The sequence below is a fragment of the Aulostomus chinensis genome, chromosome 1 (assembly GCF_037954235.1).
Source record: "Aulostomus chinensis isolate RoL2024-O1b breed Wild chromosome 1, RoL_Achi_v1.0, whole genome shotgun sequence".
NCBI classification, from domain to species: Eukaryota; Metazoa; Chordata; class Actinopteri; order Syngnathiformes; family Aulostomidae; genus Aulostomus; species Aulostomus chinensis.
In genome coordinates, this window is record NC_141320.1 from 58818801 (window position 1) to 59102753 (window position 283953).

Genomic DNA, 283953 nt, shown 5'->3' on the forward strand with positions numbered 1-283953 from the left:
TTACATGCAGCCATGTCATTGGGTAAGAGACAGCATGGAAGATGGACAGAGGGTGGGAGCGGAAGGGTTAATTAACAACAACGCCATGGATAAAACAAATAGTAAACATCAAAAGCTGTTCATTAAGATTGTTAGTGAAGGCAGGAGAGGGAAAGTGGGACGTGCACCCAGGCGTTTACAGAGACACACCTGGACTGAGCAGCGAGCTGCGCCCCTTTTCTCTGCACGACATTGCTGTGGGTGTGTGTGCGTGTGCGTGTGTTGGTTACCTGCGTTGTGCTTGGCCAGGTATTTGTCTTTGTACTGTTTCTTCTTCTTGCCAAACCAGGTACAACTAGCCTGCTGTTCCTGCTTGGTCTTCTCCATCGCTATACACGCCACGCGCCTGCAAAACACACGCACACACTGATTGAAGTCATAAGCATACGTGTGTGTGTGTGTGTGTGTGTGTGGGGGGGGGGGGGGTTACTGCTGCTTACAGATGTTATGGACGGGACACAAGAGTTGAGGGGGTGTGTTCAACATCAACTGAGCGCAGGTAGGTGGGTGGGGCTAATTTTATCGACGCTAACGGGTAACACGTGAAGCTCTCCCTACTTAAACGTCAATAAAACTACAAGGCTAATGGTTGAGTTTACTAAAGTCCATGTTTGAGGCCCAAAGTAGACATGATGGCAAATCTAAAATAGAATTTTTTTTTATTTTATCATCCTTTCTTGGCCACTGCTGCAAATTGGGAGTAATTTCATTTTGATTACAGTGGAATAAAGTCTTTATTTTAAATGCTAGTGTGTGTGTGTGTGTGGCACTCACCACTCCTGCAGCTCGGGGGAGGGGATGAGCCCTGCGGTACCGTTCTTGGTGTTCTCCAACTTTCCCTGCCACCAGTTGTGGTCGTCTTTGGAGATGATCTGAATGATGTCACCAACCCTGAAGCGAATGCCTGCTTCCTTACATGGGATGAGGTCATCTTTGGCCGGGTCGTACTCGAACTGGGCACGTACATAAATCTGTGGGGACGGGTGGTGGTGGGGGTGGGGGTTGGGGGGGGGGGGGAGAGACGAAGAAGAACAAACCTGTTAGATGAAGTCACGGTGATGAAGATCAGTGCTGATGAGGAAGCTGCCTGGGTGAAAGAGGAGTGGCGGCCAAAACTACGTGGAGGAGCAGAGCAGGTTCAGATCAGCCAAAGCCAGAGTTCTTCTTCTCTTATTTGCTGGCGTCCAGTGGCGAAGCAGCTAGCGAGGGATCTAGGCACCACTACAATGAGGGGGGCGGAGGGATCTAGTTCTACTAGGGGACGTCTTACCTTGAGGGACAATTTGTCCTTGATGGCAGGTCTGGAGATCTATGGGGTTGAGAGCATCACACACACTTACACATATATATCATGCAGTAAAAATACACTGAGGGGCGTAAACTGTAGTGGGGTGATGAGGGTCATGTGATCAATGACTAACGTGTGCTGATGGTTGTACAGGGAGAAGTTTGTGATGCGGCACGTGCAGGTTTGAACTGACAGAGTCGTCAAGGGAGTCGAGGACAAATGAAGCGGGAGGACAAAGTCTCACCTGACGACCTTTAGGCTGGATGGTGGCTGGCAGGTCCTGGTGGACATAATGGAGGTTTAGTAATGGTACTTTTACCCGGCAACCAAAATGCTAACCCACTGACATCCCTGACACGTGTCACAGCCTGAGGAAGGCCAGTGAGGATGAGGAACCTACCAGGATGGAGCTGGTGACGCTAGCATGGCCGTTAGCAGGCGACTGTCGAGACAAATCTGGTGACTCTTTCTGCAAGGCGCGCAAACACACACACACACAATGAATCAATGAATCCTCTTGCTGAATAGACATGGAAGCAAGTGTGTGTGTGTGTGTGTGTGTGTGTGTTTCCATACCTCACAGGACATGGATTGGGACCGGTAACTGGGTACAATCTTGAAGGTGATGCTTCCCCTCATCTCCCTCTGTGGGGACAAAGAGAGGCCTCACAGACATCAAAGCATGCATGTACTATGAAGGTACTGTAGTACCACGAGTACTACGTTACCAGTGTGGGACTCACCAGCATCTTCTGGAGCTGCTCCACTGTCTGGTTTGCAACACTGATTCCATTAATCTCCCTGATTTCATCTCCAACATGCAGAGTTCCTGAAGCAGAGATATGATGAATTAATAAAAGCTACCTAGGAGACAGTGGAGACCCTCTGGGGGGTTACTGAGAGGCTGGGGGGGGGGGGGGGGGGGGCTTTGGTCTCCTTGTATCAATTAGCAGTGCAGCGAGCAAGCTAATCTCTGTTCAAATCATATTTAAAGAGGAACGACTAAATGATGACAGAGTGATTGTTTTTTTTTAATTGGTGAAAACAGACTTAATACCTTTAATGGAGAATCTCTATTATAAGTGGCGCAGCTATTAAAGCCATTACGGCACCGGTTTAGAATGACGCCACTCGGTCTGTCTCATACGTTCGGCGTGGTGATTATTTAATGCAGCGTGGTGAAGCGGCACGATGGGACAAAAAGCCGTGGCGGCATCAGACACGCTGACATCTGACTGAGGGTGCTGAGAATGAGCGGTGGCGAGGAAAAGAAACTAAGGGACTTGCGTCTGCTCAAGCCAGTGATAAAACGGACACGTCTAAGTTTGATGGTCATGTGACACTGAGCCTCACTGGGATGTTGGAATTCTGATGGTGTACGCGTGTGCACCTTGTCGATGAATCATTCCACCGTGCATGATTCGAGCCACGATACAGTGGTTGAGCTCGTTCATCTTCAGAGTGATTCCCTGGAGGAGACACAGCGGGTCAGAGGGTCAAAGGTCAACCTCTACATCCCCGTTGGGTTCATGAGTAGCATACACACCATGGGCTCGTCTGTGTTCTTCTGAAACTGCACCAGACGAACTCTGGTGACGTTCTCCAGGTCCATGTCTCCGTTGGTGCTGTCCGGGGAGTCTCCGTTCAGGTACGGCGAGGTGGGCGGGGGGGGTCACTCTCAGCGCCTCGTCACTGTAGACCTCGTGGGCCACCACATCGTGAGTCTGCAGCAGAGCCTGCGTGTGCACACAGGTTGTGTTTTCTCTCAGTAAAGCAAGCGCTGAGTCTCATCCAAACACTCCGAGTGTCACTTACACTAATCCTCCTGGGGCACTGATCGTGTCACTGGCACGTCGCGTGTTTTCACCATCACGTCTACTAACTGCTGTTGCCAAGTGCTCACATCTGCTGGTGTGACTAACAACACACTGGCTGATGATCCACCGCAGTCCTGGAGCCTGGAACCAGCTGGCACTACAAGCTCCCGACTGATCCTGACACCGTTTAACGCAGACGTCAACTATGGCTACGTGTGATACTAACGAGCGGAGGAATAATCCAAATGTTTGCTCGCATTTCTGCTCGTGTGCGCTGAAGCCCAGTCGGCTGGCAGCGGCAGGAGGGGCGAGCCAGCAGGTGAGGTCAGAGAGCAAGACGCTCTAATTGGATTTGAGGCAAACTGAGGCGTGACAGCCCCAGTAAAACCACACAGACTGAATCCGCTGCAGGAAAACACCTTTTCCACCTCTAACGGAGCGAAATAACTGTTAACACTACATTCACCTCGCCACTGACAGGCACTCAACGTCACCGCTGCTGCACATCAGCTAACAACATCCAGAAACAACACGACACCTGAGACAGGGAATCCCCGCGAGAGTCCTTCTGCCTCTGTTAGCAGCTCCCCTGTGTGACAGAGATGGCCTCCCTGAATGTTCGTCTGGTCTCAGGAGTGTTTGAGCCATCAGACCCACCACACACTGAGGCCTGTGCTCTCCTCAGCTCTTCCTCTGCATGTGTGTCGCTGCTGCCCGACGGCTTGCCAGGCACATCGCTAAGCAGCTTTGTGGCAGAGGGAGTTACGTGGATTGTCAAAAGAACCCTGCTTGTGACACTGGAGGTTGTAATCTCACACTCACTCACACACACACACACACACACACACACACACACGCTAACAATCATGCCCTAAATGCACAGACCAATAGAAGATCTGACCAGGCACAATTTGTGCTTTTGTTTTCCAGAACTACCATGAAGTGCGGCTGTGTGAGGATCCTCCTGAGCTCCTTGGCCTCCATGTTCTCTGGGTAGCAGGAAATAGTTTCAAGTACCTGGGAAGGAAAAGAATGAATGAAGCATGAATCTCTGGAGTTTTTGTGTTATTGAACATAACCAGCTGCATGAATTTGTGAGTGTCGGATGACCGCCTCACCTCTTTGGCTCTCTGCACTCCATCACTTGGAGGGTTTCTAATCTGAGGGGACGACCTGGTGTTGATTTTGTCATAAAGCTGCAAGAAATATCAAGCATTGTCAGCTCCAAACCTAATACAATACCCAGTGAAGGATGTGAAGGTGACACCTTGTGGATATTTTTGGTACCAGACTCACATCTAATAGAGTGTGGAGGTGCTGGTCCTGGAAGACGCTGTGGAGGAACTCCATGTCTTTCTCACTGCAGTCCGTCAAAGCATGAATCTCCTCTAGACTGTCCAAGACCTGTGACACTGCCCCTGCACGCACGCACACACAAATACACACACACGCTTAGTTTTAACACTTAGGCTGAACCACAGGCACACAAATACATCCACTAGTACACCGAGCAGTCCCTGCAAACATTCAACAACACACAGAATGCAAACACTGAACATGACACTGACGAACAGTTACACGTCAACAAACAGGCAAAAACAAAACTCCAACAACAACAACAACAACAGAAATTACACACAACAGAACATACACACATTCAGAACTATTTAACCCCAAGTACCTGCTGCATCGCCCACACATGCAGCAAAACCAGAGAAACAGCGGTAATGGCATCAATACAACATCAGAGGAAAGACACTTCAGAAAGTCAAGAGGAGAATATGCAGAGGGAAAGTATCAGCAGTTCACCTCCTCAGAAACGTGCCGGAGGAGACAAGCAAAGCTATAACTCATTCACGTTTTAAACATGTTATGATTCCTAAAAAAAAAATAAAAAATACAAAAATAGTTGAGCCTAATTTGACCAGATTAAAAAGCCCTGGAGTAAATATGAAGGTGCTGCAGGAACAAACAGCATAAAGGAGATCTGCTTTGTGGAGGATAATCTTGTCCTCTAGTTTAGCTCGTGAGGCTATCGAACGTTTGCTGGTCAGGAGGAATAAAGCAAAACCAAAAGGGAAACCCAGAGGGAGACACCGCAGAGGACTCACATCATCTACAACTATTTAATGCTAGTAAAAAGTCGGTGATGAGCTCATGATCACACACGGTGAGGGGGGATACGTACTTTCAGCGGCTAGCAGGCCTAGAGACAGCAGAGCAGAAGGGAGAGAGAGAGAGAGAGAGAGAGAGAGAGAAAAAGAGAGGCTGAGATTAGAGGAGGTTTCCTGCAAACTACAGATGAGGTTAGCACCTCAGAGAGGTAGAAGAGTGGCAGAGCGAAGGTGCAGCAGCAGCAGCAGAGAGGAAGAAACTCAGCACGAGCATCTATAAATGAGCTGCAAGCATGTACAATACGACACAAGTCAACGACCAGCAACACGTCTGGGACCCAGCAACTCTACGAGGAAGTACGGCGCCCCAGACTGCTCGTCTCAGCAGATCTAGGAGCGACACTCGACTGAACCTGAGCGCAATGTGGATCCAGCCGCGCTCATTAAAGTGACTCAGTCATGAGTGATTTAAACTACAGAGACGAGCGGCTTCTATATGCAGTTATGCGTTGGTGTGCGCAGCTGGCAGCTCTCTAATAGGAGGAAGTGAAAGTCCTCAGAGGAGACAGGGATGTGAGGCTGTTGGCCAATATGTGTTTTCACTGAAACACAGGAAGTGCTGCTCAGACAGCTGGCCATCACAATAAGACACCAGGATAAAACCAGAATAGAAACTGGGCTAGAAAGCCAACATCCTCTCTGCGGATGCATGTTCCATCATTGAAGTCAACGTAATTTACATATTAAGAGTCAACCTAGAGTTGATGGAACAGTTAAATCTGGATGACGCCGTTACAGTTTCTTTTTTGGGGGTCAAATAATTCAGCATCACGGAAGAGCTGAACAAATGCAGAGTCATGTGACATCCGAGCCCAACTAAACGACGTGTAGTGGAATTCACATGCAAGAACACACGCCTGGACAGTGTTGCTGCTCTCGCCACCCTACGCAGGAGTGAAACACGGCAGCTTCACTGAAGTCAGCAGAGAGAGTTGGCTGGATGTGTGTGGCCTGGATGCGGATGCGTGTGTGTGGACACGTGCGATGATATAAAAGTGATTTACATAAGCTCTCTTTAAGATATGCAGCCCGAAAGGGTAAAAAAACAAACAAAAAAAACAAACAACTGTCATGACCAAGTGAAAGGTGTGAGTGAAAGGTCTCCTGGATGCTGTGGATCAGGCGCTGATCCTGGGGACAGCTTTACCTGAGGAGGTGGGGTCATCTGAAAAGTCATGTAGCTCCTCAGGAGGGTCACCGTAGTAGGAATTGAACTTGTGGCTTGAAACAGCAGCCAGCACTGCACCCTGGGACACGTTGGAGAGATAAAACAGCTGTTGCACATGTCTAATATTGGACGTGGAGGGCTGTAATCAAAGAGTGTGTACAGAGTGTGAGGGATGTGACCTGCCCCCTCAGCACACACTGACCTTCAGCTTCCTCCGGGCGTTAAACTTCCTCAGCTGTTCCACAGTTTCTGGAAGGTGGATCTTGTAGGCATACCTGTCCCTCTCCTGCGTGCACATACACACAAGCACATGTGTAGAGGCAAGGGGACATAAACCTTACACACACAATATGAACATAACACACACACACACAAGAGCTAGGAGCTGTGAGGAAACGGATGTGAAAGCTGTGGTTCTGAGCCGAGTGATGAGCGTCATGAGTGTCATGTAATGGATCAGTGGTTTGAGGGTGATGATTTTATCACAACATGATACAGCCTCATCTTTCGTGGGAGCTCAGCTCCTGCTGAACTCCACCGATCCTGAAGACTCCTGTGTGTGTGTGTGTGTGTGTGTGTGTTTGAGCTTGCCTTCAGCCAGGGGTGGTTGAGGGCCTCGTAGACCGTGATCCTCTCAGCGGGGTCCAGCATCAGCATGCGTCGCACCAGGTCTTTGGCGCTCTCTGAGATGTGGGCCCACTGACGTGGGTTCATCTGGACCACAGCACAAATGGACGGATGTCATCACAAGGATGCAGTATGTTGTTGCCATCGTCACTAAGTCAGTGAAGGGAGACTTATGTGCGTGCCCATGTGATTTTCACTTGGTACCGTGATTATTAGGGTTCATAAATGTCCAAGTCATTTTCTATTGGGGATTTGGTTTTTACTCTCCAAAGTAAAAGCAGTGAATGTTCGTGCAGAGTGTCTTCCATCCCGCTGCATCAGCCACGGTGAAAACACACTTCTATCTCACTCCCAGTCAGTTGATGCTTCACCTCCGACTGACTTCTCCTCAAAGAGTGAGGAAGAGTTATTTCATGCTCACTCATAATGACGCGAGTGAGACAAACATGTCGGCTTCCCAGGAGGGATGGGAATCTTTCTTCTACAACAACCTTGACCTCAAAGAGCCACTGAAACATGTTCTCCGCGGCACATCGAGGAGCTGATTGTTGTGCTTCGGCGCGGTGCAGTGATGAAAATGTTCTGTGTGCGCGATCGGCCCTCACCTTGTATTTGCCCTTAATGATGGCCTCAAACAGACGCTCCTTTGTGCCGTAGAACGGCAGGCAGCCAGACAGGAGGATGAAGAGGATCACGCCGCAGCCCCACACATCCACAGGTTTACCATACGGCTCCCTCTTCACCACCTCTGGGGCCATGAAGTGGGGGGTGCCAACCCGCCCTGGAGAAGAGCGGGCATTAGCTTCTACAAGTGTCAGCTATTAGGGTTGGATTTCATTTTTAATCAGCGGATCCTTAACATTTTTCCTGAATTCCATCAGAAATCAGCGTGGTGAGACATCCTTCCAGATCCTTCGTGGTGGTTTTTGTTTTGTTTTGTTTTTGTTATAGGAGTTAAAAACATTGTTCAATTTGAACATTGCTTCCTAGTTATTGTCTCAATACTGAGCTGTGTGAGAGAGCACAGCTGTGTGCCTGCTTCCAGATTTGTATATTATAGACTGTCTACAGCTTTTCATTTTAGATTCCATGTGTGCGCGTGTGTATGTTTGTGTGTGTGTGTGTGTACCTCCAGCTACCAAGCCAGATTCTCCCAGCTGGATGGCCACGCCGAACCCTCCCAGCTTGACAGGAGCGGAGTTCTCCTTGGAGGCCAACAGCACACAGTGGGGCTGCAGGAGCACAGGAGACGGCCTGATCAAAGATCCACACAACGATGTGCACCCAGTGTGCAGAGCATTGCTCTGCCGCTTCTATGCAAAAGAGCAACATCTCAAATGCTGGTTTGGCGAGGTTCAGTTTCACAAGTGCAAGTTCAGCTGAAGCCACAAATCTATACTGAAGCTGATAGACAGGAAGCCTGCCTGATTATTCGGATATCACAGGACTGTTTATAATCACGTGCATGTTGAAGAACATAAACGCTACTAAGAGGAAGGACATTCAAAGGCAGAGAAATGAGTGACTGATAGAAATTGCGACAGGTTTTATTTATCGATCTATCCATCTATCTATCAATCAATCTATCCATCCGTTTTAACATATCTCTGCAAAGGTTGTTTCCATATAGTGTTACAACTACTATTACAACACTTATTTCAAATGTCTAAAAATGGGATCTGTTATATTCATAAGCATGGAATTTAGAGCACATTGGTAAAGCGTGGGGACACATTTCAATCTGGGATCACTTTGCCTCTGAGCTCAGCTAAGAAAAAAAAAAAAAAACTGAATTAAAAAAAAAACAACTCAGTTTCTAGTTGGAGACAACAATGAGATGCCGCTCAACTTTGCCTAGAGACACCAAACTTCAGGTTCAGTGTGCTGCTGAATTCTGTAATTCTATTCAGGGTATGGGTAGCAAGAGACGACCCACTTCCTGTCATTGCATTTTTATCACTTCTCATAATTGAGGAGAGGATGTCAACTCAAGTGGTGAGAAAGAGAGAGAGAAAGTGAGTGAGAGAGAGAGAGAGAGAGAGAGAGTGAGAAGAAGCAACACGGATGAGGCTGAGTCAGTCACTTCTGAGTGAGACATAGAGGCGGACGGACCAACAGCAGGACAGAGACCCAGGAAGAAGACAGGAGAAGGTGCAGGACTCCTCCAGACCAGAGTGAAATATACGTCATTGTTCGAGCTGATCTTGAATTTCGTCGTTTTCTCATTCTGGCAGGTCTTTTTTCTCCTTCCTGTATTCAAAGTTTGATGGAGGGACGAACACGCTGGACCGCTGTGCCTCTCTGCACATTCCCAGACATTTAAACAGCAGTGGAATCTCCCAGGGAGGGAATATTGATGGTGAGTGTTGCGCCTGAGTCCAAACATCTGTGTTTAGTAGTCAGCCTGAGTGAGCACATGAGTGTGTAGGGATGTGGCAGCCAGGACTTTTGAATCAATCAAGGCTCTTGTTCCTCAATCTCAAAAGTGTCCATCACATGAACATTTGTAGTCCCTGCTAGGCCTCATGTCTGGGTAGGTGCTGTATTCTTCTCCCAGCACTACGTGAATGACTATCACCAAAGAGCAGGACATACAGAAAATCTTCACAATACTGAGGTACTTTATGAGTAATGCGGTTCTAAAGGTCACAGATCTGTGACCTTTAGAACCGCACAAATGACTCCCTGGCAGTTTCTTGGTATTGTGATTATAATCCGTATGTTCTTCTCTTTGGTCAAGTACGGATGTTGAACTGATGACTGCTTGTCTTTCTCACAGTCTAGTGATCAACTGCCCTGAAGACACACCTCCCCCACCGACGACCCCCTCAATCACTCAGGCACTATGAGCAACTTCTCCACTGCCTCGTCTTTCCTGTTCACTCCCTCATTGTTTAATAGCTCTCTCGCTGTCTTCATTTCGACCCTCCCCGAGTCTGTCTCACCCCTCTCAGCCAACCCTTCCCCCTCCTCCGCCTCCCATGCAGCCCCCCCGTGCCTGCTGGATGACACAGCCCTCCGTGTGCCGCTGGCTGTGCTCTACTCAGTCTTCTTCCTCTTTGGCCTGGTGGGTAATCTCTTCGCCTTGTGGGTCTTCCTTTTCCTCCAAGCGAGCCACAACTCTGTGCGAGTGTTTCTCATCAACTGCGCTGTGGCTGACCTGGTGCTCCTAGCCTGTCTGCCCTTCAGGGTCTTCTACCACATCCAAGGGAACCGCTGGGTGCTGGGACCTGTAGTCTGCAAGCTGGTGGGGAACGTCTTCTACATGAACATGTACATTAGTATAACCTTACTGGGGCTCATCAGCCTGGACAGGTACTTAAGGATCAAGGGGAAGGGCAGAGCAAAGAGAGGCATGAGGATGACTCTGTGGGGGCACAGCTGGCCCTGGAGCTGGGTGGCGTGCTGGGCATTGTGGGGTTTCTCTCTGGTGGCGCTGGTGCCCATGATCGTTACTCCAGAGGACAACGAGAACACTGGAAAATGCTTCCAGTACAAGCAGCGGAAAAGTGCCAGCGCCAAAGCCTACTTCAACGCCGTGCTGGTGGGGCTGTTCTGGCTCGTCTTCCTCATGCTCATCATCTCCTATGGGAAGATTGCTTCCCAGTTGCTAAAGGTGTCCCGGGACAAGCCCGACCTGCCTAACGCACGTCGATACCAGCGAACCGCCAAGAAGTCCTTCTTTGTCCTCTTCCTGTTCACCGTTTGCTTCGGGCCATACCACGCCTTTCGCCCCATCTACATCCTCTCCCAGCTCAACGAATCACCAAACTGTGACACCCTGCACCTGATAGACCATACCAACGAAGTTATGTTGTTATTCAGTGCCTTCAACAGCTGTTTGGATCCCATCATGTACTTTCTTTTATCCGGCTCCGTGCGCAAGAATGCCCTCCGAGCTCTCGGACACCGACTCGCCAGCCGGATTTCCTTCCTAAATGAAGCAACTTCTAACAGCTCCACCACCGAGCACAGACGACCATCTGCGCCCATGGCTTTACCAAACCCTCCCTCGCTCACCCCCAGAACCAGCATCTGCGTTATCAACTCCACCCTCCGCCGCACCACACCCCTGCCTATTGGCCAGCAATGATCACAAGTTAGTATGCAACGAAAACACTGTATATGTAACGGTAGTAACTAGCTGACTACAGCTATATAAATCAAGCACATGCAGAAATACTCTGTTTTTACCACGATACTATTCTTACTGTATTATTATGTGAAAAGTAAATATTTACAAAAGCGGTGATGATTTCTTGAGTGTATGTGTCACACATTTGACCCTTTTTGTCGTGTATCTGAGAGCCAAACGTTGCATTCGCCTGTAGTTAGACACCACTTCATGTGACTGGGCTTCAAAATTTAGACAAAGCAAACACCAGCACCGAGTATTTCGCCCTGGACGGGCCCTCCAGTCCTGTAAACAAGGCTGTGTTGATCCTTTGGGGCCTGTGATGACAAATGCTTCCTGCTTCACTACTCCGCCATCTGGCCAAGTGGTGTCTCACCTCTATCAGATGGCTAATCCCAGGGGATTCGCTGGGAGATGCTAATCTGACAATAAGACCTCCGAACAATGCAGATCAATCTAAATTGCAGACTACAGGTGTTTCCAGGTAGTGTATTGTTCTGATGGTTTATTGTACGAGCTCAGTACAGTACAACTCACCTTTACATCACGATGAATCACATTGTTGTCATGGCAGTACCGCAGTGCCTCCAGAATCTGCCTCATGTAGTGACTACGGGGACAGGAAGAATAAATGGGGGGGGGGGGGGTCCATTTAATTGTTCGTTTCAACCTTTGTTCATATTTCAAATGTTGAGAGACGACATGACTCACCTGGCCACTGCTTCGCTGTACACAAACCCGGCGTCGGCTCTCTTCACGATTTCAAAACACAGGTCCGCTCCGTCCATACTGAGAGTGTGTGAGGAAGACGAGGAAGAGAGGTGGGATTCAGTCAGAACAGCTTCATAAAAAAGATTCAAAACAATGTGGGAATTGTTATGACCTGCTGTCGCCTGCATATACACACACACACACATTCTCTCTCTCACACACACACTCACTGTTATCATTCCAGCTGGTGTGATACTGCAGACACTCTCAAACACCTCCTTTGGATCTTATACCAAACGCTATTGCGCAAGCATTAAGAATCATTATCTTTCCAGTTCCGTTTCCTGCACTTCCTTATCAATCATCCATAGCGCTCTTATTTTAAACGTAATATGCATAATAGTGTTGAATTTCCATGTTGATATTTTAGCTGGCAGACAGAAATAACACGGACTCAAATAAGCCTTTCATGCCGTACTTATATGACTGCTTTATATCACTTATTTACTCCTGACAGGCCCCTGATGAGTCAGTAACCTCTAATGTGAGGGAGCTGCTCGTGTCGCTAATAGCACGTGAAATTATCGCTGGAGTCCTCAAAGTGGTACAACATAAACTGTGATGAGCAGACTTTCCTATGCGGGCCACTTAAACAGATAACCGTTTCTCTGATTTGTGCTGTCCTCTACACAGTCAAAGACGTGACAGCCCAACAAACACCATCTGTGGAAAAAGAACTTGCAGCTGTTAGATAAGACATCCCTGAATCGCTATCTTAAAAAAAAACAAAAAAAAAACGTGTGCGATTCAATCGTTTGGTTGCTCGTTTATGACGTCAGCAGAGACTTACAATTCAAAGACCATGTAGAGCATCCCATCGGAGCTGTAGGTCTCCAGCAGCTCCACGATGTGGGGGTGTTTCAGCATGTGGCAGATGCTGGCCTCTCGCTTCAGATCTGAAATTACACGCAAGGGTGAGACATTCAGAGTTCAGTTATAATTCAGGTGACACCCACAATGATTCTGTGTTTGCTGCTAACCAAATGTTAACATGCTATCGCCCAAAAATAGAAGGGCAACTTTTATTTTATTCATTTGCTGGGTTTCTAAACACACTTCAAAACACTAAAGTCATCATTCTGAATGCTCTTTTTACACCAAATGGCTCATCCCAGGACTTCAAGGGCTTAGGATTTCTCTTCAAGTGACACCAGCAAATATTAATTCAAACGACCACAGGCTTTGACTCAGATAAATGCACAGAAATAATAGGGAGAGAATGTGGAGGCTGGAAGTTCTTTAAAGCTCTTTTAATGTGATGTAAACATGAAAATGGAGGGGGGGGAAAAAAGCACGTGAACTTAGAAGAAGACATTTTTAACAGCCAAAAACACTTTTTTGCAGCATGCACCATGTAGCCTTGCCCTACCCCCACTACACCACCAGAGGGAGCCAAAGAGCGTTCCCTTCACATGAACGCCCTCACTTGGATGTGAGAAGAGGAGGTGAGTTTTCACATGCTGGGCAGACAAATGAGCAAACTAACAAGCTGTTGTTGCGAAGAACCAGCAGAAGCCATTTTTAATTGCACGTTTAAACCGGCACATCTGGCTCCCTCTGATCATCATCATCATTCCTTTCATTATCGCCACATCCAGATCACAAATACAATTACTTCTTGACTTTGCTACGGCCCTCATCTTTTGACTGCCTCGTTAGACGAAACGCTGAGGGAGGGGGACGGCTGCTGAGGAGTGGAGGGTCTCATCTCTTTGAAGGAATATGAGATTATTGGCCAGACTGGCGAGCTCCTCACTCCATACAAACCTCATTTACACACTCAACTACCCATCTGATCTGTGTGTGTGTGTCGTGACAGCGACCCAAGTCATTATGCAACCTAGCAGAAATGACGCTGTGTCCCCCCACTACAGAGTCCTCATTCTCCTTTGCTTTCATCATTTCTCTCCTCTCCTCATTTGGTATCTATTCTTGATTTTTTACAATGCAGCCCAGTGTCCGCGCAGCAACAAGGAAACCACTCAGACGGCGGCAGGGTGCCAGAGAGGCCTGGAACTGTCTGAATGAAAGCAACGCCACTCACTGGGCCTCCTCCAGCATCACTTCGCCTCAAACTTGACTGGGCTTGTGAGTCCATGCTAAAGACGTCCACTCTGTTTGCGGTGGCACCATAGACCGTCACACTAAACTCCTAGTTAACCTGAAAGCTCATTCATCAGTTCAAGAACTCCTCGTGAATCATTTGTTCTTAGATAATAACGCGGCCTGTCCTGCTGCTCCTCATATTCATGCTGGACCTGGTTCTTTCTGAGCACGCTGAGAAAACCACTCTGATTCCGGCTGCACATACACAACAGTCTGACTGGCCGCTGCCCCCACCCCCACGCACTTTTGACCTGTTCACGATTTGGTGAGGCGTCCAAAAGGAGCTACTATACTCTTATATGAGCTGATACTTCAAACCGAGCACTTTTCTTCAGGCTCAACCTCCCTGAAGAGATCCCACTATCTTCTAAATCCCTCTTTAAATATATTCTCCCCCCCCCCCCCCCCGAGTCATCCTTTACTGTGGTCTGACTGCATCTTTGGAGTTGCTTGTTTTCATGAAGATCACGTGACTTTTTTTTTTTTGACGAATGCTTTAATTAATTTACATTTGCTGCTATATTTCATTTCTAATGCGACTGTCACTGATATGAGCTTTACTGTTGATAGTTTAGCTTGTAAAGCAAGAAAACTTTGTTCTGAGTGTATTAGTTGTTATTATTACTACAAAATGACCTCTGGAATACGGCTGGGCGGCATTGTATTGTATATTTTTAAGGTGTTTTTACGTCTCAGTATATAAACGTTGGTGTGAAAGCAGGACTGTAAACATGACAGTTTTGAGCCACAACACCTCTTAACCGGATTTAAAATCTAAAATAATCCACCGTTAAAAATTCCCATGATGCCAACACCAATGGGGAGGATTCATCATCCAACTTCAGGGGAAGCAGGAGGAAAAGTACCTGCAAGTATTGGCACAATATTGAGAGTACGAACATCTATTTACGCGTGATAAATTGTACAATAGGATTTATAATAATTTATATAACAAATATATTTTCAGTATTATGGTGGTTTACATTGAAAGTAACATAATTGACAAAATACAAGCAGCATAATGACTTCGCACAGAGACCTATTTTACCCAGAATCTCCACTTCTACCATTTTTGTCCTCCTTTGAGCCATTTCCTTCTCTTGCTGTTATTGGCTGCCAGGCTAATCTCTGACTGTGGCATCACAGATGGCACACACTGAATGCCAACACACACACACCTATTATCTTTGTCTCCATCTTTTTCTTCGCTTATAATACATACGCACACACACACACAGAGTTCTCAGCATGAGAAAGCACAAAGCCACATGGTAAATGGAATATCTCACATACAGACACACATGAAAAACAGAAAACGCATCTCATGTCCAGCATATTTATCAGGGGGTAGCCAGCTGCTGGACGGATGCCCGTCACTTGTTTTAACGTCAAGGTGGGTGAGGTTTGTCTCAAAAGAATAAACTTCACACACACTTTTCCAAGTAATTCTGTTTGATGGCGTAATACTGAGCCACGGAGCACATACTCCCCCCTCTCTGATCCTGAGTCTGTAAACTCCAGCTGGTGCTCAAAGGGAACAACAGTCCAGACTCAAGCACAGCCACAGGTCACAGCAGGTCTAGGGTGGCGCTCACCTTCTGTGCTGAGGCCGGGGCTGGAGGTGAAGCTGGCCACATCCACGATCTTTACAGCGAACTGCTGGCCTGTGTCCCTGTTGATGCAGCGCCTCACCACGCTGAAGGGACCCCTGCAACACACACAAACACATGGTTAGTCACAGACACCTACAACAAGACACGAGCCTTCAGGTCTGTGTGTGTGTGTGTCAAACACGCTAATGTGCACATTTAAACACATGCAGCCGCCTGGTGCAGTAACAGTCAGACATGGTCTGTGAGGATATTCTGGAGACACAGTGGGTGGCTGGCTATGCATCGCAGCCTCCATGCTGGTGCCAATGGGAATTATAGACCAGCGGTGTGCAGCACAGCTGTAAAAGCTAAAATAAAAGCTTTATTATAGAGACTTGAGTTAGTCAGGCCAAGCCAACAGTACCATGTTGATTTATGGCAAAAGGAGGTGGCAGACACTGGAAGGTTAGGTTTCCTGATTTAACTAGATTGTGGATCCAACAGGAAGCAAAGAATTCTCCAGATCAGATATGGAAATTGAGGAGAAGTTAGAGCCCCTCTCGGTTAGTGAGGCAGATAATGAAAGATTTTTGTTGGGCTTGACAAAAAGAAAGTGTATTTTCTTCCACGAGATTATTCTCAGACACTGACACATTTCAGGATTGTAAACACATCGGTGATGAGTGTAATAAATCATAAGACAATCCATTTGACATGGAGGAACCACAGAGTTTAGTCACAGTGGATCAGCACTCACAAAAAACAAGGAAACACAGATTAAATATTTCTACAAGTTCCTCAAACCTAGACCTAGTTACTGCAGACATTCCACAGTTCCCACTGGTGAGCATTGGATTACCAGAACAATAACAACAGCACCATTACATCGCTAACAGCGGCGAGAACAGACACGAGAAGCTTAGACGTTCGCACATTCTCCGGCTCCTTTCCCACTGAGTGTTTTACACACGCGCGAACGCGCGCGCACGCACACGCGCGCACACACACACACGCACACACCCCTGCCGTGTTGCAGCTGTCTCTACATCTCAAAAGTCTACAATCTTCTGAGGTGGAACCAATCCTACTGGAAACACCCATTTGGTGTTATCATGCTGCGTCTATAAACCAACAGAATGCAGTTCAAGCATGCAAGCCTGTCCCACAAATGCTGCGTACAATTGCGATTCGTCTACCGCATCTCCTGGGACGATTCACGCAAAAACAAACCATGCTTGTGCACCCTGTTAGCCATGAGAACCGTAAAACACTACTACCGACGGGCTGACGACCCCTCTGACCTTTGCCCTCGCGGGGTGATGTGCAGGAGCAGCTGCCACAACGCAGGAACACGATGGAGTTTGTGATGCACGTCAGAGGTTTGGGGACTGCAACCACAGACTCATTTAATGCGTGTCAATAAAACTCATTACCGCTGTTAAGCAATGAGGTGGACCAGCCAGACTTTATGCATCAACCTCATTTGTAAGCTTGGCCGTCAATTCAAGAGAACACGGAGAATCAATTCATAAACGAGGCCGTTTGGACGATATATGTGAAAAGGAGAGGAGGGCTATTTAATTTAATTTAATTTAATGAATTCAAAGGCCGTTTGGAGTAAGCAGCTGGAATATAAACGGCAAGAGAGAAAAGCGCGAGTGTGCCGTAACGTGAGGAAACAGAGGCCGCATGCCATAATGACATCACTGCAGCTGTGCTGAGTGGGTTCACACAAAAACGCCCACACATGGCTCACATCCGACGGCAGCAGTCATCAAACATTAGGCCCAAGTGGCAATCTTTACAGACTGCTGCTTGGCTCCTTTCTACCCTCTCCTTCATGTAAATCAAAGACGCAAACATTCATCCTATAAGTGAGCCCAACTTCCTTTGAGGTGTTGGAGTCCCGCCCCTCCCCCGTCCCCCCCAAAAAATAAAAGATTTTTTTTTAAAAATGGGGACAGGACACATCTGTAGCTGCAGACTCAACAGTACCAGGACTGCTCTCCTGAGAGCAACCATCTTTGAGTTTTGCTTAGAGCAGCACTTTAGCTGTGGCCAGGAGCGAGCATAATTCACCGTGTTTAGTCTGCACCCCACAACGCCCCCAACCCCCCCCCCCCCCCAAAAAAAAAAATCTGAAGGGAAATTGATTGTTCAGCTGTGTGATACAGAAATACAATTTCAGTGAGTTTATCAGGTCAGCGAATTATTGGTGCCGCTGTTGCCCGAGTTAAATAAATCGGATCTTATCAGCCCGTTTGATCAGCAGACGGGGAGAAGTCCCTCCATCCTTACACTTTGACTAACATCTTCATGATAACACAGTAGGATCAACGGTGCTCATAACAATTAGCATATGTATGTGTATTTTTCCCTCTCTCCTTGAATGGGATTTCAGAAGTCAATTCAACTGTGTTAATGAATGAATCTCCACAGTGCAGCTCCACAATAATCCAGAGTGCTTCCTCATGCAAATAATGGAAACAAGCCTTTGAATATCATCGTGGAAATTAGCATTCAGCTGGCAAACTCAAATTTAGAGCAGCGGCAGCCTCAGGATGTAGTCTACAAGGCTTGAGAGGTGAGGGAACCGTCCATTCACAACTATTGATCTTGCGCGCGTGGGCAGCTACAAAACTCTACTGTACACGGCGAGGAGGCCATTTGGAACAAAAGCTGAGACGATAAAGGCTGCTTAGCTCATATTAGTATTTTTCAGCCTCAGATATCCTGTTTCTTTATAAAAATGGATTTTTTTTCCTCCTCCCCTCGTGACAAACAGATGTGAAAATGGCAGGGTGGGTAATGTGATCGGTTATTGTTCCCAGCAGGAATTCAACATCTTGCTTCAGGACACTTCAACTCAGTGGCACGTCGGGGGAATTGAATCCTGGATTTTCCAGCTGAATGCCCCCCCCCCCCTTCACATACATACATGATGAAACAATAGGAAGTTCAACTGCATACAAATCAAAAACTACACTAACCATGAAGCTGTGCTTTTATGCATGAGCTACAATGAAGAAGTGTAGAATTACATGAGTGTACTTGCAGCCGACTGAGCTGTGACCCACTGCCTTGCGCTCCACGGTGAGTGCTTGCAGCTCTCCTCGCTGTAATACGAGGGGTCGACGGCGGTAGGGGAATCTATTGTACAAGTCTGCTTTCTGATATTTATATTATATTAATTTTTTTTTTTTTTGCACCAAGAATCACATCTTTGCTGGATTTCAATCTTCAACACGTGGCAGTCAACGTGAGGCTCCATAAATGAGAGCTGAGAAACCTCCACCGGTTGAGCAAACGTGTCAAATATTTGCCGTTGTTAATCCCGATTCTTCAGGACAAACAGTATAGGGGACAGCGGGGATGCGAAATATACCCCTTTATACCCTCACCAGAATGTTTGCTTTAGTTTTACAACATTGCACAGTGAGACATCTTGACATTATTATTCTTTATTTTACACATTTTATGGACTAATTCCTCCCCTAGACATGCATGAGGTCATAAACAGATGAGACGATCACTGGTGGAAATGAATTTGATTTACAATCGAAACTGACAAAACTGACAATTCACTCGCGAAGATAAAAGCTGTAACAAGCTTAAAGGGTAATTAAGTACTGCTTCAATAAAGTTGCTGTCATTTTGTGTTTTTAAAATAACAGAAACTGAAGACAATTCCACCGGCGGTTCAGAAATACAACTCTTAATAACTACAGAACAACACAAAAAATAAAATACTTTTAAGTGCGGCCCGTTCCATTTCTCCAACCGACCCAGAATCAGCTAGAGGACTGATGACTTCATTGGTTTAGAAAGAATTGCACATTCCAATATTCTTGGGTCTAATGAGCACCCCAGGGCTGAAATAAAGAGCAAAGTGACTCCAATAGAGCTCCTCAACAAGCCAGCGGTCTCATTCTAGCAGAATCATTACCAACAGAAAGAGCTTTAATTGCTTCAGGTCTTTGCCAACACTTCACCCGGAGCTGAAATATCAAGCACAGGCCTGCGGTTAGTGATTTTAGCATGTATTTATTATGTAAACTGCAAACAATGAGCAGAAATGGAGCAGGGCCTGTTCAATAGTCCGTGTCATCTTCCACTGCAGATAATCCAATCAGAAATGACACCTGACCCGTTTGATCTTCCTCTGTTGAAATGAGGCTGGTAATTAACCACAGAGGATTCAAATTAACATTTGCATGCATGAGCAGTAAAATCAGACAAAGCCCATGTGTGTCTTTACTGCGAGGCTACGTTAACATAAGCGCTGGTGGTGTAACCGGGGTCCAGCTGGATGGGAGTATTTGGAATCTTGCGCATCGTGTGAGCTTACTTAGCTCTGAGCGCTGCTAGTGACACAATCGTAACACAAGTGGACAAGTAGGCTCTGCCGGTGCTTTGATGTCTAAAAGTCATGATCATCCAAAAATCACCACTAAGGGAAAAGACAAAACTAATTACTACAGACCTCTTAGGGATGAAGGGCTTTAATATGGAGGGTATGAACGGCTGTGAGAAGCATCTGGAGTCTGCTGGGTTGCCAATGAAACCGGCAGGTCCGCGAAAATATGAAACCATCAAGTGAACTGCAATATTTGGTTTGGCTGGGAAACAGAAGCGATGTTAGACTGTGTGTATCAGCTGAGAATTAAAAAAAAAAAAGAAAAAACACCAAGGATGGCTAATTAGCTCCGCCCCCTGCGAGATAATGCAGAGAAGAGTACACAAGCGTCATGGCGTGCTACTTGGGGACCAAATCGTGATTCAACAGGTACGTAAACCCAAGTTTTGGTTTCGCTGTTGAACAAAAATGAATAGATTTGATTGGATCTGCTGCATAAACCTGCAGGCATGGCTCATTAGCTCCGCCCTCAAAGAATTGTTGACATGCCAATACTACATGGTATTTTCTTGAGAATAACAGATTTTTAAAAGACTGGAACATTAGACTAAGTATATATATCTTATGCTGATAAGATATTTTGGGGGTTTAAGAAGAATTAACTGAAAATCTGGACTCTATAACTGTGATATCAACCCAAACTGAGGCTGCTGTGAGCCAGTCGACTCCTTGTACGAATCAAAATGAACCGAACTTAACAAAACCAAAACACGAGTCCAACAGCGTGATTCTTCAAACCTGAGCGGTCAGATTCTCACCCTGCCCTTGATCCTTTCAGTACAAAAGTATGGTGTTATTTATGTGAATAACTGTGTTTCCACGAACTCTTCAAACTGGGTTTTAATTATAGTCGCTACCTCATTCTCTACCTCAAGGTATTGATCATCGTACTTGAAGTTAAAAACAAAGCGGGAGATGGCAGCCTGCTGCAGTCACTGTCTGCTGACATTATTTATATCTTTAGCCTCAGGGCCATCCCATTCCCAACTCCACTTGTCTTCATTGATCTGCCTCAGCCTCACCTCCCACTCTGGGTTGAGGAAAAATGATCCCCTCCTTCTCCCTGCAACACATCCCAAGACGCCAGGACTCAACACACTTGATCCATCAACTGCAGTTTCACTAAGGAACTGGCAGGCTAAGAGGGATTTTCTGGTCTTTTCTGTAACATAAATGTTGCATCTTGGTTCTTTACTCCAGCTTACGCTACGCCCCAGACTACTCTCGTCTCATGTTTTACTCCTCTGCAGATCTGTTTGGACGGAGTGACCATAACACACACACACACACACACACACACACACACACACACACACACACACACACACACACACACACACCTGTTTCAACACTTTGCACAAGTGTTTGCAGAAAGCTGCAATCATTCACAGTAGGTGGTTTTAATTTTCTGTCGTGCAGTGACTGAAGCGCCTGGATTGACCATCAATTAGTAACCGCGGCAACATAAAGTCTTCAGATAAAGGCCTGAGCATGTCTCTTTCCTCTGACACAAACTTAACGGACCCTCAGACCTCCAGTACGCGGAGCCTCTAAGTGGGGAGGGGGCTAACTGGTGGTAGCCTTGGATTGATGGGTCTGTCAATCTTCCCGCCTCACTTCCAGGAGCAGACGTCTCTCACCATACAGATGTAAAATGCAGATTGTGGCAGCTTGACAGTTTACATCTCGTGTTTTACATAAAACCGCCTTCTTGACAAGCCAACTTTCTAGGGGTCAAACTGGGGGGGTGGGGGTGAGAAGGTTAAAAAAAATCCTATTTACTTGTTATTCTAGATGTGCAGTAACACATCCTACATTTTAGTCAGAGGCTGTCGGTTCAGAATATGAATGAACTTCTTCACTAACTACAACAAATACAAGTCAATTTCTCCGGCGCTGTATTTTTCAGGCCTAAATGTAGAAGTTTGTGTCTGGTACACGTGTAGCAATACTTTAGAGTTCCCATTCAGTATGGGAGGGGTTGAAGCGGTGGTCTCCTGCTCTATTAATGCTAATCCCCATGCTAAGTTGCATGGCATTGGCTAATTAGCAAGACTAAAACACCTGTGGGCCTGCAGCTGAATAGTTGCCCCCACTGTAGCTGAACATGTGTGTCATTATAATGAGAGGAAACAACTGAAAACAGTCAAACATGTTTAGTACAGGCGGTTAATGACATAACTTACTTTCCAATCACCTCGCACAGCTCGTAGACATCTTCGAAAAGCACGTCGTCGTCCGCCATGGTCCTCAGGTAAACGAGGATGCTCTCCCCAAGTTATCCCACCCACACGGGGTTTAGAGGAAACAATTATCTTCTTGCTAAATGGGGATAATGTTGGGTCAGGTTGTAGACTCTTGGAATGTTAAGCCCCCCCCCCTCCCCCTGTGTCCGTGGCAGGAAAACCAGTGGTCACTGTCCAAGTTAGCCCGCTAGCCACATTAGCTGGCGTCCAAGGCTGTCACACCACGGCCCCACCTTCTCCCGGTAAGCTGGCTAGCCAGCGAGCTAGCTAGAGAGTAACCACGGAGCAGACCGCAGGGCGTGGAGGTTTGTAGAAAAACACTCCTCTTTGCATGGCTCAGGTCTGCATCTTTCTGTGGGATACTGTCAAGCACCGGACTCCTTCGGCAGTACCCCCGGACACTTCCCGCTCTGACCAAGATGCTCTCTTCACCGCAAGCTAACGGGGGTCTCGAAAATGGTAGGCTAGCTGGGCTGATATGAGCTAGCTGACGATGGATTTACCGGTTGGCTCTCGCCGTTATTGCGCCGTGCACACCCTGTGTATCACAGATGGCTTATCCCACCGAAGACGTACTGTGGCCGGGCTACAATATGCTTCAGCTTCCTGAGCCCAAATGGAAGACGTTCACCTTCATGTCCACGACAGCGTTGTTGCATACACCATTTGTGCTTGTGAATATTGAAATTATATCCAATACATCGCAGCCTTCGTCCACCGTCGCTCCAGTTCAGATGCTGTTGGCTGGCTGGCTTTGACTGGCTGCTCCTCCGACTTCCAGAAATGACAGGCTCCTCCCTCTATCGTCCAAGAAATGGCAGAGCCAAAATGGCGCCGTTCGTTAGGGCCCGCGTTTGGATTTCAGTGTCGCTTGAGCCAAGATGGCAACCGGCGGGGGTCAGACGGCGGCGCAGTTTCCTAATCTCCTCCAACGATTTCATCTAGTCTGTCCCGCGCAGGCGTCGAGCATCAAAGCCCACCACCTTACGTCAGCCTATCTCCCCTTTTCTCTCCATCCTTTTAGAATGCATCCTATACCTCCTCAGTTTCTCCTTTATCTGTCGTAATTAAGTCGTTTCACGGACTCATGAATAAGCCCCTTTACTCACTTACTGGACGAGCTTTACTATCAGTGATTCCCAAATTCCCCCGGGTTTAGAGGGAGGATCCTTGGAAATATCCCACATCAGGGAATGTTTATTGGATTGGAATTTCTTACCGATCCCTGGGAAATCTCAGTTATTGTGTTTGTCTTATGTTATAGGAAGATTGAGAAAATCAACTCAGCAGGTAACAGCGATTCCTCTGGTGGTGATGGAGGCAGGTACAGGGATGCAATTAGAACTTCCTCAGGTGTGGGAAGACAGTGAGTTGGTGGTGCCCCCTAGAGGCGATGAGAGGAATTATATGTCATTTTGAACATATCGAGTCACTCAAGAAGAGCTGGGACCAAATTGATAAACGTAAATTTCCGGCAAAAAGTTGAGTCTGAACATTTGTTTTCATTAGATTATATGTTAGCAATAGCTAACAAAATCATTCGACTCATACACAAAAGTATTTGACATGCTTTATATGTTGAGCTGAGGGATTCAACTGCTCTGCACTCGTAATAAAATGAAATTAATAGAATGACATGAAGTGAACACACTTAAAAAAGATAGAAGGAAGAGGAAGTAAGGAAAAAAACAAGTTTATGCAGAAAGACAAACTTCTCTCAATCATTGAGGTGAACTCAGACAGGGGGTTGGGTGAGTGTGTGTGTGTGTGTGTGTGTGTACCACTAGGGTGCGCTGTTTAATTATGGCACCCACTGCAGTTTCCATGGTGCTGCATCCCTTCTGCTCATCTGGGAGCTCCCCCCATTGGTTTAAACCCATCAGCTGCTACCGCTATTCTGATTGGCTACTGATGTGGTCATCACAGTGTATGTATGGCAGTGTATGTGCTGCTGAAAAGCCCTACCATTCTACACTCAGGTGTTTGCAAAAATGTGCGCACACACACACACACACACACACACGCACACACACGCACACACACGCATTAAAATAGATGGCAAGCATGCACAATATGGATCCATGCAAATAGAGAGAGCGTGAGAGAGCCAGACTGAGAAAGAGAGGAGAGTAAATTGAAGAAGGGGAGATATCATAGATAGAAAATGAGGAAGCATCGTATATGGTGAGAAAAAAAAAGAAAAGAGCACAGTTTCCATGGTAACAAGGAGGGAGCGGTTTTGGTGGTTGCATGTGAAACAGGCAGCTAGCGAAACATGCAAACACCGCCTGTTGCCCTTGTCTCTTAGGAGGATGCTAACTTAGACTGATTCTCGAAAGCGCTAACCATTCACCAAAGTTTTAACCCTTACAATGTATTTTCCCACACACTGAAAATGTGGTTTCATAACACACATTCATAAGCCCTTGAAACCTTATGTATTTGCATGACGTGTACTTCATGTTAAAGTAACTTCACCACATTTGTGTGCTTTAATTTCCTCTGCTGGTATCTGAGATCAGCCCTCAATGTTCAATTTTAGTGTTTTGTTTTTCTAATGATAGGTACTGCCATGAGACATTTGACGTCTTTCTCAGCTTTAAAATGTAAAATGGTGATAAATATAGCAGAAACTGAAATTCCTATCAAATTTCAAAAATTCTTTCAACTGCAGGAGGAGAGAACTGGCAAAAAAATCGCCAGAAGACAAAATGGGGGACTATGGGAAATGAGTACTGCTGCAATTGTGGGGAGAAACAGAAAAGTTTAAGCTATTTTAGCAAAGTCTACTGATGTCTAAGAGATATCCAGTTGTCTAACAGAGGTTTGGCAGATCAAATGCCACCAAACTGCGAGCGTAACGTCTGCCTTTTGTTCTTTAAAAAATAATATATAATAATTTCCTTCCTTCATAAATTTTAATGACCTAATTTACGCAAGTTTTGTGAGGCACACGGTTTTTATTTTGAAAAACCACTTATAAAGTACAAATTTCCGGTTGGTATTGCTGTGATTGGTAGATTCTACCGCGCATGCTCCCCTGGAGGCGCAATGTTCAAATTCGTTTCCTGTATCATTCTGCTTCCGTCGAAACTGCTCGGACATGACGGAACAACATCAATACAGGTACCCCTCTACTTAGAATCGATGAAAATACTATTTTATGTAGTATTCCTACACTGGTGACAACTAAAACAACACATCTTATTGCTAGTGGTTAGCTTTCACGATACGTACCGTTATCTCCTGTATGAAGAGTTCGTCGCCAAATATCATTCACGAATCCCCTAAAATTTTGGATAAGCGTTTCTTTTCGTCAAAGTTCTAATTTTTTACAATAATGAGAAGATTTTTGTGTTATTTTATTTCCGATTTTCAATTCGGCAAACATGCTGTGGCCAAAGGAAGTGTATACGAGGAGTTACGTCACTATATTATTGTTTTCGGTGCCGTTTGTCTGCCTATGAGCAGGAAAATGCAGAAATTAGGCCATATTCACGAAACGTGTACTAGTTCTTCTAAATTAAAACGGGCGAGAATGTATCAAAACATACTCCAGATATGATTAAAGTTGGATGTTTGTTCTCTGCGCTATGTTGCATGGCGCTTCACATAAAGCAGTATTATGACTATTAATCTTTGTGTGGTAACGTTTTTCAGTGTGGTGCGCACCCCACTCAATAGTGTTGTGGTCCAGAGGAGGAAGAGTAAGAGTTACCGCCAGTCCTACCGCAGCTGCCTAGGTGCTGCTTCGCGCCTTGGTCTTACTCCAGCGTTGACAGGGCGGCGGCTCACCACCAGCAGAAGAGCGCCTCTATCCCACAATATCACAGTGAGTAACCAGCCCAACCTCAAGCTGTCGACGTACATGATGCCCTTCGTCATCATTTTAACCCTCCTCTTCATTTACCGCAGGAGAAGGTGAGCCCCGAGCAGCTGGCCCTTCTGATGAAGACCGAGTGGCAGCTGTCGTATGTCACTCCCCTCTACCAGTTCCGACACACCCAGCTGAAGAGCTACTCCAGGCAGCTGTCAGCGTTTATCGCCGCAGAGAAGCAGCAAGGTGTGGCCGTGGAGGTGGAGGGGACACAGGGCAGCTTCAGAGTGTCCTTCTCTGTAGTGCAGGGGATGGTGGAGACGGAGGACGATGCAGAGACCATCCTTATACAGGTAAAGTGCAGAAGACTGCATTGGGAGACTTGTGTTTTGAGGGTGAGCACAACTGTATTTGCCTCCTCCACAGATCCATTCAAAGCCTTTGTTCGCTAAGAACGGGGAGCCGCAGAGGTCAGTGTGGAGAGGCTTGTTGACCTGCATCAACGGAAACCCCGAGTACCTCCGTTCACTTCAGAAAGACTTCATCTGTCTGCCACTCTTTGGCAGCAGTGGGCCAGAGAGCCTCACTACTTTGGTCAAATCCTGGTTCCAGAAGACCTTCGACTGCTGCTTCGGCCCCTTGGAAATCAGCCACACAAGCCTGCAGTGGCTGGTGGCTCTGTGGACCAACTGCCACCTGGACTCCAACCTCCAGCAGCTCAAAATGGTCTGGACTCTTCCGGTAGCACCACCACTGCAGGTCATCTACACAGTTAATCCCCAGGATGCGTGGGACCTGTGGAACAGCGTGAGGAAGAGTCCACACGAGGAGAAAAGTGGAGAGGAGGAGGAGAAAGATGAGAGAAGCGTTGATATCGAGGAGGTGACGAGGTTCGTGAAGGGCCTGAAGAGTCACTTCTACAGACACTTCAGGTTGGACCTATCGGCAGGAAGCCTGCGAGAGGTGTCCACGGCACTCGGCACCGCCAAGCACAGCGGTAGAATCAAGGTTGCAGCCTTCCTGCTTCACCTTGAAGAAATTTCAACACACACTGAAGAATATAAGCATGAATATTTGTGTCCTGTTGTTTCAGATCTCCAACAGCAAATACATGATCACCACCTTGATGCTCCTGACTGAGTGCGCCCTCCTCAAAATGCCCATCTGACATCAGGAAACACCCATAGCGGCGTTGATTTTTAAATGCTCCGTAGGCGGTCTGCAAACAGGAAGCGGAGAGGCATTTTCACAGTATTATCTTTAAAATGAAAGCACACTTTTTATTTTCAGCCTCGGAACTCAAGCGGTCATAATTATGTCTATCTTTCAGTTCCTAGATGACCGTGTAATCGACTGTCCAAGCCTGCTTTGATTCCGCCCCCTACTTGTAAAGAGTACGATGTACATATTCATCGGTCATTTATCCCTTATAATAAACATCAAAAAAGTATTCCGTGTGAGGAAAAATACACACAAACATTGCTTTTACACCCTGGAGGATCTGGGTTTTCTTTCCTTGGAAGCAGTTGTGCACATAGAAGCATGTATATTATTCTGGCTAATAGTAGAGATCAGAATATCCCAACCCCAACTTTTAAGGCACTCTGAAGTCAATTTTTTTTTTTCAAAACATTTTTCTTTTTATAGTTTGAAACAAAAATCAGTCAACTTAACACAGAGAAACGCGACCAAATTCGTACGGCTTTAATGAGATAATCAAATTAAATAGAAACAGTGAGGGGGTGGGGGCGTACAAAAACACACGGAGGCGTAACATTATATTGCACCAACAGAATAAGGCAAGAGAAGAAGAGAAAAAAAAAAAAGCAACTTGTGAACTCAATTGTGTGACTAGCATGCTGTTGGAGGCTTTTAGATGAACAGTGACAACGGCAAGAGCGTTGAAGTCCACATCACTGCAATATTAGCTTGTAATTAATATTAATAAAAAGTCTTGAGTGGAAAAATCATTTTCCCCAGCAGCTGTGACAACCTGAATGTGTTTTGATCACATGCCAACTTCACAGTAAAAAATATTTTTCAGCGCTAGACTGGGGAGGGGGAAGTGCGTCTTCCCACTCATTTCTACCTATTTTGTTCGTATAATATATCTTGTGTGTATTTACAGCTCTAAATAAAGGTTGGCACTTTGTGTACACTAGTGCCAACACATCAGTGTCTAGCAGGCAAACACATGAACCAGACGAGAGGAGTCTGCCAGTTTACAGCAGTCTGGTTTCATAGATCCGAAAGAAGTCTTCACAGTTAAAATCTGAGAGGCCTCCCCTCCAACACCTCAGATTCAGTCCTCCCCGCATGAGATCGTTAGCTACAATAAATAAATAACACAACAGATCATGCTTTAATGTTCAACACTTCCCCCTCTTGGTCTGAAGAGATGAAAGCACACGAGCTGAGAGGTAAACAATGGCGAGGAATGGGTGACCTGTGTAGTGACGAGGGTTTACGGCAGCAGCTTTAGGAGGCCAAACCCAGGAAGAAGCCCCCGACGAACCCACTGGACAAAACGATGTTCCTCTTAATAAAGTCGGTGGCCTGGATAGGAGGAGAGAGGGAGTCAACAAGGTGCTGGAAGACCTCTTAAAAATGCTGATTTCTAAATGCGTGTATCATATTTTTTGAGCTCGCTAGAGGGTGCAGTGTGCACAATTGAACACGAGATGGCACTGTTGGTTTGTAGACAAAAGAAAGCGTCAAAACCAGGACGTTACATGAATCAAGGAGGAATTGTGATTTTATACGAGTTTGGAAATTTGCAACGTTGAAGAAGAAGGAAAAAAAGCAGAAGCGTTAAAGAAAGCAAGCGTAGCACAGCTACCTTTACCTCCTCAATGAACGTGTTGATTTCAGGCGCGGCTTTGTTTGCTTTCTTCTTCAGGTGTTTCTTTGCTTTGTTCACATCCTTCTCCACTTTCTTCCAGTCCACCTGTACGTAGCCACTGTGATTGGCAATCTGCAGAGGTACACAACAAAATCTATCACTTTGAACCACCCTGACAACCATGCACTGCGCTGCTTCCGAAATGATAAAAGGTAACCTTTGGTTGCACTCATCAGGGTACAGACATCCTGTCTCGTCTTAACTGATTAGTTTCATGCTATATTGCATCACCGTCTGGTGGTTCAAGATATGTTCGAGTGTGATATAATCTGTGGTCAAACCGTTCGTTTTACATCACTGCAGAAACAGCGACTTCATCATTTCATCAGCCTTTCAGTCCAGGTAATTGGCTGCTTGTGTTCTGACGTATTCCTCCATGAAAACATTACAAACAGACCGATTAATTACAGGCTACGGATGAACACACTCGTATCTTGCCTGTAAAAGAAGGAATCCTCCACCAACGGCGGTTGCAGCGATCTTCCCGACCCTCTGGAAGAGGTAACCAGCGCACCTGAGAGATTGACACAAGCGATGAGCATCAAACTGTGTAATGATGAATGACCTTACAGTATCGATAGGACCCATGGGCTTACCATCCTGTCACCCCTCCCATCATCAGCTGGGTTGCTACGGAATACTTCTCAGCTATTGGGCCTGAGTTGTTCCCAAAAACTCTGCTCCACCACTGATGTCTCCGGGCGTATTCTGTCAGATCCACCACCTCATAAACCTCATCTTCACTCTCTGGGTCCTCCTGACCTGCTAGAATTTTTTTTAAAAAAATTTTTTTTAAGGATGGAATTAACAAATAAAACAAGTCCATGAGTCACCACCTAACATTAATCCTTCATTCCTAACACCAGCTTTTCTATAAAGGTAACGTTAACATACCAATAGGTCCTAAATGTAACCTTCCAAACCGACAATTTAAAACGGCCTTTCAACCCTGCTGACCAGTGGTAAAGGACTCAATTTACCACAGGCCTTTTTTAACTGCTCGTTAGCATATCTGTGTATTAATTGGAAGCTAATATTAGCAGGCTAACGTCAAATGGCTACCAAGCAGATATCATCCATGTACTTCCTTTTTCTACTTTGCTAAACTTCAACGCCATGACGCATGGAAAAACACTTCTCGTTTCTCTTTAATTTTCTTACGTTTCAGTATTAAACACGATCATGACGTCGGGGCTCCAAACAAACAAACAAAATTACTAACCATCTCTCTGGTCCACCGTCGCCATTTTGGAGAGGCTAGTTATGTCACCAGGATGTTGACAATGCTAAGCCACGCCCATTTTGTGATGCTCTGCCACGTCAGTTAAAATGCCTCAAAATCACTTGATAAAGGCCCCAAACTTGATCATTAAAATGTTCCATCTTTTACACGGCGTACGAAATATATTATAGACTTATGACGGGAAACCCGGAAGAGGAACAATGGGCTGATTTGCGTGTGAAAGGCGACCAATTGTACATCCGTCATAACCAGCCTGCAGGAAAAATAATTGACCAGTATCCGTAATTACTGGATACAAACATGATGTATTTCTGTTTGAAATGGCAACTGCATTGAAAGGAAGCCAAGTTGCCGCATTTTGGGGAAGAGGGGTTGCAGGCGCGTCGGACAGTGGGGATTGTTTGGCTCCAGAATGCTCGTAGTGTGAACGGGGACGAGTTTTAGGGAGAAAATGTGAATATTTAAGATAAAGGGAGCTATAAGCAGGGAAGTCATATGGTGGGATGCATGCGCGTGCATTGGCTGAGGGAAGGAGCGAGGGCGTGGCCAGAGCGGCGCGTGGGTTCGCTTGGGTGACACAATTATAACAACTTTATCTTCGCGGCCGAAACGCGTTTTATTGTGAAATACTCACATCTTGGACATTGTACTCAGTTAATGGCGTTCAAGTAACGGTACAATCTCACTTTGGGATGAAAAATGTGACGTTTGAGGAGCAGCCCGGAGAGCGCTTGTGTACCCCCCGAAAGGATTTACTATATCGAATCGCATCTTTTCATGCTGGGAAAAAGTTTTTGATCGTTTTGTTTTCTTCAGTTTACCCCGTTTGATTCGGCGGAGCAAAGCGTTTGTCTCCGCTTCGCGATTTTCCATGCAATCGTGCAGTGTGTCTCTCGCCGTTGCTGCCTGCGCTGCTGCTCGGAGTCTCGGCTCGGCTTCTGCTGGTGGTGATGAGGAAAAGAAAATGGCGGCGGGAAAAGCGAGTGAAACAGAGGAGGACTTTCCGACACTGACAGCCCAGGAGAGGGACAGTTTGGTCGGGATTGACAGGTCGGAATACTAACCCGGTGCACTCACATTAACGCAGTTTCGATTTTAAATTGTTTTCTTCCCTCGATTATCAGAAACCTATCCGATCCGTTCTGCAAGTAATACTGAGCCGCCTATGTTGCCTTCTTGCTTGCAGCTCACTGTTTGGATTTCAGAAGCTTCATGAAGATGGCGCCAGAACGAAGGCCCTGTTGATGAAGGTAGCGAATCTAACTGGATGCATTTTACAACCAAGCCTCACTCCGATCGCTGGGACTTTCTCCAGCCCGCTAACTATCAAACACAGCAGCGATTTTGCTCTCAAACTAGCCGGCCAGTCTGAATGCAGGTGGTCCCTCTGGCTGTGGAGACCAAGGCCAGCTAGCCGCAGCCCCTCTTTAAGCCAGTCAGTTAGCATGCTAGCTAGCCGATGAACAGCGACCCTGCACCTGCGGCTACGCGGCGTCGCTAACCAGTATAGCCGTCTAGCACCGGCTCTTTATGTGTGTCTGGGTCCTTAACGTTAGCTTTAGTTAGTATATGTTTGGCAACCGCCCTTCCCTGTTAGCCGAATAGCCATTTCATTCAGCGTATCCCTGTGTGCCTGTTTTTTTTCCCTCTCCCTCTCTCTCTCTCACTACCACAACACAACGTCGTCACCGTTTTGTGTTGCACTGCTGAAAACATTAATGAGCAAAGTTTCATGTCGAGATTATTAATCTCGGCTCGCTAACGTAAGCACAAACACATTTCTTCGGGATGGGGGTTCAGAAACACCCCCCCCCCCCAGTCCTAACGTTAACGCTCGAGCCCGTCTTCCAGGGGTGCACCAAATGCAGCTCGCCGATTATTTGGCAAGGTTAGCTAGTACCAGTAGCGTTTGCACTGGCCAAGTGCGTTAGCGACAGTCTGCTGTTTGTGTCACGTTAGATTGCTTCACCCAGACGGCCTGTGTGTCTCACGTTCTGTTCGTTTTTGAAGTTGGGTTTCGGTGGGAACGAGTTGATACACGCTAGAAATAACGTTAACTTAATGGCTGGCTGACTGTCCAAGATGGCGGGACATGGCGGAGTGACACCGTTTGCTATTAAAACCAATTTGATATCAATATCGTGGTGAATGTATTTCGTTGTGGCTATCACGGACTCTGTGGAGAGATGTGTTTCACTCACGTGTGTATGCGGTTTCACGGTCCTTTTGTTTACAGTCTTAACATGTGCTCCCAGAACAGAAAGCTAACCTTGTTGAAACATGCGTAATCTACACGTACCCCACACACACACACACACACACAGTTGAGCTAACAATGAGCAAGAACGTCCTGGTGCGTTCAAAGTGTGGACGATGTGGGGAAAAGTGGTGCTTTTGGGAGCGTTGGGGGGGGGGGGGGGGGGCTTCCTCCTGTCTGCTCGCTAGGTGGTGTGGGATACCTATGAAAGGTAGCACAGGTGGACCATAATTGTCAGAAAATATGTGTTTCTGCGTGAGCTTTGAGTAGAGAATGCAGATCTTCATGGACAAGTATTGATATTGTGGTATATTGTGCACTGTGTGCTAATGTTGACACCCTAAAATGCCCTTTACACTATAAGAGGAAGCCCTGGAGTGGATCGAAATGTTGCAAGCACGCAAATAAAGCATTTGGGAGCTGTTGGTCCGGTGTGCAAATATCCTTTTTTCCCCTTATTTCTTTCCTTTCTGAGCTTTAAGGGAATGAAGCTTGGTACCGTGCATCACCGGTGGGCTTTCTAGTAATACGGTCCATGTGCAGCACCATTCATTCTACAAGGATTTCATCATCTTCACACTGATCCTGGTAGAATTTCACGCTGTATGTCGTAGCCGCTTTAACCATTTGTTGTGGTTTTGCTTCATCTATAGTATTTAGACAGCCTTAGAGGACATCCAGGCTGCTGCCAAATAATCCGATTGGTCAGCTTGATTTGCTTTTTTGCCTTCAATTGCCTGACGTAACGATTGTTGAGAATAGGGACGGCGTTGAAGAAGGAGCAGCTCAGGGTAGGTCTGGCTCCATATTTGATATCCATTGGCAGATTTTCCTGTCAGTGCTGCTTTTGTAGACCTGCTTTGCCGTCTGGCAAGGACCCGCATGTCAACCATTTAACTGACGGATGTGACATCAGGCCGAGGCAAATGGAAAGACCTGATTTTCATGTGTGATTAGTAGCAGTTAAGTCCATCGGGATTGTATCACTAGAGAGAGCGCGAGCCTAACTCGCTGCGGTTCTAAGCTTGGTCCAACCTCTGTGTGTGTGTGTGTGTGTGTGTGTGTGTGTGAGAGAGATCGTCCCAGTCGTGTAAATCAAGAGCGTCAGTTTAATACCAAGCCTACAATTTGAGTGTAACAGTTTGTCAAGATGATGTCATGGCTGTTCATCGGGGTAAATCTGGACGTGAAAATCAATCAATTGTAGACTTAAATCAATGAGAAAGAAGAATGAAAATTTTATATATATATATATATATATATATATATATATATATATATATATATATATATATATATATATATATATATATATATATATATATATAGTTGCAGCAGATGCCACATAAATCAGCATCATGTTGATTCCAAATCCATTAAATGATCTAGAGCTATTGCTCTAAATGTTAAAACACATAATTAGAATGACTTGTTCTGTTTAGTGTTTAATTCTCTTATTCTGCCTTTCCCAAGGGACTAAGTAAGTGTTTTGTTTTGTTTTGCAAGTACTAGTTTCCCTAGACTTGCATTTGCTCCACATCCCATGCTCAATGGCGAACAGCTCGTGAAAACAAAGCGGCAATTTAACCAGACTGTGACCCCCCCCCCCCCCCCCCCACGAGCAGTTAATCTCACAGATGCTGCGCTTGCATTTTCGTGGAATTATTACAACTGGCCAAGAGCGATAACCATTTAATTTATTATGTATTATTTCTGCTAATATTATTATTAAGTGACAGCCAAGTCTGACGCTGTGCAGTGGCTGTGAAGCTCGCACGCCCGCTCTATCTCCATGCAGATAACTCGGGGTTCAACATTTCTGACACAACTGGGTCACTGTATCACCAGTTACTAGGCGGTAATGAAGGGACAAGTGTGCTGATGATGGCCGTGTTGATGATTTTTTCCACAGCACCGTACCGGCAACTTCATCAAAAATAGTGGTCTTGAACCCTGCACCAAAATGCTAATTAGCATGCTAAACGCCTCATGGAATTATGTCTCGTGAATCTGAGTAATTTGAAAGGCAGGTGTAGTACTTATATGCATGACCAAATAACACATTTAGTGTACTTGCATGTCATTCTGTTTTACCAATACATGATGATGTATTACTCAGCGAAAACCGTTTTGCTTTTGGTTGTCATGCACATGTTTCCAACCTGTCTTTTCAACGCTAATGCTGTGTCGGTATGAGTTCTCTGGGTTAAAACAAGACTCCCCCTGCTTAACTAAACCGTCGGCCGGGCTTTGTTTTCGGCTCACTGGATGAAGTATTTTCCCTTTCTCACTGGGGTACGACCTTTCGGTCTCAGTGAGTTGCAAAAAAATGTTGCAAATCTGCTGACTTTGTTGAGGGAGACGAGCAAAACGTGGCTACGCTACATTATTAGCGTTTTAAATCGAAGGCTGTTGGAGGCAGTCGTGTTTTTTCTAACGTATAATAATTTTGATGGTGGCCAAATACGTGTAAATATTAGTGCATCCATGAGCAGATTGTGCGTTCTTCTTGTGTAGTATCGTAGTTCAAGACACAATTTTGCAGGCAAACTGAAGTTAATCATCTGCATATACCGAAATCAAGCTAGAGGCTAAATGCTACGGTACCAGTGTGTTGATTCGTAGTTATTCGAGTGTGTCACCTATTGATTTGTAACAAAAGTGCTCAACTACACAGTTGACACGGAGCCACCTAGCATGCTGTCGTACTTGTTAGCATTCATGCAGGAAGGTGAAGCTGCTCTTCTGGTTCAGGATTCAGCCTGACCCGCTCCCGCATGCCTGTGGAGCTGACGTACACGTATGTTGATGAGGATATGGAGGAGAATGGGGAATTGGCGTGAAAGTGTGTGAACGGAGGAGTTAGGTATTGAAAACGGTTTCCCCTAGGTTAGCAGGTGTGCTAATGAAGCGTTAGCTGTTTCTGAGCAGAATCGCTGCAGCCTTGAATCAAGAGGAACATGACTCCCAGCTACATTATAAAATCACTTTACACGATTCAGTGAAATTGCTGAGCCACTCTTGTCAATCCACACTTCCCTTTTGCCATTGTACTTTAATGATATTGAGCAGAATATCTTCTCTCACTGACAGTCTGACTGCGATGCACCTTGGCTCTTCATCAGTCGGCTTAAGTGGCAGCTAGCATTTAGACACCACGACTAGATATTGAGGGTGTAAAGATACTTGGATCTGTGTGATATATTGATTCTATGACCAAAAATCTACATACTATTGATCAATATTGTAATTCACTGTCTCAGCTCCATCTTTTATTTTGAAAGTTTGTCAGTCTGTCTTCTCACATGAATGATTTGTCATAATTTTTTCAGAGCTCAGGGCAAATATTGTATCTACAGATCAATACATTGTGATGAAAACACCCCGACTGTTTATTATTAGAATGGGAGCAGAGCAAGGGTTCTCTCAACCTCTGCTGCAGTCAAATACTTGTGTAGCACTATACTAGAGAGTGTTGCTGCAACACCAGCTTAGCTTAGCTTGAGCCCATCCTGACCCATTGAGGTACACATCGTTAGCGTTAGCTCGGGACGTCTGCGATTGATAAAAGCCACACACACACACACACACACACAAAACACACTGCAGCACCAATACTGACCTCCAATGGATAGCCATGACACGCAGAACCATGCTAGCATCTGCTTGCTAGCTGTTTTTTATGTAATGACTATCCTGTGCGTGTATGTGCCTGAGGCGCTGCACTGATCAAATGCCCAGAACAAAATTACCCACAGGGCTTAATGAAGTAGCTGTAATTTCTGGTGTGTGTGTGTGTGTGTGTGTGTGCACACACGTGTACTTCAGTACAGACTTCTGTAAACAGGCAATACTCCCCGCAGCTTTCTAGTAAATTGGTTGGTTCAGAACCACTGGATTAATCCTTCCTGCTTGGCATCTACGTCGAGCTCAGCAGCTCCAGCCACACGCGTATCTCTCCATCAAGGCTCGCTATCTGCAGCTGAAGTTTAAAACCATTTATTCAGCGTAACTCCTTATCAACAGCAAATTTCATTCCAGTAATTCGGTCTCGGGCTGATATTTATCTGCTGAAAACAAAAAGCAGATATTGAAAACACCGGCCAGAATCGGAGAACCCACGTCGAGCATGGTGTAACTGTCAAAAGTTCCGTCGTGTGATGTAATTCTTGGTGGACTCCTTTCTCTCTTTCCTACACAGATGTGCACATGTTTATATGCCCCCCCCCCCCCCCCCCCCCCCTCCAGCTAGGTGCATGTATCCCACACGTGGTGTCCTGAGCCTGTTTGTTTTTGCCTCCTCCTCTTCAGGCTGTTCGCTGCTACGATTCGCTCATCCTTAAGGCCGAGGGCAAAGTGGAGCCGGAGTTATTCTGCCAGTTAGGCCACTTCAACCTCCTCCTGGAGGATTATCCAAAAGGTGAGATACTCTCCTCCTCTCTTACCCTCAGGGGGGGTTGTAAAATCATCTGTTCCTTACTTTTTTCCTTCTTTTTTTTTTCTGAAAGGCTCAAATACATAGTTAGCAATGTTCAGTGCCTCTATGGTGCATTGCAGGTATCGGATGGCAGCTGTGGTCGCTCTGTTTGGCTGGAAACATCTCCAAGTATTAGGGCCGGACGATTATTTGGTTTCAAATCAGGATTTGAGACCACGCAAACAGCAAATGGCGGTTCAGCCGACTCGGATCAAATTAAACTGGTTTTAAGCCCAGAACAGAACAGAATGGCAAAACAGGACACCTACGCCAGGCAGGGCCGAGTCTGTCGGAAACAGAAGACGCTACGCCCCTGGATCCTTAAATTGCAGGGGGGGCATCAGGATGCTGCTACCTAGCCGCAGCGTGCAAGGAGAGGGCGGAGCGCGTTCAGCAGATCAGCTTCAGCGGCTCCTGAGGTCAATCTCCTCAGGAAGCGACCGGAGCCCAATGCGCGAGGAGATGCGTGCAGTAAACTTGAGTAAATACTTCAAGGAGCAGGTCGTAACTTAGACACGTTCAAATTGAAACCACCCGTGTCAGGGCTGGCTATGTGTTCGAGCCTTTTATCCAGTGTTTTCTTTTACGTTCATGGGGTGGGGGTGTACATTTGAGGGTCTGTGAACATGCAGCATGCTTCATTTCACTCACCGTGACTGCCAGCTGTTCAGTGATGCTGTGGTGGTGACTCCCTACCCTCTAATTACAGCATTATCGGCATACCAGAGGTACTACAGTTTACAGTCAGACTACTGGAAGGTAAGGCATGAAAATACACACACACACACACCTGCTTGCGCATTCTGTGAAACACACAGAAACACAGTGGAAATGTGAATGGGGTGTAAGGTCTGGTTTCAGTTAGTTTCTTTCTTGATTGCTGATTGTTGTTCTTCCTGGTGACGGACATACGTGTGGCTGATCACACGTGCGCCCCATTTACATGCACACGTCGAGTCCGGATGTATGTACAGACTTAAGCGCCACAGCTGAACATATGCTAGCATGTCAGAGATCAAAAGTGGCCACAAAACATCAAAAATGTAGTGATTTGCATTCTACTGAGCATGCCCAAACTGCAGGTGGCTAAAGCTAAAGCTAGAGCTCATGCTACCGTGTCTTTAGCATGGAATTTCGAAAGATAAAAGAACCCACTGAGAAACAATCACGACAACTTGGAGACACGACCAGCATCCGACTGAGCATGCCCCAATTTGAGAGCCCACAAGTGGCTAAAGCTAGCGGCACAGATCCGCATATGCTAACTTGTCTTCGGCGTGGCAATTGTGACGACAAAATAAGCCGCTGAGGAACAACCTCGGCGACATTTGAAGCTTCATGAGACATTATCAGCACCCTGCCAAAAACCTGTAAGTTGCTAAAGCTAGCGAGGGAGCAGAGCAAGCTAGCAGCATTCACGGCCGCGTCCACTAAAATTACACAGAAAAATTGACAAATTACTAAAATTGCAAGTGAACTTAAATTTGTGTTGGTTTGTAGCCTAATGATGAATTTTTATTACGGAAAATAATTTATGAAAATAAATTAATGTTATATTTTGGGGGGGAGAAAACCCCCCCCGGCATATAAAACTAGCATGAACTTTTAAGCATTCCTTTGAGAGAGCTAGCGACTGGTTTCTGAACAATAAAGTTCCTAAAAATTGTCATTGGGGTCAGGCGCCTAAAATGAATTTGTGCATCTCTCGTGTGTTGCTCCTGTTCGTCTGAATGTTGGTGGGTTTCATTTCACTGTGTTTTTATTTAAACCTGAGTTGATGATGTCATTCTCCCTCAATCCCACCCAGAATGCTGCCTTTCTGTATGGCCTGGGAATGGTCTACTTCCACTATAATGCCTTTCAGTGGTGAGTAGCAACACTTATATTATTATGTTTATGTGTGGATTAGATGTTTAATCAGAGGTAGATTTAAAAACAACAAAACAACGATGAACCAAATTGAGGTTGCTGAATGAAAAGAGTGTATGTACCAGAAATACTGCAATTTACATTTGAAACCATCGTATTTTGCGCGAGCAGCTGACAAATGTATATGTTTGGGTAGTATGGAGAAACTGCTCGTGAGCCGAGCTGTCTCCTGCTGTTTCCATGGTAACGCCACAACCAGGGAAGACTCAGTTGTGGATGAATTTCTTTCAAAAAAAGAAAAAAGAATTAGCAATGATGAATCTCTGGATAAATTATAAAAAACAAAACAAACAAAAAGGTAAGATGAACGAGGGATTTTTATTTTTAGGGGCAGAGGCTGCGTTCAGTTAGGAAAAATTGGCACGTGGACGTCCAGTCGTTTTAAAAATGCCAGAACATTGTTGAAATTCCTTCTCGCCTGCTGCGCATTTCAGCCAGCATCACCACAACACTCAACAGGAATGGGAAAGGACAGCTTGCGATGTCCGTCTTAACAGGGGAAAGCAAGTGTGATGGAAGGAACGTCTTTAGTATTCTGTTCAAGATAGCACACACGCGCACACACACACACACACACCCTGCGTGACTTGAATGAGCGCCGACAGTCTGACCAGGAGAATGTGCTGCAGCTCTCGCTCCACATCTGTTGTTTGGTTCAGACCAAGAATGATAAACACGGCCGCTTTTGACTCGTAGTCCGTTTCAGGCTCCAGACGAACCTGACAACGCGCGACGCCGCCCTCGCCGCCCTCGTTATTCTCTCCCCATCTCTCTCTCTCTCTCTCCCCCCCCCCTTCAGGGCGATCAAAGCATTCCAGAAGTGTTGTACATTGACCCAGGGTTCTCCCGGGCCAAGGAGATCCACCTGCGCTTGGGTCTCATGTTCAAGGTCAACACAGACTATGAGTCAAGTCTAAAGGTAGGTCCAACCCCCACCAAAAGCCTGAACACATATCTTCAAATCGACCTTTCCTAACGTCTCGCCATGTTCTCGGCAGCATTTTCAGCTGGCTTTGATTGACTCCAATCCCTGCACTTTGTCCAAAGCTGAAAGTAAGTTCATCCGTCTTCATCACTCTCTTGTGTTACAGTAAATATCTACCATCTCTTTCAGGGTCGGCTCCACTCAAGAAGCACATCAAAAATCACTTCCGGCTAAGTTACCTTCAAAATAAAAGCTGCAGTGCTTCGTGGTTACATTTTTGTTTTGTTTTTATTTGTTTTTTTCAGGAAAGCCGGCATTTAGAGCTTTATTCCCGGGGGGGGGGGGGGGGGGTCTTTTGGTGTTTTTTTTAGTAGCTAAGCTAACATTATCCCTGAGTAGCTGTATATTTACACTACTTACCTGCCGCTCTCCTGTTTTCCTGAACATCATCATGTACCATCCCCGCCGTACGCACGCACGCACACATGCGCGCGCACACGAACACGCACGCACACAATCACACTGAATACCCTGGTCTCTCCTCTGTACTTTCATCACTCTCCCGTCATCTTTGCTACCTAGCAGGATTACTAACCTTGTACCTCATTGTTTGTTGAGTATTGAATAATAGATTAACAGTAATTCATGTTTGTATTTAACATATATATATATAATATATTTTTAAATTTATTTTTTTTTTTTTTTTTGAGACGACTGACCTGCCTTGGACATGCTACTTAGCAAAAACCTCTCGTTCCTATCCCAGAGAAGACCTGAGTCTGGATGGATAATCTGCTGCGTCTCATCTTAATGTCTTCCCTGTCCTCTGGTCAGCGTGTGAGCTTCAGTGGGCTTTGGTTAATATAGCGCTGTCGTCTCCTCTCTCCCGCCCGCTACCTGTTACCTTGGAGACAGCAATATCCCTTTTCTTTTCTTTTCTTTTTTTCCTTTTTTTTTTTTTGCCCAGCCTCTCACTGTTTGCCTTTCCCTCAATGTGTCCCCCCTCGTTCCCGCTCTAACAAACACACACAAAAAAAGCAAGGGCAGCCCCCATCTTTCTTCCTCTCTCTCTCTCTCTCCCTCTCTCTCTCTCTCTCTCTCTCTCTCTCCCTCTCCTTCTCTCCTCTCCCTCTCCCTCCATCTGCTGAGAGTCACTCAGGCAGCTTAGATCAGACACTGCAGCGCTCCAGACACAGGAAGGTGCTGCCAGGAGCACAGCTACCTATCCGGTCTGTAATAGATACGCAACCTTTGGTTTCTGAGAGCTATTTATTGACAACGCACTTTTCAAAGACTGTGAGGACGACTAGCTCTGACGAGGGGGTGGGGGGGGGGTGGGACTCTTCTCTTAAATCTAGAATAACCTTTCTCTAACTTGTGTTTTTCTTTTCTTTTCACAGTTCAGTTCCACATTGCTCATTTATATGAGATTCAGGTAAGTGCTCGCTGTTCTATTCGAGCAGCTTCAGCCATGACCCCTCCCAAGGACACTAATTTACTTTTGTCTCTGTCATTTGTAATTGTGAGGAGAAAATTGTTGTTGGCTGTCTAATAATAGATCTACAGCTCAGAACCTGGCAGCGTTTTTTTTTTTTTTTTTGTTGGGTTTTTTTTTTGTTGGGTGTTTTTTAAGTCGCAGGCCGGAGGAAAGCTCGGGAAAGCCCCGTCTAAAAAAAATATATATATATATAAATAGAAATATATTTTGAACCAGGTGCTGACAAATTGAGGAAGGAGCAGGGTGTGTGAGTGGGAGGCATGCGGGAGGGGATAGGAGATTACTTTGAACCGATCGACGGGGTTGCCACGGAAACAAGAAAGTCTGTCTCCCCCTCTTTTGTATGCTGATGGTCTCTCTCGCTCTCTTTATGTCGGTTTCAGTGGAGAGGTACAGTAGCTCTGCCTTCCTCTCGCCAGTTCTGGGAGTAGCCGTGCTTCACGACTAATGTGCTGGTGCTGTGTCAGATCACTGCAGTGGGGGGGGGGGGGGGGGGGTAGCTCTCAGGTTTCTGTAGTCAGCGAGACCAAATCTGAGGATGCGAAGGAGTAGATAGGGATAGGGATGTCCTATCAAGCATCTTGAATTCAGTTTATTCTCACACTCCTCTTTTTTTCCTCCTCACATCCAGAAGAGATACCGAGCTGCTAAGGAGGCCTATGAAAGCCTCCTTCAGACGGAGGATCTTCCTGCACAGGTGAAGGCCACTACCCTGCAGCAGCTAGGTAAGAGTCCCAACCGCTCAGACGGGCCAGTCCCAACAAGATGGAGTCGTAGCGCTGTGATTGATTTTTAATCTGGCGTTCTCCAGGCTGGATGCATCACACAGTGGAACAGCTCGGGGACAGAGCCAGCAGGGACAGCTATGCCATCCAGTGTCTGCAGAAATCTCTGGAGGCTGACCCAAACTCTGGACAGTCCTGGTACTTCCTTGGCAGGTACGCCGCACGCTGCTGCACCGCCAGAGGATTTATCGCGGCGCTTTAGATCCACACTAAGCTAAAACTCGGCGTGTTTTTAGTGCACAAGAACTTCCCGCCAGAGTTTTATGAAACTCGGTGAAGGGGTGGAGCTTAGGACCAAGAACAACCCGTATGTGCGTCTGTTTTGCCGACTGCTTTCTGACAGCCTGTGTCTCCTGCAGGTGCTACTCTAGTATTGGGAAGGTCCAGGACGCCTTCATCTCCTATCGGCAATCCATAGACAAATCAGAGGCCAGTGCAGATACCTGGTGCTCTATAGGGTAAGGCTTCTTCTGGTCAGTCGTCGCCTCCTGATCCTCGTCATTTGTCCACAATAACCACCTTCTTCTCTCTCTCAGGGTGTTGTACCAGCAGCAGAACCAGCCCATGGACGCCCTGCAGGCCTATATTTGTGCCGTGCAGCTGGACCACAGCCACGCCGCCGCCTGGATGGATCTGGGTACGCTGTACGAGTCCTGCAACCAGCCGCACGACGCCATCAAGTGCTACATCAACGCCACGCGCAGCAAAGGGTGCACCAACAGCACGGCGCTAACCCACCGTATCAAATGCCTGCAGGTGGGTGGAGAGTTTAGACGGCAGGAGGTTTTTATGCAGGCAACTAAATGCGATAGATGATGTTTAGCAGTTAAAACATCGGGCACAGGGATATTATTTTGTCGTGCTAGTTAAGGAGTAGAAGAACCCGGCTGACGTGCTGCACTGCCGGCCGCTGTTGATTAAGAACACAGATCCGTCAAGAACGAATGTAACGAGTTTGGGACAATTGAAATAGCATGCTGCTCTGGACTTAACTCTCTTGTTTCACTCAGGAATTTTTGACACCAGAAGAAGTACAATTCCCTAAATCGTAAAAGAATCCTGGGGGGGGCTTCTGAGGGGCTTTTTTTTTTTTTTTTTTTTTTTTTTTTTTCCCCTCTGCTTTTATCTTCTGTGCTTTCTAGATCTTAAAAACTAACCGATGGGATAGCTAGACCTGCAACCATTTTGCTCTGCAGATGGATATACGGGTAATAACACACGCTGCAGCACCGACTCGATTTCGCGATAAACTCAAAGCCTTCCGTAGATGAAACATCCACCAGGGGGTGGTGGTGGTGGGGGCCTTAGACATCCCCCGTGTCATGTGTTATCATCTCTATTTTTTTGTCCGAGCTCCCCCCCCCCCCCCCTCCCCTTTTTAAAAGCGACGTCATTTCCCTTTTTTACACATGCATGAAGGAATGTTACATTTTGTCATGGCATTAAGACAAGCACAGCGGCTTGTTTTAATGGACTGTGTTTGACTGACTTGTGTTTGGGATTATTGTTGCCGAGTGTCATCCAAGTCGTGAATACCTCCTTGTACCATCGCCCAGACAGTTCTCAGGTTTGCATATGATCGTTCCAGCTTAGCTTCACTTGTGTTATAACCTGCCTATTTACCATTGCTGATCATTTTTAATTTTTTTTTGTTTTGAGGTCATCGTTTTTTTTTTTCCTTTTATTATCCCTCCTTTTTTTTTCACGTCGTTTTCCATTCCCCTAGGCTCAGTTGAGTAACCCCCAGCTCAGTAGCCTACAGAGTAAAAGTAAAATGCTCCCTCTTATTGAGGAGGCATGGAGTCTACCAATCCCAGCTGAGCTAACCTCCAGGCAGGGAGGCCTGAGCAGTGCACCACAGCAGGTGAGAGACCAGATAGAGCAACTTACACCCCCCCCCCCCTCCCTCTTCCCTCACCTCCCCTCCCTCCCTCCCTCCCTTGAGCGCACACTCAGACACTCCAACACATAATCCTAATGTACACACAGACATACCTGCGAGTCAACACGTGCGCATGCTCCTTCTGACGGGTAACACTTGAGCTTAACCCCACCTTTCCATGTGTGGGATGTCTAAAGAAGCCAGTAATACTGAATTAACACCCCCCCCCCAAAAAAAAAAATAGTACCTCAAGCTTGATTGATGGAAGTTAGCACATTTATTTCAAATTTCAAGGCTTCTTTAGGGTATCTGAGGAGGGGTTCAGCCAGGAGTTACTCAACCCTGCACTCCCTGTCTTTTCCACAGTCACTCGGCTTCACCCATCACCCTTTTTCAAGTCGAAAAGAAAAAAAAAAAAAATTCCAAAATCCGCTCCTATAAATGTTTTTATTCCGGATTACCAGTTCACTAACAAATCCAGTTGCTGAACCTGTTGGGTTTTTGTTTTTGTTTTTTTTTTTGTTCGTAATCTGCTCTTGACTGTTAGAGATTCCCTGGAGATTGAAGTGCACTAATTCCAAGTCAAGCGGCTGTGTGTGTAATTCTCACACTCCCTTTTTTTTTTTTTTTTTTTTTTTAAGGATCTTTTTTTTTTTTTTTTTTTTTGACCCTGTGATCGGTGAGGTCGTGATGCCTTAGTGTGTGTGAGTGTGAGCGTGAGCGTGTGTATGTATCGCAGCTTCTCATTGGCTCTGTCCACACACCCCCCCCCCTCCTCCCTCCCTCTCCTTCAGTAGTTGACCTTAAATGTCCTGCAGCTGCTCACAAAGCCCCAGCAACGCCCCCTAGTGTTTCATGACTCATTTTAATGCACACCACACAGTAGTAGTTAGTTCTAGTCTGTCTGTTTGTGTGTGATCGTGTTATTGATTTTGGAATATGTTGATCCGTCTGCTTTGACTTGGTGAGAGTCAATTCACTGTATTCCAAATAATTTAGGGTGGGTCATTTTCACCGGGTCAGATGTGACTTTGTATCTTCATTTGGATGCATCACAAAAAAAACAACAACAACAAAAAAAAAAAAAAACACAAAAAGATTTGTTGTAACTTCTGCAGCCTTTTTTTCCTGATCGTTTACTCGTTTAAACGATCATTTTTACTCGCGGTACCACATGTTTGATCTGAACACCGCGAGCAAGGACAAGCACACCAGTTAATACCAGTCACGATTGAAAGTTTTAATTAGATTCCACATCTGCATTCACATCTGGCTCCCCGAGAGGTACCGAACGTGTCGTAACCTTTTCAAAGGTTGAGAGTTACGCTACCGTGCCCTTGAACCGCTGCAGGCTTTTATTGTCTTGCAGTGCAGCGCAGGACGCACTGAGTTGCTTTGGAGAATTTAATTAAGGTTTCTGGCAGCGGTATTAGGTTTGCATGCTGCAGGTGTCGATAAGAATCAGTTGTGGTTGTTGTTGCCATGTGAAGCAACGCCTTTCAAATGCAGATTTTGCTCGACGTGTCCTGGTCGTGTGTTAACGAACCAACGTTGCTCTCTTTTCTGTCCTCCTTTATTCTCCATCCTCCGCTCTGCTTTGCTCTTTGCTTCTCGTCTCGATAAATACATAAATTGGTTTTTCACACCCAACCTCCCCCCGCCTTTTTCTTTCCCCTTTGCATCTCCATTCTATTCTGTCTCGCTCTCCTTTTGCTTCCCTTTGCTTGCGCTCACGCCATCCCCAACCCCCCCCCCCCCTTCCACATTTCTGCAGGCTTGTAAGCCCAACCACAGTGCAGAGGGTGGAGGTACCGCTCCGTCTCTGCCCCCTCACGTGGGCTCACTGGGCCAATCAGAGGACCAGTTCTGTCCAGCTAAGAGGAGGAGAGCTTCCAGCCCTGCCAAGGTGACGATACTTGAGTTTTTACAGTGTGTGAAAGATTCCCTGTCCCATGACCTCAATTCAATGTTTTTCATGTATTTTTCTATTCTCAGGCTGATTCGTGGGCCAGTAATCCAGTACAGCAACCAGTTCCCAACTGGTACCTCTCGCCACAAAAATTACAGGTAAGTCTTTTTTCCTCTTTTTAATTCAGTTATTTATGGTATCCGCCATCTTTGCTGAGGCCACGTTGAGTCACGCGAGCTCTGGGTTTTTGTTGAATTTCAGTTGCTGGAACAGTTGCAGAGTAACCGAGCCAGCTTGAAGCCTCCTCAGCTTCAGATGTTGGAGCAGCTGGAGGCTCAGCTCGCCATGATGCAGCAGCACCAGGTAAACCCTGACAATAATCCTCTGCTGTTAAATACGCTCAGATACGAACCTCGATGTGGGCTGTGTGTCAGCCTCTACCTCAGGTCACCGGCTTTTAATGTTTGCAGAAAAACATTGAGTGGAAACGCTCTTATATTCGAATGGAAAATAACTACTGAATGGTTCTCCATTTCCAGATGCGACAGAATGCTGCAGGAGGCCAAGTGCGCCCATCCCTCCCCAACGGCCCCACCAATTCCCTCCCCTCCCCTAACCCCAGCCTCCACCCTACCCGGCCCCATCTGGGACCTCATCGACCCCAGTGTCCGCCTCAACCTCTGGCCAACGGGCCTGTGGGCCCCGGGACACACGGACACTCAGATTCCCTCCCTGTGGGTGACAGTACCAGTAGTAACAGTAGTAGTAATAATCAGCCAGGGCCCATGACCACAGGGCCCAATGGAGACGTGCCTTACCTGCAACCTGCTGGCAGCAGCGATGCAGCACTGCTACCTCACACCTGCACAAGCACGCAAACAAAGGATGCCACGCCGCGCCAGGCCCTGCACCTAAACTCCTCTCAGGTAACCAGAAGCTGCACGTCTGTGTTTTTGGGCCTATAAATCCAATTTTCCTTTACTTTGTCAGTAATATTTGAACTTTTCCTCACTCAGGGGCTTCAGAAGGGGCCTGTTCCTCATGCTACAGACTCGAATAGTGAGGGCACCCTCTCTCATCCCCAGACCCCCAACTCCATCACCGCTCTGCACCCCAACAATCAGGTTGGACATTCCACTAACGCCCCGTCGCCGCAGCAGCAGCAGCAGCAACAACAACAACAACAACCACAACCACAACAACAACAACAGCAGCAGCAGCCTCACAACCACCTCCCATCCCCTCCTTCCCTCCCCCCATCCTCTACCTCAGGTGGAGCAGCACCTGGTGCATCCGCTACCAAAGATAGCAACACTGCAGCCGCCGTAGTCACGGCCGCCGCATCCCTCGGTAACGGGGGTTCAGAAGGCAAGACGCCGTCGCCTCTGCAATCGTCTGATGGCAAAGTGGCACAGGCTGATGACCTAGCCAATCACGTCCACTCAGGGGATGGCGGCAAGGTGGCAGAAGGCGGTGAGAAGTCGAGCCTTAGCGCAGACAATCCTAGACTATCTGCCCTGCTGGCAGGGGGGAAGGGCCCTGAGGTGGGTGAGGGGAAGACAGAAGGGGCCGCGTCCACAGCATCCGCCACGTCCGAGCCCCACAAGAAAATCAACAATATCCACCCAGCTGCCCTGCCCTCCACCCCCCACGCGCAGGGAAGCTCCGCCGCCTCCTCGCCTATCTCTGCCATATCTACCGCCACACCCTCGCCCAAATCCTCAGAACACACCCAAACAGGCGCCCACAGTCCCGCCACCACCACTTCTACTGCACCGGCAGTCAACGGTAACGGTAAAGGTGGCATCTCTGAGGACTCTCAAAGCCCGCTCAAGGCCGAGCCGCCTGCCATCACAACTCTCAAAGCTACGCCTCCGCACGCGCACAGCTCCTCGTCGTCATCATCGTCGTCATCGTCAATATCCATCTACCCCAGCTCGACGGACGTGCTGAAGGCCTGCAGGTGAGACTGAGCTGCCTACGCGTCACAGGATCGGCAGGCTTACGGAACGCTCCAGGAATGTCTGTTCTAACTGTTGGTGACATAAAACACAATGGTCAGGAAAGCGTCAGGAATCTCAAGGCTTTTGCTCTCTATGTAATGGTGCAGATGTGAGGTGGCTCCATAGAAGTGCGTTGTTTCTTTTGAAGATGTCGCCACCCAGTGGAATCTTTGAGTAACTACAGAATCTGAGGCAAACGATTATGTAACGTAAACAACACCAAAGGCTACTGGGCAGTCTTGTTGCCATGCAGTTTTTATTCAGTTTGCTTTTTTTTGTCCCCCCTCTCTCAATTTTCTAGATTTTATTGTTTAACTGCAGCCCCCCACCCAGCGTGTATTGTGGGAATGAAGTTACTGCCGAGCATAAGTAGCGGATGTATATTTGTAAGGTAATTAATAATTCTGCTAGTATCTCTGAAACAAATATCTGCATTGTGACTGTGCAGAAACCTGGGGAAGAACGGCCTCTCCAACAGCAGTATTCTCCTCGATAAGTGCCCCCCACCCAGGCTGCCCCCTCCACCCACACCAGCCCTGCCCAAAGACAAGCTCAACCCTCCGACTCCCAGCATCTATGTGAGTAGACGGCTTTGAGCTAGAACATTTATGGTGGGGGGGAAATCGACCGCTGTGACGGTCTCTAACTTTCTGTCGGTGTCTTTGGACCAGCTGGAGAACAAGAGGGACGCTTTCTTCCCCCCGCTGCACCAGTTCTGCACAAATCCCTCCAACCCTGTCACTGTCATCAGAGGACTGGCTGGAGCTCTCAAACTGGGTAAAGACTGCGATTATAATAAGATTGAAATCATTTGTAAAATCCAAGGGTGCTTCTTGCGTTATTGATGCCTCTGCCTCTTTCTGCCCCCCCCCCCCAGACCTGGGTCTGTTCTCCACCAAGACATTGGTAGAGGCCAACCCAGAGCACCTGGTGGAAGTTTGGACTCAGCTATCGCAGCCCGCTGACGAAAACTGGGACCCTACCGGCACTAAGAAAATGTGGCGCTGCGAAAGCGCACGTGCCCATACGACCATCGCCAAATACGCCCAGTATCAGGCTGCGTCCTTCCAGGAATCCCTGCGGGTCAGTTACTGAGCGGTACATAAGTTTCATTTGGAAACATCGAAGGGCAGTTGAAGTATATGCCTGTGCGTTTCCTGTTTGGTTTCAGGAGGAAAACGAGAAGAAGGCACTCAAGGAGCCCTCGGAAACAGAGCCAGCATCAGCAGAAAGGTGACTGGCACTGCATTTCTTACTGGAAGGAAGTGACCTGATTAAACATGCGTCTGATTGTAAATTTTGTGTGTTTTTTGTCAGTATTGCACGCAAAAGAAGAGGACCCCTAAAACACATCAAGTTCGGAACCAACATCGATGTGTCAGACGAAAGGAAGTGAGTGTGCTCACCGTCCCTTTGGTTCTGTCCTCAAAACATACGAGAGCGTCCGGTCATGTGACTTGTCTCACTCCACCAGGTGGAAGCAGCAACTCCAGGAGCTGAGTAAACTGCCGGCGTTCGCTCGAGTGGTATCGGCTGGCAACCTGCTCAGCCACGTAGGTCACACAATCCTGGGCATGAACACGGTGCAGCTGTACATGAAAGTCCCTGGGAGCAGGATACCAGGTTGGTGCACCTTCCCGGAATTCCTGGACAGGCGTGCTTCTGTTTGGTTATGACTGTTTTCTGAAGTGGTCGTTTGCGCCGCCGCAGGTCACCAGGAGCACAACAACTTCTGCGCCGTCAACATCAACATCGGACCAGGAGACTGTGAGTGGTTCGCCGTGCCGGAGCCCTACTGGGGAGTGATGAGCAACTTCTGTGAAAAGTAAGACGGCGTTTGAGTCCGACCTGCACCGTTACACCTCTGTCCTCAACTCATGTGTCAACCCCCTCCCCCCCCCCCTTCCAGGAACAACATCAACTTCCTGATGGGCTCCTGGTGGCCCAACCTTGAGGACCTATACGAGGCGGACGTACCCGTCTATCGGTTCATCCAGCGCCCAGGCGACCTGGTGTGGCTCAATACCGGCACCGTCCACTGGGTCCAAGCCATCGGCTGGTGCAACAACATCGCCTGGAACGTTGGACCTCTCACCGGTCAGCCCCACCGCAGAATCACCATTCTGGCAGTTCTTCACATAAATGAATTCAAAATCAGCCAAACTCCCCAGAATATGCTCGCATGTTTTCAGAATTCCCACACATTCTTCTCAGCGAGTTGGAAAATGTTGCATCGTTTGTCGATTCGGGAGCCGGCGTTGTGCAGGGGCGACGTCGGTTCCGCGGCATCAATTCTGTGCGCTAAACGACACGCCATCGCCTCCTGCGCACATTTACGTGAAAGCAGTGAGGACCGAACGGTTGTAAAAGATTGTCTTTTTTTGGGTTGAGGATGTTTTCCGTGATATTGCGTAACAAATTTCACCGGATTCCTTCAAATTTATTGCCTTTGTTTTTGTTTCTTTGGTAAGAAAATCCCGAACATTTCTACCCAACGGACCGCCGCACAACCATGGTCACCTTGATGCAGACTTGTTTCTCTGAAAAAGGAACATTCCCGATATCTCACGCCACGAAATACTTCTTCTGTACACCCACTAAAAGTCAATAAGCCTGTCAATCAGGATCAGCCTGTAATACAGTGACCTTATCAAAGATGTTTCTAGTGATTCCACAAGTTGATTGCTGACCTTTTTTAGCTGATTATCCCGGTAATTACGGCGGAATCCGTCAACGCGATGTGAATTCCAAATTCTCTAATCCGTGTAAACACATTTCCGCCTCTTACACGCCCAGCTGCCTCCCCAAGTCTTTGACCTTCTTCGGCACGTGTAAACAAATTGACTCTCTCTTCCTGCTTTTCTCAGCCCACCAGTACAAGCTGGCGGTGGAGCGCTACGAGTGGAACAAGCTCCAGAGTGTCAAGTCTATGGTTCCCATGGTGCACCTCTCGTGGAACATGGCCCGCAACATTAAAGTGTCCGATCACAAGCTGTTTGAGATGATCAAGTGAGTCGCGGAACGCTTTCAGCTCGCTAGAACCTCTGAACGGAGTCTTCAGCGTTCTTCTTCTGGTCCCTCAGGTACTGTCTGCTACGCACGTTGAAGCAGTGCCAGTGGGTGAAGGAAGCATTGGCGACAGCCGGCAAGGAAACGGTGCTGAGACCCAGAACCAGGGACGATCCGGCCCACTATTGCACCATCTGTGAGGTCAGTCCGCACACTGGGAACGCTTGAGTGTCGGGGCTGTGAATTTTAGCAGGGTGTCACGTAACTGCGTAGATGGCTCACAGGTCTTTTTAATGGAAGGCAATTGTTCCCGATGCTGACTGAAGCCTAGCACGATGAGAGTTTTACACTCGGCTTCTGATGAGTAGACCAAATTAAACGCCTGTTCTGACGTCTGAACATCGCTACGAAATCAAAGCTGAGAGCCGCAAAATACCCAGAAATGGTGACGACGGTTTTGCTTTCACCGGTCCAGGTGGAAGTCTTCAACCTGCTGTTCGTGCGTCGCGAGCTCTTGTCCAAAAAGCAGTACGTGGTCCACTGCCAGGACTGCGCCAGGAAAGGAAGCGCCACGCTGGACGACTTTGTGGTGCTGGAGCAGCACAGGATGGAGGACCTGATGCGGGTCTACGACCAGTTCACATTAGTAAGTGGAGCAGCTGAGGGAAGGCCGACTGTAGGTGTGAACAGTCTTTATTCATCAAGGCGTCTTAGACGAGAATGCGGCCGAGGGGGGGAACTGAGATGTAAAGGGACTCGTGATGAGTCGGCTTCTTTTTACACCATTTAAGTGAAAGAGAACTATGGAAGTTGTGCTTTTTGTTCGGCCTAACCCCCCCCCCCCTTTCTCTCTCTCTCTCTCTCGCTCTCTCTCTCTCTCTCTCTCCAGGCCCCTCCTCTTCACTCATCTTCATCTTGACATTAGGAGACATCTTCAGCTGTGGAACCGCGAAGCCCCGTTTAATTTGTATTAAGATAAAAAAACAAACAGAAAAAAAGGACGAAACACACACGTACATACACGGACCATTTCTGATATTCAGGAAAGCCAAGGCCGTCTCCATCACCCCCACCACCCAACCCCCCCCACCCCCACTCCCACCCCATATGGCTGGTCTCCATAGCGACAGCTGGAGGCTGAGGCGGCCAAGTGTGTCTGTCTATGCAACCTGTTTTGGAAGCGCCGGCTCAGAGGCCCTGGACCCTTCCAGAAGGGGGCGCCACCAAGCTCCCGAACAGGACTGTCCCCCCCCACCCCACCCCGTCCCCCACCCACTCTAGTGATCTGTTTTAACGGAGGACTTAATCAAAAACGGTTGGGAACACGGAGGGGGGTGGATTAATATAAAAATGTTTTGTAGATACTTGTTAACTGTCACAACTGGCAACACCACCCGTAAAAGACTACTGACTTGACAACCTTTCTCTCTCTCCCCCTCTCTCTCTTTCTCTCTTCTTCTCTGATGAAATGTTGGCTTTGATTTCTACCAACCCCCCCCCCCCCCCACACACACACACACACCAGCCCACCCATCCAAAACCCCACCCCACCCCCCTCCCTCCCTCCCCAGGCAACTTTTTTTCTTGTTTTTCCCTCTAAAGAGCACTAGCCTAACTGGTCTTTTTCTATGGTAGATAGACATTTTAAGACTCTTTGGACAACAAAATCTCTTTAAAAAAAAAAACAAACAAACAAAAAAAAAACAAACAAACAAAAAAAAATTTGTAATGTGAAAGAGTTTAGGTGATTTCCTTTTTTTTTTTTTTTTTTTTTTTTCTTCTTACAGCTTTTTTGTCTCGTTCTTTTCATGATGTTTTGTTTCTTAGGTAAAAAAAGAAAAAAAAAGAAAAAAGAAAAAAAAATTAGTAAAAAAAAAGAAAAAAATACTAGCCAAGTCACAAAGAAAAATGGGTTGCACATAGACTTACGAAATAAAAGTTTAATTTGTGATTTTTTTTTTTTTTTGTTTTCGTTATGTTTCTAATCTTGATGTAAATTTACACTATTTATAAATACATATTTATTGCTTGAAAATATTTGTTGATGGAATGCTGTTATTTTTTTCCAGAGTACCTGCCATTAAATTTGAAGGAGTTTTGTCATTTTAACACGACTCCTCTTACATTTTATATATATATATATATATATATCTATATATATATAAATAAAAATTGCTTAGCAAGCATTGTACAGAAACGGACATTTAAAATTGTTTTATTGTTTGAAGAATGTTTTATGATGAGTCAATAAACACAAAGTTGTCAAATTATTCTGGATTTTTCGAAACATTTTTACACGTTTTGTCGCTTCTTTTTTTTTTTTTTTTTTTTTTTTTTACAAGTTGAAAACGAAAACAAACCAAGAAGTTAGCCTTGTTAGCTTTCATGAGCGTAGCCTGAAACCCAGCAGACAATGTAGCTGTAGACTGACACACACAGAATCCTACACTGTATGCCAGGTCCAGAAAACGCCCCCCCCTCCCCCCCCCTCCTTGAAAAGACAAAAAAAAAAATCGTAAATGTTTGCAAGTCTTCGTCGTGCTCGTGCGTCATCGCTGGGGTGGGGTGGGGGGGGTCTGTGGCGGCCAGCAGAGACCCAGTAGCCAGATGTAGCTGCTGCCAGCCCCACAGGATCTACACTGACTACTGAGCAAACGCTGGGCATCCCGGAGCAACGGCGGCCAAGACAGGAGACGAAGAGGACGAAGACGAGGTCACGCTGAGGAAGGATCGGGGAATATGACAATCAGGCGGATCCCCGGGGATATCCGAGCTGGTCGCACGCCATCTCCTCGACGCCAGCAGTCAGATTAGCACCGATGGCACGCATGATATCATCAGTGCAGAATCGTTTTTTTCATTTTTACAGTTTAGGGGTTGTTGACAGTCAATAACAATCAGCACCAACAGAACAAATAAAATCCTGAAGTCTCTCCTCCTCTCCGAACACCAACATCTGATTGATTAAAAATTGAATTAAAACGTTTTTTCAAATAGCACATAATTACAATAACGGCTCATTTTAATAGACAAGATGTATAAAAAAAAAAAAACCCATCAGTTAATTTAAGGTGCCCATAACATCAAATTCAGTACGAATATTACAGTTATGCATGAAAATGAAGCTCAGATAAAACATGTTGGGTGTAAAAACTTGCTTCCTACGATGAAAACTACCCTCACACACTTCTACACCGCGAACACACACAAATCATCATCTGGAAACAGTCAACACAACTTGAGGGAGTAAAGAACAATCGTAGTTGAAACAATCTTCTCCTCCTCACTTTTTCCGTCCGTCAGCTCCGAATCGATGATGATGATGATGATGATGATGATGCGTCTTTCCTTTTCTAGGAAACTGACGGGAAGTCCTAAAAGAGAGAGAGAGAGAGAGAAAAGAAAGATCAGAGCGACTCCTGGTGCAACGTTTCAGCTGATAAAGATGTAGCAGTGTGTGTTTTTATACTGCGGAAGAAGAAAAAAAAAAGCGAGTGTGGGCTGAGAAAATTCTAGGAAACAAGAACGAGAATGTCAGTTAAGATGATGAAAACTTCCTGCCGGCGTGGCGAGGAAACAAAGACAGGAAACTCGAGTGTTGGGGGGCTGATTTTGCTATTATTTGAACACTCAAACCGCTAAAACCAGATGTTTTATTCTTGAATTGTCCTGATCCACCTTTGTGGAAGTGATCCAGTAGAAGTGAACTGGCCCACCCCCCCCCCCACACACACACACACACACACGTTCCCCCCTTCTTAAATTCCTCTTGGTTAACAATGTCTCCCTGTGTTGCAGACGAGAGAGAAAGAGCAGGAGAGAAGAGTGATCAACCCCCCCCCCCCCTCCTCCTCCTCCTCCTCTCTTTCCTTCCTGTTCCCTCCATCCTGGCCCATCCTGCTCCTGCGTTTCTGTCTCTGTGAGAACCAGACAGGTGGCCGAGACTTCTAATTTTAACCATGCTGATTGTCTGCCTGCTTCTGTGTGTGTGTGTGTGTGTGTGTGTGTGTGTGTGTGTGTGTGTGTGTGTGTTTCCCCCAGCTATGTATAGTCATGTAAATAGGTCAGTGTGTGACAGAAACACGCACGAGCCCCTTGACCTCTAAACATATCTGACTGCTTAACTCTTCCATTCATCCAACGCTTGTTGCAAATGATCCCCTCTGATTGGCTGGCGCTCTCGGCCAATGGAAGAGCTTCCTGCTTCCCATTCATAAAAGCCAGGGTCACTGAGGATGTTACGCAGAGACTACAAACACTTTTAATTTGATTTACGAGACCAAAAACAAATCATTTAAAGTGATTTTATTTGGCTTGTGGTTGTGAATTAAGTTTGACAACAAGACCTGTGAGGTTAATGAGTCATAACCCCCCACCCCCACCCCCCACCCCCACATAACTTATGGGAGATAATCCTTGGTACTTATAAAAAAGTAGATTATTTTTCCTCTTTTTTATGTGTATTATCATTCACAGCAGTTTTTTTGGGGGGGGGGATTACCTTATTGTTCAGAATATAAAAGTGTTATTTCTTGGAAATGCATCTTGAAAAAAAAGGGGTCTCCTATTCAGAACAATACGGTATTCATTTTTTCCCTTTTTCTTATAATTCTTGTCATTTATTTAGGTATTGTTTTGTATTAACGATTGTCTTTTTTTTTTTTTTTACCTCTTCATTTATCGGTTTAGTTGTTTGGTTTGGGGGGGGGGGGGGTTTTGGAAACATTTTTCATGGTCTGGGACTGTCTTTGCCGATTTCTCCTCAACAATAAAACAAATGTTGCCCCAGTTGGGGGAAAAACAAAAAACAAACAACAACAAAAAAAAAAACAACAAAAAAAAACCGCCTTGTGTGGCATGTTTGCCATGAGCTGTCCAAGATAACAAAAAAAAAAAAAAAAAGAGTTGCAACTCATCGTCATGGAAACGGAGAGTAATTAGCACAGAGTGCTGTTTGGAGAAAAGGAGAGAGGGTGCATGATTTGGTGTGTGTGTGCGTGTGCGCGCGTGTGTGTGTGCGTGTGTGTGTGCGCGCGTGTGTGTGTGTGTGTGTGTGTGCATGTGTGGGATGTTGGCCTGTTTTCAAGAGATGAGCAATGAGTGGAGGAAGAGGAGGAGATGAGCGGCCCCCGTGGATGTAGACAGGTTCCAGGTATCATTTTGTCCTAGCGAAGATGCTAACTTCCTGTAAGTCAATCTTTTCTGATTTTTTTTTTTTTTTCTCTTTTCCTGGCGGGGAGAGTGACAGATTTCCTGCTCATCCCTGTAAAGCCTCGCTGCATGTTTAAACAGCGGCTGTGACGGGAAGGCTGAGTTCAGCTGTTGATCTGGCTCAGGAGATGGATGCGTCTGTCCATCTGTTGGTCATGTGACCCGCAGAGTTTTGAAGAAAGCTGCAGACGGCGAAGGAGGGGTGGTGGTGGCGGCGGCGGCGTGCATCTTTAAAGTCATTTTAGGTCTTTAAAGGCACAGAAGAAACCATATCAGGATCCATGTTTGATTGACACACGGGACTCGATTCATAAATTTAAACGCAAATATCCAGCTCGGCGTCTCCCTCAAGGTCGCCGCTGCTGACCCCTGAAGGTCACGACACCTCCTGCGTCAAACACTTCACACACTCCCGCACACACACGCGATCACAACACCCACACTAATCGCTGCTCTTCTCCCAGCATCTAAAAGGCTCCTCAATCACTCGATTCTCCGGCGACAGCCAATGGCAGCTGAGAGCCCACGGGCGCGCATATGCTAAGAACAATTATGCAGATGTGCGCTAAAACCACTTTGGTGGTATAATCCGACAATCAGTTCATTACAGTAATTGTCGTTAGCGAGTGGGCGACTGCGGTTTTGACAGTGATGGCGAGGAACGCGCCGCTGGATTTATGCAAATCTGGCGGAGCAGCGGTTAATATCAGATTTGTGAAGCCGAGGTAAACATCAGAGGGTTTATACGCCACGAGAGTTTGATGTTTTAATCTGAAGGTCAGGAGAAGAGAGTGCTGGGAAGTTTTTATTCTGACTGAATTCGCGTTGGATTTCGACCTTTTGCTCACTGTTTCAACAAAAAAAAAAAGATTACATGTTTATGATGAAATGCGCTCTCCTACAACTCGTCAGCTCTGAGGTCACATGACCGCTCTGTCCACATCTGAGACATCAGCTGGGAGCTTATGAGTGTCATGTGAGAAGGCATCATGTCAGCAGCTCCAATAATGTGGTTAACTTGAAGAGGAAGGCCAGGAATGTATCCTAAACTCAAACCTAACACCCGCCACCACCACCACCACCAAAACACACACACAGACACACACACACACCCCTCCCCTTCAGTCATGGGTTCTCTTGCTGGGTAATTGCATACCAAATAACACAAGAATCCCCCCCCCCCCCCCCCAGACTGGGGCGAACCCCCCTTTGACGCTCCAGTTTCAAGCTGCCCTGAGTTCACTGGAAACAAACCGGAAGTACACTGATTTTTGCAAGAAAAATAAAAGCATCCGACTTCATACTTCAATTTTTACCATTAAGGGGAGAGAATGGTGTCTGAATAGATGGTAATTAAACTTTGAGAGCAATTCAAGTATTAATCTGTTGTTAAAAACAAGAATTCGCTGTGGTTTCAGAAATCCTTAAAAGAAATCATGAGACTTTTGTGAATTGACCTTGGCTATGAGAACTTTTAACCACATTCTCAATCTACTAAATTGTGCAGTTGATCTTAAAAAAAAAAAATGCTGCCACTTTGAAAAAGAATCCTCCCATTACACAATAAACTGATACAAAGACCAAAACTACAGAAATATTTCAAGCGAAAAATGAGATGTACCAACAGAATGACGAGAAGCTACATTTGCTCACTGGACTACAAGACATTTATTTATCCTCTCTTGAAGCGCAAAACCATAAAACTCTTATTTTGAAACGAATAACCGGAAAACTATTCGATATGATTCGATATTGACGCCGGTGTCAGCGGTTTGGAGAGCGGCTTTGAGAGAGGTTCTCAAACGGTTCTTATTGTGAAAAAAAGAGAGAAAACGCCGGGAGCATTCTCGAGACCCGGAGACATCCATGCCCGACCTTGAGTTAGAGTGTGTGTGTGTGTGTGTGTGTGTGTGTGTGCGCGCGCGCGCGTGTGTGCGCAATCCGTGCGTCTCTGCGGGGGTGGAGAGCTTGGAGACCACACACTTTGCGCATGCACCCCCTCACACACACACACACACACACACACACACATAGAGGAGACCAAGCAGCATATTTTTCTCCCTCGAAATAGCGAGACATTAAAAGTTTGCAGAAGGGGGGGATGGGGTAAAAAAAAAAAAAAAAGAAATAAAAGCACGCGTGATTGTTGGAGAATCCTGCACGTGTGAGTTCACTTTTAAAAGGCGTGAAAATCTCGGAGGGTGAAATGTGCCCCAGTGAGGCGCCGCATGGTCAAAGCGAGGCTACGCCGAGGTGATGACGGTAACTTTGGCCAAGTTTTTACCGACAGATGCGTTCAGAAAGAAAAAAACAACAACAACGAATTGTTTTCGCGTTTTTCAGTCTGATCACGCGCCGCGTTGCGCAATCGGCGTGGATCGGCTGCGGTCGGCGGATTGATGCGGGACGAACGAGACAAACTCTTCAAACTTCCCTTCGACTAACACAACAACGGCTGGGGAAAGTTGTTAAACCCTCCCGGGAAATCAAAAGCCGAATTAAAAGCAGCTCCACTTACCGAGTCTGCTGGCCGCATGTCCCCGTGAGAGAGTGTGTGTGTGTGTATGTGTGCGTGTGTGTGCGCAGGAGGCGCATTCCTATAGCAGCGGTCGGAAGCGCAGCGCGACACGTCCACGCACGCGTGTTGCTTCCATATCATAAGAGGGATTCTTCAGCTGCTCGCTTGCCTGGCTTTAGCGGTGCACAAACCGGGGTCCGCGGACCCGTGGGTGGCCCCGAAGAGAGCACAACAAGTGTGTGTTTGTGTGTGCGGTTTCAAGCGATAGAGAGGTGACGGTGCTTAGAGTCAAGAGGATCGACCAGGACTCGATGGCTTTGCTGTACCGGATACACTTTCACATAAAGTTGCAGGAAAACCACAGCAACAATAACAACAACAACAACAAAAAAAACTCTTAAAAAGCTGGTTTTCCTTCTTTCATCCGGGACTTCCTCCACAATACCTCTAGAATCCTGACAATTGCAGATGAGCTTCTGCATGCACTTTTTGCTGCATCGCCCCTGACTGCAGCTGACATATTCAACATGCTAATGTGACACAGGGGGGTTTGTCAGTTTGTTCTCTTTCATACCGTAGGATTCTTTTAAAATCAGGGCTGGGTTTTTTTTTTTTATTGATTTTTTTGTTTGTTTTTTTTTTGCAAATGCCTGCAGCACAAGCTTTGATTATGGAGCAATGCCAGCCAGTCAGTCAGTCAGTCAGTCAGTCAGTCTGACAAATCCTTGCTGAATGAATCCCGCCGCCGCAGCAGCAGCAGCAGCAGCAGCGAGGAGTGCACTGCTGTTTTTAATTGAACAGATAACAGCCTGAATGGCTGGTCTGCAGAGGGAGATTTCTACTCCTGCTGCACCGCCTGGCATCTCCGGCTCTGCAGTGGCTGAAGCATGGGCAGCACCAGGCGCGGGCAGGCATACAAATAGGCATCCAGGCGCTATAACGCTCGCACACGGAAACACAGAAACGTCAAGTTGCTTACCGGCAGGCTTCATCCAGACAGTTAAACCCCGGGGCGACCCGTCATCCTCATCTCCTCACACACTTTTCTTCTCTCTATCTAGGACTTTTCTCTCCATCTGCTGCATCCTACAGGACCCCCGTATCCATCCGCCTCTCTGCTCCCCTCACCACTCTCATCTTTTAAGTCTACCAACCTCTCCACTGATCAATGGACAGCCAAGCTCTGTTGCCTCCCCCCCTTCCACAGTTGTGTGTGTGCGCGCGCGTGAGTGTGTGTGTGTGTGTGTGTGTTTGACTGCGAGGAGAGGAGGATTCCAACCCACACACACACCGCTCTCCAGAGCTCTCAGCCTCCACAGTGCCTCATCAGTTGACCACTCCATACCCCTACGCATCAATCGTGTGCATGTGTGTTTGCACACCTACACACACACATGCACACACACGCCAATAAAACCCACATTTCACGGTCACCTGAAGTCAATTTTTTTTTGGGGGGGGGGGGCAAAAAAAACCCTCCTTTTGACTCATTCCGATTCCCCCCATGGCACAACCCAAGTCAACAGCTCATCCTGTTGAACAGAACAGAATTTCTTGTCATTTTTCAGCTTTGTTTTTTTTTTTTCTTCTTCTTCTTCCGATATTACGAATGTGAAAAATCTGACAAGGATGTCCTTGAAGGTAAAAATTCTTTTTGATTTAAGACAATCTCAGCAAGCTGCACTGCAACAGGGTTATAAATAGTGATCTAAATTCATCCTATGCTGAGTGAGGCAGGGGGGGAGCTATCAGATGTGTGTGTGTGTGTGTGTGTGTGCGTGTGCGTTCGCGTGTGTAGGGGGTGCAGTCGCATCACGAGGGGTTAAATCTAATAACAGTAAGGAAAACGGCTTCCCTCAGGCCTCAGAGTCCTGGATTGAATGCGAGCGAGAACGAACACGAAAAGTAACGCAAAACTATTTATTACCATCTTCAGAAGTTTTTCTTTTTTTTTTTTTTTCTTGCGTTAACATAAAAAGAACAGAAAAAGCGGCAAAATCACTGATGGGCGCTTCGTAGCATAGACGGAGTTCGCGTCTCTTGCTAAAGAAAGCTAACATGCTACTACGCAAGCACGATTGTTGGATTGGATTCGTCTTGACAGTAAGTTTTGTGGCAAAGTACCTTTAATGAGGCTCCTCTGTGTTATTTTTTTTTAAACAAGAAAATGAGCAGCGCTTTTTTGTCGTTGTTTTATTAAAGCGTAAAATGCCGTCGCAAAAAGCGCTAAGCTAACAAAAGCTACCAATATGCTAACAAGCTGCGACGTGGTTCTGCTGTTGGTGTAAACACGCTTTACTTTGAGCTTGCAGTTGGCATCCACTTGATTGTCACTCCGTCCATCATTTTTAAAGGTTGAACATTCATGAGTGACCAATTTTATGGGCGGCACAGCGGTGCAGTGGTCACCACTGTGGCCTCACATCAAGAAGTTTCCAGGTTCCAGTCCCGGCTCCAGCACAGGGTCTTTCTGTGTGGAGTCTGCATGTTCTCCCTGTTCCTGTGTGGGTTCTCTCTGGTACTCCAGCTTCCTCCCACAGTCCAAAGACATCAAGAGGGGACGAGGCTGATTGATACTCTAAATTGACTGTAGGTGTGACTGTGAGTGTGAATGGTTGTCTGTCTCTGTATGTTGGCCCTGTGATGGACTGGGGACCTGTCCAGGGTGAACCCCGCCTCTCGCCTGAAGGCTGCTGGGATAGGCTCCCCCCCCACCCTTAACAGACCAAACTCTTGAAAATGGAGGGATGGACTTGTTTTATATTATAGAACAAAACCAATATCCGGTGTTAGCTTAGGTTAACCATCGTTTGTAGTAACCAGTCACAGAATCTCTCACTGAACTGCAGTTTGCTACCTGTCCTGTCCTGCTGATAATAATCCAGCACACACAGAGAGGTAAAGCAGGCGGCGTTGAGTGACAGCGTGCATCTTATCGCCGCTGATGAGCAAAAAAAAAAAAAAGCAAAGACATTCTGAAAAGCCCGTCGTCGGCGGGTGGCTCACGCAGCGTGGGCGGGTTCTCGCGCTGAAAACAATGTTCAAACTGCTGGAGATCATGGATCAGAAAAGCTCTCACGTGGCTCGTGCTGGTGACGATGTCCGGCGCTAAAAACAACAGGAGCTTGTCAGAATAGATAGTTGAAATAAATTTTGCGTTCTATTGGAAGCATTAGTATTTATTCTTCATGCGGTTCTGGCAGGGGTAGTGAAAAGGTTCGTGTGAATGGATTTTTATGTATACAACACATTCAAGCGCACCAGTTTACAGTGCTGGTACGATGGAGGTCGAACCAGGAAGCTCGCGACTCAAAAAATCCCCAAAAAATAAAAAAAATAACGCGCCGATTCAGCTCTAAAGTCTCAGTGGTTGTTTTCCAATATTCCAACATCGATCAAAAACAGTCTGACGTGATGTACGGAGTCCCGCAGTCTTCTTCTCTGTCACGTTTCCACGTTGGTGATAGCTTAGCATAAAGCTAAGCTATACGGCTAGCTAGCTACAACAAACAAAACAAAAAACAAAAAAACTCGTCCTGGATGTTAAGGGGTTAAATCACTTGGAGCTTAATCAGTCAAACGGCGGGGAGAATTTTTTCTATCTCATTCCCACAAATTGATCGTGGTTTTGGAACAATTTGGTTTTGTGAACGTGAAATGATCAAATTGTGGGAACGAGTTGCGCTTCTTGGACTTCAATTTTTTTTTCAAATTGTGGGAACAGAAGTAATATCTTGTGACCACAAACTAATGATATTATTGTGTGCGTCACTTGTCTCTCTTGTGGCCACAAAATAATGCAGTGAGGGACTATTTCTCTCCGGATGACCACTCAAGGACTCCCAACATTTACGTATAGCACACAACTACGCTCTTAACAGTTGCTTGATGCTCACACGCACATTAGCTGTGTCAACCCACTTTGTTTTGTTTTTTTTGTTTTTTGGGGGTGTATATTCACACACGCACACACATGCACACGGATGGTTGCAGATATGAAGATAAACAGGTTTTCCTGAACATCACCTCAGCGGGAATAAGATCTGTGTCCCGTGTGCATGTAAAAGCAGTCGTTTAGTCACGCTGCAGGGGAGCCGCTTCTGTAAACCGCCTGTCTGAGCCCAAGTCATTTACATAGGTTATGGTGGGGATAGCGCTCAAAAAAATGTGCGGGGGTGGAAAATATACAATCCTCTGCCCGCATACAAAAACAGCCAGAGTGAGTGAGAGAGAGAGAGAGAGAGAGGTGGAAGAATGGGAGGGAGGCAGAGAGGGAGATGTAGGTGTCAGGCTCCTGAAGCACTCTAAAATGATGGGTAATTACATTTCAAATTACCGACGGGAACAAGAGCGAACTCCCTGACTTCGGTGCGCAGGGAAATGCATTAAGAGCGGTGAGACCGGCGAGCGATAGGTAATTTGTAGAATTCCGTGTGTTTAGGCAACTCTCATCTTCATAGCTGAAAATATCAGCGTTAAAGGGTCGCTTCACCCAACAACAAATCCGATTTATTCCGCGTCTCGTTTGGATTCTTCCCGGGCCGAGTCGGCGATGCGACCCACCTGAGCGCGAGGTGCGTCGCGCCGGGGCCGTGTCACGACTTGATGGCGGCGGGAACAATTTCAGGAAAAAAAGCAGCTTCTGAATTCCGTTCACAGGCACCGTGCGTGTCACTGCGCCCCGTGAAAACGTTCCCTTTCGGACATTTGAAGAGGAAAAAAAACAACAAATACAAACTCGACATTCCCGCAATGTTCTAGGAATCTAAGCGAGGATGTCATCTCGTATTGTTCCCAGTTCTTTAAGGGGTAAGGGAAGGGTGGAAGAACGTTCGAGGGTATGTTTAGGACATTTCCCTTTGGATTTTCTTCCCAGTATGTTCCCAAAAGGTTGAAGGGTTCTAAAAAGTTCTTTAAAGGTTCTAGAGGGACTGGTTGGCCGTTCAGGGAAGACTCTTATCGGTTGGTTTAGAGGAACGTACTTCGGTACGTTCTCTTCACCGTTTGTTGGACATTTGCAGAACCTCTAGGGAACCTGTAACATAAGAACATTGTTCATTGTTCACAGTCTTCTTCCCTTCACCAAAATTCTCACTGTGGTCATGAGATTTCCTCCTCCCACCACTAGAGGGCGTCTCACACTTCACCCTGCGTTAGCACCGCGTACACAAGCTAACTTCGGAACATTTGGCTCGGAAATGCGTCGGACGTTGAAGCAAATCAAATGTAAATTGGAATAATGATGTCAAGTAAGAGGAGAAACTCTGCCGTTCCAGAGTTTCTCTCCCCGTGTGAGGTGGGCTGTGTTTCCCCTCTATATTTCTTTTCATTTTTGCAGCGAGCTCCCTGGCTGACTGGTCAGATTGTTGCTATGGAATGTGCTGTGGCACAAAAGGAGCAGAGATCCAGAAACTCAGTGACCTCCTGGAGAGGCCTCCCCTCTCTTTTCTCCCCTCTCCTCTCACTCCATTTGTCCTCTCTCTCTCTCTCTCTCTCTATTCTTCCTACTACAAGTTTGTTTTTGCTTGACGCTCTCACTCGCTCGCTCTATCGCTTGTTGTACTTTGATGCTGGCCCAGGTACTCTCTCTCTCTCTCTCTCTCTCTCTCACACACACACACACACACACACACACAAGTCTGCAACAACACAGGCTCGTGCATGCACGCCAACCTTAAACACACACACTCACAAGCAGGAATGTGTGGGAATCTCTGCCCCGGCTACCTCTGTAACCTGCATCTGAAGCTGGTGAGGGGCCAAGAAGCCAACAGACCCAGGAGACCAAATGCAAATAGAGGAGAAGCTGCTCGGCTGCCTGGCTGAGATCAAAGATCCTCTCCACATAGCTCGACTCTACTAGACATGCATGAACAACGCGAGCTTCCATGTGGGTGTGTGAGCGTGCACGACGAACGCCTGGTGCGCGCGTGCGCGCGCGGGGAAATCGGCAGCAGGGTTGTGGGGGTGCGAGTGTGAGAGCAGCACTCGAACACGAGTTCATACTTTCAAGGAATTTATGCTTCGAGCAAATGAGTCACGTCGACAAAACAGGAAGCGATCGGTGACACCGGAGCGTTCAGGTAAATAAAAAGAGGACTCGGGCCGCCTCGTCTGCCTCCAAAGAAAAAGAATTAATAAATTTGTTGTCACGTTTTGACTTTCTGTCTCTTCACAACACCGGTTTTTTTTTTTTTTTTTTTTTTTTTCCTCCACAGATTTGTTTGTGTTTTTGTTTGCGAAGAAGTCACGATGAAGCAGCAATTTGGGTTTTTTTTTCTTACGAGGATGAATCACGAATAAATTAATCCATGAATGCGTTGGTGAGAGACAAGCAGTTTTATGCAAATTTGTACATTTTTATGTGTGTGTGTGTGTGTGTGTGTGTGTGTGTGTGTGTTGGTCATGCTTTGTTGAGTTTAGACTGAACAGATGGCGCTCTATGAAGATTTCCAGTGTAAAGTATTTCTCGAACAAAAAAAAAAACAAAAAAAGAGGAAAAGTCACCTTTCGTTTTTCAAAATAAAAGCGTCCAGTTTCTTATAAACTGACGTTCATAAATGTGTGATATCAAACGCTTTTAAGGATCAAATGCATGGGCATTTTCAAGAAGCAAAAAGCAGGATTGTTAAACCAAAATTAGAAGCAAACACACACCACAAACACACACACACACACACACACACACACACACAGAGGAATCTGCCATTCACCTCAGGCCATAACAACTGTGTGTAGAGATACAGGAGCCAAAATTATGCTTTTAATCAGCAGCTATTATAAAAAAAGAACAATCTAAGGGGAAAACTTTGAGTTAATTGAAAAGTGGAAAAACAATTTAGATGTGTAGAAGTGATATTCGGAGAGGTAAACTACTCTGGAAACGTGAGTAATTATTTACGAGGAAGGAGATTTTTTTCAAACGTTTGGTGAGAAACACCGTTTCACCTGAGCAGAATTACGACTGGAAGACCTTTTTTTTTTTTTTTTTTTTTTTATTGCAATCATTAAAAGCTCTCGCCTCTGGCTTCTGATTTGCAGTGTTGAGTTAATATCACCGCACACACACACACACACATTTTCTGAGCTGCTGCGATGACTGCTGGCGAGTGCGTTCCTGATTTATGTTCTACTTTTGCACCGTTTGCATGCAACCAACCACTTTGGGCTGCGTGTTGTCATTGTTTGGTAAAGTTGGACCCAAAATTATTACTCCAAGGAAGCTTGGAAGAGTCCATTTTTTGGGGGGGGGGGAGGGGGCTGAAAGCCTCCCAATATGTCATTTTTACAGGGAGTTTTCCGAGCTTCCCGTCCCCTTTAATGTGATATCTCCGTAATTCTTCTAATTTGGTGCGAGCATTCGCTTGGATTTGAGGGTGAACTGAAAGGATTTTGGGCGGTCAAAGGTCAAGGTCACCTGATGTCAGTCCCGTCTTGGTAACGCCACATCTCACGCTTTGAGTGAGTTCCCTGAAATTCGTCAGAAACGTCAACTGGGATCTGAGGATGAGCCGACGGAGGTCAAAGGTCAAGTTCCTGGTGAGAGGCGCACATCCGCAATGCGGTAGTTTTCCAAATAAAGATCTAGTTCACAAAAGTGGAGGAAACAGACCGGTTTCCTTCGAAGAAATTACAATATCGGATCTCATCCCGGAGAAAGACTCATCTCAGAGTTTATGTACATAAGCGTTTCTGGGTGTGCAGCTTGTGTACGAGAGAGGCGAAGAGGAACACATGGGGCGCGTGGGCGGATTCTGGCGAAAGAACAGCCACATTGCCTCGGTTGCAACAAAGACACACAAAAAAAAAAAGCGTAAAAAAGAAGCTACATTTCATATCTGCCAGTAAGATTTTCAACATGGATCTGAGGATGTCATGAATCCGTCATGAAGTCTCATGTTTTGGGGTTTTTTGTATGTGCGTGTGTGTGTGTGTGTGTGTGTGTGAAAAAGACAGAAGGGCTTTTGCCACTTGAAAGGTATCAGGTGACGACTGCGGCACTGCAGCTCGGCTCCCTTACCGGGGAATCGTGCGTATCGATTGTTGAAGAGAAGGAATCACGGAACTTTGAAGGCCGAATCAACTGTTAATCCTCATTTATTGAAGCCCCGCGCTCGCGGAGAAAGATATATTGTTGAACTTTCATATGCTGGTTTCCCTTGATAGAGTGGACAAACACAACTGTGAACAGTATGCATGCCTGCGCACGCACACACACACACACACACACACACACACACGCGCGCACGCACACACGCATCCTGGCTATTGAGTGCAAAGTGAATCATCGTTCCAGACAATATCTTTGTCAAACATGCTGGCCTTGACAGCTAGACGTTGGCAGATTCGCAGAGCCATGGCAACAGTCAAGTGTGAAAGCCGTTGATGAGAAGAGTGTGTTTGTGCTTTGCAGAAATTGGTTGGTTAATTCCTGTGCGGAGTCGGCGGCAACTGCTGAGAAATACAGCCAACACAATGAAGATGGAGAAATTAAATTCCAATAAAGAAGCAATCCATTGTTGGCATGCACGGAGAATTCACAATCTGGCAAATTGGTTCATTAACAATGATAATTATTTGCCTCGACTGGGCTAAAACCGCTATTATATATAATTTACAATAAAAGCTAACATGTTATTGAAAGACGCTTATATTTGTAACATTTCATTGCACTTTTAACGTGAAATGCAGCAGCTTCAAGGTGGTAACGGACTGACCCCGCCGTCTACCAGCTGACTTGACGAAGAAACCTAAAGGAGAATATGGCGCGCGCACACTCACACTCTCTCTCTCACACACACACACACGCACGCACGCACGTAGACAAGAACAGAGTCACTTAGGACGAGAGTCAACAAAGGCTGAGCGTGGGTGGAAGTGGTGAAGAGGAGGATGAAGGTTGAGGAGGAGGAGGAGGAGGAGGAGGAGGGGGAGGGGGAGGAGTGGAGGCGGCAGGTGATGAAAAGGAAAAAAGGCTGCTTGAGTGTTTTCAGATTAGGTTTGATGCCGGCGCGTTTAGGCTGTGGCACATTACCGAACAAGGAACCTGACGAAAGTTGGTGAAATGTTTGAAACGGATGGGATGGGGTAGCTCCGACTGGGGGAGAGTGCTTCAGCCGCACGTGTGTGAAGACACACGCCGTACATGCGGCGTCCTGTAAACCGCCAGTTTAGATTCCCTCCGTTGATCTACCGACGGAATCTTAAAACTAGTCCGGATTGATCTGCGACGGATGGATTATGCAGTGTAACCAGCGTGATGCGGTACTCTCGCCAAACTGAGTGGAAGTAAAAAAAAACAAAACAAAAAAACTGCCTCGGGATATCTCCCCACGCGCCGGCATCCGAAACTGAACCGCTTTAATACTTCACGCGTGAACTCGTAATCCCGTGCGCTCACAGCTGAGATCTATAGATTTTTATTCACGTGAATGTGACCGCTCCCTCGTGAAATCAACTGCAGAAATTCGTTCATGGGGGGAAAAAAAAAATCACACGTGGAGAAACCGAATCCCTTCGCGTGTTTACTCTTCCCATGTTGGGGCTCACAAGCGTGACGTTTTTGTTCAGGGCTTTAAGAAAAATCATTGCTTTTGTCCCTCAAAGGGGAAATAATCGTCGCTCTTTTGTTCAAACATCACCGGATTCTTTCAGAGGCGACTCACCTGTCTGTTGTGGGACTTCATTTCCCACAATCCCCGGCGTTTGGTCCTTTTAAAGTCCCTGTCTACTGTTCTTCCTCTTTTATCCCGACGACAAACCACGCCCCCCCCCCCCCGACCCTCATGAGACAATAGTCCAAATTACTTCGCCTCCACAATACTGAGTTGATTCGACTCGCAGAAACACGTTTCTACTTCTTAAGTTACTTCAAAAATACTTCCTCCTGAACCTCTATGGACCACTCATGTTCAGGATTACAGGCCGTTCCCAGGTTCCAAAACTAAATATGGCCGCCACGGCGCCGAGCACAGAGCGAGGCTGAGCGTCTGTCACTTTATTTCCCGCGCTTCGCTCATTCTTTTATTTTTCATTCCTGTTTTTGTTCCCCGGCGAAGCATTTTGGAAATGTGCTGCAGAAATGAAGAAAAAAAACAACAACAACAACAAAAAAACTGTGCAAAATCTTTTCAGGATGAAATTACGGAACGTGTCTCTCTCCCCCGGCCGCCCCTCGCCGCCGAGCAACACCTGTAAGAGTTTGAAAGAGGATGATTTGCTTTTGTTTTGAGAAATAAAGACGGAGAGGATGGAGAAAAGAGCATATGATGGGCAAACCTATGAGATCAGAGCTGCCATGAATAAACATGAACAGCTCAGCCCACGCTGATCTCTCCTCTTAACCTCTCTTCCATACACACCAACCTATCGATACTCATGCGCCATCTTTTCCCTCTTTGCCTTCTCTCTCTCTCTCTCTCAAACACACACACACACACACACACACACACACACACATAGGGGGGGGGATGACACTCCACATTCAAGGCCACCTTTTTCTACATGCACGGAAAGGTGTTATAGTTATATTTAAGCCAAAAGAAAAATATGAAAAAAATCAATATATAACAATAACCCCCCAACTAAAAAAAAAAAAAAATCCTGAAATGTTCTTCCTTCTTGTGAAGTGCCAAGGTCAACAGTTTGCCTTTCAAGCTCTAAAATGAACTCACAAGCGCGCGCACGCGCACGCGCGCGCGCACACACACACATATTCTCTTTTGGAAAGTAGGACCTTCTTCCATCAAGCGCTGCTGTTGCCAAGGCAACGGCTGAAGAGCAGTCATAGGTGGGTGGCGATGCCCGGCAGCGATGCATCTAGAGGGCTCTCATTGGACTCTCTCTATGGTTTCCCACAATCCTTTGCTGCGTTGCTGTCGAGAACACCCCACACACACACACACACGCACACGCACACACACCCCGAAAGCGGAGGTCAGGGAGGTAATTAGTGATTGACAAGTGACAGCACGAGACAGATGTGGCGAGGAGGACGACGGACAGAGAGATGGAAGACAGGAGGTGAGATGAGGTGAAAAACAAGAACTTGGTAAAAAAAAAAAAAGTGCTACATCACGCTACTGCCATGACACATCCTGCACTCCAAATATGGTCAGCGGCCCTGTATTTACCATGATGCTAATGCTTATCTTGCATCAGACATTATGGTTTGGCCAAATTTTGCCCTCAGATTTTGACCGAAGGAGTTCTTCACACCTACCTGGTTTAGTTTGTTGGAATTGAACTCTGGTCTTTTGATGCTCTCGGTTCAGTTCTTGGTGCCAAAAACGGCAGTCGGACTCAGATTGCTGGATCAAAACGACCTCCCGGAGGCCAGACCTCCTTGAGCCTGGACCTCCTTGAAGACCTACACGCACGGAAGTAAGTTTACGGCGAGACGCTTTTATCCGGTTCCTTCTCTCCTTCGCGCTCCTGCGGCAGGCGAAGCTCAGGTAACGCGAGGAAAAAAAAATTAAAGTACAAAGGTGCACAAACGCGGCTGTGCTGGCGCACAAAAGGTTAATAAACACCAAGGCAACATGAGGGCGAAAAGACAGGAAGTAAAGCACCAACATGAGGGTGGAACTATTAAATAAAACACAACTTGAAGCATTAACACGCTAAGCGTGTTTACGCCGGCTGTTAAAACCATGAATGCATCATGGAATCGATGATGAAGCGAATCAAAGACGAAAACACAAGAATCCTAGAAGCTCCTGGAATTATAACAAGGAGGCCAGTTTTCATCGTCTGGTTCCCTTTGTGTTTGGTCCAATTTCCCAGAAGTAATTTAGTTTGTGGCGTTTTTGTTTGTCTGTATAGATGTTTATCCTTTTTTCTTAAAAGAAAAAAGCAGCCGTGTGCTGCAGGCACAGGAATGTATGCTTTATCTTCTGGTGGATCCTGAATATTGTGTTTCTCAGGTGACGATGCCAGGAAATAAAGTTTATGCAATATCAAGTGAATTCCCAGGTGAGCCAGGTGATATTATAGAGTCGCTACAAATACTCATTTCTCCTGAATGTGTTTTCATTCTGCTGGGGTTTTCCCACGGGGGGGGGGGGGGGGTTGGTGGGAGGTGGGGGTCGTTCACCGGTGTCCAGTTTCAGGTGGTCTCACTTGTTCCCAGAACGTGAGCAGAGCTAGGAGCCGTACCGGGACATTCCAGGATCAGTTAAATTCCCGGCATTCCTCACATAGTCCCTTTGAGGGGGAAAGCAAATGGGGGGTGGGGTGGTGTGGGGTGGGGGGTGGGGGGGTAACAACTTTGCTGCTGTTTGTGTCTCAGATATCAGAGGATCCTGCTAGCGAGCACGTTTGTCACGCTAACTTCCCCGATGGCTTCATAGCCGTGGTATACGCCCATTATACAACGGCCATGAACCAATCAGATCGCTCGGTCTGAGCTACCTGTTCTACAACTAGATTCAAATATTTTTTTCTCACAAGTTCCTAGAACAATGGGAAAAAAAACCCAATGAAACTAATGAAAATATATTTTCTCATACTGTATTTGACGTTGCATTCATCTCATATTACAAAAATTACGAACAATACGTTTCCACTCTGCGCCTCAGCTTTCTAAACAAACCCGAGACACATTCTTGTCGTCACTCTTAACCTAATGGGGAGGGGCAGAGGAGACAAAATGATCAACAAATCAATACGAATTCAACAAACAACTACAGATATTTCTATATCCTGTCATATATGACCTAAAACATGTCCGAGAGCGCAGCGAGGTTAGAGCACAAGTTGGTTCCCAGGACATCCAGCCACGCAGCACCTCTCTGGAGGGTCCCCCACCTCCGAACCAGCATGCCCAGGAGTTTTAAAGATGGTCCCACATGGGGTCGGATGTTCAGTCAGGCGCCGCTTGCCAGCTGAGGCCACCTGCAGGAGGAGGAAACTGCCCTGTGGGTGACATGTGGGAAGGAGCTGCTAATGCTGAGCCACCTGTGTGCAGCGGGTCTTTGCTGTTTCCCACAGGTGGGTTGGGTTTAACACCAGGAGCACCAGTTAGACGCTGCATTCAAAGACACCAAACAGGGAGCCTGCAGGTCGCTATTAAAATAAATCGAATGTAGTTTTTAAATCAAATATTTTTCATACATTTCCACAGCTCCTATTTTAAAATAAAAAAAATGAAATTAAAAATCGAATGGTGCTTTCACTGTTGAGCGTTATCTTAGATCATCTAAACTGAGCTGCTCATATTCGGTAATTTATTGTTTCTGTCACTGAAAAAAGTATAGAAAATGTGTTATTGTTTGGCGGTAATAAACTCTTGAACTGTTATTAGTAAATTGCTGGTATCTCTGCTGTTACTTTCCAAAAAAAAAAAAAAGTTCTCGATTGTGTTGACGGGTAGAATTTGTAGAGGTCAAGCTGGGAAAAAAGACTGACACATTTATATGTACATTAAAAGGATGTATAGATCATTTACTCTCTGTCTGACTTGAAATTGGAGATTTTATTCAACATAAATGTCATCACGTACTGAAATGAATCTCTAAAACTCGCGATAAAAGCCATCAACTCACAAATGCAACTCACAGGCTCCTGCTACGCGATCTGAACTCCCCCTGCTGGCCATTTTAAAGAATGCAGGTTTAAGGGCACTTTGAAAGATGTTGATTGACAAGCGATGTCTGGAAAATTCAACGCAAACACCCAGGAATAGATGAAAACACGCGCGCGCGCGCGCACACACGCACGCACACACAGCAAATTAACAGAAACGAGTCCATTTGTTGCCAACTAAAATATTTTTTTCAGTCACGGATTTGTATGTGTGTCACAAAATGCTGATTTAATTCGATTCAAACTTCTGAATCCGCTTTATTTTAATGCAAAGAGTTCGACAACCACTCCACAAGAAGCCATTGTCCTTTTTTTTTTTGAATGTGGAATGATTCGGTTTAACTCTGACTTTAAGACTCTGGCTCCCTCTAGTGTCTGCAGAGCAAACTGACACGAATAAAATAAAATTCATTTATAAACATGGATACAATGTTCATGTTAAAAAAAAAAAATCCATTCATTTTTCAGTTCAGCCAAATTACATAAATCATATTTCTCTTGTGGTAAACAAAGCGCTACACAAAACAAACATGAATTATTAAAACAAGACAATAAACGCTAATAAAATAGAAAAATATATAAGAAAACTTACCACTCAACCAATGAGATCTTGCAGAAGTAATCTGGTGACCTCACTTTAACACAGTTGCGGAAGTACATGTTACTTTTGCTGTACTTTTACTTGTGTACTTGATATTGAGAGGCCAACAGGTGACAATAAGGAGTGTAACTGTATTCGCAAGAGTGCTGCTTTACATTCACAGTCCCTTTGTGGGCGGTAAAAAGTCGATGGAGACGGTAAAAGCAACAGAAACCGATAAAAAAATACATGTTTATGCGCATTTGTTCATTTAAATGAGCCCAAATTAGATTCATGCATCAAATAATCTCAGTAAAAAGCCAACTGTATTAAAAAAAAAAAGTGGATCTGCATTATGATTATTTTCAATGAAGCTTCAAAACACGCAAAGGGCTTTTTTTTTTGGGTGAATATTTTTACATGAATAAAGTGTATTATCCAAATATGTAACGCTGTTAAAAGCTGGAGACACAATTTAAAACCCCTTTGAACCGCAACTTCGTCGCTGTTCCACGAGCAGCCACTGGAGGGCAGTGTACATCTTTGCCAGCTTCGTCATCATCTTCATCCTCTCTCTCTATCCACGACTGAGTATCTCCTTTCTTTATCATACTAAGCTGCTGCTCTTCACCCGCACTGATAATCACTCAATATGTCACTCTGTGGATCAAACGCCCTGCGGATGCTCGCCGAATACGAGCCAACGCTGAAGCCACAACATCAGACACATGGCCCTTATTTTCTATCCAGCACGTCCGCCACTTCACAACAACGCAGATGAGGTCTTTTGCTCTGCTTGGTGGTGAAAAACACTCAGTCTGGATACTTCTCTAATTCACGCCATGCACAGGGCGTTCCAGGACATTTTCTGCAGAAGCGGCGTTGTTGTAAACAGATACTGATGGTACTGGGATGGTTAGTTCCCCTCCTCAGATGTCAGAGTGGCATCTTTACGAGCGCTGATGGTTTGAGTGCATCTGGCAGGTCAGAATCTGATGTTATCACTGTTAGTGCAGTAAAAGAGGGCCGTAGCTAATCCCCGTCCCGGTACAGAACATCTAATTTTACTGTGATTTGCTGTTACTAACGGGATGTTCCGCTCACGCATCCAAGCGCGGCCTGTTTACGTAGCTGTAAGTGTGTTTGTTTGTCTTATTCAGCACGGGCAGGCTACCTGAGAGCTTATTTACAGGATCAGCCTGGAGGGAAGAACGTACACATTGACACCTGGGAGCTGCCCAGTGAAACCACAGCTTCACACCGGTGGCCCAGCCAGCAGATCCACAGGAGCGGCCACGGTTTCAGTGCTGGTCCCAGTGCGGCCGAGCTGCAGCAGTCTCTCTCTCTGACTCTTCATCTGAGTCTGGGACCACCAGCGTCCTGCTTCTGCCTGGACCAGATGCAACTTATCCAAATGTGCGTGAATATCCGTGTCATTTAGTGCTCTTGAACCTTCCCTTGCTCTTCCCACATGCCTCTCCGTCCTGAGGGAGAGGTCACAGTACGACTCGAGGCAGCCTTGTCAGATCTGTGTATCAGATATATTCGTGCTTTGAGATGTTTTCTACTGCATATTTGGTTCTGGGTAGTTTTTTTCTCCCTCAAACAGACTTTACTGTCAGAGGGCGTCAGAAAAACACTGTGATGCAACTCATGTCTGATCCTCTTCCACATAAATAATTTGATTTGACGTGTGCTAAGAGTTTGGTGAAATGTTTTTCCTTTTATGGAACATGTAGTTGTTGTTTTTTTTTGGGGGGGGGGTGGGGGCTACACACATATTCGCCTTCTTCTGCACAGCCACAGAAGAGACAGACACCTTCCTCTTCTACTTACATGCAAAAGAGAGCTGAGACAGCTAGTTAGCTTAGCACAATGAATGGTGGTGGATGGGCAGGTTAGCATACCACCTAAAACCTTTCTTTAATGGGTCATGTGCTCTTTAAAGTTGAACTTTACGAGGACTTCCACTTCCAGATATAGCATCCGAGCATTTCGAGATAAAATCAAATAAAATAGGACGTTAAAAGTGGTGAAATTATGGATGTAATTGATCCTACAGCCATTTAAAACTTGTTTTGACTCTACGACAGCGACATGATGAGCTTGGTTTCACCTGTCAGACCTCAGAGACACGGGAGATAATGTGCGGTCACGTGCACATCTGTTTATATTCCTCCGTTTCATGTATGTGCTGCCAGGAGGTCATGTGAGCCCATCTCAGTGTTTTGGCCCAGAGGCTCAAACAGCTGTAGATTGTTAAGGTCAGCCTTGCATTATAGCAGATCCATGGGAGGAGAGAGGGGTGGAGGGGGGTGAGGGGTCGATAGGATGCCGGCAGACAGTGTGTGTGTGTGTGTGCGTGTGTGTGTGTGTGTGTGTCTCATAAATCCAACACTTGGCCTACATTCAGTAGAGAACCAGTAAAAACAATGGCTGCTCCCTAATCCTGCCACAGCGGTGCTAAGCACACATAATGCACCCTCGCAAAAATACACACACACACACACACACACACACACACACACACACACACACACACACACACACATTTAACACTTTTGTCTCTCTGGTGCTGTACTGTCAGGTCTGATATATCTTTTTCCAGGAAAAACCTTAATAAATTGCTTTAAAAGGTATTTCAGATGGGGTTCTTAATCTTTTGCAGATTAACGGCCTTGTCACTATTTTTCATGCACACACTCATGTTTAATATTTTAGAAAGCTTAACCAGAAGCTTTATAGTTACAAGGCGTAAGACAAAACAGAAATGAATCATGGTCTTAATTTTTAAACCACCACGGAATGTTACATGATATGTTAATAGCAATGTAGGAGATTTTTATTTGGTTTAGCTACGTTTTATCACTTAATTCCAATATTTTGTTTCATGTGAACGTATTCAAGCTGACCAGAAATCCATTAATTCCTACAAGAACTTCCACGACCTCTAATTTTTATGCAAAGCTCCCCTTTCCGTTTATTTTTGGTCCAATATTTGCCTCATTTAAGCAAAAGAGAAGAAAACTGAACTATTTTGGTGGGAGAGCATGCTCGCAAGCTAGCAGGTTAGCTTCTCAGACGTAGTAGCTTCACCCTTCATTACATCAGTTATATTTTCATTTAATCATAATTTGTTTTTTTTTAGATGCCAATACAGCATCATTATTTTGTTTTTTGATCCCACAAACAGTCAGCTATTTTGACAAGCTAGCTTAAAATGCTTGTTCTTCATTATGTCAGTCACCAAATACATGGTGAGTTTGTCCTGAGTCATTTATTAGATTATTTACCTAAAAACTGAACGATTTAACTTGGCATTAACTGAACCTCCCCTGAAGACGGACACCTCACATTTTGCAAACCACTGTGCGACGCTGTTGCTTGTTTTAGCGTCACTACACGGCTAGGTAGCGAAAAACAGACAGAATTAGCTAAAATTAGCTTCTTATGCTGAACGGGTATCTCGTTTATCTCTCAAGCGATTAAAACCAAAATGTTCAACAAGAAAAGAGACCCAGGGGAAGCGCTCTCCACGGCGGCTACCTTGACCCGTCACAGCAGGTAAACACAGGTGAAGCCACTTAAAATGGAAGCCAGCCGTGATGAGCGTTAGCAGTTACGCCTGTGTTAACCCTGGGAATACACATCAAAATGGCTGCCGCAAGAGGTTATTTCTTTCCGTTATGTTAGAGGAGCTGTAGCTAGCTGTTCTGGGCGCAAATGTTTCATCACTGACTTTATTTTTCGAAACAGTAAAGCTGTGGAGAGCAAACCAAAGGAAACGGAGAGCACTCTGCTGCAGCGCTCGCCATCTGCTACCCTCCTTGAGGTAAGACTTGCTTTCCTTTGGCTGCTTTCGTCACCATTTACCCACGAAAGCGAGGAAGCTTGTTTTTTGAATGGGAATCGGTCTGTTGTGTTGTTTGTTAATGGAAAATGGATGGAGTTTGCAAATGTTTGCGCCGCCTTAATATGCTGACCCCGGAGCCCTGGAATTAAGAGTTGGACTAGGAACTAAATAGCATTTGACAGAAAAAAAAAGAAAAAAAGAAATATGACGTTGAAACACCATCGCCTTGAACAAAATGATCGTTTCTGTATATTGTTGCAAACGTTGGTGATAATATCTGTATTTCTGGACATTTTTAACACTCAAGTGACCGCAGTCTGTTGCTCCAGCTATCTTGAACAGAGATCCCGGCCTCTGCTGCAGAGGCGACTGGTGGTGGTGGTGGTGGTGGTGGTGGTGGTGGGGGGAGGTTTAATGGAGGAGACACCAGCCAGTGTTTGCTTTGAGGTCAGAAACAGTCAGGATGTGATGTTCTGTTCTGTAAAGCTCCAAATTGGGTCAGATCAACTTGTCCGGTTCACGTTGTGTACAGTTTGAAGGAGATAAAAACTGCGGCTGAGCCGATGGTCCCTGCAGGGCTGTTGTCACACGCTCTGAGGGAGGAAGCTGGCTTTATTTTGTCGTCTTCTGTCTGGTTTGTTGTGTTTGCTAGTCGGTCACATTACGTTTAGATACCCCTCTCGCTCTGGAAAGTACACACTTCTATTTCTCGCCGTACACTGACGGGAACCTGTAAGCCTTCGGCCCCATGCTCACGTCTGGCCCTCGTCACACCTGTTTCCATAGTAACGCTGCAAATCTTCTCAAAATGCCAAGAGAAAACACATCATTGGAAATTGAAGAAACACTAACAATTCCACTTGCATGGAACCTCCCACCCCTGGAAATTCCACGAAGGTATTAAGCTGACAGTGATATATTGCTGTTTAGAAACGCTACATGTTGCATTTGAACTCAGACGTTTGGCCAGACGTTGCATCCTATACTCCTGACCCCATTTCTGGTGAATCACAGGAGTAGTAGCGTCAATTCCTTAACTGCACATGGAAAAGTTCACATTGGGAATTTCCAGTGAGGATGGGGCGGCTTGACTACAAGTTTGGCACGTGGCCGCTCCGTGTTTTTTTTTTTTTTAATGTTTTCTCTCTCTCTCTCTCTCTCTCTCTCTCTTTTTCCCATCCCGCATTACTGACCTACAAACGTGTGTGAAATTTACACGTGCCGTAAATGTGACCTACTGTAAGAGATGTGTGCTTTCCCACACATAGAGAATGCGTTACTTAATCTTCAGCATCAGATTTTGAACGTGACCTTCGATGACTACCGCGGGGGGGGGGGGGGAAGTAAACATCTGTTCTTTACTGGCTGTTTACAATAAATCCGATATGTATCGGGAGAATACGCAGAAAATTACTGAGGATGAAAAGCTAATAGGAGACAGATTATGGTCTTTAAATGCCTCCGTTTCCCAACTCCAATTCCTAAATCCTAACAAGTCAAGGTTTGTCTGTGTGAGTTCCTGTAAATGGGACAAAGCTGAGAACTCCTGTGTGATTTTGGGAAAATTAATTCAAACGCACTCGCTGACTCGCAGCGGAACAGTGGTGTCCTCAGAGAAAGGTCTGAGGCTTCGTCGGCGGCCATCGCCTATTTCTGAACGGCGTCTCTCTCTCTCTCTGGAGAGGAAGGCAGCAGTGACTTTCCAGCCTTAAATGAGCGCTGGTGAGGCGCAGTGGTCCCGCTGCGCGACAACGCCAGTCCGAGCAAAGTCAATAAGACCCGCTGTGTGAGCGTAACCGAAGGAGGAGCGAGGGGGCGCGGCGGTGGATGAGTGCGACTCCTGTGTGACTACACAACACCCAGAATATCTTAAGCATAATGGCTTCATTCATTCATGCGTCCGCGCACACTTCCACGTGACTTTGTCTTGACCCGGTTCCAACGTCGGCGTCGTGGTGTTTCCCAGCATCAGGAGACAAGTTTTCTTGCAAATACTATTCTGTTATTGTTGAAACTTCTCTGGCGCTCGCTGAGTTGTACTTCGAGGAAGCCATCTGGCACCTTAAACAAACCCCCTCCACCACCGCTACCACAGCACACCCAGGTACTTGACTATTTCCTGAGGCCACATATTTGCGCTCAGAGATTTGAAGGAAAACCTTCTGCTGCTCTTACACTCAGATTTATCACCGCCTCAGCAGGCTCGGTGTACACGGCGTGCACGTGCATGTGGCTGTTTGTATGCGTATGTCTGATGATGATGTATCGTTCTCCCGTCTGGAAGCCTACATCCTTCTCATAGCGCAGGTCCAGAGGGAAACCTGCAAGACGTTGATGAAGGAAGTGATGACTTTCAGGTGTATTTTGCGGTTCTGGACGGTTTCGTTGAGCAGCGATTTGCCCACTTTGGGATATTCTGATGAATTCCTCTCTTGTTATTACTCTTTTCCAGCTCGTTTCACTCACTAAGATGAGAGGGTGAGTGAGTGCAGCGGTGGGGTTGCATTCTTGTACACGCGTTGGCTTATGCACATGCATTTGTGTATCTAGTTAGCGACGCGTGTCAGAGTCTGTCTGTGCGTGCGTGCGTGCGTGCGTGCGTGCGTGTGTCTAGACTGTGCTAGAATGTGTGATTTGTGTCGGGCCTGTCCGCGCTGTGGCTTTTCACAGCATCACCCTCTAAAATAAACCCTTGGACTTGAGATGATTCCAAACATCTAGACGAGGGCACGAACCTCGTCAAGCACATTTCAAGGGGCAGTGAATGGGTCGATACATGTCTGTCTATTCAGCTTATTATCTAACTGTCATGTGCAATCGGGACGCTGGCCGCCAACACGAGGCTTGCTGGTTTGGATGTCCGCGATGCCTCGGTGCAACCAGGCTCCGGTAGGCCTGGAGATATTCCTCACCGTCAGGGGGAAAGATGCAGCAGAGGACTCCACATATGGTGCAGGAAACATCTGCAGTTCTAACCAAAGCAGCAGAGAAAAGCTCGGTAGGGTGGCGACGTACAGCTGTGGAGACAAGTGTTGAGGGGTTGGCTCAGTCGCCTTCGCCAGGAAGAAGGCGACTCCACCAGCTAGTTGGAGCTTCTGTGTGGAGTTCTCTTCAAGTAGTGCAGCTTCCTCACACACCAAAAACATGCAAGTTCGGTTAATTACGGACTAAATTACCTGGACGCAGTAAACTCGGCCTCTGGCTGGTTCATGACCCAACTTAAAACCAGAAAAATACCGTCAGTATTTAACTTTGGTCACCTGATGTCACACCTGACGTCCGGGAAGAGTCCACGTCCCATCGGAGCGTGCGTTTGGTTTACCTACACCATCGTCTACTTAACCCACCTTGAATATGACTCGCTTGCCGTCGCGGGATAGTGAGAAAGTCCACAGTTATGACACCGCAGTGGTGCAAAAGCCCAACAACTGTTCCAGTCCTGCCAAGTCTGGTTTTCAGCTGTGAGTTACACAACTTTAATGTTTTCCTACCCAAGGTTGTGTGTGTGTGTGTGTTTTATTTTTATTTTTTGCCTAAAGTTAACCAGACCATAACCGCAGCATTGACGCATCATTATTATTTCTCAAGACGAGTGAATTTATTTCAACAGTCTGTCAGTGTCGACATACACGTATCTGGATGATTTAAAAAAATAAAATTAGATCGCAGTCGTCCATATTTCATTCAGGCGTACCTTTCAGAATAAGAATACATTTAGCAAACTAATATCTTTCTGAAAATTGATCCAAACGTGTGTTTTAGTTTAAAACTGTCAAGTCAGAGAGACTGACGCGTCCCTCGGAGCAAAAGTTTGAGAAGTTTAGCGTTTTATTTTCTTGCCTGAGGTTAGATGAAGAGATATCACTCTCAGGGCTCAACAGTAGAGATGAACCCAGTAGGACGTGTTCAGAGACGGGGACTCTGAAGCTTCGTGTGAGGTGGGTCAGGAGGAAACGCAGCAGCACAAATAATAGTTCTGATTTCAGACGGACATTGAAGGCAGCATGTGTTTATTACTGGTGGGTGACTTTTGATTAAAAATGGACTCTGAATCAGCTAAAAGTGAGACTTATTGGGCAAACAATGCAGCAGTTTTCCTTTAAACAGTTCCTGTTGGCTGTGTGTGTGTGTGTGTGTGTGTGTGTGTGTGTGTGCGAGCATGTGGGTTCGGAATAGTGTGTTTATCCAGCTCCGACCACACTGCTGATCATCTGCCAAGTGGGTCAGCCACTCTGGAGCAGCCTGATGAAGCTGTATAGGAAGGAGGAAAAGGAGCTCGGGGAAGGAGGTGAAGGGGGGGGGGGGTGAGGTGTTCTTTCACCCTCGTTCCTCCGTGAAAGTCTCCCCACTTTTCCTCGAAATCTGTTCACATTTTACAAAATTGAAAAAGGAGGTCACGGGCCACAACAAGGCCGCCGTACAAAAACAATTGCACATCGCTGAGGTAGGCATTTTACTGTAAAGTGGAAATGTCTCCTGCATGTGGGGATGTGTAAGGGGATTTACTGTGTGTGTGTGTGCGTGTGTGTGTGTGTGCGTGTGTGTGTGTGAGCGCACGTGCTCACATCTTTAACCACTGCCAGACTCGTCCCAGATGTGAATCAGTGTGAAGCAGCTGGACAGTTTCTGGGGCTGGTCAGGGCCACGTCTGCACAAACAAGAAAAGGGTCCCACAGCACACGCGTGATGGGGACGCAGTAACACACATGAAGACGCGCCGCGCGGGTTTGATTTACCCGCCTCGTCAGCGACTCAAATCACACAATAATCCAGCGAGAGGTCAGGCGTGTCAACAGATTTGGGTTTATTAATAATCTCCCCAAAAAAAAGTGAACATGCCCTAATTTCTGAGCTCTAGTTAAACAATTGCAACGAAATAGAAGGACGAGGGGAGGGGAGGGGAGGGGGGTGCATTTATAATAACATAAGCATTGTTGGTCTAGTCATGCAGTGAGAAATGTTTGAAATCTGATTAGTTGCCTGGTTGGATTGGACAAAACAGCGAGGCGACAGCATTTATGAAAACAGAATTAAGGCGACGAGATACCCATCAGGAGCCGCTCGCTTATTAGCAACACAAGCTCCCCGAATTCTTTACAGCGCGAGCCACCCGGCAGCTTAAAATGCCAGACTCGTCGCTGATAACATCAAACCCCGACCACTGATTGGACTCCAAAACTGATTTTTCCACGTTGGCTTGCGGTTCAGTGTGTGTGTGTGTGTGTGTGTGCGTGTGTGATTCAATGATGTCCCCGCGCGTCGTAGGAAAGAAAAAGATCTCAGGTGAAATGGGATTAAAGAAAGGAGGTCATCCAGATTTGCTGCCACACGTGAATGGATTCATGCAAGTTGGTTTATCTTCCGTGGAACGCAAACGAAAAAAGACAGGCTGTTCTCTTTGCAAAACAACAACAACAACAACAACAACAACAACAAAAAAGGAATACCACAGATTTCAATGAATTAAGTCACATGATAATTAAGAGCAGAGCTGGTGATTTCTGCTCAACACTTCTGCAGAGTCAGCACTGCTTTGGCGTCTGCTTCTGGTTATCTGATATTGTATAGCTCTGCTGTTGCCATAGCGGCGTTCATCACATCTAAACGCGTGTGTGTGTGTGTGTGCGTGTGCGTGTACGGTGCCACCTTGGTCAGCTGAGGACAGTTTCTCAGCTGAACGTCCCGTCCTGCTCGGAACTGTCCCGCTTCGACATCGACGGCTAATTCAATCTGGATCAAGATGGCGAGACGTGTTGCTGAAACTCGAGAGCTCTCTGTTTTGACAGATGACACACCGCTTTTTAACGGGGGAGCCAATTTCTCCTCTTGCAATCAGGTAGCGGGAAATCGAGAAAGGAGGTAATAAAAGGCATCTGCTGATAAAATATACAACCAAATGTTTGGGGAAATGGATATCTCAGGTTTGATAAATGTTAACACACACGAGCAGAAGGTGCTAATGAGAGAAAATGGGAGAAAAGCTCCTTTATTGGTCAGAACAGAATAGAAAACAGCTGGATTTGTGTGTTTACGCGCTGCGGCTCGCTAGAGAACTCATCTGAACCGGTTGAACTGAGAGCTGGATATTTTAGTTTGATTCTGATGACAGTTGTAGATTTAGACCCGGGTTTGAGAAGTTTGGCGGATGCAGTTCCTCCTCACGTGTGTGTGTGTGTGTGTGTGCGCGCGCGCGCGTATCTGCTTCTTTTTTTTTCTTTCCTGTCTGGATCTGTGAGGATGTTCAGCCTGGTCCCTGCAGGATGAACCCTCCACCATGTGTGCACGCACCCTTCGGTAGCTGCCTTAATCAAACAAGCCAAAATCAATGTAGGTCAGATCTGGGTTTTTTTGTTGTTGTTGTTGGGTTTTTTTTTTTGTTTTTTTTTGGTCTTTTGCTGAAGAGATGTGGTCCTGAAGCAGCCTACAAACAGCTCGATCATGACGTCAGCTGGCGATCACTCACTACTTTGTTGTAAGATCACGACAGAGAAGAATCTATTACATTCCAAGTCCCACACGTAAAAGCTGTTTTGTCGCAATCCAGTCACATACTTCCATTTCCGAAATTCCAATGATGTCGTCAGAGGTTTGGAATAAAAATCCCAACCTGAAAATTTGCGAGGAAGAAAGACGCGGTCTGATGCGCTCATTAACGGAACAATTCAAATAATGTTGCTCCCTTAATCATTTTGACCCCCCCCCCCCCAAAAAAAAAAAAAAAACCTCGGAAAACTGGGCCTCAGGTTGAAAAACCTCGGGATTTTCCTTCAACTCATCCTTCTTTTAGGCAGCAGAAGAAGAAGAAAACAATAAGGATTTATTATTTTCTGGCATCCTATAGTTTTCACTCTATATGTCTTGGATGACTTTTCCAGGGATTCAAAGTGTGTTTATGTCTCAGACTGTTAGGAAATTGTAGTATTTTTTTACTGCTATGCGCCCTTGCATGTGTTTTGCTTATGTACATTTTACAGCCATGTGCTCAGGGAGCCATCATCCTCTCGTCCCCTGCAACCGAAAACTTTACTTTTTCGGCTAGAAGAGAGGAACACGGTGCACGGAGAGCTGCTAGCAGCATCCATCAGCCGACTCCGATTCTCTCCCCCTGGCCTCATTTGGCTCCCGACGGGACTCCCACCTCGCTGAGGCCTCAGGTCACTCGCTGAGGCCATCTTTGTTTCGCAGCCCCCCCCCCCTTCCTTTCCCCACCATCACGCAGCTTAAGAAGTGTGTTGATTACTCCAGAATATCATATTCTAATTCAGATTTTCATAACAAATAAAAATCTACCACGACCACTGCACTTAGGGGGGTTTGGAAAGGATTTGCCTTTTTAAAGTCTGTCAGGGGTTTGAAACACGCTAATCCATTTTATCAGCGTAGAAAAGCCAAAGACAGACGCAAATGACAAGTGAAAGACTTTGTGGGTTTAGCAAAAACATCGCTCTCATCCCACTTCATCTCTTATTTGAGAGGGAAACGTGAGACGACTTTTTCCAGAAGCTGCCGAGGCAGATTTCTGGATCTAAAAGTGTCTCATCGGAGAAACTGCTCACCTGTGCAGCTCGCTCACAAACACAAACACAACGTCGGCTACACACACACACACACACACGCACACACACACGCGCGCGCGCGCGCACATCTTTAGGGCTCTAAATTATTTAGACCCCCGCTTATTTTCCCAGGCCAGTCAGCCGGCTAAAGTGAAGCTGTCACAGGCTGGAGGAGTCCATTAGCACGGTGGGTCACAGTGGGGAAAGGCCGTCTGCAAAGCCAATTAGCCTCTCAGCGTACCATAAAAACAGACTGCAGCTCAGGGAAAACTTTCCTGGCTCCGACTCCACACGCAGGATTTTTTTTTTCCAATACGACAATTTGAAGAGATGGGTGGTTAATAGAAAAAAAAGAAAGAAAAGAAAGCCCCTTTTTTTTTTTTTTTTAAAAAGAAGGTGAAACCCAATCTCTTCTCTCCCAAAATATTTGCACCAGCGAGGAAAACAAAAGTGATCTGATTTCTGTTTGACTTCATTTTCGGTGACACACTTCTTACAAGGAAACCAGAGGGAATTGTGGAGCAGACACATAATGTCTCCTTGACAGGAAAATTACCCAGCAAAGTCTAAATGTTTATATACGGTGTACCAGCGAGGGGAAATGCTGAAAGGCTTGGTAGCTGGAGCTGCTCGCCACAAACCAAATGGGGTGCAGGCAAAGTCCCAAATAAACACCTGTCAAATGGAAAAGCAAACAATTCAATTTATCACTCTGTAATAAATAAGTGGGTCACCTGCGTTTTACCTGCGTTTGTTTGTCGCATGCACGCAATTTTCAAAAGCTCCCAGAAAACAGAGGCCTTACCTGAGACGGAAGCGCAAACCACCGCCGCAAAGTAAAAGGAGTTTCCAACACCAAATGACCTCTACGTCTCGAAGGCGTCAACAGAGAATCATCAAGTCATTGAGGATCCTTTTGAGGTGGAGACAAGTTTAGAGAACTACCGCCGTTCAGTGAGAGAGGCGTCTTGAGATAGAACTGCATTTCATGATGTATTAATACGGTTAAGAGGCTTGAAATATCCTCGTTTTATACTTGGAAAACATCGCTCGGGGGTGTAACTGGAACTCGAAAAGCGCTCAGAACACCTATTTTCCTTCAGCAACGTTTGGTTCTTGCTGGTAACCAGCAAACTGCCCCACGCCGTTGACCGCCGATTGAACCGAAGCCAAGTGAAACTTGACGTGCACCAGTACTGCCAGGCTTATCTCGTCACAATCCTGCTTCTCTGCCCTGCTCCTGCAAACCAACTATCTGTCTTTCCTGCAAAAAGCTGTCGAGTAATCACTCCCCCCCCCCCTTTTTTTTTTTTCTCTATCGCTGTTGTGTTTCTCGTCCTCTCCTCCGCAGCCTTTCTCGGATTAGTCACCCTGCAGTTATAAATTATGATATAAGTCTTCTGCGGCCTTATTGCGTCCAGACGCCGCTGCGGCTAATCAAAGTCAAAACCCAGAAGTGTTCGGAGCATCGTCTCGAGACAACAAAGAGGGGGGAAAAAAAAGAAGAAAAAGAGAGAGGGAGAGTTTTGCCCACCCACACTCTGACCCAGAAGCCCAGATATGACTTTCTCTCACAGACATGGAGGCCCGGCGATGTTTTGACAACAATCGCAGCGTGGTACTCAGAGCCGCCCCACCCACCCTCCACCACCCAAACACTCATACACACAATTTCACTCAGGTGACTCAGATCACAGCTCTTAATGTGTCACGCTTGACTTTTGCCTCGAGCTCAAGCGCAGCTGATGGGTTTCCTTTTTTTTTTTTTTTTTCCTCCCCACACCGCAGAATTGTTATCTCTGCCGGAAATCTGCTTTTATTTTGCCGATCATAAAGCGGCTGATGATTAAGATCATAAAACTTAATGGTTCAACATACTGTAAATCAAATTTGGGACTGCAGCCGAGTCAAACTGAAGAATTGTCATGGGACTACTTCATAATTCCCCTACGAACTTGTTAAATGAAAATTCCAAACACTTTTTCCTTGATGGTGGATGTTTTTTTGTGCTGGGAATGTTGCCGAATGTCGAGGGATAAGCGGTTGCTGCCATTCAGAGACACCCGGAGGATCATCGTCACTCAATTAGTGCCGAAAAAGAAGCAAGTGAGCGTGAATCCTCAAAGCAGTGAAAGCATGAATAAGCGAAGTGAGGTCAGGCGACAGCTGAAATGGATATCGGTGTGGCCTTTCCCCAAACGGAAAACGCTGATGACGTGCAAATGTTTTTCAAGGAGACGCTGAAGTTGCCTGTTTTCTTGCTGGAAAGTTAATTTTTGCCTAATGACCACCAAAGATTCTCCGGTATGCTCGGAAAGTGCGCTGATTGTGAAGCCGTTAATACCAACACCTCCTATATGACCTAGATAGACGAACAAGACCCGAATCCTGCTGATCATAACCAGACCCAACAGTCCCGCTCCTGCCAGGGCATCAGATGATTCCCAATGTATTTTTAAAGGTTAGAGGGCGCTTACGGGCCGGGGAACAACCCCACCTCCATGTTAGCTACCCGTGATCTCTGAAGTCAATGTTTTATCAGGCCCTTACAGAACAAATGTATGTGTTCCCGGCAGCGCAAGCAGATGGGCAAGGATCTGTTGTCAAAAGTCATGGCTGCCCTGGACTGTCTTTTGCAAAACCTTGCTCCCAGGCTGTAATGGGCCACCCAGGGGTGTTAGATCCCCCCAGAACTCCCCCCGGGCCATCCGGCTTAGCCCAGGAGCCCTGCTGGAGACCCCTTTACTCTTGGAGCCCTTGTCTTTGCAACAGATCTGCCAGAAATCCCCTCTCATGGCCTGATGAAAGTCTGCTACCGGTAAGTAGGCCATAAAACCACAGGAAGGGGAAAAAAAAGAGGAAGGGCCTTGGTGTCCATTGCCAAAATACAACCAGCCTCCCCTCCTTTCCCTCCATGCAGTGTCCACCCACCCTGTGCATCCTCTACGTGCAGCACCCCCACCCTCAGGAAGCCATCCAATCACCCCAAAGTGTTGCTGGAGAGCAGGGCAGCAGGAGGAAGCGAGGAGATCCTGCTTGCTAGGAGAGCCGCGGGGTATCAGCAAGGTGTCACTGTAATTGCCCTCCATTATCACCCCACCCAGGAGAACCCGGGCCTTCTCACTCTGCAATTGAATAAAGATGTGTGTTGGGGCTGTGTGGATTTACGGAGCCAAAAAGGAAGCTCCCAACAGCTGTTACTCTCATCGCCTTTCACTGACGAGGGGAAGCGACCTCCTCTCTCTTTCCCTTCTCCTTGCCTCCATCCCTTTCTTCTTCTTCTTCTTCTTCTTCTTCTTTCTACCCCCATCTTCCCCCTCCATGTCATCAGAGTGGATCTGATCCCTGAGCTATTATCCAGTTGAGAAAGGGATGTTTCTGGCAGTGGAGGGGGAGGGGCACTTCCGGTGTCTGGAGCTTATTTTCAGGAAGCACGGGTGTGCTTTTGAATCGGTATCCTATATCACCACCAATTCACCGGGCTTCCAGACCCCTGGGCTGCATCAAGAATAATTACAGCTCCATTGATTGCCATGTTGGAGCTATAACTGTATTTCCTGTCACAGGTTTAAAGTTACACCACATGGAAGACCTCTCAAACCCCTCCAAAACTTTAAAGTGCAGTAATTTACCTGTTTTGCATTTGTGTTACTTGAGAAGCTAAACGTGATCTGGGCAAGTCAGACTTCTGCCAAAAAAAAAAAAAAAAAAAAAGGAAAAGAAAACTCCACCACGCTGAGTCACTCTTTATCTCAGCCTTTCATTCGATTGGATGCAGGAACAGGTGACCCTGCGTCAGCTTCCCGTCTGTTTTCCAGTGGTGCCACTTTCTCTGACATCATTTACCGGACTGGCTAGGCTGATGTTAAGAGCAGGGGGCTGGCATAGTGGGCGCCTAACAGCCTCTGCCAAGAAGTCCAGGCCAGTAAGGCTGTCAACACTTTTGAGCTCAAACAGGAGCCAGTGGCAAAGCAGTGGGAGAAACCATGGCGAGGTTATCTTCAGGTGTTCCTCGATGTCCTCCGATATACGCCAGCTCTCCCAGGTTGAACCTCGGCGTCATTAGCCTACAGTAGTTAGCATTGCTGTTGTTGTCAACAAAGATCTCAATCTCCGTGGCGTTTTTTTTCATGGCTTGTTGTCGAGCAGATAAACCACACATGGAAGTGATTTCGGGCCTGCTTCTTCTATCTAGATTACTCATTTTCACTACCACACAGGAGAGCAGAATTTAAACCCCAGTGAGTCGTCATCATAAAGTCTCAAAGAAATGTCACGGCTCCGTGTAAAGTTTGTTAAACTGCCTCGGCGCTTTTACCGGGGATCCGCAACAACATCATTTTGCGGTTAAACGACGTGAAACCCAAGCAGGAAAAAAAAACAGCGTTGTACGATGTCAGAGGGCCATCAGTTACTTTTGGAAGATGTGAAAACATCCCACCACTTGTATTAATTTACAGGAACTCTGGCTTTCTTTGACTCCTGAGTTGCACGCGGGCCAACCAGTAGCATTCTTTGGCTTCACTCAAAAGTTCGAAATTCCTTATAAATACCTCTTCGCTTGCTTTTGAAAGGCTTTTTTTTTTGCTGGCTATTTTCAAGCTCCCTTGGAAAAAAAAAAAAAAAGAAGAAAAAAAAGAGCTTGCCAAACTTTTCACTCTTGATAAAATCTGCACATTTTTACAGTTTCAAAAGAAGTGGGGGAACATCTCAGATGTTACACATTTCAAAGATTTTCAAGCGGAAGCTTTTTGATCTCCAGACTTCGACCATAGTCTCCCAGAGCATTGATCAGCTGGAGGGAAGTGTATCCAAACAGAAGTCTGACCTCTTTTCGGAGACTTCTGCCTCTGTGGACTGAGAGTTAAAATGGAAATCAGAGAGTCTCTCCGACGTCCTGGAACTGTTAGTTTGTCCTCTATTTATTTTTGGATTAAAAATCGACTTTGTCATCAGCAAGTTGCGGACGTTCGTGTAGGGGCCGACTATATATCAAGACGAGCGAGGACGTGTTACCTTGTTCGACCGTTATGCTTCTGCTTAACACACCTTGACTTCCTCCCATCGCTCCCATATGAGTGACTAACTCCTGCTCCTGCTTCGGGATGCAGGAAGGTTGTTGCTGTGGGACGCCCAGGTGGGACGGCGAGGGCTGTGAAAAGCTTTGCAGATGTGCGGTGTCAGATGTTGGCCGAGGCTGACCTTGATTATTCCCAGCATTAACCGTGACCGGTTGTGGAAGGGGGCATGGGCGTGTGCGAGGAACTGGGAAGTGAGACTTAATGGGGTGAAATAAATCGGGCGGGGTTCTAGGGGAAGGGAGGGGCTGGGCAGGAAAATCGTCACAATAGCGGCTGGAAGGAAATGAGGATGCTGCACTGTGACTCAGCAAAAGGTGTGATTGAGAAATTCTTGAGTGTAAAGCGAGGCAGGGAAGAGATTTTAAAGATTGTAATCAAACCAATCTTTCACAAGGAAATCACAGTCCTTTTGAAAAGCTGACCTGCTTTATAGACGGCCTTTTTTGAGGTGCCATTTGCTTTGATTCCTACGACTTCAAAGTCAGAGTTGGCGTTTCAGTGGCTGACTTCAGAGATTCATAGTTCCAGAGCTTAGGTACAGCGAAAGATGATCCATTTGATGTAGGAGATTTGGTTAGTTGAGGAAATTAACTGCTGGGGAGCTCCCTTGATCCGCTGCTTCAGCTTTAGCCTTTAATGAGCCTTGGCAGGTTGGGGAGACGGGGTCAGGCCGTGGAGACCGACCCCCTCCTCCCCCTCGTCCATTGGCTACAACCTCTGCTACAAGTTGAACTTGAAAAATGATTGCTCCCACACATACGGACTCCGGAGTGTTTTTAACCAATACATTTCCATGACACATGAAAACTAAACAGGAATCCGTGTCAGAATTTAATGACACGCGGCTACATGGTTTAGAGATTTCTCTCAGTACTTTTCCGAAGGTTTTCCAGTTTTTATTTGTTCAAACTTCTCCAAGTTTTTCAGAAACTTGTGAAGAATGAAAACAGGGATCAGGAGTGCTGGGAGAGGGTCTGAGTGACTGGTTGGTCTCCAGAGAGGAGGAGGACCGCTATATCTGCCCTCTCTGACTTTGGGTGTTAAGGTCACGACCCCATTCTGTCATTAGCAGGGATGACGGAGAGCCTAACAGGGCTCGTGGTCAGTAGGTCAGAAAACTGTGGGTGACTATAACATAGAGGGTGCTTTGGCTAGGGGGGGAAAAAAAAAGACTGGCCTTGTGGGAGAGTGTGAGGTTAGTGTGCACCCACACACACACACACACACACACACACACACACACACACTCTTGGAGTGTAAGGCAAACAAGCCACATCGGCGTCCTGTTTTAGCCCCGTCACGGTAGGCAGATAAATCAGCCTTCATCAGTACGATGGCAGGAGGCTCTGGAGATGATCTCTGCTCCTGAGGTTTACTCCACCTTTGATGACTTCACGGTACGCCCCAAGGATGAGTACGTCAAGTGTGGATCAGTCCAACCAAAACCCGCCACAGGAGTATTTTGCACTTAGCATCAGACATTTACAGTGATTCAAGAGTTAAAGCGACTGATCAGATGGAAAGTGGGTCAACTGGCAAACTGCCCTCCCAGTCGAGCATAAGCCAGGCCCTCATCTCCATCACCTGGCTGTTTGGATTGGGTTTACAAAGCCGTGGCCCACCGAAGACCGCCACACAGGTTGAGACAGAGAGAGAGAGAGAGAGAGTGCTCCTTGACCCGTGAAGGAAACGCTGAATTGGACTTTTGCGCTGAGCTAATTTAAGAGTGCTGTTGTTTTAACACCACTCCGAGGCCGTGGAGGCAGACAGAGATTCTTAACCCGCTGCCCTTGAGATACCAGTCTACATTCCTGCGCTTGGCTTGACCACAGCAGGACCCCTGCAGTGGGCTGAGTGAGAGTCATCTGAGCAGCTCCTGTTGCACCGTATGCACATTTCACTGTATTTATTTAAAAGTTTGATCCCATTAGCAGCACTCAGAGTGGACGCTGACATTTTCAACTGGCATATATTATCAGCATTTGCAGTACACATCTAGTTTTAATTCCTGGCAGCATAGTTGCCGCAAACCGCGACATTCCTCTCCAGAAAGTCCAACAATAAATAGAAGTATAAGAATTGGTCGACAAAAACATTATTTTTGTCTTCCCACACTTGGTGGGCAAGCAAACTTATTCATTAGAACAAAAAACATATATGTCTTGGGAGGTAAGAAGTTGCAAAGATTTGTTCGGAACTCCTAAATAAAATATTTCATGGAAGACGGGCGCTTTTTTGAAATCAGTGCAACGTGACCTCTGAGAACAGAGAAAGAAGGCTTCAGCGTTGCTCTGATAGCACCCTCGGCTTTGGGTCCACATATTTGTTGAGATGCTTTAAAAAATAAAATAAAATAAAAAAATTGCACATCTCGTTCAAACAACAGCCTGGAAAGCGAAAAGGGTGAAGTTTCTCCAGTATTTATTATGATGCAAGAGCTGGAAGCCCAGACAGCGATTTCTCAACTTTTGGATGTGAAAATTGGTAAAAAGATCCAGATTAATAGTTTTTGCAGGTTACACTATCCGGTCAAAAGGTAAATTCGCCAACACGACCAGATCTGTAAAGGACTTCCAGCTCGGTCGGTGCTGTAATAGCTGAAGCAACAGATGGGCAGGCGGCTCGAGTTAACCAATAGATCCGCGAGTATAGACAGAAGATGGATGGAGGATGCGGAGGCTCCTGCAGCCTGCTGAGCTCATCAGTGACTCAGTCAGCCTGTGGATGTTCCCAGAGGACGGAAGCTTGACATGCTATCAGGCCTTCCTTGACCTGTCAGTGTGTGGGAGCAGCGCACACACGTACGCACACTTAGATGCAAACAAGTCCTGCTTAATCATGAACGGATCTCTCCAGCACGTTGGCACTCGCCTTCAGTAACACAAGTGATTTTTTTTAATTTTTTTTTGTCACATTGTAAAGTCATCAGAGGGCGGGCGAAGCGGCGGGGCTCCTCAGCTGGCTCCCGCGCCTGACTCCTTTCCACCGGCTTGTTATGACTCTAGCAGTCACATCCTACCCACTCAACCCCATGAGGAGACGTAGAAAAGCAGAGAAAAACACAACGAAAAAGAGAAAGTGACTGCGGTTCTTTCTTTAAAAAAAAAAAAAAAAAGAGAGAGAGGAGGAAAAAAAAAAAAGGGGGGGGGGGTCTGCATGTGGATCGGCACTGAAGATCCAGTTGCTTGGGCTCCAGCTCCCCTCATCAGCACCGGTATTTAATTAAATATACGCAGTTCATTTCAGTCCAAAAATCAAAGGTCTGCGAACAAGCTGCAAGAACAATGGGGCGCTCCATCAATTTGCAATAAAACAAAACATCCCTCAATAAAGCAGTGCAGCGGGCAACACATTTCCAGCTAATAGCTGGCAGTAAAACATTTTATGCATCTATGTTTTATATTGCCTGTCGGGGTCAAGTGCTGAATGAAACAATTTAGCTTTTTTTGCGCAGCCGCATACAACCATTTATTATGACTATAAAACATGTTTTGATTCGTCATGGTAGTTAATAGTGGTTATTGTGGTCACTGGTGAAGTGTCTCGCTGCAGTGGTTATTTATGGAAGAAGCAAGTTCGGCATCAAAAATTCCCCGCCAAGGAAACGAAACGCGAGGGAATCGGCGCGCTGAAGTGGTGTAAACTCACTCCTCCATCCCTCCGACACGCAGACAGATCCCCTTCTCTCCTCTCTGTGCATCAGGGAGCTCCGCTTGACTACGAACGCTAGCAGCGGTGCTGGGGAAGTCAAATGCACTTTTCTCCCTAATGGTTTTTGCCTGCATTGATAGGGTCGTGCTTAAGATTTGATGTAAAATATAACAAACAAAACTTTTTGGGGTCAACGGATGTTTGATTTTGTTGACCAAAGCTACAAAAGAATTTTTCAGGTACATGACAAGTTGTTCCCGGTGCGCACGTGACTCTGGAATAACATAATATAAACAGTTTTTCCCGTGTACCTGTAGTTCTAATAATGCAGGGGAAAAAAAGAAGAAGTATTTGATGACTTTTGCTCCTGCGCCCCCTGCTAGCTTTCACTTAAGCTGAGCTAACTGGCAGTCGGCTGTGGGGCTCTGGAGCTCCTCTAACTATCTATCTGCTTGTTTTGCTCTAAAAAATTGGTGGGCAATAAATCTGGTTCTCCAAAAGTTGGCATCTTCCGTTCACTAAATGAGCAGCATTTTTGGAACAAATCCCTCCTCGTGCATTTACAAGGTGACATTTCAGGTGGCATTTTTCTTCATGTGCAGCAGCAGCAGCTTCACTATGACCAGCTACAGTCACAGAGCCTTCACAAACATCACTAAGCTTCTCTCCACATGTGGCTGTGGATGCTGTGGAGAAGGCAACTCTAAGTCAGTTAATTAGTCTGAGCATCATAAACCCCAGTCTGGTGGTTGCTTTGTCGCGGACTTCACGCTGGAAACCACCACATCCTTCACAGAGACGTCGTTAAGTAAAGACAGAATGACGCCTTGGAATACTGGCTGCATCAAACGTCTAAAAAGTTAAGAGAGATCCAATAGTTGAGGTCAAAACACTGAGGACAAACATGGAATTAACAGTCAGGTAGTTAGGTTAATAAAACTGGATCCACCAGGGGCCTGTAAAAAAAAAAAACTCTTGCTCTGAGGGACTATATCTCGTAAAACACCAGTGCAGTAGCCATCAAGACGTGCTGCTTAATGCTTTGATGGGTTTTTCTCACTCGATAGAGGATGTTGTGAACATCTTAAGTATCTTACAGCGAGCAACGTCAGCAGATCTGAAATAAGTCCTGTGTCTCTGCATGCACGGGCTACATTTTTTATGTGTTGATTTTTTCTTTTTTTTTTTTTTTAAATATGTCAGTGTGAATCAGTTAGGTAACTATCTATTTATGAAATGAAAAAACAAACAAACAAACAAACAACTTGTGCATTTTTGAAAAAGTTCCCTGCTCGTTCTATTGGGGGCAGTGCGGTCCCATCATTCCTGCCTAAGCTGGACGGAGGCGTCTGCAGAGGCTTGTAGCTGTTCTCACATTACAGGCTCCAACATTTCATGCCAAATGCCAGATTTAGGTAACTCGGATCCATAATGCAGATTTTTATTTGAGATAAAACATCCAAAAAGTTTAAAAATCCTCAATAAAACAAGCAGATTCTCCTTAATCCCATTTATATACTTCCGCCCACATGCCATAGCAGATGAAAATAAACCCCACTTTCACATCGACAGGAGATAAATATGTACACTTCAATAATATGTGGCAAGGTGATAGGATACCATTGTTCATGAGGGGAGCAACAATGCTAGCTGTTAGCTTCACTGAAATGCATCCTGGGGAATGTAGGGAGTCAAATAAAAACACCTGGAAATGCACGTCTGAGGTGCTGAGGTGGATTCAATGTCTTCAAAAAGGCTGGATCAAGAGAGGACATGTTTAAAGGTGCGGTGTGTAGAATTAGGGAGGGCTCTTTGGAGGTTTTGATGTGTGTGTTTTTGTTTTGTTTTTTTGCTGGAATTACTGCATATCTATGAATTATATCCACACTGCGAGTAATACATCTGTGTTTTTGATGCAACAGCTTTTGTTCTGGCATTTTTCTCCTTTTTTTTGGTTGTTATTCTTGTTCATATTTGACGAGCAGCAACTTATTTAAACTTCTCTAAACAAGCTAGCTGGGATGCAGTTTTGTCAGTGATATTATTTGTACCATTTTGCCACATTTGAATGCCTTCGCGCCGCAGCTACATGCTAGTACTGGACAAAGATTTCCTCCACTCAAACTGTGTTTTTAGCAATTTCAAGCTGACAAAGTAAAGTTTTTTTCTGTACGATTTATCTTGCAGGCCACCGTAGGCTCTCTTTAACAGGGATGAGGCTTTGCTGTCTCCATCTTCACCACGAGATGTCACTAGATCGCTGATCACACATGCTGATCCTTTTTAAACTTCAAAGAGAGGTAGAGGCAGCGAGAGATTGGGTGGTTGTGCTGTTGAGTTGACAGAGAAAGACAGGCCTGTCCACAGTTTTCCAGCAGTGCCTCTTCCGAGAAATGGACAGAAGAGTGGGAGGGTGTGTGTGTGTGTGTGTGTGTGTGTGTGTGTGTGTGTGTGTGTGTGTGGAGGAGGGAGACTAAGCTGACAAATGGACAATGTCAAGATATGAAAGCTGTTCGCGCCAAATGAGCGTGCAAGAACAGCAAGCAAAGCAAAACTGATATTTTGATCAGCTGTTATTGATGATTCAGCACAGAAACTAAAGATGTGTGTTGCTTATTTTATTCTCTCTTTCTTCCCCTTCTTCCTTACCTTCATTACCCCGACTCCTCTTTGATATTGACGCCATTGGGTATAGGATGCATCCTTTTCTCTACTAACCCTCTTTTTGCTTTGACTTGAAAGTTGAACGTTTCTTCCGCGGCAGCCATAAATCACTCATTTAAGACTTTTCTGTAATTATAGGTGCATGAAGCTGCTCTATTTGAGCGTTTCAACCATTATGACAGCATTCGAAACAGATATTTTTCCAGTGAGACTGCAGAGCTAAAGCACATTTTGCACAACAGCAGTGCAAATGAAATCGAAAGTGAGCGCTCTATTGAGAATAGACCTGCTTTGTGTGCTGTAGAACATTTAGTGTCCCTGAGGGAGCTTCATAATTCTACTGACGGGACAAAATTTCCTGTCACACTCCACCTGTGAGCTGCTGATGTGAATTTTTTTTTTTTTTTTTTACACTTGTGCACCCACGCACTCAGATGTCGAAAGGATCCATATGTGCATTGTGGCTGGATTTATTGACATTCAAAGTATGTGTGTTTTTCAATGTCAGTCACCTCGCTGTTGTGTTTTCATTACCTGCACCTGGTTCCGTCCATCTGTACGTTCAGACCCCCAAAAAAACCCCCGCTTGGGCCAGCTGATTATTTCACCTCTCGCTCTTTTTGTCGAAACTGGCAGCGGCGGCGAATTATCCCACGAACGCTCGCCCGCTTTCCAAAAGGGCAGAATTTGTTATGTAACGAAGCCAAGAGCAGCATGGAAAACCTATTGCTGTTCCCAGTCCTGCTCCTAATCCTCCCAGCAGTTGGCCTTAAGCCCCCTTTCGCCCCGTTGACAGCAGTCAGCCAGGGGTTGTCATTAGGATGAAAGCCGCGAGACTCACCTGGTTACACAGCTGTCCGTTAGGAGCGAGGAGCCATGATTACAGAGCCCGGCTGCTCCTCCCACCCTGCATGGACAGACACGCTTTTCAAGGAAGCCGAGATGAGAGGGTCGAGGCCGGCGGGCCTGTTTGTTGTTGTTGTTGTTGTTGTTGTTGTTTTTTTACAGATTTTTTTTTTTTTTTGCAACAGGTGTTACGTGCACCATTCGCGCGACCTTTTATAGTTTTCTCTGGAACACGGCATTATAAATCAGCGAGCTGGACCTGGGCGCTGAGGTGTTTCATCTTCGTCCTCAGACGCGGTCCTGGCTTGATTCATGAGCGCACGGGCAGTGAATCTCCAGCAGCTTGACACCGGTATCTCTTGACCCTCTGAGCCTCCTTCTCTGAAGAGGCCAAAGAGTTCCTGGAAAAAAACAAAAAACAAAAACTTGAGCGTGCAAACCTCAGATATTACATCAGCTGGTCATTGTAGCAGAGCGGCTATCTTGGGCCCATCTGGAGGAGAACGACAGCGACTTATAATGTTTGATTGTTGCTGTCATCGCTGCACAGCAGTTGCTACATTCAGCCGCATCCACCGAGTGTTTGTGACACGCCTAAGACTCCCACAGCAGCAACGCATCACATTTGCAGCGTGATGCCATCGTATGAATCAGCTAGCTGGCTAACACGTGACCGCGAGGCTCCAGAGCGGAGAGAGAGAGAGAGCATGCGGACCGTTAGACAGGTACATATAAGGGTGGTAATGGCCAAGAGTGAGAGAAAACGAGTCTTGCCAATAAACAGTGGGATAAAGAGAAAGACAGATGTGTGTATTCTTAAAGCTACATGACTAGAAAAGACTCCAGGGCTCCATCACGCATTGTTATCACCCAGGCTGTGACAGAAGCTTCTAGTTTGACTCCAGCGTGCATGTTTGCCTGCATTTTGCCTGCCGTCTCTGGAAATTTCACAGGCAGACATGTTTATCATTGATATTCTTGTGGTATTTATTCATGAGATATGCGATATTAGTACAATTAAACTTGGGTTTTGGATGAGTAAATTTCCAGTGTCTCAAAATCTTTCCATTTTTTACTTTGCATATATTCAATATCAACATATAATCATATGAGTTCAAAGAATATTTTTCTGGTTTTCACTTTTCTTTTCTCTCTCTCTCTCTCTGTCTCCCCGCTATAGACGGCAGAAACGCTTTAAAATATTGGAGTTAGAAATATATTTAGATTTTCAGTTAGAAAACAAATGTGCGTCACTTATAAGTGCTTTGCTACGTGCCGTGCCAGCCAATAACCGAGCAAAACACAAGGTGAGAGGCATGTTTTTCCCCGTGCTAGACACATTTTAGGCAAATACTTAAAAAAAAAAAAAAAAACAGATAAATGACTTTGGAACGTTTCGAGGAGGTTTTTTTGCCGTTTTATTGGAAGCTCAAACATTGCAAATCCTCTCTAATGTGCCCTATTTCCGACAGTTTATTTAGCTAATAAATGAAGATCTGGTGCTTACTCCCATCCCAGTACAGGGATGCTGGGAAACAGGTGACTTCTGGAAAGCGAGCGCACACACTGCGGTGAACTCGATGGCCTAATAAAACAAAGATGATTCACGTTCTGTGTTCAGTCAGCACCGCGGCAGCCATATTCTGGTGCTGCGCGTAACAAAAGGCAGCCCATCCCTGCAACAACCGGGTCAATGTTTGATTTGGAAATGTCAAACAGACATCAGTGAACTCGCGCCTGGCTATAAAATCTTCATCCTTGAGGAGCGTAACACACACTCACACACAGAGGGATGTCCCGAGCAAGAAGCAGCTGTAATTTGGCACGTGGACGAGTGAGAGAGATTCTGGCCCCCTTTACCTTTATTGACGTGGGCAGGCGCTGTTGAGAAGGGTCCCCGCGGCCTCATGGGAAAACCCTTTTGACGTCAAAGAGCGTTCCAAGCCCACAGATCGAGTGTTTTCATACGAGCTGCCTGGGTTCGAGTTTCAGTAAAGAAGGGGAAATTGCAACCACAGAGCCGAGAAGATGAGGAGCTTGAACTTCAGCCTGGAAGCTTCTCCCACTTTCTCTCCTCTCGTTCGTTTGGACCCAAAAACTGAATCACCCTAGGAGATCTTTTCAGCCGACCTGTTTGCCATCAGGTCTGAAGCTTTGACTTGTAGGAGTTTTATCTCTTTTTTTCCCCCCCCCCACCATTTTCACCCCCTCTTCTCTCTTTCTGCTGGTCCTACACTGACGGAGTTGGCGTATACGTGTGTGATGCTGTGGCCAGCTGCCCACCTCCTCCCTCTCTGTCTTCCTTGTAAAAACATAAGCATTAATAACAGATGTAGATGCAGGAAAAAAACACTCTTGTACAACGCACACACACGTATGAATGTGCACATGTATTTATGACTTCCGCGGTACAAATGTTTGATTACAGATTGTACAGCTGGGGCCACCTCCAAGAGCAGGTCTTTGCATGTCAGTAGGTCCACAGAACCTGGTGTTTAGTCCGGAGTAACAGGCGAGCTTCGGCAACATCTAATGATAGTCCAGGGGTGCTGCGTATCATCACTTTCTTCACCGTAAACTTGCAAGCGCCCTGCTTTCAAAAGCCTTGATGTGCACCGGTCAGTAAACAGCCGTCGGGTTCAGAGGAAGCATTTGTGAGTGTGATGCGGCTTTAGGATAAACACATGAGAACTGAGTCAGAGCCCTGAGGCGCACCTACCCAGGAATTCAAAGAGAGCTGACGGAGAGAGCTGGATTAGTCCGGAATAATCAGTTTTGAGCTACTTGTTGTGACGATGACGACGCGCGCGTTAATTTTGTTATTTTCCTTCCAGTGTTTGTGACTTTTGCCGAGAAGACCTGGTTCCATCGATGTATTTTGATCCCACTGGAACAGCCTGGTGGAAATGACTCATTTTGTTTTTACTCTCACTTGAGGTGGTTTTTTTTTTCCCCGTTTTCGTAAAGGTTTATTCACAAAATGGACGAATGAAAACCTAGAACCTCCAGTGAGGGTCCTTCCTCACTGCTGTCACAGCCACAGCCGTGCATGACCTCCATCAACAGTGTACCCACACGGGGGATTGCTGCGGTTTTAGAGGCTCCAGGCGATGAGTAGCGCCTACTAGCTTCGCGTCTCCAGCTGAACACCTGTCGTAACATCTGCTACTTGTATTTTCTTTGGTCTTCATCCGTTTGGGTAGACTTTCCTTCAGCCGGGACACCTTCCTTCTTCCTGTTTTGTCTCCTCACATCCTCCAGGAACTTTGGGGTGACAAAGATGGTAAATTTGTTTCAAATGCTGCATGAAAAAGCAACAGGGAGGTTCAGGGAGGCCCTTGTAGACGAGCCCCCGGACACACGCGTGACTCAAGAGGGAAACCAGCGCAATGCTTCAAGTTGATTGCTGACATTTCGTATTTGCTGCCTTATCGCACTGAGAATTAGCGCAACTATTGATTTTGCGGTGAAACTCCTTTCATTCTTCCGCAACCTCCAGAATTTCAGCGCTATAATCCCAGTGATGAAACTCTAGACGTCAACCTCTTCCCAGTTCCAAACATGTCGTGCGTGTAGAGCTTTCATGGTTAATACAAAACCAATAAACTCTTCCTTCTCTCTCTTACAATTGATTCTTTTATTCCTTTTGTATTCTAACTGAGGCTGCTAAGAGTGCGGCCATCTGTAACAACAAACAGCGGCGCGCTGCATTCTCCCAGTTACCCGTTTTCTTGCTGGCGTGTGCTTGTTTTCTCTGTTGCCCGCTCCATTTTAGCTCGTTGAAATTTAGAGGCCGTTTATTTTAAAACACTTTGCCAGGAATGTGCGGGGGGCATTTTTTTTTTTTTTTTTAACCAAACATGGGAGGGGTGAGGCGAACTTTTCTGCAGTGACAAAGGTAATTTGCAATGAGGCTTGAATTTCATCTGCAAAATCTCCAGTCTTGGTGTGTGTGTGTGTGTGTGTGTGTGTGTGTGTGTGTGTGTGGGGGGGGGGTTAAGTAGTGGCGAAAAAGGTGAGCGCAGGCCAAAGTAAACACACATTTTTACAATAGACTCACTTTCTTACGCTGGCTGGCTGGCAGGGGAAAATGCTGCTACAGCCGGGGCTCAGGAAGTGCTTCTCATGTGTCGCGGGGGGTTAATTGTGTTTTGGTGTTATCTTAGAAACAAAAACCCCTCATAAACCCCCCTTTCAGCCTGCCCCTTAAAACTCTGTAGACTGCTGCTACACACCTGGACAAACACAACAATACTGTAGTGTTCTGCTTACTAACTCCAGGCCACACAGTCCAATAAAATAGACCCAAATAAGCTGCAGAATATTCTACCTCTCAGCAGGGAATGCGCTCAATCTGTAATGATGGCCTCTGCGTGTGGCGTGTTGAGACAGCCGACAAACGGAAGGCGTGGGAGAGAGATTGCTGCTCTTGCACCTTGCATTCTCGGGCTGGGTGAAAGGGGGGGGGGGGGGGGGGTTCTCTAGATCGGAAGCTCCGAGCAGGTTGCGCGTGGAGGGGAAATGTCCGACGGTATTGCGAGAGCGAAAGAATCGGCGAGTTATTCTCATCTATCTGGCGCAGGCTTCGACCTGTTCTTGACTTATTACCTCAGGAAACACGGAGAATGAGAACCAGATAATATGACAAAGATGCACCAGGGATTGTAGAAGAGCTACAAACCCTCATGTTGATTATGTTGCATTAATATAAAACAGAGAACCGGCAAATCCTAAAAAGCTGGAACCTGCAATTGTTTTGCTGTTTTTTGTTTTTTTTTTTTTTGCACCATAAATGACTCGATAAATTCCTGGTGATTACTCCCTGAATTGATTAACTGACCTTCACGCTAACGGTGAAAACACGGCGTGCAACAGACATTATTTGGAGCAGCTTCGCATGCGTGTTCCTACACGTGAATGCAAGATTCACATGTCCTCAGACGTTCCATATCACAGCGTGGAGCACTCGCTGCTTTGTTTTTAGCCCTGCTTTATTGATTGTTTCTCGGGAAAACCTCCCTTCGCTTGGCAACATGGTGACACCTACAAGATGTGCAGACAAGCAAAGCGACACCACCAAGAGTTCTGGAGCGGGGAAAGGAAATGAATCCCAGAATAATGAAAACGTGGAAAATCTTTGCAGCGACTCGCAGACGTCACTTCTTGGCTTTGCTTTTTTGTCTCATTTATTTTCAGTCTGTCATTAACATGCTTTGTTGTCTCCTTGGCCCAACACGGCTGCTCCATCGCTTCTCTTTGCTTTCATTCCTTCGCTCTTCGTCTCTGTCACACATGGACACAATGATTTACAAGCAGACGAAGGGTGCTGGATGGCTGCACGCCGTGCGGCTGACGCAGACCGCCGCCCGCCGTTTTACCCATGTGTCATCTGTTGATGTGCAATTACATAACTCTGTTTACACGCGGACAAAAACGAGCTGCTGTCTCGCTGGCGACTGGCTTCCAGTGGGGGGCAGTAGCGATGGGATTTGCAGCTGAAATACACACGTGCCATAAATGTCACACTTGCTCTTGAGGACCGATACACAAAGTAAGAGCGTGTGAAGCCTCTGACTTGACCTCTCGTCCCGTCGTACCTTCAGAATGAGATGGAGTTTTGACAACCGAGCAGACGATGAATGATTGTGTCCCATGTCTCCTCGTGGATTTTGACATGTGCTTGGACAGGCCTTTATTTTTGTATTCTGGTGTGTGTGTGTGTGTGTGTGTGTGTGTGTGTGTGTGCGCCACCTGACTTGTTTTGCACCATCAGGTTCTCTCTGAATATTTTCCCTTAACCTTTGGCAATTGATTGGCATGATTTACAGAGTGATTATCTAAGCGTGCTTTCTCTGGGACTCGCCGTGTTTTGATGGCTCTTGTCCGGGGTCGCTGACGGAGGAGGAGGAGGAGGAGGAGGAGGATTACCAACGCAAGTCACGAGAAGAAATTCATTACGGGAAGAGAGAGAAGTCCATTAAGTCTGTTCTCTCATCTGTTGTGCTTCCTCTCTGACGTATCCTCAGTGTTTTTCCTCGGTGAGAGCGTGCACCCTCGCCTCCTCTGGGGACTAATTTCAGTTCCCTTTCCCAAATAACTCCCATAATCTGAAGCATGAGAAAGAGTCCTGCCTGGTGCTGGAACCCGCGAGACAACCAGGAATTGTTCATTTTTGATATATATTTTTTTAAAGGTTGTTCTCACCCCACTAGATTTGACAAATGACAACCTCACAGCAGAAGTCCTGGTCTTGAATGTGAAGCTAATAAACTAAGTGTACCTGTCATGAACCCCAACAGAGGGCCAAAAGCTGAATAAACACACCTTTACACAGAGCAGGGATACGTTCCTATTTGTTAAATTAATTCAATAAAAAGGGCCCTAAGCGCAGAGCCACTTGAGTATTTGTTTAACGGGTTGCAAAAAGATGTTTTCCTGAGAGCCTCCCCTTCGGTCTCCGCTGGCCCCGCAACCTCTCGAAGGGCTCAAGCCGTTTCAGGTAAATATGTTGCAGAGATATACGGCCTTGGCGCCGCTTACGTAACCAGCCGGAGCTCAGCCTCCAGACACTTTAGGAGCAGAAGAATGTGAAGCTTGCAGGGACACACTCGGGGAGAGCACCAGAGGATCTTCTGGTGCACTTCTGCCACCCGTCAACGGCTACATGATGCTATCCCACCTCGTTGGAAACATTTACTTCCCGTCTGTGTCTTCGTCAACTGGAGGATCTTCAATCCGCGCGGCCTTTTCCTCCAGCCTGTTACATAAGAAGGTCTCAACCTGCTGTTGACCCTGGCGCAGGTCCAGCCACCCAGCGAATAAATCTTTAATCGCCATTTAATCCCAAAATACCAGCTTCTCAGGTTGTGAAGGTGTGTTTTGAAAACCTCCGTAGTAGCCATATTTCATGAAGCACACAGCAGGAATCCAGCTCCTCTGCATGACCGCGTTGCCCCCCCCCCCCCCCCCCCCCGAATCTTCTGATAGACCTTAAAATGTCTCACATCCTTTCTAGGTTTTTGCTCAAATACTCGTGCAACTGCATGACACGCAACTACAGATGTTCTTAACTAGGCGCCCGGCAGATTTTACTGGAGCGTCATTACTTTAATCATGGCGGTAATTCGCAATTCAAATGTCACATTGCTTTTAAGACGTGTGGGGTTTTTTGTTTTTTTGTTTTTTTTTTTTTTTTCTCTTCTCGCATGCGTCACTCTCACACACTACGTCAAGCTCAGCGATGCCTGCTGGGCGGCTCTCGGTGAGAACATGAAGTCAACCGTGAGCAGTCAGTGAGATAAAAGATGACGAGTTAGCAAATGAGGTCTCTCTCACACACACACACACACACACACACACACACACACACACACTGGTGATGCAGTGTGTGCCCACTTCCTGCTGTGACTCCCAGCTGTTAATGAGAATGTTTCCCAGAGCGTTAGCGTACTAATGAAGTCACTTAACCGCTTGAGCCTTTGGAGACCAATAGGTGGAGAGATTAAGTGGAAAGAGGTGCTTTTTAATAGCAGATAGTCCAGGATTTCCTGGAGGAGTTAAGAGCTGCAGCCGCGAAAGCGAGGAAACTTTCAACTGGTGAACCGCTAGAATTAAAGGCTTTCTGGTGTTTGAAATAAAGCGATTTCATGTCAGGTTTAAAGGAAGTTAAGCATTTCAAAAAAATGCAAGATTGTCCTCGATTTTTTTTTTTTTTTTTTTTTTTAAGAAACGAGTATTGCCTAATGTGTTTTCTTATGTGTCACTTCGCTTCCATGAAGGTTATTGCAGGGAGCTCAAAAAAGGGGGGGGTTCCCCTTTAAAATGTTGCAACTTCCCCACTGACATGACTAGTTCCTGACTAGTGATGAATCATGGCGTGGCATCATCCCGATTACCAGTCAGGAGGGAATACCCCCTCCTGTCCCAGACGTGCCATGACCGCCTGACCGCCACTTCCCCTCTGATATCACCGCTGACGCCAGTCAGGAGGTGATCACACCTGCGCACTGCCTGTCATCTGACGCAACGTGGTGGTGAAAGGCCGGGTGAGCCTGGCACAGGGCGGAAACCACAGCGAGGAACCGGAAGTTGAGCTTTTTTAATGAAGCTTGTGAACGGATGCATCAGGAAACCAAAGGGGGTGATGAGGGCTGAGTAATGTCAGGCTGCAGGGTATGATTCAACTCCCTGGTTAATAATAGAGGGCAGTTCCACTTTTCCAGTTATTGTTTCCCATTTTCCGGTGGGGGTTGTGCTGACAAACAACCCGCGGTCTCCTGGAGACCGAGTCGCTCATCCTTGTCGGACACGTCCGTCAACCACGGAGAAGTTAGAGCTGCAAAACAGCCAGTAAAACTCGCCACTTCAACGGCTCTGAGTTGTGAACTGTGCACGGTCACCTGTCCTGGAGTTGCCCTGTGGTCTCTCACCAGACTAACAGCAGGTCCTTGAGGTCCTGTCGAGTTCTGGGATTGGACCTGATTCAGCAGGTCAGTGCTGGAGATCAACGTGACCCCCGAGCGCCCTGTTCATTCGCTAGTATTTCCTCTTCATACCCAGCACCTTGTATCACGATAACAGACGGGGACACGAAGCAGAATCAGATTTCTCCGCTGCACGAACACGCTTCCAGGCTGTGGGAAAACGCCGCTCTGAGCATGTTTAATTGTGTGTTGAAGGGGGAACCGTGTTGGCCGTGTAGCAGCAACGGTGCTTGTGTCCCAGTTCCATCCACAACTCCAGGTTTCCCAGCAGATCCCATTTCTGGAGCAGCGTCTGTTGTATCATCCAACACACACTAGACCTGTGTGTAGGAATAAGACCAGGGTATATTTCAGAAGAAAAGAAGAGCGTGTATTTGTCACGATTAATTCCTTTTGTGGCCTGTTGAGTTGGTTTTTTTTGGGAATCTACTTCCCCTCTGCGTCTTATCTCATCTGCTTCCTGCTGGTTTATTGACGTTCTGCCGCCATTGTCTCAGCTGCTTGCCTGCCGACGCACTTGGCGCCTGTCTTTCCTTATGTGATTAACCCTTTAAAAATATACGACCCCTCCCACTCAAACGAACTTGTTTCTAGTGGTACACATATGAACATAAATACCCAAATATTTAGCTCACCTCCTTCTGTCTATTTTCTCTGCTGCTCGAATCGAACCCGTCGTGTTCAAGAATGCGAAACAAAAGTTCTCCTTTCATGAAACCAAGTAGCTGAAATAGCTGGAGTCACATGGGCCTCGCCTGTTCTTTCCAGCAGAACCGGGAGGGAAACCAGTCCAGCGTCGGCCGCAGGTATCCATTAAAAATCCAGGGCCAGGACCCAGCATGTAAAGTTTAAGTTAATGGCTTTTTGATGCAGCTTTTGTTATCGTACAGAAGATATTTCTTTTCTCTATTTCGTCTGTCGCCACAATCGACTACTTCTGATGCTCAGGCCGACAAATAGGTCGAGGCTTTCTGCGACGTAGCGCAGCGGATGTTCACTTCCACTCCGCGAACTGATCGGATTTTAGGTCACCGTGATTGATTTTTGAAACGTCGCTCCTGAATTCACGCGCTAGTTCTCACAAAATGTCACACAAATAGCAGGAAATAATGACATGAGGACATTTTATATCCAAAACATTCAGCGAAAAGGTTTAAAAAAAAATAGAACATTTTCGTTAAAGGAATCAGTAAAAAAAAACAACAACATAAACCCGCTGTTGCTGGTGAAAATTTACAGCTGGCGTAAAAGTTTTTTCATGTTACAGCTGAGAATGAAAAAGACACAAATTAAAAGATGAAATTGTTCTGTCAGACTCCCGCTGGCTTGTTCCCTCAGAGAATAACAACCTTCCTGCACTTCACCCTAATTTAATGTTCTATACCTTCAGATTTATACGTTTTTGTTTGTTTGTTTGTTTTTTTGCCTGTCACCAAACAACGGTTAGCTTTTATTTTGAAAATTCAATGCTGGCTTCCGTTCGGTGACACGTACACTCTTGAACTAACAATTTCAGGATCTATCTTACGCAAACTCTCCAGTAACAAACGCAAACGACTATTTGCTTTCATATTAAATCTCTCCGTCAGAGCTTCAGCGTCGGAACGTCACGGCGTGTTCTCTGGCTGTTGTGATACCTAATCTATAGTTGGAGGCTTGCACCGAGCGGAGCCTGAAGCCTTTAATTCCTCACACCTGATGTCAAAGGTTAGACAAAGATCAATAATCATGTTGGGACTGGAACGGGTTCAGGTCTTCCACTGCTCCCCGTATTCAGGGTCGAGACGTACGTGCTGACACTGACAAGTATTCCTCGGCAACGCCGCGAGGAGTTGCTACTTGAGCTGTAATTTTCAATCCAAATTGAGGCCTCATTTCAAACCTCAACGCGTTAGTGTCACATACTTAGTAAGTCGAGAGCTTCCTGAAAGCGTCTCAAATGTCTGAACATTTCCAGAAAGCCGTGAGGATGTACAGAGTAGCCTTGAATCGCTCCATATATGGAGCAACATTAGCTTTGTGGTTGTTATTATTCTGACTGACAGACAAATTGACCGCTGATTTGCTTGGACAGCATCTTGACACGAGAAGGATGCTGGGAAAAGCTTTCCAAAACCGCAGATGTTTCACCCCCCCCCAAAAAAAAATAAAAAATCCCCCCCAAAAAATCAATAGCTTCTTTTGCTCACGTTTTTTCGGAGGGCTGGAGCCAGAGTGATCAGCGGGGTTGCAGGGACGCTGGAATGCAAAGTTTGGAGTGGAAGTTGGCAGAGAAACACCTCCACCGTTCCAGCAGACAACCCTCTAAAGTCCCGTTCTGGATATAAAGGCAGCAGGTACGGCGGAGAAGTGGAACAGACCAACGTGACATCAGCTCACCGTTTGGATTCATCGCCATCTCTGTTGCTAATTGCTAACGTAACAGATAAAACAATGCTCTGGCTCGACTGCATTCTCTCAATTAGTGTCAGATTTGTTCCACCGCAGCCTTTTCCAGAACTTTCCATTACAATGCGAGTCAGAAAAGGGAGAGCTTGCACCTTCCCTTAAAGATCCATCTCTCTTTCTTCGTCTCGCTTCCCCTCTTGACAACGCACACATTGCACAGCGTGTATGGGAGGCCCCTGACAGGAATATGAGTTTCACACACACCAAAAAAAAAAAAAAAAGGAGCTGATGCTCGGAGAAACAAGGACTTCTCTGTGTTGGCAGGTACCTTCATCTCCAGCCAAACATCAATAGAGAAGAATGCACTTAGTAGCAAATAAAAAATTAAAAACCCCAACAACTTCCCTCAAATTGTCGCAATTTACTCTCCCCTTTATCGTAAACTGCACATCCAAACTTTATTTCTTTTTATAGAGCGGAAAATATTTAGGTTTCAATGACTCTCCCGGAATCTGTTTGTGAGGAAAATAACACAAGAAGAATTCCCTTAGGATGGAAGGATGGAAAAAACAGAGAGAGAGAGAGAAAGAGGGAGAGCGGGGGAGAGACGGAGATCCACATTTGGGTCAGAATGAGAGAAGAAGCTCCGCCGGCATCAAGCGGACGGCTCGAAAAAGAGACACACGAGATGAAAGAGGGGAGACAGGCATGAATGAGTTGGATACAAACAAAGTTGAGGAGCGGACAGCCAAAGTGGGGTAAAGAGGGGCGGGGGGAGTGGTGCGAAGGGGCCGACGGCGGGGCTGATGGATGGATCTCTTTCTCGACTTCTTGTAAGTGGGAAAATGTAGGACCTATACTGAGCCTAAACCACCAAGTCGGGGTGGGGGGGGGGGGGCGGGGGTTGGTGGTGTCTGCTTCAGATTAAGAGAGCCGGCAGGAATTGACTGAGCTTCGATGGCTAAACAGCTGTTTGTGAGCAAAAGGTCAAAAGGTCACGGACAGGTGACTGCCTGCACAAAGGCAGGATCAAAGCCTGAAAGATGGTGGAGAGTTCAGGGTCATGTGAGTGCAGGCGGGCGCCCTTGACACCTCGCACCCCGACAAATAAACACCATTCAATCCCGACAGCGTGCGTCTCTGCGAAGCAGACGCCGTCATCCGCTACACGCTAATTAGCAAGGGGAGATACTGTATTTTCACTCCTCTCCAGTAGCCCCGTGGAGACTTTCCGCTCTAAATACCCACGAATTGCATCCACATGGACGGCGGAGGGAGTAGTCGGTGTTTGTTGCGCGCTTTGCCTGCGGACGTCTGGAGCGCGCGAGGATTAAACGCACGACGGGGACTGAAAACCTGACATCAGCTTTGGAGGCACATGGATTCTGTTTACATCCTCACGTGTCCGCGTTCATGTTTGTCGTTGCACAAGTCTCGGTCTTATTTCTGTTCTAATCACGTGTTGTTTTCATGTGCTCACACCTAACCTTTATGTTAAATATTGCATTGTTTTCCCCCCACTGAGAATAAAACAAATTTGCAGCACCTCAAGGGAAGTTGTGGCCGCGAGACTTTGCATGCCCCCCCAACCGTGGAGTGCGGACTCTAGTGTTGGTTCTACTGGTGCACTGTGATGCGGTTTGTAGTGATTGAATGCAACAAAGAAGAATGACAGTAGAACGTTAGCACGACTCACTTGATTGACTTGTGTGCTCCTTGTTTTTTTGTTGTTGTTGTTAGTTCCTGTTTTATTTTGAAATTTCCTTCCCTTCATCTCCCAGTGCGTTTTATTGGGTCCCCATTTCTCAAACCTGAGCAGAACTGTATTTTCCTAAGGGTCAGTGACCTTCAGCTGGCTAGCTTCTGCGTCAGCTAGCACGCGAGCGTCCTCTGCTATTGGGTAAATTTAAAGAAACATTTCTCTGCTGCAGGCTGTGCATCCCCGCGTCACATGTGACAGACGGGCGGGTGGAAGATCAGAGAGAGATAAAAGCAGAACTTTATCAAGATGAGTGACAGAAACTTTCTTTCTCCCGTCACTCTTTCTTCATCCAAGAACTTGATCTTGAAAATGTGGTAGCAATTATCCACAAATGATCCTTTTTTTTCCCTTTTTTTTTCAAGCAAGCAGGAATTTGTGGAACGCGTTGGCTTTCCGCAGCGGCTCAGGTGGACTTGTGTTCTCTGTTAAACACGCCACCGTACTCGTGTATTTATACCACTAAAGTGCAGCTCTAGAACCAAAGTACTACGCAAGTTTTAGAGTTTTCCATCACGTCCCTCTAGGGTGCGACACAAAAACCCGTTTTTCAGCCTCACAGATTCGCTGACATCTGACCTCGCTATAAGAGGAGCGAGGGGGCCGGCCGTGAAGACAAATGACTCTCTTGATGAATAATAGCGTATCGCAGAATTTTTTTTTTTTTTTAAGAAGGGGGGGAGGGGTTCTTTTTTAAATGCGTGTTGGATAAATCATGGAGGTGCCTGGAGGTCAAACTCCTCATGCCATCAAGTCGGCACGAGTCATGGATACAGTTTCCCCTCCGAGCTGCACGTCCAGGGTATGCAGAGCTTCTCTAAGCAACTGTTTGTTATTTGCGAGAGGAAGGATTCTCAGTTCCCCCTCAACTTGCGCCTTTAAAAAAAAAAAAAAGTGGGAAAATGTGAAAAAAAAGTCTTTACTTTTCTTGAACCCCTCGAGAAAGTCACTGTTCTGCAATTCATGCAACCCCTGCTCTCGTATTCTTTTTAAAATCACTGGCGCATTTGCTGCGGTTTTCAGCGTTGTCACTATTTTCTAGAATTGATGCGACATCGCATTTTCTACCGATTTTTATCTGTACTTCCGCAATTTTACTGCAAAAAAAAAAGGGGGGGGGGAACCTGGAGAGACTTCTTTACTTTTACATAAACAGAAGTTGAATTGTTTTGATCGCCCGTCACCCTTAATGACGCTTACAACCTTAAAATGCGGTTTTAACAACAATTACGAGCTGAGATGTCCTCTGATGTCCCGCTGAACGTCCGCAGCGTCGCATGAGGTGTCAGACGACGACGACCTGCCTGGAAAACATTCAGACGCCGATGTCCGTTTAAACGCTCGCTCTCCAAGAATGTTCGACCTCAGCTGGATGTGCTGCTTTAAATCCACACGTTTTATTCACACACACACACACACACACACACACACACACACCAACAAACCCAGCTGTTGTCATGTTCAATTTTTCCAATGAAAACCAGAAACAATAAAACTTCAGTCAAAATATGTTGCATGTGCAGCCTCGATGCCAAGAAAGTGTCAAAAATTTGTATGACTTTAATATCTATAATTTTCCTTTTTTAAGCTTTTGTTTTGACTTGCGCCGCCGCCCCCCCCCCCCAGGTTATTTTATTTGGTCTCAGTTACTGGGATCCACATGTTGAGCCTCCACTGCTGTGTGTGTGTGTATATATATATATATATATATATATATATATATATATATATATATATATATATATATATATATCCCATAAATAAAAAAAGTGAGAATGACACACTTCTGGGGACTTTCAACCTACTGTTCTTGACGTTTACAACTCGCTCAGGTAATCCGACAACATAACAAACAGCCTCATTAATGGTTTACGTTGCAATTAAGCGAAATCAACAGTAACCTGTTTGTTTGTTGCTTCTGAAAAAAAAAAGGTGTATTTCTGGCGGGGAAAAGGGGGGGGGGCGTCGAAAGCCTCGCACGTGCACGTCTCTCTCTCTCTCTCTCTCTCTCTCTCCTCCAAATAATCACTCCAGCCTGCATCTCGATGCTGAGGAGTTGGAGGGCCCCCCTATCTAAACAGAGGAGTGGGGGAGGGGGGGCGCAGGGGGCCCTACGGTGTGTCAAGGACCACGGGAAGTATTCAATCCTGTTGTGACACGCTCACCTCCTTGCAAAAACAAAGCCTGTCCCGCTTTTAGCTTCACACATGGACGCAGCAGCGTGAAGACAACTTAGACAAAACCAAAAACAACAACAAAAAAAAGGCATCAAGGGAGACAAAATGGATGATAGAGATGTGTAAAGGATGCGGAGGGGGTGGTCCGGCCGCTAGCATGACGCTGCTGTTCTCTGACACTATACCTTCCTGCACGTGTTGCACCAGATACATGGTTCTCATCAAAAGGTGGAAAACTGGACCTGTGCCATCACTTAGCTAGCTACTTTGCCATGTGACTACAACACCCACCCACCCACCCCCCCCCCCCCACAAAAAAAGTCAGATTTTTCCCTGCTCCGAACCACACGTGCTTCAAACTTGTACATACAAGCGAGCGAGACACAAAAACAAAGTATGCATTCTTTCACCGGTTTCTGAGAGAGGCGTATATGGGGATGAAGCGTTTAAGAGGTCTGCTTGGATTAAAGCTTTGCATCACCCTGGATTTCAATAAAACATCTGCTCCTAAATAAACATCGCAGCGAAGGATGCAAATTACAGCCTTGGCGAGGAGCCTGAGACTAAAAAGCAACGACGCGAATCATCCATCACTTTTTCCATGCGCATGAACTTAATCAATTTTTATGAGCGTTTTTGCTGTTTGCTCTTACTTTCTTAGTCAAGGGTGGCAGATTGGAATACACTCATTTTTCACCTTTGTTTACACTGGAGGCATGTTGGCCTTATTTGGATTGCGAAAAGTGCATGCTGCAGCGTTTTGAAAGATCTGGCAGTGACACGCTGTGGTGTGGTGGTGATGTTAAAAAGATGCTGAGGGGATACGGCTGTTAAAAGGTCTTCAAACAAACCTTTCGTATTGAGATACGTCACTAAAATCTTCAAATTCCACCCAGCCAGTTATTCAATCATTCACCATTTTCCACTTGAAGTCATCATGAAGTTCAGGGACTGGGGGGGGGTGGAGGTGGAGGGCTGTGGAAAAATTAGGCCATCGATTGAAGCATGTGCGGTAGTAGCAGGAGCCTCGACGACAGACTTTTAGCATCATAGGTGCAACTGAAGTCTGCTGTAGGCCTGGATGCAACTTCAAAGTCTAAAACCCTGAATAAGGATGAGGAGAGTTAATTGAGAGCATATCATTTCCAGATGCACCCCCCAACTAAAAAAAGAGAGGGAGAGAGAGAGAGAGAGAGAGATGATTAAACTAGTAAGAAGCAATGGAAATCCCTGGCAATTAAGCCAGATAGCTGCCATATGCACCAGACTGGGTTAAACTGCTTCAGTTTGTAGATTTCTCCAGTTTCATCACTTGGAAAAGATGATTCTCTCATCTGACCTCTTACCATTTATAGATGCACACCGATGCACAAGTACACCGTATCCACAACACTGTCAAATAGAATGTGCGCGGCCCTGGTGAGGCAGCGAGACCACGGAGGGACAATGAGCTAATGGCTGAAGTCACACTTGTGTCGGGTTCTTGTGTGCACGTGTGACTGTGCACGGACGCGCTTGTGCTCAACTACACGCCGACACAGCTCGAAAACACTTTTTTCCCCCCTCTTCATCAACATCAAAACCCTTGAGATTGTTTCTTGTAATACGCATTATTGATCGGTTATAAAGCACCTATAACTCCTTATAAAGTACTTATTATGTGTTAATAACAATGTTATTAACACCTGAAAACTTAAATCTGTAGCAGTTAAACCTTGTTTTTTTATTGATTTATTAAGCAACAATGCTGTAATAAACATGAACTAAGCTGAAAGCTGGAACAATTCCTAGTTATGACATATTTATCAACACGGATAAACATTAAGCTAATAAGCATCTTATAAAGGCTTTATAACCTATGAATTAATGCTTAATAAAAGCGCCTTAATACATTCTTCCTTTGAAACACTTTCTTTTTTATCTTTAGGCCCAAATTTGATCAAAACCGCATATTTTCCTGTGAAATTGTCACTTTTTTTTCTTTTTAATATCAACTCCCAGCAAAAGGTAACTCATGGGTGGCAGCATCAGGTCCCGCACAACCCCAGCAGTAAGAGCTGCGGCGCGACATGTATCACGTTTGTCTCTCGACATGCCAGCCGAGTCATTTTTTTAGTAGCCAGTACATAAACTTCCAGTCACTTCTCCTCCGATGGTGTGAATACTACAAATTCCACCATTCCCGAGCTCCGTCCTGATCCAAACAAACTTATTTAACGCAGGCTTCCTCCAAGGACGTATTATGGCGGGCTGTCACACTCCGTGGATGTCTATCACATCTGATACTTCTACTTTTGGAAGTGTTCTGAGCGCAGGTCTCACCGCGGCCCACCTTCTGGAGCAAAGACACTCAGCAGTCATGGAAAAAATACGCCTTACTCTGAAAAAAAAAAAGAAAAAAGAAGCAGTTTCCTGTAATCACAGTGGATTTACTGTACTTAGTCAGGCTAAATAAAAAAGGGAAGGTCATTAGTATTTGTCCCATTTGATTAACTGGAAGGATTTTGAGGAATTTTTCATCCAAATCATTCCATTGCCAAATAGTACGGAAAAAAAGTGTCCCTTTTATGCTCTTAAACTGTGTCAACTCATATTTTATAGGATATTAATTTAATTTTACAGCGCTAATTTGCAACAGCTTCGACTTCCCCTTCGAACCAGGGTGATGTTTTGCAGTCTTTGCGGCTCCGGGAAAAGCTCGAGACTACGAGAAACAAATAAACTGGAGTTGCAGCAGACCACAAATATGACAAACGGCTTTTATGACGAGCGAAGCCCTCCGTGGTGACTACCCTTCCCTCAACTCAGATGACTTGAAAACCAGTTAGCTGATTACCAGGCGCTTGCCTACTTTTTCCTCAAACAACCTTAAGGGAGTGCAGGAGTGAACGGATCCAGGGTTCAAACCTGCGGCCTGCCTGTGCGTGTGTGTGAGTGTGTGTGTGTGTGTGTGTGTGTGTGTGTGTGTGTGTGGCTGCTGCTCTGGTTTCCTCCCACAGCCCAAAGACATAACAGGCTAATTTGGGGATTGTAAGTTTTGACATTATACTGGGAATATTAACCGGGATGAATCCACTCCTACTTCGCCTCGGCGGGATAAACGTGCAGAAAAATCACACTTTCGAACCAAAACCATGATCCCGACGTCACACGTGAATAGAATTCCTCTGCCATTTATATTTCAATTTTAGTTTCTGCAAAGAAAGCTGTCAAATTCTACCGCCGGCGTTTTTTTGTTGTTTTTTTTTTTTTTTTTTTTTTTTGCTGCTGTGGCAAAAAACTGTGGAAAAATCCATCTGAGCTCCCATCGCAGCTGGAGGGGAAGCGTTGTTGACAAACACAGAGCTTGGTGATCCTCATTTCTTCCAACAGCCCCCCCCCCCCATTAATCTTCTCTCTGTCTGCGTCTGTCTCCGTTGGTCTGCAGGATCACACACACACAAACACACGCACACACAAATAAAAACAGCGCTGGCGGAGCACTAACTGGGTCACAGTTTGTCCTCGTTGCTTCCTTTTCTCCTCCTGTCACCTGGGATGCTTGAACACGTGTAAATCTGTACGTCCACAACTTGCAGTATGCAGTGTATTAGTCGCTCAAAACCGTACTTCAAAAGGTTGCCATTAGCATCAAGCTAAGTACGTAGCTGGCTCTTCCTGCATTCTGAGTCACAAGGGGGGGGGTGAGAAAACGTCTTCATGATTTCAAAAAAACTACCTTGAAGATATACATGAAAAGTGACATCTGCTTTTCGGTTTTCTGTTTCAAAATGTTTCCTTTTGAGTCGTTGGAGTGAAAAGTGGGTGGAAACCGCAAAAAAAAAAAAAAAAAAAAAAAAGCTGAAGTAATTTAAGTCGGGTTCAAGCAACTGTCCAGAATTCAGAAATCCTCTGACATCGCATCGTCGCACACGGTAATGGTTTAACTAAAAGCATCGGAAAAACTTTCAGTAGCTGTATAATTCTCTCTCTCTCTCACTCACACACACACACACACACACACACACGCACACACAGCTCACCTCGGCCTTCATGCAGTTGGACACACTCGAGAAATTAAAAAAACTTCCTGCAAGAGGCTTCATTTAACAGAAGTAAAAAAGATACCTCATTCCAAATTTTGGTTCTGCATCTCTCTGTGCCGGGGAGCGGCGCGGACGCCACGGAGACGCCTTTTTGGTTTCTATGCATTTATTTGTTTATTTGTTTACCCGTGAGCGTTCCACCAAAAGGTTAAAACTGTTTGAATGAGCTCTCCTGCTGCGCGTGTGACATTCAGTCCACTTTTCACTAAGTGTTTTAATATGGCTTATTGCTGGCAGGCCTGGATAAATGCACCCCCCCCCCCCCCAAAAAAAAAAAAAAAAACCCTCGCTGGGGTCTCAGGGGTCCTTTGAGGAAACAGACATGGAGGAGGACCAGCCTGCATGGTCAGCTTCCCTGCTGCGCCCTCAGTGTGTGGCGCCCTACACTGCAACACTTCAAAACACCTCACACACACAGGTGCTCAAGCTGGGTTTGTGTGTGTGTGTGTGTGTGTGTGTGTGTGTGTGTGTGTGTGTGTGTGTGCGTATGACGGGGAATTCACTGCTTGACTGCATTAATCTGAACGTAATGTCCAGTAAGAACATGGGCGAGCAAGAGGAAAACACATGATGTGTTTCTGGGGATTCACCCATGAGGAAGTAAGTAGCCGCCAAAGTACTAATTAGTAACAATGAGGTCGGCTATTTTTATAGCAGGGGAGAGAGAGGGAGAGGGAGAGAGAAAAGCACAGAAGTGAAACGTAAATGTGATCGTTGTCAAAAGTGTGTCCTTCAAAATCAGCAGTTGAGGAAAACAAAGAAAGCAGATAAAAGTAGGTAGAGTGATGTGGCGGCTGTTTCTGGAGGAGGAGGAGGAGGAGGAGGAGGAGGGATGGTGATGGGAGCCTGGCACCGGCTGGCTGGTGAGGGTCTGCAGGGGCGGCGTGTTCACAGAACGGTTCTCTGTGGCTCTTTTATCTGCGGGGCTGGAAAGACTTCAATGGCGGCCTTATCGCCATAATGGACAAGAAAGAGAGAGAGAGAGAGGACACGACCGGGGAACACACTCAGCCGAGTACACAATGAGATACTATGTGGATAAATATTGATAGCGCGCGTACACGTATACACACACACACACACACACAGTTTCACTCTGATTCTCCTCTCTCATCAGCCAAAACCCCATATTTCGCTTCCTGTTTCTCGTGACCTTGGTCCGCTCCACGCTCAGATAGCCTGCGAGGGGTTTTAAACTTCCTTGAAATTGTTGTGTAACATTCTCAACTCTCAAGAACATCACAAATTAAACCTGTCAATCAAGAGCCGGAGACTTAGTATCCACGACTGTACGACAAATGCAGAGCACGCTCTGGTTTCACCAAAGATTACAACAACAACAACTGCAAACAAGTTGAGACGAGGACAGAAAAACGCGAGGTCAAAGAATGGTGGAATGGTGATGCGAGACGGAAGAGAGAGAAGGAGCTGACAGGGCCAAAAACAATGCCACACAAGAGGGATGTGTGTGTAGACGAGGAAGAGGCGAGCCAACGTAAACTGTTTTGCTCCGGCCCCATTAAAACACCCTCATAAGCCCATGCTGAGGCCTCTCAGTGTATCGTAAGAGCAAGCCTTTGTAAACAGCTGCAAAAGAGAGGACTAATAAATAGATCCCGGGATAAATCACGCCGGGAGAACTCGCTGGTCGGAGGCCTCTGACCTCGGAGGTGGGAGTTTTTGAATGAAAAGCAATCGATCAAATACAGATGAGCAAAGTCCGATAACTACTTCAGGATATTTGTCATCGTTCGGGGCGAGGGAGCAGTTTTAGCAGCCACAACACCTTTTTTGGGGAAAAAAGTCTCCAATGAGCTGCCGATTCCTTTGCAGAGTTAAAAAAAAAAAAAAGAAGCTTTTTTGGCTTTAAAGATGGCCTCATGTCCTTTCTAGCGCACAAATTGTTCTGTAGTTCCTCCTCTGCACCTCCTTCAAAATAAGAGTTTAAAGGTCACCAGTTGTTCCCTCGAGATGTCCTCAGCTTCTCCCAGCAGCTGTCTTAACTCTTATTTTGAAAGTCTCCTACTACGCGAAGAGTTATTCCAAACGGACGTTCGACGGGGACCGACGCTGTGGAGTTTTCTCTCTCTCGCTTTGACTCACTCCCATCTCACATTTAGGAGAAATGATTATAATAGTCAGCAAATGGCCGGGTTCCAAAGTCTGGCCTCGGTCCAGAGCCCAACAGCAACTGGAGCAGGTCAGGGCTTCTAGGTCTGGAGAAGTCCTTTTCCTCAAACATGGTCAGTCCCAAGCTTGTTTATCTTAACATTAACTTGGCCGCGGTTTCGGCCCTTCGGTCCAAAAGACACTCCACCGCTCACATTTGTTATGACGTTTGCAAGACGCCGGTTTGACGTTAACAAAACAAAACAAACGCACAGAAGAAAAAAAAAGAAAGAAATCTCCGCCGGGAAGTCGTACGATCGGTGCATCATTGCCGATAAGTCGGAGGGAGGGGAAGGGACGTTCCCTTCGGAGGATGAGTGACGCTCCTCCGAGGTGACGCTCCGTCACGATGCCGTAGAACATGACTCGTCCGTCCCTGGTGTGTAATAACTGCTCATAATCAGGCGAATTAATCTTCCCCCAGATCAGTTTCACATCTGCTTGCTCCTCTAATCTCCGTGATCAGCTGTGATGAAAAGGACGATGATATTCCCAAACCCGACCTCCACAATCACGGTTCCACTGCAATCAGGTTTTTTTTTTTTTTCTTTCCCTTTTTTGTTGTTGTTCTAGTTTTGTTTTTTTTTTTTGCCTCCGATTTTAAATCTTGGCCCATTCTTGATATTTCCATTCCTGCAATCTGTTTTCATTAAACCCACGTCTCCCTGAAGGAAAGAGAGCATTATTCATGGCCAGAGTACACTAATCTGTGTCAAATATGAAAAGGGGACAAAGGTAATGCATTTACTGCTGGCACGGACCGGAGGAGTCACCGAATTAAGTTGTTTTGGATTGTTCCACTTCAACACAACCCCCCCCCCCCCAAAAAGCAAACAATTCACAGCAATTATCCATTAAGCGCAAATAAAGAGAGAAGAAATATGTGGTGAAGGACAATTCAGCCTCTTGCGTGGGCTCAGACCTGAGTAGGAACCCTCACCCCGTCGCACAAAAGCCGTATTTTACCTCCAGTGTCTGTCGGTAGCGATGTCAGACTCTGGTGAAAGTCCGGATCACGTGACTAGAAACAGGCAGAGTAAGAATCAGGGGGGAGGCGGCCATCTGCCTCGACCGGTTTCATCTCGATGTTGTTTTTTTTAAAGGATCTCTCTCTCCCCCCCCCCTTTTTTTTGCAGTAATTTTCCAAAACGTTGCGCTCAAAGGTCGAATTCTAAAGCAGCACAAGGAAGAGGTTTGGAACCTGTAATTAAATGGTTGAATGTCCGGTTCCCTCGTCTCCAGCTCGGTCTCCAGGTTACTCAGTAACACGTTTTACGTTTCTTTAGTGAGTCGTAAACAGCAGCTGCTAATAAGAAGCTAAATGAGACTCCGGATGTTAAAACCAAAGACGCTTAATAGCGCTGAAGTTGAAGTAACACAGTGGAGTTTGTGTACTTTCTGACAACTTCATTTACACTTCAAAAATCATAAAACTGGTGGTTCTACCAACCCCAACTGCATGCAATTGCTATATGTGTGTGTGTGTGTTTGTGTGTGTGTCACTCCCCTGCTGGTTCCCCCTCCTGTCAAAGTGTGTGTCCTGCGGTGTGTCTCCCACTATCTTACGTCTCTCTCATCTGGCTATTGTGTCTCTAATCTTCTCTAATCTCTCTTGTCTCCCTCTCACTCACAGGTCCCTCAGGTTCTTTCATCCCGACATGAAGAGGCTTTACTGCCTCAGCGTGAACCCCCCCGACACACACACACACACATACACACACACACACACACACCTTTTTCTTCTCTCCTCTCCTCAGTAGTAGTCAGAATTTGACCTTTTCTTGTACACATCTGCTCCAAACTCCTAAAATGTGTCATCTGGCTGACCAATCAAAGACCCTCTTACGGTGAAATAGTGAACAACACAAACCCGGATGAATAATTAATGCATTCAATCTTTTCCAAACAGCATCATAACGTCTCTCTGGTGCACCCTGACCTGTTGAAAACCTGCACAGGATCGCCACCAGTCCACCTTAAGAGATTTTTGCATGCAGTACCTAATTTGAGCCTGTTGGCGTCAGTGTTGCACTGTGGAAAAATCCTCCTCAGCCGAGGTCCTGTGCCAAGAGGAGGTTCTTGCTTTTAAGGTGGTCTTAAAGGATTCAAACTTGATCTGGGTCTGAAAACTGCACAGGTGTGGGTGTTGCAGGACTCTAGTGGATTATGTCAGGTCAGATATGCCTCCTCGTTCCGTCGTCTGATCAGTCCTCTGAGGGTACACGTCCTCCTCTGCCATCCAGAAACAGCGCTGGCTGGTGCGGCATGAGGCGGCTGACACAGAGAAATCAGCTTAGAGGTCCTGGTCCCTGCTGGGTCCAGGCTGGGGGTGTCCCGGACTGCCACCAATGGTGGTAGGGTGGGGGTGGTGTGTGTATGGGGGCCTGGAGGATTATGCTGATTTCATCAGACTTTGCCTGCAGCCATATGATGCATGCACAGAACGCTTCACGAGTGAATAAAAACTTCCAGTTGTCATGTTTGTGCGTTCAGTATCTCTGGAAAGGTCGGCGGTAGGTGGCGGTGGGCTTGTGTGGGCTAAAATAGCAACAGTTACTAAGCTCTCGTGTGTGTGTGTGTGTGTGTGTGTGTGTGTGTGTGCGTAGCGAGGAGGTCAAGGGTGCTAGAGGTCAAAGGCCTCACTCGGTTGTAACAGCAGCTCCTGATCTCTCTGTGCACCTTTGTTCATCCACTCCACAGCACGACGTCGGCTCTTTAATGTCACCGGCCGGCGAGCCGCGGAGGCAGGGTCGGATACAGGAAGATACACCAATAAAACCTAGCTGTACTTTCCTTTTCCCTGACCTTCCGACCGCCGCAGCCTTGAAGCTCTTCTCTCATCTCCCGCACGAAGAAACCCCCTCCACTTTCCATCGGATCTCTATCGTGCGATTCTCTTAAATTTCAGAAAACACACGCAGCAGGGTCCGTGTCGTTTTTTTTTGTTTTGTTTTTTTAACACCAGCTTCCCCGGGAGTGAATCCTTTCATGCCTCATCTGCAGTCTGACTGCAGTCCCTCCTAACACGGGGAAGACGTCCAGGAAAGTGTGCATTGAATCAAAACACCTTTCGATTCGAAGAACGTTTTTAAAATGACGCTCGTGCTGACGCCGTTCCGCCATTAGAATTGTGACTTAGATATCTCTGGACTCCAGATCACTCTGCTACCTATTCTGATGCTTTATTTCTCAGGTTGGACCGTCCATGTGGCAGAAATCAAAACAGCGACTACCTCCAGGGCTGTCTGTCTCTATCTATAGTCGTCTCCCAGTGGGAATACCTGTCTGTGTTTATGTGTGTGCGCGCGCGCGCGTGCGTGCGTGTGTGTATTTATGTCTGAGTCTGAGTTGTGTGTTGTGTGTGCGTGTGTGGCTTTCGCTCTCAGGTGTGACCGTGCTGTTTGGCATTGTGTAGCGCTCTACGTGTCTGGCCTCTGTGATCGGTCCATTTGGCTCGGCGGCTGTGAGAGCAGCCTGTCCCCTGTAAACGATTTCAAAACATTTGCACGAGATGAGAACGTATCACATCAAAAAAAAAAAAAGAAAGAAAAAAAAGACAAGCCAGTTTAGTGTTAAATTCAGTTTTGGGTTGCCATGTTGGTTCGAAGAAACGTTTCTCTCCTCTGAACTGCTTTTTCTCCCGAAAGTAGGATTCATATCAAACGTAGTACAAATACTGACTCACTCAAAAAACAAACAAACAAGTAGCAGCGTAGTGAACGAGGTAAACTCATCTTATGAGTTCTTACTTTTGAAGGCTTCATCAGGTTGAAACCATGATCTCTGTCAAAGAAGTACGACGGTACTGAGTGATTTACGAGCCGAGTCTTGACATTTGGTGATGACACACTTGATGATGCTGGACTAAGTTTGGCGTTCGTGAGCTGGCCCTGAAACACTCTCCGTCTTTTATAGCTTCTTTTTTTTTTTAACTTGTTTTGTTCCGCCTCTTTTATAGGCAAGAGAACGGAAAGGAAATTCTCTCTCTCTCTCTCTCTCTCTCTCTCTCTCTCTCTCTGTTTGCATCAAAATTCAAAATCACTTTCCTCTGGGTGCAGCAGTTGGAACATGTCGGTTAAGCAAACAGACCGCGTTGCTCAAACAAGCTGATGTTCTGTTTAATCCTTATTTACAGAATGTCATTATCTATTAGCTCTGTCTCCCAGCCAAATGTTCACCCTGTCAGAAAATCTATACAAAGCTCTAAAGAACAGCTGCTAAGTAAGCTTTCAGAATCCTCCCTCTCTCTCTCTCTCTCTCTCCCTCCTTCTCTCCGCAACTCGTCCTGTCCTTCAGTCTTTTTTAGATTCTTATACATTCATGGCTAAACTCCGTTTCATCTCTCTCTCCTACCTTCTGACCCACCGTCTCACGCTGAGACACAACAACCTCATTGTGAAAGGGTTTCGTGGGTGTGTGTCGGACCACACAAGACCGCAGAGCAGAAGAAGAAGAAGAAGAAGAAGAAGAAGAAGGGGCTCATCCCTCGCTCGCTCTCTACCTGCCTACATAATCACGCTCAAATCACAGGCGTCTGACAGCTCAAACAGAGGAAATACCTGGCATAGCCTTTAAGTTGTGCCCATATATGTGTGTGTGTGTGTGTGTGTGTGTGTGTGTGTGTGAGGGGGTAGACAATAGGGGCTTTAGGTACCTGTCTCATCATGAGTGGGGGGTTGGGTGTGGCTTGTCTCGTGCACACAGGCGCTATTGTGCATTGTTTTTACACGGATGGTTGGAGCACTTACTTCTGGATGTTAGCGGCTCATTTCACGCAGCGCTCGTGCAAGGAGCGTGAACGCCGTCGGCTCACGGCGTTTGTCACCGTTTCCAAATGGCAGTTCAGTCCTGAAGAGCCGTTCGGAGCGGGTTTAATTTGGCTGTACCAGAGCGCTACAGGTAGCGAACCTCGAGTGGCGATTGATCGATGAAAGGTCACGAATCAAGTTTTATGCGTCCGTCTCTCCGGCTAGCTCGCAGTCCTTCGGCCCCTGCAGCCACAGATGCTGGATCCTCACCAGAGCACTAAGCACGGGATGGTAGAGCACAACGAAGGCTTGATCATTACGTGAAGCGCCGCCAGCTTACATGAGGCAATAAAAGACCCAACACAGTGTGCCTGCCTGCGTGTGTGTAGGTGCTCAAGGCCGAGCGACCATAAATCATACGATACCGTCGCTGCAAAAACAACCATCCTGTACTCAAGTATAAAAAAGAAAATCCTGCATCTGGATTAAACCTAATTAGAATGCTCCAAAGCACCGGATTATTGTTTAGACTTCAGAAAATATCCTAAAAGACGGAGGGCGAATTCCATTTCTGGGAAAGCGACCACAGAAGAAAACGAGGTAGCGTACAATTAACCTGCCAGGCTAGCACAGCGGCAGAGGCGCACGGGAGCAAGAGCGTCTCCTTATTTAGACACGATGACTACAGGACTACATTACCCTCCTCACCTCAGGAAAGCCACAGTGTATAAATAAGTGTGCAGAAGAAGTAAATGCAGGTTTCATGCTGCATTTAAGTGCTCTTCTAAGAGCTGCCCTGGTTAGTTCAAGGGTCCTTACATATTCAAAATCAGTAATTGTCGTATTTGTCATGTTTTAAACAATAAACCGCCTCCAAAGGTTTTCTAGTGAATGTATTTTGAATTCTGCTGGAGATGTACTTCCTTTTTTGTTTCTATTGTGGATAATCTAACATTTGACGCCAGATAGTGACTTCTTTGTTCTTTCAGAGTTCAAAGACATACAGCGCGTAGCCCGCCCACAACGCTATCGCGCTCTTTCTCGATGAATTCCGCCCCGGGCGCAGACGCGTGACCCACGAATCAAATACACGATGAGAGTAGATTTAGGAAAGAACAGCTGAAATCAGAGAAGCGAGGAATATCAGGCGTCACGTTTCCTTTGCATTTTCGTGCGCCAGTAGCTGCGTTTGCAGTACTCTGTTTTTATTTTTGAAGTTTCTCATCAGAAAAGGGTGATGGAAATGCTAAATTTGAAAAAAAAAATAAAAATCATTTTAATGTACAAATTGGGACACGGAGACATATTTGCCTTCAATGCGCGTCAATTAAAGTTTTAATTAAAGACAAGAAAATGGTGCATCTTCATTGGTTGGTGTGCAGGCATGGCTTTTAGAACCTGTGAGACGATTTGACTTTCCAGCCGTATCGCTAAACCATCATCTATCAGTCTCAGAGGCTCCCAGATGGAAGCCACGCCCCCTCTTTTGTGTCCCAACTTCCCATCTTCACAAACTCATCACCTTCCTCCTTATTTGTTTGCTCTGCTCGCTCGAGCTGCATGTGCATTCATGGAACAAATCCATGAGTGTGTGTGTGTGTGTGTGTGTGTGTGTGTGTGTGTGTGTGTGTGTGTGTGTGTGTTTGTGTGTGAGAGTGAGAGAGAGAGAGAGCAGGTTCCCATATTGATAAGGGATCTTAAACTAACAGCAGAGGCTAAAAGCAGCGGGAGCCTATCGTTGAAAAATGGCCTGGGTGAAGATGTTGAGATTAGTTGAATTTACATAAGCACTGATGCGTGCGTGGATGCGGAGGTGAACACGGGAAGGTCACGCCAGACGAGTAAGAACACGCTTTTGTAAAGATGGCTAAAACTGGAGTGTCTGCTTCAAAAATGGTGTCCTTTTAGGTGGTCCGGGACAGCGTGAACGCATCACGGTTTAGGTTGTGGCGCAGATCTGCGTTTTCAAAGACGTCTCAACTGTGCGAAAAGAAGAGGATGGAGCATCGCGCAACGAAAATCAAGTTTACTGTGATATTTTTCTGTCTTCCAACTCTTAGTATCAATACATGGAAAATAAAGAAATCCTCCTCTCCTGATGACGCGTCCTGTCCACGCGCTTTGGACGATCTCAGGCAGCGGCCAAGGAGTCCCGGCGGGTAAAAAGCTGCGTTCAAGAATACGAAACGTATCGTAATGTGACGCGATATATCGCGACGGAGTCGTACCGTGAAACGTATCGTATCAAGTGGTCCTTGTTACTACCCAGCCTTGGTATTTAAAAAAAAAAAAAAAACATTTTCACTTATTTAAAAAGAAAATTCCAAAACATCAATCAAAGGATGAGTGACAGATAAAGGGGTGGGGCTAGAAAAGGTTTTTGCAACTATGTACACGTTCTGGCTGTCTTTTTATAAACAAAAACCAACTGGATGTTGGTGCAGATTCTGTTCAGCAATCTTTTGCAATCGCTCAATAAAAATGGTCTTTATTGTCGGTGTAACTCGCGCCAGTGATGCCTCAGCAGATCGAGGAGCCGCCAATCAATGCGTCAGCCATCACACATCCTATAAACTGTCTGGAAACAATTCTCTATTTTGTGTGTGTGTGTGTGTGTGCGCGCGCGTTGTTGGCCTACTCTGGCGGTGTGTCACAGTGCCTCTTCTTAGACGTCTGGAGCCGCGCCGAGTGAGGTGGAAGCGCTCCGACGGTACAGCTGATATCTGCTGACTACATCCTCCTGAGCGGGTTGTTTCATGCTCTGAGTGTTGATATACTGGCTGGTGATTAGGTTGCAGTCAAGGGTGACATCGAAGCCGCCGTCTGTGCATGTGTGTGCGCACGTGCATGTCTCGTTGCTGCTGGTTTATTTTTTTCTTTTTGCTTACCGCAGCTCGACACGCAGGGGAAATCCTCACTCAGGCTGCGCTCAAGAGCTGTCGACAGGCCTGAGGTGAGTAAACACGGCGCGGAGCTGTGATGACTACTGTCTTGTTTCCCTACCAACCGGGTGTAGGAGGTGTCTGAGGCGTCCATCCTGATAACAATATCCCTTTGTCCAGAGGGAAGTAGGGCGCTCCAGGTCAGGGAAATCATATTCCACGGTTTCTGACAGCAGACGCGAGGCATGAAGTAACATAGCATATTGTATTACTTGTACGGTTACATAATAAGCTCACCAAAATATGACCTTCTATATTTTCCTTCCTTATCCTGGAAGCACTGTTATGACATTAAGACTGACGTACTTCTTGGGCTCGGGCAGCGAGTCTGTAACCGTTCGCTCTGTGTGTTCTCAAGAAGGCCTCCTTCAGGCGTACGAGCCTGCAGACTTGTCAGGGCAGACTTTCAGAAGGGGGGGGGGGGGCTTTTGAAGTCCCGCACCATATGGGACGGCGAGATGTCAGCGTAGTAGCTGCGTGCCGAACTGTCAGATTAAAACTGAAGCTGCAACTCATTTCGATGCTTAGTAGCGGCCAAGCAGGAAGACCGTAACGTCACTGTTACGCAAGATGCTTTTTCTGATAGTATGGTTTGATTCTGTGCAGCCGTCTGCTTCACTGCATCAAGAGAGGAACATGTACTTTACCGGAGGCGTGGGGTCAAGCACACGCCTCAAAATTTCCAATTTCCACAAATTTTTTTCCAAACCGTCGAACAAATCTTCACCGAATCCTAACTTTGTGTCGCGTGTTCGGTTCCCGAACACAGCACTACTTTTAACAACTGGAACTTTTCCGAATCCTTCAACTTAAGAGTTTTGTTTTTTTGTTGTTGTTGTACTTAACAAGACCTCGACTGTACTGACACATCGTACGAGACAAGAAAAGACTGGATGAGATGAGACGAGGTAAAACACGACAAGTTTGAAATACCAATAAATAACACAGCACTAGCAAAGGAAACAAGAGGCATAAAAGTGGGTGAAATACACAAAGTGAAATAAATATGAACGCAAAAGCCTGTTGCAGTGTGTATATATATATATATATATATATATATATATATATATATATATATATATATATATATATATATATAAAACCTTCATTTTTTATTCCCAGCAGTGAAATCCATTTTAAGAAGTTGTTGTTGACTGAACAACAGTAAAATCAGTTTTATAAGCTGCAATGAATCACTGACTGGAGCGCTTCCTTTTTATAAGAACCCACAACCAAATTATCCAAATGTAAAACCTGTTACTTCCTGGTTTGGGATATTTTTTTTGTAGCCATTAAACAGATTATAGAGAAAATACGTACCGTCGATTTTAATTCTGCTTCTGCTACTACTGTACCGACCTGTACCGTATTTGGACTCAGGGGTGGACGATCGCAGCGAGACCGTTTTCTTCTTCAGCGCTCTTTAACTCGACACGTCGCGTCAATGCCAATTCCATTTCTCGAGGGTTCCTTAGAATTTAATTCACCCCATGATGGCGATCGAATCCGTGTTAATTGGCACGAGCCAGGAACAGTCCATTAAAACCACCACGCCGAGGAGTCGCGTGCCTCACTCACACACACACACACACACACACACAAATAAAAAATATATATAACAAGGCTTTAATGGGAAGCACACGGAGGAGGGATATAAAGGTTTAACTGGCTTTTCCACAGTTTCTCTCCTCATTCGTACGCACACTACATCATCACCAAATCCCTGCTGAAAGTAACAATGCGCCGTTTCCAACTTCAACACTTGCTTACAAAGCACATGTCGACGCCGGCGCCAGAGAGCAGCGAGCCAGCAGCTTAAGTCAGGCGCACGTACTGAAGACACCATGAGATGACATTCGATATCTGGACTGATTGTTTTCTGTGAATTACGAACTGTTATATAACACGTCCCCGCCCGTTTGCTCGCCCCCCTGCGGTGTGTATAATAGCCCTGGAACATACAACGAGATGTGCGAAAGCTAAATCGGCGCCTGCCCACATTCCCAATCCCCTTATGTGTTTTATTGTGTTTTCATTTGCAATCTTAAAGGGGGTTTTCCACAATGAAATGAAATGCCTCCAGTTAATCCGTGCGATAACACACCGAGGTGTGTGTGAAACTGCAGCCATACGCAGAATCTGCGTGTCCTTTCCTGTGGCGCGCGCTTACAGGTGCAGCTGATTCCGCAAGAGAAACACGCTTTCCAGGAAATGATTTAAGGCCGCGAAACGGGCCGTGGCGGAAGGAGGGATGGGGTCGATATCTCTCTCAACATCTGACTCACAGCATTTTAGGGGGTGTTTGATATTTCAGGTGGACTGCGACACGCCGGGGGCCCAAAAACCTCACAGGGTCCGCGAATGGTAAAACGTGTGAGATGAGGATAAGAGTAAGGGGAAACATTGGGAGTCCAGCTGCACGACCTTTTAACCCTTTCATTTCTGCGAGTTGATGTCACGCGTTGAGCTCGTGTGCTAAAAACGGCCGCTGGAGTATCAGATAATCCAAAAATCTATCAATAAAAAGTCTGCAGGGAGCTCAGCGAAGGGCTTGATCATGTTTTCTATCCTCCAGCAGACAAGCACGTGGCCGAGGGAGAACATAAGAACCCCCCGCGCGTACCACCACAGAACAATGCTGTCATGCCTCGCAGCGGTGCCACAAAAAAAAAAAAAAAAAACGCTTGCATGGGGGATTGCTTCACAACACGAGGCGCCAAGCACAAGGTGTAAAAAGACAGTATTAAGAATTCGCTCGTGCACGTTACGTAAAGCTAAAACTGCTTCTCTTCATTTATCGAAGACCTTGAAAGTTACATAACAGCAAAGAAAAGAGGAAAAAGCCATACTGGCCTCCAACAGCAGAAGCACACAATGTTCAGTATTGACCTGCATGTGTGCTTCAACTGATTTCAACAGCTTGATGTTTGTACCTCTTGGCTTCAGTCGCAATGCTCCCGCCATACAACACACACACACACACACACACACACACATTGGCCAGTGTCCCCTTTGAATATGGCGTATTTTAAAACTGTCAAATTGCAGTTGGCAAGAACAATCTTTTGCAGCCTATTTATGACAACAGGATCGCCTGCTGTTACATAAAATTAGCACGTGTGTAACCCTCAGAAAGTCATGAAGGAAATACATTGGAAGAGTTGAATTTTTCTTTCATTCTCTTCTCTTACACCTGGGTTTCTTATTTCAGTGTATTTCCTGGTTTATTCTGCCGCCTCGTGCGTTTGCGTCCCGCCTCACCTGTCAGCCAATCACTCCTCGTTTGTCTCCTCAGCCAATCAGCTGCTCCCATGCGCCTCTCGTTACCTGATCAGGTCAGTCTGTATTTTCCTCTGTTTCCTTCAGCCGTTCGGTTGAAATGTTCCTCCGCGTTAAATACGTGTCGCGCATAAGCATCTCAAACTTTGAATGTCGGCTGATATCTGAGTCAAGCAGCAGGTTTGACTATCGCCAGGCCGTGTAGTCCTCGCTATCAGCAGCGTTCTGAGGGCGTGTGCCAACTCAAAAGAACAGATGAGCTGCGGCCTCGCGTGCAGCCGTCAGTTTCCCGTTAGCTTCCCTTAACCAAACTTAATTTAAGCCAATCTTTCCCCAAGCGCCTTACCGCAATAAGAGCTTACCTTTTAACACGTTGTGAAACCCCATTTTTCAAGAGAGAGATTGGTTTAGGAAGGAATGCAGAAGAAGTCATGAATCAAGTGATGGTTTATCATGGTAATAAATGAAAATGTGCTTTCAAAAGTTGACTTTCTTTCCCGGCGACTGTGATCATTCTTGTCTGAGCAGAACTACTTTCCACCTCATCTCACCTCCTCCTCCTGCTTGGGTGCAGCCCACCAGAACGTCTATGCAGCGTCGATATGATTATGTGTCTTGGCAGCAGCGCTACACATACATCATTGTGTTTATTAGTGCATGTGCATGCATGCATCGCGGTGTGTCCCACTTGGACGAGGGAACTCATGGAACACTTGACATGAGACATATACCTTTTCCAAAGACTCAGAATGATACACAGCTCGTCTACGAGGCCTCTGAGAGCACTTTCTCCCCTCGCTAGCTGCTCAGGTAACACGGCCCCGAAGCCACGAACAGCGCTGAACTACTTTCTCTCATATTTATGACGGTTCTTTTAAATGTGGCTGCTATCTCCTAAAACCCCTCTTTTCTTTTTGTCCCAATTTCACTTCTGCCAGATAGCCACAACTCTTTTTCTCTCTCTCTCTCTCTCTCTCTCTCTCTCCCTCACCATGCCAGCTAGTCTTTGTCTTTTTTTATGCTCTCCCACCCCCGTCCTTCCTCATCCAGGTAGGTTAGTGGTGCCAGACGGAGGAGCACAGTGTTCCTTTGTTATTTCCAGAGCTTAAGTTTGGATAACAACTGCAGCCACTCCGACTCACCGACACATCAGCAGCTTCATATCTGAGGATTTACATTTCCATAATTTGGATTTGAGAGTCAAGTCCTCACAAAGGAAAGGGATTTCCGGATATCTAAACCCACAGCTGTCTCCAGACATACAACAATAATCGAAGGCACTTCTTTTATAGTAGAGGAAAAAAAAAAAATCTGAGCAGCTTCACTTTAATTTCAGTATTGTGGGAGCCAATTCTGCTTTAATATCTACAATAGAATCCTCATTGAGCCCCTCAGCCATCAACTGCACATGCTCCCTGGGTGCACGTGACACGGGGATGATACATTACCAGCTGGTTCTGCTCCATTTGGCTTCTCTCCTTGACAACGGTTGCCTACTGCCACAACTGGAGCCCATCACCAGGGCAGGCGGGGCGCCAGGCTTCCAGATGTGAGGCCTTATTCAGTGCTCTGGGTTCCTCAAGCAGGAACGCAGATTTCACAGCTACATCTTTTCCTTTTTGCATGCTTTCATACTGAAGAAGAGAAAAGTCAAACAGCCCTCTTCTGTTTTTGTTAATCCAAACCCAAAAATGACCTTGTTGTGGCCACAGATTCCCCCAGTGGAAAGCAGTCCTCCTCCAGGACCCTGCTATTAGCGGCTTTCTCGGGCAGAGTGGCGACATGTTAATGGTGCACAGACACAGACCCCAGCGCCCTCCTGCACCCAGAACACAGCCGGCTGCAGGGAACGCGACTTAAAAAGATATATGTTAACAGCAACCGCTAAGAGATGGTTTGGATTCGCTCTGGCATCAAGATTAAATTCCACATTTCATACTGTTATTTATCTATTTATTTTTAAAGAGCGTGAGTGGCACTTTAGCATGTTTGGAAGCCACTTAAGAGAATTTGACAGCCCTCGGCTTTACAGCAGAAATAAAACTGTTTACAGCCACAAAAGATATAGTTAATTTCCTCTCTCATGACAACGTTTAAACTTTATTAAGCTTACAGGGGTATCCAGTTCAGTGAGTTAAAGGTTTAGCATTAAAAGGTCATTTTAGTTAAACTGGAACGAAAACAGATCCTCGGGAAGTTTTTTGTCTTACTGTTTAGTTAAAATGTCACCTCAAAAGTTGGGAAGTGGTAGGCAAATGACGTCATTAAATTAAAAGTAGCTAATGTTCCAGTTAACAAGCATGAGGATGTAATTTCACAGAGGTCAAAGGTCATGATGATGTGATCAACGGGCAATTTGTCTGGACTGCTTCTTTGTAAACATGCAGGTTAATGGGTAAGTAGCCACACATTTACTCCCATCCCCTCCACACACACACACACACACACACACACTGATAAGACCACCACCACGTCAAAACGCTCCAATTATGAGGTCACGATTGATGAGCAGCTCAGTGAATCATGTCACGACAGGCGCTCGAAGAAAGATTTGATGGGCTTGAGTGTTGCTAATGAGGCGTAGCGTCAGTAAACTTTCGAATGACAGCAGCAACCGTCATCCTCCTACCTAAAACTTCTCCCTTTTACCTCATTTCCCAGCAAGCTTTGTGTCCAGTCACAGGCAATAACTGTTAAAACGTAAACAGAACGCTCCGCAATGAATCACAGGGAGCTCCATTGTCGTGGGTAACGCCAACTTGCCAACATCAGCAACACATTAAAAAAAAAAAAAAAAGCAATAAAATGGAAAGTTACAGCATTTTGTATTGTAGGGCTTTCTGCTACTAGTTTCTATGATATTATCCGTTTTAATTTCTGCGGAGTGAGTTAATTTAGAGCGCAGAGAAAGAGTTTAATGGTGCACATAAAAAAAATAGGAAAATTGGCAGGATGCTCTGATGGCAGATTGATTCTTTGCTGCTGTCCGTTAAAGGTAGAGTTCAAAGGCAGACTCAGCGGCACCAGAAGCACCTCGTGTGCCCTATAGGGGTTCTACCTCTGTCCTACACACCGGCCTGGACAAGCTACACACCAGAGAGCACAAGCTACGTCACAAAAGCCAGCTAGAGCAAGCGAAATGCCAACTACCACAAGATAAACGGCAGCTAGGACAGGCTAAATGCCGGCTAGGATAGGCTAAACAGCAGCTAGCACAGGCTAAACTCCGACTAGATTGAGCTAAACACTGGCTACTTCAACGTAAATGGGGGCCCAGGAATATCCTGACAAAACAAAAATATTTAATCATGGTGGGCAGCGGCTCTGCAGACTCAGTCCTCACTGCACATCTAGAGGCCCATAAGTGATGATAGAGTCAGATTAATTTTGTGTGAGTCTACTTTTTTTTTTTTAAGGGTTAAGATTTAAAAGAATTAGCTTGAATAATGAACTACCAGATACGCGGGGGCTTCTGTATCTCTGGCCGGTATAAACAAGTTTGACCAGGTTGACATCAAAGGCCTCCATCAGTCACATGGTCTTTGGTGTGCCGCTCATCGCACTGGCACAACTTGAACTTCAGAGGCTCGCGCAGAAAGCAATGATGTCAAGATTGCTGGACGCATCGCAAAATCACACCAGTCTGAGGCTCGAGAGGAGCGAAAAGTTCTACAGAAAATTTGGAGACAGGGAGGTGTGATCATAAATCAGCGTTCCCTCTCACACCTCACTAAATTCTGCCTCTTTTTCTCTCCTCCAAGGCCTTTCTTGGCCAGCCACAGCACATTTTAAAGCCATTAGTGATTGGCCTGCCAGCTGTACATCAGCAGAAAATCATAAATTGTTTTATTGGAAGACGTTTCTGCAGAGTGATGAGCTCAGCGTTAGCGATTCCTGGTATACCGCTCGTTTATTGCGTGTGCGAACGTGCGCCTGCTGTCAAATATTCTAGAAAAAAAAAATACACATAATTCACTCTTTGCATTTGTCTTTCCTTTCACTACATCTGTGTCAGTAGGCTAAGGGCTTCAAATTGAATTAGCCGCACAAATATTTGACCTCTTATTTATGAGTTTGCGAGAGGCCATGGCGACGCCGCTGGGTGGCTACCGCCACTAAATGTTTGCGCTGCGATCTGTACAGAAAAAAAAAAATAAATTGCTGATTTACGGCGTCCCGGCGACAACTCTTTATCTCTGGCTTAAGAAGGAGCAGCTTGTGTGAAGCTGTTGACATTGCTACCCTCCCCATTCTCATCATCCTCTCCAAGTCACACAGCTATGTGTAGTACAAACACAACGGGCCCCCTTGGACTGCGTTGCCACGGTAACCATGACCACAATCAGGTACCGTCCTCCTGCTGGCGGTTGCCCACAGACCTTTTGTGAAATCAGATGTAAACAATGGAGGTCACTATATGTACATCCATTAACACTATAAGTTGGGGGTGGGGGGTGGGGTGGGGGTGAGGTTTTACAAACTGGTGTTCTTGGAAGGATATGCAGGATGACAGCGGGGGGGGGGACTCAACCGAGCCCCCCCTCCTTCATCTGACATGTGTTGGTGTTGTCCCTGTGTTGCCTTGGTAATGGGATTCCTCAAAGATGGGAAAGCCCCATAACCTGCCCCCCTCACCCCTCTGTAGCTCCCTCCCCCGAAATATACACAAACCATGCGTCCAGTCCTCTGTGGAATAATATTTTGGTGCGTCAGCAGGATTGAAGGCTCCAGGGAGGAATGTTGTCTCTGAGGACAGGTGCGTCACACCTGTATGGCCTGCAGTGTGTACGGGAAATATTCCGTCCATTTCCCCTCTCCCCACCGCAGACCCCGGAGTCACAAGTTAGTGGCTACTTTCAGCCATAAGCGCCCCTAAATGAAATCCAGAGTGGGTCGTGGGCGTGATGTGGAATATTAGATGAATGTTGCCATTAGTGCACAGTGAACACTTGTCATGAATGTGGAAGAAAATACACATCAGTGGAAAAGTTTAGAATTAATTATACCCGAAATAGCTGACCTAGTACAATCAGATTCAAACCACGTATTGTGGTGAGGCGGTTTGAAACGAGAAATTATATTCTTACACTTGCAAATGCCGAGTGTAAATCATTTACAAGCACTAAAACACACCGCTGTCAATCCAGACGCTCAATGGGTTTTTGCAGCTGCAGCCTTGTTGTGCGTGCGAATGTGGAGTAAAGATCAGTAGACTAGAAAAGTAAAGTAAATGTTGTTTTTTTTTAATCTGCTATGACCTTAAGGATAATGTGACCAGTGTGTTTGGCCTTTAACCTGTGGTAGCGAGTGTGTATTAGCATGTGTTAATGAGCGTGTATCACGTTAACATGAGGAAATTATTGTATATGCCCATTAGCATGTGGTAGCGAGTGTGTATTAGCATGTGTGAATGAGCGTGTATCACGTTAACATGAGGAAATTATTGTATATGCCCATTAGCATGTGGTAGCGAGTGTGTATTAGCATGTGTGAATGAGCGTGTATCACGTTTAGCATGAGGACACTATTGTATATGGCCATTAGCATGTGGTAGCGAGTGTGTATTAGCATGTGTGAATGAGCGTGTATCACGTTTAGCATGAGGACACTATTGTATATGCCCATTAGCATGCGGTAGCGAGTGTGTATTAGCATGTGTGAATGAGCGTGTATCACGTTTAGCATGAGGACACTATTGTATATGCCCATTAGCATGTGGTAGCGAGTGTGTATTAGCATGTGTGAATGAGCGTGTATCACGTTTAGCATGAGGACACTATTGTATATGGCCATTAGCATGTGGTAGCGAGTGTGTATTAGCATGTGTGAATGAGCGTGTATCACGTTAACATGAGGAAATTATTGTATATACCCATTAGCATGTGGTAGCGAGTGTGTATTAGCATGTGTGAATGAGCGTGTATCACGTTTAGCATGAGGACACTATTGTATATGCCCATTAGCATGTGGTAGCGAGTGTGTATTAGCATGTGTGAATGAGCGTGTATCACGTTTAGCATGAGGACACTATCGTATATGCCCATTAGCATGTGGTAGCGAGTGTGTATTAGCATGTGTGAATGAGCGTGTATCACATTTAGCATGAGGACACTATCGTATATGGCCATTAGCATGTGGTAGCGAGTGTGTATTAGCATGTGTGAATGAGCGTGTATCACGTTTAGCATGAGGACACTATCGTATATGGCCATTAGCATGTGGTAGCGAGTGTGTATTAGCATGTGTTAATGAGCGTGTATTACATTTAGCATGAGGAAACTATTGTATATGTCCATTAGCATGTGGTAGCGAGTGTGAGCAGTGGCATAGAGGACTACATTTGTATCATGATCACAATGTGGAGTTCTTCAAGGTTAGAGGGTCTTTATCTTGCACGCTTCCAGGATGTTCTGAGGAGAAGTTTAGAACATATTGTGTTATTTAAAGTGGTTCTGGAAAGATGATGCAAGAACCTAGATAGGACCCAGAAAGACCAATATTGGTAAACAACCTAAGAATGCACCAAATCTTCCACTGTTACTCTACCAAACACTGTTCCCCTACCATTTAAATACATTTTGGAACATTCCAAGGCCTTTACACCATGGATGTTCTCAGAAAGTTCTGGTAATGTACAGGATAGTTTGCTTTGAACCTTTTAACATGAGAACCATATGGGAATGTTTTCTTTGCGTTCCAAAGAATCTTCTTTGTAATGCTCCAGTATGGCCATAAAAAAATAATAAAAAAAAAAACCCACACAAATGGAATGTATGAATGAAAAGAATATCCCCACTGTTCTGTAAAGGTTCTGGATGTTTGTCTGAACAGAACCCTTAGAGAACGTTTATCATTTTACTCCCTCACAAAAAGTTGCAGAGTATCCGCTTTTTAAAGGAAACAAAAGGGAGCACAAAATTCAAAAAACAACAACTTGAAGCATCATTTTCTGGTTTACCTCACGAATGTGCGTACCGGATCATTCCGTGACATCGTAAGCGCAATTCAAATGTTGTAACGAACTCCGATTTTGCAGCGGAACACCTCAAACGAACCTCTGCGCCGCCGCCCCCCCCCCCCCCACCCCCGCGGCTTACGCGCGTTGCAAGATTTATCGACTGTCTTCGTGTAGCCGGCGTGCATCATTTAGAATAAGTAAGTGCTTGAAGGTGGAGGTGTGTTTGGGCCATTTAAGGTACCGCGTTCTCCTCGTCTCACCGCCCATCCTTCCACAACATCCATCCAAGAAACACGCACTAGAGGAATTAATGATATATATCAGTCTTCCCCTGAGCTGACATCTAGTTTAAGGTGAAAGGAGAACACTTATGGGAGCTTTAAATCTGCAACTAAACAGCTTCTTTGAATTGGCTTTCAGTGTTACTGCTGAAGCGTGGATTCGAACCATAAATCTCGTTTTACTTCTTCTCCATTGTCCTTCTTTAATAATTTAATAAAAGGGAGTCTTTTATGTTCTCTTTAAATGTGTTTCTTTGCACATTTAAGTTTTATGGAGTGCGTATCAAAGGGGAGACCACATGATTGCAATTGCCGTCTCCTTTTCTGCGCGGGCTGTATTTCTCGGGTCCAGCCTGAAGTGAACCGGTCCTTTTAGGGCATGTAGAGAGATGTTCCTTCAAAGTCAGAACATGTTTGTGTATGGGGGGTTTGGACCCAGAGAGAGCAGGAGGGGAGTGTGTGTGTGTGTGTGTGTGTGTGTGTGTGTGTGTGTGTGGGAGGGGTGTTATTAATCACCTGCCGTTTATGAGAAGCATGCATACAGTCTGGAGCGGAGTGATTTAGAAGGCAGAAAAAAGCCGATCTGTTTCTCATCAATAAATGATTACATCTCTCTCCACTTCACAAACAGTGCAGCCCCTCTACGTTTCATAATCTCTCTCTCACTCACACACACACACACACACACACACACACTCTGACGTGGATGGATTGTTAGCCAGAGGGTGGTGGAGGGAGGGAGGGAGGACCGCTGCTGCTGCCTGGGAGTGATAATGTGATTACAAACCGGCCTGAGCTGTGCTTGTAATCAAACGAAAGTCAAACCTGAGCGGCCGCATGTTCGAAAAACACAAGAACTACAGTGACGCGTCGACGCTTCCAGGACGCACTGACACGTGAACGCAACCACATGTTGAAGCAGAGCAAGAAAACAACGGCGAGAAACGCAGCCGAGGTGTTTTGGCTGAGTTCAGGTCACTGGAGGCCAGCCGCAGCTTTCATGTCCGATTTGTCACGCTGTTAGTCATAATCTCACGCGTATGTAAATGATTTGTGCGAAACCGGGACACATGGGCCGACGTCAGAGGTGTAATTTGACGGCTGCAGTTGGAGCCTGCAAATTTCTGGGAAAAGTCTCAATTCAAGAGGTCTCATAATTAAAACAAGAAGATCACGGATGATTGACTGGCGCATCATTTTCTTCGCGGATCTTTTCGCCGATTATGCAAGGAGCCATCACTTTTACGGATGACAAGAAGTACACAAAACAAGAATGATCAGAAATGATGCTCGAAAAAGCCCACGTGCTTATGTCAGCGAGGCGTCACCCCAGCAGGAAGGGCACCCTCCGCCGTTTGAAAAGAAGCCCGACGCCGCAAAGTGTCAACGCCGCATAAAACAAGAACATCTAACGGGACTGAAAAAGTTTCTGTGAGATCCAAAAGAGAGAGAGAGAGAGAACTATAAAGCAAAAGGAAAGAGGAGGGAAGAGTGTCTCTTTATTCGGTGAGAGGTCAGGTTTTAATATACTGCCCTCATGCTTCTGATTATGAACCGTCGAGTGCGTGAACAAGATGGTTTCGAAGTGCCTCAAATTGTCAACGTCACTGTGAGAAAGATTTTTACCCGGAGATAAAAACATGTGATTTTTTTTTTTTTTTACTTTTCATTTTTACCCGTTTTACCTGATTTGCTCGATTTTTTTTTTTTCTTTCCACGTTTTGGCCGGCAGTAATGTTTTTATTGCCTTCACGCTTCACTTTTATTGCCAGTATTTTGCCTTTTTTCTTCTGCTCTTTAATTAGTACGCTACGTATCATGATACATGGCTCGCAGTTGCTGAGCCCCGCTTCGAAACCCTGCGTTAAATCACGTTGAATAGATTGATCATATTGAATGGCTTTCTTCTTCCCGGCCCTGTAACATTTTCATTATTGTTCTGCCCCTTGTCACACCCCACCATATTTATTTATAGTAGAGTGTGCCTAATCTAGCGTGAAGACTTAATCCAGATGTAGGATTATCTGGGGGAAATGTGTCGTAATTCTCACAATCTCTCCTTCCATCTCAAGGCAAACATTAGGCCCCAGCCACGCTCTCGCTCTTAGATCAGGTTCTGTGGTTCTAAAGCCGCTCTAAGAGAAGTACTGGGCTGTCCCGGGTCACCGCTCAGCGGTTCACACCGGAGCTTAAGGAGGAGTTGCGCTAGGACGCTGTCCGCGCACGTGGGAATGATTTTGTTTGCGTGATGCAGAAGACCGATAAACTGCTGAGACGCGCATGTGCAGTTTTACCAAGTAGCTGCTGCACGTAACACTACACACTGGGATTAAAAAAAAAGAAAAAGCAGAATGTACTACAACGTCTATTTCATGTACCTCTCGTACACTTTCAACCCAACTGGTCGAGGCAGATGGCCACCATCACAAAGGTCTTCCCGTCCGTCGCCGCCCGTGCTTGCCGACGGGTGTTGTTGGGTTGTGCTTCTTTGCGAACTACGTACCATAACCACGGTTTGCCTTTGATAAAACGGCTCCGTCTCAATGAAACAATTACAATTCTTTCAGCCAGGCAGGTTTAGGAGATTTGTTAGCACATCATTAAAACTGCTAATTCATCCTATCAACGCGGTGTACTTTGCTTGCACTCCTTCAGTTTTCCACACCCTGGACTGACGTTGGCTCCCACCGACTATTCACATTTTGGTTTTTCGTCTCAATCCAAAGCCAAAACAAAGGCCTCGTGTCCTGCGAGAGTTGAGGAGAACAAAGAGTGTGAGGTGATATATATCCGAAAGCTCTCATGCGTCATGGGAGCGTCATGTGTTATCCCAAATACCTGGAATGCTCGTGTACTAACTCGAGGTTCGACTGGAAGATCTTAAGCCAGGGCATGCGCGAGCCTAATAACTTAAAGATGCGGTATTATTAATGCCAAAATAACAAATAACATGTTCCACTACTGCAAATCATTGGCTAGACAAAGGTTTGGCTGTACAGTATGTGAAGATGCAAAGTTATCTCAAATTAATTACTCATGTCGATTACTGTAGTGCACAAAGTCCCTCCAGTGACGTGAAGCTATCATCGGTTTCTTACGTCATTCTGCATAATCCGTCATTGTGAGAAGTGAGTTTTCCACAAAAGAGAAACTTATGCAATTGCTTTTTTTTTTTTTTTTTTCCTCTTTTTGTCCCGTTATGTATGAGTAACAATCTCTGGCTATGAGAAGTTAAGATGAAAGATGTACTTTCTCGGCGGACGACCGCGTTAAAATTTCCTCAAAGCCGCATCGCGTGAGTCCAAAGTGAAAACAGGACCAGAACCGCACAAACATTTGCTGACAGACACTAGAAAAACGTGTTTCTATCTCATGGACTGGAGCGATAAACCTGATTTCAACAACATACACTAACCAGATCCGATCTTCTTCCTCCATCAGCATCTTTCCAATCCAGATTCTTCCAGTTTTTCTTTGATATGCCGAGGGGTATTTGACAGCAGGTCGACAGGGTGGGCTTCAGACGTGGTCTGGGTGGCACAGGGGGAGCGTGATGATGTCCGTATAGACTTCCCAGCACTCGAGGAGGCGGCGCGGCGCCGCGTTCAAAGTAATCGCTTGTCGGTGTGGAATGTTTGCCGGGCAAGGTGAGTCCGTTTGATGTGTGTGCGTGCGTGTTTGTGTGTTTCGCTGAGTAAAAATAGCCACTGCAGGCCAGGTGGGTGTGTCTGTTTGACACCGCAGTGGCCTGGCTTCTGCGCTCTCTGGCCAGACATACCAGCCTTGCAGCAGCCAGGTGCACCGGCCAGCGTGCACCTGGCTGCTGCAAGCACGCCAAAGCGTTCCTCATAATGCAACCCCTTCTGAAAGTAATGTCGTTTTTTTTTTTTTTCAGCTTCGTTAAGGTGGTTTACAAGTCAGACTCCTCCGTTCCATCCTATTATAATTATATCCGTAGAAGAAAATAAGTGCTGCTCTACTCTACTCCCGAGTTCACTAAGTTTATTTGAACATATATGAAAATAATGTACAATTCTAAAAAAGATGAGATAAAAATGTTCTACTTAGACTCATCAATGAAGGAGGTAGACTGAGAAAATCAAGTGTAATATGTAAAATGACGTCGCAAGCGCATTTAAAAAGCTGATTTTATTAAATCTGTTTGGGAGAGGTTGCGGTTTTTGGTGCTTTTAAACAGTTAAATCGGTTGTAAGCGACCAGAACGTTTTTTTGTTTGGATTATTTGCTTCTGATCTTTCAGTGGCCCTCTTTGTTTTATTGTGAAATCTCTTCGCTCTTCCTGTCTGCTTCCCGCCTGTGTTGCGGTTCACCTGCGCGCTGTTCCTTCGTCAGTCACGGCCTTGTTCCCAGTTTCTCGCCCTATCAATTCTCCTCCCTGGCGTTTGAGTTTGTCAGCCCGTTGGTTCACCTCGTGCGTGCTCGTTTGCGTTACGAGTCGAGTCTCAACGTTCGGCTCCACCTGCTCTCGCCAACACCTGACGTCGATGGGCCCTTTCAGAATTGCGCTCGTGCAGCTACGTGGATGTATCTCCCACTTACCCTCCGTTAGCTGTCACCCTCTGAACTATCCTAAAGGATCGGGTACCACGATGGCTCCCTGGCCGTGAAAACACTCAAACCAGTGGTGGGGCAAAGCTGATGGGAGCGGAGCAGCAGCAGTGTTGGTCAAACAGTAGCTTGGTTTCCAGGTAACACCACAGGAAAGGGGTCAACAAGGACTGTGAGGCCCTTCTGCTACAGGATGATTTCATGTAGCCTAGAACCCCTTGCCAATGCCTCATTCCTCCCAAATAACCACATATAAGCTTCCCACGTATGTGCGCACGTCCACAAAAACATGCTCGGACATGTGTACCGATACAAGTGTGTGTGCAAACTCTGCTGACACAACTATGTGTCTTGATACTGCACCACCCCCCCCCCCCCGAGTAATATGTAGGTGCCTGATTGAACATAAACACTGCAGGTCATTCAATTGGCAGATCCTGATTTACCTTGGACAGCAGCTGTTTGAGTGGCGCCAACTTTAGCACTTTGTCACGAGAATCGTCAACATGGCTCAAAAAGAATACAAGAAGCAGCATTCTCTACCTGCCTCTTTCTTGTGTATGTGTCTAAACACTGCTGCTGCTGCTGCTGCTGCTGGTGTGTGTGTGTGTGTGTGTGTGTGTGTGTGTGTGTGGAGGGGGGGTGAGAACAGTGGACGGGCCCACTGGTCTATGTGTTTCTGGGAAGGGGTGGATCTGGAGTGCAGCCTGTGAATGTTTAGGAGCAGTATAGCAACAGGAGTAGAGCGTTAACATTTGCACGACTGAAGTCAATAAGATGACAACAAATACGATAAAATGGCGAGACAGAAAGGTATTTTACAACTGAAGAGGTGTGTGATGCTCAGAAGTAGAAAAATGAGTATTGATTCCAATGTGCTGCCTCGGCAAACTCCATTTTCAAGTTGATTTAGCAGGTTTTGAACAGGCTTCTTGATTATGTGCCACGGTTCTTCTAAACTCTCATAGAAAATCCCAAAAGTGAGTACGTTTCAAACTGAATTCGTGCTTCTGCGGAAATGGGGAGCGCGCAGAGGCAGAGCGCCGTCCACCGCAGCCGGAGCGAGTCCGAAAATCCCGGCGCCCGTATAATCCGAGTTTGGAAAACTACAAATAAAGGAAATGTGGGAAATAGCAGATTTACTGAACATTGATAAGCGCCATCTATCAGAATGAACTACAAGTACAGTAGTCCTCTCTGGTCTGTGCTGATGCTCCTAGTCACTTAACATTGTAATGCAAGGCAGCATCGAGTGTGTGTCGGCAGTCTAATCCCTGCTTGGAGTGTGTGTGTGTGTGGGGGGGGCAGCTTTAGATTCAGCTTCTCATCATTGTTTACTGATGTGGCGCGTCACTGACTCGTCTGAGACACTCCAGGATTTACCCTTTGACCTCAGACAGGGTCTTAATCACGTCGCCTTATTAGTGCGCCACAGTGCAGAAAACCTCCCAGAAAGCGTGCGCGCTGATTTAAGAGAGAAGCTTATTAGTGTCTGCGAGGTAACATTTCACAGAGCTGAAACTGGCGCGATGACATCACAGCTCACTGTCCGCCTGCAACCCCTGTGGGGTCAAAGGGTCAACAAGACTTTCCCGGCTGTACCCCATGTGGTCCATTCTCCAGAAAGTAGATCCCAAGTCGCAATAGGTCAAAGTTCACAGGTCAGACATCTTGATTACATCATCTTCTATTCCAACACAACATTTAGCTGTCTCCGTGGTAACAATGCGTCAATGCACAACCATGCATACTTTCCGAGTACCTTGTTAAAGAAACCCCTATTACCGCCGGTGCTACCACGCCAAAAACAATGAGGATGAAAGGGGGTCTACCTCCACGTGAGCGGTCGCTGCGGCAACGCCAGCATTTGTCCTCCAAGCGTGCCAAAACATTCTGGAGAAAATTCCTGACACATTCCTGCTGCCAATCAAAGGAGAGGGAGAGATGAAGGGACAGCGGAAAGAGATATTTCCCCCTAAAATACTGCAGTTCGGATGGAAAACGCGCAGATAAGACGAATGGCACGAGATAAAAGGGAGGGGAAAGAGGAATAAAAACAAAACAAGAACATGTCGCCAGCTCCAGTCGCTGAAATTCAGATGTGTCTAATAACGACGCTGAACTCGGAGACCTATTTCTCCGTTGTTGCTACATCTTCAAATGCTGACAGCTGAATTTGTGTATTAAAGAGTCAGCAAATCCTGCAGCTACTTTATCACTTCCAACTGTCATGACCCCGAAGCCACCGCAGCTACTCTGCCTGACTCCGGCGTGTAAACCTGCATCTTAATCCCGATATTTTTGTCTCAATCTGAAAACCCCCCCCCCCCCCGTGCTACCTGGAGGTCATTTATCAGCCCAAGTATGTCCTGTCAGAGGGGAGCTGAGAAGTTACTGTGTCGCAGCCCGGAGGTCAAGAGCTGCTGGGAAATGGAATCAGGCAAACCGTCGTTGGACGTCTGTTACGATTCTTGCACATTCCTCCCACGCAACTTCCTGTCCATCATGGTAAATGTTGGGAATGGAGAAGAGGTCGCTGTGGCAACGGCAGTAAGCGGATGTCAAAACAGTGAAGCGTTGGATGCCACAATTTAGCGACGGACATCTTCAAAGTCCAGGGATGTTGTTTCCATCGCAGAGGACTGGGCGAACAAAAATAGGCCCTTTTTTTTGGTGATTTTTATTGAACTATATTTGATTAAAAAAAAATCCAACAAAGTAGGACCAAAGGTAATCTGGGACCCCGGTGATACCGGGACCGTTTTTTTTTTTTTTGTGTGTGTGTGCATGGGTGTTTTTCGTGTGTTTGTTTGTTTGTTTGTTTCTTACGTGCAAAATTTGGTGATGACGTGGAGACAAAAAGAGAGCTCCTTTGAGCGGCAGGTGGAGATGAAGGGGAAAAAAAAAAAAGTTCTTCCATCTCAGGGGCCCCGCGGCAAAACCACCAAACAATGGCCCCTGTGTGTACCGTCTCAGATAAGGCCGGGCGGCCTACTCTTTGTCTCCTCCCTGTTCCTCCTCGTCTCCTCCGCTTCTCATGCCCTCTCGCTGCCTTCCTTCCTTCTCCTCTCTTCTCTTTGTCTCGTGCCTGTTTGGAGATTAAAGAGAGGAGAGATAAGGGCAGGTAAGAGACCGCAGGAAGGGGAAAAGTAGAAGAGTGATAAGAGGGGGAAACAAAGAGGGCTTTGAGAGCATGTGAGTGTGTGCGCGCCTGTGTGTATTCTCACATATGAACCGGTTCGAGCCGATGGGGAAAATATTAAAAGCGACTTCTTCTTGACCTCTCATTTCACCCGTATTAGCTTCTTTCCGTCTTTTTATTAGCGCTGACTTGTGAGGCAGCATCTCTCTTTTAGCCAGTCGTTACTTTCCACATGAAGAATCCTGCACACACACACACACACACACACACACACACTGACTCACCTGTTTCTCCCATTTGGGGCTATGCTGTGTTTTAGCTGCCTGTCCTTGCTCTCTTGTCCTTGCTGGGTGTGGTTTTTCAATCTGACCTGCTTTAGTCATTATAGCCCCATCCACCCGAATCTCTTCTCTTAAGCCAAACATCCACCTGTCACTGTTGTGTGTGTGTGTGTGTGTGTGTGTGTGTGTGTGTGTGCGCGCGCGCGCGCGCTTTACAAGTGTTAAGTTGTGCCCAAATTTCCCAGAAGGATCATTAAAACTCAATCCCGCTGCGATGGAAGCCCGTATAAGAGGAAGGTTGCGCAGGATTGTCGGATCAGGGCTGCAGCTGTTCGCTAAAAACCTTGAAATATAAAAATCAAGACTTGTAAAAGTTGGAGCAGAAAGTTAAGAAAAAGAAAGAAAAAAAATTCAGGAGTGAAGAGGAAGCTCGTGACAATATAATTTCCTTGACAATCCACGTGATGATGTGTAGATTTCATGAGTCTGGCTTGGACCAGGAGACAATGGCATGTCTATTGTGTGTGTGTGTGTGTGTGTGTGCGCGCGCGCGCACGCACTTGCGCGCTAGTGTGTGTTTCGAAGGTGGCATGCACACTGCTAGACATTCCTGAGGATGTTGAGGCAGAGAAGCCTCGGGGATGAAGCCTCAGATGAGAAGATAAAGCAAAAAATAGATTTGAAGACGTTTGTAATCGTTTCATCTGATCTTTATTTTTAAACCTGCTAACACATCACGGCCTTTAAATATTGTGTACCCAGAGCTTTTTGAAGCGAATTCACTGATAGAGAGGAAAGAAACACACGTTGTGATTTCTGGAGGCAAAGTAAAGGAAGGCCTCTGGACAAAATTTCAGCATGAACTGCCCTACTTTCAGGCAGAGAGCTCAATTTCGCCTCCTGGTGTTTGCTCGCATGCACAACGAGGTTTAAATCCTCCTGGTGCAGCATCGCGCTGTAGTTCCTCCAACGACCTGCAGGAGGCAGCTTGAGCAAAGAAATGCTTGACAGTTGCGGATGGGAAGAGTTTGGTGAATGCACGGCAGAGGACGCTTTCTGCACGGTGATGGAAGGGTCTGCAGAGTAGGCAAAAATCACCACAGGAGGAATACCATAGTATTTACGTGGCAAAAACTGCAACTTCCAAGGTACAAGTACATGAACTCAAGTCAGTGTGTCTTGCAACTGTGTATTAGACCATTAAATTAAGTTTGCTGACACATGTACTTGCACCCTGAAGTTACAGCAGTGTGTCATCTCAGGAAGGAAAGCTGGTTTTAATCACTGGATTATGCTTTTAAATCGAACCTTCAATCAAAATTTACCGAATAAGTCGCCCTGAAAGTGTCGGAACACTAAACCAAATCTAATAAGGTGGCAGTCTCGCTCTCAAACAGACTGCAAACTTTACGGTCACCACAAACTCAGGGAACAACACTAAAACTGGTTCCTGCGTGTGAGTTAGTACGGCTCAGGGCCAGAAGGTCCTGGACTCCGACCCAGCTTGTCTCTGACCCTCTCTGCATCTTCAAGACCATCAAAGACGCGTTAGGGTGTCTACTTCCATTGACGTAATTCCTCGTTTTCTCTTTGAATTATAGCACCCGCGGGGGGATGATGAAGCCAGCAGCTCATACAGACACGACCCCACCCTGGGTCCTGACCTCAGGCTCTTAGACGCTCCCGTGGGCGGCGTGGCTCGGAGGTAGAGTGGCCGAAGGCTCGCTGGTTCAATCCTCACTTCCCCTGGTGACGGAGGTGTCCTCGAGCAAGGTACTGAACCCCTAATTGCTCCTGATGAGTAGGCTGGCTCACACATGAGTGTGTGAGTGTGTGTGTGTGTGAATGGGTGAATGAGACGACACTGTAAAGCGCTTTGAGTGCCGCTAAGGTTGAAAGGCGCTGTATAAAAATGAGTCCGTTTACCATCATGACTCCATGTGGCCCTTGTTCATCCCATCCTTCCTGAATCCTCGCCGATCCACTTTTATACTCTACGACAGCACTGTCTTTGACCCTCTTATCTGTCATTCCTGGTCAGCCGGGCCGATGCTAACTCCGTGACCTTCCTTCCTTCCCTCTAAATCCAGAGAGGCTTCCTGCGTGAACTCCTCTGTTCTTTTTATCGGCGCCTCTTCCTCTCCATCTATCCTCTCAGATGTCTGCTTTTGCTCCGTGAGCGCTGATACTGTCTGAGCACATTACAAACAAACTCCTCAACTCAAATATTGAAGCTTTCTGTCCTGGTGTGACCTAAAAATCGAGTCATATGAGGATATCTTGGCAGTAGATCTCATCTCCCGCCCGGTTTCTCACATTTCCTCTCACGAACAGATGATTAAAGGCTAAAAATGAGGCAAGATCCAAGTGTTGTCTTGTTATCTGAGAAGTTGAGCGATGAAAGCATGAATATCACACACAGTGTTTCATAGTTTGGATGCTCCTATCCCGTGCAAGAAGTAAGGGATGGAACAAACTCCAAGATGGCCGCTCTATGTGAGGGCTTGTTTATTTGAAGATGAGTGCTTTTGCATCACGACTGTTGTTTTTGACTCCTCGGGGACGGAGAAGATTTAAGAATGAGGAAGTGAGGGGAAAAAAATGACTGGGCTCAAACAGGGATGTTGATCTCAAACAGAAGAAGGGTTTAACGACGCTGGACTTCCTCTGATGGCGTCCTCACTCGCCAACTGGCGGCCTTACACCCCGCTCAAAAAACAACTGGCTTGATGAATTTGACCGCGTACGCAAACCAGACGTTCTGCTTTTTCAAAAAAGGCACAGAATTTCGCCTCTGTGCTCGCTCGTTTTTGTTGTGTTCCTGCAGTACTGGTCGGTCAAAACTGTCTCATTTTTCCTTGCGCGTTCAGCTGGTGGTTTTGCAGTATTTGACCTTTAGGGGGAGCTTTTGAGACGACCACGTCGAGGACGAGGAGTAAAGAATGCATAGATTACATACAGTTTGCCTTTTTAGCGCATTGACCTCACTCATGACTCACAATACATCATCTGATATTACCAACCACTCTGGCATCTTGGTGACAGCAGCCCATGGACAGAGGCTTAGAATATCACTTTGTTTCTCGCCTCCAGCGGCCCCGGAGAGTCATGAAAGCTCATCATTGTGTATTGTCAGAAGTCCCAATATGCTAGGGCCTTCAGCACAATGCAGCGCCTCATAATTATCATCATCACAATGCCTCTTGATATTGAAGCGGCCCTCGGTAGCAACGCAGCCACTCCTCAGAGACGTTCGTGCTTCTGGCAGGCATCTCTGGGTGTCCGTTATCTACTGGGAAAGCGATGATGACATCGTAGTCCTCTCAGTAGACTGGTGACATAATGGGAATCCCCACCGTCCCAAAGCAGGACGGCCCAAGAGGTGACATAAGACAGCCGGGAGGGAGTTCCCTCCAAAATCCCGCGTGGCCCTCGTCTCAGTTTGCCCTGCAGCTGGGCGCATCGATGACGAGGCCTCTCTTGCGGGTGACAAAAGCTGCAAGATTCACGATGGCTGCAGTCAGCCAGGTTGTATTTCAAGAGGCGCGAGCCACAATTACGTAACGCCGAGGTTTTCATGAGAACCGTGCAACAGAGCTTGAGTGGAATATTCCAGGAGCTCGGGGCTCCCAATTGCAAATCCAGAAATTCCCTTTTGGCACCAATCTGGACCGAGCTACAGCTAGCTAGGGACCGACAGCTCGGCGGTCAAGTTTGAAGATCCGTGTCGCACAAAAGGAATATGTCAAATTAATGGCGCAATAAAGCCAATACGATCCCTTATTTAGGATTGTGTGGATATGCAAGTTTCATCAAAAGTCAGCGTTGTTAAAAGCCTTTACAGGAGGGGACGTGTAGCCTTTTGTTCGTGAGAAAACACACTTGCATACAAAAACACGCGAAATCACGGGGGACCGCCGTTTATTGTGAAGGGCATGTAAAACACCCTGGCATGTGAATTCTATCTGTTACTGTGCCAACAAATACAGCTTCATATCCATGAGACATGACCCTCAGACATAAACACCCCTTCATACACACACACACACACACACACACTGGAGCGGAAGAGAGCAAGCAGTGTGAGGAGTGGTCTGCGTTGGCACCGAGAGGAGCAGCTGTGAAAACAGGCAGCTAGTGATGTCAGAGCAGCAAAGGACTCTGGGTAGGAAGACAGCTTTGAAGTATTAGTTTAATGCAACTCCCATGAGAGTCAGACTGGTGTGTGTGTGTGTGTGTGTGTGTGTGTGTGTAGTGTTGGTGTGTGGGGCAGAGTCGCCTCTCAAAGAGGGAAATGTGAGAGGTGAAGAAAACTATTTCCAGGTAAATTCCCAGCATTGCGATCCACAGCTTTGGCCTCCAGACAGGTCACAAGCGCTGCAGGTGCAAAGTTACAACCCTCCCTTCCTCCTCCTTTCTTTCTCTCTTTCTCTCTCACTCTCTCCATCCCTCCCGTCCTCATGCAGCGGAGGGCAGGTGGGATGCCACGCCAGAAGTCATAACAGCAGAAAAGCTCAGGATCAAAAGCAAGAGAGAGGGGGAAGTGTGTTCTCATTTTTTTTTTCGTTCAGATGAAACCAGAAGACTACAGTTTCTCTCCCACTACGGCTCACCGCACACTCATTGTATTTTCCATTCCATTAGTTGATCTTGATGAATATCGGATTATGCCAGACTGGGGGTTTTATCCTGACTGCTGACTGAGCAAAGTTCAGAGACCGGGCATTGCTCTAGTTGGCTGCAAGCTGGTGATCTCATCCATGTGGGGTTTTGTAAGGTGTCATGTCTAGCCTCCTTTTAGTGGTCCTACAAAAGAATATTCAGTCCAGGCTGAAAGGGGTGAAAGGTAACCTCAGTGATGGTGGAACCAGCAGACGTCTGCTCCAAGGCCTCCTTGTTCCCATCGCTCACAGTCCTTACAGCAACTTGGGATGTTTGCATGGACGATGAATATGAGCGGATTGTTCCGAAAGTAGCCCGTCTGCACTCAGTTAACGCTTCAGAACCACGACAGCAGTTTTGATACATCGTCGGTCGTCGTCGTTCGGCGAACGGGTTGTGTCGCTTTTCGGACAGTTTACGCAACAGAGGCCTCCAACAGAAACCAGAATCTTTCCTGTCCTGCCGTTTTCTCCCTTGACTACAGACGCTCTGTTTACATGAACAGTCGAGCAATTGCGGTATTCCAGTAGGTCAAAGTGTGATTCCATCTCTGATCCAAACAAATCCTGCAGAAACAGAAACCAGCATCGCCGACCTCTGCAGTTGATCCCCCAACCTTTACTAGAAAGTGGGTGGACGTTTTCCATCACGCTGACAGAAATACAACGCTGGAGTCACCCCCCCCCCCCCCCGAGGCCATCAATAAACGTCAGAGCAGTCATCCAGCTTTCTCCCCGCCTGACACTCGAGGGGGTGAAAATATGCGGCGAATTCTTCGAGTTCCATTTTTTTGACGTCTGCAACCTGAGAGAGGTCCCCTGTGTTTTTGTTTTTTTGTTTTTTAACCACTGCTTTATAACTTCAGGCACTTTGAAGGAATTCATTCCATCACATAGTGTGAAGAGAATATATCAATAAAAAAAACAACCCGTCTTCAGGCCACAAAAACAATAAAAAGCTGATGCTTAACGTTCACGTTTTTGGTCTTTTAAGGTATGAAAAGTCCAAATATTCCGTATTTATGTGTGAAAACGACGGCGATTGGAAAGCACAGTTGACGTTTGTTTCGACTGAAGTTGTAACATCGGGAGGGAAAATCCGCTGGAGGGCTGCGCCAAACAAACGGGGCATATTTTTGAAGTTATTGGCTGGTGGTGACAGTCCACGCTGTCAGAGAGAATCAAACGTTCCTGTAAACAGATCGACTCGAATCCACCACTAATCAGAGTAAGTCACTCTGCCTCACTTGTTAAGCCGAAGGATACAGACGCTGGCGTGCGGCCTGGAAAACTACTAATGGAAGTCTTTGGATCAGACAGTCGGAGGAGGGAAAGTGACAGAATAATGACGTATCCATCACCAGAGTGCCCTTGAGCGGAGCGTTTAACCCTCGTTGGCTGTGGGTGTAAATTCAAGCGAGAGGGGTGAAAAAGAACCGCTAACTTAAGCGGGCCTGCATTCTTTCCAATGAACACGATCAAAAAGGTGCTAAGACCACACACACCTGACCCCGGTATCTTGCGTTTTTTGTTTTTTTTCCCCCCCCGCTGCCCGTCTTCCCCTCGAATTCCTCGCTCACTTTAACACGTCTGTCTCTCGCCCTATCTTTCTGCGCATCTTTCGCCACCGCCGCTCCCTCCGCCTCGACTCCACGCGCTCCTGGCTTACGAGAGAGAGTCAATAAGAGGGAGCTTCAGGTTGTCTCTGTTTACATCTGCATGCTAAGAATCTGTCTGGTATGTCAATCTGTCAGCGCTAACTGGCCAGAGCTGATGAGGCAGCGGCGGCGGCGGCGGTGGCGGTGCTGGTGGGTGTGTGGGTGGCGGTGGGGGGGTGTCTGTCTGGATTGTCCTCTCCAGACCTGCAGACTCCGACATGAGTGCTGCTCCGTGTGAATGCAACTTTGAAAGGTTGTTGGCCACAAAGTGATTGAAACCTCTCTGGAGAACAGTTTTTGTCCTCAGTGGGGCCACCTCTTAAACTGCACTCACTCTTTTTTATGCGTGTTTGTCTTGACGGCGTAGTGCTGTTGTTTACCACTGTCCTTTAATCTTTTCTATTCCGTCTTCTGTGTCCAAACATTATGAAAAAGGTACAGTTGTTGTTACATCGATGCCCGTCGAACATCTGTTCCTGACTGCTGTGACGGAAAATGAAATGAGATGTAAAAAACCTTTCATGAAAAGCCAAATCAATCAGCAAGACACCGCAGGGAGTCGAACCCCGTCCCAGTAAACCAGGAGTACCAGTACCGGTGTCTTTTTGCTTTTTGATGGAACATGAAGGGCAAAGCAAAACCTGCATCAGCAACAGCACGTGAGAGCCAGGATTGCAGCTTCTGGCGTCGCTAGCGTTCTTGATTGGGTTCTAAAGCCCTGTTCACACGGGACCAGTAGGACCAGCAGACCTCGCCTGCTCCACCAACGTCTCGTGCACGGGAAAAAGACAAGTCTTAATGTTACACTAACTGCCTGACATCAGATGTGATGTCACGTTCCTGGGCGCCGCCGCCATTTTACACTGCTGCCGTCTGTGACGCGCAATTAACACAACAAAGTAGCAAACTGACCAGGTCAGGAAGAAGTGGATCAGATGATAGGACATCTGGAACTGATCAAGTAGGTCAGAACGAAGACAACTCCAAATGAAGGGAGCTGTGCAGTACTGCTACTGCTAGTGATACTGCTAGTACTGCAATTACTAGGAATACTGGTCCTGTGGAACAGAGCTGAATTCTGCAAATACTGCAGGTGTGAAACTGTTCTTTACTGAGCCAATTGATGTTTTACTTTCTAAATGCTGTTGTGATGCAGGAAACGAAACCACATTCAAATATAATTACACACACTACTTCTTAGTACTACCCCCCCCACCCCCCCACCCCCACTGTGTACCTTTACCTCCAGGGAGTTCTTCTGTGTGAGTTCACCTGTCTGAACCACTCCTCTCTGCTGGTCCTCTGCTCCCACCTTCTTACCTCATGTCCTCCGTACGGCCTCCTCCTCCTCCTCCTCACCTGCTCCTCCTCTTCGTGCTGTCGCTGCCTCCTCTTCCTCACCTGCTCCTCCTCTTCGTGCTGTCGCCGCCTCTTCTTCCTCACCTGCTGCTCCTCTTCGTGCTGTCGCCGCCTCTTCTTCCTCACCTGCTCCTCCTCTTCGTGCTGTCGCCGCCTCTTCTTCCTCACCTGCTCCTCCTCTTCGTCCATCCGCTGCCTCTTCTTCCTCACCCTCTCTTCCTCCTCCCTCCGACGCCTCTCCATCTCCTCCCTTACCTGTCTGTCTCTCTGCCCGTATCTCTCGTACTTCCAGCTCCTCTTCTCCTCTTTCTCCTCATCGTCCTCCTCAAGTTTCCACCACTCCAAGGTCATTCTACCTACCGTCTTACCTTCCTTCTATGAACAAACCTCTTTCTTTCCTGTCAGATTCAAATTATTACATGAACAAAAGATAAAACACCATGTGACAAAAATCAACAGGTGAAAGGAAAATCTTCAACATGGAAACAAGCGTCACAGTTGATGACAAGAATGTTCATATTTAATCCATTTGTTCAGAATGAACCTCCATGTTGTACATGGACTTTATAAACATACCAAGTACACATCCAGCTTGACTTTCAAGTATTTATGCCAACACTGTCATCAAAGTACCGACAAATGATTGTTTTAACAAGATGCAGTAAAAGTGTTTCAGTTATTCACAGGAAACCAAGTATTGTCAAACTTACTGTGGAGTCAGTGTGCTAACATGACTCTTCCTCATCCAGAACACAGCGTTTTCAAACAGTGACAAGATGCTAATGCTAGGCTAAGCATCAAAGCCTGTTAGGCCTTTGACAAAACATGAAAACAGCTCCACTTTCAACACTGTCATCCAATCACTCATATTTATTGAAGCCATTTTTAACAAAATAAAACAGTCGATGCATCTTTTTCTCCACTCAGCTGAGAGGATTTTTTTCAAACTGCAATGTTAAGTCAAGATGCTAATGCTAGGCTAATCAGCTGGGCCTGTTGGGGCTCCTATAAAACATGTAACCAGCTGAACCCTCAACACTTTACTCTACATTTTAACCAAATAAGACAGCGTATATATTTCTTTATCCAGCGCAAAAGGAGATACCTATGCTAGGCTAATTAACGCGGGATATTTAGCATAGCATGTTGTAGCCAATCAATCAGAAAAACAGCATCACTGTCTTACCTCTGAAGCTCTCTGGGGGTCTCAGCTAAATTGATCCAACCGAGATTCTCAGCAGCTGTCCAAGAGTCTCACGCCAAATCTCAAGAAGCTCCTCAAAAGTCAGAGCAGACTAGTGAAGCTCAAGGTGAAACGGTGACTGTTAGATGACCCGGTGGCCTTTTATACACCCGAGATGGTTGCCGTGGAGACCGCCTGGTCATTCAATACATTGTTTGTTTTCAAAATTAAATATTCCCCTCGGACAGCACTTGACTTCCTCAAATCAATCTGGATTAATAAGCGTGTAAATGAATAAATATGTCAGTGAAACAAACGAACGCGGCTATGAAATCATCCTGAAACAAACAGAGTACAGAAAATACGTGAAGGTTCACGCAATTTCTACTAACTTCAGTTGAGTCTTGTAAATATTAATAGAGTAAAAAATAACAATGGAACAGGCGAAGATACAAAACACATGATAGTAAAATATAGATATTACTCCTAAAACATTTTCTCTGATGGATTATGATGAGTAGCTGTCAGTAATTGAAGCTCATCTTTCCCCATGTTGCTCTTTTACGTTGTCAGTTGTGGACATTTGTGTAAAAAACCTTTCATGAAAAGCCAAATCAATCAGCAAGACACCGCAGGGAGTCGAACCCCGTCCCAGTAAACCAGGAGTACCAGTACCGGTGTCTTTTTGCTTTTTGATGGAACATGAAGGGCAAAGCAAAACCTGCATCAGCAACAGCACGTGAGAGCCAGGATTGCAGCTTCTGGCGTCGCTAGCGTTCTTGATTGGGTTCTAAAGCCCTGTTCACACGGGACCAGTAGGACCAGCAGACCTCGCCTGCTCCACCAACGTCTCGTGCACGGGAAAAAGACAAGTCTTAATGTTACACTAACTGCCTGACATCAGATGTGATGTCACGTTCCTGGGCGCCGCCGCCATTTTACACTGCTGCCGTCTGTGACGCGCAATTAACACAACAAAGTAGCAAACTGACCAGGTCAGGAAGAAGTGGATCAGATGATAGGACATCTGGAACTGATCAAGTAGGTCAGAACGAAGACAACTCCAAATGAAGGGAGCTGTGCAGTACTGCTACTGCTAGTGATACTGCTAGTACTGCAATTACTAGGAATACTGGTCCTGTGGAACAGAGCTGAATTCTGCAAATACTGCAGGTGTGAAACTGTTCTTTACTGAGCCAATTGATGTTTTACTTTCTAAATGCTGTTGTGATGCAGGAAACGAAACCACATTCAAATAAAAGTACACACACTACTTCTTAGTACTACCCCCCCACCCCCACCCCCACTGTGTACCTTTACCTCCAGGGAGTTCTTCTGTGTGAGTTCACCTGTCTGAACCACTCCTCTCTGCTGGTCCTCTGCTCCCACCTTCTTACCTCATGTCCTCCGTACGGCCTCCTCCTCCTCTTCCTCACCTGCTCCTCCTCTTCGTGCTGTCGCTGCCTCCTCTTCCTCACCTGCTCCTCCTCTTTGTGCTGTCGCCGCCTCTTCTTCCTCACCTGCTCCTCCTCTTCGTGCTGTCGCCGCCTCTTCTTCCTCACCTGCTCCTCCTCTTCGTGCTGTCGCTGCCTCTTCTTCCTCACCTGCTCCTCCTCTTCGTGCTGTCGCTGCCTCTTCTTCCTCACCCTCTCTTCCTCCTCCCTCTGACGCCTCTCCATCTCCTCCCTTACCTGTCTGTCTCTCTGCCCGTATCTCTCGTACTTCCAGCTCCTCTTCTCCTCTTTCTCCTCATCGTCCTCCACAAGTTTCCACCACTCCAAGGTCATTCTACCTACCGTCTTACCTTCCTTCTATGAACAAACCTCTTTCTTTCCTGCCAGATTAAAATTATTATATAATCGATAAAATAGATTATATATAGATAAAACACTATTTGGCCAAATTAAGAAATAAAAGAATAATATACAACAGTAAGTTTTGAAAAATACCAAGTACACACGCCCTACTGAGATTTAAAAGGATTTTCTGTACATTAAATCATAGTAAACAACAGCAGAATTAACTAGTTTGATTCTTCAAACATGCTAAGCTAACCAACTTAACCTCTTTACTGGAACAACAAAAGAGCTTGATTTTTTAAAGTGTTTCTGCTCATAAATAAAATGAACAACAAATAATGCAGTAACAGCATGTTAGTAATTCCCCCAACACGACACATTTTCAAACTAAACTTCTAAGTCAAGTTGCTAACATGTTTCTTCCTCACTCAGCACAGAACATTCTTCAAACGCGAGTGTTCAGCATATGTACTAATGCTAGGCTAGTTAGCTTACCTGTCAAGGTTATAATCAAATATGAAAATAAATTGACTGCCACTGTCGTTTATGTTTTTCACAAAAGCCCAACAACCAAATATTGCATTAAAAATGTCACTTGTTTATCCAGCACAAAGCATTTGTCAAACTAAAATGACAAGATGCTAAGATTTGGCTCGTTGGCATAGCTTATTAAGCTTATAATGGAACATGAAAAAACGCTTCCTGTCAAAACTGCCATTAAATATTTTTGACAAAAGCATTCTTGACCAAATAACGCAGTAGAATTATGTCTCTGTTATTTATAGCAAAGCAAACTGACATTAAACTGAAATGTTAAATCAAGATGCTAATGTTTGGCTAATTAGCTAAGCCCATTACACCTTTGATACTCAATAGCTTAACTCTCAACGCTGCAATCTAAATTTTAATAACCGACCCAAGTTTTTCTTCTTCTTTTTAAAAAAAAACAAGACAGTAAATATGTTTTTCTCTGCCAATCTTAAAGCATTTTTTAATCTGAAACATTTCGTCAAGATGCTAATGTTAGGCTAATTAGCTAGGCCTATTACACCTCCGATAAAACATGAAAATGTAACTCTGAACCCTATTATCTAAATTTGAACAAAACAAGACAGCAAATATATGTCTTTTGCTCAGCCCAAAGTTTGTTTTAAACTGAAACATTAAGTCAAGATACGAACGCTATGCTAATGCAGGCTCATCTTACCTCTACGAAGTGTTGTGGGGGGCTCAACCAAAGTCGTCCAACCAAAGTCGTACACTAAAGTCGTCCAACCAGGGGTCTCACAAGATGTCCTAGGGTCTCACGCCAAATCTCAAGAATCTCCTCAAAAGTCAGAGCAGACTAGTGAAGCTCAAGGTGAAATGGCGACTGTTAAGATGACCTGCTGGCCTTTTATACTCCTGGCATGGTTGCCATGGAGATGATGCGACGACTTCATAGAGTGTTTTGTTTTAAAACGTCCCTTTCCCTTTGGACTGCTGTTTACTTCTGTAAATGAACGTCAACGAATATACGTGTACATCAGAACCAGAATCAGAATCAGAATCAGTTTTACTGGCCAAGTATGTTCACAACATACAAGGAATTTGACTCGGGCAGTTGGTGTCCCTCATGGAACGAGCAGAAGAAACACGCAAATCTAACATAAATAATAGAAAGTATATACACCCATGCAAAGAAGATAATACGTACATAAGCATGCACTGGCACGCCTCAGACACACATAAACGTGGCGATGAAATCATCCTGAAATAAAAGAATGAAAAAAAAAACGCGTAGAAAAAGTGCAACGCAAATCGTTCAAAAGGGGTCGACGGCGTTGACAGTGAAGTTGAGAAGGGTCGAGGGTCACGCAGGCGTCTCTCCTCCCCTTTCTCGGAGAGAGAGAGAGAGAGAGAGAGAGAGATGCGTGGCTGACGTGAGCTGTCAGCGGTGACAAAGCACCGGTTTGGAGAAACTGTGAGGCCGAAGGCTGAAATGACAGTAATGTCGGTGATTACAGCTTTTACGTGAGCCGGAGGCCGCGGGGTCCTCAGTGATTATGTTCCAGCTGAGACCCTAGCGGTCCCCACTCATTGGTGTGTACGTCTGTGTTTACACAAGAGTGGATGGCTTACTGCTATATTGTCTCTGACGTCATGTCTGGTCTGCGGAGACAAAGGGATTACTCCAGCCTGCAGTAGCGGCTCGGTCCGTCAGATGTCATATTTGCCGAAGTATTTTGTCACAAAGTCTTCCTGCCGTTCACATCTGTGAGCGTGTGTGTGATCCCTCTCTCTCCCACACACTCCATCAAACCATCAATTAACATTTTCTCCCGAGGCTAAGCTGTCAGGATCGTGTTTTACTCTCTCATCTACAGCTGGATCAGATATACATGACGGTGTAAGAATACATTTGGAACATTAAAGACAAAATTTCTATTTTACCGTCTCTCTACTCCAGAAGGTTCTGATTGCTATAGTTGGCAAACCGTCAAACTTCAATCAGCCTGCACTGGGTAAATACTGCTGCGACGGCAAAAAAAAAAAAAGTAAGTAAAAAGGAAAGGTTGATGTGGTCAGAAATGTTTCTGTGTGCGTTTCTGTGGGGATTCATTTATCAGACGCACAGAAGAACAACGATTCGCGGTTAACGGTACTTCCGGGTTTTTGTTTGGATTTGGCCTCAGCACGTCAATTTGTCAAGTGTGATGGCAAAGTTGGACGCGGTCCGAGAGCTGCAGCTGTGATGGACTGAGTTTTTAACTATTGAAAATTGTGTGTGTGTGTGTGTGTGTGTGTGTGTGGGCGTATGACTTAAGGCTGACTTATTCCTGCAATGTAGGGTCTACATGGTCCCTTGGCGCGACAGCTCTACAAGGAGATTCTGGGTATAAATACAGAATCTGCAGTTGAAGGAGAGAATACTTCTGGCTTCTGTTCGAGTCGCTTTGACCAATCAGGTTTGAAATGAGAGTTTCTACGGAAACACAAACTCATAAAAATGGCCGCAGCGTGACGAGTTAGCATGAGCTGCTGTGGTGGCTTCAAACTGTTAATTGAGTGTAAACTTTTGAAACAATCCCCTCACATTCATCGTCTCTCAACAACCCAGGACTTGGAGCAGTCTTTTGTTTCAATAAAATACACTTGACGAAGCGATTTCATGAAAAAAAGAGGGATGAACTTACGTCATAACTAACAGGCAGCAGGTGGAAATACACCAGTAGGGACAAACATACTCGCTAAACGAGACCCAGGTGATTCAGATGAATGGAACGGCCGCAGAGCCAAGAAGAGCTGAGAAACGGCCTCCTCTGACCCCAGATCTGCTCTTAGTCGCCCTGCAGACTCACTCCTCTCAAACAAGCGTCCACAAATAGAGACAGACATTTGAATGCAGCCGGCAGGTCAGGCTCAGGTTGCGTTGATGGGATCTTTCTTGGAATTCTGGCTTCTCTTTTCTCCCTTCTAATTACCTTGTTTACTTTCCTGAGTAGAGTTAAAATGAGTTTTAAAGTTACCCCCCCCCCCCTCCCCTCCTTTAAAATAAAAAAAGGAGTTTTTTTGGGCAAGACATAAGTGGGATTATAGGAGTCAGTCACCACAGGGAGGATTGATAAATTCCTGCAAGAGTTGTAAACAGAAAAAAATAGAAAGTGTCATAAATCAGAAAAGGACACAAGCAGGATACCTGTTTTCCTGATGTGACTAATAAATCAAGAAAATAGTTTCTTGTTGCAGTGCGGAGGAATGACATTTGAGAGACTCATGGGTTGTTGTGAAAAAATACAACACACACACACACACACACACACCTCTCAGCTAGCTTATGTCATCAAGATAAATATGGAAAGTATGTTTAGGGGAAAATGTGACTTCGGTGTGTGTGTGTGTGTGTGTGTGCAGTCATTTAGAAGTCTATACATGTATTCATACCCATAAATCTGCATCCACTTCTGTGTGTGTGTGTGTGTGTGTGTGTGTGTTTATGACCAATGCCAAATAAGTAAAAAGGGGTAAAATATGTTTCTCTTTTGAAAAGCTGGTGTGTGTGTGTGTGTTTGTGTGTGTGTGTTTTCACCGCGCTGACCTCTCGCGTCATTCCCTCAGTGGAAAGACTTCAGAGGACACTCGGGGTTCTCGCGTTTTGGAACGATTAACTCTTGTCAGCGGCCATTAAAGAGAAGCTGGAAAACAAACGCGAGAAAGAAAGCGTGAACGGGAATATTTTTCTGCTCTTTAAAAGGTTCACAAACCTCTCAGGACGTTTTGTTCGTGTCGTTAATTACACCAGTTCTCAGGAACGCTTCCAGGAAGAAAGAAACAATAATAACAATAAGACCTTTTTCAAGTTAAGTGTGTGTGGTATGAATATTACATCCAGAAAGTAGCCACAGCCCCACCTTAGCTTTTATCTGCTGCCAATACAAATGCTGCAACTAAAACAGGCAGTACTTCTTGCCATACCTTTGGCGCGTCCTACCGAAGCTTTGGAGTTGCCAGACAATCCTCCAAGGCATCTAAGTGATCTCAAATGTTAAAAACCACTGCCAACGCGCGTTATCATCGCGCAGCTTCACGTGTTTTCCCACGGCGGCGAGACCAAATCGTTCAACCTGAACATCACAACTGGTGAATCTTTTAAAACCGCTTTTAGAGAGCTGCTAGTGTTCCGCCAACCGGCACGTCTGCAACCACTTTACGCCGAAGAATAGCGGGGAAATGAGAAGCCACACCGGCTCCATCTGTTTTCAGACCATCTGAAGGTGGGGAGTTTTTCAGCACATCTCTGACATGTCAGTCAGAGGCCTCTAGTTTGGATGAATGTGGGGGGAAAAAGACAGTTTGTTTCCACAAAGTAATTTGGAGTGAATAAACCGGGCTATGCAATGTTCATTTCCACCACAAGTTGGCGTTATAGGCGACGTTACACACAGCTGTGCGAACAGTTGGTCGTTGGCACAACTCTTCTTTTAATAAAAACGACTTTGAGGTATTACTTTTGTGCGATTTGAAAAACCAACAAGCCGTAAATGTCGAGAGTGTTGAATGCTTTGCTGTGGCTCGTAAACACAATCTTGTACAAGCCCCGCCCCTCGCCTCACCGGGGCTCCCGCACCCACTCCCCCCGTGCACAAACGTCCAAACAAAACAGAAACATGAACTACAGACAGACAGACGGCGGCGGCTCTGCTGACACAGTCACCGCCACGTATGTCTGGAGGCCCAGAAGTGGTGATTGAGCCAGATTAATGTTGTGTAAATCCACATTTCATTTTTAAGGAGCTGCTCCCGACACCACTTCACCCGGGTAACCATCTGTACCGTCCCCTCTTTAACTTTGCCTAACTTGTCCCCAACCGCTAGCATGAGCAGCCCGAACCCCAGCGCGCATATGCGGCTTGGAGGACGGCGTGATCGCAAAAACACATGGGAGCCACGGAGGAAGAAACAACAAGCAGTCGGAGGAGTCAAACACTTGCGCTTTAATCCCCGCGTCTGCGCTTCGTCCGCAAAAAAAAAAAGAAAAAAAAGAAGTTGTTTGTTTTGTTCGGCGCACAAGCAAGTAAATATGTCAGGTTTAATGTCTGCCGTGTCTCGGAAGGCCGCTCTGGTTGGTGCACACGTGGGATTTCAGAGAGGAATGCCTTCACATACATCCCCGCTGATGAGAAACACATGGACGCTGGAGCTCGTGATGGATCCGCCGCAGGGCTTCTTTCTTTTTTTTTAGAAATGCAATCTGAAGATTTGATGCCGCTACAGGAAAGAATGGATCCACACTGATGTGGCCGCCACGGTCCTTCGCAGTCTGGCCTCTTGTCTGTCAGAGCCTGGTATTCCCAACACACACACACACACACACGTGCGCGCGTGCGCGTTACAGAGTGGGTCAGTAGGACAACCTCGACCATGTGTTTTTTTTTTTTATCCCCACCGATAGAAGAAGGCTCGCGCAAGAAACCACTCGATACACGCGTACGTTTTACCGCATTAACTGCACTTTAGGTGTATTTGTACCACATACATCTAGACAAAGAAGTAATCTGACACTCACTCAAGTGAATCTGGGGACGCGTCTTCCGAGAACAATCTCTGAAAATGAGAGAAGCTCTCTTCTTTCCAGGTCAGGACTGCGCCGTGGTCGCTGACTAAACGCCTCATGTCTGGAAGGAAATGCCTGAATCATCTTCCTGCTCAATAAAGAAATCCCCTCAATCCTCTTTTACTCAACTATTATGATGTCTTTAAAAAAAAATACTGGGTTTTGGAGAAATTAAATCCTCATTATTATCTTGCGTCCATGATTTTTTTTTTTTTTTTTTTGGTCCTCTTTTAGGAATGTTAAAAAAATGACAACGTCCCGTTTGAAGGGGATAACGTTCCGTCCCTCTTTTCAGGAGACCACAACAACAAAGGGCATGAATCTTCCTCATAAAAACAGAGTTTGGGAACTTCCAGAGAGTTCTAACTTCTCTTTTTAAGCTTCATTTTTTTTTTTGATGTGCTAATAATCGTTTTTTTATTCAATTAGGACTCAAGGCTGTGAGGCAGAACTCCGTCTTCCACGTGCAACCGTTTAAAGCTGCTGCGTGCTTGAGCGCGCGCGTCTTTATTTGAAGAAGGCTCCTCACGCGCGCCGTTGCTGTACCGTCGACCAAATGATCCGTGAAGTCTGAAACATGAGGAACTGCTCATATTTGGGAACATTTACGAAGCTGATTGACAAAATTGATTTGTTTAGCTTTCCTGCGGAAGACGGCTTCACGGTTTACTCTTTGGCAGACGTCGACGCACGCAAATCTGTCACTCAGCAGTCGGTAAGCTTGTTTGTGTGTGCGCGGAGGCAGGAACATGGACTCTGTGGAAGTGAACGAGTGTGTGTTCATCCCGCAGTAAGCGGGCTGTGGAAGAAATTCCATGTGGTGTGTGTCTTGATGGTCAAGGCCGCGCGGAACTTCTGACGTGGAGCGTCGTCACGCCGCTTTTGGGTGCTCTAACACCGGCTACCATTCATTGAGCTAAGCTAACTACAGTAGCTGATCTCTATGGGTCTTGAGCTTCCGTTGCCAGAATTTTCTCCATTTCCCAAAAGAAACATCCCATTGTTCGGTAACAGTACAAGCCAAATCATAATCCTAGTGGGCGGAGCCAAGCCAAGGATGCAGCAAAGGTGCCTGAGAAATCGCGCTCCTTTCAGGAAACTTGCCTGTATTTGTCGTGTAATTTCACAGCTCTTCCCTCAAAAATGTCTGCATGCTAACTCGTTAGCTCAGAGTTGGATGTTACCTCCCGCAGCAAGGGAGGACTTGCAAGAGTTTGAACAGGAACCCAGACTGCCGGCTGAGAGGAGGGCTCATGTCCGGCTCCGGGGAGAAGGGCAACTAAGTACATTTCCCCCAAAAGTTTAAATTTGTGTCTTTTCCAGTCTGACTTGAGAATCCTCTGAATAAACAACAAATAAGCAGCCGATGGTGTTCAAATAAACCAACCTAAAAGTTGCTTCCTCTGTAAGTCGAGCCCCCCCCCCCCTTTTTTTTTCTTTTCCCTGGCCGGGGCAGGAGATCGGCTCGTGCCTCTGTGACATTTTTATGTTCAGAACTGATTGAAGGAGCAGGATCCAGTCGAATATCTTACAAATTGTCACATGGAAGGAGTGTTGAACGGTCCAGATGTGCTGAACAAAACCGGCTGTTCCTTAAAACGTATTTTCCGTCACACTCTGTCCACGGGAGGGTGACTCGACTGCACATCTGGGGAACACACTCTCAGCTGTTTCACTCATCACTCCTCCCCCCCCCCCCCCGAATGTGGATGTTTGTGAGCCCACAACCAAGTTCTCTGACTTTAGATGCCACATGTGTAAAATTAGAGGAATTTCCTTGAAAAATAACTCCAAAAAATTACAGTAAACACACTCAAGTTTGGCTATGAGAACATCAGCCATGAGATTCTGACATTCTGGATGCATAAACACAGTCCTCACTCTCTCGAAAGCTTTTCTAAATCCCCGTGGCAGGATCCAATACCCCCACCCACCCTTCATTTTGCTTTCTCCCCAGCTGAGCCCCACCCAAGCAGGGTAAACTTAGGTCTAGGCCTCCCTGGAGCTCCTCGCCGCCAGCGCTGGTCACCAGGAGGTCAGACACAGCACCAGAACCCGGGTCAGAGGCTTTAATGGGTCCATCCAGTCCTGGGAAAAACAGCCTGGGGAAATGAGATAAAGAGATACCCTGAATATAATCTAATATTTTGTACTGAGATAATTTTACAAATCCAGTTGAAGAATTTTTTATTTTGTTTAATTTTAGCTAATGGTTCCCGTTATTTCACTATTAATGTTATTTGTTGACACATTTAAAAAAGAATGTGTCTCTGACTGGAAAAATGTGGTTCGAATGTCTTGAGAAGGAAATAGTTTGGCAATACACTGCGAAATTAAACTAATTGTGTGTGTGTGTGTGTGTGTGTGTGTGTGTGTGTGTGTGTGTGTGTGTGTGTGTGTGTGTGTGTGTGTGTGTGTGTGTAAGAGTCACCACATGAATGTGTGGAGTCAGACAGGGATGGGCAGCGGTCCTGTCGCTTGCCAGCTCCCTCGCACTTTTGTCCCGGTACGTTTCAGTGAGGCAATAACATTCATAACTGCTTGAGCCTGGTTTTTGACAAGTTTTTAAATTCTTCTGGTCTCATTAAACATCAGCGCGGGGGGTTGGGAGAAAATGAGCACTTCGGCAGTCACCGAGTGTCAGAAAAACTGTCTGTGACATCAGGATTTGTTCTCACGAATGTTCTCATTAGTGTAGAATCCCAGTCCTTGTCTTAGTTTGCTGGAACATCTTATATCTCTTGTGAGTTTAGTGAAAAAAACATCAGGAGGAGGAGCTCAAGGCGAGGCTGATGAATTCAGGCAGTTGAAAGGTCTTTTTACTGGTGGATTTCTTTAATCAGGCGTAGCTTCGTTGTAAGAACAGGGCCGCTTTCTGAATTATCAGAAGAGTTCGTTGTGTTCCGATTAGCATAAATCTGTTGCTGGCCCGTTTATTTCCTGATAGTTTTATTTCCTTTCTTAACGTCGATCAGGTACGCATGAGTTTGTGGTGATTTGTCTCCTCGTCCAAGGAGAGAGAAAGAAGCGAAGAGAGGAAGTCGGGGGGCGGATCTTCAACGAGCCGGTTAGTAGAACCGACTCTTTTAAGTGAACGATGCTAGTCAGCTCGCATCTGAGAGCTGAATTTTTTTTTTTTTTTTTTTTTTTGCCGCACGTCTGTCTGACGTGGTTATGTGCGTTCGACCACTCACGCCATCAGTAAACAAGCTGGAGCGGAGAAGTAAAAAAAAAAAAAAAATCAGTCGCTAGAGAGCTTGAATTTGCAGGGTGACAAATTAACCAAAAAAAAGTCAGAAGAGGAGAATGTTATTACCGGTACGATCCTAATGAACCACCCCCCCACCCCCCCCCCCAAAAAAAAAACAACAACCAAAAAACTGCTGTGAAAGTAGCAGTTCCCCATCAATAACAGCCAAAAGCTAATATAGTGACAGAATTATGTCCCGGTCAAAGCTTTTTAACCCCACAAATGTAAAACATATTTGCCGTTCTCTTGTTTCAGGTGGTGCAGCGTTATCTTGACAGTTTCTGAGGAAGGCTTGAGGTTATGGGCAGAGCAGGCTTCGTGTGTGTGTGTGTGTGTGTGTGTGTGTGTGTGTGTGTGTGTGTGTGTGTCGGGGGGGGGGGGTCCGAGAAGTACTGCTAAGTTTCTCCAATTTGCAGTAAAACTTAAGATTCATAAATGACGTTTTTTGTTAAAACCATTTTTTTTTCCTGCTCATGTTAAAAGCATGTGGTTGTTCGCGTACATACCTTCAAGACAAATGTGACTTTGCACACACACACACACACACACACACACACACACACACACACACACACCCATGTGCAAGGTCATAGCTACCAAAACGTACCCTCAAATTACCATGCGGTTTAGCGAGCACAAAAGTATACGAGCCCACTCAATCCTGCTGTTGTCATGGCAATGACCAATAGGGGCTGGGAGGGTTAATGAGGGAGTCGCAGCTAGCCAAGTGTCAGTCATTCAGCTGGCATGAATTCAAAGTATGTGGGTAAACAGGAATTAGGAATGAGAGAGAGAGAAATGATGGAGGAGATGAGGAGGAGGAAGGTTGGAAAGCACCTGAGGTGTGAGTCAGGGGAGGATGAGGAGGAGGGGGGGGGGGGCAAGTCACAGCTGCAATAACACTGTCTGGCAGTCTGAGGGAGAGCTGCTAGACTTACACACACACACACACACACACACACACACACACACACATACACACACGCTTAATGCATGCTTGTACATACATGTGCTCTAAAAGCATTTACTCATTTGCCAAGACTGTGTCACACAACATGTGTGTGTGACCTCAATACACATTAATCAGCAGCTGCCATCTTTCTTTGAACACAATGCAAGAAGAAAGTCGTTAGAGGTGCGCGCACACACACACACACACACACACACACACACACACACACACACACACACACACACACACACATATATAAACACACTTGCAGGTCATCTAGTACAGCCAGCCAGCCACAGGCCAGGCCGCAGCCACAGATCCACACCCCCACATCTGGCAGGCCCTGGATCTGAGACCTGGCCTTGGCCTCACTTCACAGCCTGTGGTGGTCTGCTTTCAGGTCTGGCTTTCCCCAAAAGCATTTCGCCTCGCATCTTGTCTTTGCATCCGGTGAACCCGGAGCTGAACTTGAGACGGAAAGAGACGAACAAGGCGTTTACATTCGGAGTTTTGTCATTATTGGAGGTCATGGGGGTAGAAAACATATCGGGGGATGTAGACGAGGCGGCGAGAAGGTAGTTTACTGACACACAAAGACGGCGTTCGTTGTTAGCAGCCGTACAGTGAACAGAACCTTTTTCTGTACAGCTGCGCGGTGAATGTGACATGTTTTCTTTCTTTTTTTTTTATCGTTCTGGTGAGGAAATGACATCACCTCGCTAACTCCTCATGAGTTTGTGAACACCCTGCAGAAGCTGCTGCTGCGCTCGGGCGCTGCATAGGAAATAATAACTGTACATCACGGGTAGCAATTAACCCGCTGGACTCGTTTCAGGATGATTTTGACTCATCTTGACGTCCCTCACGATTTTAGTGAGGATTTTTCTTTCGGTTCTTGTACAAGTTTTGAAGAAAGTTGAAGAAAAAAAGCTTCAGATGCCTTGAATCACTTTGGCAGGCACTGTATTTATGCAAAGTCTCGCTTTGAAACTTTCTGAGGCGATCGTTTTTGGCCACCTTCTACACGTGGAACCTGCCAGCGTGATTAAAGGCGCGCTAACATGATTCTAAGATTCTTCTCCGACTCTTTTGTTTGCTTTGAGATGCTCTTTTCAAGTTTTTCCCGGTTCCATTTTCAGCTGCTACTCACCTGTCAATCGGTCCTCCTATGCCCCGCCCACCTCTTCTGATCCAATCAGTTCCATACCTGCTGCGTGTCTGTCAACCTCTTGGTAACTGTCTCATCAGTTGCAGGCCTGGGTTCTGTTTTGTCAGTCTGTTCTTGAGCTGATTGTCAAGAAGAAGGCGGTTGAGAGCAAACGATGTTCCGTTTTTGCGACACCTATAAAAATAAAAAGGCGAAGGATTCGTGTAGAAAGGGTGATCGTCCACTTTCGACACAACAAACGAAGCCTAATTAAACACAAGGATGACGCTTGTTTGCATCCCTCTGGACTTCCCGTCCGTATTCATCCACCGAGTGTGATTTATGTGCGTTTTAACGTGTTTACCGCTACACACCACAGAGCGGAGGAAGAGCGAGAGAATAAAAAGCAGCAGATAAAACAAAGATGAAAGCGACTCCGGGCGCAGGAGGGAAAACACTTAGGGGGAGGTATGTTTATGAACGCAGCTTAAGATCATAATCGTGAAAACACGAGGCTGCAGAAAGGCCTGAGTCGGCTGGAGGGCTCCGTCTGGTGCGGGGCAGGGCCGAGGCTGCTCCTCCTGCTGCAAGAGGAAAAGCTTTCTGCTGCTTTAACAATGAGCGCTGACCCGGCTGCCGCTTTTCTGTGAGCTCAGCAGATGTCGTCTGACGATACACACAAATGCAAGCGTCACCTGGATTAGCTGGTCTCAGGTCAGAGAGTGGCTTTGTTATGGAGGAGAGGAGAACAAGAGGAGCAGCAGGAAGGAGAGAAGGTCTGTCTTGACACGGTCAGTAGGACACGTATGGTCTCACTGTTAGTTTTAACACGGGACTTTGATTCAGATCAAACTGAGAAGCTCCAGTACCAAATGAGGTAGACCTGAGTGGGCCTTTAGGTTTCCCTTTTAGTCCTTCATAAGAGAACCTACCTGGAAGCCTGGCGTTAACCTGGTTGACTCGCCTCACCTGGTATACTAGCTTTAACCTGGTAGCCTGGCCTTAACCTGGTTGACTAGCCTAAACCTGGTATACTTGCTGTAAAATGGTAGCCTGGCCTTAACCTGGAAGCCTGCCTTAACCTGGTAGACTAGACTTAACCTTGTGGACTAGTTGTAACCTTGTAGACTAGTTGTAACCTGGTAGCCTGGCCTTAACATGGTAGACTAGCCTTAACATCGTATACTAGCCTTAATCTGGTAGCCTGGCCTTACCTGACAGACTACTCTAAAACTGGTATACTAGCTTTAACCTGGTAGCCTAGCCTAAACCTGGTATACTAGCTTTAACCTGGTAGCCTGGCTTTAACCTAGTAGACTAGCCTAAACCTGGTATACTAGCTTTAAAATGGTAGCCTGGCCTTAACCTGGAAGCCTGGCTTAACCTGGTAGACTAGACTTAACCTTGTAGACTAGTTGTAACCTGGTAGCCGGGCCTTAACATGGTAGACAAGCCTTAACATCGTATACTAGCCTTAATCTGTTAGCCTGGCCTTAACCCGGTTGCCTGGCCTTACCTGGCAGACTAGCGTAAACTTGGAAGTCTGGCCCTAACCTGGTTGACCGGCCTTAACCTGGTAGTCTGGCCTTAACCTTTGAGACTAGCCTGAACTTGGAAGCCTGCCCTTAAGACTAGTCTTCCAGGTTTAGATTAGTCTAGGTTAACGTGGAAGACTAGTCTTAACCTGGGCTGCCACACACCAAGAACCACATTTCAAGAGTGGATCCTTCTCATGAAAATATATCGGACACATCCTTGTTTCTGTGGCAGCTGCAAGTCAAGACTGATCAATATTTAAACAAGCTGAGTTATATAATCATGCATTTTTTGTGGCAGAGAAAGTAATAGTTTGGTGTGTGTGTCACATACCAAACCCATTTTTTACGGCGTCCTTCCTGTCACAGGAAACATATCTGCAGATTAACTCGGGGCTAATTTCTTCCTGGACCAGCCAAACCTCATTCATCCAGTTCTTTTATCGCTTGTTCCACAGTAGCGGTATCCCAGCATGCACTGAGCAACCAGCGGGGGGAACACCCTGCATAGACCTGTTGACTGAGCCAGCGTAGAAAACACCCTCAGACAACAATGCTGTCCATGTTAGCCAGCTAGCCTCTTAATGATGCTTCACTTTACAAGCAGTTTCTCGGTGTGGAAAAGTTTTGCAGCCACTCTGAGGCTAATCTGGACCCTGCAAACAAGGAGCGTTGAATCAAAACAGGGCTCTTCCTCCCTCTCTCTCTCTCTCTCTCTCTCTCTCTCTCTCTCTCTGACCCTCCAAGCAGCTTTTTATCCTCCCTGTGAAATGTTCTACAATAATAACTTGGCAACTGGAAATTCAGTTCCTCTCATAAAAGCCTAATTGCTCCTCCTGGTACTTCCGTACACACACCCCCCCCCCCCCCCCCCTCCTCTTCACCTCCTTGTCAGACAATCACACACATAAAATTGTGACGCGGCAGCGCCAAATGGAAACACCTTGAGATGGGTGTGTCATAGCTGCCGGCGTGGACTCTTTTTTTTTTTTCTTTTTTTTTTTAACACAAGTGCGGCTCACTCACACGTCCACAAACCTGGAGAATCATTCCTGCGTTCACGTCCAAACATCACCGTCCTGACTCAGCTCTGAAACACGCTAAATGACCTATAAGTGTGTTTGGCCTCTACTTTGGCCACGGTGAAGGAAAGTTTTCAGTTATGGATGACATGTCGCCATGAAAAGAGAGATTTATTCCAGAGTCCTTTGGGGTTAAACATGTCACGAGGGCCATAGCGCAGTAGCTCAAAAACAAGCCAGGCTCACAGAGCTACCTTTATGCTGCGCCAAACCACGGGAACCCAACAAAGGAAGGGTGACTTCACTTCATACTCTACCCCGCAGGAAAAAATTCTGGTACATTTATGCATGATTATGACATTTTATATGGTATTAAAAGTTCCACAGCGAGTTTAGTGACAGTTTTTAAAGCTTCTTCATCCTTGAACAGCGGAGAATGGAGGCAATTGAAGTCCATCCACATGTCTAGAAGGTGTAGGTACACAGAATTTGATCAGAAAATGCTTCAATTTGCTCGGGATGCAATCCATCAGACGAAGAATCGAAGGTGTTCAAGGTTTTACATCATGTCTACAGCAGTTTTGCTCATCTGTGACAATGAGGTTCACTCTTGCACATTGAATTCATAGAGAACCTGCTACATTCCTTTGGGAAACACGAGAGCGAAGGTTTTAGAACAAATAACGCCGCAGCCCGCACCTGACATAAGAGCTGAAACGGCGGACCACACAGTTTGTGCCCTGAGAAACTCTGCTACAAAATCTATTAACACAACAAACCGCTTGGGTGTAATTTCCCCAACAGATGAGCCAGCGTCTCCCTGCCAGGGAATGTCCTGTGGATGTCAAGACATTAAAAAAAATGAAATAAAACAAAAGAACCCTCAGTAAATCTGCACAGCGTCGGTTCGCGAGGAGCAGAGAAGACCAGGGAGCTTTTAATTGGATTAGATCGAAAACGAGATAAAACGCAGAGTTTGGTCTTTAGACTCTCCGGGGTGCTCGGATTTACCTCGTTTTACCCCAAAAAACTCGGACGAAAACACTCCCACCCATCACAAGTGCTGGTGTGAACGCACCGAGACGAACGGCCGGGATCAGACTGAGAACAGGAGGTCCAATCATTTTGACGCTGACGTAGTCGGAGCTGTCAGGTGTGAACCTCAGAGTCTCTCATCCCGCACTCAGGACCTCTCCCTCTGCTTCGTGTATGTCCCCCGAATGATGTAACGGGATGGAAAAAGATGATCATTTTTATTAAGAAATCTTTTCTGGTGTCGTAATACAAACAGAAAAAAATAGCAAATCATGAGTGATTTTTTTTTTTTTTTTTTTTTTTTTGTCCAATGAATGAAGAAGAAAAGAATTAAAAAAATGATGTTGTTGTTTTTTTTAATCTCGCGAGCCACATTTCCACTTTGGCTGCTGGCGAGAGCTTTGGTCTCGTCTGCGGCGTCTTAGATCATCGTTGGGCGTGGACTTGACAACGGACGTTACAGGAGCTGACCGCTCCTCAAAACGCCATTGGATTTGGTTTAAATTTTTTTTTTTTTTTTTTAAATTCACCATCAAAACCTGGGACGTTTCCCCACAGTTGTGTACCCCACAGTTCACTTTGTACCCTCTCTTAACCAAAAAGGTCCATTTTTAGACCCTTGACCATCAAAATTGTACTTTTGAGGTAAGGAACGTACTTCTTTACGGGAAAATTCTCCAAAAAACACACCTCTTCCAGTCATGCAGCAAGACTGAAGTAACCACGCAAGACGTGGAACGACGCGTACGAGCCACAAGGTTTGAACTGTTTATTGCCGTGTGTGTGTGTGTGTCCGTGTCACGAGAGGGATGATGCGAAACGTCCCGTTGGTATTCTCCACCCATTTGTGTTAAATCAAACTGTCGCCTTTAAAGAGATGAAAGCCGACCGCGTCCAAGCCCGCCGCTTTGTTCCTGTCGGCTTCCTGCCGTTAATGACACCCGCCCCTGCTAACTGTGAAAATAAACCCACGTCACGGAAGCTGCAAAGCTCAAAGGTTGAATGTCAATGTCAGGGTTAACGTCGAGATCGGAGCCTGATCCACGATCAAATTGTTCAGTTTATCCCAGAACGGTTTAAAAAGATCTATTTGCGTATTTCGACTAAAAGAATGACTTCAAAAGCTACCTGACAAAGAAGTGGCGAAACTAAATCCTCCCTCTTATCATTAATTACTTCCTCTGAGCATTCAAAGTCACTCAGCCGTCGGGGGTCTGATGGGATAACGTTCCCGCTTTCCAGTTGTACACACCTGCCGCTTTTTTTGGCTTTGTCCTGTGGGAAGCTGCCCATTAGACCAGATTAGATTACACACACACACACACACACACACACACACACGCACGTAGTCACTATAGTTTTCAGGCGGCGTATTGATTGCGGATACTCCTGAGCTCAGTCAAGGAAATCCTGATGGATGAGATGTGCGGGTGGGTTGGGCTGCTGCTAGTTACCTCCTGGCCGTCACGCTGCCGGGATTTTCCGATTTTTTTTTTTTTTTTTTTCCCCCTCCTCGTGGATTTTTCTGCAGAAAGATTTCGAACCGTTTGACGCAGACGCCTCCCGAGCTAACACCCATTGTGCTTCTCTTTTCACCCTTCCTCCAACTCCCTCGCTCTTAGTTAATAGGGAACGATCAATCAGGGTCATTTCCTGTGCAGAGTGGAAATCCTGTCTCACAGGATGTGGCTTAAGAGGGTCATGGGCACTAGACACTAAGTGGGCAAGAGCAGCAAATCCCCCCAGCCCTTCATGTCAGGAAATCTCTACATGCCACTATGCTCTGTGTGTGTGTGTGTGTTTGTGTGTGTGTGTGTGTGTAATGTATGTCTCAGCACCTGAGTGCAATAAGGAAGTCACTACAGGCCCAGTTTTCGCTCCACTTAGTTTCTAACTGCATTTTTAATGAGATGAGAAAAATCCTGCAGTTTTCTGTGTCCAGAGTGATTTCTAATTTCACCATTCGCAGACGTTACAGCGCCACGCTAAGAAGGTGAGAGAATGGAAACTGTATATTAGTGTGTGTGTGTGTGTGTGTGTGAGAGAGAGAGTGAGCGAGAGAGACACTGAGAAGTTGTGTAATCCAGAGCAAAAACTCACACACAGATGCAAATAAAGGGTTGTCAAACACAGCCACCTCTGGAGCGTCTTAAAAACATTCCAGAGCGGAGGCCGGAACTTTCAGTCCGGCTTGGACGCTAAATTTCGGTTCACATGTATTTTGTTGTATCCCCCCCCCCCCTTTTTTTTTTAGAACCGTTTTGAGGTCTGTGTTGCCTGAGCATCTGTTGAAACGTCCTTCACACTCCTATACAGATGAAAGAACCTTCTGGTGTCTGTAAGACTGTAAGAACCCCCCCCCCCCCCCCAGTAAAAAAAAAAAAAAAGCTTAGCTTAGGTGGTGGAAACATCTATAATGATGAAGTGAATTTACATGCATGTCGGAAATATCTGGCAGGTCAGTTTCTGGGAGGGAAAAACAGTGGAATGATTCACGTGAAGCCAACTAGGTGGGGAGATTTATGGAGCTTAGAACAGAACTGGGCTCCGTTTGAAGATGCCCATGTGTGTCCCAGCTTAACCCCGGGCTGGACGGAGCGAGCTGGCTTCCCCTCAGATATTTCCGCACCGCATTTATTACCGTCATTGGAATTGAAACGGAATAATCCTGCAGACTGAATCCCAGCGGGAATGCGTTTCGTGACTTTATATAACCAGTAAGTAAAGTTTTAAAGATGCCCAGTGTCAAAAGTGGGTGCACAAGGCTGGATTTATCCACTGAAGAGCCCCCACTGAGCCTTTATTCTCCCTTAGTGAACATATCCACCGGGAACGTTCCGCAGTTCAAACTCCCTGCGAACGACTTTACAAGAACCTTCCGTTTTGGTCATTTTATGGTCCCATTGTGACACTACAAGGAGGACTTTACAGTTTTAATATTGTCCTTAGGTCATATGAATTTTTTTCTCTTTAAAGAGGGAAAAAGTTCCCCAGGTAGAAGTTCTACATTCCCAGAACATTCTGAAAGCATCCCAGCTGGTATGGACCTCGCCTCGTAATGTTCCCACTGGCTAGGAAGATGTTTTTAGTTTTCAAGGAATGGTCTGGGAATATTTATGGTTGCATATATCCAACGTTCCCTCTCGTTCTCATCACCAACTTTTAAAGGACTAAACAACGTTGTTTTTGTTTTTTTTGCGTCTGTGTATGCTCTTGCTTCAACCAGAGGAAACTTCCATAAACAGTCCGGCAAAATATCCACTGAGGTTCGCGGAACATCTGAAAAGGTCCCTGAAAATCAGTTGAATTAAAAAAAAAAAAAAAAAAAAGGTTTCCACATCACGTTCGTCCTGGAACATCGAGATGCCCCGCTAGCGTGAATTTACACCGGCAGAGACCTTCTCGGAACACTCTGGGAACATTCACAAACCATCGGGGCCCTCTCGGAAAATTCGGAGAACGTCGCACAAGATGTCCTTTACACCAGCAGAGACCCTCTCGGAATAGCGCCCTCTTGGAATGGGATCTCGGAATAGTCGTAGAACATTAGAGGTGTACTTTTTGGCCCCTCTTGGAACGCTGCGGAGAACATTCTGTGAATGTTGTAAGAGAGTTCCTTTAGACCGGTAGGAACTTTCTCGGTAGATCGCAGGAACCTAGAAGACTTGATTAACAGGACATCAGTTTTTAGAACAGAAAAAGAAGTCGATCGGCACGCTTACGGGTTCCTGACAGTTTGGAAATTCAGCACCGCCAAAAAAAAAAAAAATCGTGATTTTCTCCCCAAACTCAACTGCATCAACACATTTGAGTCACTTTCTCCAACCAGCGATTGTGCAGTGTGGACTTATTCCATCAGTGTGGGTGCAGCTAATGAAGACACTGACAGTCAGTCCTACGCAGGCCGGCGAGACCGCCGCGTGCTGATTAAGGGGTCCGCTAACAGAGGAACCATCAATCAAAGGCGGAATCACTCCTACTCTCGCCCTGCACACCTCTGCTGGGATGTGTTGTGTTTATCCAGCTGCTGGCTCGCTGCCTCAGACGAAGACCTCTGCTCCCGTGCAGGCGATCCAACCGAGTTAGCACAAAGACAGAAGACTGGGAGGCTGGGGTATAAATCCACGCGCTGCTAATTTACTTTCCGCTAATGAGAAGGAATTTTAGCTGGTATCCTCTGTTTTACGTGCATGACAGCTTCCAAATTCCGGAATTAATGTGAGGGCAAAAAAAAGGGATTCTCCCTCCATTCCAGACATAGAAATAAGCAACAAGATGTAAATAAAACAATGTGACTTTGAGGGACTCCTATGCAACGCCGCCAGAAGGGAAAAGTGTCCGAGGCAAAGGTGGGAAAGTGAGCGTTAAATCACCCACGTCGACAGGGATTTGCAGCTCTACACCCAGCAGAATGGACATATGGCTTAGCGGTTTGGAGGCGAAAAACGTCTTAAGTAATGGAGCCTGAAATAAGAGAGTAAAGGGGGGGGGGGGAAGCAGCGACAGAAACAGAGAACAGAAAGAAGTAAAACAAACAGGAGATTAAATTGTATTTACTTGGCTTTTGTTTGACAAGGTTAGTGCCGCTGAGAGTGAAAGTCTTACGAAATTAAATATATCCATGAAGTTATATAAATTACAAATACGAAGGGGATGCTATACTGTGATTCAAGGCAAATAGAGCCGGGAGAGGGTAGGATTTCTCATCCGTGGGGAGAAAAAAAGCAAAGTAAGGGAGCAGCTGCAGAAAGAAGGCAGGATATAAAATCTAGCTACTCCCATGGAATCCCCCAAACTCTTCTACCGCAGTTAGCTCGCTGCTTCTGGCTTTAGAAGGTCGCTGGGCGGTAAACAGTTGAATTGAAGTCACGTAATGCTTTCAAATCTATCCGAATATCAAGATTTCTATGAGACGGCAGAGGTAGAGCCCATCCGTGGACATCCTGATGGATTACATCTTTTGTAGAAAGCTAACAGTAAATGTGGAGTAGTACGCAACACGCCACAAAACCACAGTCAGCAAGTTCTCCGTTTTGTTGGGTCTCAAGATTCACCTGACTGTTACAGGCCATTTCCCTGCAGCCATCAGTCTCACGTCTCCTGCCCTGAACACACACGCACGAAAAAAAACCCCACACACATTCTGGGTTGTGAACTCATATTTTTCCCCAGCCTTTAGTTGTGGGAATACAGTCTGACACCCTAAGACAGCCAGCTAGTCCCTCAGCATTAGTCTGCTGTTCCCACACACACACACACACACACACACTGACATCATCTGATGACCACCACTGTATATCAACTTTATGCGTGTGTAAATAAATACAGACCCACTACATGTCTTTGAGAGTGTTTCGGTCTCCTCATCAGGGGGAAGGCCACCTGTTAGCAAAGAGGTTGTGAGTCACAGCAGCAAAAGCACCTAAATTGCCTGGTTTGTTGGGCCGTAATGGAAAAGTACTTAAATCCAGCCGACGCTGCAGTTTCTCACTTGCTCCCGGCTGGGATGAACCTTAAATAAAAGAAGCAGCGACATATAGTTTTTCCTCTCTGTTTGTTTTTTTCCCCCAGCTAAAATATAGGGACTGGTTCCTCAGTCGAGATTCCACCCCCACCCCTCTCCATCGCTCTGTTCTTGTCTTTGCAGTGTCTGGAGAACATATTAGAGAGACTACAACAGAACCAGGTCACACATGTCTATGCATTTTTTTTTTTTCTTCCTCTTCCTGTCTCATTATATTCCCCGTACTCAACGTAAACACGTAGCCGCCGCCGCCGCTTGAGGGACGAGCACATGTTTCTGGCTGCGCGCTTTTCACGCTGTGAACTGACCCCAACAGCCGATTTAGACAAAGACGTGAAAAATGTGGAACCCGATCTCCGTGTTCCATTTGAGCGTCCCTGCAAACGTACACGCTCGTCGGGTTTGAAGGGAAATTGAAGCGACACAGTCCGTCTAAAAAAAAACCCACAACTTTTAAAGTAAAGTGTCGCGATGATCTATTGATGTCACGAGGGTGCATAGATTCTACGCGGTTCTACGCAGCGCAGTTGATGCAATTTTGTGAGGAGTTCTATGTTTGGTACCAAATGTCCTGTCAGTTTACATGGCAACTTAGCGAAGGTTCCTTGAGTGGAACGCTTTCCTGTCTGCCGAGCTTTGCATGATCTGGAAGGATCGGGGATGTTCTCGATTCAGAGGAACTCGGGGAAGAATCGCTTGGAAGTTAAACGTTTAAACATCTTCAACTTCGTTATAGCAACACCCGCTGGTCGCCAGTCGCGACGCTGGTGCGAACGTGTGTAACCCAAGAATAACGAGTTCATTTGGGTCCTTGCAGCTGATGGGAAACAACCGCTGTTCTGTGTTTGTCTGACATGATTTCAACCAACATGTCATAATCTTTCACAGTCACTTTGTGGCTTGTTTATTGGGAAAGATCAAATAAAGTTCATGCCTTCATCAGAGGTGCTGACAGAGGCGTTTTCGTGTGTGTGTGTGTGTGTGTGTGTGAGTAAGCGTAAGAATTAATGGGACTTTGCTGACAGACAGGGAGGAATCCTTGTCAGAGACCTGGAGGAGGAAGGAGACTGAAGCACAGTTGCATCAGGGAGAAAAAATAAACCGCATCAACATCTTGTCTGCTCAACTCATGTTCTTTTCCTTGGCTTCTTCCCCAAATCCTAATGGTAATGACCCTGAAAACGACAAAATTAGGACCCAGATTGTGCTAAAATAGAACAATTTACGATTCAAATGAGCCACTTCAACGTCGGAGCCTGCAGTGTGTTCATCTTGGACTAATAAATCCTGGTTCCCTCGGTTCAAAACATGCAAATCCACATCTCTTCCATCTTCACCCCTCTGAAGTTTTACCACAACTAACCTCTCACCGCCAACAATAAGTAAAGACACTCCCTTCTTGATTAGATTTCCTGCCGCACAGAAGAAGTGACAGAAATATGGCTGTGGAAAAGTGCAGGTCAAAAGGATAGAGGTAAAGAAAGGTAGAGAGAGGGTGGAGGGAGAGTACTGGAAAGAGTTTAAGCACACACTCTGCAGAATGTGGGTGTGCTGGGTCCGCAGTCAGCAGCTAACGCATACTTTCTGTTGGAGAATATGGGTCACAAAAACACATTCCAGCTTCTGACCATTCATATGATCTCTGTGAATGCAAATGACAGGCAGGAGGGAGGAAAGCAGCAACTTCGCCCAAAACAAATGGGACAGAAAGTAAAGTGCGGCAGATGGGTTAAAAAAAAGAAAGAAGGGTATTTCAGATAGAACAGCAATCGCTTAATCTGGTACTGCAATCTTAAGACAAACTATACCCGACTCCCATGGTACATCAAGACACTGAGCAGAAGTAATAGGGTACCCTGCTGTTTTAAAGCTGCCGGCTCCGGTTCACCGTGTATCACTCGAGATGATGCCCACGATGGATGACAGCTACCATAACATTTTCTCCCCCCTCCCGGACGTCTACAATCGAACATGTGGTGAATTCTCAGTTTTCCCACCAGCAGGGTTCGTGTCGTAAGCACGTCTTCTTGACCAAAAATAAATCAAGATTGGGGGCTTCATGTGCCGTAGCGCAGCGTGAGCCACCAAACGAAAAGTTTTGAAGTGTAAAGTTTTGTTTCGAGGAGCTGCATTATTGCTGATCGTTGGTGAAAACCGCAGCTGGTTATCCATATACGCAGACGATGCGCCGACAAACATCGCTACACCACCACCTCTTCCCCAAGAGGAGCCTCAGTAGCAAGAATACATACAACAAACATTTTTGAGCATTCAAAGGACTTCAGAATTATTTGCATCCCGTGGTCAGGAGGTCATGTGATCATTGATGTCAGTTTTTCTGTTAGTGAGGTAGCTTACAAATTTGAGGATGGATTTCGATGAGTATTGGTTGAATGGCAGAGCTTAGGTCGATGAGCGGTCGGTTCGATTTTTGAATCCATCTGGAACCAGAGCAGTTGAGGTCATGTGACCTCGAAAAGTTATGCTCACGTGAATTCCACAGTTTACAACCTTGCTAGCTTGTAATTGGGCACAATAGTGCTATGAACTAGAAATGCTCTACAGGCTTAAGCAGGTATTATACAAATTTTAAAGAGTCAAGAGAGTTTTTAACAATCCAAACCTGTGAGGAATGTGAACGTGTGCAGAAAATGTCAGGGTCATCTGTTGTAAGAGGCGCAACTTTACGACAACGGACCCAAAAGCCGGATAAATCAGTCAAGAGACACATGATTTCACGTCGCCGTTAACGGTTCGAACTTCAGTTTTACTCTGTTGTATCTATCAGTTAATCACCGCAGCCGATTAGCAGCGTCTGTGAACTAGACGCAACACAGCCATGCCCCGGCTAAACCCACGAACGCAATCTGACATGTTAGAGAACATTGGATGCAGAAAGAGCTGATGAAGACGCACGGCCTTGTTGATGTTAAATGTCACGCTGACACGAACCACGCTGCAGCTCTGCTGTCTGCTTTGTCCTCACTGTAATGAGTTAATAATTACGTGTCTGGTTGTGTGTTTGAGGAGGCTCCTGCTCTTTGACACAAAGCGGTTATCTATCTAACAGCAGCCTGGATCAAGGCCAGAGGAGGACGCTCAGCCAGGAGTCACGATAGCCTGAGACAGGACGGCATCTTGCTGAAACGCCGTCGTGATTTACTTCCAATTTTCCCTTTCCAGAGGCTGTTTCCCACGCGGTTTACGGGTGGAATATTCCTTTAAAAGCGTTGAATTGGATGTTTTGGCTACTCCAATGATGGTGGGACGATGTTGGTCAGGCTGGCCCATTGCCTGTGGGCACTGACCTACATCTCTAAAAGATTGTTGTCCTTTAGGCCACTCACAATGATTCAATTGTGGCCAGACCGTGTGTGTGTTTGTGTGTGTGTGTGTGTGTGTGTGCGTGTGCGCGGCACTCCTGGGTAGGTGGTTTTTTTTACGGGTGTATGTCAGTGTGTCAGAGTGCACCAGGCCATCTCGGTTCGAGTGAGCGAGTGACACAGTTCGGCTATCATCAATCTCTCTGAGTGTGTTTACAGATTCTGGCGAGAGCGTGTACTCACTAACCCCCCACTCTACTGTACTCAACCAGACACTTGCAGGAAGTTGACCTTTGGCCCGGAGGTCATTGACCGTGAGACCCAGACACACAACAACAGGAAGTACACTCTTTCCTCCGCTAAATCAGGCCCACAGGCCCGCACGCTCTTCTACGAGAGCAGCAAAGCCTGCAATTCAGCGTGGCACGACAAGCTCAGCACCAGCTGGCCGCAGAAAAGCACACTTCCCGGAGTTGGCAAGAGATTGTAGCGTGTTTTTCTCATCTGAAAATGCAAAGAATGCTTGAAAAAAAAAAAAAAACCCCACAATGCCGGATCAACTTCTGACCTGTAAACCGATAACATTCTTTCAGGTGAAGAACATAAGAGGAATTCCCTTAAAACGCACAACAAACAGTCAGTGTCAAGGGTTGAGGCTGATAGACAGGAGGCAGGGGAACTGATAATCCAGGCACCCAAACAATCCTTATCAACAGATTTATCGGAGCTCGTAGCCTCGGTGACACAAGGGAGACGATAATTCCGCAATTCGTCTAAGGGGGTATTAACAGGGCAGCAACATGATCCCCGAAAGCTGGGGAGCATCAGAAGCCATTAAAGGGAGGTGAGGAAAAACAGAGAGCAGCCTCTGGACAGTGTCACGTTGGAGGAAGGGAGAGGCTAAGCAATACTCCTCAAAAATAGGCTGCATGGGAACATATCTCACATCCAGTCAGCTAAAATGGTCTTGTGACAGTTAATTCAGTTTGACTACCGCATGAGAAGGAATTCAATAATATTTTGAAGTCAATTTGACACGTGTAACGGGCTGGAAACACCCATTTGGCGCGGCGAGATTTCCAAGACTGTTTCAACTGCTACAACAGTGAGAGTCGGTGCCGTGCCAAAACATGAAGCTTTATTAAAAAAGGGGGGAAAAAAAAAAAAATTCCAAAAGGACCCAAATGCATGATAAAGGAACATCATTGAATAAAAGTTAACAGATCTCTGAGGGCTGTTTAGTGTTAAACTGCGAAGTTCAGGGTTCATTCTTGAAGCGAGGCGGAACCGCGGGTGATGTCATCCTAGATGAGGCCATGCAAACAGCTGCGGACGCTGACCTTGTCCTCCGTAGCGGCGCTTACACAATCCCAATGTAACGCTGGTTTGGCTGCAGCAGCTGACAGGGCCACATGCTATTCCAATGAAGAAGAATTTGCGTGTGTGTTTGTGTGTGTGTGTGTGTGTGATTCAACAAGCGGACCGTCAAATGGAAATTACACCAACACACGCCTCAGAAAGCTATTATGGGAATCAGCAGCATAAATCATCTTCAGCTGACCGCTAAAGTCGTTTAACCGTCGCAGCTCAAGCAACTCGACTCACCGTAGAACCGCAGCACAGCCCAGCCTCGCAGAAAACTGTCCTGTTAGCATGTTCACACACACACACACACACACACACACACACGCGTGAGAACAGAACATAAATAGGGTAAAAACAAATGGGGAGAGCCGTGGAGTTGAATCAGAGAGGTAATCTGACCTTCTGCCGCTCCATAAAGAAAACTGCACGTTCAAATTGAAGCAAAAAGTAAAAAAAAACAAAACAGTAGAAATGAGAATCAAAATCAAACTCACATTCGCATTAAAATTTGTAAAATCAGCGGAAAGAGGGTGTGAGTCCTGCCGTTTTTACCAAGTTTGGTTTGAAATTCTTTCCTTCAATTATTGCTTTTTTTTCTTTTTTTTTTCCAAGTCTCTCTTCTGTAAATGATGCAGGTTATACAGTTTCCAGAATAAAGCTTGAAGCAGGAGATTTAATCCTCGCGGTGACTGCTGGCGATCAAACAGCTCCAGACCTGCCGCCGCGCTATCAGTCGTCACGAGAACAGTCGTCGCACTGACAGTCGTCGCGCTCAACGCATCAGTAGCATATTACAAAACGTGTTTTGGAGCGTCTTCTAGAATCGTGAATGAGTGGAAGGAAGCTTGCTCAAACTGACATATCCAGTATTTACAATGGCCTGCTGGTGATGGAGGAGATCAGGCCGGGGGTCAGTGAGAGGGGTTATCTCTGACACCAGCCGGGGAGGTTCCCACTGATCGTATCTCCACGCTCTAGACAATGAACTCTCCCTTCAACGCGGCGGCGGCGGCGGCGGCGGCGGCTGGTCTTTCTCTCCTCATGTCAGACTCCCTTCTCATTAAACGTGATAGCATTTTTTAAAAAGCCTCCTCCCGGGGACCTCATCAATCCCCCCCCCCCCCCCCCCACACACACACACATCCATTTAGATTTCTATCCTCTTACATCTTCACATTTCAGCTGAAAAGGAGAGAATTTCACAGCAATTGAATGGCGTTATCTTGATTTTTACTGTCAATTTTCAGCGAACTTGACCTTCCCGGCTAGAGAAAACTGTGCCCCAGGCCATGCGCAGTAGAGGAACCTCTGCAGAGACAGCAAATCAAACCTCTTCCTATCATTTTTGGGTTTTTTTTTTGCACATTTGTCATAAATCAATCATGGCAGCTAAGCTTTAACATCTTTTATAAAGATTTAATCGAGCAAAAGACTCCAAAACCCTCTCCTCCGCCCGCATCTGCAACACACGGCAGGATTACAAGCGATGAGGCCGTTCCATCCGACCTAAATAGCTCAATATTATGTTTTCAAATTATTCATGAATCATTTCCTGTCGGTTTTGGACCTACAGAATCCAACAGCAACAATTTTAGATTCTACTTTGGCTCCTTTTTATTTTAATTTTTTTTTTTTTTTTTTTGTTGCCTGTAATCACACCAGCAGACATTTTGGCCCCAGAACTTGGCCGGTATACATGACAGCGACAATTACACGTAAGTTACACTCGCAAATCTGTTAACCGCGAGTGTGTGGGTGTTCACACTTGTGGACAGCAGTGTAGTTATTCTTTGAACACAAAATCCTCCTTTGGGCGCATTCACAACGCGGCATGTAAACGGTTTAAATGGAATCCTGGTGCCGTTTGATCGCAAGAAGTGAACCGAAATGCAGAGAATCGCTCGTGCGCGCGCGCGCGTGTGTGTGTGTGTGTGTGTGTGTGTGTGTGTGTGTGTGTGTGTGTGCGTGTGTGTGCAGCATTTGTTGTCATTTTGCAGCACATTTCCATCTTGGCCCTTCAGCAAACCTGTTTTTTGTTGAGTTTTATACACAAATCCCCAATAAATCTTTTTCAATTTCAAACACAAACCCTACAGATTTGAAAGCACCCTCGCTTATGAAGTATCCAACGCCCTACTGGACATTCTTTGGCGTCGCTGCCAACGGATGTCATCATTTTGTTAGGACGTAATTTGCTTTTGTTTCGCCGTGTACATTCGTGTAAGGCAGGAAAACATTTATCCCAATACAATAAGTCCTTCCTTTGCTCGATCCAAGCTGTGACATCATCGGCGCACATCTGAGTATAAAAGTAGGAAGTAGCTGGGTGCCTTTCTCCGTCCATCGTGGCATTGTTCCAGTTAAAGTGCATCAAAAGTGTAGTCACAGACCGTTTGATAGAGTTCTAAAATTGAAAAAGATCTCATTTTCTGATGTCACCGGATCACAGCGCGTCACATGACATATTTGTCACATGAAACCGTCACTTTAATTCGGGGTTGACTCAGTTTATGGCAGCGACGGAGCTGTTTTCAACACGCTCCGGCTCTTTTCACGTAACGCCAGACAACATACCATCTCACTTTGAAATGTAGGTCATGCCCGTGAAAAACAGACAACAGCGCCGACAGCCATGTGGCGTCAGGAAGAGATGATGAATGGATGAAATAAAGAAGAGGCGCTGGTGTAATGGGAGCAGGATGTTTTCTAACTCTGAGAATGGATGAAGATTGACTTCTTTTTTTTCTTCTCTGACGCGGTGAGACAAGTGGACAACCTGCCAGCTGGAAGAGCTCCGTCTCTCTTTGACAGATGTGGTGTGTAGACTCTGATTTGGGATGGGGAGTGAAGGAGGAGCAGATATGGAGGACGAAAGGGGAGAGAATGCACGGATATCGCATATCACAGGATGTATCGATATTATCCTCCCTGGATGAGAATGAAACACATTCCTGTGACCACCACGGCCTCTTTAATGGGAGTGGCTTTGGTGGCGTTCCCAAGTAGGGACCCCCTGTTAATCCCCCACTTATTGGCACCAGGTGCTGCTGGTGTTGGAGAGGCGAAGAACCGGTACAGTTCTGTCAACTTTGATTGAATTTGATCTACACGGATCATATCTGCTCGAAATACGGCGCTAGTACTTCAGTTTGTTTTCAAAATAAAACGCTCTCCCTCAGGGCTTTTAGAGCAACACAACAAGTTTTGAGGAAAGTGGCTGTTCTGGCGTTCTCCCTTGGGCCAGACCAGGGGTCGGATACACCCCCCCCTTCTCTGTGCTGCATCAGGGAGCTGCTAGCCGACAGTTAGCTTAGCATAATGAATGGTAGTGAATGGGCTGATTAGCATGTCTCCGCGACCGCATCAATAGGACTAAAGATGTACGATACGATTCATCACAATACGATAGGATACGATACGGAATGTCGCGATACGATTCAACACTTTATTGTCCCTGTCGGGAAATTTTGTTCGGACCCAAATTCTGCACACTTAAATGTCTCCACAGTTCATGTAACATTCCTTAAAAAAAAGGATTCATAATTTTAGAATCAAATACATCTGGATCTGTTTGACCCAGAATACACAAAGGAACCAAAGGTTTTGGGAGTTGCGCAGACAAGACAAAGGTATGCTAACCTGCCCATCCACTTCTACTCATTGCGCTAAGCTAACTAGCGGTCAGTCTCTGTAGAGGAGAGAAGGATATCGCTCGTCCTCATCTGTATTCAAGACAAACGCCTTCCGCCAGGTTGTTTTCTTCCATCCTCCGTGCGAGACCCTCCTCACTGGCCCAGTTACCAAAGAAGTCATGTCGTTTTCTTTGGACTGACTCTTCAGCCTGTGGAGATTAAGCATCTGGTTTCGCTTGGATTCAAACCACATACATCAGCTCCTCTCCGTATTGCCGAGCGTTGTCACCATAACATCAACCGTGTCCTACATTAATGCCCTACATTCCTTATACATCTTCGACGCATCAGCACACGAGATCTGTGCTTTAATTAGCCCCAAAATGGCGCTATACCTCATATTTCTGACTAATTGATCTGGCTAATTATTTAAACCCAACTGGAGCTCTACATCTGGTTTCGTCTTTGTAATAAATAAAGTGTGTTGCAGCCCTCCTTTCCTCTCTCTGCCTGTTCTTCATCAGGTCGGTCCCACATCTCAGACCGTGACCAATCAGTAACCACGAGGCTGCACCCTTGACGGACAACCCCGTGGCCGTTATCGCCGTCGCCGAAAGTCCTTGGAACCCTTCAGCCGTCAGAACCGGCTAACATCCCTTTCACCATTTTTTTTTTTTTCAAACAACTTCCCAGAAGACGAAACCAGAACCACATGGTCGAAATTTTCTTAGAAATGACCCCCGTGGAAAGTTGGGAACGATACACCATCTACATTTTTCACTGCCATGTGCGCTGTGATTCAAACATGACCGTAAATGCCAAATAGGTGCAATGTGGCGTTGAATTAACAAAGACCGAGCGTAATTAGGAAAAAAAAAACAACCTCCGTTTGACTCCTCGGTGGTCATACGCGTGTCCTGCTAACTCGCTCAGGACTGTCCAAGAGCACGCTACCATTAATTCATAATTATTTCACATAATTTGGTCTAGATTTTCATTTCCATGTTGGGGCGTGACATCCATGCTGGACGGGATCAAAGACAATGAGGGCGTATTGATATTGGCTCGGTGCAAGTGTGTGAAAGCGGAAGCTGCTCCTGTCCTGTGTGTGTGTGTGTGTGTGTGTGTGTTTTCATATGTGACCACAGAGGGATCTCTTTGGCTGCGGCTGAAAGGTTCCTTCAGCAGCTTTCTGTTTCCTCGCCCCACACCCTCCACCGCTCCACCCAGGCCTCACTGGTTGTCGCACCCAGGGATGGGCAGCCTTTCCTGGGCAGAGCTCGCTGATTGTTCCCCCGTGTTGAGAGAATCTAGCCAAGCCAAGCATTGCATTCACACTGGTGGTTATGGAGAGGAAGAGGAAGTGACCCTAATCCTCATCACTTTCATGACCCTGCAGGCCTGTGTAACTGCTAAGATGTGTGTGTTTATTTATTTTTTTTAAAGACATCACAGCCTGCGCTCATTCAACATATTTTTGAAAAAATATTGTTAAAAATGGCCAAAAACAAGTCGCTGAAGGAAACTGCATTTCATAATCAGAACTGAACTTTCAGTGTGAAGCGACGTGTTGCTTCTCTCTCCCGCTGAGTGACTGATGGACGTCCTGGAAGCTGCAGGAGCGGCGACGTAGGTGGTTGCAGACGGACGGATGTTTCGAAGCGCTGTGTGTATTTTTAAGAAATCCTCATGGGGGGGGGGGGGCTTCAAAAATTGATCACCTTTGCTCTTTCGCATGGGGAAAGGGAATTGTGTGTGTGTGTGTGTGTGTGTGTGTGTGTGTGAGAGAGAGAGAGAAATTTAGCTGCTCTGCTCCTTTGCTAAAGTCCGCAGAAAAATATCAAATAAATAAGCATTTTTTTTAACGTTATAGCGTATTTCTATTAGTGTGATCTGATTTAGGTCAGCAAAACACCCCAACCCCCCCCCCCATTCACAGTCAGACAGGCCAAGGTTGAGGGTCAAGCACACACACATCATTACACACACCTCTTCCAGCAAAACACACGACCTCCTTCACAGGAATTTAAAAAAAAACTATTGATAACAGACCTGATGGGTCATGTGTGTGTGTGTGTGTGTGTGTGTGTGTGTGTGCGCGTGTGTGCGCGCGCGTGTGTGTGTTTTCCGAAAGAGGCTTGCCGTTCACATGGTTTGTCAGGTGATGTATGTTGCCGGCTACCTGCGGTGCAGCTGGAGACTGTTTTGGACCAAATGTCTGACTTTGGAAGCTGCTTTAAAAATAACAACTCTCCAGTTTATATTTCATTTAGTGGACCTGAACACACACACACACACACACACACACACACACACACACACACACACAAAATCAGATGAAAAATCGATGTAATTTAATGAAATTCAAAACAAAAAAATAAGATAAACCAAGGTGGATAGGACCGCACATGAAGATATGATATTTCCTTCAACGCGAACTAGAAAAAAATATAGATAATATATTTGAGAAATGTAGTGAAACATTTTATTCCTACAAAAAAAAAACAAAAAAAACAACGGACAGCTGCAAGAAATTAAAAAAAAAAGCCACAACTTGTACATAACATATCAGCTATCAATATAAATCGTTATCCTTCCTTAAAAATAATTTCCCTTAAGATTAAACCGCAATAAGTGTTTCATTAAGGAAATAAAATAGGGCACAGATTGCCCTAAACTCGGCCTTGTGCTTTTTCTGCAAAATATTGAAATATTGAATTTGAAACACTTTGCCTAATCCTAGAGGAAATGGCGCTACGCTTCCTCAAATCCTGAATTTGATTATACATCGGTTTATTTGCACATGCGTGTGTTTTGTAGGAAACGGGGGTGAAATGGCAAACACGCACGGACGGAGGGAGCGTCGCTGTGTTCGTGAGGACCCGTCGCATTCATTTCACCGTCCTGAAAACCTGGTCCCGGCCCTCAAACCGCCATTTTCCCTCCATTTTGGTTCCCGTATTCGACCTTCAACTTGAAAGCGCCGACTGAGCGTATTTAGAGTCATTTACATACAAGTGTGTGCTGGCAGGAAGAAGGAAAAAAAAAAAAAAAAAGACGATGAGACTGACCCAGTGAACGCACACCTGGTAAATGATGTCATCAAGTTTCTTGGCACTTCTCCGCAGCGAGACACTTTCGATCCAGAATGAAGCCAAACAGCATAGCAGCAGACAGTGCAACAAGCTGAGTGTGTGTTCTTGATTGCAGGAGCATGAGTAAGCATTTGTGTGTCTGTGTGCGTGCGTGCGTGCGTGTGTGCGCGCGCGCCTTTGAATCGGAGATCACACACTGGCGGCGGCGAAGTGCAGCAGGTCAGGAGTGTGTGTGTGGGCCCAGGCCTTGGACGACTGAAGAATAATGTCAACAGGTTGGTGCGGTGAAGCCTGTCATGAGAGAGCTGTAGGTTGGCTCCGTCAGCCGGGCCTCATCAGGGAAACCCTCACCGCCAAACCTCCTCCTCCATCTGGTTCCCGTCGCCTCTCTACTCCCTCCTCCATTTTTATCTCTCTACATTGCAGCATATCTACCTTTATCTCTCTCAGCCAACGGTGATTAAAGTCAGATGAACGCCGCACAACTTGGTTCGATCCTGTTCATTTGGGAGCGTCCAGCGCGGACGGCTAAGGCGTTGTTTTTCTCACGGTGGTCCGGACTGAGCAGCAAGCTGGCACAGTTTGGCGTGGGTTGGCGCTGGAAGGGATTTCCGGCCGCTTCCTGCCAAACATCCTCCGAGAGGAAAAGAGCTGTCGAACGTTAAGAGGGGAAAAAAAAAAAAAAAAGATGGGAAAAAGTTGAGTTCGTCCAACCAGATCTCAGAGAAGTAGATACGACCTTTTGGCTCGTTTGGAAATTGAAGCGTTTTTCGGCTGAAGTCTGGTTCAGCTCCAGAACAAACCATTCGGGGAGGGCGAGGAAAGCTTCCATGATATCATCTTGATTAACCCAAATCACACAAAAGACGTTTCCTGCTGCACCTTTATTCGTTTTTTTTTTTTGCCACGAGGAGCATCCGCTCGACCTTCGCATCCACGCCGCTGCAGAGACGTGAACCGCTCCGTCCGGATTTCACCCGAAAATAACAGCGTTTGTCATCGGCTCTCCGAACGAATCGCTTCCCAAAGCGGATCTGGGTGTCTGACCGTGTAACCGACTCCTGACTGAGGCTACGATTTGTCTACGTTTTCTTTTTGTTGTTATGTTTTGTTTTGTTTTTTCACATGTGGATTGGTCAGCACTGTGGCCTCACAGCAAGAAGGTTCCGGGTTCGAGTCCCGGTTCCATCACAGTATCTTTCTGTCTCCATGTTCTCCCTGTTCCTGTGTGGGTTCTCTCTGGTACTCCAGCTTCCTCCCACAGTCCAAAGACATCAAGGGGGCACCAGGTTAATCCAGACTCTAAATTGACCGTAGGCGTGGCTGTGAATGGTTGTTTGTCTTTATGTGTTGGCGACCTGTCCAGAGTGAACCCCGCCTCTCGCCTGAAGGCTGCTGGGATAGGCTCCAGCCTCCCCCGCCACCCTTAACAGGAACAAGCGAAATATAAACTAAGAAAACGGATGGATGGATTCAAAGATGAACTGAACAGATTTTGCGCCCCTGTGCTGTATTTTTCTGCTTCGTGGAGTTCCACTGAAGCTCATCGATAAGCAAGAACTATCTTATTGCGTGTTTTTGTGCCAAGAGAAAGAAAGAAACGATATCAGGACTTAAAACTGTAATCTCTTTTGTTGATATTTCGGCGGTATTTACACAGGAGCTGCTTGTCATGGATAACATGACACTGCTGATCCTCCTGGGGTGCCTCTGGCTGTTTTCTTGTGGCGATGAAGCAGCATTTTTGTGCTCTGCTATCTGCTACCACTGTCTGGGCCTCTGCGTCTGATCTTCATGTTGTTTGGGTTCGGGCCAGGGCGGCTTACCCCTGCGGTTTTTCGGTCATGCATTCACTCACACGGCATTCCAGACGGATCTCCTTACATCTGCGCGTTTTCTCTCTTTCTTCTTTTTCTCTCTCCCTTCTTTCTTGTTTTTTTTTTTTTTGTCTCCCAGAGGCAGCATACCAAAATAAGACAACAACAACAAAAAAAAATCAACAATAGACGGGCTATGGTTTTATCAGAGGTACATCACCTGATCCAGGATAACAGATTTGTAATGGCGTTAAACGGTAGGTGCTCCATTTGGAGACAAACACATTTTGGGTTTTAGATGTAATAATACTGAGGAATGTTGTTTAGAATTCCAAGTTTAACCAGCACAATACCCTTTGGAATGTTTTTGTCGTGAAAACCCACATGTTTAAGGACTCCTCCGTCTAATTTCTCATTGTCTTGAATGAGTTCGTCCAATAAATATTAACTTGCACTCTAAAGTCCCGCTTTTCCCGGCCTTGGAGAGAGCGTCAGAGCTCAGCATGTGCCTGTTGTGTCTAGATGTGTTTCATGACAATGGGAAAGGCGGTGAAATGCCTGCAGGGGACATGGGGGACGACTGTAAAACTGTTCAACAGGCAGCCGGGCCGGAGCGTTGAGTCCGTCGTGTGGGTGAGTGCCTGCAGCCGCTTTTGTGGAAGTTTTCTGGAATTGAAATTTCTTCCCTGACAAAATGAAGCTTCCATTTCTTGTGCCGCGTGAAGGGGAATTTTCCCCCCAAAAACCACTGAACTCAACTGAACCAAATCTGCTGTAAAAAAAAGAAGAAAAAAAAAGGCCATTTTTTTTTAAGCGTTCACCGATGTACCTCAGAATCGAATGACACCTTCCTCCACTGTCACTAAACCCTCGCCACGCACTTCCGTTAAATTCGGCCTGGTAGTTGTTGCGTGATTCTGCTGTCAAGAACCTCCTTTGATGATGGAATCAAACGGGGACAAAGAGCAGCTGTTAAACTCCTCGATGCGCCTTTAATTTGCGGTTCATCGCTCTGCCACCGTAACCCTATCGCCCGGGGGGGTGGGGGTCACTTCCACCGCGGCGGGATGACGCACGTGTGATGTAGCGAATCTCTTTGATTGTGCGCTCCTTCAGAATCTTCCCTTCTGTGACAGTGAATTATACCGCGCGGGGTTGAGGTTTGGACCGGCAGTTTTCTTTTCTCTCGTAGGAGATGATGATGAAGTGTTTTCCTCCAGACTCAAGCCATACATCCTCCATTGTTTCCTCCGTGTCGGACGAGGATACGAGGGGTGGCTTCAACAACAAAGACTTTCATAAAGCAGGCATTGTGCGCTCTTTTATGGCTTCTTTTGAAATGAAACACTTGGGCTTTTTCATGGATCTCAACTCTCCGGCTCGAAAGGACAGAAACCACACACTTTTTTTTCTCCTTTTTTTTAAATGAGGTCCCAGCAGAGGATGGTGAGGCTTAGATTCGGTTCAGAGGAGTGGACATGATTACTTTGTAGATTCTTTCTCTGCGAAGGATTAAAGCAACAAAGCTGCTGGCCTCCCCTCCTCTCCTTACAATCTGCACATTTTTTTCCCGAAAAAAATGCGAACCTACCGGAGTCGTGCCTGCGGTTGTTGATCCCAGCCTTTTTGTTTACCGCTTAGGGATCCCAGTGTGTCATTATACAAGGCCAGACTCCTACTCCATTAAATAAGTGGTTGTTGAAAGGTGGCGAGTGTAAGGAAGCCCACTCTCTTCTCTCACCCTTTGAGCTTCTTCAATATTTCGCACTCACGATACCGTATTGCTCAGAATACAAGGCCTGTTTTTGTCCCGGAAATACATCTTTAAAAACGGGGTCATCTTACAATCAAGGCTGTCTTATATTCGAAACAATACGGTAATACTATTACGTTCTATTATTAATAGGTATCATTCATTCTTTCAATTTTTCTAGCTTTATCCATAAATTGTATTTTTTTCGCGATATTTTATTTTATTTTCGATTCGGTCGGGCCCTTAACTTCTTCAAACTACTTAATCGTCTCCACCAATCGTTTTTTTTTCAAGGAGGTTAAAAAAAAATAGAGAGCACAGTTGAACTAGAAAAAGAAAGAAAAAAAAAATCCCATCGGAAGTAAAGCAGGAATACCGTCAGGAACGTTACGAGGGATAAAGTGATAGACCGTTTTAACGGTTGTGTTTCGGAAAGTCAAATTTCTTGTTGACCTTAAGTCACAAACAACCGGTTTGTGGAAGGCCCTCCTGGTGTGTGTGCGTGTGTGTGTGTGTGTGTCTGTGCTCGCAGTTGCACGGCCGTCCTCCTTCACGACGCTGAAGGCACCTGCAAGCCTTGGGGTGCCAACCCCCAACAGAGTGATGGCATGTTGAGCATCCATCACTCTGAGGACAGATGTCCAGAATGCATTTGGGGGGCGTGGGTATAATTACACCAAGAGGAACCTCACTTAAATAATACAGTAATTGCAGCTGTCAGTCTGGCGCTGGCACTTGAGGGAGGATTTTTGCTGTCCTTCATGATTAATTTTGTCTTTTATTTCTTGTCCTTTTTTTTTGGTAAATTCTTGTGAGCAGTGGTGGAAATTCCCATCAGTTGATGCCCCAGCAACGTAGGAAATCCCTCACTGTGACGCAATCGTCATTCGCCCGCTGCATTCAGGAAGCGCGTTTTGAAGTCCGGTCTTGGCTTGGGGTCTGAGATGACAGTCAGAAAATGTCAGGGAGGTTTCCAGACGTCGCGCCCTCTGTGGCCCCGACCCTAACAAAAAAAAACAAAAAACAAAAAACAGGCTGTAGTACTCAAAAGTACACGTATTCGCTCAAAAGAAGGCGCAGAAGTCTTTGCAGTATACACAAGAGTTTGGAAGTTCTTTTAAATGAAAACCATATGACACAAATGAACCCCGAAGCCTTCGTTTGCTATTCTGAAGCAAATCTGGTGTTCGTCTGACAACAGTAAGCAACAAAATCTGACCAAACAGGAACCATTTTTCATAATTTCAGGGTTCTGGTTTGGCGGTAGCTCCCTACATGAAGGTCCTGCATTGCTTTACTGCAGCCTGCACTTGAAAGAATCCATTAAAACCAGTGCATGAAGCAAACTATTCAAACCGCATTAATTGCAACATTTGTTCCCCTTTTCTTGCCTCCACTTTGCTCTTTTTTTTCTTTTTCTTTTTTTTTTTAAATCGACCAACCCAGTTTCCGTGCACATTTTTCCCCTCCTTCTGCCTCTGTGAGCGGAGCGCTGAGCCAAATAGGTTTCTGTATCAACCCGTCCAGTCTCATTCCAACTCTGTGACCCATACAAGCCAGACAAAGAAAAAAAAAACAGAGATGCTGATACAGTAGAAAAATGCTTCGCCCAGTTTAGGGATCAAGCTTCCTACATCAGCCTTGACACAGAAATCGCACGTGTAGGTTCAGCTTGTTTGCAAGACGTCGTCTTCATGTGAACGCGCGTAAAAGGGCGGGTGTCTGCATTTCCTCGCAAATTTTGGAGCGGCAAATGGCAACGGCACCGATGCAAAACTCCAAATGTGCTTTGGGGGCAAAACAGGGGTGGCATCAATAGCGTCCTGGCGCAGCGCGCGGCGAACTTCGAGCGCTTTGATCGACTATCGCGCGAATGTCTCTCCGATTTGTAAGTATATTCTTGCGTCAATCCGCCTCAAATTTCCCGCTCCAACAAAGTTCCGCGGTGGAAGAAATCATCGAAAGAAACAAAACAGAATTCCAATAAAGTTTCAAAGACAGAAGCGAACGGGCTTCAGGGGGAACCAGAGACAGAGCAACGCTGGTTATTAGAGCATGTTGCTCTTGTTTTTGACGGGTCTCTGTTGTTCATGACAGACTGCTTTGGCTTCCATCAGCCTGCGTCTCTCTCTCTTTCTCTCTCTCTTTTTCTTGCTTCCCCAGAAAACCGCTGAGGTGAAACAGATACAGGCCTAATTGGGGTTTTAGAATCACACACACAGCGTGCAGCGCGCACGCACGCAAAGGTCCACATCGCAGTGCAGCTTGAGAGGCCAAAGGCTTCGGTCACACTGATTTGTCTGCTGTGTGTGTGTGGACTTAGGTGGTAGACTCTCATTCTATTGATGCAACATCTACTTAGAGCACTGGAAAGTAAACATTTTCCTCCTGGATTCTAATACTGCAGCTTCTCCTGGAGTTAGAAATGTTGCAAACTAGTGTTTACACAAGTACAGACCGTGCATGAGCGTGTTGAGATTATAACCCTGCCGGGGGATCATCACCATGGCGCAATAACCTGGGGTGACGGGCGATGAATAGCAGAGAAACAACCACGCACGCTAATCCAAGTATCTTCATAGACAGAGACTCTAGGCCTCTAGACCTTCCCTCCCTGGTCTTCATTCCATTCCTGGTCAACCTGGATGCTCGCTATTATCAACTTAGTCCACTTTTTGCCTGGCGCGAAGGGAGCTGAGGGTGGCGCTGCTGAGCTGGATGCTACCACCTCATTGATTCAGACAACGGAGGACGAGCTCAGCGCTATTACCTTCATTTTTTCAATAACTGCAGCCCAACAAAATACCCACTCGCTTGTATTTAATCAGTAACATGTAGTTATTAAATCAATGTTTTTTTTTCAGGGGTCAAGCCTCTCCCACTTCCTGTCGTTGACACGTATACAGCATCAGAACATCTATTTAATGATTCTTTTTACCGGCGTACTCAACGGCGCCACCTCAAACTGCGTGCTAATAGTACAGGTTATAAAACAAAGCTATTGCTCAACATTATTTACCAGCGCTATTCCAGCTTACACGTAACCAGAACAGACGTTAACTAGGCTTGCCCAGTCATGTTTGTTTGTGTTTAAGTATTCGCCCCCAAATTCTTAAGACCGTTCTGGGCTGTGAGAAAATACAGCTGGCAGTGGCAGCTGTCTTAACATGTCATCGTCACATTTATGATTTGGCGAGCATCTTAGATCACTCACACTTATAATTAAACCAGAATGCCCTCTCAATCGTCTTGACGGGGTTCAGGGTTAAACACCACGGTTTTCTTAGCCAGAAAACAAGTCATCGAAAACCTGGAAGACTGGTGTGAGGGTAGCAGAGTTAAAGATGGAGGTCGGAGGGTCATCATCAATTTTTGTAGTATACAATTCCCCCCCCCCCCCCATATTCTTTTCCTCGAAAGTCTGACAAAGATTGACTCCTCCTACTTTGTCCAGCACCTGTGAGGCATCCTCTGTGTACTTTGCCTCAGTCGTGTCAATAAACTCTCACTGGCGTCTTCGGACAATTATGAACTTTACTTTCCACGGCGGTGAGTAATTACTGTCAGTGCCACTTGACGTGACGAGTGACAAAAGGAGGACGTGAGAAAAAAACCTGAAATACCTGGAGGTTTTCATTCTGCTCCTCCTCCTTTTCAATTTTTTGGGGAGTTTTTGTGTTAGATAGCCTTTCAACTCGCGGTCCTGACTCATGCGCTGACAGAACCTTCGCACACTCGAGCACCCATTTTCCACAGGTAGGTGACCAGAAATTCCTCTACAGGTGTGTATGAGTTTTTTGGGTTTTTTTTTTGTTTTTGTTTTTTTTTAAACCAAAATTATATTTTTGCCAGAAACTGACATAGTCAGAATGTCGCCGGTCTCTACTTTTCAGGTCATGCAAAGGGATGTTGAAAAATAATACCTGAATTCGTCTTTGTTCAAGATTTGACGTGTCACAACACCAGCGTGTGTATCATCGTGAAGCCAAGTTTAAATCATGACAGCTGCACTTTGACTTTGCAGCATGCGAACCTTTGAAACTGCAAAGTCATTCTCAGCACAAAGGTGAATTGTACATCCCTCAGCTTCGTCGTTCGTCATCAAATTCCCTTCCCTTCCGTAGCGTGCGGGTAAAAGCCTCAGGGCTTCTGCGCCGGTGAACTTCGCGTGCAGGTTGTGGAAGAAATCAAAAAAGAAGAAATGAGAATGTGTTGTGTTAAGTTTCGAACCTTTCGTTCGGCCCGTCACGGTGCGCCTCCCTCATTCTGTAGTGCAAAGGATTAGCGTGAGCTTTAGGACCCGGAGGACCCTTAGCTTAGCACTCACCAAGTGCTTTTCAATTGTGATTTATCTAACGTGGATTTGCAAGAGTCGATACTTTTTTTTTTAGTTACCGATGGATTTTGCTTTAACGGCCGAGATGAGTTTACCGTACAAAACTACAATTTTTTTCGTCTTTTTTTTTTCTTTTTTTTTTTTCTAAACCAAGATTAAGCTAATTAACCTACTTGATGCAATGTTCAAAGTGTCGGTGAACTGGGGTGAACCGTACAGTCAAGCGCTACCGTAGCAATTAACTTGGGTCAATCATTTATTTGCAGAGAGACCTACTTCACCTCTCTTTGCTCCATAGCGACGCGTCAGTAGTCTGGCAGCGCATGGGCTTTATTTGTGGTCTTTATTTAGCTACAAACTCTGCGCGGCCCGCCGGTGTTGTTTCCAGCTCGACCACATTGCTGATGCAGCTGCTTGGATTCGCCGAATGCAGGTTTCTTTCATTATGATGCGGCGGGACTCTGGCTCGCTTTGCGCATTCTGCTTCCTTTGATGGCGGCTGGTTGATGCAGAACAACCAAAACGGTCAAATCGAGGCGCTATTGAGCAGTCGCCAGTGTTTTTCCGGTGCTACTTGGTGCCAGCAAAACCACGATGATGCATTTGCAAAGCATGGCTCGTAACTGGGTTGGGAGTTCTGCGTCAGAGAATTCATTGCTTTGTACATTACCCCACTTTTGAAAGAGTCATCGAAATCGTCACGGCATCGGCAATTATTTCGACATCTCCTCGTGCACCAATCGGCCTGGGACGTACTTCCAGAGAGTCCAGGGACCGCTTCACATATTCCCAGTAGGGCAGTGTGGGCCCGCAGCCTCTTGACTGAGCCGCTTAACCTCAATTAAGTCTCTCAGTATCCAAGAATTGGCCGTCCGTGGAATGTAAAAATCTTGCCAGTGCGAGCTGCCAACTCAGCAATGAAATAATCAAGGTCTAATAGAAGGGGCGGCCTGTAGCGACGGTGGCCCACAATGTTGTCATGCGTGTACGCAACAATGGAGGCGCTGTCCTAATTGATTTTGCTTTTAAAGTTGAGATTCCCACAGAGTGTGTGTGTGTGTGTGTGTGTGTGTGTGTGTTTTAAAATATCTTTCCCCATAGGATGAAAAGCAACGTCTTTCTTTACTGTCAGTTGTGGACTAAAGCAGAGGGAAGGGAAGGGCTTATTATGGGATGTTCCTAGATAATCCAGCCCTGCATTCCTCCGTGGGGCGACCTCCTCCCTTTGTGTCAACATTTGAACGCGTTGATTAATCACTGTGCAACAAGCAGACTCCAAATTCACTCTGATCGCCGCGTGATGACGAGATGTTTCCTCTCAGCGCGAACGGATTGTGCAAAATGATGACTGTTATCTGTGGTTTCCTGTATGTCACACAACCAAACTGTGTTGAACACGGTTGCGGCAACTGACGCGTCTTCATCTGGTTTAAAGCCAAATATGACACTTGCACTTCCCCCCCCCCAGAAAGGTCCCATGATGTTATAGCCCCATGCTGGCTTCAGGCTCAGTGCACAACAGGAATCTTTTTTTTTTTTTTTTTTTTTTTTTTTTTTATGTTAAGCTTGCCTAGATTTGCAAGTGAGCCCTGTTCACCACAGGCAAAGGCTGGATGGCCGAGGGAGAGGCAGGGTCACGTTTCAGTAAAATGATCTGAAAGAGAAGAGTGTTAATTAAGCGGCTCGTTGGGAGTCTCGTTGGGAGTCTCGGCGACGAACAGCAGAGGTAAGTTAAGTACGACAATAATATTTCAGTTTCCTGCGGAATTATTGCAGTCATCGCCTTTGATGCGAGGTCACAATAACTCGTCTTTTTGAGACTACGTGACACTTTTGGACCTCCAGTGCACTGCTGCGGTGACCTCGCTGAGCTGATCGCTCCGAGCTAACGTGAACAAAAATGAAAGTCGTTTTGCGCATCTCCTCCGAAACAACTGAATCACTTTTTTAAGGGAAGATTTCTTGACACTTGCACGGAATCTGAGACGTATCAAGAAGAGATCATTTCACAGAAGAGGATTTATTGTGTGTTTTTACCAGCGTGCGTGATGCTTGTTAGAAAGCGACACGCTTTTTCGCCGGTGCGAGGCGAACGGTGCAGGCGCACCGAAGAAAACCACGCTTTAATTGATCGAATAAGGGTTTTCCGTGCTCATGTTTCGCCTCCTACCAGCCTTCTGAACACTGACAACAAATGCTGCACCAGCACATCTCTGTGGTTCATGTAAGGATTTGCCTCTCAACACAACCCCCCACCCCCTTTTAAAATCTTCATGGAAGACTGGCCCTGCCGCAAACCTCCGTGGAGTTCGGTGGATGGTTAAGGCCGGCGGTGACGTTTGAGTGACTCTTCTTTCGCAGGTTTTCAAAGAGTAAAGGAGGTTAAGCCACAGGAATGTTGAAGCTATTTACGCTATGGGGAAAAGAATAAGTGAGGGGACTTTCAAAAGGGTTCAATAAAATACCAGCTTCATCTCTTCATATTAAATTACACAAATTTGTCTGCGTTAGTTTAAAGATTCCAGGTGTGATCCTGACTGATCCTTTATCAGGAATGGGTGTGTCTGCGCGTGTGTGTGTGTGTGTGTGTGTGTGTGTGTGTGTGTGTGTGTTGTCTGTACCGTGCATATGGTTGGCGTTCAGGTTGGATATCCAGGAGGTGTTAGGTGTCTTGTCGTGGGACATCAGGACACCGTAGCAAACCTGAGACCTCGTCAGCTGATATCTCCATCCAACCCTCAACAGCGGTGAGGTAGTTTGTGTTTGCGGACTTCGGTACCCAGAATTCCTTTTAATTTTGCCAAATTAGATCAAATAAAACAAGAGAAGATAAACCTTTGTCCGTCCCTCAGAGGGGAAAACTGGCAGAAAATGACGGAATCAACACGTCAGAAAGAATTTGATTTCAATTCTCAAAGCTTCATCAAAACCTCAAAAGTGGTGCCTGAGTGAGTTTTTTTGTTTTTTTTGTTTTTTTGCTTCAGTGCGTAATCTGCTTCAATCTCATTCTGGCATTGGGTTCAATCCCCGCAGCTCTACAGCAGGAGGCGAGGAAAAGAAGGAGGCCGATTCCCACAAAACCCAGCACTGTATATCAGGGACCCGCTGCCCTGGATGCCTGACACCATCGAAAAACAAAAAAAACCACCATGAAACATGCAGAAATTATGTTCGGCTATGCCTGGTCTGAGTTGTGGCACTGCATTTACACTCGTGTGTGTGTGTGTGTGTGTGTGTGTGTGTGTGTGTGTGTGTGTGTGTGTGTGTGTGTTTTGGGGGTGGGGGGGTTGGAGGAGGGGCTTGACTCAGGTTTGTCAGGACAGAACAAAGGTGACTGTATCGAGGGACCCTTAACGCTGGCTTGGGGGTTTTTATTTGGCCCTTGGGAAGCCAAGCAGAGTGGAACAGTGCAGGTTGTGTGGTTGTGGAACTTGTGAATGATTGATTTTTTTTATTTTTTTTTTCCCTCCTGACCCTTGACTTTTTTTGATTTTCGTTGCAGATTTAGCTCCACTAATGAGGGAGGCTTAAGTCACTTGCAACACCAACTGTTGGGATCTCGTGGCTCTTGTTGCTTTTTCCAGTCCCGGTTTTGTAACACAGCTTCTCTTATTGGGAGAGAATCCATTTTGCAGGTAAACAAGCGAGTACATCACATTGTGGTAGCTGATTACCAAGGTTACAAATGTGGAAATGCTTCAAATCCACTGCCAAGTATTTGGGGTGGAGTTGGCGAAACAAAAAACAAAAACAGTGCAGGGTTCGATATTTGCCCCTAGGCCTGTGTGAGCATGTGAACGCAGTTTATCAGGTGAGTACTTAGCCATTCATGTAATTTCCATGCCGATAATGAGCCGCTATCTTATCATTAAGTTATAAAATTAACACGAGAGAATGTGAAGAAGCCAGGAGCCATAAAGACAAGACGTCCTCTTTTCACTATCCTCGACTGACCTGCACGAACGCAGCTCATTCTCTACAGTTACTGAGCAGCGAACGCAGGTATACTGACGCATGCTGCATCAAACCGAGAAAGGTTGACGACAGTTACTGTCACATATGTTGAAACGCTGAGATCAAGCGGAATCCGTTTAAGCAGCCACGTTTACCGATCTAATCATGAAAAGGATTATGGGAGAAAAAAAAAGAAAATTGATCGTATTGCAGGTCAAAACCTCAATGGCAATCAACGCAGCAATCATAAATCTTGAGAAATAACACTCGTGGTCAAGGTTTGAAGTAAAATTCAACACTATTTTAATCCAATTTTTGCAGTCCTATGCTTAAAAGTACACTGACAAAGACTGCCATGGCAAACTACCAAACTATATTTCTTTAATATACCAAAAAAACAACAACAACAACAACGGATCACAGTAGATCTCAAGAATCTTTTGGTATCTTTGGTAATGAGAAAATAGCTTTTAAACTTGACAAGCTGTTTTCTGTTAAAATCTTCCCTAAAAGGGTTTTAAGTCTCATTTTAACAAACAAATGTAACTGTCCCTCTTTTATTGTACTGTACTCACATCACATCTCCTTTCATAAGCATGCAGCCCTTTATGTTTTTTTCCTCTTACATTTTAATTTATATTTGCAAATTTTTTATTTTTGCTTGTACCTGGAAAAAATTTTTTTTTTTTTTTCACAAGTTGCTTTGTCTTAAAATTCATTAAAATATCTTCACCACTTTGTTCCACTGTCAGGAGTTGTGGTCTTAGATCCATGTGCTTCTGTCCTGGGCTCAACCAAAAGAGCGGAACAAACCATTCAGTCCCAAAGAAGAGGGGTGATCGCGGTGTAGGGACCTTCAAAGCAGGACACGCTGAAAGGTAGAGGAAGGTAAAGTCATGTCAAATTATCTGCATTTATCATTCATATGTGACAGAAAGGTACTATTAATGGAAATTTTACATAACATTACTGTCAGTTATTAAAAATAGACCATCGTGAGACTCAGCCTCACCTCCTCACTCCACCACGTAGCGGTCTCATGAAGTACATAATTTTTGAATAATCGACGCTATAAATTAGCCTTGCTAATGCTACACATTTCCTATTTTCCCGTCATTGTTATTATTTCCGTCATTTTCAGAGGTAATTTTGTCGGTTTTTGCCTGTCATATCAGCCTGCTTTGGTCACATGGTATCGTCAGGGGACAGTGTGGAGAAAATGGGTAACTCTAGGTCACACTGTTAGCGAGAGAAGGAAGAGGTTCCTGGTTAAGTAGCGGCTAGCTTTGCTACATTAGAGCTTTATTAGCATTGTTTTGGTAAGTAAAACACTTTTGGGGGCAGAAACAGCAGCTGGGGTAGCTAAGCATGTCTTGTATCAGATGCTAACCCACATGCACCTGTCTTTTTATCACAACACTACAAAATATCCCCGAGTTATAGCAGTGTTTTACACACTCCCAGTTGGACTCCACTCAGGATTTCCTGTTAACTGATGAAACATGATGAATATAACTGAATTATTTTTTTCAACCCTAAAACTTAAACCTAAAGTTAAATAAGTGGAAAATGAAACAGGCGGATAAACAAGGACAAGTCAGCATAAATGAGTATTAACCATCACACATAAAACTGCTTTTAAGGAGGGTGTTTTGTGAAGAAGGGTTAAGTGTCTTGCAGCGGGAGGAAAATAACATAAGAAACAGCAAGAGGGGAAAAAAAAAAAAAAAAAAAAGCAAGCAAAATAGACCTGGGGCCCTAAATTGAGTTAAGTCGTTCTTTGGTGTGCTGCAGATTACAGATAAAACCCACCCAACCCACCTTAGAGAGTCCTTGAGAGAGATGTTGATAAGCCAGGCAGACAAACCAACTGTCACAGAACCTTGTCCCGCTCGGCTGTGAGTGACTCACTTTAATGTCTGACTTGAAAAAGAACAAGCGAACATGTTCGGGGTTGTTTTCATGTATTTGTCTTATTTTTCTGTCTCCAGCTGTGTGTGTGTGTGTGTGTGTGTGTGTGAGTGCGTGCGCGTTTCCCTCTCAGGACCAGTGATGACTGACAAGTTGCGAGGGGGTCCGCTGCTGAACAAGTTCCACAAAGGTAGCAACAACAAGAAGCGGGGAGAAGTCACGGGAGATGTTTTGCTCGACAGGGGCCAGTGGGCTAGTAAAGCAGAGTTCCTCCTGGCTGTAGCCGGGCAGATCATCGGCCTTGGAAACGTCTGGAGGTTCCCTTACCTGTGCTACAAGAATGGAGGAGGTAAACTTAAGGGGGAAAGGGGAGGATGTCTCAGCTGAAAGAAAAATCCCTCTGTAAATTCTGCATTTGTCTCTCTTCTCCCCCATTTTTGTCCGTCATCTGCCCTTTATCCCTTTTTTTTTAATATCCTCTTTGTTCTAGACAAGATAGATGAAGAAAACGCTTTTTTTCCCCCCTTTTTAAAAGCGAAATTGGAGTTTTTAATTGTTTTTATGTGTTAATAGAAAGCAATTTAGGGTTATAAATCAGAATGAAAGGATAGCATCTTATGAGTGTGTGTGTGTCCAGGTGTGTTCTTTGTCCCTTACCTGTTGTTCCTGGTGCTATGTGGCATCCCCCTGTTCCTCCTGGAGACCTCACTGGGCCAGTATACCAGCCTGGGAGGGGTCAGTGCCTGGAGGACGATCTGCCCTCTATTTGGAGGTAGGATTGTCATGTTGCGTTTCTTAATAAAATCTAACCCCATAAAAGAGAGCCCAACAAATCAAAACAAGTTTGTTTTTTTATTTTTTTAGTACATTTTTTCCAGAATGTTACTTCCAAAGGCTCTCTCTTTGGCATTACACACTGTTACACCAGCCAACCAGAACACGCCTTGATCATTGTGATGCTGCCTTTCAGTCAGAGACAAGGCGGGAAGGTTTTCGTCCGTATGCATGAATAATCCGAGCCTGTCAGGCATATAAGTTGGTTTAGACGTGAATGATAGGAATGTGCCAAGTAAGGCACCATTCGAAAAGACAATGTGTTCTCTTCTGGCTATCACCATTAAGAACCGTGATCCGTCAATCTAAACCGTGTTTATTTAGTAAAGGTGCAGCTGGATGACTAAAGGGTGTGTAAATGATGTGAATGTAAACACAAAACCAAGTCAAAATGCAGGACGCCCTGTGACTGTAGATATTGTAAATACGTGTCTTGAAGCTCGTCTGCGATTGCTTCTTGTAAAAAGAAAAAGAAAAGCGGTGGTCGGATGACAATTATCACAGCTGCTGCTTCTCCTCTGCAAGAACACGAGGGCTCCTCTAAGTAAAGGATCAATCTGATAGAGGAGACCCCACCCTGACACCCCCTATAGTACATTTTCCTGGACATGCTGGTAAGTCTTGGAGCGTTTACGCCGTCGTAGTTGGTGGACGATGGAGCGGAGCAAGAGAAGAAACTGAGGGAGTATTTGCACTGTGATTTTAGCTGAGTTTTAAGTGTTTTTAGGAGCGTTACTAGTGTTTCAAGTAGTGTTTTGAGAGTTTTTTAGTAGTTTTTGGTGAAGGGAAGGAATAGACGGACTATTTTTGTAGTGTTTTTTTTTTTTTTTTTTTTTGCAGTGTTTTGGGTTTTTTTTAAGTGTTCATTTCAATTTTTTGTGAGAAATGATGAGGGGATTTTCACAGAGATGAGACAACCCAGCAGAGGCCTGGTAGTGTGAGGAGTGTAATGGTGGGCCTGCGTCAGCAGCTCGTTTCAAAAACGCTTCACGAAGCCCCAGAAACGCCTGGACATTGTGAGCAAAAAGAAGCCAATAAATAAAAAATAAAAGACGGAGAGTCACAATTTTATTGGGGCGGAGATGTAAACTTCGTCACGTAAATATTTTGTTCATCGGCGCTGTGTTGTTTGTTTTCTCTACAAGCCTTTTAAATCCAGTTCCATTTTTCTTTCACTGCTATGACGTTCCTGTTACAGTTGTGCTAAGTAGCTGCCAGGAACTGAAAGCTGAAATAATACCAAGGGGAAAAAAAACGCAACAAAAGCACTCATTCACGGGACATTTTCTGACACTTTTAAAGGAAAAGCGTCAAAAATCAATCCGTGTTTGGGAGTACAAGGGTTAAATTAGTTGAAAGAAGTGTAACTCTGAAGCTTTTTTGGGCGCCCAGTCGTCCTGTAGTGCAGCGAGCAACCCCAGCATCCACTATACGGTATGTGTTAGCACAAACAAATCATGACCTTAAAAGACATTTGACCCTCTTGTCAGCCGTGATGTCATATCCTCTGACCTGCTTCTGGCCTATGCCACAAAGTAAACGCGGTGACATGGCGTTTTATTTTGAAAATTGAGGGCTCTTCCTGCGTGTTTTCATCTGCCTCCAAGAATAGTATTCTCAGTGGAGCAGAGCAGAGAGAGAAGCCCCTGAAAGAGTCTAGAATAACCCCCCCCCCCCCCCCCCGATCAGCCCCAGCAGCCATGTTTGACCTGGAACTGTATCTGGGTGCTAATCTGGTACCTCCCCAGGTCTCCTGGAATTACATGCGCACACACAAACACATTTATACACACGAACAATCCTGTACATGCCATGATTGATGTCAGATAAGTGCCTGAATTTCATTAAGAGGACACCACAGACAGTTCTTGTGGAGGCAAATCTCATAATGAGACTGTAATTCACTCTTAATGAAGACATGTGGGCTGCAAGTGAGGGTTCAGTCTCATGCAACCTTCACTGTGTTTGTCTCTAATCTCGCTCTTCATCAGTAAGACCTGTTTGTGCGCAGGTCTCGGCTACGCCAGCCAGATGATGATCCTGCACGGTTGCGTTTACTACATTGTTATCCTGGCCTGGGCTCTCTTCTACCTGTCCTACAGCTTCCAGGCGGAGCTGCCGTGGTCGCACTGCAACAACACGTGGAACACCGGTCAGTACACAAACACCAGCTGTGACTACAAGCCAGATGAGGAGCAGCGCAGTGTGAAACTTATATGTGTGTGTGTGTGTGTGTGTGTGTGTGGTGGTTCTCCCGCAGGGGCGTGTTTTCTGTTCGACCACCACAACCACACTGTCAATTCCAGCGCCCTGCCAGAGAACGCCACTTCACCTGTCATGGAGTTTTGGGAGTGAGTCCTCTGCTTCTCGATCGTCAAAGCGTTTTGTTGTGATGTGGTTTTTAATAAACCGATGTAGGTAATCCTCAACTCACGTGACGTCACTGATAAATATTCCCAAATTCTACCTTGGTCCGGATCAATTCTTCTTCTACCCTCTTACAGCCCTGCCTAACGTTCCCTCTTCCACCATCTTCTGATGGTGTTGTGTAGCTGATTTGCTGCAAACCAGTTGATGGAATCACATTTAAAGCTAACCCCCCCCCTTTTTTTTAACAACACTTCTGCCTAAAATTTGCAATTGTATCATTAATGCAATAACAGCAGGGTGTGTGTGTGTGTGTGTGTGTGTGTGTTCTAGACGGGAGGTGCTCCGGCTGTCTGATACTTTAGAAGAGCTGGGTCCAATTAGCTGGAAGCTGGCCCTGTGTCTGGCCATGGTCTGGCTGGTGTGTTACTTCTGTGTCTGGAAGGGCGTCAGATCGACTGGAAAGGTGAAGCATGCTAGAGGTGCCGTCAAGAAACCGTCCTCTCACGTTGAAGGCAGCAGTGCTGCGTACAGATTTACCCCCCCCCCCCCCCCACACACACACACACACACACACCCCAACCCCAACTTTCCAGAGTTTCCCCTCACGATTACTTCACAGTCGCGTCCTTCCTGCCTCCTCATCCTGACCACATCCCTGCATGCTGTGTACATTCTAGGTGGTGTACCTCACAGCCACCTTCCCATACGTCATGCTGTTTGTTCTTCTGGTGCGCGGTGCCACCCTGCCCGGAGCAACCCAGGGCATCATCTTTTACCTCAAACCTAACCATACCCGCCTGGCAGACCCGCAGGTACCCAAACAGTTGCTCACTGTCTGGGATCAGTCTTTTATGTGTCCCACCTCTAGAAGTGTGCCTCCGACACACGAGGGCAGGTAACTAGCGCTCACGCTCCTTTAACGGGCCATTAAATCCTCATTTCTCCTTCCTCTGTTTCTCCTCTGTGTCTGCAGGTATGGATGGATGCAGGTACCCAGATATTTTTCTCTTACGGGATCTGTCTGGGTAGTCTCACAGCCCTCGGCAGTTACAACAAATACAACAATAATTGCTATAAGTGAGACTTTTTAATCACACATACATATACACATACACACGCGCGCACACACGCACACACTCAAAGCCTGAGCATACCCACTGAAATAAAAGATGTGAGCCCGCTGGTCAGGTGGCTTCCAGAAGGAATGGCTGGAATGGACAGAGAAAACACACACTGACACAGCCACACCTTAAAGAAAAGCCCCCGCTGCCATGTTTCCCACACAGAAAGGGCCAAGCACTTAACTCTCAGCTTGTTTTTACAGTAACAGGCCAGAGCAACGCAAGGCCAAATCCAGCCAGGCCTCACTCTCATTGTGTCGCCACATTCACTTCTACACTTAGAATGTTTTCGCCCTTTTTCTTGCCACTATTGATTGAATGGTGTATTACACATAATGTGGGAACATAAATCTGTTTACAGCCTGTTTACAGTTTGTGTGTGTGTGTTTGGGGGAGGGGGGGTAGTGGTTAGGGAAAGTTCCCAAAAAATGAATATAATGTCTGTGACTGACGGAAACATGTGAATGCGTGTTTCCAGGGACTCTTTCCTCCTGTGCCTCTTGAATAGCGGCACCAGTTTCCTGGCAGGTTTTGCCATCTTCTCAGTGTTGGGCTTCATGGCTGAGGAGCAGGGTGTGGACATTTCCACTGTGGCTGAATCAGGTGAAACAGTTGGAGATGTGCTATTACCAAAAAAAAAATACAATATACAGATACATATATACAGTATTCCTTTTGTCCTCTCAGGGCCCGGTCTTGCCTTCATCGCTTACCCCCGAGCTGTAGCCATGATGCCTCTGCCTCAACTCTGGGCCGTCTGCTTCTTCCTCATGATCATCATGTTAGGGCTGGACACGCAGGTAGCTCACACACACACTTTGACGAGTGACTTTTAAGGGATGTGAAGCATGAGCCCCGTTTCCTCTTCCCCCGTGTTGCTCAGTTTGTGAGTCTGGAGGCCCTGATGACGTCCGTGACTGACCTGTACCCTCACGTGATCAGACGAGGCCACCGGCGGGAGCTGCTGCTGCTCTTCATCTGCTTCGTCTGCTTCCTGATCGGGCTGGTCATGGTCACGCCGGTAAGATGCACTCCAGGTCGTGCAGCCGGTTTGCTTTTCAGTCATATTGACTTTCTTGTCTTCTCTGTGTTTTTCTCCAGGGTGGTCTGTATGTCTTCCAGATATATGACCACTTCTCCTGCAGCGGGGCCAGCCTGCTGCTCCTCTCCATCTTCCAGTCTCTGGCTATCGGCTGGATCTATGGTATCAAGCTCCTCCTCCCGTTCTATTCCATGTCCAAATACAGGCAATCCCACTGGTCAAAAGCCAGGTTTATGTTGCTTTGCTGGCAGAGTATCGTTTGTTTTCATGGGGGGATAAGACTTTTGATTCATCCTCCTTCCATCCTGCTGGTGATATCAACAGTACAGGCACCTCTAAGCGGACAAGCAGCTAAATTAGGAGGGGGGGAAATTAGCAGATATCTTAGTTAGAACAGGATTAAACTAGCGAAGTAGTTTAGAGTTTATATGCGACAAAAAGCTCAAGTTAGCTAACCGACTAAGGGGACGCGCTAATGTGGTCACTAAGAGTCAGCGTACTTACTGGAGTACTTGAAGTGTAATTACCTAGTAATAACACCGGTGCTAGTCGTACCACAAGTATTTGCGAACAAAGGGAGAAAACGCTAGAACACGCATGTTTTATTTGGAGATCACGTTGCCACAAAATATGAATTCATTCTTCTTCTTTTTTTGTTTTGGTTGACATAAAGGTGTGTGCTTCAGCACCAAAGCTACCAAATTAAAAAAATAGCTAAAAATAAATCATAAAATTCGATAAAAGGAGCACTGCTTATCTAATTTAACACACGCAGTCAAGCAGTCCACTTCCTCCCCTCCCTCTGCATTCCACGCCGAGTCACTAGACGGTATATTAACATGGCTGAAGCTACCCACTGTTGTAAGGAGACTGGCTCCTAGCCAGGCCCTTGTCTGTCTCCTCCGGGGCCCTAAATCAGCCCTTGGGCCCCGTCGCCTCTCAGTCTCAGTCTGACGGCCCCAGGGAGCCGCTATCCCAGCCAGACCTGGAGAATTTATAAAAACAATGCTGCGAGTGTGAGAGTGGTGGAATGTACCCCAAACACACACACACACACACACACACCAGGACAATGCAAGTCAGTTGGGTTTGTTCATCAAGATCCAGAGAAGTAATGAAATGTGTGTGTTGAATAGCAAGGAAGCCTGATTTTATGGCTCTCCCAGCAGTAGGTGAGTGGTGTCTGAGGGGCTGGGTAACACCGCGGTCACCACCCCCCTGCACCTTCACCCCCCCCCCTCCCCTTTTTTTATGACTGTGGGATTTTACAGTTTTTTAAGGACTCTGGAGCTGTATCAACAGCTAGTGGTTGTGTTGCTCAGCAGATCTGCAGAGGGTTGACAGCTCCACTGTTACCACTAGAGGATTAGGGGAGATTATTCATCAGTAGTAGCTGCAGCGGTGCTGTACTTCACATCATTTTACTTTGGTTTTATTTGTCTCGTTCTACTGTAAATACGATCAGCAACAGCCTGTTTCAACCTTTGAGTGGAGCTACGATTTAATGTTTCTTGGTGCACAGTAATAGTCACTGAAAAAGGTATAGTTAGGTGCATTAATTGAGTTATATCCAGTATTTTACACTGGAATAGTACTTTCTTGTACTCTACATACTCAAATACCTGTTATTATTATAGAGTATACAGCATATATATATATATATATATATATATATATATATATATATATATATATATATATATATATCTTGTTATGTTTTTGGTAAGATTTGTTTGTTTGCATTTGGGATTACACACAAGGCCAAATTTCACCAGACTTTATGGAGGGATGTAACATGGCCCGATGAAGGAGGGCGGATCTGTTAACGCGGCAAAAAAAGCTCTACTCTCGTAAGAGTTTTACTACGTTTACAAATACTGCCATCATTCCTGCTTCTGCCGAACTCGGAAACCCCTCCCCTCCCCCCCCTCCTATGGTGAAGGCTGTGGGGGGAAAAGGAAATATTCTAACCAAATTCGACCACAGCCACAGAAAACACAGACCTTGCCAAGAAGCGAAGCAGTGATGTCCAACCAAACCGCAGCCACTCACGGTGAAGTTGTTCTTGTTGTGCCCACAGGAGCCGAGCGCTTCAGCTCCAACATCCAGGACATGACGGGCCACAGCCCCCTGCTGCTATTCAAGCTGTGCTGGAAATACTTGACCCCAGCTGTGTGCACTGTGGGTGACCTCTTCCTGCTGCTTGCTGTGAAATCAGCTGTCAATCAGCTGTCAATCAGTCCACCCACTGTGTCATAGAGTTCACACCCTTCTTCCTGCCCTTTGTAGGCTACCTTTGTGTTCTCCCTGGTGCGCTGGTCCCCGTTGAGGTTGGGGAAAGGCCTGGTAGCTCCAGGCTGGGCCACAATGCTTGGTTGGCTCCTTACACTCTCCTCCGTGTCTCTGCTCCCCATTTGGGCCGTCTACGCTCTAGTGGTCACCCCTGGAACCTTGCAACAGGTTGGTCACCTCACCAGTTGTTGTAGTTGCCTGTACCACTTCAGATATCCGAATGACGAGTCAACTAACCGTCTTTTAACCTCCATAGCGGTTCAGGCACCTGTGTAGCCCCGCCACAAACTCATCGCTGGGCCTCCACCACTACAGCCCTGCAGTCCCCCTCAGTGAGAAGCCAAAGGAGCCCATCATCCAGGATTGTATGACTTAGTAATGCTCACTGATGATGTAACATTGGAGTCAGTCCGGTGTAGCAAAAGGGGGAAAGTCCAGGCCTGAATCATTGCTGCTGGGTTCCACTTGAGTATCCCATAATCCATTGCACACAGCGCCGTGATTGAAAGGAGCTCCCTGACAATCCCTGTTGATTTAAGACGGGATCACAATGTTTACAGAGAATTCTTCTTCCCAACCTTAAACCAATGACAACACATAGCTGGGTGTCTTTAATGACCAGAGAATCAAACATTACTGCACATTTGAGATAAACAGGGCATTCATGAGGGGCTGGCAGGTGGGACTCACTTTGTGGCGAAAGATAAGTAGGGGTCATTGTCAGGGGAGGTCGTGTTCATGTCAAATGAAAACATCTGCCGGTTATATTCTAAATGAGTTTTTGTCATGTAGCAAGACTTCCTGTGGCTACGGTAATCGTAGCATTTGAGCTAACTTTGTATTAGTTTGGGGGGGGGGGGGGGGATGCTTTACATTTATATATGCTTACAGCACAATTTGATCAATTTGGAAGTGGCAGCTTTTCCAAACGGGATCTTTCCTACTTCCCAGTGGCCTAAAGTCACCCCTGACCTCTTGAAGACCTCCCCCTCCTTGTTCGCGGCACACGCTCCTCCATCTCCGTCACTTTTATTTATTTTTTTTTAACATCTCCAGATTCCATTTACCGAACTGTTTTTAATCTACCTGTCTCTCCGTCGCTGCCTCAGCTAAACATCAGTAGTAAAGTTGTCATGATGCTGTGATTGTCAGGCAGCAGAAAAACGGTGCTCGTGCTGCGTTCCCATCAGCCAAATACAACTTCTTCCTGCTGCCAGAATATCAAGTGCTTCAACGCGGTGTCGTAACCTGCGCTCGTCGACTTTTTACAATCATTGAGAAAAATGTCTGTATATTATTGTGTGTGTGTGTGTGTGTGTGTGTGTGTACATGTTTATTTCTTTTTAAGCCGCCTCAAATGTTCCACATGCAGTTTCTACAAATCATTGCGATCTTTTTTTCTTCTGGAAGTCTTCAAGCTGGGGTCTGAATGAGCTCACATTAATGCAATATGTAAACACTGCCTGTAAGTCTAGCTAGCTTCCATTCTATGCACCAAATACAAGGGCGGGGGGGGGGGGGCTTCAATGAGACGAGCTTGTATTATTCTTTGAAATGACACTCCGTAGTGATTACTTTTGTTTACAGTTGTTTCACCGTTGCATCAGAGAAGAATGAATCATTTACACTGACTACTTTTTTTATTTTCATGCAATTTAATGCAACTTTTAAGGGGTTGAATGGAGTTTTTAACTGCAGAAGTGAACATCCCACAGGCCAAAAAAAACCACAAAAAAAAACCCAAAAAAGGTGGAAATGAGACACATTTAACATCTTTAACAATTAATTACATATTTTTCGTATTTGAATTTGCGAACCCCTCCGTCGCGGGGGGGGGGTGTTCTTATCTACTTCCGTTGTTTAAAGGTCTATGGATGTGCATCTTCATGTTCAAAACTGGCCTCTTCTGCAGGCCCTGCGTGTCTTTATTTCCCTTTCTACATGAATACATGCATACATTGTGACAAGAGTTTGTCTACTGTTATTCTTGCGTGAGAGATTTAAGGAAACACGCGTGAAGAAGCGACGTGTACCTGTGGTTCTACTTCCTCGCCATGGTAAAGGACGCTAAAGAGAGGAAGAGAAAGCCCTGTTTTCATCTTGATGGGAATTACTGGTTTTAACATCCATGAAGGAAGCGGATGGTGTGTGTGTGTGTGTGTGTGTGTGCGCGCAGAGGAGGAGAGCGAGAGAACACTGCGGGAATTCTGACACCACCACTTAGATGGAGCTCGGCGGTTATGTAAACGGCTCGGCTCGTCAATTAACCATATTGGATTCCCTCCTCTTGTAGCCGCCATAGGAAGTGGGCTGCTTCTACGCACACGTGGCTCGGCACGCGGGGGGCGCGCGCACACACACACACACACACACACACACAAGTTGTTTGGGTGATGCAGTCTGCTCTGCACGTGTGATCCGGGTTGTAATTGTGTGTATGCGTGTGTTTGTGTGTGAGTGTGGATAATGGGGGCGGTTTATGTCCATATGGATGCTTTGGCATACATCTCAGATGATGGGGGGGATTAAAAATGATCCAACGGGCTGAATGTGTGAAGAAGGGAGGGAGGGAGGGAGGGAGAGGGGAACGTAGCAAGCCAAAGTGTGTGTGTGTGTGTGTTGTTTCAATATGCACTAAAAAAAAAATGCAATGGAGAGTTGCCTTTTTTTTTTTTTTTTTGCGCACAGGCTTGTTGCCACTAGTTTGCAGCTGGAGCTCCTCACATTTATGGGATCAACTGTTTTTTTTGTTTTTAATGTGTGTGTCATTTCTCTTCTAGTTCGGATTGGGTCATTTTAACACCCCCCCCCCCCCCAACCACCACCACCACCCAAAACATCCTCTTTCTCACACATCCCTTGTTTGCTCCGCCTTCATTGGCGTCTTTTACTGCAGGTAATACACTTGACAGTTTGGTGTAAGGGAGAAGCAGCCGGTAGCATTGGGGGGGGTTCAGAGACTGGAGGACAGAGGGAGAATAGAGACGGGTAGGTGGGGGGGGGTGTTGCATAACAGCTCTGTTGACATGATCTTGATAGTGGATCCACTCTGAGGAGGTCACCATCACAAAGTTTGCGATACGTGCAGAGATTATTTTAGTCATCCGGAGGTCACCAGCCTGCCTTGGACACCAAAAAGAGGAAGTGATATTTTCCCTGGGTTTATTTTAGTGGTGTGGGTTGTTTCATACGTGCTGGATTTGACAGGCAAAGCTTACGGTGGCAGCACAGTCTGTTCTTTTTTTTTTTTTTTTTTTTTTGACTTTCCACATCTACCCACACGCACTCTCACGCCCACTCCCTGGCTGCATCCCTGCGCCCGGCCACAGCTCTCAGTCAATGTTCAAGGGGCTTTAGGATTAGCGGCGCTGCTTAAGGAGAGCTGACAGGGGCTCCCGCCGCTTGACGCAACAACGCTGAAACGTAACACCGTCTCCCAGTTCTCAAGTTCTGTGAGGTGTCCACAAAGAGAAGGCCTCCCTCTTGGCGTGCATAGTCTCTGTAATAACCGTTAGGTGACTCAGCAAATGAGCCACGCTCTGGATTTTCCTGCCATACACACACACACACACACCTGCAGAGTCACCCCCCCCAAGTGCAGCAATGTAACGACTGCATGGTTTCCTCCATCTCCTCTCACGCGGGAACACTAAACTCCCACACTCTTTTTGTTCAGGAATGGCCATAAATTATCTATCTCCTCGCTATTTTGCTGAAAGTCTCCAGTTAAATCCTCTCGGGCTTGAATTATTAAAAGAGTTGAAGTGGCATAAAAATAACAGGCTGGTGTTTAATGGGAGTGACAGCGTGTGGCTGTTAAGGAACTTGTTTTGCTGCAGTGTTTTTATGCTGGCTACAAGTGATGAAAACTTAGGGATGTGCTGATTGTTCCCTCTCTTTTTTTTTTTCCCTCCCCTCCAGCTCGGATGAGAGTGAATTGAGAAATGACCACAGCTTGTCTCCTTCTCTGCTCCTCAAGATGATTTAGAGGGATTGTTGTGGACACTCGGAGCATAACAAACCCTCTGCTGAAGCAATGGGAAATACTCCAGTGGCAGCATTGTTCAGGTTTCTCTTCTCTTCCAGACTGAAGAGAGAGAGAGAGAGAGAGAGGGAGCGAGCGCGAGAGAGAGAGAGAAGAGGGGGGTGGAGGCAGGGGGCAGGACTTTTTCTCTCCGGGTCCTATTAAGAGCAAACTTTGTGATTTTGTTCTCCAAGTTCAACCCAGTGCTCTCCAGCCTGCACACAGTTCCTTCCCTCTGCTCTGTCTCATTTTTCCCCTCAATGGTTTTGTTTCTTCGCCTGTTGTTTACCACTGTGTGTTGCTGCATGGGAGGTTTGGACACCGGGAGGATGCGCCGTTTGGAGGAACAAATGCGCAAAGTTGTGTCTCCGGCTGCTCCGGGGTTGTTTTAGTGGAGAAAGGCCTGTAGATGTTAGTTGGGTTGGAATGAACAATGGTGCGGCTCCCTGATGCTCCGGTCGGGGGCTTGCTCTGGTTCCGTCTACTGCTGCTGCTGTGCGTGGAGTTGGGAGCCGGGCTTTCTACTTTCAGTGGTTTCTATCTCCCACCTGCAAACGGGTCGCTCCTCACACCTGCCCGGAGGACGGACGGGGTCGTGAGGACCATTGACCGGATTTACAACGGAGGAGGGAAGGTGGGGTACTTGGTGTACCTGGATGGGAGCCGGTTTCAGCTGGACATGGAGCGTGACGAGTCGGTGCTGTCGCATCACTTCAGCCCCCAGTATGTGCTCGCGATGATGGGGGGCAGCAGCCCTGCGCCTCTGCAGAAGGAGTGCGTGTACCGCGGGACGGTGGACTCCAACCCGGAGTCCCTGGCCGTCTTCAACCTCTGCGGCGGTGGTCTCGAGGGGTTCTTCGCCGTAAACCACGCGCGCTATGCCATCACGCCAATCATCAGGGCAAAGGGACACGAGCACGATGTGCGCGCCCTTCAGGACAAGGACGCGGAGAGCGCGCTCCACGTGTTCACGCGCGAGAGCTTCACTTTCGAGGCCATGCGCGAAGGGCGCGAGAGCTGCGGGACGCGCGACGGGCGCAGAGGACGCAGGGATGCGGCGGGGAGACGCGGGCGCAAAGGTCGCGGGAAGGGGAAGCGGGACAAAGAGGAGCCCGCCGCAGACAAGGGCGACCACGGAGCCCGCGGGAGGAGGTGGTGGAGCCGGCTCACCAAACCGGACACCGGCACGCGGCGCAAGAGGTCGGTCTCTCGCGCCAGGCACGTGGAGCTGCTCCTGGTGGCGGATGACACCATGACCAAGAAATACGGCAAGGACCTGAACCACTATCTTCTCACGCTGGCCTCCATCGCCTCCAAGCTGTACGGGCACGCCAGCATCGAGAACCCCATCCGGTTGTCGGTGGTGAAAGTGACCGCTGTCACCGAGAAGGAGAAGGGGCTGGAGGTGACCAAGAACGCGGCCGCGACGCTCAAGAGCTTCTGCAAGTGGCAGAACCAGCAAAACCCGCTGGACGACGACCACCAGCACCACCACGACGCCGCCATCCTCTTCACCAGGCAGGTAAACAAACCTCCCCCTCATCCTCTTCCCCCTCGTCCCCCCTGCCGAGGCGCCCCCACCGCAGCGTCGCGGCCAGGTGCGATGCTGGGCGGCGGAGTGACGACACGGCTTGTTTATCCGTTGACGCTAGTCAGCTAAGCTAGCAGTTAGCTAACCGGAGTTTGGCTGTTTTGTTGGGAACTCAAGACAAAACACGTATGAATTGAAGCACTTCACGCATTTATACAACATTAAAAAAAAACATTTAAAGTTGTCGACACGCTTATACACAAATAAATGTCGGTGACGTATGATTATTATGATTATTATTGAAGAGTGTTTTATGTCCCAGTATTCAAGCGCGTGGAGAGCGGTCCGGTCAGGTGCGCGTGCACCGCTTGTGAACCTGCTAGTTGTTTCCCTTCACCTTCTGATTTTTACTTTCTCTTTTCTTCTTCTGAATCTTGGCCCTAAAACGCACCTCGGCATCTGTAAAACCGCCATAAAAACTGTATTTCCTGTGTCTGGTGTTTTTCTAGGCAGACTGTTCTGCCCCCCCCCCCCGGTCCCCTGACAGCCTCTGTGTGATCTGAGGCGCGTTCACGCACATTCCTCCTTGGGTATGTTTGAAAATGAGCAGCAGGGTGCATTGCAGAAAAATCCTTAAAACTCCCACTAATTAGGTAGACATCCCATCCTCTCTCTCTCTCTCTCTCTCTCTCTCTCTCTCTCTCTCTCCCTCCAGTCCACATTTTCCCCACCGGTTACTTTTCCAGCGTCTGTCAGCTGGAGCTGGGAGCCGTCAGAAAAACAAACACCAGCCTTACGTTTATGGAGACCACACTCATTTATCCCTTCTTTCACCATCCCTTTCCCTCCCTCCCTCCCTCCCTGGTCCAAAGCCACGGCAGCAGATGCATTTTTCACCTCTCTGGGTGTGGCTTCACGGCGGTTAACTCCAGTAGACATGTCCGATAGCTTCGCCTTGGATTGTGGTGCGTTCAAGTCATGCGAGGTCTTGTCATGGGTGGTGAAGAAGCGAGCGTTACGCAGAGGTGGTGAGGGTTACTTCGGATCTCCCCGCGCAGCTTTGCGTCGTCACTCGTTGGCACGGCTGCTCCTGGTGCATACCTGAGTGTTGCACGCTGCCAAAGAGTCCAGCGAGCTAACAGCCTTGAGGTTTCTCGCTAAGCCTGTTTGCTGCTACACCTGCGAGGGCAAGCTCAGACAGAAGAGGGTGCCATCTGTGGCGGCGGTGGGTGGTTGGGCTCGTCGGGGTGGGCACGGAAACAGATAAACCTCACGAGGAAGAGGGCAGGGACTTAAGTGGACAGGAGCCTTTAATCAAACATGTCAATCTGTGTACTTCTCTGCGTTCTTTGACCGGGCTGTGCTTCTCCTGGCAGCGAAGGTCCGCTCTCCCGTTGATTTAAGGTGCTGTCACACCCATCGTTATATTTGCTGTGGTCTGAATCGGTTGATGAGTGTTGGTGTGGTTTTTTTTTTATTATTTTTTTTTATTTCTTTCTCTACAAAGCGGAAAATGCAGTAAAGCAAAATGCGTCACTGGAAACCACGTGGTTTCTCACGGTTTCTCACCGGTCTGCGCTGTTTATTGGTCAGATGAGTGTCAGGGGCGGGAGCTGGACACTAGTTACAGGAAGTTCTGCGCTAGTGCTTATTTAGACGACTTTTTTCACCTTTTTTGGTGTGGTATGATTGTATTTTGGTGGGATTATGACACATATGTGGTCCAGTATCGCTACACTTGGTGTAGCGTGGATCAAGAGAGAACGTGGGAGGAATTTGTTGTGAGAAATAGCCTTTTTTCCGCATTGGGTTTGGATGGAGGTCATTTTGTCGGCGGTATTTCCTCTACTTTTTTTCCCGCTAACTCGTCGCGTTCTGTTTTAACGCGGGTTAAATCTAGAGTCCTCTTCACCGACCAGAGTTTGTTGGTTCCTCCCCAGAAACTGGACTCAGGAGCACCTCTTCAACAGACCTGGCTGGTTTGGTCCAAACCCCAAGTGACCGCCCTTAAACAAACGCAACATAGGCGTCTTAAATCAAAGCTTCGAGTGTTTTCGTGAAATTGTAGTTCTTGGTAGGAGGGTGATGCCAATCTCTTTTTTTTTTGGAGACTTCACCCAAAACCCGATGTTAAAAACGAATCCTCTGAATAAGCTGCTGCCTCCTGAGCTGTTGTGGTCAAGGCAGGAGGTCAGTAGGTTAATCTAATAAACCGGTCTCGCTTGTCACAATTTGTATGACTCATAAACGTCTCTCCAGTTCGCCGTTCGAGGGCGAAAGCTAGAGAACCCTGTGGCGGAACCTCTAGTATTTACCCTCACATGTGACGTTTCTTTACCTCAAACAAGTCTTAATTGCAGCTCATTTTGCCCGGCATGCAGAACAAGCACATAGCATGACCTTTCCCCTTCAGGCCGTTACCTAAGTAAGCCGGAGACAACAGCCACCACCTCACTTTAACTTTGACCCCTGACCTTTTAGGGTATTAAAGTCCATTATCGTGACTCTTAAGTGCTTAAATTGCTCGTTGATAATTATGACAGGCAGGCAAGCAGATCTGAAGGCGGCGGGGAAATAGTGCGGCGCTGTGCTTGTGTTTCATTAAAGGCCACATTCTTGCGTGCGCCCTTCTTCTTTGGAATTTGTGTGTCCACTCATGTGGCGAGTGTTTCCACTGACAAAACGCCAGTCAGGAAATAACTTTATTTGGTTCAGGTGTCTCATACATTTTAGGTTTTTTTTTTTTTTCGTTTGTTTGTTTTTGGTTGGGTTTTTTTTTTTATTTTTTTAATGTGTGTGTGTTTTCTTCTTTCTGCTGGAAAATGGAAGTATTGTTGTGACACATGTAACATGGCTTTAACTCGATATGTATCTTAAATGGAAACTCAGGAAGGGAGGGCGATTTTTTTTGGATATGGTGGAGCTTCGGTCTGCCAGGTATAAAAAAAAAAAAAAAAAAGTGTTTTTGGGATCGTCTGCATAAAATTCCACAAGTCAAGTCGCTAAAAATGAAAATAAAGACCCCGTTTGTATATTTGCAACAACTGTGAAGAAGATCCTGATTATTGTAGTCCGCTGAACAAGAACTGAAGCTCATTGAAGACTTTGACTGTGAAGTCAGACCGTTCCATTGTTTCCACGTGGGGAGGGGTGCAGCAGGAGAGCACATAGTACTGGAGGGAAGTCTTTGTGGTCTGGTCCCTGTACCCAGAGTGAGCTGACCCATGTGCTGGTGTCACGCAGTGTCACACATACCAGAACAAAACACAAAGAGGGGACTCAGGCTGTTCTGAGAGAGTGTTAGTGTATATGGGGACATGAAATGTTATGCATGGTTGTGTTGGCTTGGACAGGAGACAAAGCCCCACTGTAAGGTGGTCCGGCTGGGCTGCACAGTTCTGGAGATGCACATGTGCTCACCCTACTATTTCTATTTTTCTTCATTTTCTTTTCGCAGCAGTAGCACAAATATTTGGATAGACATTGCTAGCAGGTGCTTGCCATGCCGGCGATACAGAGGGGCTGACCTTTTCAACCCAGTCAGAGGTCACTTTCACTGCTCTCAGGTCAGATTGGTATAAGTTGGGTACCTAAACTCCATGTTAGTCTCTCCTTCCAATTGCGCGCCGTAAACACCTCGCTAACACGGCGCTGCTAAACCACAAACTACAGGCTACAATTATGCTACGATGCACGCTAACTAGCTGCTAGCTGTCATGCGTGTGTGCTGTGTGAATTTCTGTTGGCTGCAAGTGTTGGCTGCATGTAGACTGCATGCTCAGCAAAGGAACACCTCACCTGCGCTCTCCTGACCTTTTTTTTTTAAAACTCTTTCTGACACAAAGTAGAACATAAGCGTTCATTTTCATCCATCTGAACATTGATAAATGCCATAGCATTGTGCTAACTTCATATGCCTTCTTGACAAGCAATCAAACCCATATCTTTCACCTTTTGTAGTAGTTACGTCATCACACGGAAAGTAGCAATCCACCTTTCCTCCCTGCTTGTCCTCTATCTCTACTCTTATCCTCTCTTCTCCCGTCTGGTTTGTCGTCCGTACGTCGGAGTGTACATTTCCCAGCCCTCGCCCCCGTCACAGCTAGCCCCTCTGTTTGTTTTAACTGTTCCTGATATTTCACACGTGCTCCACTTCGTCTGGTGTATGTTGACAGCCTGCAGACAGCTTTTGGATCCTGAAGCCTTGACCCTGGCCCGGGGGTCTGTCAGCATACACAACTGGCCAGAGGGTTGATGGGTCTGCCTGCTAGGAACACGGCAGGCTTCTCCCTTCCTCTCGCTGTGATGCTGATGATCGCTGACTTTAAACTCCTGTTTGCAATCACGGTCAGACGCTACCTTGGAGTGCTGACCTGAGGCAGGTTTGCATCGGTCTTATCATCTCAAGAGCTGATGCTTCCTGGTTCTGCTCACATGTGGGTAACAACTTCGGACTGAAACGGGTCGCTAAAAACTCCCTGTGGGGCCGATGTTAACACTGGAGTGCAGTGCAAGTATTTTTGGGCGCTGAACTTGAACCCCTCCACAGAATCAGGATAAATCAATCAGTGCTAAATTCCAGTACCTGAGAGCACATCTGGGTAAAACCTGAACTCGCCTCCACGTGCCCCGTATCGCTATCAAGGCAATGGCAAGAAGGAATCCGCTCCTAAGTGGGGTTTCACGTTTCGTCTTTTTAGTCAAGCCTCACTGCAACCCCCCCCACCACCAGAAACTTGGTCTGGTCGGACCGACCAACAGACATAGTTGGCAGTAATAATCTCATCCCCGGAGCACTCACGTGGTGTCTCCACGTATCAAACAAGTCACTAATAACAGTGGTTGTTCTGTACCTGAGGAAAATCCACCACATCACTCAACAGCTGACAGCCAGTTAGTCACTGTTGGCCCCTCATTAGTGACCCATCCAGGTCGAGCTGTTTGTTTTTCCTCCTGATGAACACGTTTGTCAAAATCACACCGCAGTGTGTGTGCGTGCGTGTGTGTGTGTGTGTGTGTGTGTGTGTTTAACACAAGCCTTGGCTCAGACTACAAGTGGTACCGCACAGCTCTGATCATCGGCTGACCTTCACAACCGAGCGTGCCACCTGTTCCTCTGTTATTTCTGCCAATATTTCTGTAACTCCTTGTTCTCTCGCTTCTTCTATTTAATATCCGGCATCCACACCAACCCCCCCCCCGCCCCCCCCCCCCCACACGCACCTCCAGGCGTCTGATTCCTGAACCTATTTCCTTTATTTTATTTCTCTTTCCCTCCCCTCACTCTCACCCGTTCGCTTGTCTGTGAAAGGATGAGAAAGTTGCAAAGGGCATACGATTTTTTGATTATTACAAGTATTTATTTTCAAACGTCCCTCCCTCCCTCCCTCCATCACACACACACACACACACACACACGTGTTTCCTGTCACACTGTAACGCTATCAGCTTTCACGCCAAAGCCTCGGAGGGGATTAATGAATAAATAAATGGAACTTGGGGGGGACATGTAAAGGACGTCAGGGTGAGAGAGTGTGGGAAAGAGGGAAAGAGAAACACACCAAATATGAAGGCAAACTTCTCCATATGTTCCTGCTGTTTGATTCCAAACAAACTTTCTTCTATAGTTTTTTGAGCTTTTCTGTGCTTCTCATTTATCCTGCTGTTAATTGGCAAAAGCAGACGTCCTGTAACGTGTGTGTGTGTGTGTGTGTGTGTGTGTGTGTGTGTGTGTGTGTGTGTGTGTGTGTGTGTGTGACTGCTCATGTGCTGCATCCTCTATATTCATACTATTTATTGACATAAGCACTCCCTCTGTGTATTTGAGTGCATATGTGTGTGTGCGTGAAGTGGTCCCACCCAGTCACTTGTGTATATGTGTGTGTGTGTGTGTGTGTGTGTGTGTGTGTGTGTTTGAATGCAGAACACAAGGCAGTTTGTTCCAAACCGATCTACCCAAAGCGGGTAAACACCCTCCCCTGAGAGCCTCTCACACACGACCCAGCAGGCCTGTCAACACCACTTAACATGACGATTCATCTTCTCCATGGGGATGTGTGTGTGTGTTTTTCTTCTTTGCATGTGCATAGATGCCTGTCTCCATGCTTATGCCTGTGCGCTGAATTCTAAGCGTGCTGCGCTGCGACCGCATGTGCACGCGGGCCATGTGCGCTGCGATGTGACGGTATGATTAACTGATTGATCTCGGCGTACCCCGGCGAAGCTCGACAGCCCCGAGGCCTCATCTGTTTGGACGCGTGAGAATCAAAACAAAGATCAATACTCTGGCACCCGATGACAGACACAGATGGAGGAGGATATTTAAAACAGGCCTTTTTCTAATCAAGGTCAGGTTGAAGACATAATGGACTGCAACTATGTTGAATCATGGGAGATGATGTTCTTTTGGAACCTTTCCTTCAAGGAGCTCAACGCTGTTTTAAAAAGGTTTTACTTCAGATTGGCGAATGAAGAAAAGTCGGAGAATAAAAGACACTTAGGACATGGTTCATATAATCTGATATTTAAGGTCGCGAAGCAGTGGGAAGTTCCTGTTACATTTCCAGAAACTTTCCATGGGAAGTTAAGATGAGGAATTTGGGTAATTTTGCTGTTGCAAAAGAGTCTGAAAGTCTCAGTAAGAGAAATATATGGGGCTTGCTTGTGCACTGCGTTCTTCCATCTCATGATCAAAGATTATTCGCATCTATGGGGCTACTCAGGCCACGCCCCCCTGTTGATGTTTCCAGCTTTAAATATTCCTAGAATTTTATCACCCAGACAAACAGAGGAACGCCATGAGTAGATAAACCTGGATTCTCGTGAAACTCTGGGAAGAAACGTCCCATGACAGTTTGGATGAGGTGCTAATCAACAGTGTTTGCTTGGTGCAGGACCTCTGTGGCCACCACTCCTGCGACACCCTGGGAATGGCCGACGTCGGCACCATCTGCTCCCCGGAGAGGAGCTGCGCCGTCATTGAGGACGACGGGCTCCACGCCGCATTTACCGTCGCTCACGAGATCGGTAAGCATGGACACACGCAGAGCAACAACAATACAGACGCGCCGAGGCTTGCGCGTCCGTCAGAGCATCTCTCTTTGATTGATATCGTCGGGGTATTGTCTGATGTCAAACACCTGCCTCCGTGTTTTCTTTTCTCATTCTTGCTGCATGTGGAAACCCGTGGCGAGTCTCCCCGTCTCGTCTTCCAAAAACTCGAGCCATAACATTCCTTTATCCCGCCGCCTCAGGTCATTTGCTGGGTTTGTCCCACGACGACTCCAAGTTCTGCGAAGAGCGCTTCGGCGTCAACAGCGACAAGCGCCTAATGTCGTCCATCCTCACATCCATCGACGCGTCCAAACCCTGGAGCCGCTGCACGTCAGCGACCATCACCGACTTCTTCGACGACGGCAACGGTGAGTGTGTGAGAAAACATCTGGAATAGTTGTGAGAGCCGTTTGCGTCCTTTTGAAGGTTTTACTTAGTTGATCTGCAAATTGCATGCACGGGCAAGCTTTTGTCGACATTTGGCACCAAACTATTCCGTTAATGCGGACCCATTTACAGTCTTTCTTTAAGAAGTGAAAGCGCAGCTAAATACAGATGAGTCATACTTTGCTCCTGCACTTGCACTGACTGATTCAAGTCATATGCTCATATCCCTCCTCCTTCCCTGGCCCAGCCGAATGTCTCCTAGACTCACCTCGCCTTCCCCTCCTGGGCCCCGAGGAACTCCCGGGCCAGAGCTACGACGCCGTCCGCCAGTGTCGCTTGGCATTCGGTCCAGAGTACACCGTCTGCCCCGGCATGGACGTATGCTCCCGGCTTTGGTGCGCCGTCATCCGCCACGGACAGATGGTGTGTCTCACCAAGAAACTGCCAGCTGTGGAGGGAACGCCCTGCGGGAAGGGACGCATCTGCCTGCAGGGGAAATGTGTGGACAAAACACGCAAGAGACACTACTCGGTAAGAGGTAGAACAGGAGATATTATTGGAAAAGGGCAATCCAAAATAGACCCTGTTGTATAATTAGACCTTTTTATTGTTCAAAAACTGGTATTTTAAGCACAGATCTTTTTTTTTTTTCTCCACAGCGTCCAAACTTCTGGAAAAAGGGAATAAACTGCAGCTGCCCTTAAGATGAAATGGATGATCTGCTTTGTTTATGCCACTGCTCGTCTGTGCTATTTAACCTCATTTTTTGGCCAAATTGAATTGAGGCTTAATGAGTTAAATGTGCAAATATGTTCTTGGCTGGCTGAGAGAAATGTGTGTGTGTGTGTGTGTGAGTGAGAGAGAGAGAGAGAGAGGGAGGGAAACCATATTTTCTTGTGTTTATTTGTCACATGACGCGCCCTGAGTCTTACTTGGCAGAGGAACTCGTACACGCGGCTCCGACCCAAGTTCTTGTGTGATGATCCCTTTCCCGCTTCGAGCAAAATGTTAAATCCTTCCACTTACTGCATAATCTTTTAACCTCCGTATATTTCTTGCAGCGTGATTCCACATGAAGTCGCTTTTACTGCGGAAAGAAGCAATTTAATAAATCTAGAGTTTCGGCTGCGGAAATTGAAAAGCTTTTTCCAAACAAGGTTCGCCGCTATAAAATCAGTATTGTCTCATAAAATGTTAAACGTCGCTAATGCGGGCATTTTGTCACTGATGACTCGTGGACGGCTGGTTGGAAAGGCACAATAATTACCTTTCATTGGTGGAATTAAACTCCCGGGGCGAAGCATGTGAGGCCGACTTCATGAGTGGCTGAAGGGATTTTAATTACGTACTTATTATCACATGAGAGTTACTTCCATCTCTTTTTCCACGTGACATCACAGAAGTCTCTCCAGAGGGCTCTCCCTGTAACTACATCACCAACTTCCACCGAACCTCTCCTCCTTCTCCATTTCCCAGGCGTCCAACCACGGCAGCTGGAGCTCCTGGGGTCCTTGGGGTGCGTGCTCCAGAACGTGCGGAGGCGGAGTGCAGTTTGCTCAACGCCTGTGCAACAACCCGCCGCCACGGAACAACGGCCGCTACTGCACCGGGAAGCGAGCCATCTATCGCTCCTGCAATGTCACACCCTGTCCACCGTCAAGTGAGTGTGGCGGCGTGTGCGATGCTTGTCAGTTACACAGAATACATCACATCAAACCTCTCTCAATGCTCCTTTTCCCCCCCAGATAAGAGTTTCCGTCAGGAGCAATGTGAGTTACGCAACGGCCCCCAGACGGATCCGAAAGGAGTGAAAACTTTTGTGGAATGGGTGCCTAAATACGCAGGAGTTCTCCCTAAAGATGTGTGCAAGCTAACCTGCAGAGCAAAAGGAACGGGATACTACGTGGTGTTCTCGCAAAGGGTGAGCTACTCACGCAAGGAGGGTGCAGTCAACTTAAAAAAAAGAGACATCCCCCACTGACCTTCATGGGTCTGATTGCAGGTGATTGATGGGACTGAGTGTCGGCCGTACAGCAGCTCGGTGTGCGTGAAGGGGAAATGCGTACGGACGGGCTGCGACGGCATCATCGGGTCAAAGCTGCAGTTCGACAAGTGCGGTATATGTGGCGGCGACAGCACCGGATGTATACGCGTCGTGGGCAACTTCACCAAGAAGAGGTGAGGAAAAGAGTTTTTGTCATGCAGACATTTGAATGTGCAAGTTGACGAGGGGGAAGGAAAAACTGGAAGTGAGCGCCACTTCAATTATCCAGTTAGAACAAATTGGAAGTAACCATATTTTTCCATACAAGTGCCTCTTCACTTCAGCAACAGGCTGCAATTCAATTGACTCCAGACGCATGAATCACTGTCCGTGTCTCTCATTTGCTCGGCCTTTTAAAGTGGAACTTCTGTCTGGGTGTAATGTTGTGGTCATTGTTGCCGTGGTGAATTTTGAGATGCGGCGTTATTTGAGATGTCACCGTGTCGAATGCGTTCATCTTCGGATGCTTCCGTGCGGTGATCGTCAGTTTTCCTCCTCTTGTCCAACAGTAAAGGCTACACCGACGTCGTGAAGATCCCCGCTGGCTCCACCCACATCAAGGTTCGTCAGCACAAGGCCAAAGACCAGACCCGCTACAGCGCCTACCTCGCCCTGCGAAGGCCCAATGGGGAGTACCTCCTGAATGGCAAGTTCATGATCTCCACCTCCGAGACCATCATCCCCCTGAATGGTTCTGTGCTCAACTATAGCGGATGGAGCCAAAGGGATGAGTGGCTCCACAGCATGGGCCCTGGGGCCATCCAGGAGCCTTTGGTAGTCCAAATCCTAGCAACAGACGCGAAGAAGCCCCTGGATGTCCGTTACAGCTTCTTCATGCAGCGCCGGACTGGCCCCCAGCAGCCATCAGCACCCCTGGTCCCCAATGTAAGCTTGGCCCAATTTCAGAGCAGTATAACAGTCTCATCCACAACCAGAACCACCACCAGTAGCACCACTACACCCCCCTCTGCTCCCCCTGTCTTGCATTCAGGGCCACCTACAGCTCCAGGTCCGTCCACCCCGACACCAGGGCCTCAGTGGGTGACAGGACCCTGGATGACCTGCTCCAGGACTTGCGACACTGGTTGGCAGAGCAGAACTGTGCAGTGTAAGGACCGGGATGGGAAACTGTCCAAGGGCTGCATACTGGGCGCCCGCCCCTCCGCCTTCAAACATTGTCTTGTGAAGAAATGTTGAAGTGGCGGGAGGGAGGGAGGGAGGGAGGGAGGGAGGGGGGAGGTGAAATTCTGTAAATCTGATAAAGGTCTCGAGTGCTGGATGTAGGACTACGGACCAATGAACTGAAGACCTTAAAGAGGAATGGTGCCTCGCCAAGTCACGCAGACACTCAGAGACAGATTGTGGTGTGGTGGGTGCACCGGATTTTCCACCAGACGAATGTTCAGGAATCAAAGTAGGAATGCAGAGCACATCAGGACGATTAGTGTTTGACAGTCGCCCTGGCATAGCGAAAGAGTTGCATGCCGTTCCACGTGGTCTATCAGTGACAATAACTTAAGTTCAGGCCTCAAACCTCGAGGTTTTCCTGTAATGGCATGTGTGTGTTATGTGTTATTCCATGCATTCTTCCACTGGGAGGATCTGGAAGCGTCTTTGGTCGTGTGTGTGTGTGTGTGTGTGTGTGTGTGTGTGTCCGAGACAAGAGCCCCAAACGAATGGGAAGCTATTGACCGTGTCTTTGATTTCTTTGCCTGGCGTTTTGAGCGATCTGTAACCTGGAAGCAACACGACTGAACAAAACCAGCAGGGGGACGAGTCAAATAAACGGGGGACGTTTGATGAACGAACGGTGCACGGCGGTAAGGGACGAACGCTTAACGAGCAGAACCGGCCGGACTTGTTCAGTCTGAGTGCTCAGGTCCCCCCCCCCCACCCCGAACACTTGCAACAACTCAGGAAGAAAGTTCTTCCTGGTGACACAAATATTGATTGTACTTCAGTTGATAATCACCCCGAACAGTGCAGAGGCGACTGCATGAGGTGGCCTCCGGAGGACCGACTTGTCAACCACGACACTCCTTCACGGAGACGAGTCACAAAATTTGAGGGTTTTATTTTTGTTGTTGTTGTTGTTGTTGTTGTCGTCGTCGTTTTTAAAAAGTGTTTGTGTGCATGCTGGTACACACACGCTAGCGTCATTTCTGCACCCAGGCCTGTGTTTAAAGCACATAATGTACCATGTGTCTTGAAGCTTCTTCACTCTGGTTTGTATCGATCATCATGCTGGTGCTAAGGAGGGTTCCCCTGTGTTCTGTTTGCCCGTTTAGGAAACGGTAGAAATGACAACGTGCGCCCTGGATACTCGCAAACACAACAAGAGAGATGCAGTCACTTACGTCCTTTCGCAATTCAACACTTTCCTCATTGTCTTTCCTCCCATTAAATTATGCTCTTTTTTTTTTTCTCTTCTTTTTTTTGTTTCGTTAAATGTCCAAATAATTAGTCTCTTATCCCGGTGGGCGGTGTTTGCCACGTAAATGTTGTCAGGTAATGCCACAAAACGGACGATTTTAAATGATGAGTTCACCCAAAAGAGCTCTGATCGCGTTCGTCTGAGTCTTGACGCTCGAGGCCGACGAAAGGAGAGGAGAGAAGTGGCGCTTTCAAGTCCTCAAGGGTCCGTTCGGAATGAAAATACGCCTCAGGTTGCTTTAGATAAAACATGAAAGGCTCGCTTATGTTTGTCGAAAATTGGTTTTAAAAAAAACCCAACAACGCTCAGTTGATTATATTCCTAAAATAACTTCCTGGTACCTGTTATATGTGGCAAACCCCTCCCATAATGCACCTGTGCAGGACTAAACATTTCCACATGGTCAACACACCACTCACTAAATATCCTGTCTTCCTCCCTCACACACTTACATTTACTCACATATTCTCATATAGCACATTTACACACACACACACCATTGAACCATCCAACTTACACACACACACACACACACACACACACACACATCTACTCTTCTGATGAGGAAAGCCCTCTCGCTCAACGACAGAAACACAGCACTGAGCTTGTAATTTATTGTTTGTACAACTGGTATGTGTGAATAACAAAACAATGAGATTATTTATTGTAGTAATTTTGTATCAAATTACTATTTAACTTAGGAATATGACTGTGCAGAATCATTCCTTTGTAAGAATATAGTGTTTCTTTTCTAGTCATCCACATGAATATATGTACATAAAATCTATATATTTAAATATCTCTGTTTCTGTGGTGTTTGTTCTGCTGGGAAATCAATTCACTCATATATATATATATATATATATATATATATATATATATATATATATATATATATATATATATATATATATATATATATATATATATATATAATCTTTATTTTTTTATTTCATTGTATTCAAATGCATGTGTTGTAAGTTGCGGTTACAAGCCGACATGTACGGTGGCCCTGCAGGTTCAACGCTGCAGCTAAAGGAAGAAAAAAAACAAAACTGCAATTAGCAACTTTTAAGTTCACAACAGTCGATCGAAAATTCCTTTAAGTGACAACAAAGTGTTTGCAGAGTTCACTTAAACCCGATTTGTGCTTTTATTTTGATGGTCAACATGTTCAAACAAAACCTTGCTGCTCTCGGTTCCACTGTTTCCAACGTGGCAGCCAGGGTCGGAACGATCTGATGGAGCGGTGGGACAGAGCGCTACCGCCGTAGGGAGCAGTCTGGACCTGGTACGGAATGAAACCTCAGTAGAATCTCCCAAACATCCAATTAAGAGGCCTTGCTTAACAGAAATATACTTCCATGACCCACCTTTGGGTCCCTACCCACCTGTTGAGAACCGCTACACCTCAGTATATTTCTGAAGGTAAGACAAAAGAACGAGAACAATAAACTCCACAGAGAGTGAATGGGTTCTGTGCACCGATAGATGTGTCGTTAATGTAACGCAAGTGAAACTGACACAGTAAAACAAGGGATGTGACAAAATAAGCACGTTGCTGATTAGTGTCAATATTTATCAATATCACTAATTAATTACATTCGGTACCTGCCAGTACGCCATATTGGATCCTCCACTCTTCTTCTTTATATCGGATAATGGATGATTCCCATTCGCAGTGAATCTGGCTGGCCTTTTCACTGAAATTTAACAAACAAAACTAAACAGGCGATAGCACAGTTATTGAACATAAAAGGCCGAAGAATGACTTCACCAAAGCTGCACAGCTAATCTCCTTGGGTTGAAGCACATATATTTACATTTATGATAGTGTTTTTTTTTTTTTTACAAAGTTGTACTCTAATACTTATTTTTATTATTTTTATGCGTTGCTCCCACACATAACGGACTGGGAACAAGTCTACCTCTACTTTAATAGCCTGTAGACTCATTCTGGATCCAAGACTGCCCCCTTACGGTCGTTGGCTGAAGGTTTGCAGCTTTCCTTATCTTTAATTTATCGTGCAACACCGCCACCTGTCGGCTAAACTTGTGATTGCTCAATTAAGTGACAGAGAAAGCCTCCTGAAATCGCTCTAAACGCTTTGCTGCCGCTTACTGGAAGGTGGCGGTATCGCAACTGAGTTGGTGATTTTAAGGTGGACTTCCTAAACGTGTCCCCTCACAGACTGAACACTTTGCGGTTCCATGTTGTTAAGGAATTAAAAACTGAGAGTTTTACGATCGTGTCACGTAATTCAAGTGTGATTTTTAGCCGAAATTTAAACGTATCGGCTGCTTCTGTATGATATAATAGTTCTAACAATATTGAGGATGTTTGGAGTTTGGGGGGAGAGGTTGGAGGGATTCTGAGTGTGAAAAGTTCCCTTTTCTCCGATGTGAACGGGTTTGAGTTCAGCTGTGAGGTGTTTTTGATGAAACTCCGGTGTAAAGTCGTCCTGCCTGTCAAAGAAGAGCTCGGGTGGGAGGGGGAAGAAGCCGGGGGACGGGGGCTACGTCTGCCTTCGAGTCACCACAGAGGTAGGCTGATGGAAGAAGTGTTCCACCTTAAGACCTCAGCGGCCCCTCTTCTTTGCCTTTCCCCGGGGAGCAGAGCCGCGGAGCCCGACCACAGCGCACCACAGTCGGCCTGGCACGGAGGAGGTGTGTGTAACACCCGGAGCCCCGGCCAGCATGATATGGTTACCAGTCCCGACCAGTTGCACCACTATATCACTCCTCCACACTGTCAACCCTTTCTCAGTTGGAAAGCTTTAATATGTGATTCATCAAAGTTATTAAAAATCTAAAAATAAATAAATAAATGTCATTTAAAAAAAAAAAACTTTTGGAAGTGGGAGCGTTCCACGTCCGTGATATGATCAGAATCCTCGTTGATACGCAGTGATAACGGATGTGCCCGAAGTGACTGACGACAACAGTTCGAAGAGGAAAACTTCACCCTGCCCACAGCTCCCCATCCTCCACTATGCTTGATTATTATGGCAACGCTCCAGGTTGCTGGTACGTTTTCGTTGCGCACGGGATTTGGCCCGTCTCACATCAAAGGGCCCTCGGGAAAGGGGTGGTCCCGGGGCAGGCGCATAAATAGGAGAGGACCGGGTTGGTTCTGACTGCAAGGCAAAAGCAGAGAAGAGAGCAGACGGGTCAGCAGAGCTCGAAATTTATTCTTATATTTTTTTAAGAAGAAGAAGAAGAAGAAGAAGAAGGAAAAAAAAGTAAAGCTGCAAACGAATTTAAAGAGAGAAACTGACACCAGCCTGGACAGAAACCTGTTGGATTTACTGCTGAGATCCAGCTTCATTTACTGAAAGAACTTTTCTGATTTTTCTTTCATTTTTTTTTTTTTGTGTGTGTGTGTGTAACAAGTCTGAGCTGCACATAACTTTTAAATGAGTTTTGCACTGGATTTGATCCCTTTTTAGATTTTTTTTTAATGCGTAATTTGGGGGAGAGTTTTGTGGAAATTCAAAGACTCGCGGTGTGTAGATAATAGTGGAAACTTTGAAGGACTTCCTTTGCTTCATTGCAAAAAAAAAAAAACAACTTTACTATCGTTTTCTCTTTCCACTTGTCGGATTTTAGTTATATGATGTGGTTTCTTTACGTCTCCGTTGGTTTAACTGCCGCTTTATGCGTCGGCGCAGCGCAGGGCGCCTGGGAGGAGAGCACCGTGGTGCCGGTCAGATTAGACCCGGCGGCCCGGTCGGCGAGCGGAACCGAGCCGTGGCGGACTCTCTCCCCTGAAGAGATAGAGAAGGAGTCCGAGATGAGGGTGTACAAGCTGGACGTATTTGGTAAGGAGATGATCTTGCAGCTCGAGCCTGATCAGACCTTCTTGGCACCGGGGTTCGTCTTCCACATTGTGGGGAGTGCCGAGTCCGAACCGACCGGGGAACCCAAAACCGGAGACGAACCGGGTTGCTTCTACTCAGGCACGGTGAACGGAGAAGAGCACTCCGCCGCCGCGCTCAACCTGTGCCACGGACTCAGGGGTGGATTCTACTTTCAGGGGGCTGAGTATTTTATTCAGCCCCGGAACTCGAGTGATTTCCTGGGTGATGAGGAGGATGTCCACACCATCCGCAGGAGAGGTCGGCAAACTCTGGCTGATGAGGGGAGCTCCAAGTGCGGGGTTAACGAGGACGAGGAGAGGGTGCCAAATAATCTGGAGAAAGAGGGCAGGCGCGGAGCGGCTGATCCAGACCAGACAGGTAAGGCTGCACAAACCCCCCCTCACGTCACAAGCTGACATGAACTTTTACCAGCTCACCAGAAATCTTCCGGTGTTTCTAGTTAGGATGAATGCGCTGCTGGCCCGACAGCTGCCAGCGCACAGCGTGCGCAATTTGACAGCGCCATCCACTCACTCACTACCAGAGAGGAAGACGGGAGGGGAGGGAGGAGGGAGGGGGAGAGAGAGGTGGTGGTGGTGGTGGGGAGTTCTTTTCCGAGAGGAAGACGAGGAGGAGGGGAGTGGAGGGGTTGGGGCCAGCCAGAGCCCGGCAGCGCTGAGACGTGTACACTCGCCTCCTGGTACAACTCGCACCGGCAGAAATCCCCCCCCCCCCCAAAAGGATTTTCTCCCTTTTCTCATAATTTCCCCCCAGGAAAGGTCATTTTAGGAATGTGGACCTCGAGGAGGAGGAGCTGTCGGTGGTGTGACGCTGAGTCACGGCAGCTCCTCCAGACACATCCGGAGCTCTCTTTGGAGCCTCTATCCTTCAGAATAAAAGAAGCCTCTGTGGCTCCTGCTTTGAACACTGGCAGAATCCTCCAGATGTAGTCTTTCCAACAAATGTCTCAAGGGTGACATGTGTTCACATGACCCAAGAACCTGGTCTCACCCTTCTCTCTCTCCCCTGCTTTCCCTCAGCCCACCAGAGGACCAGACGTTTTGTTTCCACCCCTCGCTACCTGGAGATCATGCTGGTGGCTGACCAGTCCATGGCTGAGTTCCACGGCGCCGGTCTCAAACCTTACCTCCTAACCATCATGGCTGTTGCATCCCGCCTCTACCGCCACCCCAGCATCCACAACTCCATCAGCCTGGCGGTGGTGAAGCTGCTGGTGGTGTACGAGGAAGAGCGAGGCCCTCAGGTGTCATCCAACGCTGCTATGACCCTCCGCAACTTCTGCCAGTGGCAACGGCAGCACAACCCACCCAGTGACCGCCATCCTGAGCACTACGACACCGCCATGCTCTTCACCAGGACGGTAAGCTGAGGGGAAAAGTGTGTTAAGAACCTCAAAGATTGAGAACTAGACCGGAGGATGATCCTTTTTCTGCCCCCCCATGCAGGACCTGTGTGGCGCCCACTCCTGTGACACTCTTGGGATGGCGGATGTGGGCACCGTGTGCGACCCCGACAGAAGCTGCTCTATTATTGAGGACGACGGGCTACAGGCGGCGTTTACTGTCGCACATGAACTTGGTAAGAAGAAAAAGTACAAGAACGTAAAAGAAAAACCATTCTAACTCCTGATTCCAGTGCTGACCGACCTGTTGCTTCCTGTCCTTGCTCCAGGTCACGTCTTCAACATGCCTCATGATGACGCCCAGTTGTGCTCTGGGGTCAACGGCGCCCATTGGGGATCCCACATGATGGCATCTACCCTGTCTAACCTGGACCAGCAGCAGCCATGGTCCCCCTGTTCCGCCCTCATGGTCACCACCTTCCTCGATAACGGCCACGGTCAGTGCTTGCTGGATAAACCGGTCAAGCCTCAGCCGCTCCCCCAACCCCTCCCCGGAACAGTCTATGATGCGGACCATCAGTGTCGGCTTACCTTCGGCGAAGACTCCCTGCACTGCCCCGACTTGAGCACTACGTGCGCAGCTCTGTGGTGCACCGTGACCACGTCCAATGGTTTGCTGGTGTGCCAGACCAAAAACTCTCCCTGGGCTGATGGGACGCCATGTGGGCATGAAAGCTACTGCCTAGCAGGACAGTGTCTCACCAAGAGCCAAGCTGCCAAACACCAGGTAGGACAAGAGAGCCACTTTAAGTCCACCAGTAGGCTCTGATCCAGGTCCAGATTTTAATGTTATACACCTTTGTTTTCCAGACTCCCGTCAATGGCGGCTGGGGAGTGTGGGGTCCCTGGGGTGACTGCTCCCGTACCTGCGGAGGAGGGGTGCAGTATTCCTTCCGTGCGTGTGACAGCCCTTTACCCAAGAATGGGGGCAAGTACTGCGAGGGAAAGAGGATCCAGTACCGCTCCTGTAACACAGAAACATGCCCTGATACCAATGGTAAGACTTTAATCACAGGCTCATGATTTAAAACAGATGAACGAGGAGTGACTCTGACCCACCTCCGTCTCCTCCTCAGGCCTTTCATTCCGTGAAGAGCAGTGCCTGGCCCACAATGACATGTCGGCCCAAGTGTCTCTGGGTTCAGGGGATGGAGTCGAGTGGGTGCCAAAATACGCTGGAGTTTCACCCAAAGACCGTTGCAAGCTGGTGTGCCGGGCCAAGGGGACCGGATATTTCTTTGTCCTCAAATCTAAGGTGAGGCTCGTGGCTGCCACTGAAATGCTGATGCAACCGTCTTAGTCGCGTTACCTGTGCAGACCTGCAAGGTGAAGGTTCAGCTGTTGTAACTTCTCTCGGCCCTCAGGCTACTGAAGGGGAAAGAACTTTTACTGTTCACCTTCTGACACAGTCTCTTATGTAACAGTTTTTCTAGACATAACTCTTAAGTTCCATCTGCGCCTCTCTGTCGCCCCCAGGTGGCCGACGGCACACCCTGCAGCCCAGATTCCACCTCGGTTTGTGTTCAAGGCCAGTGTGTCAAGGCCGGATGTGACCGTGTAATCGGCTCTAATCAGCGCTTTGATAAATGTGGCGTGTGTGGGGGAGATGGTTCTACCTGCAAGAAAGTGTCGGGTGCACTCGAACGTGCCAGGTAAATATTTCAGACCTCTGTGGAACCTTAAAACACGTTTGTTCAGAATGTGCAGTTTAGTCTAACAACTGTCCGTCTCTGCTCCAGACCTGGATATCAGGATGTGGTTACTATCCCCGCTGGTGCCACCCATCTGGATGTTAAGCAACGTGCCCCTGGCAACGGTCGCCATGACAACAGCTACTTGGCAGTGCGTCGTCAAGACGGAAATTATTTGTTAAATGGTGATTATAAGCTAATGACCATGGAGACAGACATCGCACTACGAGGTGCGCTGCTGCGATACAGCGGGTCTTCGGCGACTCTTGAGAGGCTCCGGAGCTTTGCCCCCCTCCCTGAGCCTCTCATCATCCAGGTGCTGTCGGTAGGGGAGGCCCCAAGGCCCCGGGTTAAGTACAGCTACTTCGCCCCCAGACCGAGCAATGGCGGTTCAGGTGGCAACAACAGCGGGGGCCGCCGCCAGTCCATCAATGCTATCAGAGAGGTAGGCGGAGCTGAGTGGACTCTGAGGGAGTGGGGTCCATGCTCGCAGACCTGTGGAGGAGGAACACAGCAGAGAGAGGTGGTGTGCCTGGACCCCCATGGCCGTCCTTCCAAGGATTGCCCTGAGGAGCTGCGCCCCTTGGCCTCACGGTCCTGTGCCTCGCAGTCTTGCCCCTCCTGGCTTCTCGGAGAATGGTCGCTGTGCTCCAAGACCTGCGGCCGAGGCTTCCGCAAACGCCAGCTGCGCTGCATTGGCCACGACGGGCGCACGCTAACCCACGACAGCTGTGACTCCAAAGACCGGCCGCGACCCCTGCTTGAGCTGTGCTATCAGGGCGCCTGCTAAGAACTGCTCCAACCATCCGACCTCCTCCTCTACACCCACCATTCAGAACTCTCATCTTCACTGCCTCCGTTTTCCTACATCCGACCTAAAGAGGCAGGTGAATGTTTACACCCATGCTGCAGTTCTCCATGGTCACCTCACGTGTCAGCGGCTCCACACTGACTGCATCCGTACATTCCTACCCACTCGTGTTGGGGTCAAAACGTGGAACCGTAGTGGTGCTGCCCCCCAGCTGCAGCAGTGGAGACTGCTGGTAGCCGTCTTGCTTCGTAGCACAGCAGAGGCACATGTCGCCTCCATCACGGAGAGGAATGCCAGTGTCATACTTGCCTGTGCGTGCGTGCGTGCGTGCGTGCGTGTGTGTGTGTGTGTGCGTGCGTGCGTGTGCCCGCAAATGTATATGATGTTTGTCCAAGCTGGGCTGGACAGACACGCGAGGGCTGGGGAGGTTATCGCAGAGTATATAGAGAACCATAGATAGCTCATAGTCGACTTACTCACCCCATCAGGTATGGAAAAGAAGACCGATGTTCAGAGTCGCCAGTCCACGTTTATTTATCACAAACCTGTAGCACTTCATTTTGTCTTTGCCAGCGGCACATTGTAACACCTTTTTGTCTCTTAAGGCCTCGGTATGTCGTACTTTGTGCTTTAGCCATATCTCTCTTCAAAGACCAAAGAGTTTGCGTGCGTGTGTGTGTGTGTGTGTGTGTGTGTGTGTGTGTGTGTGTGTGTGTGGAGACCTAAAGAGGGACTTGTCTCCTGCTACTACTTCATAAGTAAGTCTCTCCTGCCTTCTGCGAAGGTGCCTTTTGTTTTGTTTTTTCTTTTGTACAGAATATCCAAACATTATTTATTTTTGTACAGCCTGTTATATATAATCATGTGGCTTTTTTTTAATATTATTTTTATTTGTTATTGAGATCACAGAAGGAAGTAGAATATATAGAGTATTTATACAATGTTTATATATATATATATATATATATATAAATATATATATATGGTCCTAGGTTCATGAATAAAGTACCACATTGACTTGTGCAGCTGATGTCTCCTTGGTCTTTTTGAAGTTGTGACGCGCACACACACACACACACACACACACACACACACACACACACACACACACACACACACACAGTTCTGGACTCATGTGAAAGCTCGTATCAAAAAGACAAAGAACAGCAAGTGAGTGAGAGGAGCTCCAGGCGCCATTCGAATGTTTTTGTGTGTTGTTTTTTTTTTTTCTTCACCTTCTGAGCTCCAAAAAGGCTTCGTCATGGTCTGTTAACACCACGCGATCGGAACGTTTTTGTCCATTTTAATGGGAGTATTTAATTTTTCCATTCACTTTCCTTTTCCAGTCCCTCCACAATGTCTTGGCAGTCCGGCCAGTGGCGAAAAAAAACCCCCACACCAAACCGGGCCTTAACTGGAATTTAACACGGCTTAAAGTTTGTAAAGATAGCATTACTAGCGACAGATCGAACCAGGCGCTCCTAGGGGTCGACCTGCGTAGTTTCACCTCTGGCACCCCTGGCGTAGCTGTTCAGTTCCTTCTGGGGGCTTTGAGAGGAACGCAGCAAACCGTCACAACGGATCATCTTGAAGTTGCTTTTAACCACAGAGTGAGGATTATTTTTGCCGAGTCACTGCGTCGAGTTAAATGATGAAGTTCTCCACGTAGCAGGCTGGTTCAACCTTATATTGAGCGTATAAAAACACAGCTAAAGGAATAAATACGTCCTTTTTTTCCCCTCACTTCCAGAGGGATAAATCACCTTCAGAGAGCCAGCTGACGCTCTTCTACTCCGGTCGTTCCTCCGACCGTCCTGAACCACAAACGACTCCAACACTGTCACCAAAACGCTAAAGTGTGTGTGTGTGTGTGTGCCACTTCCTGTCGGGCCCTGAGGATGATGATGATGATGATGATGATGATCTCCTGCCTAGTCAGCTCCCACTGCAGCCACAGGAGGTCATTATCCCCGTAATTAGGGATGGTTAGGAAGATTGGCCATCTCTGTAATATGCATAATAGCATAATGTAGCATGATGGCGTGTCTGACTTTAGGACTGACGACACCGACACCAAAAAACCCCCCCCCCAAAAAAACCCAAAAAGAATAACGAAGGAAAATGTCAGTGACATGTCCCCTCATTTAAAAAAAAAAAAAAAAAAAATTATTTACCTGATTGTTTTTTCTTGCCTCGGGGGTCACAGCGTTACGACTCGAAAGAAACATCTGGAAGCGATTGTGAACGAGCGCTGCTCAGCGTGGGTGGCATTTCCAAGAACTAAATCATCCACATCCTTTTACCACCCTTGGCTGCCCATAAAAGTTTGTTTAGATTATGGCATATTTAATCCAGGTCAGAACTTCAAAACACACACACACACACACACACACTCGCGCGCGCGCACGCAAAAGTAGAAAAACTTCGAGCGTAATTCTGAATCCATCAGAACCAAAAGCAAACTTCATCAAATCGGACGTAGATGGGTAAAATGTGAACTTTCCCCGTGGGTGGCTTCACTGATTAGCATGCTAACCAATCAGCGTCAAAGCAGAAATATACAAACGCTTTCGCGACAATGCGGGATAAATGTCACTTTTGGCTGATAATTTGACCGAATGACAAAGTTTTACAGCAGTAAAACGAACACCGACTGTATTTTTGAAATGTTTTCATCAAATAGGGAAGTGCGTGGAATGTCGAATGCTGTTTGAAACACACGCTGTACTGCTAATTCAGTACAGTCCCCTCCATTGTTGATGCTAGTGCTAAAGCTAGTGCTAATGCTAATGTGGGGGAATGGCTTTTTAAGCCATAACTGGAAACTAAACTTGGTAGTAAATATCAATTTAAGCACAAGCAGAAATAAAATTCCCTTTTAATGTGGAAAGAACGGGGATGTGTCTATGTTTTAGAGGATTTTTACAAGATTATTGTGTCTTTCACCAGAACAAAATGGTTGACATTTAAAAAGGGGAAGGTAGAGCAGTTTGTGATGTATCGCCTTGTCAGAGAACTTTGAAACAACATTTGAAAACTTTTTGAGTCGACGTCCTCTGATTCCTCTTGACACAGGTCATGATGTGAAGCCAGGACAACGGGAGCGCGCACAGCCGTGCACTTTCTTCAGCTGTGGCAAAAAAAAAAAAAAAAAAAGAAGTCAGGAAATTAGACGCCTTCAAAATAAAAGATCTTCCATGAAAGTAAGGATATCTCTTTTTTATCGAAAAATACAGCAAAGAGTTGAACAAATTGAAAGCAATAGTTAATAGATGAGGGATTGTAAAAGGAGATTCTGCATTGTTCAATTTCAACCCACCGTGTGTAAAGTGTTATACGAATAATAATAATAATAATAATAATGATAATAATTTTGATGATGAGAGGCTTCATAAAATAAAATAAAAATTTCAAAAAAACAACTTCAGTGAAATACGAATGCAAGCTAAGATACAGATATCACGCATGAAAGACATCACGGGATAAATTAGTTGAAATATTCAAAAAAAAATACTTGCGTGGCACAAATACTCACTGAATGCTTATGAGAAAATAATGTCAATCAAATGCTTAATGCAAGTTTTAGTTCCACACAAGTAGCGCTGACTGCAAGAAAAAGAGGCTGGAAAAAATTGCTAGTATGATGCAAATTACAATCTTTGTTTTGGAAATTTATTTTGAAAAAAAACTTTGGAATATTTCTATTGGTGAATTTAAATTTTTTTTTTTTTTTTTTTTTTAGAAATATGTTCCATTATGTCACCATTTAGATGGCTTTACATCAGTGTGCTGAACTGAAGCAGACGAGCTTCATTACAGACTTTCAAAACAAGAGTTTTATTTTGGAAAGGCCCACCAGAAGTCCTTCTCATCTCTCTCGCCTTCTCGCTTTGCACAGGGTGGTTAAATTAGTGAAGGACGGGGGAGGGGGTCGGAGGATGGGAGGGGAATGAAACCCTCAGCATTTAGCGGTGTGTGTGTGTGTGTGTGAGAGAGAGAGAGAGAGAGAGTGAGAGAGAGAGAGCGTGTGTGTGAGGGATAGAAGACGCTCATACTTCTCACGTGGAGGAACAAACGGAGCTCCACTTTTTTGGGGGGGGAGGGATAGAAGCAGGTAAACCGAGGAGAGGCGACAACGATGCTGCCAAGTATGTGACGACACAGAGACGTAGAGCTCCTTTTATTCAGTCATTCATTTTTTCCCCGCAAGTTTTCTTCTGTTATTGATTAAGAAGAAATCAGAAAGCGTTGGGGCGCACGGACGGGTCATGGAAACCCCCTGGAGGAGGAGGAGGAGGAGGGCGCCGGCGGGGGGAGGAACGAAATGGTTAAGAAACTCGCTGCTGTTTTGCTTCTTCACAGGTGAGAGTTTTAGTTTATTTTGTCATTCGCCGGAAGTTTTGCTTTTAATGCGGCTTGTTTAGAGAGAAAAAAAAATTATGGATCAAATTTGTTCCATAAAAGGGTTTTTCTTTATGTTTAGGGAGGGGGCTAGAAAGTGGTGAGTGTGTAAAGAGGTGGAGTGGGGTGGGGGTGTACGTAGGGGGTGAGGGACATCGTGCCATTGTCTCCCAGCCTTGCGGGGAGACAGGAGCCAGGACCTGAGAGGACCACCCAGGAGGAGCACGCCGGAAGTCTGCTGTCAGGACCTCCGGGCATTTACATGGAAATATTCCAGTAATTATTCAGGGATGTTGCGTGTTGCTTGGGCTTTTACTTTGAAAGAAACATCCATCAAATATGAATGTCGCTACAGAAAAGCCGAGAGAATAATGAGGATTTTCTGCTATAAAATACTATTTCCCACGTGAGAGTACGTATTTTCCTTCAGGCACACATCATTTGAGTGATTGCTGAGAAAAAGCAGACACACACCCACACACACACACCCACACCCATACCCACCCACACACACACACACACAGCATTTATTTTCTTTGCTGTGTCCCTCATTTGAAGTCTGGATGGTGAAAGACCTCCATGAACCCACACTTGAAACAAGCTGGGAGTATGTTGACACACACGCGCGCGCACACACACACACACACACACACACACACACACACACACACACAGAGCTGTGTGTACAATGCTTTTGAATATGCACAGAGCGGAGTAATGAAAAGCATTCATCTCTCTCTCTCTCTCTCTCTCTCTCTCTCTCTCTCTCTCTCACACACACACACACACACACAATTAAAAGTGTAATAGATCCTACAAATGTCACGTCTGCTGGGTTCATGGCAGTTTGTTTGCTGTTAAATCTGCTTAATTTGGCCTGAGAGCAAACAAACCAGTTACACGGTGTCCTGGTCTACCAGACTCACAGAGAAAGTGATTCATGGGCGGTTTTAACACCTTGAGAGCTAAATAACCTCCAATCACGCGTCAGCATGGTCAGAGGTTAGTGCTGGCTACACGATGTGGATACTGCACTGTTATACTTGTAACAGTCAGGATTTATTAAAAAAAAAAGATCCCTGAAAGAAATTTACTCCGCAAAAAGTGTGCCGTTTTTAAAGACTCTCGTGGCCCAACTCTGGTCCCCAACCCAGTGGTTTGGAAACACTGTTTTATATTCCGCGTCATCAGAAACTCCCTTCCCTTGTCCCACTGTTGTTTCCTCATTCAAACCTCATTTTAAAGTAGTTACAGCGGTCCAGCTGATATACGGGGGCCCCCTCCGTGCTTGTGGCCCCCAGAGGCTCCACAGGTATTGATTGTTTAAGAGCCTCACACACTCCTGAGAGGTTGTGTGTTTGACTATTAGCTCCTAAAAGGCTCCGTATTTTTTTTTAAACGAGCCTGCGGGGAAAAGTTGTCGTTCTCCTTTTACTCTCCCAAGTTTTTCAGTCTTATGAACTTGTTTACCTTGAACCTCGTGACCCGAGCTGTTCGTTTACTTCTTCATCAGCGCTCCTCACAGCCTTTGACGTAGTGTGCGTGTGCGTGTGTGTGTGTGTGTGTGTGTGTGGGGGGGGGTGTTGCAGGTGCCAGCAAGGCCCAGTGTGAAGGCTGTCTAGAGTACTGCTGTGATGGGTCGCCACCTTTCTGCTGCTCCTACTACGCCTACATAGGAGACGTCCTGTCGTGAGTTTTAACACACACACACACACACACACACACACACACACACACTTACCTTTTGTTGTCCGACAACTGTAATTTATCAAAAACTGACCTTTGACCTTCCGTCCGCTTCAAGCAGTGATAGACGAAGCATGTGGTGGAGACATGAAAGGAAGCATGGTAGACCAGGGGTTTTCAGCATGAGGTCCGAGGACCCCATGGGAGTCCTTGAGTGTCGTCTGGGGGTCCTCAGCAAAAGGCTTATTTACACTTTCGTTTGAAGCTCAGATCACGTTTAAATACATCCTTGTAAAAAACGTACGTTTCTTGACATTTAAATGGTTGCTTATTTTCTTGTTTACTTGCTTGTCCCTGTAGCTTGTAGTGCTTTTTTTTTGTGTGCTCATTTTCAGGCCATTTTTATTTACAGGAGGGAAGTGAAGTGAGATTTTGTCCGGGTTGGTTGGTTTGTTGGCGGTCGGTAAAAATTCAAAAGATTTGTCGCAAATTGCGTATTTTTTAAATGCTAAGAGTCCTTATCGAGAGGGTCACTCCAGAAAAAACTGTTAATCCTTCACCTCACTGGACCGGTGTCCTGGTCGGTTCTCTTTCAGAACATCCATCTAACTGTTCTCATGGTTCTTGATCCTCTAACCGCTCCACCAGCTGCCTTTTAACATGCCAGAAGACTCTTTTTTGGAGGTTCTGACCTCTGACCTCTGCCTTCCTTGATTCAGGACAGCTGCTTTCACACTCTCACCTAGCTGTCCTGGAACTTTGACGTCTGTGTGTGTGTGTGTGTGTGTGTGATAGTCTTTATCTGGAGCATTCTCTCAGATTTCGCCGGCGCTAACTAACGCTGCCAACCGTGACCACGCAACAATTCTTGTAAACGAGCGGCGTTCTATTTTCTAGTGCCAATTCACACACTCCTCTGCAGTGAACACACGCGCATGCATCACACAGCCGAGTTACATCGGATGCGGCTGCGGTCGATCTCCATGGAAGCAACTTATTTGTGTGTGTGTGTGTATATGTGTGTGTGTGTGTGTGTGTTCTAGGGGCACTGCCATCTCCGGTATCGTCTTTGGCGTGGTGTTCCTGATGGGGGCGGTGGCGGCCTTATTCCTGTGCGTGTGTATGTGCATGAAAAATGGACGGGGCGCGCGGGTGGGTGTGTTCAGCACCTCATACATCAACACTGTAACACAGGGCTACCCGGGTGAGTCAACACACACACACACACACACACACACACACACACACGTGCGCGCGCGTGCTCAGTGAAACCTCATCTCCACTCCCCCGGGGAACTAAACCTGAGAAGTACTGGAATATTATGGTCTGGATCCACCTTGGCCTTGAGCACCAGTTATGAAAAGTCTTTTTAAAGTGCGAAAGATTCCCACCGTCTCAGGTTAACCCTCTCAACGCTCGGTGGCCTCTCTCTTTGTTTCCTCTCCAAATTTACGCTTTAGAAGTGTCTTTTTAACAATTAACCATTTAATGACAGAAAGGGAACGCCAGCGCGTCCCAAGTTCTGAAAGAGTTCCCATGAAACACAAGAAAAATATGAGGATGTCGTTGGCGTCTGGACCCCGTTCTGTGTCCGATGGGTTATTTTAAAGTCCAACAAACCAAAGTACGCGACTCTCAGTTGTCAAACTTAGAAATGGAGTGTGATGTCCAAAAAAAAAAAGGAAACCTCTTTTTCCGAAAGTTTTTATTTCACAATAAAATAAGGAGAAGAACTAGCCATATTGCGCACTTTCTGCATGATCAGCACTTTTTTAAACAAGGCTGTAGAAACCCTACCCAACTTCATCCTGTTTTTATTTTGGGAGGATAAAACCATCCTTCACATCCAAGCCTGACTTCAGTGACACTCTCTACGTCCTAGTGTGTTGTTTTTCTTTCTTTCTTTTAAAAAAAAAAAGAAAAAAAAAGTGATTTTATATTTTTATTTTCTAGGCCTCATCATTTATTTACCTCCTTCCATGCTCCTCGGTGTATCGCCTTCATGCTACACTGGACCGCCACTCTCTGCTCTTCCCTTCAGCTTGTGATCGCGTTTCATAAACACGACACTGACACACACAATGTGATGCAATATGAATGCATGTGGCTGCAGGAGCGGGAGCCGCATGAATTATTTTCTCCGTCTCGAGACTGTAGAAGAAGCTGCAAGCGGCTGATTTATATTTTGAGAGCCCTTGTTTTTAATCTAAGACATCAAGTATTTATGAAGTCATTTCATCGCGACGGTGTCGGATGTAAAGCTTTCCACTGCGCAATCATAAAAAGAAAAAAAAAACAAACCCCAAAAAACAAACCTCGAATAATTTTCGCTGATGCAATCTTTCGGTTTGCAGGACATCTATTCCTCTTTTTTCTCCCCCCCCCTGTCATTTCTGCTGCTTTGATGTTTCAGTGAATAATTGAAGCCCCCCTGGTAAGATTCATGCATTGTGATGTGCAAAACCGTTCCCTGTGGTGGTCAAGGTGCAATTACTCAGTTTAGCCACTAGAGGGAGAGGTTGTTCTATAAAAGCGATCCAAAAAAAATAAAAAATGAGGGCATAAAACAAGTGAAGTTTGGAATTATGTAAGTGATAAATGTTCTGGCTAATGCTGCTCTCTCTCTCTCTCTCTCTCTCTCTCTCTCTCTCTCTCTCTCTCTTTCTCAGGTCCTCCACCTCCATACACCTATGACTATGAGATGTACCCGCCCCCCCTGCACCCTCCGCCTTACACCCCAGCTCAGCCGGCCAACTACTCGCCCCCTCCTCCTTACCCCGGGTGCACACGCAAATGAGACTGTGCTGCAGGGATCATCCGCCGGACAGCTGAATTATGCCCTCATGGCCTGGTTTTCTTTATTTCCCCAACACCTGGAGATGATGGCGGTGCACTTCAGGTCTCTAAAGGGGGCCCGAGGGTGGTCTGGTGCAATAATAAGCCGGCCAGGTTATTCTGCTGGGCAGTGCAGCTCGGAAATAAATAATAATTTAACAAAATAATGGTTGGACGCCGTTGGGATAGACTTGGCAGCCTTTTATTTCCTGCTAATAACTAATATCTTTACCCATCCCCGGCTGTGCACTTCAAAGGCACGGCGCCGCTTTGATGGAGGTGAGGACCACTTCTGTAGGCGTGTCAGGGAGAACCTCGTTTCACTGGAGGAAAGAAGTCTTTCCAGGACATAATTTAGACTCCGTCTATGGAAAGGGATGATCTTTTATGACTTGATTTATAGCTGAGGCGGATGACGATAAAGGTTGTTTTAAACGGATATGTACTTGAAAAGTTGTTGCAATGAACTGGCTTTTTTTCTTCTTCTTTTTTTTTTTTCTTTTTGTACTTGAAAGAACATGAGGGTGGACCTGAGGGTCACGTTACGTAAACCCAAGTGGATTTAAAGTGGAATTGAACCGTTCTGTCTGTGCTCCAGGGTGACAAATTAAAGGAAAACCTGCTTTTATTTTTCTTGTTCTTTTTTTCTTTAAAAAAAAAGAACAAAATGAAATAATAAAAATAACTTTTATAGATGTTAAATTGGGTCGAGGTCCGGTGAAGCTCGCCTTTGCACTCCTTTGCTCCGTTTCAACACTAATTTATTCAAGAATTGTCCTTTAATTTGTCACCGGTATATGTGATGGATTATTATTCCTATTTTTATTGTAAATTAAATGTGAACTTTAAAACCTGGTGTTTTTAAAGTGTATATTTGTGTTTGTGTGTGTGTGTGTGTGTGTGTGTAACAGCGTGTACACGCTAGATAAAAAGGGGGGAAATGTGTGTGCCAGGGCGATAGCGGGTGCGTGCGTGTGTGCGTGCGCGCTCAGCCTCCGCCGTGGTCAGGTGATCAGGCGCCGAGCAGCTGTGCAGCCTCGGTATCTCTCGCCACCATCAGACAACGGGAGTCACCGGCGCCGAGCACACGCAGTCGCCTCTCGCACACACGCAGAACCGTTAAAACCGTCCGGTGAAACGACGCCTCCGGGAGCGTTGCGTCCGCTAAACGACATGGGGGACCGAGTGGCTTTACTGCTGCTGGCTGTAGCGGCGTCAACTCTGTCTGCCGAGGTAGGAAAATGCTCCCTTTTTTTTCCCCCGAAATGAGACTCTTGTTTCCACCATATTGTTGCTGTCGTTAGCAAGTTAGCTAGGGTTAGCTAGAATCAGACCGGAAGCTAACGGAATTCGCCTTAAAAAAAAACGCGTTAAAAGGGAAATGGTTAGCCAATTTCAGCGTTTTAACCGATAAGGAATACGCCCAGAATTGCGTTGGAAATGTAATTAAATTATAGTTAAGTGTGTTGACTTCATACTTTTGACAGTAAGAACACGGCCAGGCTGTCTGTGCTTTTATGTTGTAGGCTGCAACCGGAAGTGCCTGGATAATCCATGTAGCTGACATCCATTGGGAAAACTAGATTTTTCTAAATCAAAGACAAGTTATCACGCGAACTAATATATATTTAAAACACAAAACAATTTTTTTTTACCCTTTTTACATAATTTCCTTAACGTATGCTCCTTTGACCAAGAGCACAAAACGATATTAAAAACCCTTATTCCGATGCAAGGTAACGCATTTTTCTCGAGCTAAGTCATTTGTCCAATGCTAACATTTATCGCGGCTATTAAGCGATAATGTCGGTCAGCCATGATGAGAAGCTGCACTCGTCGCATGTTTATTTCATTGTCAAATCACAACATCTCATTTTTAAATGTTAAAACTCAGATTTGACCATTAATCTGCCCCCCGATTTACTGTCGCTTTTGGTAACGTCCCCCCCCCCCCCCCCCTCCCCGCCTTCTTCTGGCCATCACAAATCATTTTAAACAAAATGAATTCTTGTAGAAAACCGTATTGTCTCTCTCTCTCTCTCTCTTTCTCTCTCTCTATATCCCGGGGGCTATTTTTAAGGGAGTGGGCGTGTTTTGGAGTGGAAAATAAGTCAATATGGCTTATTCTTCCCCCGGTGATGAAGGCTTGACGCCAGATTGCTCAGTGACACACAGCAAATTAACCCGTGAAGACACGGAAACGCCAAATATTACTAACATGACAGCGGATTTCACACGGATGGGAGCGAATAGAGAAGTAAGATGGCGGCGGTGCACTGCAGCATTTACCGAGGGGTCGGCGAGCTGGCTGGAGCTCCCACGGTCATTGTTGCATTTCTGCTCGTTTTTCTACTTTATGGGAGAATTTCAATTCAAACAGCCAGTCTTGTTAATCCGATTGAACTCAATGCATCTTCACAACCAAGCTGGGTGCCACTACACATCCACCCCCCCCCCTCCAAAAACCATCTATTTTAATGCCAAAAATGCACGTTTTTTTGATCAAATACATTCATTTTAACAACGCAGGGGTTAAATAAAATGCCATTTGGTTGATTTATAAAAGTATGGACGCTTTAGTTCTCATTGTTGAAGTGTATTAAATATTTTTTTAATGAATTCCTTGTAAAAAATAAATAAATAAATACACACAATGAAAACATTAGCAGCTCTTTAATTCAAAGCAATGCAGCTGATGGGATTTTCTTTCTTTTTTTCCAGTGTGGCCTCATAGTGAGAGACATGAAAACCGCGTCGTTTCTGTGGTTTGTGGTTGGTTGTAGCAATAAAATCAAGCGTTAATTATGTGATAGTAAAATTACAAAGGTTTTCTTCTGTTGTTTTTTTTTTTTTTTTGGTGCTAATCCTGGTTATCTTTCAGCGTATATCAGTGCATAGCTTGGCTGCTCATCAAGCGGTCTCCCAGCTTTTGTTCGTAATCGTACATCTCAAGACAAACTCGAGCCTTTGAATCCTGTAAAACCCCGAGGGCAGAAGTGATTAGATGCCGGAGAAGTCGTTTAAAATGTTAGAAAAACAACAAGCAAGACTGAAACCTCAATCGTAACATGAGATAGGGTGCGTTTTTTTATCTTGTTTGGGCTTGATGACCGACCCATACGAACACACACACACACACACACCGCTCTTGGGAAGCTGCTTTTCCTGACAGGCCCGCCCTATAAACAGGCTGCCATCGTGCGGAGCGTGGGAGTTGGATGCCAGCCTTTTGTGTATCTGAAAATCCTTGGGAAATGGCTCTCGTAGAGGCGCAGGCACAGTGTTTGTGTGTACACTGCAGTCTTTGAGCCTGGGGCGGACCAGGCCTCTCCCCCCTATTAGCGAGCCTTAATACCATTATGGCTGTTGGCAGTGCCAGTGTTTCTGCCTGGCACCTTCCCTGCTGCTCACGCTGCAGTTTCACCTCTTTGAAGGAGAAACGGCACCCAGCGCTTTTTAAAATTTTTTTTTTTATTATTGTACCCACTTTCGCCTGCCTCGCCTACACTTTAACTTTCAGCTAGTAATTTACATTTTCCAGACTTTTTTTTTTTTTGACAAGCTCCACGGAGAGTGTCTAAAGTTTATGTTAAAGTCAGAGAGAGAGAGAGTGTGTGTGGGTGTGTGTGTATAGATGCTATGAAACCTCTGAGTCAGAGTTTCTTATGGCTTCATTTAATCCAGGTCAATTAAGATTAATGCCAGTGGATGAGTTCTTTCTGTAATCTCAGGATTTTCTCCTGATTCTTGACTGTTCAGTTGAGTGGTTGAAGGCCTCATTTTCTGTGGTCGTGTCTTCTAACGCTGAAAATATTTTGAATCAATTGATAATCAAATCAACACATCGTGAATTAACTTTTTTTTTTTAAAGCGCGTTATAAAAAGCTTTTCACGTCTTCTCTTGAGCCAAACCTTTTTTTTTTTTAAACAGTTTGCTCCAAATGTACTTAGAAGCGGGTATGACAGGTGCATGGACGCACACGGGGATGCTCCGTCGCAGCATAAACAGAGCCGTCTCCATGGAGACCACGGCGTCACACCGTGAGGCAATATAGACCCGCTGCGAGAACATAAACTGCTGGACGTGGTCGGTCTGGCTGAGTCTGACCTTGAAAGGTGGTCTGGGTCAAACTGAGCTGCGGTGTGTTGTATCTTCCATTTAAGAACCTCTTTTTTTTTTTCCCTAATTACTTCTGGGAGGGAAGTCAAAATCGAGGAAATGAAGGGTTCAACTGAACGAGGTGAATCTGTTATTTCTCATCACGAACATCCGTCAAACAATCGGTGTCAAGTTCTTTAGAGTTTGTGTGTGTTTGAAATGTTGTTTTTAAAAAAGGTAACCGGATCAAATAAAACCAAGCCACGAACGTCGGTTCCTTTTTAAGTGAAGGGAAAAAAACGCGGTCCTGTCGATGCGCCTGTCCTTCCCTGGGAGGTGCTGTGATGGGCTGCTGCTGCTGCTGGACGTCCTCCTCACAACGCACCACAGCAGCCTTTCTCCTCCCTCATCATCCCCTCTGAGTTGCTGGGGAAAAAAAAGTCCTCGCTCGAACGCGGCATGTTCTCCATCTTGGTTGTGTAAACAACAACGATGACACTGCAGCTCTTCCAATTAATGCCCCCACACCCCACCCCACCCCTCTTTCTCTGTTCTGGAGAAAAGAATTCCTGACCTTTTGTTACTGTTGTTTCTGTTGTCATGGTCCCTGAAAACGGGCTGATTTGCTTGCAGCTGCCTGTCCAACACATTGAGACCTCAGACAACCCAGGTAGTTAAGCAAATGAGCTACTTACCTGTAGTTAACCCCCCCCTAGAAGAAAGGCAGGTCAGGAATCCAGCAGGGCTGATTCCAGGGGTAGCAGGGTTTAGCTCAACGGCCCGTGCAAGCCGATAAACTCCAGAAGGCTCGATTAGATCTGACCAGGAACATCCGAGTACGTTTGAGAACATCAGCTGTCGCTGGCTGCTGAGAACCTTCTGGTTGAGATGAAGGATGGAGGAAGATGATAGCCGACTTTACCGGGGATGCATGATGCCAGACCATATTTCCAGGAATTGTCAGTAGTAAAATAGGTACGTATCATCCGTACCTGCTGAAAAAAGGCTGAGGATAATTTTTTATTTCCAAAATATTTGGAGAACCACTTAATTTATATATCTACTGCATTGTATCATCATACGTGACCGATGATGGTCAAAGACTTTGAGCAAAACTGGACCTATTTGAAAAAATATCAGCCATTACCAAACTGATACTGATTTATTAAAAAAAAAAGATCGATATCCGCTGATGTTATATTAAGATACTGATGGCAAAGTGTCACACATTTTCTTCTGAAATGTTTATTTCTAATCGTAAGGTGCTGCGGTGGTCAGGTGTACTGAGAGTGGTACATCGGTGTCTCATAATGCGCTCTCATACGTCACAGCACACATGTAGTACATGACAGTCCTCCGCTCGTTACATTAGCGTGAATCTACCAGGAGACAGCGTCGTTCATCACTGCTGAGCTGTCACTTCCACCGGTGTAGGAGGCCCTCTTCATCCCGCCGCCGCTGCTGAGTAAGCAGCCACACAATGGGAAGAATAAGTGGAGAAATACCTGATGTGTCGAGAAGCCACACGCGTCTGAAGCATGTCGAGGTGTCAGTACTGCTGCGAGTACCGAGTAGAAGCTCCATCACTCGAGCCGTGTGTCACAGTCAAGGCTGCCAGCCTGTGTTTGTGCGTGACCTTCACATTGAAACATGACCGACGAGTGTGATAATCGCATCAAGGCCAATACAATCAGGTTTTAATCATGAGTTTGGTCACACATCCTCTGGGTCAGTGGCTGTAAGTGACACTCAGAGCCGTCTCCTGCACAGTTACGGCGCACATCGGTTGTCGAACAGCAGCAGATTCACGCGCGTGTTGGCACCAGACCCGTGGCTTCGTGGAAACACCTGTGCTCACAGCAGATGTCTCAGCTGGATTTGCTCCATTGTTCCCTACACGACAGATGATGAGCTAAGATGGAGTGGCTTGAGGCTGGTAGCAGTAGCAGCCGTCATACCCATATATTTAAAACGAGGAAACGAGGATGCGGCGATAATATTGTTGATAATATTGTGCATGTCTAGTTCCCATCTACAGTTTTGCAGTTACTCCTTTTCAAAAAAATACAAAATCCACCTCGAGCATTTGGGCGTTTCTTTGTGTTGTTTTTGTCCTGCCGTTTCAGCCAAAGTCCTCTAATGCATTATTTGAAAACGCACATCAGTATACACCTGACTAGCTGCTGCACACACCAGGCATTGCTGATATTCTCATCCAAAAACCCTTCAGAAGTGCAGAAAGAACTGAAAATAACAGCAGTATTGGAAGTAGTCTGCTGCTGTTAAAAGAAGTATTTACTCAGTGTAACATGCGTTTCATTTGGCTGTGACAAATCCAAAGCGTGGACCTCCTTTTTTTTTTGTTGTTGTTGCTATATTTCTCCTGCAGAGCCCCCAACCTTTTATTTCCCGCTACATGGATAGACGCTAAAGCTGCCCCCCCCCCCATCTTTGATTCCTGCAGCAATTGCTGACTCATTAATCTGAAGACGGGCGAATCTTTAGTGAAAGTTGCTCCGTAATGATGATGTGTGTACTCCCTCCATCCAGACACACTCAAGACTAACACAGCAATATACCCACGAGGGGCGCTTGTTTTTGAAGGTTGTATCCCTCCCTAATTGATCTCATCACCCTCTTTCTCTCATTTCGCCCTCCATGCTGTCTTGGGTGTTCAGGGTGGCCATAGCGCCGTCGTCTCCCCCGGTTGCCTGACACTTGGACTATAATTAGGCCCGTGTGTGTTATTTCTGGCGTTCGTCTCACCCATCCCTCCATTTTTCTTGCTGCTTTTACCATCTTTTTTTTTTTTTTAAATTCTCCTCCAGAATGGTTTCTCATCTGAGCTTTTTTCGGAATTGCTGTGTCACCTCTTGAGATCCACACACACACACACACACACATTCTAGCTCTTTTAGTGAGATACTGAACACAGTTTAAAATGGGCGGTTGCAATTGAGCTTCAGTGTCAGGAAGAGGACTGGTATTTCTGGTTCTTGAGTGTCCACTACAGAGGTGGTCTTCCTGTGATTGTGCACTTGACAAGAAAAGGGTGTGTGTGTGTGTGTGTACAGGGATGCTATTGTTTAGAAAAATACGTCATGTTTCATGCTCTGTCGGAAAAAAAACATGCCACTTAATTTTTCAATTGGAAAATGGAATGTCTTGAGTTAAAAGTAGATGATGAATGTTTGTCGCAAAACAGTTTTGACAGTTACATTTCCTAACATGTTTCTTCCTACGGATAAAGAAAATAAATAAGTTTTGGAATTCAACGCGCTGCAGATTAAAGACAAAAGATACAGATGCAAAAAGGCAAAAACAACTCTTTGAGTAGCAGCTTCTTTTTTAGGAACAATTGTTGAGTGTGTGATTTCTGATCTGAGTAGCCACAGTTCATGGTGGGTTCAGTGCGAGTGTGTGCATGCGCGCGCGCGCGTGTGTGTGCGTGCGTGCAGGCAATCAGAGCACCATAATCGGCACTCAACTTCCTGGTGACTCGGATCAGGCACCGTTCATTTTATGGAAACAAACAACTGCAGCTTTGCTTTGGTTACATACACGCACACCGACCTGATGATGACATTCCCGCTCCCAGGTGACAGGGATAATGGTAGCCTCTGGTTGCCACAGCAATGAAGACCGAGAGGGGTTATGAGCAGCAGTCCCCCAGGTTTGAGAGCAAGCTGCGTAACCATGGCGATTATAACTCAGGGAACTAGGAGTCCCTCCATCACATCCAGACAAATTAAGAGTTAGACCGGTTTTTCTTACACGCTACTAATCAGATTTCACACAGATTGGTCTGAGATGCTAATTCCACAGGACCCCCCCCCCCCCCCTCCCCGAGATAAGCTTAATCACATTGGCTATAAATGAAGATTATTCTTCAAACAAACTTAAACGATCCCCACAGACTTAATGAAAACTTTTTAAATGAGGACTGCTGGAGAGAGCTGAAAACAAAGCTGTGGTGGTCTTTGGTAGAAGGTAAATCCTCAACGTAAACAAGCACACTTAATTGCGTGCACACGTCTTTTTAAACCTAAATAAATCAGATCAGCCAGAATTCCTTCTGTTATTTGTTTTTGTCTATGTTTTTTTAATTTAATTTGTGGATGGATTCCTTCTGTCTGCTTCTCCATCTGCTCTATGAGCGAGCTGGATCCGGCGGGGAGTGTTACGGGAGGGGGTTCGGCTGCCCCTGTAATCAGTAAAACATCAGATAGAATTACACACGCCAGAGTGGGGTAGCACACACACACACACACACACACGTTCTGTGCAGGCAAAGATGAGAAGGTGGTTTTAAGTAACATTCGAGCAGGCTTGCCAAGGTGATTAGTGTGTTTGTATGGCTGCACCCATATGTTGGACACAAGTGGCATCACAGTTCACAAATTCCCACATTGATGCATCTCGTAAGCAGCTCACAGCATTTGATGGATGGACTTGTAGAGGGAAAGTCCAAATGGCGTAACCGATCAGGGTTATGGAGGGTAAAAGTTTGCATGGTTGTCTTTTCTTCCTGAGCCGTTGTCGACCATCAGTAAGTCTCTCCGGTTGACCTGCGCTTCCCATCCTGTTGGGTGTAGACAAGAATGTCTGCTAAAGTGTGCCAGATGGAGAGAGAGAGAGAGAGAGAGCGAGAGAGCGCGCGCGTGTATATGGCTCCTGCGACACATCTTACTCTCCAGGGAGTGCCCCCTCGGGACGAGAGCTGATCCAAAACCCGCCCACCCCTCCACCACCTCCGCCCAACTCCCTATGGCAGGCCTGGGTCACTCAGATAAGACTGTACAATTAATAGCACCGCAGGAGCAGCACCCACGGGGACACTTCAAACATTGTGTGTGTAGCGTGCCCAGGAATACATTATCATGTTCCTCAGCGTGAGAAGACTCGGCGTGTGTTTTTATGTCTAAAGATTTATCTGCAGTTTTTATGTACATGATGCAATATTTCTTTCTCTTGCAACCCCAATAAATTATATGCATCATAGTGCTGCTGATCACGTCTGAATGTAGCAACGCAAACATGTAAATATTTTCACAAAGACTTTGGGAAGAGACTGGAGGGCAATTTAGGTAGAAGCAGGTGCATAGGTCGACGAGAAAGTCAAATGTGCTGAAAGTCTCCGTACCGGGCTGGGCGGTAAATCAAGATTTCAACTTTTACCCATGTTATTTATAATGAGAGATAGGAAGGGATGGTAAGAGAATGGCACAAGTATGTTATATCTAAAAGGGAAAGCCATTTACAACAGGGCCATAAACTGCAGGTTGATTCATCTACTGGTGGCGTGACTGAAAACCAAGGAAGTAGACTACAGCCCCACAGACTCAAGTAGCACTTCAGAAAGTACTCTGTCTGAGCGATGGTTTTACTACAGCCATAGTCTTTAATTTATGAGTTTGGTGATTTTGTAAGGCGACGTTGCGGCTATTAAATCAAGAGTTATAGCACCTCTGTGCCGTAGCATAGTCTCGCAAGTGGTAAAATAAGCTAGTGAATAGTAGGGTAAGCTAGCCAGCGGTAGCTTTAGCTGGCTAGTCCAACATTGTGGTTCCCTGAATTGTAATATTTTCAGTTTTTTTTTTTTTTTTTTAAACTTGCCAGGTAGATTTAGTATTTCTTCCAAAAAATAGTTAAAAATTTCGGTTTATTTTCACACTGGAGAACGAGAACTGGAATGATTGATGTACTTTCTGAATGAATTTCTGTCACTTGACACCACCTCTACTGATGGCAAAGCCAAAGACAAGAATTTAGTTGTATATAACCATTATTCCATATCTTTGAACGTGTCGGGAAGACAGTAGCATTGGAAGTGGGTCACCTGCCTTAGATGGGAACTGTGATTTGAACATGTAACACAATCTCTCTCTCTCTCTCTCTCTCACACACACACACACACACGTTGCTTCATGTCCATGTGAACTGCTGGTGCAGTGAGATTGTCATCCTCGTCATAAAACCTCCTTGGGTTACCAAACCACTTTATCAAATTGGAGCAGCAAATAATCTGGCTGTAATCGCTTTACTACAACAGAATTGTATGTTATTGCATTACATTATGGGACTTTTGGTTTCTCTTTTCATGTTCTTTCATCCAACTCTCCTGGGGCACAATGACATTTCATTTCAGCCTCATGTTATAGTGGTGTTTCATTGTTTCCAAACTAAATACCGCATGCTAAGCTTGCACAACTTGTACAGTGTAATTTTGTGGTCACATCTGGGTCAGCAGGCCCCTTTGGACACTCTACTGCCTGTTAACGTCGAAATAGTCATCTTTTTTTGTTTCATTAAGCTGTCCTTGTTTGCGTCTCTTTGGTGGGCCACCCTCATTTTCTGTGAAATAATCGTAATATCTCAGCTAATGTAGCAGAACGCTGGAAAATCATGGATCACAAGTCTCGTAGCATCACTTGTGGTTTCCGTGGGAGATGTTGCGTGCCCAGCAGTATGTGACTGGACTTTCTGCTGACTTAAACTGAGCTATCTTCTGGAGGTCAGCCTCCTACGGCGTCAGCCTCCTTTGCCATGGCTTACTCTCTGTTGTCGTGGTGATATCTATCATGCCAGATTGAGACTAAAGGGAGATATTTCTCCTGACCAGGCCACTGTCCTAATCCTCAGTGCCCAGATTACTGCTCCCTCCCCTCCCTGCAGGATGACTGGCCTGGCAGGATGAGCTGAAACAGGATAAAGACGCAGAGGGAAGGAGAGTCTGCCTTTCTTTTAGTCCATCTGTTGCTCTCCCAGAGTATATCCTAGTAGAGCCAGAAAAACAAATGTAATTTCTATTTTGAGGAGGATTTGTAAAATGGAAACTGCACGCACTGCCTCATATCTTTAGTCTCCAGTAAGCCAATGCACCTATTGGATGTGAATTCATCAGGTTAACTACCCAGCATTGAAGTGTACAGACAGAAGACAGAAACATCCTTTTCCTCTAAACTACTTCCCTCTGACACGGGGGATTTATCTTCTTTTCGCAGTTGAGCCTTTCCTAATTTTCCTCAGCCTCCCTCTCTGTCTTCAGCCCTCCATCCTCACATCCTTTCTGTCACAGAGTGCTTGACCTTCTGCTTGAGCCTGAAGGCTTATTGTCCGATTCATCTGTTCTCCAATCTCTTCCCAGTCTTCCGCCATTGTGATTATTGTTCTTCCTCTCCTCCTCCTCCTCCTCTCGCTCCTGCCTTCACCATCGTCCTGGGACTCTGATTTATAAGCTTGCGGCGAAGGCTTGGCTGCCCCCTCCTCCTCCTCTGCTTCCTCCTCCTCCAACAGAGTGGCAGATAGGCTGAGAGGCCGAGCTTTTGGCAAGGATATGATTTGCCATCCAAAAGAGGATGACACAAAGAATTTGAATGTCAGCGAGCAGTCGGTACAGATTCGCCTACCTGTGCCTGAAGCAGAGAGGAAGTTGGGTTATCTGTTCCATTAAGGGACGAGGAGAGGCCAGAGGCTGGGCAGATAAGGTCAGAATGAAACTGGGCACCCAGAAAGTGAGTTAATTAAAAGATAGCACACACCCAAATGACTTTTTAAAGATTATTTGCAAACTTTCAGCTCTGGATTTCACTATTAATGAGCAGGATGGGATTTGATCCATGGCCGTCAGCACTGCTCACTCCCAGATGGTGGTGACTGAATCAAGACCCCTAAATAACCCGGTGTGGTGCAGATGGCTCCGTGTCAAGACTGATAGTCACCAGTGTTAAGTTGCCATGTGTTGGAGCTGAGGAGGGTTGGGTGGGGGCAGCAGGGGATTTGACACCCTTGACTTTGTGCGTGTGGAAGGGATTAACTGATTTCCGTGATACTACAGCTTGCAGCTCGTCATGTGGGCCCGTGAAGGCTGTGAACTTAGTGAGCTGCATATTTGACCCGTGGAAGTGTAACCTGGTCGGCTCTTACGTCCTTAACAGTTGCTTCCTTCGTTGCAAAATCAGCAGAAACCCTGTGAGTTTTGCTTATCAATGGCGAGAGCCACAAATGTTTCCATCACTGTAGCTCAGAGATGACGTAAACCTTCAGTAGATGGATCTTTTGCTTCAGTGCTAGCGTAGATCATTGATATGTTAAGTGTGATTTTAGGGCGATACTTCACCCAAAAAGTCTTATTTTATCATTCAGGTACTCACTAATGGGTGTTTATGAAGCTGTTTGTTGTGAGAACGCAGGGAGAGCCAGCCGCGTATATTTAGCTGCAAGCTAATGGTGATCCTTAGCCACCAACTACAAACAGCATCAAACCTCCAGTGTACAAACTCTTAAGCACATCAGCCGGTGTAATCCATGTCCTCTTCATTCAGCGGTGTGCTCATTAAACCATACTCACTTTTAAGTTTTAACTGTAGCCTCAATTTCTTTTGCTTGATCACAGTAGCACAGAACAGCGTTGAACCGGACAATACCAGACGAAGCACTTGAGAGTTTGTGAACAGACTGTATTGGACAGTTTTGTTGGTGTTTGTAGTTGTTGACCTCGGGGGGGCTATTAGCTTCATGCTAAACATACATGGCTGTATACAAAATTTATGTGAGAGTACTGTGTTATTGGAAGTGTATCTGTAGTCCATCTAAATATGAGTGTATGTGTTCCAGGAAATGTGATTTTACAAATTTCTGTTTGAAGCTCTGTAGAGAGGAATAGCACCCGCGCTAAAATGATCTCTCTCTCTCTCTCTCACACACACACACAGGCACACAAAATTCTTTTTATTTGAAGTCACAATTAGGCATGATGTCTTCCGCTGCTGAGGCAAAGATTAAAAAGAATGCACATTAGACGCAAGACTCCCTGCGTGATGCAGGATACAAGACTCCGCCTGCGGGGGAAATATAATAAGTTAATATATTTCACAACACGTTTTAGAGATTCTTGTCGTGTGAGATAGTATCAAACCCATTAGCAGCTTTAAACCTTAAATTACTTGCTCTTTCTGTCTGCTCAGTAAGCATCAGACAATCACACAAATGTGTCTGTACAGACAAATCCAGAGCGAACGTGAAAGCGTAACCATGACTGACTAATACGCAGCATCATGTCTAGTGGCCAGATGAGTGGAGGATGTTCTCCAACTCCCTCCACCAGCTTAACGACGCACAAATGCCACGTCTGATTTCACTGTCGTCACAGGGTTTTCTGCTACGCGATAACGGCGTGTGATTGTGTTACATTGTGCAGGTGTTGACGGTGTTTGCTCTCACTTCGTGTGTGTGTGTACTTGGCATGCTTGGTCGCTCCAGACGAGAGCAGGTGAAAATAGAGGAGGAACTCCACAGTCTGTTCTCAGTCTCTGCTAGTCCAAGTGTGTAAATGTAATATAATGAAATCTGATTAAGTTGATCTCCCCGCCAGGACAGCAGATACACTCCGACTAAACTGATCCAAAGATCTCAGTTTCAGCCATCGTCATAGTGGAAGGAGGGACTTAATGCCGCTGTCTGCCTGGGGAGAATCTGTCTCAAGCAAGAAGGAAAAAAGCCATTCATCTCATAAAACAACATTTGTTTGCCTGCCAGGGCCTTCAAAACCATTAACAAGATTAGGGGGCACACAATGGCAGTGGTCCCTCTCCTCCCTCCCTCTGTCTCCTTCACTTAGCCCCCCACCCCCCACCACACTATTCCCTCTCATTTTGTAGGAGCTCATTTGCCAGTACAATGCAGACAGTCAGTTGTTTGTCTGCACCTCCTCTCCTGAGGGAACTTCAGCACAAAACCTCCTTATGCAGGCAGACCGCACTAACATCCACATATAAAGACACGCAAATCAACACACGGGAGCTTAAATGAACAAAAAAATTAATAAATTCATGCCAGCAGCAGTCTCAGCGTTGTTGGCTGGCACACACACTCCCCCCGCTTCTAACTAACCTGCTTTTGTGCTGCACGAACAAGAGGGATGAATCAGAGAGGTTATGTAAACCTCAATGCTGCCCTGGAAGAAGGTGAACAGGCCTGCATGGAGATGTACACCATGACCATAAATGGTATAGCACAGGGCAGTTCAGTGGGAGGACATCATAGACGGCGTTGCTCCAGGCCTCTTGTTTCAGGCAATATCTTCCTCCACAGCGATTGATTCAATATGTTCAACGCTGTTTGTTTTCTACTTTCTTTCTTCCCCCCCACATTGGGGAAAACCCCGAAATACACCCAGACTGTGGCATCGAGCCACATTCGATCACCGCCACGGTTGAGAGATTAATTATAGCGACAAAGATGTCAGACATAAAAACGGAGATGAAAGTGGAAAGAAGGAAATGTCTTTGGCTTTCTATCTCGGGTGCTTTTCTCCCTCTTCCCTCTCCTGCTCCCCTCATCTTACTTTTCATCTAATCTCCTCTTCTGCCCCCCTCCTTCTATCTAACTAATAAAATTTAATTGCATCCATCTTGCATTTTTCAGTGAAAGTACTCGAGTAGGAGTGCTACATCTCATTAAATCTCTCTCGCCCTTCCCTCTAGGTGCCTACAGACGTCTCTATGGGTCTGTTGGCAGAGCCCCAGGTGGCCATGTTTTGCGGTAAACTCAACATGCACATCAACGTGCAGAGCAGCAAGTGGGAGCCGGACCCCTCGGGCACCAAGAGCTGCATCGACACCAAGGAGGGCATCCTGCAGTACTGCCAGGAGGTAAACTGTCGGCCCTCTTTTTATTTCCCCATGGAATCAGTTAGACGCCATCTTACACAATCACATCGATCTACCCTTTAAAGACGATAGGATTGTTTGGATCGTAGTAAATAATATCAGCCTGATGTGGTGTAAATAAGGTGGGTGGGTGGGGGCTATTGATGCTGAATGTCAGGAGAGCGTGGAAGATCAGATTTTCCTATATTGTTTTCAGTGGCTGTTAGAGGAGTCGTGTTCACGATCATTCAGTGGCTAGAAATATATTGAACATGTAAACTGCAGTTACCAAGAGTTTCTGTAATTCTGAGTGAGCAATAACCCTTGGAGGATGATTTTTTTTATCGTTCGGACAGTTTATTTATTTATTTCTCGTTACATTTGTGGATCATTTGCGCGCCCTTAGGAGGTAATTCCACTGATTGAGCAGCTACTTTGCTGAAATCAAGTGCATCCGCATGCGCGGTGTGCCCTCAGCCAGGAAAAACGCTGCTTTTTCACTACCCTCAAAGTCTTCGGGGTATTCTGGGGTATTTCCTGTTGCCGGTATAATGGTAAAATAAGAGCACCGATAAGCCTGTCATGTGTTGAAGCTGCGAGCGTGTTTCTTTTTTGTCTTTTTTTCTTTTTTTCCAATTCACCAAAATCTCCCAATTTGGCCGTATGACAGAGTGTCAAAACTCAGCTCAGGAAACAAGCTGCTTAAGTTTTAAAGGTGGCAGGTGGCTGATAATTAGGCAGAGAAAACCAGACCAAACTCTTAAACCTCTCTGGTCGACCACATGCTTCTGCACGATGCTTATAAATGGATCCAAACTGCTCAACCACCAGACCGCATAGATGTCTTCGGGGGATGTTCCAGCAGAGTGAGAAAGAAATGATACGAGGAGTTCGTCTGATAAGAGAAGCGACGCATAATGAGATTTCACCAACAACAACAAAAAAAGCTTGTGTGGGGGGGGGGCGCTCAAAGGAAGGATGACGAATCCAGCGATAACCAATAAAAAAGAATCTGTTTCAGAGCAACAAGGAGTGAGTTTGGTTGTGTCGATTTTTTTTCTTTTTTTTTTCCTTCTTTCTTTCCCTCAGCGGGGAAGAGCAATGTGAGGTGGTAGTGTTATGAAAAAGAACACGGGGAGAGTTCTTTGAAGAGCGATGGCAGAGCCAGATGTCATGCACGGCTGAGAGGAGCGTGGAGGTGAACAGCAGTCTGCCAAGCAAGGAAGCACTGCAGTAACAAAATCATGTGCAACCCTGCATATAAGAGGGAGCTGGAAAACCTGCACGTGGACCTGTGTTGCTTGATGCTTTTGAACACTGTCTCAGGGGCAAGACCGGATCAGGGTCAAGGGCCACAAGTGAGAGAGCCCTGCTCAGGTGACAGTCCCTTGATCGCCGTCCTCCCCAGAGCCAACAAGAAGATGGATACACTTCTTTGTGTGCATCAAGGAGCCACAGCTGACTGCTAGTTAGCTTACCACCATGAATGGTCGTGGATGAGCAGCTTAGCATACCTCGTAGAGGATAAACAGAAGCTGATGGCGAGGGTCCTCCCCATCAGAAGAGGAGAGGTTTGGGAGGCAGAAACACTTGAGAAATAGGATGGCTGGTGGCCAGTAGTTGAAATGTGCAAAACAGGAGCAGGAGAGGAGTGACATCATCAAATGGACACAGTAGGAGCAGACATATTCGCCGCTACTTTTCTAATTTGTTATTCCCTGTGTTTAGGTGTATCCTGAGCTCCAGATTACCAACGTGGTGGAGGCCAACCAGCCAGTCAGCATTCAGAACTGGTGCAAGAAGGGCCGCAAGCCGTGTCGCAGTCACATGCACATCGTGGTGCCCTACCGCTGCTTGGGTGAGTCCTGCTGGGGAGCCGTAGGAATAAAAGCTGAAAAGATGCAGTTGCTACAAAAGTTACCATAGCAACCAAGGAGGTCCACCGAATGGACTTGACTGTTCCGTGTGTCTTAATCTGGACGTTGTGTTTGTGCTGCAGTGGGAGAGTTTGTGAGTGACGCCCTCTTGGTTCCCGACAAGTGTAAGTTCCTGCATCAGGAGCGCATGGACCAGTGTGAGAGCCACCTGCATTGGCACACTGTCGCCAAAGAGGTGAGCGCGCACACTCTTAACATCAGTAGCACTGCGTTTGTGATACTGTATGTTCAATATATGTCCAAGGACACTGGTGCATGAACACTGAGAGGTAATAATCAAACAAGCATTGCCAGTGGAGCAGTCCGCAGACTTCAAGATGAAACAGAAGTAAAAAATCCTTGCCACAGAGAAATAAGTTCAGTAACTGTCTACATTTTGATCCTTCGTATGTCTTCAGTCCTGCGCGGACCGCACCATGAATCTCCATGACTACGGGATGCTGTTGCCATGTGGCATCGACCGTTTCCGCGGGGTGGAGTTTGTGTGCTGCCCCACAGAGGCAGAGCGTGACACTGACAGCGCTGAGCTGGATAGCGACGATTCCGATGTGTGGTGGGGTGGAGCGGAGGCCGACTACTCTGACAACAGGTACACAACGCACACGCACACACACAGATAAATGAGGACAAGGCGGCGGCAGACTACTACATCAGAGCTGAGTTGATCACAGTTACTGTCACATTCATTTTTAACGGCAGGATAAAATTTCTCTCCTTCAAAGTAAAACAGCGGCTGTGTGTAATTTGTTCTGTTCTCCTTCATCCCTCATTTCATCATCCCTCTTCCTCTCCCCTCACTCATACTCCCTCCATATGTCTCTGCCCCTCCCTCTCCCTAATCATCCCTCTCCTTCTCCCCCTCTCCCTTCCTCTTCCTCTCCCAGTATGGTACGGGAGCCTGAGCCAGCGGAGCAGCAAGAGGAAACCAGGCCATCTGTGGTAGAGGAGGACGACGAGGAGGAGGTGGCCGGGGAAGATGACGAGGAAGAGCAGGAGGAAGAGGACGTGCTGGATAACGACCAGGACGGAGACGGGGATGAGGACGAGGAGGTGGCGGAGGAAGAGGAAGAAGAGGAGGAGGAGGAGGGCGACGACGACGAGGATGACATCATCGACACGCTTGACGACAGCGATGACGAGCCCACGACTAACGTCGCCATGACAACCACCACTACCACCACCACCACTGAGTCTGTGGAGGAGTTTGTCAGGGGTGAGGAGATTTCCTACATGTCTCCAAACATCACCACGGAAGCTCAGTACATTTAAGGAATGTTAAATAGAGCCATTAGAGTGCCACTGTTACAGTGCACTGACAGGTTAGTTTGCATTTAGATGAACGTGGAACAAGCTTAGCGCCGCTGAATGTGTTTGGTTTTTTTCTCATTATGGATGCTTTGCTAAACACAATTGAATTTCACCCATTAATTTCCTGCTGTCATTTTTATGATTATACTCATTCATCTTTTGGCACATTTCGCTGTGTTTTGGTAACTAGCTACAGCGTCATTGGCGACTTTCCATTATGCAGCGGCTTTGTTTTTCTCCAGTTCGGTGCTAATTTGGTCCGGAATTCAATCCCAGCCGTTATTAATGCTCAAACTTGCTGCTGCAGAGGTTGTCCTTGAATCTTAATAGGCTTATTTTACAGGTGAGAAGAAGTTACTGCAAAGATACCTGATCTAAGGAGTGTGTGTATGTGTCCTCTAAGATGTGTGCTGGTCCAATGCTGAGACCGGTCCTTGCCGGGCCATGCTGCCCCGCTGGTACTTTGACCGCCAGGAGGGCCGCTGTGCTCAGTTTATCTACGGCGGCTGCGGAGGCAACAGGAATAACTTTGAGTCAGAGGAGTACTGCATGGCTGTCTGCAGGAGTGTCAGTAAGTCCGCTCGCTGCTCCAGGGACCAGGTCTTTGTCTCTGGCTGGTCTCTGACTCTTACGTTATTAACAGCCGCTCAAAAGTTTCTCTTCTGAGGCTCGACGTGCTTGTCCTCTTCCCTATCTGTCAGCTGCATCTCTGGCTAACCTTTTTCCCCGCTGCTCTCTGTGTGGGGCCTGTGTTTGTACTAAAAACAAACTTTCTTGTAATCTTTTGTGGATTTTTAAGACTCAGCCTGCTCATACACGCCCACCCAACATCAGTCAGAAGACGGAAACTTTGAAATACTGTTCAGCTTCCGCACTTTTAGCGCCGCGGGATTTTCACATGCTGTCTTTTTCCGTTGTTTAGTGACATTTTTGTGGATATTTTGAAATTATTTATTTCAAAAAAGAAACGGTCTCTGATCAAGCGTTTCTTGGGCGTGTTACTTAAAGAGGAGGTGTGAAATCATTCAGTCAGAAATGATGTTGCAGTAATCCTGCAGTCTTACATCCCCCGGTGCTTTATTCCACCGTAGTCACCGAGGAAATTCAGTTAAGTCATTTCATTCACTTAAAGCTGGCGTCAAATTACCCCCGCTGCAATTTTAGAAATGGGAAATGTTTCCGAGGCAGTGGCAGGGAAAACACGTTATTACCCAGGCGCCTCCATCACATGACGATGGGTGATTGAGTGGCTACACTGATGAGCATCACTGCTCTGAAGTTTTCCTGACCCTGACGTCTCTCAGCCGTGATGTCACCTCCTGCTAATTTTATCCTGTGCACGATTGTGTGTGTGTGTGTGTGTGTGTGTGTGTTTTTTTTAGGATTTTGGCTCCTCCTCTGAGCATAGAGGAAGTGAGAAAGTGACACACACACACACAGCTGCTCACAATGGCTCAAATGTCAAGTTTGTAGTAAAAATGAAGCTTATGATAATAGGTGCAATCATTTGTCAGGGTTCACCTCCTGGATCAACCTCTTCTAGGAAGTTCTCCTCAGGAAAGCGATGCACTGTATTTTATTTTTAATCATTAGCGGTTTGCTGGGAATAAACACCAGAACACTAGATAGCATCCAGGCTAATAGATACAAAAATACAGCGAGACTGACATTTTGTAACATTATGAATCCTCATTATTTTTGCACCATCTGAAAGGTGTAGCAGAGCCAAACCTCATTTGCATTTTTATTAAAATAAAAAAAACAACAACATAGCGTGACATTGTGGGATTATAGTCTGAACGTTGCAATAGGTGATGTATTTGTGTGGGGGCTCGAGTGGAGTCATGCAGACTAGCAGCGGAGTCGTTCTCACTTCTACTTTATGCATTTTGAATGGAATTCCGTGATTGGAACAGATTTAAACAAATGCAATATGAACAAGTTAAAGAGTTTAGATCCAGTAAACAGGGTTCAGAGGGTTGTGAGACATCCGAGATGAATGCCACGTGTCATCTCTGATCAGCTACACACCCGGCCAGCTTCCACTGAAGACTGCGATAGCAGAAGTATCAATACTTCAGCATATCCTGATACTTTTTGTGGTATTATATTGAAGCACTGTTTTTTTTTTTTTTTAATTGTTATTACAACAGCTCTGGTTCTGAATGAACGTGTGCGAGTTTAAGCTAAAACCAAGACTGTTTAATCGCAGTTTCACGATAGTGCGGCGAGTTTCCTGCGATTCCCACCTAGCAACCAAGTGCGGTTGAGAGGTAGTGAAGCACAATAATATCAGCAAAAAAAAGCCAGCGTGGTGCACCTCTGGTTTAGAGCAACACCTCGTCCAGAAACATCCTGGTGTGTTGCAGTACTTTGTCCCACCCCAAAGAAGTTTTTGAGTTGCTGTCCTCCCAAGCAATCACCTCAGGTCAGAATGAATAACTTCTCCCGGTTGTTTTCTGTGTTGTTTTGTGCATGTCTTGTGCAGTCATGCCCTCTCTGCAGACATAACCAATTCCATGTGACCTTCATGCACGCACGCACGCACACACGCGCGCGCACACACACACACACACACCGCCGGCCAATTTGATAGCTCTGGCGAAAGATAATCAACTTTCCGCTGATTAAATTCAACTTTCACGCCACAAGTGATGCATTTCTGTTTCAGACTGGTAAGTTAACAAGGAGGATTAAGATCCAGCGCCTGGTGTTTTGGCAGAGGAGTCGTGTCACGCTTGGAGAGAGACAGACGGAGAGAGAGAGAGAGAGAACTAAACACTCACTTGTTTGCTTTTCTAGGCTTCTGGCTTCCAGCTAACATCTTTTCTTTCTCTCTTGATTTCAAACTAACCAAATAAACCCATTTCAGGTGCATGCGTGTGTGTGTGTGTGTGTGTGTGTGTGTGTGTGGGTGTTTTGCCACGCCACACATCAACCACATGATCCAACCTCCTCTTCCTTACATTTATTTGTTTAATTTTTTTTGTCCTTGCTTTGCCTGCAGTACCCACAGCGATGCCCAGCTCCCCCGATGCCGTGGACCATTACCTGGAGACACCTGCTGACGAAAACGAACACGCCCACTTCCAGAAGGCTAAGGAGAGCCTGGAGGCCAAACACCGTGAGAGGATGTCTCAGGTACAGACTGAAAGAGAACAAATGTACAATTTAGCAGCCGCTACATACGTGAGAGGAGTGGATGAAACGACCAGAAAATGAGAAGTAAAAGAATAATGTTGATGCCCCTCGGGTGAGCCGGCTCCACTTTAATTGTATTCTTTAATCAACCGGTTGGCTCTCCTGCGAGGGGAGAGCCAGATGGTCCACAGCAACAGTTTATAAAGTGCAGACAAGGACACTGAGAAACTTGTCCACGGCTGAGGGCGACATTCTCTCCTGCGCTGCATCCTCTGAAGAGGTCACGTTTTTGCGGTGAAGGTGTGGAATTAAATTTGCTTCCCGCTGCACTTGGACTCCCTCACGTCAACCATCTCAGTCTGAAAGGATTATTTACCAGACTGGAAGGATGTGATATTTACACTCTGCAGCCAGACTCATGCCCCTAAGTGTGAAATCAACCGGTGATTGAACATATTCCGTCTTCTCAGGTGATGAGAGAGTGGGAGGAAGCCGAGAGGGAAGCCAAGAATCTTCCCCGCGCTGACAAGAAGGCTGTGATCCAGGTACGTCATGTGGACCCCTCACCCCAGGTCACTGGTGGTCCTTCATTACTTATTTGTGTGTGTGTGTGTGTGTGTGTGAGAAGCGTTTCCAGGAGAAGGTGGAGGCACTGGAACAGGAAGCAGCCAGTGAGCGCCAGCAGCTGGTGGAGACCCACATGGCCCGTGTGGAAGCTCTGCTGAATGACCGGCGCCGCCTGGCTCTGGAGAGCTACCTGACCGCCTTGCAGCAGGAGCGACCCAGGGTATACACACACACACACACACACACCATCTTTTTCTTTAAGTGCTGATAATCAAAGTCACTCACCCTGTTTATTTTTATGTTCTCCTGACATTTCTCACTGCCTCTCTGTTTCTTTCAAGTCTTCACCTCCGTCTTGATGTTTTTGTTTTATTTATAAGTGAGATATTTTTGAATCCCCTCGTCTGACCTGCTCTCTACGTTTACTGCATTTTTTTAGTACTTTTATTATGATATTTTCAAGGCTTTCTCATTGACTAGAACTGAACCTCATCGTCTCTTGTATGCCAGATAATTAGAAGAAAACAAAAAACAGCCAATGTGACTGCTTTTGGGTGATTTGTCTGAGGAATCTTGAGTGGATTCTGCTCAGAGAATCCCGGGTGTGTACGAGTCCATCAGTGTCTGTCCTCCCCTGCAGCCTCGCCACGTCTTCAGCTTGTTGAAGAAGTACGTGCGCGCCGAGCAGAAGGACCGGCAACACACCCTCAAACACTTCGAACACGTCCGCATGGTGGATCCCAAGAAGGCTGCACAGATCAGGCCTCAGGTAACACACACACACACAGACACACACACACATAGAAGTAGTGCATTTGCTCAGGAGGAAGAGCCCTAATGTTTCTGTGTGTGTCCCAGGTGCTGACCCATCTGCGTGTCATTGAGGAGCGTATGAACCAGTCCCTTGGACTCCTCTACAAGGTTCCCGGCGTTGCTGACGACATCCAGGACCAAGTGGGTGAGTGTTTCGGCAAACATAGAAGATCCCAGATGTGTCTCCTGAACCAGTACTGAGCCAGATCCCAGATGTGTCTCCTGAATCAGTCCTGGGACTGATCCTTGGTGAGACGCACCGATGGACATGTAACAGCAGGATTTGATCCTCTAAATGCCAAACCCCCTCAAATGTAGTTCTTTTGTTGATAGGGGCACCGAAGCTATTTGGCCTAATTCTTCGCTGCAGAGTCAAATTAAACTGTTTTTCTTTTCTGCGAAGATAAATCCGCCTGCCTCCTTCCTCCCCCCACCCGCCCCTGCTTTCACTAGCTTTCCGCAGGTTTTTGGGTTTATTGGAGTTGCATGCGTCACACAGCCATCTGTGTCTGTATCTCTGAGACTGTCACAGTCTGTACCGATCCACACAACTCACAGGAACAAACTTGACACGCAGGAAAAAGAAAGCACCAGGTCTGAGTTCTTGGAGTCTGGCCAGAGATTTTAGTTTAAAAAAAAAAACAAAAAAACAGCAGCGATGCATCAACGCCCTTCAAATCACTGTCTTTTCGTGTCACCGCTCATTTTGGTTTTTATGACATCAGTACTTTCATCAGATGTGGAAACCCACCAGAACTTGTCAGACGATCAGCTTGTGTCCCCTCAGAGCTGCTGCAGAGGGAGCAGGCGGAGATGGCCCAGCAGCTGGCCAACCTGCAGACCGACGTCAGGGTCAGCTACGGCAACGACGCCTTGATGCCCGACCAGGAGCTGGGAGACGGGGGCCAGACGGACCTGCTGACTCAGGACGACACCGTGGGCTTCGGAGGGGTCGGCTTCATCCACCCTGAGAGCTTCAACCAGCCCAACACTGAGAACCAAGGTGCCCAAACCAGATCTAACTCCTGGACTGTCCAAGTTCTTGGGGGTCTCAATTTTTAGGAGGTTACTTCCCAAACCACCAGAGGTTTCTAGATGTAGCTCCAAATGGGTTCACGGTCAGAAACTGGGGACTGAGTTGGACAGGAAGTTTGACTTTATTCGTTGTTGCCGCAAGCAAACGTATATAAAAGTGAATTTGTGTCTCTGTCTAGTTGAGCCGGTGGACTCTCGCCCCAGTCTGGACAGAGGCGTCCCCACACGGTCAGGTTAGTGTCCTGATGAAGGCTAGTAGTTGCTGCTAAACCCACAGCACGGTGGAAATCCTTTTTTTAAGTTAAGCTTTTCTTTCCCCTTCAAAAAAACCCCCCATTCATCCATTTTCCTGTAGTTATCCTGACTAGTCAGCATTTAGATGGAGTATTATCATCGCCGTTTCAAGTATTTCATTAAAAAAAGGACATTTTTGGTTTGTTGAAACCACTCCCACGCGAATAGCAGTACTAATAGTAGTAGTAATAGTACTGCTTGTTGTATCATTCAAGGAGGACATGATTTTTATTGTCACATTATTTGTAAACTCTACTTGACCTCCATTAAGGCTCCGCCCTGGCTGTGCATGCAGAGCTGTGCATGCAGAGCTATACATGCTGCTCTTTGTCCAGCTGGTGTGTGTGTGTGTGTGTGTGTGTGTGTGTGTGTGTGTGTGTGTGTAATGTCAGAGAGAGTGTGTTAGAGGGAGAGAGCGTGCGAGCAAAGGGAGTAGGTGAGTGTCACCATCCATAATAGATGCTCCTTTTGCTTCCCTCGCCAGTGACTGGAATGAAGATGATGGAAGCTCTTCCTGAGCTGCGCATGGAGACGGACGACAGACAGAGCACTGAATATGAGGTTCACCACCAGAAGCTGGTAAATTCACACGACACACACACACACACACACACACACACACAGGCGCGCGCCGACTCAATTTGCATGCCTGGATTATAAATGCAGACAAGCCGATGAACCTGGAGACGTCTCCTCATAAAAGATGCATTTCTGGACATGTGTGAGTGCGACCCCCTCCACTGGTAAACAAACGCACTCCAACTCTGATCAGTTCTTCCACTTTGGCCCAGAAAATCCCAAAGTTGTTGCCATGGCGACCAGTGTCCATGGGCACCGGCGAGGTAACAACATGCTCGTCTGGCAGTTTTCTCCTGATTGCAGCTGCAAATGTTTTACCGGTCAGCGAGGGGTGATTCAGATTTAATAATCCCACCAACCACATCTAAATCTGCCTTCCTCCTCCTCTCACCTGAAGGCCTTAATCCCCTAATCCCTGCGTACTGTTACGTATCACATCTGGTGCATTTCCAATGAGCAGTCCGTGTGTCAGGGCGCTTCCTGAACTCCTTAATTTCATATTCACCATTAATCCCAATCAGCACCGGGCCGGATTATTGTGGAGGAGGGTGAAATGATGCCTGCAGAGATGTCAAGACACCTGTAATCTCACCTGGATCTTAAAAAAGAGGGTGGGGGGGTGATTCATGCTGCTTTGTCACTTCTATTCCCTTGGTGTTGCTGGTTGTCATAGCAACACAGCGTGCAAATGCATCCGTGAACCGACACAATGGAGGATAGCGTTGTTATCGATTTCTGGGTTTGTCGTCGTAGTAGTGGGGTGATGTTGGAGGAGAGTAGCGGCTGCAGCTTTTGCATGCAGGTTTCAGAATATATGGAACCAGAATATATGGTACCAGAATATATGGAACCAGAATATATGGAACCAGAATATCTCCTCAACTGCAACCTGCTTTGATTTAAAAAAAAAAAAAAAAAAAAAAAAAAGAAGAATATAAAGGGCGTGCGGTAGGATCCCAGGGTCACCTCATGGGTGTCGTGTCCCTTGACTCCCGCAGGTCTTCTTCGCGGAGGACGTGGGCTCCAACAAGGGCGCCATCATTGGCCTGATGGTCGGTGGTGTTGTCATCGCCACGGTGATCGTCATCACCTTGGTGATGCTCAGGAAGAAGCAGTACACGTCCATCCACCATGGAGTCATCGAGGTGAGGAACTCTGTGCAGACTGATGGGGGTTTCTGTCAGTATCTTGTACTTGTGCGTCGTATTAGTAGTGTGTGTAGTATTCCAGTACTCTTAATATCAGCTTCTGTTTTTTTCAGAAGTTTTAATGCTACTTTTTAAGCTCCTGTGGAGTTTTGGGAATTGTTTTTTATAGAGTGAATATTTATGATTTGTGGGAAATAAAGAACTTACTAATTATCATCGTTTATCGTTTTACAACTTTCGTAAGTTGTTTCACTGGAAACCTGGTTGATGTCTTTCAATTTCCTCGGCTATACGTGTGTAACTCTGCCCCCTTCCTCTGACCCTTCCCCTCCAGGTGGACGCCGCCGTCACCCCCGAGGAGCGCCATCTGTCCAAGATGCAGCAGAACGGCTACGAGAACCCAACCTACAAGTTCTTTGAGCAGATGCAGAACTGAGGAGAACCATATCCAAACACACCAACACCTCCTCCCACACATCAAGCACTTCCCTCCCTCCCTCCCTCCCTCCGCCCCACCCCACCCCCACCCCTAGTACTCCCACGTCTCCAGCAGCCAGTGAGGGACTGACCTAGCCTGTAGCCTGGGCGCACACGTTGCACCACGTCTGTTCACTTTATTGGAGGAGTGTAATGAAAGGGCTCCGTCTGGGCCTGCTGACGAGTGGCGCCGCCCAGCGCTCAGCCACACACGCACGCTCTCCACACTGATCCAGGGACAGTTAGGTGTTTCTTTGTTTGTTTGTTTTTCGTTTTGGGGCTTGGGACGCTTTTGGGCGTGTGTAGGTAAATCTGACCTGATCGGTGGGACGGTGCGGGTTGCATGCTGACGAATCCAAATTCAGGTTCCTACTGCACCACTACTGCACTCACTACACTGGAGTCTGAGTGAGCTTCCTCTTCCTCCCTCCCCCCCTCCTTCCCTCCCTCATCCTCTCTTTCTTTGCGCATTCTTAGGACAGCTGGGCTGTGTTAAGTCACACGAGGCTCTTAAGGATATCTGGAAATATGTTGGGTAGTAATGACGTATTCTGAACGAGCTGTTTTTATTTTATTTTATTTTTTCTTCTCTGGTTTCCAGTTTTGTTTTTCAAAAAAAGAATGAAAATAGAGCAAAAAAAAAACCCAAAACAACCAACAACAACAACAAAAAGGTGAACCGATGTAAAGTCCTTTTTTTAAATTGCGTGTAATGTACTGAAGTAATGCTGAAGTCTTAGCTGTTCCTATGTAGTGCATGACGACGACGACGACAACTGGATTTGGAGTTTAAAAGAAAAGAGAAAAAAAAAAAAGAAGAAAAGAAATCTCAACGCTGCTCTCTTTGGAGAATTCCTCTCTCACGTATAGATTGTCATTCTAGCAAGATTGTACATTTAGTATCTTCTCGTGATCACGTGACTTCAAATGACGACAAAATATATATATAAATCTAGATAAACAGGCTCTGCTTTGATATCATGTAAAATACACATTTAAAAGAGATCTGTGATTTTTTTAATTTAAATGTGTTTCTTTTCTTCAACCCCTCCTGCTTGTATATTATCGTGTTAAAATCCTTTTTTTCACGTCATGTTCTGTTGTTTTTTTTCTCCCCCCCCCCCCCTCAACAGAAAAAAAAGAGGGCAGGTTACGGAATGATGTGTGTATGTGCGCGCGCGTGTGTGTGTCCGCACGTCATTTGTAGTCTGGTGTTCCGTCCGCACGCCTAAGCCGTCGACGGCGTCTGGTTCTGTAATCTTTTTTTTTTTTTTTTTTTTTGCTTTCTGCTGATAGAACAGGTGGAGCTGTGAGAGGAGGAGGAGGAGGAGGAGGTAGACAGGAAATGACTTGCAGTTCTGGATGGATAGCCAGGCAGCCAGTCTGTGTGTGTGTGTATATAATGGATTTTCACTCCTCCTCCTCTTCCTCCTCCTCTTTTGACCCCTGGGAGTCTGTATGTATATCTATATATATATCTATAAATATAGATATAAATATAGATATACAGATGACAGGCGACAGCAGGTTTTGTCAGTTAGTTCCCGTCACATCTCAACTTTTTACATTCGAAGAAATGCAGTGTGACCTCTCACTCCTCAAGTGTGAGATCCAGAGAGTGACATGTACATGTGGAGGCTGCAGTGAAGTGCCGGGGTGCTCACTAGAAGCCCAACAGAGGGCAGTAGAGTAGAGGAGGAAGCAGGTTTTTCTTTCTATATATGATTTTTGTTTCTTCTTCCGTTGGTTCTATATTGGTTTTTTTCCATTGTGTAATATTCTGCAGGCCATTTGCATTGACTGGGAAAATGCTTTCTACACTGTATTCCATAATAAAGTTTTGAATGTACATACACTTGCTGTGTCCGTGTGTCTTTTTTGGGGGATTAAAAAGAAAAATCTGTGTTGCCTGTACAATAATCATTTGTTTTTGGGCTTAAATGTCGGAGACAAGGAAGAGGACTATGAGCGCTGATACCCCGAAGGGCTTTCGTGTTCTTTTTTTTTTTTTTTTTTAATGTTGGTCAAAAGGCAGCCGGGACCAGAAGCCGAGCAGGACTCAGCGTGTCACTCAAGGACTCATCAGAGGACAGATGCTTCCTGACAAAGCTGAACCCAGGGTCCCGTGATAAAGGTCACCCTTATTGAGGTTCACCCTTGTGCCCTCACTACCTCAGACGTCATGTTAGCTAACTAAACCTGGAGACGGCGAGGGAACAGAACCATCATCTCAACAATGCAGCTTCATAGAGCAGATGAGTTTTCTTATTTTTAATCGCACTAATAATTATGCCAGTCCAAATCCTCCATTAAACCCCAGTGAAATCACATAGAGCAGTCGTTAGGTTCTCCTGTTCGGGAAACCGCTGCATAGTTGAAAAAGAGGGACATGGAAAAAGCCAATAACATGCTGGAATTAGAAAATTCAAGCGAAAGTAAACTTAAAAGATATCTCTTGGTTAATATTGAGCTTGATGGTGTAGAAAAGCGCGGAGGTCATCATGTGTGGGGAAAAAAATATGGTCGAATTTGACTTGGGTGTTGTAAAACAAACTGTGACAAGCATAGTAAAGTCAGATGTGTCTAACTTCTGAAAAATGTACAAAAATATAAAACAAGCGGCGTTGAGACACACTTGTGAGTTTCATGAAGACAAACGAACATATATTGCCAGAAATATTTTCTTGTCATGTTAAAATTAGATATCACATTGATGCAACTTGTAGCGCAAATTCGGTGCTTCCGTGAACGCAACTTACCCACAATCCCCCGCGACCCACCACATTCGGATATTAGTCGCAGCTGCAAGTGTCAAACCCAAGGTGAGCGGTGACTTTTTCCTTAAACGCTACCAAACATTTAACCATGGTTGTCCAGACCGTGTGAACTAATAAGCGCGTATAAATGTAGCAATGTGTGTACCGCTTGTAGCGAAGGAAGCGACGGTATTTGTCGCTAGCGTTAGCTAGAACTGTCGTGCTGGGTGAGTGAAGCTAACATGTAGCATGTATGCTAACTAGCGGTTTGTAATGACGCAACCTCGGAAAGCGTCCCTTTAGAGTTGTTTAATGAGTGTTAAATCTGTTAGAGTGCTAAATCTAACTAACCAAGTACCAAGTCGGCCTCTTAGATGTGTGTTTGGTTTAGTCAATACGTAGCTATGAGTGTGCTAAGGTGAAGGTAGTGATTGCTAATCAGATTCAGCTGGCGGATGGAGGTGAGTGCGCCCCTGGCTGAGGACTATCAGGTGCTAATGGTTTCTTACGCCCGTTATGATTTTCCGCAGTGCCTTCAGGCTCAACATTTGCTCATTATCAGCCTTTTAATATCATTTTCGCCGCCCTCAGATGGCACTCCACCGGCTGTTCCAGCTGTCCTCCCTGCTGCGCACTGCGGTCGGCCAGACCCTGCGTAGGAATATCGGCATCTCTGCGGTCCTCTTCAACCGGGCCAAGGCGGTGGACCCGGTGCAGCAGCTCTTCGTGGACAAGATCCGGGACTACACAGCCAAGAGCAAGTCAGTAAATCACACACCACTGGCACCCGACACGTCCTTAAATGAAAGCTAACGGTTTAGCTTCCATTTGGCATCTCCGCCCTCACGCCGTCACCGTTTACTTGATGCCTCCCAGGAAGTCCGGCGGTATTGTGGATGCAGGACCCGAGTTCCAGAAGGACTTGTCTGAAGAGTTGACCAAGCTGCATCGACTTTATGGAGGAGGAGACCTCGCTACCTTCCCTGACTTCAAATTCTCTGGTTAGTTTGACTTCACCTCCCATGTTTCCTCTTAGACAGACGTGTTTGTATGTTGATTAATGGTTTTTAACCTTCAAGGCCATTTCTACATCGATGTAACGTTACTAAACATCTAGAGAAGTCGTGAGTCAGCAAACCAAGGTTAGAACCTTGACTTAGTGATAGACAGACAGAATATTTAGTGAGATGACACTCAGATGAGTGGCGTTCGGCTTGTGACCGTCTGAATGTAGATGTCGACGCGTTAACAAAGAAGTCGTGCTTGAAGCCATTTTAATTGTTACTTCAGCTGTGGTGTAGATTTCTGAAGTTCCACCATGATGATGATGATGATGATTGTTTTTTTTCTGTCTTGCAGAGCCCAAGATGGACGAAGAGTCCAAGTGAACGGCGTCCACGCTGTAAATCTCCTCCATGTTGTATTTAATAAATAAAACTAGGCTGGTTGAAGTGAGGGAATTGGAACTGAGATGTATTTTTAATTGTAAAAAAAAGATTCCTGAGATTAAAATGAGTGTGACAGTGAACGTAGGTGTGGCGGGTGTTTTTGTGACACGCGTTCCTGCTTCCATCCATCTTTATTCATACTGGTGATGTAAGCAGACAGAACCTGGCCGTTTAAAGTCCACACGTCTTTGATATCCATGGTGGTGCGGAATATTCATCGCTGAGCTGCTGCAGTTGTTTGCAGGGCTCCAATTTTTCACTTCTGAAATGTTGTCCAGTGTCAGTATTGATGATTGAAGGCACCTGGTTCGTAACTGTAGCGATGTTCACATCCTGACCAGTAGGGAGTCATGATTTCTGGGCTTTTATCAAATGTTAATCCCACTGTTTTCAAGCCAAACTGCCTGGGTACCAATGATGTCACCCATTTTAAGATTTGCTGTCCAAATCAGACTGTGAAACGTAATTTGTTTGCTACTTTTGGTGTGAAGTTCCTCTCTGCAGAACCTCGTTCTTCTGGTGTGTGGGGACCATCCGATGCTCCCCACACACCAGAAGACAAACAAACCTGCCTCGTCTCAGACTGAGAATCTTCAGGGTCACTATTTACTAGACTGCAACTAGATTCTTTCAGCAATTTTTGCTTTGTACATCGATGTTTTCTTTTCATTTTTTTTTTTTTAGCAATCTTTTCTTTCTCCATTCGGTCGCGATATGTTGGGAAGTCGACGTCGTACCAGCTGGGCTGTTCTACCCACAGCTCCGTATTGATCGGGATGTCCTCGGCAGTTTCCCGTTCATCCATAGCGCCAACAAATCCCGTCCCGTGATTGTTTTTTTTGTGTGTGTGTGTGTGTGTGTGTGTGTTACGTCACCATAAAGACTGAACGTGTCTGACACTGTCGTAAGCCCGGGACTGATCTGAAACGGCTCAGATGACCGCCTCATACTGAAGGGTCGAGGTGACGGGAGCGCGCCGCGTCTCCAGTAAACTTCAAATTACCTTCTGGCTTTCGCTTTTTAGTCTGATCGTGACAACGTCCGGGTGCGAGCCCAGCGTGAGTGTTGAAACCCTCAGTGACGTCTCTGCCCTCCCATGCGACTGAACTGGCTAAACATTTGATTGAAGAACAAACCCGGCGCCAGACTTTGTACCATCGCGACCGTTCTACTGGATCTCTCATAAATCAGCGAGCCAAACGTTGCCTGACCCACATGAAAATTGGCCGTCACTCTGAATTGGTCTTGAGTGGTGTATCCAGGCTACAGGTCAGAGATGCGTTAAAGCCTCTGCCTGATAAATATTGACCCCCCCCCCCCCAAAAAAAAAACCCTTGCCAGCGAGGGTAGGTTTCCATCTGACCTGTTAGTTTTGCGCAGCCGAGTTTTAATGTCAAGCGCCGAGCCGACCAGGCAGCAGCCCCCCGCGGCGTCAGAGTAGAATGTCACAACGTTTGGGGTTTTTAATAGAAAAACAGTTTTTATTATTGTTGATACACCATTCAAATAAAACTCTACAATCCATTCACACACGGTCTAAAAACAGACACTCCGTTCGATTAACAGTGGCACAAAAATATAAAGACAGAAAAAAGTAAGGCAAGTTCTTTACAAAAACTGATCCTTAGACAAATATGACCGAGAAATTAAAAAGGCACAAGGTATATAGCTATATATTTTAAAAAAAGACCATGCAGGCACATTAGGATGGAATGGGGGTTGGTCTTGGATTGGCTGGAGCAGCTTCCTGTTGTGGCAGACGTGGGGGTAACCTGCTTTCTTTATCTTTGACAACTGGAGTGTTTTCCCCTATGGCTTTGCAGAGTTTTCTCTAAGAAGTCTTTGGTCAAATCAAATCTGGGTGGTTAACATGATTGGCCTGCAGATGGAGGAAAAGATCTGAGCCTGGATTCTCGTCTGGCGCTATCACAACATCGACCACCGGGGGGTGGCAGAGTGCCACGGAAGTGTATTTAATCCCAAATGAGTAGAAAATGATGGGAGAGGAAAAACCAGAAGCTTTTGCTAATTTTCTCATCCAAAACAAGGGTGAAGAGGGCAGATCAGAGTCCGGTTTTTGGTGCTCCGTCTTGTGAGAGGAAGGCCAGCTTCTTACAGCATGAAGGACTGGGTGTGTTTGAAATCCTGGGGCTGAAAACAGACGGGAGAGGTGGTGACCCACAAGTGTGGCCACTGTCAACCTGCGCGTGTTGGGTGGACAGACAAGCTACTTACTTCTTGGGGTGGTGGGATGTAATTGACATTGGACCTGGAAGACAAAAAAGATGGCGTTAACTCCAGTGTGACCCTGGGAAGAGACTCATACTTGGCTCCGCCCCAAACATCTCATTGGGAGACGGATAAAGGCTGCCTCTCGCTAGTCTGTGTTCAAAGTAGATGAAAATATACTAAACTCAATTTCTGAGTTTGGGACTCTATATTTATTTGAAGCTTAAACCCTTATCTGCTGTGGATAATACCTTTTCATTTCCCCTCACAAGAGACAAACAAAATCAGCCGCTTCCGCCTCTAAACGTCACTCACGTGTCCTCAGTTCTGTGCAGGGTTTGGCTGCTGATGTGGGCTGCACCGTGACACTGGGAGATCCAAAATGACCTGTCAGGGGTCAGGTTCTTAGCTTTAACATGGTTTAAGAAGTGGGGCATTTCAGATCGGCACTGCACACCATGCTTTTCTACCGGGTGGTGGTGGTGGTGGTGGGGGCGGGGATTACGATGCCGTATGTAACATGCAGCCAATTGCAAAGGTGAGCTGGTGGAGCGGTGAGCCAATCACATGCAGCAAATCCAACACCCTAAACCCCTCCAGCTGCAGAAGCTAAGGTGGCGCCGTGGACATGCAGGGAGCAGGTGGGCCACCAAACACATGAACTCTCTGAAACGTCTCAACTGGTTTGTCTCCTCAGGCAGGAATTGGCCGACTACAACTTCTTCCGGATCTGCGAGAGTAAAAAGAAGCCCGATATTCTCCAGCAGAGGTAAACCCTTAATCCTATTTCCTCTGGACAGCGCAGCTTTTGTTTTTTTTCGTCCTCTGTTGGACTCTAAATCGTTTAATCGTCCGCTAACCGAGGCAGCGGCGCGCCAGGATCAGAACCGCAGCAGCAGCAGCTTTAATCTGCACATCTATAAGTTAATGACACAGATTTGACCAAGAACCCATCGGCACATGTTCTTTAGGTTCCTCCTACCGGTCAAAGCTGCCCAACAACAGCCAATCAGGGAGCTGTGGGGGAAAAATATACCCTTTGACCTCTAGAGGGGCCGTCCATCTTTATACAGGCTGTACTGCCGGTGGTCGGCTTTTACCCGCAGCGTTGGAGGCTGCCGGCAGTACAGCCTGTATAAAGATGGACGGCCCCTCTAGAGGTCAAAGGGTATATTTTTCCCCCACAGCTCCCTGATTGGCTGTTGCTGGGCAGCTTCAAAGTGTTACTGAACAAAATGCACATAAAAGTTACGCAGCACCTTTATTCAAACAAACAGGAAGTGTTGAATTTGTTAATAAAACAACTTGATTCTGTGTCTATCAAAAGTTAACATTTTTCCTCCAAACTGTTTATGACCAAAGGTCTCAGCCAGAAGGAGTCTCCTCCTCCGCCTCGCTAAGTCACGTTCTTCGCCACTTGGAGGCCATTTTTTTTCCCCCCCTCTAAACTCAGCGGTCGCTTCCTCTCATCCTTGCTGGCTCGGAAGCCACGCTGAGCTCCGGGAGGACTGGTAGACTCAGCGTGAATGCTGAGTTTAGAGGGGAAAAAATGGCCTCCAAGTAGCGAAGAACGTGACTTAGCGAGGCGGAGGAGGAGACTCCTTCTGGCTGAGACCTTTCCTCCCCTCACAGGAAGGTTAATGACAGGATTCATAAAGGGAGCGTCTGAAAAATTAAAGCTACTTTGGTCTTTTTACAAGCTGGACACTTGATAAAGTAAATCCAACTGCAAAGAGAGTGCTTGTGATTCCTTCCAGTGCGGCGAACCCTCTACCCAGGTCCTGACACGCATCCCTGCCCTGTCCACTTGGCGCTGCCCACAATTGGTGCATCAAAAGCCCTGTCACATTGTCTCATGGTGGCGAGGGAGCCGGCTCTATAAATAGGACGCTTGACACTGACAGTTCCACTTAGCTCACTGGGATCGGCGGCATCAGACCTCGCCATCAAAGGAGCCTAAATACCAGCCAGTAATCAAAGTGGAGCTGAGCCGGTCGCCGCGCCACACCGTCCCTCGCCCCCCATCCTAATTATGCATCTAATCACTTTAATAGCCTGCCAATTGCTGATTAACACACGCTAATTAGCCCACAGTTACACCCCCCCCACACACACACACATCTCTTCTTACATCTGTTGACGACACTCAGGACACACACACACTCAGCTGTCACTCTACTGGGTCCTGACTCAGCACACACACCCTAAGTGCTGTGCGCCCCTCCCTTCCGATATTTCTTCATATCAATGTTAATGCAATCACAGAGCTCTTACCGTCCTCTGTGGCCTGCTGATGGATCATTTCGCCACAACATGGAAGCAAAACAAACACACAAAGCTTTTTATCATCGAGTCCAAACTAGAGAGAGAAACTCGTTTGTCAGACGGACGAGAGAATTGAGAGAAACTCACGACTGAAAAAGCCGTTGCGGTGTAAAAGGAGTCCGCCGCACCCACAGACCAAGACGACCAGGCAGACCACCACCACCGAGACCACCACGGCCGTGACGTTGACGTCCTCTACAAACACCACCAGAGTCAGCACTTGGAATGGCGAGCGTAAAGTTTCAAATGAACTCATGTGACTCAATGAAGCGGCTCAGGCGAGGCCTTCCTCACTCCCGTGTGCACTCAGAGTGAGAGACTGAACTCTCGCCCGCTAAGTTGGAATTCTCAGACTTCCTTCCGTAAGGTGAGTCCTCCTCCATATTTTAGAAGCAGGCTGAAGATCTTTCCTCTCCACTGCATCTCTGATTTTCTCCACAGCTGAAAGGTGTGTGGAGTGAGAGAGAGACACACACGCACATACACACCTATGGTCATGTGCTTGCCCTCACAGCTCTTGGGTTGTCCCACTCCGTTGGACGCCACACAGCTGTATCGTCCCGTGTCCTCTTTGGCGACGGTTTTGAACTCCTGCAGGAGAAGAAGAAGAAGAAGAGCTGTGTTCAGCAACACTCAGATCAAAGAGCCTTTTAATAGTTAATGTCTCACACACGCACACGCACCAGTACTCCTGTGTGAAAGTTGATGACATAGGTGGCGTTGGCGTGCCGCGACGGGTTGATGGGCTGGTCGTCCTTGTACCAGGAGTAGGTGGCGGGTGGGATGCTCTGCTGGTCACTACAACGCAGCTGCACTGTGGAGCCCGTCACCGCCGCGCTGGGGATGTTGCATGATGGCGTTTGCGGAGGAACTGGTGAAGTAACAAGGGGGGGGACAGAAAAGGTTAGACACACTTACACCAGGAAGACGCCACGGAGGATCAGCGGGGAGACGTACCCAAGACTTTGAGCGTGACGTTGGTCTCGCCAAGGTTAACGGAGTCCAGCGGTGCGCTGATCTCACAGCGGTACTCGCCAGCGTCCTCCTGGGTGACGCTGTGCAGCGTGATGGTGGCCCCTTCAATGGTGGCGCGGCCCTCGAAGGGACCTGAGGGGGGAGGGCGGGGGGCAGTTGGGGAGGATGATGAGACGTCTTCTACTAGTTTGGAGGTTTTTTTTTTAACTGATGGAAACTAGGACAGTCCCTTTGGCACCTCCAACGTACACCGATCACAACAAATAAATCAAAGACGAGTTCTACTCGCTAGACGAGTGGGTCCTACACTTTTTTCAGTAATGTACTTCCTTTAAAGTAGTTTTTCTGCCCCAGAGCAATGCAAACAGTAGCAGGAGCGAAAATATCAAGAGGAAAACCTGAATCTGTCAGTAAAATTACTCCAAACCTGTTTATCTTCACGTGCATCACGCCAAGGTGCTCAGATCTTACCGGTTTTTGGCCGGACCAGGACCAGGACCAGGACCATCCACACACACACACGTACAAAGACGTGTGTGTGCGCACGTGTATAATTACACATACGTAGGCCTACAAGTACATGTATATGCTTATATGTACATATATCTACATACGTATAAGCATAAATACTCACCTTTATGAACATATATAGATGTAAATATGTATATACATTATTTACGCACATATCTATATATCCATCAACTCCCTGCTCTCGCCTCTTCTTCTACTGTGACAAATTAGCATGCTAGCTGCGGCTAACATTTGCAGAATGTGGAGGGGAAAAAAAGCATTTTCTTTTGCAACGCTGCTTAGAATTCTGTTAGAATTTGCAGGATTTTAATTGAATGGGCTAATTTTGGGTGTCAGGGAGGAAGCTGCACTTTTTACGATTACGCGAGACCGAGTTTAGAAGTTAGCCCACATAACCTGAAGGTACCGTCACAATAAAAGCCTTCCGATAGAGGTTTTTAATTGTGAAGAAGTTACTAGTTAAAGCCAAACCTGTAAAAACTTTCTTACAATGACATCACACTCGTAGATGCTCTCAGCCCACTTAAGCAAACGAGAGTCGGGTTTATTGGTGGCTAAATGCTAACGAAGAGGGCCGGGGGACCTTTTACGGCGCGACACCACTGACTCAAGGATGGTTTGCACATCATTCCTGTCTCATCCTATCATCTGGGTGGCAAACCTCCTCCAGCTGGCACTGCAAGCTGATTAAAACAAATGCCCGGAGATTAAAGGTCACCTCGGAAGTGTTCCTCGTAGTAAACAAAGGACACATCTTTCCCCTTCTTCTTCCACTCGATGCGCGGGTTCTGGTCAGTTTCCGTGTGGAACACGCAGGAGAGAGTTGCATCTGGAGATGAAATATGAAAAGGAAAAAAAAGAAACGGAGAGGAGATATTTATAGTCTTAAAAAGAAAAAAGAAAAAAAGCAGCTATTTATAGTTTCGTAATTTATTCCGTCGAAAAGCTGCTTTTCCTGTCTCACCTTTGGACTCCTGCACCTCTACCTTGTGGTTGTTGGTCGACACGGTAACGGAGAGGGAGGGGGAACCTGGAGGAGAGGAGAGAGAGGGAGTTAACCATGGGGGAGGGGTTCATGTCGCTCATCATCAGTTAAAGGGGGCAAGGTGAGTACGATCCGCGCCACCCGCCTGTCTACGCGAGGAGAATGATAATGGCTGAGCTTCTCTTGGCGGCGGGATTACTCCTCCTCCTCCTCCTCCTCCTCTTCGTCGTCTGCTGTAATCCCGCCGGGGTTAAGGAGCAACCTGACGTGTGTTTATTTAAACACAGGTTAGGACAAGGTCAACAAACAGCTCGCTACAGCAGCAGCTTGTCCAGATTAACCTGATGGATGCGACTGTTTGCTTCCACGCCGTCTGCGTGTCACTGATACCACGCAACCAAACAGGAAGAGGAAGCCGGGAGCCGCTTTTTCCTGTGCGTTGATTGGTTTACGACTCAAGATTACTGTCTGCCCGTCGCGCCGCATGTGGGTGAAGGTCACCTGAGAGGGAGAGAACAGGTCTGCTGATAAAACTTTCAGCTTAAAGCAAAAGAATTAAAATAAAATATGACGTCATAAATGTTAAATGTGCCTCAGGAGGAGTTAGAAAGCTTGATGAAGAATTTAACGCCAACCAGGACGCAGCTAGAGAGCAGCTTCAACAATTATGAGAACCACTTCCTGTTCCAGCTCCTTCCTGTTACTCAACGACCAGCAGCTACAGCGAAGGGAGGGCGACCTGCCGAGACAAAGACCAGGAAGTGTGGATGCGAGCGGACAGGAAGTTAGACGACCCAACAACCTGGGCAGTTTTTCCATGGCAACAGCTATTTTTATTTTTTTTTCAATTAGGAGGGAAAAAAAAGGAAAAAAAAAGAAGCAGCCGGCAGAGCAGTTATGTCACCTGCCAAATGCGGCCGTAAAAGCTTCGGCTCAATTGGCACCAACTCCGCTTGTCAAACTTTGAACTAAGTGAATTAAAGAGGCGCACTCTCCCTTCCCAGACGCCCTCTTCTTCTTCTTCTTCTTCTTCTTCTTCTCCTCCTTCTTTCTCCTCTTCTAGCGGAAGTGTAACAGGATTAGCGCGGTAGCTTTGGCTCGTGTACCTCGACACCCTCCGAGGAGTTTTGTCTCGCTGGGGGATGAACAAGACGAGGGGAGGGAAGATACAATGAGATTAAAAAGGGATGAGAATGAACGACAAAAGGAGGAGAGAGATGAGCAGGACCCGAGAATAGAATACAGATGAGTGAAGGAGTGTGTGTGTGTGTGTGTGTGTGTTGGAGGTTGGTGGGACCAGAGACCCGGAGAAGCATGAATAAAAGAGCGAGCGAGATTGAAGGTGAAGGAGATCCTCCCAGACAGTCCCGCTGTGAATGGAAGGAGCTCTTGTCACATAGCGAGAGCAGGCCGCCACCTTGAAGAGCGAGAGAGTGGAGATCTAGCCGCTCTGACAACATCTCACACACACACACACACATAATGGATGCTCGTGTCATGCTAGCTTTGTGCTACCACCAACGCTGTCAGCTTCTGTGGCCTCAATTAACTACAAAAGGCGTCGAGGCTGACAACCAACACATGGCTCGCTCACGACTGTTCACAAAGCTTGACCCCGCTGCTGCCATGACATTGCAGCGCCGCCGCTGCCGCCGCCACGATCTCGGCTCTGAAATCTGAATATCTACAGCTTAGATGTAAGCTCAGAAGATGGAGCGAGCCGATTGGTCGTTGGTTTGCAGAGGAAGAAAACGTAAACGGGCCTGATTCAACCTCGTTACCGTGGCGCTGCTGCAAGTTTATTATCGTTACTACTTTGAAAGAAGGAGTAACACCCCCTCACCCCTGGATGACGAGGACGTAAACAGGAAATGACATCATCAGCTCTGGGTGCTGTGCATACCAAACATCTACCGTGATGAAATCTGAACATGGGTGGAGACGTTTGATTGAGGCACGCTAGACGTGCGCATGAAGACAACAGGCAGCCATATTTGTAGGCCCGCACAAGCAGGGATGCGCCATATTGGATTTTCTTTTTTATTAGCCGATATTTCCATCGTGTTTCGACAGAAAAACAGGCGAACAAACGATTGTCTCCATCGCCGACGGTTACGTCAGCATAAACAACAATGAGCACCAAAGAAGAAGAAGCTAATCTCGATTTGCCGGAGCGATGTGATTAAAATGGGACCTGAACATGAGTCATAACCCAGGCTGGGACGTTTGTGTCTGCTGGCCGCGTCACCGCGAGCCATTACTCCTCAGATCTGGTCGGCGTTTGCAAGATTTGGGTAAATAATGACATGAGATTCCGTGCCGGAGCACTTCTGACCTCCTTAGCTGACAGAGTCATCTCCTGAAACCGCAGTTGGACCAAAATTCCAACATTCCTCAACTCCAAACGAGTCTTTGAGTCATTTCTCTGGCGAGCCTCCAATACGCCATCAGGTATGGCGGCGACAGTGTTTTAAATACTTCTAAAGGCCTCTGAAGCACACCACTCTCAAGTCAACGGCGTCGACACACACACACACACAGATCTGATGTGTGGCACTAGCATCAAGCAAACACTGCGACAGCTTCAACTCGCAGAAGGACAGCAACCCTCTCGCCTGAGCAAAAATAGAAAAGATGGCACGCTCACGTCTTGGCACGCGGCGTTACTCTCATTACGAGGTCCGAACAGAGTGTTACAAAGGGGGGGGGGGGCCTCGCCAGAGCTGAGTTGAGGTCAAACGCTCGGTGAAGTCATAATTAAGGCACTTGTTCAAATTAACAGGGAACAAATGGAAAAAAAAAATAAAAAGAGAGAGAGATGGAGGCAGAGGAAACATCCGGACTGATAACGTGGGCGGCACACGTCTCAAGGCTGGTGGGGTTCACAGGCTGAGGACACAGAGTGTGTGTGTGTGTGTGTGTGCCTGAACAAAGACCCTCTGTACGATTGCAACCCTGTGAGCAACAGCTGTCTCAGTCAGACGAGGGGTGTGTGTGTGTGTGTGTGTGTGAGAGAGAGAGATGATTAGGAGAGGTTGGGATGTGGCACAGAAACCCACCCAAAAAACACTCCCTCGAGCTGAAGCAGCTCTCCATGTTTATCACAGGAGGAAGATGATGGGTGTCAGTTCTTTCTCCCCCCCCCCCCCCCCCACACACACACCTCTGAACTCCTGACCTGGAGGCCTGACAGGTGGCAAAATGTGTCATTGTCTCCTCACATCCACGTCAAGCGGCTGCTGCTCACACACACTCACATCAATCTCACTTCCTGCATCACTCTCTCTCTCTCTCTCTCTCTCACACACACACAGACTCCCTTCACCTTTTCCTGTTTTGTCCTGCTAGAATTTTTTTTTTTTAGAAAAACACGCCATCACGATGAAAAACAGTTTGATGTTTCTGGTTCCGCTCCAACCGCTGACCTCATGCACCGAGCTGACACCTCAGCAGCCAAGACGGGTGCCCACCCGCCACCAGCCGACTGCCCACACCCTTAGGGTGGCGCGCCGCCAAGTACAACTTGTAGGAGCCCAGCCTGGCTACATCATCACTCCGGCCCACTCTCACAACAGGGGTTTGGGGAGGTGGGGGGGGGGGGGGGGGGGCCCTCTAAGCAAACCTGAACACCTCAACAAAACTGATTTACTTTTACAGTCCAGCCTTGAAAATTCAGCCCCAGCAAATAAGAGACAGAAGCAGGGACATCAACTCAGTCCACAAGAAGCCCCCCCAGTCCGGAGCAACCGGGGGGGGCAGTGGGCTTCAGCTGAGAGTGGGTGAAGAGTTTGCGCCGGCACTTACATTGAATGAGTAGAACAACAAAGGGCAGACAGAGAGACGTCCCCTCCATGATCGTCCACAACTCTGGCCGAGTCTCGTCTTCCCTGGACGGAGCGCGGAGGCAGATCCCGAGCCTCAGCTGTCTTCTCGCACTTGTTCACAACTCTCCAATAATTCATCCAGCTTCCAGGGGGGATTCACTCTCCTCCAGGGGGGTGAAGGGGGGTGGGTTGGGGAGGGAGGGGGGGGGGGAGAAAGAGAGAAGCGACCGGACCGGACCGGCGCGGAGCGTCAGCGCGGAGCGACTGTTGAAGCGAGCGGATGAGTAGGGCGCACCTCCCGGGACTGATCGAAGCGTGATAGCGGTGTCCTGGCTGGCTGGAGGAGGGGAGGAGGAGGGGGAGGAGGCGGTGGCGGTGGAGGGGAGGGTCTGGCTGGGGACGGCGTGCCGGGGACTCTACTAGAGACGCGGATGAATGCTCTCTCCTCCTGTTGTGCGGCTCCGGCGCTGGTGGAGGTGGAGATGGAGGTGCGGGGAGGGCGGGGTGAGCTCTGAGCCGAGCGGAGCGCCGAGAGCGCAGCGCCGTGTCCAAGACGCGCACTGCAGCGCCAAGTGGCACATAGCAGCGGAGCTGGGTTGGGCGACAAGGTGGGGCAGCCATCATACCTCCGGGAGGGGGAGGGACCCCGTTTGACCCCCTCTTAAAGCTCCTCTTCTCCAGCCTTGAAGCCAGACCAGGTTTAACGACTCATAACGAGTGACTCGTTGAGCACGAGCCCAACTGTACTTTCCGGCATGTTTGGGCTCC

General features: G+C 46.4%; 13 protein-coding genes and 1 long non-coding RNA gene across 37 annotated transcripts in view; 10 read left to right on the forward strand and 4 right to left on the reverse strand.

Annotated features, from left to right (window-relative positions):
- Positions 1-23292, reverse strand: part of caskb (calcium/calmodulin-dependent serine protein kinase b) — a 26943-nt gene extending 3651 nt beyond the window's left edge. Inside the window, 24 exon segments of the mRNA XM_086223089.1 lie at positions 270-385; positions 814-1010; positions 1310-1348; positions 1572-1607; positions 1728-1796; positions 1904-1972; positions 2071-2156; positions 2718-2796; positions 2874-2996; positions 2998-3063; positions 4081-4161; positions 4263-4340; positions 4441-4562; positions 5333-5350; positions 6466-6565; positions 6689-6772; positions 7078-7200; positions 7719-7894; positions 8243-8345; positions 11786-11858; positions 11960-12037; positions 12810-12915; positions 15721-15833; positions 22321-23292. Of these exon segments, the coding sequence (XP_086079215.1) occupies positions 270-385; positions 814-1010; positions 1310-1348; positions 1572-1607; positions 1728-1796; positions 1904-1972; positions 2071-2156; positions 2718-2796; positions 2874-2996; positions 2998-3063; positions 4081-4161; positions 4263-4340; positions 4441-4562; positions 5333-5350; positions 6466-6565; positions 6689-6772; positions 7078-7200; positions 7719-7894; positions 8243-8345; positions 11786-11858; positions 11960-12037; positions 12810-12915; positions 15721-15833; positions 22321-22379 (2194 nt within the window). The 5' untranslated portion in view covers positions 22380-23292.
- gpr34a (G protein-coupled receptor 34a) lies at positions 9203-11342 on the forward strand. The gene is made up of 3 exons (XM_086223204.1): positions 9203-9264; positions 9348-9472; positions 9893-11342. Exon 3 carries the CDS (start codon positions 9959-9961, stop codon positions 11204-11206), a length of 1248 nt encoding a protein of 415 aa, XP_086079330.1. The 5' UTR covers positions 9203-9264; positions 9348-9472; positions 9893-9958; the 3' UTR covers positions 11207-11342.
- A 584-nt stretch (positions 23293-23876) lies between the features above and the next one.
- Positions 23877-31308, reverse strand: LOC147272502 (FUN14 domain-containing protein 1). Of its 10 annotated transcripts, none has more exons than XR_015119163.1 (7): positions 31164-31308; positions 29696-29864; positions 29538-29613; positions 29037-29171; positions 28644-28753; positions 27320-27416; positions 23877-26992 (listed from the first exon to the last, which is right to left on the reverse strand). XR_015119163.1 is itself a non-coding variant. In XM_086223752.1 (6 exons), exons 1-5 carry the CDS (start codon positions 31213-31215, stop codon positions 28676-28678), a joined length of 510 nt encoding a protein of 169 aa, XP_086079878.1. In that variant the 5' UTR covers positions 31216-31308; the 3' UTR covers positions 27319-27416; positions 28644-28675. The 10 variants fall into 10 exon arrangements, 8 of the variants coding, with proteins under 8 accessions (XP_086079878.1, XP_086079747.1, XP_086080053.1 ...); XR_015119198.1 differs by having other exon boundaries at positions 23922-26992; positions 29043-29171; positions 31164-31301; XM_086223752.1 differs by lacking the exon at positions 23877-26992 and having other exon boundaries at positions 27319-27416.
- cenpl (centromere protein L) lies at positions 25439-28472 on the forward strand. Its single transcript, XM_086223493.1, has 5 exons — positions 25439-25506; positions 26041-26212; positions 26296-26550; positions 26624-27205; positions 27291-28472. Exons 1-5 carry the CDS (start codon positions 25484-25486, stop codon positions 27363-27365), a joined length of 1107 nt encoding a protein of 368 aa, XP_086079619.1. The 5' UTR covers positions 25439-25483; the 3' UTR covers positions 27366-28472.
- On the forward strand, positions 30840-53264 carry kdm6al (lysine (K)-specific demethylase 6A, like). Its single transcript, XM_086223360.1, is given in 31 exon segments — positions 30840-31392; positions 31529-31592; positions 36911-37019; positions 37786-37835; positions 38884-38942; positions 39805-39818; positions 39821-39924; positions 40004-40058; positions 41331-41365; positions 42060-42153; positions 42240-42366; positions 42573-42671; positions 42750-42969; positions 43940-44077; positions 45870-46001; positions 46091-46162; positions 46266-46367; positions 46544-46930; positions 47021-47967; positions 48456-48585; positions 48679-48784; positions 48885-49090; positions 49179-49240; positions 49325-49399; positions 49482-49630; positions 49718-49832; positions 49917-50104; positions 50875-51016; positions 51091-51217; positions 51492-51662; positions 51906-53264. Coding segments are annotated over 31 exon segments (4488 nt in total). The 5' UTR covers positions 30840-31213; the 3' UTR covers positions 51936-53264.
- A 23033-nt stretch (positions 53265-76297) lies between these two features.
- Positions 76298-184164, forward strand: LOC147272505 (uncharacterized). The gene is made up of 4 exons (XR_015115891.1): positions 76298-76473; positions 76666-76741; positions 145423-145594; positions 183885-184164. It is a non-coding gene; the product is annotated as an uncharacterized LOC147272505 (long non-coding RNA).
- On the reverse strand, positions 153999-155836 carry LOC147272506 (uncharacterized). The gene is made up of 2 exons (XM_086202812.1): positions 155689-155836; positions 153999-154516 (listed from the first exon to the last, which is right to left on the reverse strand). Exon 2 carries the CDS (start codon positions 154467-154469, stop codon positions 153999-154001), a length of 471 nt encoding a protein of 156 aa, XP_086058938.1. The 5' UTR covers positions 154470-154516; positions 155689-155836.
- Positions 184165-188442: 4278 nt separating the features above from the next.
- On the forward strand, positions 188443-210033 carry LOC147272507 (sodium- and chloride-dependent GABA transporter 2-like). 8 transcript variants are annotated; one of them, XM_086224713.1, is made up of 17 exons: positions 188443-188529; positions 197864-197996; positions 199068-199203; positions 200110-200213; positions 200307-200575; positions 200864-200998; positions 203072-203411; positions 203761-203893; positions 204108-204242; positions 204404-204507; positions 205030-205154; positions 205239-205351; positions 205435-205572; positions 205653-205755; positions 207674-207774; positions 207883-208053; positions 208142-210033. In XM_086224713.1, the coding sequence occupies exons 4-17, from the start codon at positions 200158-200160 to the stop codon at positions 208259-208261; spliced, it is 2043 nt and encodes a 680-aa protein (XP_086080839.1). In that variant the 5' UTR covers positions 188443-188529; positions 197864-197996; positions 199068-199203; positions 200110-200157; the 3' UTR covers positions 208262-210033. The 8 variants fall into 8 exon arrangements, with proteins under 8 accessions (XP_086080839.1, XP_086080671.1, XP_086080752.1 ...); XM_086224545.1 differs by lacking the exon at positions 188443-188529 and adding an exon at positions 193528-193781; XM_086224626.1 differs by lacking the exon at positions 188443-188529 and adding an exon at positions 195833-196087.
- A 2019-nt stretch (positions 210034-212052) lies between these two features.
- Positions 212053-224121, forward strand: adamts5 (ADAM metallopeptidase with thrombospondin type 1 motif, 5 (aggrecanase-2)). The gene is made up of 8 exons (XM_086224419.1): positions 212053-213431; positions 220334-220466; positions 220694-220861; positions 221128-221411; positions 222357-222540; positions 222626-222801; positions 222883-223058; positions 223434-224121. Exons 1-8 carry the CDS (start codon positions 212343-212345, stop codon positions 224119-224121), a joined length of 2898 nt encoding a protein of 965 aa, XP_086080545.1. The 5' UTR covers positions 212053-212342.
- A 4296-nt stretch (positions 224122-228417) lies between these two features.
- adamts1 (ADAM metallopeptidase with thrombospondin type 1 motif, 1) lies at positions 228418-234134 on the forward strand. Its single transcript, XM_086225240.1, has 8 exons — positions 228418-229596; positions 230259-230599; positions 230685-230817; positions 230911-231368; positions 231452-231638; positions 231718-231896; positions 232118-232293; positions 232381-234134. The coding sequence occupies exons 1-8, from the start codon at positions 228972-228974 to the stop codon at positions 233120-233122; spliced, it is 2841 nt and encodes a 946-aa protein (XP_086081366.1). The 5' UTR covers positions 228418-228971; the 3' UTR covers positions 233123-234134.
- Positions 234135-237155: 3021 nt separating this feature from the next.
- On the forward strand, positions 237156-242939 carry cyyr1 (cysteine/tyrosine-rich 1). The gene is made up of 4 exons (XM_086225575.1): positions 237156-237505; positions 239134-239233; positions 240274-240434; positions 241900-242939. Exons 1-4 carry the CDS (start codon positions 237412-237414, stop codon positions 242025-242027), a joined length of 483 nt encoding a protein of 160 aa, XP_086081701.1. The 5' UTR covers positions 237156-237411; the 3' UTR covers positions 242028-242939.
- Positions 242940-243060: 121 nt separating this feature from the next.
- On the forward strand, positions 243061-269967 carry appa (amyloid beta (A4) precursor protein a). Of its 2 annotated transcripts, XM_086225355.1 has the most exons (17): positions 243061-243298; positions 256649-256816; positions 258542-258671; positions 258813-258925; positions 259149-259339; positions 259635-259963; positions 260462-260629; positions 263066-263199; positions 263670-263744; positions 263828-263986; positions 264407-264535; positions 264625-264724; positions 265367-265582; positions 265794-265847; positions 266393-266487; positions 267486-267632; positions 267970-269967. In XM_086225355.1, exons 1-17 carry the CDS (start codon positions 243239-243241, stop codon positions 268069-268071), a joined length of 2370 nt encoding a protein of 789 aa, XP_086081481.1. In that variant the 5' UTR covers positions 243061-243238; the 3' UTR covers positions 268072-269967. The 2 variants fall into 2 exon arrangements, with proteins under 2 accessions (XP_086081481.1, XP_086081571.1); XM_086225445.1 differs by lacking the exon at positions 260462-260629 and having other exon boundaries at positions 243062-243298.
- Positions 269968-270800: 833 nt separating this feature from the next.
- On the forward strand, positions 270801-272396 carry atp5pf (ATP synthase peripheral stalk subunit F6). 3 transcript variants are annotated; one of them, XM_086226491.1, is made up of 4 exons: positions 270801-270934; positions 271460-271629; positions 271745-271869; positions 272228-272396. In XM_086226491.1, exons 2-4 carry the CDS (start codon positions 271460-271462, stop codon positions 272254-272256), a joined length of 324 nt encoding a protein of 107 aa, XP_086082617.1. In that variant the 5' UTR covers positions 270801-270934; the 3' UTR covers positions 272257-272396. The 3 variants fall into 3 exon arrangements, with proteins under 3 accessions (XP_086082617.1, XP_086082701.1, XP_086082524.1); XM_086226575.1 differs by lacking the exon at positions 270801-270934 and adding an exon at positions 270942-271095; XM_086226398.1 differs by lacking the exon at positions 270801-270934 and adding an exon at positions 271120-271359.
- A 1383-nt stretch (positions 272397-273779) lies between these two features.
- The window catches only part of jam2a (junctional adhesion molecule 2a), an 11251-nt gene continuing 1077 nt past the window's right edge, over positions 273780-283953 (reverse strand). The window contains exons 1-11 of one of the 5 annotated variants that reach the window (XM_086226152.1): positions 283166-283953; positions 279341-279406; positions 279095-279205; positions 277828-277977; positions 277554-277741; positions 277359-277461; positions 276958-277065; positions 276820-276835; positions 274861-274932; positions 274552-274585; positions 273781-274467 (exon numbers count right to left, since the gene is read on the reverse strand). The exon at positions 283166-283953 is cut by the window's right edge and continues 1077 nt beyond it. In XM_086226152.1, the coding sequence (XP_086082278.1) occupies positions 274429-274467; positions 274552-274585; positions 274861-274932; positions 276820-276835; positions 276958-277065; positions 277359-277461; positions 277554-277741; positions 277828-277977; positions 279095-279205; positions 279341-279406; positions 283166-283214 (936 nt within the window). In that variant the 5' untranslated portion in view covers positions 283215-283953 and the 3' untranslated portion in view covers positions 273781-274428. Of the gene's footprint in view, positions 274468-274551; positions 274586-274860; positions 274933-276819; positions 276836-276957; positions 277066-277358; positions 277462-277553; positions 277742-277827; positions 277978-279094; positions 279206-279340; positions 279407-279702; positions 282422-283165 lie in introns of those variants that run through there. The other 4 variants (XM_086225898.1, XM_086225811.1, XM_086226068.1 and 1 more) reach the window with 4 other exon arrangements.

Excerpts from the sequence above, each read along its gene's own strand:
- gpr34a (XM_086223204.1), top strand. The coding sequence starts at position 9,959 with ATGAGCAACTTCTCCACTGCCTCGTCTTTCCTGTTCACTCCCTCATTG.
- cenpl (XM_086223493.1), top strand. The coding sequence starts at position 25,484 with ATGACGGAACAACATCAATACAG. Across the intron at positions 26,213-26,295 it reads CTCTATCCCACAATATCACA|GAGAAGGTGAGCCCCGAGCA; the intron begins GTGAGTAACCAG and ends CATTTACCGCAG. Across the intron at positions 26,551-26,623 it reads CAGAGACCATCCTTATACAG|ATCCATTCAAAGCCTTTGTT; the intron begins GTAAAGTGCAGA and ends CCTCCTCCACAG.
- LOC147272502 (XM_086223752.1), bottom strand. The coding sequence starts at position 31,215 with ATGGAAAATCGCGAAGCGGAGACAAACGCTTTGCTCCGCCGAATCAAA. Across the intron at positions 29,614-29,695 it reads ATGGGAGGGGTGACAGGATG|GTGCGCTGGTTACCTCTTCC; the intron begins GTAAGCCCATGG and ends TCAATCTCTCAG. Across the intron at positions 28,754-29,036 it reads CGTTCATTGAGGAGGTAAAG|GCCACCGACTTTATTAAGAG; the intron begins GTAGCTGTGCTA and ends CCTCCTATCCAG.
- LOC147272506 (XM_086202812.1), bottom strand. The coding sequence starts at position 154,469 with ATGACCTTGGAGTGGTGGAAACTTGTGGAGGACGATGAGGAGAAAGAG.
- LOC147272507 (XM_086224713.1), top strand. The coding sequence starts at position 200,158 with ATGTTGATAAGCCAGGCAGACAAACCAACTGTCACAGAACCTTGTCCC. Across the intron at positions 200,214-200,306 it reads GAACCTTGTCCCGCTCGGCT|CTGTGTGTGTGTGTGTGTGT; the intron begins GTGAGTGACTCA and ends TTCTGTCTCCAG. Across the intron at positions 200,999-203,071 it reads GATCTGCCCTCTATTTGGAG|GTCTCGGCTACGCCAGCCAG; the intron begins GTAGGATTGTCA and ends GTTTGTGCGCAG.
- adamts5 (XM_086224419.1), top strand. The coding sequence starts at position 212,343 with ATGGTGCGGCTCCCTGATGCTCCGGTCGGGGGCTTGCTCTGGTTCCGT. Across the intron at positions 213,432-220,333 it reads CCATCCTCTTCACCAGGCAG|GACCTCTGTGGCCACCACTC; the intron begins GTAAACAAACCT and ends TGCTTGGTGCAG. Across the intron at positions 222,802-222,882 it reads ACGTGGTGTTCTCGCAAAGG|GTGATTGATGGGACTGAGTG; the intron begins GTGAGCTACTCA and ends GTCTGATTGCAG.
- adamts1 (XM_086225240.1), top strand. The coding sequence starts at position 228,972 with ATGATGTGGTTTCTTTACGTCTCCGTTGGTTTAACTGCCGCTTTATGC. Across the intron at positions 230,600-230,684 it reads CCATGCTCTTCACCAGGACG|GACCTGTGTGGCGCCCACTC; the intron begins GTAAGCTGAGGG and ends CCCCCCATGCAG. Across the intron at positions 231,897-232,117 it reads TCTTTGTCCTCAAATCTAAG|GTGGCCGACGGCACACCCTG; the intron begins GTGAGGCTCGTG and ends TGTCGCCCCCAG.
- cyyr1 (XM_086225575.1), top strand. The coding sequence starts at position 237,412 with ATGGAAACCCCCTGGAGGAGGAGGAGGAGGAGGGCGCCGGCGGGGGGA. Across the intron at positions 239,234-240,273 it reads TACATAGGAGACGTCCTGTC|GGGCACTGCCATCTCCGGTA; the intron begins GTGAGTTTTAAC and ends TGTGTGTTCTAG. Across the intron at positions 240,435-241,899 it reads TGTAACACAGGGCTACCCGG|GTCCTCCACCTCCATACACC; the intron begins GTGAGTCAACAC and ends TCTCTTTCTCAG.
- appa (XM_086225355.1), top strand. The coding sequence starts at position 243,239 with ATGGGGGACCGAGTGGCTTTACTGCTGCTGGCTGTAGCGGCGTCAACT. Across the intron at positions 264,725-265,366 it reads CGACATCCAGGACCAAGTGG|AGCTGCTGCAGAGGGAGCAG; the intron begins GTGAGTGTTTCG and ends GTGTCCCCTCAG. Across the intron at positions 266,488-267,485 it reads AGGTTCACCACCAGAAGCTG|GTCTTCTTCGCGGAGGACGT; the intron begins GTAAATTCACAC and ends TGACTCCCGCAG.
- atp5pf (XM_086226398.1), top strand. The coding sequence starts at position 271,324 with ATGGAGGTGAGTGCGCCCCTGGCTGAGGACTATCAG. Across the intron at positions 271,360-271,459 it reads CCCTGGCTGAGGACTATCAG|ATGGCACTCCACCGGCTGTT; the intron begins GTGCTAATGGTT and ends CGCCGCCCTCAG. Across the intron at positions 271,870-272,227 it reads CCCTGACTTCAAATTCTCTG|AGCCCAAGATGGACGAAGAG; the intron begins GTTAGTTTGACT and ends TCTGTCTTGCAG.